The sequence below is a fragment of the Kogia breviceps genome, chromosome 12 (genome assembly GCF_026419965.1).
Source record: "Kogia breviceps isolate mKogBre1 chromosome 12, mKogBre1 haplotype 1, whole genome shotgun sequence".
NCBI classification, from domain to species: Eukaryota; Metazoa; Chordata; class Mammalia; order Artiodactyla; family Physeteridae; genus Kogia; species Kogia breviceps.
The window spans coordinates 50,441,133-50,721,910 of NC_081321.1; positions in this window are offsets into that span (position 1 = coordinate 50,441,133).

Here is a 280,778-nt window from a genome sequence, read left to right on the forward strand (position 1 = left end):
TTTTTTTAGATTCCATATATATGTGTTAGCATACGGTATTTGTTTTTATCCTTCTGACTTACTTCACTCTGTATGACAGACTCCAGGTCTATCCACCTCATTACAAATAACTCAGTTTCATTTCTTTTTATGTCTGAGTAATATTCCATTGTATATATGTGCCACATCTTCCTTATCCATTCATCTGTTGATGGACACTTAGGTTGCTTCCATGTCCTGGCTATCGTAAATAGAGCTGCAATAAACATTTTGGTACATGACTCTTTTTGAATTATGGTTTTCTCAGGGTATATGCCCAGTAGTGGGATTGCTGGGTCATATGGTAGTTCTATTTGTAGTTTTTTAAGGAACCTCCATACTGTTCTCCATAGTGGCTGTATCATTTTACATTCCCACCAACAGTGCAAGAGGGTTCCCTTTTCTCCACACCCTCTCCAGCATTTATTGTTTCTAGAGTTTTGGATGATGGCCAATCTGACCGGTGTGAGATGATATCTCATTGTAGTTTTGATTTGCATTTCTCTAATGATTAATGATGTTGAGCATTCTTTCATGTGTTTGTTGGCTATCTGTATATCTTCTTTGGAGAAATGTCTATTTAGTTCTTCTGCCCATTTTTGGATTGGTTTGTTTGCTTTTTTGTTATTGAGCTGCATGAGTTGCTTATAAATTTTGGATATTAATCCTTTATCAGTTGCTTCATTTGCAAATATTTTCTCCCATTCTGAGGGTTGTCTTTTGGTCTTGTTTATGGTATCCTTTGCTGTGCAAAAGCTTTTAAGTTTCATTAGATCCCATTTGTTTATTTTTGTTTTTATTTCCATTTCTCTAGGAGATGGGTCAAAAAGGATCTTGCTGTGATTGATGTCATAGAGTGTTCTGCCTCTGTTTTCCTCTAAGAGTTTGATAGTGTCTGGCCTTACATTTAGGTCTTTAACCCATTTTGAGTTTATTTTTGTGTATGGTGTTAGGGAGTGTTCTAATTTCATACTTCTACAGGTAGCTGTCCAGTTTTCCCAGCACCACTTATTGAAGAGGGTTTCTTTTCTCCACTGTGTTTCCTTCCCTCCTTTATCAAAGATAAGGTGACCATATGTGTGTGGGTTTATCTCTGGGCTTTCTATCCTGTTCCACTGATCTATATTTCTGTTTTTGTGCCAGTACCATACTGTCTTGATTACTGTGGCCTTGTAGTATAGTCTGAAGTAAGGGAGCCTGATTGCTCCAGCTCCATTTTTCGTTCTCAAGATTGCTTTGACTATTCGGGGTCTTTTGTGTTTCCATACAAATTGTGAAACTCTTTTTTCTAGTTCTGTAAAAAATGCCAGTGGTAATTTGATAGGGATTGCATTGAATCTGTAGATTGCTTTGGGTAATACAGTCATTTTCACTATGTTGATTCTTCCAATCCAAGAACAGGGTATATTTCTCCACCTATTTGTATCATCTTTAATTTCTTTCATTAGTGTCTTATAGTTTTCTGCATACAAGTCTTTTGTCTCCTTAGGTAGGTTTATTCCTAGATATTTTATTCTTTTTGTTGCAATGGTAAATGGTAGTGTTTTCTTAATTTCATTCTCAGATTTTTCATCATTAGTGTATAAGAATGCCAGAGATTTCTGTGCATTAACTTTGTATCCTGCTACTTTACCAAATTCATTGATTAGTTCTAGTAGATTTCTGGTAGCATCCTTAGTATTCTCTATGTATAGTATCATGTCATCTGCAAACAGTGACAGCTTTACTTCTTCTTTTCCTATTTGGATTCCTTTTATTTCTTTATTTTCTCTAATTGCTGTGGCTAGAACTTCCAAAACTAGGTTGAATAAGAGTGGTGAGAGTGGGCAACCTTGTCTTGTTCCTGATCTTAGTGGAAATGGTTTCAGTTTTTCACCATTGAGAACAATGCTGGCTGTGGGTTTGTCATATATTGCCTTTATTATGTTGAGGAAAGTTCCCTCTATGCCTACTTTCTGAAGGGTTTTTATCATAAATGGGTGTTGAATTTTGTCAAAAGCTTTCTCTGCATCTATTGAGATGATCATATGGTTTTTCCCCTTCAGTTTGTTGATATGGTGTATCACGTTGATTGATTTGCGTATATTGAAGAATCCTTGCATTCCTGGAATAAACCCCACTTGATCATGGTGTATGATCCTTTTAATGTGCTGTTGGATTCTCTTTGCTAGTATTTTGTTGAGGATTTTTGCATCTATGTTCATCAGTGATATTGGCCTATAGTTTTCTTTCTTTGTGACGTCTTTGTCTGGTTTTGGTATCAGGGTGATGGTGGCCTCATAGAATGAGTTTGGGAGTGTTTCTCCCTCTGCTATCTTTTGGAAGAGTTTGAGAAGGATAGGTGTTAGCTCTTCTCTAAATGTTTGATAGAATTCGCCTGTGAAGCCATCTGGTCCTGGGCTTTTGTTTGTTGGAAGATTTTTAATCACAGTTTCAATTTCAGTGCTTGTGATTGGTCTGTTCATATTTTCTATTTCTTCCTGGTTCAGTCTTGGCAGGTTGTGCATTTCTAAGAATTTGTCCATTTCTTCCAGGTTGTCCATTTTATTGGCATAGAGTTGCTTGTAGTAATCGCTAATAATCTTTTGTATTTCTGCAGAGTCAGTTGTTACATCTCCTTTTTCATTTCTAATTCTATTGATTTGAGTCTTCTCCCTTTTTTTCTTGATGAGTCTGGCTAATGGTTTATCAATTTTATTTATCTTCTCAAAGAACCAGCTTTTACTTTTATTGATCTTTGCTATTGTTTCCTTCATTTCTTTTTCATTTATTTCTGATCTGATCTTTATGATTTCTTTCCTTCTGCTAAATTTGGGGTTTTTTTGTTCTTCCTCCTCTAATTGCTTTAGGTGCAAAGTTAAGTTGTTTATTCGAGATGCTTCCTGTTTCTTAAGGTATGATTGTATTGCTATAACCTTCCCTCTTAGAACTGATTTTGCTGTATCCCATAGGTTTTGGGTCGTCGTGTCTCCATTGTCATTTGTTTCTAAGTACTTTTTGATTTCCTCTTTGATTTCTTCAGTGATCACTTCGTTATTAAGTAGTGTATTGTTTAGCCTCCATGTGTTTGTATTTTTTACAGGTCGTTTCCTGTAATTGATATCTAGTCTCATAGCGTTGTGGTCAGAAAAGATACTTGATACGATTTCAATTTTCTTAAATTTGCCAAGGCTAGATTTGTGACCCAAGATATGATCTATCCTGGAGAATGTTCCATGGGCACTTGAGAAAAATGTGTATTCTGTTGTTTTTGGATGGAATGTCCTATAAATATCAAGTAAATCCATCTTGTATAATGTATCATTTAAAGCTTGTGTTTCCTTATTTATTTTCATTTTGGATGATCTGTCCATTGGTGACAGTGGGGTGTTAAAGTCCCCTACTGTGATTGTGTTACTGTCAATTTCCCCTTTTATGGCTGTTAGTATTTGCCTTATGTATTGAGGTGCTCCTGTGTTGGGTGCATAAATATTTACAATTGTTATATCTTCTTCATGGATTGATCCCTTGATCATTATGTAGTGTCCTTGTTTGTCTTTTGTAATAGTTTTTATTTTAAAGTCTATTTTGTCTGATATGAGAATTGCTACTCCAGCTTTCTTCTGATTTCCATTTGCATGGAATATCTTTTTCCATCCCCTCACTTTCAGCCTGTAAGTGTCCCTAGGTCTGAAGTGGGTCTCTTGTAGACAGCATATATATGGGTCCTGTTTTTGTATCCATTCAGCCAGTCTGTGTCTTTTGGTGGGAGCATTTAATCCATTTACATTTAAGGTAATTATTGATAGGTGCATTCCTATTACCATTTACTTAATTGTTTCGGGTTGTTCTTGTAGGTCTTTTCCTTCTCTTATGTTTCTTGCTTAGAGAAGTTCCTTTAGCATTTGTTGTAAAGCTGGTTTGGTGGTGCTGTACTCTCTCAGCTTTTGCTTGTCTGTAAAGGTTTTAATTTCTCCATCAAATCTGAATGAGATCCTTGCTGGGTAGAGTCATCTTGGTTGTAGGTTTTTTTCCTTCATCACTTTAAATATGTCCTGCCACTCCCTTCTGGCTTGTAGAGTTTCTGCTGAAAGATCAGATGTTAGCCTTATGGGGATTCCCTTGTGTGTTATTCGTTGTTTTTCCCTTGCTGCTTTTAATATGTTTTCTTTGTATTTAATTTTTGACAGTTTGATTATTATGTGTCTCGGCGTGTTTATCCTTGGGTTTATCCTGTATGGGACTCTCTGTGCTTCCTGGACTTGGTTGACTATTTCCTTTCCTATATTAGGGAAGTTTTCAACTATAATCTCTTCAAATATTTTCTCAGTCCCTTTCTTTTTCTCTTCTTCTTCTGGGACCCCTATGATTCGAATGTTGGTGCGTTTAATGTTGTCCCAGAGATCTCTGAGACTGTCCTCAGTTCTTTTCATCCTTTTTTCTTTCTTCTGCTCTGCAGTAGTTATTTCCACTATTTTATCTTCCAGGTCACTTATCCGTCCTTCTGCCTCAGTTATTCTGCTACTGATCCCGTCTAGAGTATTTTTCATTTCATTTATTGTGTTGCTCATCGTTACTTGCTTCCTCTTTATTTCGTCTAGGTCCTTGTTAACTGTTTCTTGCAATTTGTCTATTCTATTTCCAAGATTTTGCATCATCTTCACCATCATTATTCTAAATTCTCTTTCAGGTAGATTGGCTATTACCTCTTCATTTGTTAGGTCTGGTGTGTTTTTATCTTGCTCCTTCATCTGCTGTGTGTTTTTCTGTCTTCTCATTTTGCTTATCTTACTGTGTTTGGGTTCCCCCTTTTGCAGGCTGCAGGTTCGTATTTCTAGCTATTTTTTGTGGCTGTCCCCAGTGGCTGAGGTTGGTTCAGTGGGTTGAGCAGGTTTCCTGGTTGGGGGGACCAGTGCCCCTGTTCTAGTGGATGAGGCTGGATCCCGTCTCCCTGGTGGGCAGGTCCACGTCTGGGGGCGTGTATGGGGATGTCGGTAGCCTTACTGTGATTCTAGGCAGCCTCTCTGCTAATGGATGGGGCTGTAGACCTGTCTCGCTCTTTGTTGGGTATAGGTTGTCCAGCACTGTTCGTTGCTGGTCCTTGAGTGAATCTGGGTCTTTGTGTTGAGATGGAGATCTCTGGGAGATTTTCGCCATTTGATATTACGTGGAGCTGAGAGGTCTCTTGTGGACCAGTGTCCTGAGGTTAGTTCTCCCACCTCAGAGACACAGACTTGACACCTGGCTGGAGTGCCAAGAGCCTTTAATCCACACGGCTTTGGGAGGTCTGAGGTCTTCTGCCAGCGTTCGGTGGGTGTTCTATAGGAGAAGTTCCACGTGTAGATGTATTTTTGATGTATCTGTGAGGAGGAAGGTGATCCCCACTTCTTACTCTTCCGCCATCTTCTCCGCATACTGATACTGGATAGCTTCTGGCCACCTCATCTCACACCACAGGCTTCTAAAGGATGCCCTTCAGGAAATGATGCCGGCCGTTCCTCAGACCACACCCAGCAGCAGGATCAGAGAACCGACTAAGGTTTTTCTATACCCGTCGATGTGTGTAGCAACTTGCATAAACGAAGGCCTCTGGAGGTTTCCCAAGAGCTCTCTGCATCTTCCATAAGCCTGCCGTGGTACAGCATGAAGGGTGCATCTGTTTCATTTGGAAGGCACGATGACCCATTCCTGGAGGAAATGGTGACTTCACATAAGTGGTGTCTGAAGGAAATATAAGCAGAGCATACCCGCTTTCTTTGTAGCGAACTGCCTAAACGAAGGATGCGGGAGATTGCCCAAGAGGCCTGTGCATCTTCCATAAGCCTGCAGTGTTACATGATGAACTGCGCATCTGTTGAATTTGGAACGAATGCTGACACCCTCCTGGAGGAATTGGTGACTTCACGTTAGTGGTGTTTGAAGGAAATATAAGCTGAGTGTTTTTCAAACTTGAGCACACCTAGGGGAAGGGGGCCGACTTCTTGTCGAGTTCGGGATTCTAGAACTGTGTTCCCGAAGCTGTTTTAGAGCTCAGAAAACCTAGCATTCCAAGGAAAAGTGCAGTGTGTTGCCCCTCACTCTGCAAACACAGGGCTACTCTGAAGGGCTTTCGAGGCTGTATATTGATTAAGACGCCCAGAGCGTCGTGGAGGTCCGGAGTGTTCTGAAAGTAAACGGTGGCTGACGCGAGGTGTCAAAGAGAACAGAAAAGCCTCCTGCATTCAAGTAAAGCAGAACTGTGATTAAGGTCTTATGGAGGAACTGCTCAGCTCCGTTAAGCCAGACACGTCAGGGTCTTACTTCGAGGTCAGTGCTCACGTTGAGGTTCACATTTGGTATCGAGCCTAGCAGGATGAGCTTGCAGCTCGGAAGGGGAAGCACAAGGTCTCTTTGCAGAAAACTCATTGTCTTCTCTGAACCATGCGCCAGAGACTAAAAGCCCTGTAACAACAATGTTTTTCAGTTGCTTCTACTCCGCAAGACCAGAACTTACAAATTGGAGAATAAGCCCTGTGCCGTCACTCTCCCATTGCCAGGTTGACTTGCAGCCTAAGTACATGTTGAGTCTAACAGGTCCCAAGAGACACAAATGACCCACTGGGCCCTTTGCTGACTAAGGTTTTCCTATAAGGGCTAAGCTCTGTAGCGAACCGCCTGTACAAAGGAAGCTAGAGATGGCCCAAGAGCACTGTGCATCTTCCATAAGCCTGCAGTGTTATACTATAAACTGTGCATCTGTTGAATTTAGAACGCACGCTGACACTCTCCTTGAAGAATTGGTGATCTCATATAAGTTGTGTTTGAAGGAAATATAAGCAGAGGGTTTATCTCACTTGAGTTCACCTGGGGCAAGGGGGCTGACTTCCTTGGCGAGTTAGGGATTCGGGAACAGTGTTCCTGAAGCTGTTTTAGAGCTCAGAAAACCTAACATTCCCAAGGAAAAGTGCAGTGTGTTGCCCCTCCCTCGGCAAACACAGGCCTACTCTGAAGGGCTTTCGAGACTCGATATTGCTTAACACGCCCAGAGCATCGTGGATGTCCGCAGTGTTCTGAAAGTCAACGGTGGCTGACGCGAGGTGCCAAGGAGAATGTAAAAGCCTCCTGCCCTTCAAGTAAAGCAGAACCGCGATTAAGGGCTTATGGAGCAGCTGCTAAGCTCCGTTAAGCCAGACACGTCAGGGTCTTACTTCAAGGTCAGTGCTCACGTTGAGGTTCACATTTGGTATCGAGCTGAGCAGGATGAGCTTGCAGCTAGGAAGTGGAAGCACAAAGTGTCTTTCGAGAAAACTCATTGTCTTCTCTGAACCAAGCGCCAGAGACTAAAAGCCATGCAACAACTATGCTTTTCACGTTGCTTCCACGCTGCATTTTTGGAGCTTCTAAAATTGGAAGAAAAGCTATGTGTGATCACTCTCCCATTGCCAGGATGACTCGCAACCCAGGTACAGGTTGAGTCTAGCAGGTCCCAAGAGACACAATTGACCCACTAGACCCTTGGCTGACTAAGGTTTTTCTATACCCGTCGATGTGTGTAGCAACTTGCCTAAACGAAGGCCGCAGGAGGTTGACCAAGAGCCCTCTGCATCTTCCATAAGCCTGCCGTGGTACACCATGAAGGGTGCATCTGTTTCAGTGGGAAGGCACGCTGACGCTTTCCTGGAGGAATTGGTGACCTCACCCAAGTGGTGTCTGAAGGAAATATAGGCATAGCATACCGGCTTTCTGTGTAGCGAACTGCCTAAACGAAGGATGCGGGAGATTGCCCAAGAGGCCTGTGCGTCTTCCATAAGCCTGCAGTGTTACACAATGAACTGCGCATCTGTTTAATTTGGAACGCATGCTGACACTCTCCTTGAGGAATTGGTGATTTCATATAAGTGGTGTTTGAAGGAAATAAAAGCAGTGTATTTCTCAGTTGAGCTCACCTGGGGCAAGGGGGCCGTCTTCCTTAGTGAGTTAGGGATTCTGGAACAATGTTCCCGAAGCTGTTTTAGAGCTCAGAAAACCTAGCATTCCCCGCAAAATGTGCTGGGTGTTGCCCCTCACTTGGTAAACAAAGGGCTACTCTGAAGGTCTTACGAGGCTGGATATTAATTAAGACGCCCAGAGCATCGTGGAGGTCTGGAGTGTTCTGAAAGTAAACGGTGGCTGACACGAGGTGCCAAGGAGAACGGAAAAGCCTCCTGCCCTTCAAGTAAAGCAGAACCGTGATTAAGGGCTTACGGAGGAGCTGCTCAGCTCCGTTAAGCCAGAAACGTCAGGATCTTACTTCGAGTCAGTGCTCACGTTGAGGTTCACAATTGGTATCAAGCTGAGCAGGATGAGCTTGCAGCTAGGAAGTGGAATCACAAGGTCTCTTTCGAGAAAACTCATTGTCTTCTCTTAACCATGCCCCACAGACTAAAAGCCCTGTAACAACAATGCTTTTAAGGTTCTTATACGCTGCAAGACTGGAACTTTCTAATTGGAAAATAAGCCCTGTTCCGTCACTCTCCAATTGCCAGGTCGACTCGCAGCCTAAGTACATGTTGAGTCTAACAGGTCAAAACAGACAAAAGTTACCCGCTAGCTGCTTGGCGGATTAGGGTTTAGCTATAAGGGCTAATCTCTGTAGCGAACCGCCTGTACGAACGAAGCTGGAGATGGACCAAGAGGCCTGTGCATCTTCCATAAGCCTGCAGATTTATACTATGAACTGTGCATCTGTTGAATTTGGAACGCAGGCTGACACTCTCCGTGAGGAATTGGTGACTTCATATAAGTGGTGTTTGAAGGAAATATAAGCAGAGTGTTTTTCTGAGTTGAGCTCACCTGGGGCAAGGGGGCCGACTTCCTTGGCGAGTTAGGGATTCTGGAACAGTGTTCCCAAAACTGTTTTAGAACTCAGAAAACCTAGCATTCCCAGCGAAATGTGCAGTGTGTTGCCCCTCACTCGGCAAACACAGGGTTATTCTGAATGTCTTACGAGGCTGCATATTGATTATGACGCCCAGAGCATCGTGGATGTGCGCAGTGTTCTGAAAGTAAACGGTGGCTGACGCCAGGTGCCAAGCAGAACGGAAAGTCCTCCTGCCGTTCAAGTAAAGCAGAACCGCGATTAAGGCCTTAGAGTGGTGTTGCTCTGCTCCGTTATGCAAGACACATAAGGCTCTTGCTTCGAGGCTAGTGATCACATTGAGGTTCACATTTGGTATCGTGCTGAGCAGTATGAGCTTGCACCTAGGATGTGGAAGCACAAGTTTTCTTTCGTGAAAACTCATTGTCTTCTCTGAACCATGCCCACTGAGACTACAAGCCCTGAAACAACAATGCTTTTCACGTTCCCTCCACCCTGCATGTTTGGACCATTCAAAATTGTAAAAAAAAGCCATGTGCGATCACTCTCCCATTGCCAGGATGACTCGCAGCCTAAGTACAGGTTGAGTCTAGCAGGTCCAAAGAGACACAATTGACCCACTGGGTCCTTGGGTGACTAAAGTTTTTCTATACCTGTAGATGTGTGTAGCAACTTGCCTAAACGAAGGACACTGGGGGTTGACCAAGAGCCCTCTGCATATTCTGTAGGCCTGCCGTGGTACACCATGAAGTGTGCATCTCTGTAAGTTGGAAGGCATGTTGACGCTCTCCTGTAGGAATTGGTGACTTCACATAAGTGGTGCCTGAAGGAAATATAAGCATAGCATACCCACTTTCTGTGTAGCGAACTGCCTAAACGAAGGATGCGGGAGACTGCCCAAGAGGCCTGTGCATCTTCCATAAGCCTGCAGTGTTACACCATGAACTGCGCATCTGTTGAATGTGGAACGCACGCTGACAACCTCCTTGAAGAATTGGTGACTTCACGTAAGTGGTGTTTGAAGGTAATGTAAGCACTGTGTTTTTCTCACTTGAGCACACCTAGGGCAAGGGAGCGGACTTCCTTGTCGAGTTTGGTATTCTAGAACTGTGATCCCAAAGCTGTTTTAGAGCTCAGAAAACCTAGCATTCGCAAAAAAAGGGCCGTGTGTTGCCCCTCACTCGGCAAACACAGGGCAACTCAGAAGGTCTTACGAGGCTGGATATTGATTAAGACACCCAGAGCATCGTGGAGGTCCGCAGTGTTCTGAAAGTCAACGGTGGCTGACGCGAGGTGCCAAGGAGAACGGAATGGCGTCCTGCCGTTCAAGTTAAGCAGAACCGCGATGAAGGCCTTAGGGAGGTGCTGCTCGGCTCCGTTAGGCAAGACACGTCAGGTTCTTGCTTCGAAGCTAGTGCTCACGTTGAGGTTCACGTTTAGTATCGAGCTTAGAAGGATGAGCTTGCAGCTGGGAAGTGGAAGCATAAGGTTTCTTTTGAGAAAACTCATTGTCTTCTCTGAACCATGCCCCCAGCGAGTAAAAGCCCTGTAACAACAATGCTTTTCAGGTGCTTCTACGCCGCAAGACCGGAGCTTCAAATTGGAAAATAAGCCCTGTGCCGTCACTCTCCCATTGCTATGATGATTCGCCGCCTAAATACATGTTGAGTCTAACAGGTCAAAACAGAAAAAAGTTACCCAGTCGGTGCTTCGCGGATTAAGGTTTTCCTATAAGGGCTAATCTCTGTAGCAAACGGCCTGTACGAAGGAAGCTGGAGATGGCCAAAGAGGCCTGTGCATCTTCCATAAGCCTGCAGAGTTATACTATGAACTGTGCATATGTTGAATTTGGAACGCACGCTGACCCTATCCTGGAGGAATTGGTGAGTTCACATAAGTGGTGTCTGAAAGAAATACCAGCATAGCATAGCCACATTCTGTGTAACGAACTGCCTAAACGAAGGATGCGGGAGATTGCCCAAGAGGCCTGTGCATCATCCATAAGCCTGCAGTGTTACCCCATGAACTGTGCATCTGTTGAATTTAGAATGCACGCTGACACTCTCATTGAGGAATTGGTGACTTCATATAAGTGGGCTTTGAAGGAAATATAAGCAGAGTGTTTTTCTCAGTTGAGCTCACCTGGGGCAATGGGGCCGGCATCCTTGGCGAATAAGGGATTCTTGAACAGTCTTCCCGAAGCTGTTTTAGAGCTCAGAAAACCTAGCATTCCCAGCAAAATGTGTATTGTGTTGCCCCTCACTCAGCAAACACAGGTCTACACTGAAGGGCTTACGAGGCTGGATATTGATTAAGACACCCAGAGCATCGTGGAGGTCCGCACTGTAAAGTAAACGGTGGCTGACGCGAGGTGCCAAGGAGAACGGAAAGGCCTCCTGCCGTTCAAGTAAAGCCGAACCACGATTAAGGCCTTAGGGAGGTGCTGCTCTGCTCCGTTAGGCAAGACACGTCAGGCTCTTGCTTTGAGGCTAGTGCTTACCTTCAGGTTCACATTTGATATCGAGCTGGGCAGGCTGAGCCTGCAGCTTGGAATTGGAAGCACAAGGTTTCTTTTGAGAAAACTCATTGTCTTCTCTGAACCATGCCCACTGAGACTACAAGCCCTGCAACAACAATGCTTTTCACGTTGCTTCCACGCTGCATTTTTGGAGCTTTCAAAATTGGAAAAAAAGCCGTGTGCGATCACGCTCCCATTGCCAGGAGGACTCTCAGGCTAAGTACATGTTGAGTCTAGCAGGTCCGAAGAGACACAATTGACCCACTGGGTCCTTGCCTGACTAAGGTTTTTCTATACCGTCAATGTGTGTAGCAACTTGCCCAAATGAAGACCGCTGGAGGTTGACCAAGAGCCCTCTGCATCTTCCATAAGCCTGCCGTATTACACTATGAACTGTGCATTTGTTTAAGTTGTAAGGAACGCTGACCCTCTCCTGGAGGAATTGGTGACTTCACATAAGTGGTGTCTGAAGGAAATATAAGCATAGCATAATCGCTTTCTGTGTAGCAAACTGCCTAAACAAAGGATGCGGGGGATTGCCCCAGAGGCCTGTTCGACCTCCATAAGCCTGCAGTTGTACACCATGAACTGTGCATCTGTTGAATTTGGAAAACACGCTGACACTCTCTTTGAGGAAATGGTGACTTCATATATGTGGTCTTTGAAGGAAATATAAGCAGAGTGTTTTTCTGAGTTGAGCTCACCTGGGGCAAGGGGACCGACTTCCTTGGCGAGTTACGGATTGTGGAACAGTGTTCCCGAAGCTGTTTTAGAGCTCAGAAAACCTAGCATTCCCCGCAAAATTTTCAGTGTGTTGCCCCTCACTCGGTAAACACAAGGCTACTCTGAAGGTCCTATGAGGCTGGATATTGATTAAGACGCCCAGAGTATCGTGGAGGTGCGCAGTGTTCTGAAAGTAAACGGTGGCTGACGCGAGGTGCCAAGGAGAACCGAAAGGCGTCTTGCCGTTCAATAAAGCAGAACCGCGATGAAGGCCTTAGGGAGCTGCTGCTCGGCTCCATTAGTCAAGACACGTCAGGCTCTTGCTTGGAGGGTAGTGCTCAATTTGAGGTTCACATTTGGTATCGAGCTGAGAAGGATGAGCTTGCAGCTGGGAAGTGGAAGCACAAGGTTTCTTTCGAGAAAACTCATTGTCTTCCCTAAACCATACCTCCAGTGACTAAAGGCCTTTAACAACAATGCTTTTCAGGTGCTTCTATGCCGCAAGACCGGAGCTTCAAATTGGAAAATAAGCCCTGTGCCGTCACTCTCCCATTGCTATGATGATTCGCCGCCTAACTACATGTTGAGTCTAACAGGTCAAAACAGACAAGAGATACCCACTAGGTGCATGATGGATTAAGGTTTACCTATAATGGCTAATCTCTGTAGCAAACGGCCTGTACGAAGGAAGCTGGAGATGGCCCAAGAGGCCTGAGCACTTTCCAAAAGCCTGCGGAGTTACACTGTGAACTGTGTATTTGTGGAATTTGGAACGCACGCTGACACTCGCCTGGAGGAATTGGTGAGTTCACATAAGTGGTGTCTGAAGGAAATATAAGCATAGCATACCCGCTTTCTGTGTAGCGAACCGCCTAAACGAAGGATGCAGGAGATTGCCCAAGAGACCTGTGCATCTTCCATAAGCCTGCAGGGTTACACAATAAACTGTGCATCTGTTCAATTTGGAACGCACGCTGACACTCACCTGGAGGAATTGGTAACTTCACATAAGTGGTGTCTGAAGGAAATATAAGCATAGCATACCCGGTTTCTGTGGAGTGAACTGCCTAAAGGAAGGATGCGGGGGATTGCCCAAGAGTTCTGTGTGACCTCCATAAGCCTGCAGTTGTACACCATGAACTGTGCATCTGTCGAATTTGGAAAGCACGCTGACACTCTCTTTGAGGAATTGGTGACTTCATATAAGTGGTCTTTGAAGGAAATATAAGCAGAGTGTTTTTCTCAGTTGAGCTCACCTGGGGCAAGGGGGCCGCCTTTCTTGGCGAGTTACGGATTGTGGAACAGTGTTCCCGAAGCTGTTTTAGAGCTCAGAAAACGTAGCATTCCCAGCAAAATGTGCAGTGTGTTGCCCCTCACTCAGCAAACACAGGTCTACACTGAAGGGCTTACGAGGCTGGATATTGATTAAGACGCCCAGAGAATTGTGGAGGTCCGCAGTGTTCTGAAAGTAAACGGTGCCTGACGGGAGGTGCCAAGGAGAACGGCAAGTCTCCTGCCGTTCAAGTAAAGCGGAACCACGATTAAGGCCTTAGGGAGGTGCTGACCGGCTCCGTTAGGAAAGAATCGTCATGCTCTTGCTTCGAGGCTAGTGCTTACGTTGAGGTTCACATTTGGTATCGAGCTGGGCAGGATGAGCCTGCAGCTTGGAATTGGAAGCACAAGGTTTCTTTCGAGAAAACTCATTGTCTTCTCTGAACCATGCCTACTGAGACTACAAGCCCTGCAACAACAATGCTTTTCACGTTGCTTTCACGCTGCATTTATGGAGCTTTCAAAATTGGAAAAAAGGCCGTGTGTGATCACTCTCCCATTGCCAGGAAGACTCTCAGGCTAAGTACATGTTGAGTCTAGCAGGTCCGAAGAGACAAAATTGACCCACTGGGTCCTTGCCTGACTAATGTTTTTCTATACCGTTGATGTGTGTAGCAACTTGCCCAAACGAGGACCGTTGGTGGTTGACCAAGAGCCCTCTGCATCGTCCTTAAGCCGGCCGTGTTACACTATGAAGTGTGCATCTGTTTCAGTTGGAAGGCACTCTGACCCTCTCAGGGGGAATTGGTGACCTCACATAAGTGGGGTGTGAAGGAAATATAAGCATAGCATACCCGCTTTCTGTGTAGCGAACTGCCTAAACGTAGGATGCGGGAGATTGCCCAAGACGCCTGTGCGACCTCCATAAGCCTGCAGTTGTACACCATGAACTGTGCATCTGTTGAATTTGGAAAGCACGCTGACACTCTCTTTGAGGAATTGGTGACTTCAGATAAGTGGTCGTTGAAGGAAATATAATCAGAGTGTTTTCCTCAGTTGAGCTCACGTGGGGCAAGGGGCCCGACTTCCTTGGCGAGTTACGGATTGTGGAACAGTGTTCCCGAAGCTGTTTTAGAACTCACAAAACCTAGCATTCCCCGCAAAATTTTCTTTGTGTTGCCCCTCACTCGGCAAACACAGGTCTACACTGAAGGGCTTACCAAGCTGGATATTGATTAAGACACCCAGAGCATCGTGGAGGTGCGCAGTGTTCTGAAAGTAAACGGTGGCTGACGCGGGGTGCCAAGGAGAATGGACAGGCCTCCTGCCGTTCAAGTAAAGCCAAACCACGATTAAGGCCTTAGGGATGTGCTGCTGGGATACGTTAGGCAAGAATCGTCAGGCTCTTGCTTCGAGGCTAGTGCTTACGTTGAGGTTCACATTTGGTATCGAGCTGGGCAGGATGAGCCTGCAGCTTGGAATTGGAAGCACAAGGTTTCTTTCGAGAAAACTCATTGTCTTCTCTGAACCAAGCCCACTGAGACTATAAGCCCTGCAACAACAATGCTTTTCACGTTGCTTCCACGCTGCATTTTTGGAGCTTTCAAAATTGGAAAAAAGGCCGTGGACGATCACTCTCCCATTCCCAGGAGGACTCTCAGGCTAAGTACATGTTGAGTCTAGCAGGTCCAAAGAGACACAATTGACCCACTGGGACCTTGCCTGACTAATGTTTTTCTATACCGTAGATGTGTGTAGCAACTTGCCCAAACGAAGACCGTTGGTGGTTGACCAAGTGCCCTCTGCATCTTCCTTAAGCCTGCCGTGTTACACTATGAAGTGTGCATCTGTTTCAGTTGGAAGGCACTCTGACCCTCTCAGGGGTGAATTGGTGACCTCACATAAGTGGGTTCTGAAGGAAATATAAGCATAGTATACCCGCTTTCTGTGTAGTGAACTGCCTAAACGAAGGAGGCGGGAGATTGCCCAAGAGACCTGTGCATCTTCCATAAACCTGCAGGGTCACACAGTAAACTGTGCATCTGTTCAATTTGGAACGCACGCTGGCCCTCTCCGGGAGGAATTGGTAACTTCACATAAGTGGTGTCTGAGGGAAATATAAGCATAGCATAAATGCTTTCTGTGTAGTGAACTGCCTAAAGGATGCAGAAGATTGCCCAAGAGGCCTGTGTGTCTTCCAAATGCCTGCAGTGTTTTACTATGAACTGTGCATCTGTTGAAGTTGGAACGCACGCTGACACTCGCCTGGAGGAATTGGTGAGTTCACATAAGTGGTGTCTGAAGGAAATATAAGCATAGCATACCCGCTTTCTGTGTAGCGAACTGCCTAAACGTAGGATAGGGGGAATTGCCCCAGAGGCCTCTGCGAACTCCATAATCCTGCAGTTGTACACCATGAACTGTGCATCTGTTGAATTTGGAAAGCACGCTGACACTCTCTTTGAGGAATTGGTGACTTCATATAAGTGCTGTTTGAAGGAAATATAAGCAGAGTGTTTTTCTGAGTTGAGCTCACCTGGGGTAAGGGGACCGACTTCCTTGGCGAGTTACAGATTGTGGAACAGTGTTCCCGAAGCTGTTTTAGAGCTCAGAAAACGTAGCATTCCCAGCAAAATGTGCAGTGTGTTGCCCCTCACTCTGTAAAAACAGGGCTACTCTGAATGTCTTACGAGGCTGGATATTGATTAAGATGCCCAGAGCATCGTGGAGGTGCGCAGTGTTCTGAAAGTAAACGGTGGCTGACGCGAGGTGCCAAGGAGAATGGAAAGGCCTTCTGCCATTCAAGTAAAGCAGAACCATGATTAAGGCCTTAGGGAGGTGCTGACCGGCTCCGTTAGGCAAGACTCGTCAGGCTCTTGCTTCGAGGCTACTGCTTACGTTGAGGTTCACATTTGGTATCGAGCTGGGCACGATGAGCCTGCAGCTTGGAATTGGAAGGACAAGGATTCTTTCGAGAAAACTCATTGTCTTCTCTCAACCATGCCCACTGAGATTACAAGCCCTGCAACAGCAATGCTTTTCACGTTGCTTCCCCGCGGAATTTTTGGATCTTTCAAAATTGGAAAAAAAGCTGTGGGCAATCACTCTCCCATTGCCAGGAGGACTCTCAGGCTAAGTACATGTTGAGTCTAGCAGGTCCAAAGAGACACAATTGACCCACTGGGTCCTTGCCTGACTAAGGTTTTTCTATACCGTCGATGTGTGTAGCAACTTGCCCAAACGAAGACCGCTGGAGGATGCCCAAGAGCCCTCTGCATCTTCCTTAAGCCTGCCATGCTACACTATGAAGTGTGCATCTGTTTCATTTGGAAGGCACGCTGACCCTCTCCGGGAGGAATTGGTGACTTCACATAAGTGGTGTCTGAAGGAAATATAAGCATAGCATACCCGGTTTTTGTGTAGCGAACTGCCTAAACGAAGGATGCCGGGGATTGCCCAAGAGGCCTGTGCGACCTCCATACACCTGCAGTTGTACACCATGAACTGTGCATCTGTTGAATTTGGAAAGCACGCTGACACTCTCTTTGAGGAAATGGTGACTTCATATAAGTGGTCTTTGAAGGAAATATAAGCAGAGTGTTTTCCTCAGTTGAGCTCACCTGGGGCAAGGGGGCCGACTTCCTTGGCGAGTTACGGATTGTGGAACAGTGTTCCCGAAGCTGTTTTAGAGCTCAGAAAACCTAGCATTCCCAGCAAAATGTGCATTATGTTGCCCCTCACTCGGCAAACGCACGTCTACACTGAAGGTCTTACGAGGCTGGATATTGATTAAGACGCCCAGAGCATCGTGGAGGTGCGCAGTGTTCTGAAAGTAAACGGTGGCTGACGCGAGGTGCCAAGGAGAATGGACAGGCCTCCTGCCATTCAAGTAAAGCCGAACCACGATTAAGGCCTTAGGGAGGTGCTGCTCGTCTACGTTAGGCAAGAATCGTCAGGCTGTTGCTTCGAGGCTAGTGCTTACGTTGCGTTTCACATTTGGTATCGAGCTGGGCAGGATGAGCCTGCAGCTTGGAATTGGAAGCACAAGGTTTCTTTCGAGAAAACTCATTGTCTTCTCTGAACCATGCCCACTGAGACTACAAGCCCTGCAACAACAATGCTTTTCAAGATGCTTCCACGCTGCATTTTTGGAGCATTCAAAATTGGAAAAAAAGCCGTGGGCCATCACTCTCCCATTGCCAGGAGAACTCTCAGGCTAAGTACATGTTGAGTCTAGCAAGTCCAAAGAGACACAACTGACCCACTGGGACCTTGCCTGACTAATGTTTTTCTATACCGTCGATGTGTGTAGCAACTTGCCCAAACGAAGACCGTTGGTAGTTGACCAAGTGCCCTCTGCATCTTCCTTAAGCCTGCCGTGTTACACTATGAAGTGTGCATCTGTTTCAGTTGGAAGGCACTCTGACCCTCTCAGGGGGGAATTGGTGACTTCACATAAATGGGGTCTGACGGAAATATAAGCATAGCATACCCGCTTTCTGTGTAGCGAACTGCCTAAACGAAGGATGCGGGAGATTGCCCAAGAGGCCTGTGCACCTTCCATAAGCCTGCAGGGTTACACAATAAACTGTGCATCTGTTCAATTTGGAACGCACGCTGACACTCACCTGGAGGAATTGGTGACTTCACATAAGTGGTGTATGAAGGAAATATAAGCATAGCATACCTGCTTTCTGTGTAGTGAACTGCCTAAACGAAGGATGCGGGAGATTGCCCAATGGCCTGTGCGTTTTCCAAATGCCTGCGGTGTTTTACTATGAACTGTGCATCTGTTGAATTTGGAAAGCACGCTGACACTCTCTTTGAGGAATTGGTGACTTCATATAAGTGGTCTTTGAAGGAAATATAAGCAGAGTGTTTTCCTCAGTTGAGCTCACCTGGGGCAAGGGGGCCGACTTCCTTTGCGAGTTACGGATTGTGGAGCAGTGTTCCCGAAGCTGTTTTAGAGCTCAGAAAACCTAGCATTCCCAGCAAAATGTGCAGTGTGTTGCCCCTCACTCGGCAAACACAGTTCTACACTGAAGGGCTTACGAGGCTGGATATTGATTAAGACGCCCAAAGCATCGTGGAGGTGTGCAGTGTTCTGAAAGTAAACGGTGGCTGACGCGAGGTGCCAAGGAGAATGGACAGGCCTCCTGCCGTTCAAGTAAAGCCAAACCACGATTAAGGCCTTAGGGGGGTGCTGTGGTCTCCGTTAGGCAAGAATAGTCAATCTCTTGCTTCGAGGCTAGTGCTTACGTTGAGATTTACATTTGGTATCGAGCTGGGCAGGATGAGCCTGCAGCTTGGAATTGGAAGCACAAGGTTTCTTTCGAGAAAACTCATTGTCTTCTCTGAACCAAGCCCACTGAGACTACAAGCCCTGCAACAACAATGCTTTTCACGTTGCCTCCACGCTGCATTTTTGGAGCTTTCAAAATTGGAAAAAAGGCCGTGGACGATCACTCTCCCATTCCCAGGAGGACTCTCAGGCTAAGTACATGTTGAGTCCAGCAGGTCCAAAGAGACCCAATTGACCCACTGGGTCCTTGCCTGACTAAGGTTTCTCTATACCGTAGATGTGTGTAGCAACTTGCCCAAACGAAGACCGCTGGAGGTTGACCAAGAGCCCTCCACATCTTCCATAAGCCTGCTGTATTAAACTATGAAGTGTGCATTTGTTTAAGTTGGAAGGCACCTAACCCTCTCAGGGGGAATTGATGACTTCACATAAGTGGTGTCTGAAGGAAATATAAGCATAGCATACCCGCTTTCTGTGTAGCGAACTGCCTAAACGAAGGATGCGGGAGATTGCCCAAGAGACCTGTGCACCTTCCAAATGCCTGCAGTGTTTTACTATGAACTGTGCATCTTTTGAATTTGGAATGCATGCTGACACTCCCCTGGAGGAATTGGTGAGTTCACATAAGTGGTGTCTGAAAGAAATATAAGCATAGCATACCCGGTTTCTGTGTAGCGAACTGCCTAAACGAAGGATGTCGGGGATTACCCAAGAGGCCTGTGCGACCTCCATAAGCCTGCAGTTGTACACCATGAACTGTGCATCTGTTGAATTTGGAAAGCACGCTGACACTCTCTTTGAGGAATTGGTGACTTCATATAAGTGGTCTTTGAAGGAAATATAAGCAGAGTGTTTTCCTCAGTTGAGCTCACCTGGGGCAAGGGGGACGACTTCCTTGGCAAGTTACGGATTGTGGAACAGTGTTCCCGAAGCTGTTTTAGAGCTCAGAAAATGTAGCATTCCCAGCAAAATGTGCAGTGTGTTGCCCCTCACTCTGTAAAAACAGGGCTACTCTGAATGTCTTACGAGGCTGGATATTGATCAAGACGCCCAGAGCATCGTGGAGGTGCGCAGTGTTCTGAAAGTAAACGGTGGCTGACGCGAGGTGCCAAGGAGAACGGAAAGGCCTTCTGCCGTTCAAGTAAAGCAGAACCATGATTAAGGCCTTAGGGAGGTGCTGACCGGCTCCGTTAGGCAAGACTCGTCAGGCTCTTGCTTCGAGGCTAGTGTTTACGTTGAGGTTCACATTTGGTATCGAGCTGGGCACGATGAGCCTGCAGCTTGGAATTGGAAGGACAAGGATTCTTTCGAGAAAACTCATTGTCTTCTCTCAACCATGCCCGCTGAGATTACAAGCCCTGCAACAGCAATGCTTTTCACGTTGCTTCCCCGCGGAATTTTTGGATCTTTCAAAATTGGAAAAAAAAGCTGTGGGCAATCACTCTCCCATTGCCAGGAGGACTCTCAGGCTAAGTACATGTTGAGTCTAGCAGGTCCAAAGAGACACAATTGACCCACTGGGTCCTTGCCTGACTAAGGTTTTTCTATACCGTCGATGTGTGTAGCAACTTGCCCAAACGAAGACCGCTGGAGGATGCCCAAGAGCCCTCTGCATCTTCCTTAAGCCTGCCATGCTACACTATGAAGTGTGCATCTGTTTCATTTGGAAGGCACGCTGACCCTCTCCGGGAGGAATTGGTGACTTCACATAAGTGGTGTCTGAAGGAAATATAAGCATAGCATACCCGCTTTCTGTGTAGCGAACTGCCTAAAAGATGGATGTGGGAGATTGCCCAAGAGACCTGTGCGTCTTCCATAAGCCTGCAGGGTTACACAATAAACTGTGCATCTGTTCAATTTTGAATGCACACTGACATTCTCCTGGAGGAATTGGTAACTTCATATAATTGGTGTCTGAAGGAAATATAAGCAGAGCATAAATGCTTTCTCTGTAGTGAACTGCCTAAACGAAGGATGCGGGAGATTGTCCAAGAGGCCTGAGTGTCTTCCAAATGCCTGCAGTGTTTTACTATGAACTGTGCATGTGTTGAATTTGTAACGCAAGCTGACACTCACCTGGAAGAATTGGTGACTTCACATAAGTGGTGTCTGAAGGAAATATAAACATAGCATACCCGCTTTCTGTGTAGCGAACTGCCTAAACGAAGGTTGTGGGAGATTGCCCAAGAGACCTGTGATTCTTCCTTAAGCCTGCAGGGGTACACAATAAACTGTGCATCTGTTCAAGTTTGAATGCACACTGACACTCTCCTGGAGGAATTGGTAACTTCACATAAGTGGTGACTGAAGGAAATATAAGCATAGCATACCTGCTTTCTTTGTAGTGAACTGCTTAAACGAAGGATGGGGGAGATTGCCCAAGAGGCCTGTGCATCTTCCAAATGCCTGCAGTGTTTTACTATGAACTGTGCATCTGTTGAATTTGGAACGCACGCTGACACTCACCTGGAGGAATTGGTGACTTCACATAAGTTGTGTCTGAAGGAAATATAAGCATAGCATACCCCCTTTCTTTGTAGTGAATTGCGTAAACGAAGGATGCGGGGGATTGCACAAGAGGCCTGTGCGACCTCCATAAGCCTGCAGTTGTACACCATGAACTGTGCATCTGTTGAATTTGGAAAGCACGCTGACACTCTCTTTGAGGAATTGGTGACTTAATATAAGTGATGTTTGAAGGAAATATAAGCCGAGTGTTTTTCTCAGTTGAGCTCACCTGGGGCAAGGGGGCCGACTCCCTTGAAGAGTTACGGATTGTGCAACAGTGTTCCCGAAGCTGTTTCAGAGCTCAGAAAACCCAGCATTCCCAGCAAAATGTGCAGTGTGTTGCCCCTCACTCGGTAAACAGACGGTTGCTCTGAATGTCTTACGAGGCTGGATATTGATTAAGAGGCCCAGAGCATCGTGGAGGTGCGCAGTGTTCTGAAAGTAAACGGTGGCTGACGCGAGGTGCCAAGGAGAACGGAAAGGCCTTCTGCCGTTCAAGTAAAGCAGAACCGCGTTTAAGGCCTTAGGGAGCTGCTGCTCGGCTCCGTTAGGCAAGACACGTCAGGCTCTTGCTTCGAGCCTAGTGCTCATGTTGAGGTTCACATTTGGTATCGAGCTGAGCAGGATGAGCTTGCAGCTTGGAATTGGAAGCAAAAGGTTTCTTTCGAGAAAAAACATTGTCTTCTCTGAACCAAGCCCACTGAGACTACAAGCCCTGCAACAACAATGCTTTTCACGTTGCTTCCACGCTGCATTTTTGGAGCTTTCAAAATTGGAAAAAATCCGTGGACGATCACTCTCCCATTGCCAGGAGGTATCTCAGGCTAAGTAAAGGTTGAGTGTAGCAGGTCCAAAGAGACACAATTGACCCACTGGGTCCTTGCCTGACTAAGGTTTTTCTAAACCGTCGATGTGTGTAGCAACTTGCCCAAACGAACACCGCTGGAGGTTGACCAAGAGCCCTCTGCATCTTCCTTAAGCCTGCCGTGCTACACTATGAAGTGTGCATCTGTTTCAGTTGGAAGGCACGCTAACGCTCTCTGGGAGGAATTGGTGACTTCACATAAGTTGTGTCTGAAGGAAATATAAGCATAGCATACCCGCTTTCTGTGGGCCATGACTGTGGTTCGCAGACAGTAAACTACCCTTTCCATCCGAAGAGGGCACGCACGGAATGGGAAGTCTTTGTTCTCTGGAAGCAGTGGGTGGTACTACTGCGCGCGATTATTGGGTGGCACACTGCCCACAAGCAATGTTTCTGCTCTCCACTCTGAAGCAAACGTTGTGCAGCTAAGCACACTTGGGAAGTAAAAGTGCCAGAGTTCCTTTCCGGGACACCCTCAAGAGATCACATTCGTAGCATGCGGGTACTGCTTTCCTCCTAAGCTGTGCATTCACAACCAGCTTCAAGGTGTTCCTTTGTGCCGAAAATCTCGTGGCGATGCCGCTAGAGACGGCCTCTGCTTCTATGCTCTTTGAGAAGGCTGCTTTGAGGAACCTCTTAGCATAGCCTCTGGCAAGTACAGCCTTCTGCCTCTCTCCAATACTGACTTAGCTGTGACAGCTTCTCTTTCCTTTGGAGAAACCTAGAGGATCCCTTTTCCTGAAGGGAAAATGTCCGTTGTCTGTTCTTCTTTTGCACACGAGGAAGGGACTTCACGGCTGCTGCTCGGGCTTTAAGCACTCGAGGAAGGGAAGCTTCCCATTCCCTTTGGAGATGGCACCCATGCAGCGCTGTGGGCCATGACTGTGCTTCGCAGACAATAAACTACACTTTCTATCCGAAGAGGGCACTCACGGAATGGGAAGTCTTTGTTCTCTGGAAGCAGTGGGTGGTACTACTGCGCGCGATTATTGGGTGGCACACTGCCCACAAGCAATGTTTCTGCTCTCCACTCTGAAGCAAACGTTGTGCAGCTAAGCACACTTGGGAAGTACAAGTGCCAGAGTTCCTTTCCGGGACACCCTCAAGAGATCACATTCGTAGCATGCGGGTACTGCTTTCCTCCTAAGCTGTGCATTCACAACCAGCTTCAAGGTGTTCCTTTGTGCCGAAAATCTCGTGGCGATGCCGCTAGAGACGGCCTCTGCTTCTATGCTATTTGAGAAGGCTGCTTTGAGGAACGTCTTAGCGTAGCCTCTGCCAAGTACAGCATTCTGCCTCTCTCAAATACTGACTTAGGTGTGACAGCTTGTCTTTTCTTTGCAGAAACCTACAGCCCATTTCCTGAAGGAAGAATGTCCGTTGTCTATTCTTCTTTTGCACACGGGGAAGGGACTTCACGGCTGCTGCTCGGCCTTTACCCACTCGAGGGAGGGCAGCTTCCCATTCTCCTTGGAGATAGCACTCCTGCACCACTGTGGGCCATGACTGTGCTTCGCAGCCAGCTTGAAAGTGTTCCTTTTGTGGCGAGAATCTCGTGGCGATGCCGCTGGAAACGGCCTCTGCTTCTATGTTCTTTGAGAAGGCTGCTTTGAGGAACCTCTTAGCGTAGCCTCTGCCAAGTACAGCCTTCTGCCTCTCTCCAATACTGACTTAGCTGTGACAGCTTGTCTTTCCTTTGGAGAAACCTAGAGCCGTTTTCCTGAAGGGAAAATGTCCGATGTCTGTTCTTCTTTTGCACACGGGAAAGGGCCTTCATGGCTGCTGCTCGGCCTTTACCCACTTGAGGGAGGGCCACTTCCCATTCCCTTTGGAGATGGCACTCCTGCAGCGCTGTGGGCCATGACTGTGCTTCGCAGACAGCAATCTACCCTTTCCATCCGAAGAGGGCACGCCCGGAATGGGCATTCTTTGTTCTCTGGGAGCAGTGGGTGGTTACTACTGCGCCCGTGTATTGGGTGGCTCATTGCCCACTAGCAATGTTTCTGCTCGCAACTCTGCGGCAATGGTTGTGCAGCTAAGCTCACTTGAGAAGTACAAGTGCCAGAGTTCCTTTCCGGGAAACCCTCAAGAGATCACATTCGTAGCATGTGGGTACTGCTTTCCTCCTAAGCTGTGCATTCGCCGCCAGCGTCAAGGTGTTCCTTTTGTGGAGAGACTCTCGAGGAGATGCCGCTGGAGACGGCCTGTGCTTCTATGCTCTTTGAGAAGGCTGCTTTGATGAAACTCTTAGCGTAGCCTCTGCCAAGTACAGCCTTCTGCCTCTCTCCAATACTGACTTAGCTGTGACAGCTTGTCTTTCCTTTGGAGAAACCTAGAGCCCTTTTCCTGAAGGGAAAATGTCCGATGTCTGTTCTTCTTTTGGACACGGGGAAGGGCCTTCATGGCTGCTGCTCGGCTTTTACCCACTCGAGGGAGGGCAGTTTCCCATTCCCTTTGGAGATGGCACTCCTGCAGCTCTGTGGGCCATGACTGTGCTTCGCAGACAGCAATCTACCCTTTAGATCTGAAGAGGGCACGCCCAGAATGGGCAGTCTTTGTTCTCTGGGAGCAGTGGGAGGTTACTATTGCGCCCATGTATTGGGTGGCTCACTGCCCACTAGCAATGTTTCTGCTCGCCACTGTGCAGCAAAGGTTGTGCAGCGAATCTCACCTGGGAAGTACAAGTGCCATAGTTCCTTTCAGGGGCACCCTCAAGTGATCACATTCGTAGCATGCAGGTACTGCTTTCCTCCTAAGCTGTGCATTCACAGCCAGTTTCAAGGTGTTCCTTTTGTGGAGAGACTCTCGTGGCGATGCCACTGGAGACAGTCTCTGCTTCTATGCTCTTTGAGAAGGCTGCTTTGACGAACCTCTTAGCGTAGCCTCTGCCAAGTACCTCCTTCTGCGTCTCTCCAATACTGACTTAGCTGTGCCAGCTTGCCTTTCCTTTGGAGAAACCTAGAGCCCTTTTCCTGAAGGGAAAATGTCCGTTGTCTGTTTTCTATTGCACACGGGGAAGGGCCTTCACGGCTGTTGCTCGGCCTTTACCCACTCGAGGGCAGGTAGCTTCCCATTCCCCTTGGAGTTGGCACTGCTGCAGCGCTGTCTGCCATGACTGTGTTTCGAAGACAGTAAACTACCCTTTCCATCCGAAGAGGGCACGCATGGAATGGGCAGTCCTTGTTCTCTGGGAGCAGTTGATGGTTACTACTGCGCCCGTGTATTGGGTGGCTCACTGCCCACTAGCAATGTTTCTGCTCGCCACGGTGGGGCAAACGTTGTGCAGCTAAGCTCACTTGGGAAATACAATGCCAGAGTTCCTTTCCGGGGCACCCTCAAGAGATCACATTCGTAGCATGCGGGTACTGATTTCCTCCTAAGCTGTGCATTCGCAGCCAGCTTCAACGTGTTCCTTTTGTGGAGAGGCTCTCGTGGCGATGCCTCTGGAGATGGCCTCTGCTTCTATGCTCTTTGAGAAGGCTGCTTTGTGGAACCTCTTAGCGTAGCCTCTGCCAAGTACAGCCTTCTGCCTCTCTCCAATACTGTCTTAGCTGTGACAGCTTCTCTTTCCTTTGGAGAAACCTAGAGGCTTTTTCCTGAAGAGAAAATGTCCGTTGTCTGTTCCTCTTTTGCACACGGGGAAGGGCCTTCACGGCTGCTCTTCGGCATTTACCAACTCGAGGGAGGGCAGCTTCCCATTCCCTTTGGAGATGGCACTCCTGCAGCGCTGTGGGCCATGATTGTGCTTTGCAGACAGTAAACTACCCTTTCTATCCGAAGAGGGCATGCACGGAACGGGCAGTCTTTCTTCACTGGGAGCAGTTGGTGGTTACTACTGCGCCCGTGTATTTGGTGGCTCACTGCCCACTAGAAATGTTTATGCTGGCCACTGTGGGGCAAACGTTGTACAGTTATGCTCACCTGGGAAATACAAGTGCCAGAGTTCCTTTCCGGGGCCCCCCTCAATAGATCACATTCCTAGCATTCGGGTACTGATTTCCTCCTTAGCTGTGCATTCACAGCCAGCTTCAAGGTGTTCCTTTTGTGGAGAGACACTCGTGGCGACGCCGCTGGAGACGGCCTCTGCTTCTGTGCTCTTTAAGAAGTTTGCTTTGAGGAACCTCTTAGCGTAGCCTCTGCCAAGTAGAATCTTCTGCCTCTCTCCAATACTGACTTAGCTGTGACAGCTTGTGTTTCCTTCAGAGAAACCTAGAGGCCTTTTCCTGAAGGGAAAATGTCCGTTGTCTGTTCTTCTTTTGCACACCGCGAAGGGCCTTCACGGCTGCTGTTCGGCCTTTACCAACTCGAGGGAGGGCAGCTTCCAATTCCCTTTGGAGATTGCACACCTGCAGCGCTGTGGGCCATGAATGTGCTTCGCAGACAGTAAACTACCCTTTCCTTCAGAAGAAGGCACGCACGGAATGAGCAGTCTTTGTTCTCTGAGAGCAGTTTGTGGTACGACTGCGCCCGTGTATTCGGTGCCTAACTGCCCACTAGCAATGTTTCTGCTGGCCACTGTGTGGCAAACGTTGTGCATCTAAGCTCACTTGGGAAGTACAAGTGCCAGAGTTCCTTTCCGGGGCACCCTCAAGAGATCACATTCGTAGCATGCGGGTACTGCTTTCCTCCTAAGCTGTGCATTCGCAGCCAGCTTCAAGGTGTTCCTTTTGTGGAGAGACTCTCGTGGCGATGCCGCGGGTGACGGCCTCTGCTTCTATGTTCTTTGAGAAGGCTCCTTTAAGGAACCTCTTAGCGTAGCGTCTTCCAAGTGCAGCCTCTGCCTCTCTCCAATACTGACTTAGCTGTCACAGCTTGTCTTTCCTTTGGAGAAACCTAGAGCCCTTTTCCTGGAGGGAAAATGTCCGTTTCAGTTCTACTTTTGCACATGGGGAAGGGCCTTCACGGCAGCTGCTCGGCCTTTACCAACTCGAGGGAGGGCAGCTTCCCATTCCCTTTGGAGATGGCACTCCTGCAGCGCTGTTGGCCATGACTGTGCTTCGCAGACAGTAAACTACCCTTGCCATCCGAAGACGGCAAGCACGGAATGGGCAGTCTTTGTTCTCTGAGAGCAGTTTGTGGTACTACTGCGCCCGTGTATTGGGTGCCTAACTGCCAACTAGCAATGTTTCTGCTCGCCACTGTGGGGCAAATGTTGTGCAGCTAAGCTCACTTGGGAAGTACAAGTGCGAGAGTTCCTTTCCGGGGCACTCTCAAGAAATCACATTCGTAGCATGCGGCTACTGCTTTCCTCCTAAGCTGTGCATTCGCAGCCAGCTTCAAGGTGTTCCTTTTGTGGAGAGACTCTCGTGGCGATGCCGCTGTAGACGGCCTCTGCTTCTGTGCTCTTTGAGATGGCTGCTTTGAGGACCCTCTTAGCGTAGCCTCTGAAAATACAGCCTTCTGCATCTCTCCAATAGTGACTTAGCTGTGACAGCTTGTCTTTCCTTTGGAGAAAAGTAGAGCCCTTTTCCTGAAGGGAAAATGTGCGTTGTCTGTTCTTCTTTTGCACACGGGGAAGGGCCTTCACGGCTGCTGCTCGGCCTTTACCCACTCGAGGAAGGGCAGCTTCCATTCCCTTTGGAGATGGCACTCCTGCAGCGCTGTGGGCCATGACTGTGCTTCGCAGAAAGTAAACTACCCTTTCCATCTGAAGAAGGCACGCACGGAATGAGCAGTCTTTGTTCTCTGAGAGCAGATTGTGGTACTACTGTGCCCGTGTATTGGGTGGCTCACTGCCCACTAGCAATGTTTCTCCTCACCACTGTATGCCAAACGTTGTGCAGCAAAGCTCACTTGGGAAGTACAAGTGCCACAGTTCCTTTCCGGGGCACCCTCAAGAGATCACATTCGTAGCATGCGGGTACTGCTTTCCTCCTAAACTGTGCATTCGCAGCCAGCTTCAAGGTGTTCCTTTTGTGGAGAGACGCTCGTGGCGATGCCGCTGGAGACGGCCTCTGCTTCTATGTTCTTTGAGAAGGATGCTTTGAGGAACCTCTTAGCGTAGCGTCTGCCAAGTGCAGCCTCTGCCTCTCTCCAATACTGACTTAGCTGTGACAGCTTGTCTTTCCTTTGGAGAAACCTAGAGCCCTTTTCCTGCAGGGAAAATGTCTGTTGTCAGTTCTCCTTTTGTACATGCGGAAGGGCCTTCTCGGCTGCTGCTCGTCCTTTACCCACTCGAGGCAGGGGAGCTTCCCATTCCCTTCGGAGATTGCACACCTGCAGCGCTGTGGGCCATGACTGTGATTCGCAGACAGTAAACTACCCTTTCCAACTGAAGAAGGCATGCACGGAATGAGCAGTCATTGTTCACTGAGAGCAGTTTGTGGTACTACTGCCCCCCTGTATTGGGGGACTAACGGCTCACTAGCAATGTTTCTTATGACCACTGTTTCGCAAACGTTGTGCAGCTAAGCTTACTTGGGAAGTACAAGTGCCAGAGTTCCTTTCCGGGGCACCCTCAAGAGATCACATTCGTAACATGCGGGTAATGCTTTCCTCCTAAGCTGTGCATTCGCAGCCAGCTTCAAAGTATTCCTTTTGAGGAGAGACTCTTGTGGCAATGCCGCTGGAGGCGGCCTCTGCTTCTATGTTCTTTGAGAAGGCTGCTTTGAGGAACCTCTTAGCGTTGCGTCTGCCAAGGGCAGCCTGTGCCGCTCTCCAATACTGACTTAGCTGTGACAGCTTGTCTTTCCTTTGGAGAAACCTAGAGCCCTTTTCCTGAAGGGAAAATGTCCGTTGTCAGTTGTACTTTGCAAATGGGGAAGGGCCTTCACCCTGCTGCTCGGCCTTTACCCACTCGAGGGAGGGCAGTTTCCCATTCCCTTTAGAGATGGCACTCCTGCAGCGCTGTGGGCCATGACTGCGATTCGCAGACAGTAAACTACCCTTTCCATCTGAAGAAGGCACGCACGGAATGAGCAGTCTTTGTTCTCTGAGAGCAGTTGGTGGTACTACTGCGCCCGTGTATTGGGTGCCTAACTGCCCATTAGCAATGTTTCTCCTCGCCAGTGTGTCAAACATTGTGCAGCTAAGCTCAATTGGGAAGTACAAGTGCCAGAGTTCCTCTCCAGGGCACCCTCAAGAGATAACATTCGTAGCATGCGGGTACTGCTTTCCTGCTAAACTGTGCATTCGCACCCAGCTTCAAGGTGTTCCTTTTGTGAAGAGACACTCGTGGTGATGCCGCTGGAGACGGCCTCTGCTTCTATGCTCTTTGAGAAGGCTGCTTTGAGAAACCTCTTAGCGTAGCATCTGCCAAGTGCAGCCTCTGCCTCTCTCCATTACTGACTTAGCTGTGACAGCTTGTCATACCTTTGGAGAAACCTAGAGCCCTTTTCCTGAACGGTATATGTCCGTTATCAGTTCTGCGTTTACACATGGGCTAAGGACCTTCACGGCTGCTGCTCGGCCTTTACCCACTCGAGGGAGGGCAGCTTCCCATTCCGTTTGGAGATGGCATTCCTGCAGCGCTGTGAGCCATGACTGTGCTTCGCAGAAAGTAAACTACCCTTTCCATCCGAAGAAGGCACCCACGGAATGAGCAGTCTTTGTTCTCTGAGAGCAGGTTGTGGTACTACGGCCCCCGTGTATTGGGTGCCTAACTGCCCACTAGCAATGTTTCTCCTCGCAAGTGTGTGTCAAACGTTGTGCAGCGAAGCTCCCTTGGAAAGTACAAGTGCGAGACTTCCTTTCTGGGGTACACTCAAGAGATCACATTCGTAGCATGCGGGTACTGCTTTCCTCCTAAGCTGTGCATTCGCAGCCAGCTTCAAGGTGTTCCTTTTGTGTAGAGACTCTCGTGGCGTTGCCGCTGGAGACGCCCTCTGCTTCTATATACTTTGAGAAGGCTGCTTTGAGGAACCTCTTAGCGTAGCGTCTGCCAAGTGCAACCTCTGCCTCTCTCCAGTACTGAGTTAGCTGTGACTGCTTGTCTTTCCTTTGGAGAAACCTAGAGCCCTTTTCCTGAAGGGAAATTGTCCGTTGTCAGTTCTGAGTTTGCACATGGGGTAAGTGCCTTCACGGCTGCTGCTCGGCCTTTACCCACTCGAGGGAGTTCAGCTTCCCATTCCCTTTGGAGATTGCAGTCTTGCAGCGCTGTGGGCCATGACTGTGCTTCGCAAACAGTAAACTACCCTTTCCATCCGAAGAAGGCAAGCACGGAATGAGCAGTCTTTGTTCTCTGAGAGCAGTTGGTGGTACTACTGCGCCCGTGTATTGGGTTCCTAACTGCCCACTAGCAATGTTTCTCCTCGCCAGTGTGTGTCAAACGTTGTGGAGCTAAGCTCACTTGGGAAGTACAAGTGTCAAAGTTACTTTCCAGGGCACCCTGAAGAGATCACATTCGTAGCATGAGGGTACTGCTTTCCTCCTAAGCTGTGCATTCGCAGCCAGCTTCAAGGTGTTCCTTTTGTGGAGAGACTCTCGTGGCGATGCCGCTGGAGACGCCGTCTGCTTCTATATACTTTGAGAAGGCTGCTTTGAGGAACCTCTTAGCGTTGCATCGGCCAAGGGCAGCCTCTGCCTCTCTCCAATACTGACTTAGCTGTGACTGCTTGTCTCTCCTTTGGAGAAACCTAGAGCCATTTTCCTGAAGGGAAAATGTCCGTTTCAGTTCTACTTTTGCACATGGTTAAGGGCCTTCACGAATGCTGCTCGGCCTTTACCCACTCGAGGGAAGGCAGCTTCCCATTCCCTTTGGCGATGGCACTCCTGCAGCGCTATGGGCCATGACTGTGCTTCGCAGACAGTAAACTACCCTTTCCATCTGAAGAAGGCAAGCACGGAATGAGCAGTCTTTGTTCTCTGAGAGCAGTTGGTGGTACTACTGCGCCCGTGTATTGGGTGCCTAACTGACCACTAGCAATGTTTCTCCTCGCCAGTGTGTGTCAAACGTTGTGCAGCTAAGCTCACTTGGGAAGTACAAGTGCCAGAGTTCCTTTCCAGGGCACCCTCAAGAGATCACATTCGTAGCATGCGGGTACTGCTTTCCTCCTAAGCTGTGCATTCGCAGCAAGCTTCAAGGTGTTCCTTTTGTGGAGAGACTCTCGTGGCGATGCCGCTGGAGACGCCCTCTGCTGCTATGCTCTTTGAGAAGCTGCTTTGAGAAACCTCTTAGCGTAGCGTATGCCAAGTGCAGCCTCTGCCTCTCTCCAATACTGACTTAGCTGTGACTGCTTGTCTTTCCTTTGGAGAAACCTAGAACTCTTTTCCTGAAGGGAAAATATCCGTTGTCAGTTCTACTTTTGCACATCGCGAAGGGCCCTCACCGCTGCTGCTCGGCCTTTACCCACTCGAGGGAAGGCAGCTTCCCATTCCCTTTGGAGATGGCACTCCTGCAGCGCTGTGGGCCATGACTGTTCTTCGCAGACAGTAAACTACCCTTTCCATCCGAAGAAGGCACGCACGGAATGAGCAGTCTTTGTTCTCTGAGAGCAGGTTGTGGTACTACGGCGCCCGTGTATTGGGTGCCTAACTGCCCACTAGCAAGGTTTCTCCTCGCAAGTGTGTGTCAAACGTTGTGCAGCTAAGCTCCCTTGGAAAGTACAAGTGCGAGACTTCCTTTCTGGGGTACACTCAAGAGATCACATTCGTAGCATGCGGGTACTGCTTTCCTCCTAAGCTGTGCATTCGCAGCCGGCTTCAAGGTGTTCCTTTTGTGGAGAGACTCTCGTGGCGATGCCGCTGGAGACGGCCTCTGCTGCTATGCTCCTTGAGAAGGCTGCTTTGAGATACCTCTTAGGGTAGCGTCTGCCAAGTGCAGCCTCTGCCTCTCTCCAATACTGACTTAGCTGTGACAGCTTGTCTTTCCTTTGGAGAAACCTAGAGCCATTTTCCTGAAGGGAAAATGTCCGTTTCAGTTCTACTTTTGCACATGGTTAAGGGCCTTCACGGCTGCTGCTCGGCCTTTACCCACTCGAGGGAGGGCAGCTTCCTATTCCCTTTGGAGATTGCACTAGTGCAGCGCTGTGGGCCATGACTGTGCTTCGCAGACAGTAAACTACCCTTTCCATGTGAAGAAGGCAAGCACGGAATGAGCAGTCTTTGTTCTCTGGGAGCAGTTTGTGCTACACCTGCGCCCGTGTATTCGGTGCCTAACTGCCCACTAGCAATGTTTCTGCTGACCAGTGTTTCGCAAACGTTGTGCAGCTAAGCTCACTTGGGAAGTACAAGTGCCAGAGTTCCTCTCCTGGGCACCCGCAAGAGATCACATTCGTAGCATGCGGGTACTGCTTTCCTCCTAAGCTGTGCATTTGCAGCCGGCTTCAAGGTGTTCCTTTTGTGGAGAGACTCTCCTGGTGATGCCGCTTGAGACGGCCTCTGCTGCTATGCTCTTTGAGAAGGCTGCTTTGAGAAACCTCTTAGCGTAGCGTCTGCCAAGTGCAGCCTCTGCCTCTCTCCAAAACTGACTTAGCTGTGACTGCTTGTCTTTCCTTTGGAGAAACCTAGAGCCCCTTTCCTGCAGGGAAAATGTCCGTTGTCAGTTCTCCTTTTGCACATGGGGAAGGGCCTTCACGGCTGCTGCTCGGCCTTTACCCACTCGAGGGAAGGCAGCTTCCCATTCCCTTCGGAGATGGCACTCCTGCAGCGCTGTGGGCCATGACTGTGCTTCGCAGACAGTAAACTACGCTTTCCATCTAAAGAAGGCACGCACGGAATGAGCAGTCTTTGTTATCTGAGAGCAGATGGTGGTACTCCTGCACCCGTATATTGGGTGCCTAACTGCCCACTACCAATGTTTCTCCTCGCCTGTGTGTGTCAAACGTTGTGCAGCTAAGCTCATTTGGGAAGTACAAGTGCCAGAGTTCCTTTACGGGGCACCCTTAAGAGATCACATTCGTAGCATGCGGGTACTGCTTTCCTCCTAAGCTGTGCATTCGCAGCCAGCTTCAAGGTGCTCCTTTTGTGGAGAGACTCTCGTGGTGATGCCGCTGGAGACGGCCTCTGCTGTTATGCTCTTTGAGAAGGCTGCATTGAGAAACCTCTTAGTGTAGCGTCTGCCAAGTACATCCTCTACCTCTCTCCAATACTTACTTAGCTGTAACAGCTTGTCTTTCCTTTGGAGAAACCTAGAGCTCTTTTCCTGAAGGGAAAATGTCCGTTCTCTGTTCTAATTTTGCACTTGGGCTAAGGGCCTATACGGCTGCTGCTCCCCCTTTACCCACTCGAGGGAGGGCATCTTCCTATTCTCATTGGAGATTGCACTCCTGCAGCGCTGTAGTCCATGACTGTGCTTCACAGACAGTAAACTACCCTTTCCATCTGAAGAAGGCACGCACGGAATGAGCAGTCTTTGTTCTCTGAGAGCAGTTTGTGGTACTACTGCGCCCGTTTATTGGGTGCCTAACTGCCCAATAGCAATTCTTCTGCTTGCCAGTGGGTGGCAAACGTTGTGCAGCTAAGCTCACTTGGGAAGTACAAGTGCCAGAGTTCCTTTCCGGGGCACGCTCAAGAGATCACATTCGTATCATGCGGGTACTGATTTCCTCCTAAGCTGTGCATTCGCAGTCAGCTTCAAGGTGTTCCTTTTGGGGAGAGACTCTCGTGGTGATGCCGCTGGAGACGGCCTCTGCTCCAATGCTCTTTGAGAAGGCTGCTTTGAGGAAACTCTTAGCGTAGACTCTGCCAAGTACAGCCTTCTGCCTCTCTCCAATACTGACTTAGCTGTGACAGCTTGTCTTTCATTTGGAGAAACCTAGAGCCCTTTTCCTGAAGGGAAAATGTCCGTTGTCTGTTCTACTTTTGCACATGGCGAAGGGCCTTCACGGCTGCTGCTCGGCCTTTACCCACTCGAGGGAGGGCCGCTTCCCATTCCCTTTGGAGATGGCACTCCTGCAGCGCTGTGGGCCATGACTGTGCTTCTCAGACAGTAAACTACCCTTTCCATCCGAAGAAAGCTCGCACGGAATGAGCAGTCTTTGTTCTCTGAGAGCAGTTGGTGGTACTACTGCGCCCGTGTATTGGGTGCCTAACTGCCCACTAGCAATGTTTCTCCTCGCTAGTGTGTGTCAAACGTTGTGCAGCTAAGCTCACTTGGGAAGTACAAGTGCCAGAATTCCTTTCGGGGGCAACCTCAAGAGATCACATTCGTAGCATGCGGGTACTGCTTTCCCCCTAAGCTGTGCATTCACAGCCAGCTTCAAGGTGTTCCTTTTGTGGAGAGACTCTCGTGGCGATGCCGCTGGAGAGGGGCTCTGCTTGTATGTTCTTTGAGAAGGCTGCTTTGAGGAACCGCTTAGCGTTCCGTGTGCCATGAGCAGCCCCTGCCTCTCTCCAATACTGACTTCGCTGAGACAGCTTGTCTTTCCTTTGGGGAAACCTAGAGCCATTTTGCTGAAAGGAAAATGGCCATTGTCAGTTCTACTTTTGCACATGCTGAAGGGCATTCACGGCTGCTGCTTGGCCTTTACCCTCTCGAGGGAGGGCAGCCTCCCATTCCCTTTGGAGATTGCACTCCTGCAGCGCTGTGGTCCATGACTCTGCTTCGCAGACACTAAAGTACCCTTTCCTTCCGAAGAAGGCAAGCACGGAATGAGCAGTCTTTGTCCTCTGAGAGCAGTTTGTGGTACTACTGCGCCCGTGTTTTGGATGCCTAAGTGCCCACTAGCAATGCTTCTGCTGGCCACTGGGTGGCAAACGTTGTGCAGCTAAGCTGACTTCGATGAACAAGTGCCAGAGTTCCTTTCCGGGCCACCCTCAGGAGATCACATTCAGAGCATGCGGGTACTGCTTTCCTCCTAAGCTGTGCATTCGCAGCCAGCTTCAAGGTGTTCTATTGTGGAGAGACTCTCGTGGTGATGCCGCTGGAGACGGCCTCTGCTTTTATGCTCTTTGAGAAGGCTGCTTTGAGAAACCTCTTAGCGTAGCGTCTGCCAAGTGCAGCCTCTGTCTGTCTCCAATACTGACTTAGCTGTGACTGCTTGTCTTTCCTTTGGAAAAACCTAGAGCTCTTTTCCTGAAGGGAAAATATCCGTTGTCAGTTCTACTTTTGCACATGGCGAAGGGCCTTCATGGCTGCTGCTCGGCCTTTACCCTCTCGAGGGAGGGCAGCTTCCCATTCTCTTTGGAGATGGCACTCCTGCAGCGCTGTGGGCCATGACTGTGCTTCGCAGACAGTAAACTACCCTTTCCAACTGAAGAAGGCACGCACGAAATGAGCAGTCTTTGTTCTCTGAGAGCAGTTGGTGGTACTACTGCGCCCGTGTATTCGGTGCCTAACAGCCCACTAGCAATGTTTCTCCTCGCCAGTGTGTGGCAAACGTTGTGCAGCAAAGCTCACTTGGGAAGTACAAGTGCCAGAGTTCCTTTCCAAGGCACCTTCAAGAGATCACATTCGTAGCATGCGGTACTGCTTTCCTCCTAAGCTGTGCATTTGCAGCCACCTTCAAGGTGTTCCTTTTGGGGAGAGACTCTCTTGGCGATGCCACTGGAGACGGCCTCTGCTTCTATGTTCTTTGAGAGGGCTGCTTTCAGGAACCTCTTAGCGTAGAGTTGCCAAGTGCAGCCTCTGCCTCTCTCCAATACTGACTTAGCTGTGACAGCTTGTCTTTCCTTTGGAGAAACCTAGAGCCCTTTTCCTGAAGGGAAAATGTCCGTTGTCAGTTGTACTTTTCCACATGGGGAAGGGCCTTCACTGCTGCTGCTCGGCCTTTACCCACTCGAGGGAGGGCAGCTTCCCATTCCCTTTGGAGATTGCAGTCTTGCAGCGCTGTGGGCCATGACTGTGCTTCGCAGACAGTAAACTACCCTTTCCATCCGAAGAAGGCACGCACGGAATGAGCAGTCTTTGTTCTCTGAGAGCAGTTTGTGGTACTACTTCGCCCGTGTATTGGGTGCCTAACTGACCACTAGCAATGTTTCTCCTCGCCAGTGTGTATCAAACCTTGTGCAGCTAAGCTCACTTAGGAAGTACAAGTGCCAAAGTTCCTTTCCAGGACACCCTCAAGAGGTCACATTCGTAGCATGCGGGTACTGCTTTCCTCCTAAGCTGTGCATTCGCAGCCAACTTCAACGTGTTCCTTTTGTGGAGAGACTCTCGTGGTGATGCCGCTTGTGACGGCCTCTGCTGCTATGCTCTTTGAGAAAGCTGCTTTGAGAAACCTATTAGCGTAGTGTCTGCCAAGTGCAGCCTCTGCCTCTCTCCAATACTGACTTAGCTGTGACTGCTTGTCTTTCCTTTGGAGAAACGTAGAGCTCTTTTCCTGAAGGGAAAATATCTGTTGTCAGTTCTACTTTTGCCCATGGCGATGGGCCTTCATGGCTGCTGCTCGGCCTTTACCCACTCGAGGGAGGGCAGCTTCCCATTCTCTTTGGAGATGGCACTCCTGCAGCGCTGTGGGCCATGACTGTGCTTCGTAGACAGTAAACTACCCTTTCCAACTGAAGAAGGCACCCACGGAATGAGCAGTCTTTGTTCTCTGAGAGCAGTTTGTGGTACTACTGCACCCGTGTATTGGGTGCCTAACTGCCAACTAGCAATGCTTCGGCTTGCCAGTGGGTGGCAAACGTTGTGCAGCTAAGCTCACTTGGGAAGTACAAGTGCCAGAGTTCCTTTCCGGGGCACCCTCAAGAGATCACATTCGTATCATGCGGGTACTGATTTCCTCCTAAGCTGTGCATTCGCAGTCAGCTTCAAGGTGTTCCTTTTGGGGAGAGACTCTCGTGGTGATGCCGCTGGAGACGGCCTCTGCTGCTATGCTCTTTGAGAAGGCTGCTTTGAGGAAACTCTTAGCGTAGACTCTGCCAAGTACAGCCTTCTGCCTCTCTCCAATACTGACTTAGCTGTGACAGCTTGTCTTTCATTTGGAGAAACCTAGAGCCCTTTTCCTGAAGGGAAAATGTCCGTTGTCTGTTCTACTTTTGCACATGGCGAAGGGTCTTCACGGCTGCTGCTCGGCCTTTACCCACTTGAGGGAGGGCCACTTCCCATTCCCTTTGGAGATGGCACTCCTGCAGCGCTGTGGGCCATGACTGTGCTTCTCAGACAGTAAACTACCCTTTCCATCCGAAGAAAGCTCGCACGGAATGAGCAGTCTTTGTTCTCTGAGAGCAGTTTGTGGTACTACTGCGCCCGTGTATTGGGTGTCTAACGGCCCACTAGCAATGTTTCTGCTGGCCACTGTGTGGCAAACGTTTTGCAGCTCAGCTCACTTGGGAAGTACAAGTGCCAGACTTCCTTTCCGGGGCACCCTTAAGAGATCACATTAGTAGCATGCGGGTACTGCTTTCCTCCTAAGCTGTGCATTTGCAGCCAGCTTCAAGGTGTTCCTTTTGTGGAGAGACACTCGTGGCGATGCCGCTGGAGACGGCCTCTGCTTCCATGCTTTTGAGAAGGCTGCTTTGAGGAACCTCTTAGCGTAGCCTCTGCCAAGTACAGCCTTCTGCCTCTCTCCAATACTGACTTAGATGTGACAGCTTGTCTTTCCTTTGGAGAAACCTAGAGCCCTTTTCCAAAGGGAAAATGTCCGTTGTCTGTTCATCTTTCCCACACGGGGAATGGCCTTCTCGGCTGCTGCTCGGCCTTTACCCACTCGAGGGAGTGCAGCTTCACATTCCCTTTGGAGATGGCACTCCTCAGCACTGTGGGCCATGACTGGGCTTCGCAGAGAGTAACTAACTTTTCCATCCCAAGAAGGCACGCACGGAATGGGCAGTTTGTTCTCTAAGAGCAGTTGGTGGTACTACTGCGCCCGTGTATGGGGTGGTTCACTGCCCACTAGCAATGTTTCTGCTCGCCACTGTGGGGAAAACGTTGTGCAGCTAAGCTCACTTGGGAAGTACAAGTGCCAGAGTTCCTTTCCGGGGCACCCTCAAGAGATCACATTCATAGCATGCGTGTACTGCTTTCCTCCTTAGCTGTGCATTCGCAGCCAGCTTCAAGGTGCTCCTTTTGTGGAGACACTATCGTGGCGATGCCGCCTGAGACGGCCTCTGCTTCCATGTTCCTTGAGAAGGCTGCTTTGAGGAACCTCTTAGCGTTGCGTCTGCCAAGGGCAGCCTCTGCCTATCTCTAATACTGACTTTGCTGTGACAGCTTGTCCTTCCTTTGGAGAAACCTAGACCCCTTTTCCTGAAGGGAAAATGTCCGTTTCAGTTCTACTTTTGCACATGGGGAAGGGCCTTCACGGCTGCTGCTCGGCCTTTACCCACTCGAGAGAGGGCAGCTTCCCATTCCCTTTGGAGATGGCACTCCTGCAGCGCTGTGGGCCATGAGTGTGCTTCGCAGACAGTAAACTACCCTTTCCAACTGAAGAAGGCACGCACGAAATGAGCAGTCTTTGTTCTCTGAGAGCAGTTGGTGGTACTACTGCGCCCGTGTATTCGGTGCCTAACAGCCCACTAGCAATGTTTCTCCTCGCCAGTGTGTGGCAAACGTTGTGCAGCAAAGCTCACTTGGGAAGTACAAGTGCCAGAGTTCCTTTCCAAGGCACCTTCAAGAGATCACATTCGTAGCATGCGGTACTGCTTTCCTCCTAAGCTGTGCATTTGCAGCCACCTTCAAGGTGTTCCTTTTGGGGAGAGACTCTCTTGGCGATGCCACTGGAGACGGCCTCTGCTTCTATGTTCTTTGAGAGGGCTGCTTTCAGGAACCTCTTAGCGTAGAGTTGCCAAGTGCAGCCTCTGCCTCTCTCCAATACTGACTTAGCTGTGACAGCTTGTCTTTCCTTTGGAGAAACCTAGAGCCCTTTTCCTGAAGGGAAAATGTCCGTTGTCAGTTGTACTTTTCCACATGGGGAAGGGCCTTCACTGCTGCTGCTCGGCCTTTACCCACTCGAGGGAGGGCAGCTTCCCATTCCCTTTGGAGATTGCAGTCTTGCAGCGCTGTGGGCCATGACTGTGCTTCGCAGACAGTAAACTACCCTTTCCAACTGAAGAAGGCACGCACGAAATGAGCAGTCTTTGTTCTCTGAGAGCAGTTTGTGGTACTACTTCGCCCGTGTATTGGGTGCCTAACTGACCACTAGCAATGTTTCTCCTCGCCAGTGTGTATCAAACCTTGTGCAGCTAAGCTCACTTAGGAAGTACAAGTGCCAAAGTTCCTTTCCAGGACACCCTCAAGAGATCACATTCGTAGCATGCGGGTACTGCTTTCCTCCTAAGCTGTGCATTCGCAGCCAACTTCAACGTGTTCCTTTTGTGGAGAGACTCTCGTGGTGATGCCGCTTGTGACGGCCTCTGCTGCTATGCTCTTTGAGAAGGCTGCTTTGAGAAACCTATTAGCGTAGTGTCTGCCAAGTGCAGCCTCTGCCTCTCTCCAATACTGACTTAGCTGTGACTGCTTGTCTTTCCTTTGGAGAAACGTAGAGCTCTTTTCCTGAAGGGAAAATATTTGTTGTCAGTTCTACTTTTGCCCATGGCGATGGGCCTTCATGGCTGCTGCTCGGCCTTTACCCACTCGAGGGAGGGCAGCTTCCCATTCTCTTTGGAGATGGCACTCCTGCAGCGCTGTGGGCCATGACTGTGCTTCGTAGACAGTAAACTACCCTTTCCAACTGAAGAAGGCACCCACGGAATGAGCAGTCTTTGTTCTCTGAGAGCAGTTTGTGGTACTACTGCACCCGTGTATTGGGTGCCTAACTGCCAACTAGCAATGCTTCGGCTTGCCAGTGGGTGGCAAACGTTGTGCAGCTAAGCTCACTTGGGAAGTACAAGTGCCAGAGTTCCTTTCCGGGGCACCCTCAAGAGATCACATTCGTATCATGCGGGTACTGATTTCCTCCTAAGCTGTGCATTCGCAGTCAGCTTCAAGGTGTTCCTTTTGGGGAGAGACTCTCGTGGTGATGCCGCTGGAGACGGCCTCTGCTGCTATGCTCTTTGAGAAGGCTGCTTTGAGGAAACTCTTAGCGTAGACTCTGCCAAGTACAGCCTTCTGCCTCTCTCCAATACTGACTTAGCTGTGACAGCTTGTCTTTCATTTGGAGAAACCTAGAGCCCTTTTCCTGAAGGGAAAATGTCCGTTGTCTGTTCTACTTTTGCACATGGCGAAGGGTCTTCACGGCTGCTGCTCGGCCTTTACCCACTTGAGGGAGGGCCACTTCCCATTCCCTTTGGAGATGGCACTCCTGCAGCGCTGTGGGCCATGACTGTGCTTCTCAGACAGTAAACTACCCTTTCCATCCGAAGAAAGCTCGCACGGAATGAGCAGTCTTTGTTCTCTGAGAGCAGTTTGTGGTACTACTGCGCCCGTGTATTGGGTGTCTAACGGCCCACTAGCAATGTTTCTGCTGGCCACTGTGTGGCAAACGTTTTGCAGCTCAGCTCACTTGGGAAGTACAAGTGCCAGACTTCCTTTCCGGGGCACCCTTAAGAGATCACATTAGTAGCATGCGGGTACTGCTTTCCTCCTAAGCTGTGCATTTGCAGCCAGCTTCAAGGTGTTCCTTTTGTGGAGAGACACTCGTGGCGATGCCGCTGGAGACGGCCTCTGCTTCCATGCTTTTGAGAAGGCTGCTTTGAGGAACCTCTTAGCGTAGCCTCTGCCAAGTACAGCCTTCTGCCTCTCTCCAATACTGACTTAGATGTGACAGCTTGTCTTTCCTTTGGAGAAACCTAGAGCCCTTTTCCAAAGGGAAAATGTCCGTTGTCTGTTCATCTTTCCCACACGGGGAATGGCCTTCTCGGCTGCTGCTCGGCCTTTACCCACTCGAGGGAGTGCAGCTTCACATTCCCTTTGGAGATGGCACTCCTCAGCACTGTGGGCCATGACTGGGCTTCGCAGAGAGTAACTAACTTTTCCATCCCAAGAAGGCACGCACGGAATGGGCAGTTTGTTCTCTAAGAGCAGTTGGTGGTACTACTGCGCCCGTGTATGGGGTGGTTCACTGCCCACTAGCAATGTTTCTGCTCGCCACTGTGGGGAAAACGTTGTGCAGCTAAGCTCACTTGGGAAGTACAAGTGCCAGAGTTCCTTTCCGGGGCACCCTCAAGAGATCACATTCATAGCATGCGTGTACTGCTTTCCTCCTTAGCTGTGCATTCGCAGCCAGCTTCAAGGTGCTCCTTTTGTGGAGACACTATGGTGGCGATGCCGCCTGAGACGGCCTCTGCTTCCATGTTCCTTGAGAAGGCTGCTTTGAGGAACCTCTTAGCGTTGCGTCTGCCAAGGGCAGCCTCTGCCTATCTCTAATACTGACTTTGCTGTGACAGCTTGTCCTTCCTTTGGAGAAACCTAGACCCCTTTTCCTGAAGGGAAAATGTCCGTTTCAGTTCTACTTTTGCACATGGGGAAGGGCCTTCACGGCTGCTGCTCGGCCTTTACCCACTCGAGAGAGGGCAGCTTCCCATTCCCTTGGGAGATTGCACTCCTGCAGCGCTGTGGGCCATGAGTGTGCTTCGCAGACAGTAAACTACCCTTTCCAACTGAAGAAGGCACGCACGAAATGAGCAGTCTTTGTTCTCTGAGAGCAGTTGGTGGTACTACTGCGCCCGTGTATTCGGTGCCTAACAGCCCACTAGCAATGTTTCTCCTCGCCAGTGTGTGGCAAACGTTGTGCAGCAAAGCTCACTTGGGAAGTACAAGTGCCAGAGTTCCTTTCCAAGGCACCTTCAAGAGATCACATTCGTAGCATGCGGTACTGCTTTCCTCCTAAGCTGTGCATTTGCAGCCACCTTCAAGGTGTTCCTTTTGGGGAGAGACTCTCTTGGCGATGCCACTGGAGACGGCCTCTGCTTCTATGTTCTTTGAGAGGGCTGCTTTCAGGAACCTCTTAGCGTAGAGTTGCCAAGTGCAGCCTCTGCCTCTCTCCAATACTGACTTAGCTGTGACAGCTTGTCTTTCCTTTGGAGAAACCTAGAGCCCTTTTCCTGAAGGGAAAATGTCCGTTGTCAGTTGTACTTTTCCACATGGGGAAGGGCCTTCACTGCTGCTGCTCGGCCTTTACCCACTCGAGGGAGGGCAGCTTCCCATTCCCTTTGGAGATTGCAGTCTTGCAGCGCTGTGGGCCATGACTGTGCTTCGCAGACAGTAAACTACCCTTTCCATCCGAAGAAGGCACGCACGGAATGAGCAGTCTTTGTTCTCTGAGAGCAGTTTGTGGTACTACTTCGCCCGTGTATTGGGTGCCTAACTGACCACTAGCAATGTTTCTCCTCGCCAGTGTGTATCAAACCTTGTGCAGCTAAGCTCACTTAGGAAGTACAAGTGCCAAAGTTCCTTTCCAGGACACCCTCAAGAGATCACATTCGTAGCATGCGGGTACTGCTTTCCTCCTAAGCTGTGCATTCGCAGCCAACTTCAACGTGTTCCTTTTGTGGAGAGACTCTCGTGGTGATGCCGCTTGTGACGGCCTCTGCTGCTATGCTCTTTGAGAAGGCTGCTTTGAGAAACCTATTAGCGTAGTGTCTGCCAAGTGCAGCCTCTGCCTCTCTCCAATACTGACTTAGCTGTGACTGCTTGTCTTTCCTTTGGAGAAACGTAGAGCTCTTTTCCTGAAGGGAAAATATCTGTTGTCAGTTCTACTTTTGCCCATGGCGATGGGCCTTCATGGCTGCTGCTCGGCCTTTACCCACTCGAGGGAGGGCAGCTTCCCATTCTCTTTGGAGATGGCACTCCTGCAGCGCTGTGGGCCATGACTGTGCTTCGCAGACAGTAAACTACCCTTTCCAACTGAAGAAGGCACCCACGGAATGAGCAGTCTTTGTTCTCTGAGAGCAGTTTGTGGTACTACTGCACCCGTGTATTGGGTGCCTAACTGCCAACTAGCAATGCTTCGGCTTGCCAGTGGGTGGCAAACGTTGTGCAGCTAAGCTCACTTGGGAAGTACAAGTGCCAGAGTTCCTTTCCGGGGCACCCTCAAGAGATCACATTCGTATCATGCGGGTACTGATTTCCTCCTAAGCTGTGCATTCGCAGTCAGCTTCAAGGTGTTCCTTTTGGGGAGAGACTCTCGTGGTGATGCCGCTGGAGACGGCCTCTGCTGCTATGCTCTTTGAGAAGGCTGCTTTGAGGAAACAGCGTAGACTCTGCCAAGTACAGCCTTCTGCCTCTCTCCAATACTGACTTAGCTGTGACAGCTTGTCTTTCATTTGGAGAAACCTAGAGCCCTTTTCCTGAAGGGAAAATGTCCGTTGTCTGTTCTACTTTTGCACATGGCGAAGGGTCTTCACGGCTGCTGCTCGGCCTTTACCCACTTGAGGGAGGGCCACTTCCCATTCCCTTTGGAGATGGCACTCCTGCAGCGCTGTGGGCCATGACTGTGCTTCTCAGACAGTAAACTACCCTTTCCATCCGAAGAAAGCTCGCACGGAATGAGCAGTCTTTGTTCTCTGAGAGCAGTTTGTGGTACTACTGCGCCCGTGTATTGGGTGTCTAACGGCCCACTAGCAATGTTTCTGCTGGCCACTGTGTGGCAAACGTTTTGCAGCTCAGCTCACTTGGGAAGTACAAGTGCCAGACTTCCTTTCCGGGGCACCCTTAAGAGATCACATTAGTAGCATGCGGGTACTGCTTTCCTCCTAAGCTGTGCATTTGCAGCCAGCTTCAAGGTGTTCCTTTTGTGGAGAGACACTCGTGGCGATGCCGCTGGAGACGGCCTCTGCTTCCATGCTTTTGAGAAGGCTGCTTTGAGGAACCTCTTAGCGTAGCCTCTGCCAAGTACAGCCTTCTGCCTCTCTCCAATACTGACTTAGATGTGACAGCTTGTCTTTCCTTTGGAGAAACCTAGAGCCCTTTTCCAAAGGGAAAATGTCCGTTGTCTGTTCATCTTTCCCACACGGGGAATGGCCTTCTCGGCTGCTGCTCGGCCTTTACCCACTCGAGGGAGTGCAGCTTCACATTCCCTTTGGAGATGGCACTCCTCAGCACTGTGGGCCATGACTGGGCTTCGCAGAGAGTAACTAACTTTTCCATCCCAAGAAGGCACGCACGGAATGGGCAGTTTGTTCTCTAAGAGCAGTTGGTGGTACTACTGCGCCCGTGTATGGGGTGGTTCACTGCCCACTAGCAATGTTTCTGCTCGCCACTGTGGGGAAAGCGTTGTGCAGCTAAGCTCACTTGGGAAGTACAAGTGCCAGAGTTCCTTTCCGGGGCACCCTCAAGAGATCACATTCATAGCATGCGTGTACTGCTTTCCTCCTTAGCTGTGCATTCGCAGCCAGCTTCAAGGTGCTCCTTTTGTGGAGACACTATCGTGGCGATGCCGCCTGAGACGGCCTCTGCTTCCATGTTCCTTGAGAAGGCTGCTTTGAGGAACCTCTTAGCGTTGCGTCTGCCAAGGGCAGCCTCTGCCTATCTCTAATACTGACTTTGCTGTGACAGCTTGTCCTTCCTTTGGAGAAACCTAGACCCCTTTTCCTGAAGGGAAAATGTCCGTTGTCAGTTCTACTTTTGCTCATGGGCTACGGGCCTTCACGGCTGCTGGTCCGCCTTTACCCACTCGAGGGAGGGCATCTTCCCATTCTGTTTGGAGATGGCACTCCTGCAGCGCTGTGGGCCATAACTGTGCTTCGCAGACCATAAACTACCCTTTCCATCTGAAGAAGGCACGCACGAAATGAGCAGTCTTTGTTCTCTGAGAGCAGTTGGTGGTACTACTGCGCCCGTGTATTCGGTGCCTAACTGCCCACTAGCAATGTTTCTCCTCGCCAGTGTGTGGCAAACGTTGTGCAGCAAAGCTCACTTGGGAAGTACAAGTGCCAGAGTTCCTTTCCAAGGCACCTTCAAGAGATCACATTCGTAGCATGCGGTACTGCTTTCCTCCTAAGCTGTGCATTTGCAGCCACCTTCAAGGTGTTCCTTTTGGGGAGAGACTCTCTTGGCGATGCCACTGGAGACGGCCTCTGCTTCTATGTTCTTTGAGAGGGCTGCTTTCAGGAACCTCTTAGCGTAGAGTTGCCAAGTGCAGCCTCTGCCTCTCTCCAATACTGACTTAGCTGTGACAGCTTGTCTTTCCTTTGGAGAAACCTAGAGCCCTTTTCCTGAAGGGAAAATGTCCGTTGTCAGTTGTACTTTAGCACATGGGGAAGGGCCTTCACTGCTGCTGCTCGGCCTTTACCCACTCGAGGGAGGGCAGCTTCCCATTCTCTTTGGAGATTGCAGTCTTGCAGCGCTGTGGGCCATGACTGTGCTTCGCAGACAGTAAACTACCCTTTCCATCCGAAGAAGGCACGCACGGAATGAGCAGTCTTTGTTCTCTGAGAGCAGTTTGTGGTACTACTTCGCCCGTGTATTGGGTGCCTAACTAACCACTAGCAATGTTTCTCCTCGCCAGTGTGTGTCAAACCTTGTGCAGCTAAGCTCACTTAGGAAGTACAAGTGCCAAAGTTCCTTTCCAGGGCACCCTCAAGAGATCACATTCGTAGCATGCGGGTACTGCTTTCCTCCTAAGCTGTGCATTCGCAGCCAAATTCAACGTGTTCCTTTTGTGGAGAGACTCTCGTGGTGATGCCGCTTGTGACGGCCTCTGCTGCTATGCTCTTTGAGAAGGCTGCTTTGAGAAAACTATTAGCGTAGTGTCTGCCAAGTGCAGCCTCTGCCTCTCTCCAATACTGACTTAGCTGTGACTGCTTGTCTTTCCTTTGGAGAAACGTAGAGCTCTTTTCCTGAAGGGAAAATATCTGTTGTCAGTTCTACTTTTGCCCATGGCGATGGGCCTTCATGGCTGCTGCTCGGGCTTTACCCACACGAGGGAGGGCAGCTTCCCATTCCCTTCGGAGATGGCACTCCTGCAGTTCTGTGGGCCATGACTGTGCTTCACAGACAGTAAACTACCAGTTTCAACTGAAGAAGGCACGCACGGAATGAGCAGTCTTTGTTCTCTGAGACCAGTTTCTGGTACTACTGCGCCCGTGAATTGGTTGCCTATCTGCCCACTAGCAATGTTTCTCCCTGCCAGTTTGTGGCAAACGTTGTGCAGCTAAGCTCACTAGGGAAGTACAAGTGCCAGAGTTCCTTTCCGGGGCACCCTCAAGAGATCACATTCGTAGCATGCGGGTACTGCTTTCTTCCAAACTGTGCATTCGCAGCCAGCTTCAAGGTGTTCCTTTTGTGGAGAGACTCTCGTGGTGATACCGCTGGAGACGGCCTCTGCTGCTCTGCTCTTTGAGAAGGCTGCTTTGAAAAACCTCTTAGCGTAGCGTCTGCCAAGTGCAGCCTCTGCCTCTCTCCAATACTGACTTAGCTGTGACAGCTTGTCTTTCCTTTGGAGAAACCTAGAGCCCTTTTCCTGCAGGGAAAATGTCCGTTGTCAGTTCTCCTTTTGCCATGGGGAAGGGCCTTCACGGCTGCTGCTCGGCCTTTAACCACTCGAGGGAAGGTAGCTTCCCATTCCCTTCGGAGATTGCACTCCTGCAGCGCTGTGGGCCATGACTGTGCTTCGCAGACAGTAAACTACCCTTTCCAACTGAAGAAGGCACGCACGGAATGAGCAGTCTTTGTTCTCTGAGAGCAGTTTGTGGTGCTACTGCGCCCGAGTATTGGTTGCCTAACTGCCCACTAGCAATGTTTCTCCTCACCAGTGTTTGGCAAACGTTGTGCAGCTAAGCTCACTTGGGAAGTACAAGTGCCAGAGTTCCTTTCCGGGGCACCCTCAAGAGATCAAATTCGTAGCATGCGGGTACTGCTTTCCTCCTAAGCTGTGCATTCGCAGCCAGCTTCAAGGTGTTCCTTTTGTGGAGAGACTCTCGTGGTGATGCTGCTGGAGACGGCCTCTGCTTCTATGTTCTTTGAGAAGGCTGCTTTGAGCAACCTATTAGCGTTTCATCTCCCAAGGGCAGCCTCTACCTCTCTCCAATACTGACTTAGCTGTGACTGCTTGTCTTTCCTATGGAGAAACCTAGAGCTCTTTTCCGGAAGGGAAAATGTCCGTTGTCAGTGGTACTTTTGCAAATGCGTAAGGGCCTTCACGGCTGCTGCTCGGCCTTTACCCACTCGAGGGAGTGCAGCTTCCCATTCCCTTTGGAGATGGCAATCCTGCAGCGCTGTGGGCCATGACTGTGCTTCGCAGACAGTAAACTACCCTTTCCATCTGAAGAAGGCACGAACGGAATGAGCAGTCTTTGTTCTCTGAGAGCAGTTGGCGGTATTCCTGCGCCCGTGTATTGGGTGACTAACTGCCCACTAGCAATGTTTCTCCTCGCCAGTGTGTGTCAAACGTTGTGGAGCTAAGCTCACTTGGGAAGTACAAGTGCCAGAGTTCCTTTCCGGGGCACCCTCAAGAGATCACATTCGTAGCATGCGGGTACTGCTTTCTTCCTAAGCTGTGCATTCGCAGCCAGCTTCAAGGTGTTCCTTTTGTGGAGAGAGTCTCGTGGTGATGCCGCTTGAGACGGCCTCTGCTGCTATGCTCTTTGAGAAGGCTGCTTTGAGAAACCTCTTAGCGTACCGTCTGCCAAGTACAGCCTCTGCCTCTCTCCAATACTCACGTAGCTGTGACAGCTTGTCTTTCCTTTCGAGAAAACTAGAGCCTTTTCCTGCAGGGAAAAAATCCGTTGTCAGTTCTCCTTTTGCACATAGGGAAGGGCCTTCACGGCTGCTGCTCGGCCTATACCCACTCGAGGGAAGGCAGCTTCCCATTCCCTTCCGAGATGGCACTCCTGCAGCGCTGTGAGCCATGACTGTGCTTCGCAGACAGTAAACTACGCTTTCCAACTGAAGATGGCACACACGGAATGAGCAGTCTTTGTTCTCTGAGAGCAGTTTGTGGTACTACTGCGCCCGTGTATTAGGTCCCTAACTGCTCACTAGCAATGTTTCTGCTGACCACTGTTTTGCAAACGTTGTGCAGCTATGTTCACTTGGGAAGTACAAGTGCCAGAGTACCTCTCCTGGTCACCCTCAAGAGATCACATTCGTAGCATTATGGTAGGGCGTTCCTCCTAAGCTGTGCATTCGCAGCCAGCTTCAGGTGCTCCTTTTGTGGAGACACACTCGTGGCGAAGCCGCTGGACACGGCCTCTGCTGCTATGCTCTTTGAGAAGGCTGCTTTGAGAAACCTCTTAGCGTAGCGTCTGCCAAGTGCAGCCTGTGCCTCGCAACTATACTGACTTAGCTGTGACTGCTTGTCTTTCTTTTGAAGAAACCTAGAGCTCTTTTCCAGAAAGGAAAAGATCCGTTGTCAGTTCTACTTTTGCAGATGGCGAAGAGCCTTCATGGCTGTTGCTCGGCCTTTACCCACTCGAGGGAGGGCAGCTTCCCATTCTTTTTGGATATGGCACTCCTGCAACGCTGTGGGCCATGACTGTGCTTCGCAGACAGTAAACTACCCTTTCCATCTGAAGAAGGCACGCACGGAATGAGCAGTTCTTTGTTCTCTGAGAGCAGTTGGTGGTACTCCTGTGCCCGTTTATTGGGTGCCTAACTACCCACTAGCAATGTTTCTCCTCGCCAGTGTGTGGCAAACGTTGTGCAGCTAAGCTCACTTGGGAAGTATAAGTGCGAGAGTTCGTTTCTGGGGCACCCTCAAGAGATCACATTTGTAGCATGCGGGTACTGCTTTCCTCCTAAGCTGTGCATTTGCAGCCAGCTTCAAGGTGTTCCTTTTGTGGAGAGTCTCTCGTGGTGATGCCCCTGGAGACGGCCTCTGCTGCTATGCTCTTTGATAAGGCTGCTTTGGGAAACCTCTTAGCGTAGCACTTGCAAGTGCAGCCTCTTTCTCTGTCCATTACTGACTTAGCTGTGACAGCTTGTCTTTCCTTTGGAGAAACCTAGAGCCCTTTTCCTGAAGGGAAAATGTCCGTTGTCAGTTCTGAGTTTGCACATGGGGTAAGTGCCTTCACGGCTGCTGCTTGGGCTTTACCCACTGGAGGGAGGGCAGCTACCCATTCTCTTTGGAGAGGGCACTCCTAGAGCGATGTGGGCCATTACTGTGCTTCTCAGACAGTAAACTACCCTTTGCATCAGAAGAAGGCACGCACGGAATGAGCAGTCATGTTCTCTGAGAACAGTTTGTGCTACTACTGCGCCCGTGTATTGGGTGCCTAACTGCCCACTAGCAATGTTTCTCCTCACCAGTGTTTGGCAAACGTTGTGCAGCTAAACTCTCTTGGGAAGTACAAGTGCCAGAGTTCCTTTACGGGGCACCCTCAAGAGATCACATTCATAGCATGCGGGTACTGCTTTCGTCCTAAGCTGTGCATTCGCAGCCAGCTTCAAGGTGTTCCTTTTGTGGAGAGACTCTCGTGGCGATGCCGCTTGAGACGGCCTCTGCTGCTATGCTCTTTGAGAAGGCTGCTTTGAGAAACCTCTTAGCGTAACGTCTGCCAAGTGCAGCCTCTGCCTCTCTCCAATACTGACTTAGCTGTGACAGCTTGTCTTTCCTTTGGAGAAACCTAGAGCCCTTTTCCTGCAGGGAAAATATCCGTTGTCAGTTCTCCTTTTGCACATGGGGAAGGGCCTTCACGGCTGCTGCTCGGCCTTTACCCACTCGAGGGAGGGCAGCTTCCCATTCCCTTTGGAGATGGCACTCCTGCAGCGCTGTGGGCCATGAGTGTGCTTCGTACACAGTAAACTACCCTTTCCAACTGAAGAAGGCACCCACGGAATGAGCAGTCTTTGTTCTCTGAGAGCAGTTTGTGGTACTACTGCGCCCGTGTATTGGGTGTCTAACGGCCCACTAGCAATGTTTCTCCTCACCAGTGTTTGGCAAACGTTGTGCAGCTAAACTCTCTTGGGAAGTACAAGTGCCAGAGTTCCTTTCTGGGGCACCCTCAAGAGATGACATTCGTAGCATGCGGGTACTGCTTTCCTCCTAAGCTGTGCATTTGCACCCAGCTTCAAGGTGTTCCTTTTGTGGAGAGACTCTCGTGCTGATGCCGCTGGAGACGGCGTCTGCTGCTATGCTCTTTGAGAAGGCTGCTTTGAGAAACCTCTTAGCGTAGCGCCAGCAAGTGCAGCCTCTTTCTCTGTCCATTACTGACTAGGCTGTGACAGCTTGTCTTTCCTTTGGAGAAACCTAGAGCCCTTTTCCTGAAGGGAAAATGTCCGTTGTCAGTTCTGAGTTTGCACATGGGGTAAGTGCCTTCACGGCTGCTGCTCGGCCTTTACCCACTCGAGAGAGGGCAGCTACCCATTCCCTTTAGAGAGGGCACTCCTACAGCGATGTGGGCCATGACTGTGCTTCTCAGACAGTAAACTACCCGTTCCATCAGAAGAAGGCACGCACGGAATGAGCAGTCATGTTCTCTGAGAGCAGTTTGTGCTACTACTGCGCCCGTGTATTGGGTGCCTAACTGCCCACTAGCAATGTTTCTCCTCACCAGTGTTTGGCAAACGTTGTGCAGCTAAACTCTCTTGGGAAGTACAAATGCCAGAGTTCCTTTCTGGGGCACCCTCAAGAGATGACATTCGTAGCATGAGGGTACTGCTTTCCTCCTAAGCTATGCATTCGCAGCCAGCTTCAAGGTGTTCCTTTTGTGGAGAGACTCTCGTGGCGATGCTGCTGGAGACGGCCTCTGCTTCTATGTTCTTTGAGAAGGCTGCTTTGAGGAACCTCTTAGCCTTTCATCTGCCATGGGCAGCCTCTACCTCTCTCCAATACTGATTTAGTTGTGACAGCTTGTCTTTCCTTTGGAGAAACCTAGAGCCCTTTTCCTGAAGGGAAAATGTCCGTTGTCAGTTGTACTTTTACAAATGGGGAAGGGCCTTCACGGCTGCTGCTCGGGCTTTACCCACTCGAGGGAGGGCAGCTTCCCATTCCCTTTGGAGATGGCACTCCTGCAGCGCTGTGGGCCATGACTGTGCTTCGCAGACAGTAAACTACCCTTGCCATCTGAAGAAGACACTCACGGAATGAGCAGTCTTTGTTCTCTGAGAGCAGATTGTGGTACTCCTGCGCCCGTGTATTGGGTGCCTAACTGCCTACTAGCAATGTTTCTCCTCGCCAGTGTGTGTCAAACATTGTGCAGCTAAGCTCACTTGGGAAGTACAAGTGCCAGACTTCCTTTCCGGGGCACCTTCAAGAGATCACATTCGTAGCATGCGGGTACTGCTTTCCTCCTAAGCTGTGCATTCGCAGCCAGCTTCAAGGTGTTCCTTTTGTGGAGAGACTCTCGTGCTGATGCCGCTGGAGACGGCCTCTGCTGCTATGCACTTTGAGAAGGCTGCTTTGAGAAACCACTTAGCGTAACGTCTGCCAAGTGCAGCCTCTGCCTCTCTCCAGTACTGAGTTAGCTGTGACAGCTTGTCTTTCCTTTGGAGAAACCTAGAGCCCTTTTCCTGCAGGCAAAATGTCCGTTGTCAGTTCTCCTTTTGCACATGGGGAAGGGCCTTCACGGCTGCTGCTCGGCCTTTACCCACTCGAGGGAGGACAGCTTCCCATTCCCTTTGGAGATGGCACTCCTGCAGCGTTGTGGGCCATGACTGTGCTTCATAGACAGTAAACTACCCTTTCCAACTGAATAAGGCACGCACGGAATGAGCAGTTCTTTGTTCTCTGAGAGCAGTTGGTGGTACTCCTGTGCCCGTTTATTGGGTGCCTAACTACCCACTAGCAATGTTTCTCCTCGCCAGTGTGTGGCAAACGTTGTGCAGCTAAGCTCACTTGGGAAGTATAAGTGCGAGAGTTCGTTTCTGGGGCACCCTCAAGAGATCACATTTGTAGCATGCGGGTACTGCTTTCCTCCTAAGCTGTGCATTTGCAGCCAGCTTCAAGGTGTTCCTTTTGTGGAGAGTCTCTCGTGGTGATGCCCCTGGAGACGGCCTCTGCTGCTATGCTCTTTGATAAGGCTGCTTTGGGAAACCTCTTAGCGTAGCACTTGCAAGTGCAGCCTCTTTCTCTGTCCATTACTGACTTAGCTGTGACAGCTTGTCTTTCCTTTGGAGAAACCTAGAGCCCTTTTCCTGAAGGGAAAATGTCCGTTGTCAGTTCTGAGTTTGCACATGGGGTAAGTGCCTTCACGGCTGCTGCTTGGGCTTTACCCACTGGAGGGAGGGCAGCTACCCATTCTCTTTGGAGAGGGCACTCCTACAGCGATGTGGGCCATTACTGTGCTTCTCAGACAGTAAACTACCCTTTGCATCAGAAGAAGGCACGCACGGAATGAGCAGTCATGTTCTCTGAGAACAGTTTGTGCTACTACTGCGCCCGTGTATTGGGTGCCTAACTGCCCACTAGCAATGTTTCTCCTCACCAGTGTTTGGCAAACGTTGTGCAGCTAAACTCTCTTGGGAAGTACAAGTGCCAGAGTTCCTTTACGGGGCACCCTCAAGAGATCACATTCGTAGCATGCGGGTACTGCTTTCGTCCTAAGCTGTGCATTCGCAGCCAGCTTCAAGGTGTTCCTTTTGTGGAGAGACTCTCGTGGCGATGCCGCTTGAGACGGCCTCTGCTGCTATGCTCTTTGAGAAGGCTGCTTTGAGAAACCTCTTAGCGTAACGTCTGCCAAGTGCAGCCTCTGCCTCTCTCCAATACTGACTTAGCTGTGACAGCTTGTCTTTCCTTTGGAGAAACCTAGAGCCCTTTTCCTGCAGGGAAAATATCCGTTGTCAGTTCTCCTTTTGCACATGGGGAAGGGCCTTCACGGCTGCTGCTCGGCCTTTACCCACTCGAGGGAGGGCAGCTTCCCATTCCCTTTGGAGATGGCACTCCTGCAGCGCTGTGGGCCATGAGTGTGCTTCGTACACAGTAAACTACCCTTTCCAACTGAAGAAGGCACCCACGGAATGAGCAGTCTTTGTTCTCTGAGAGCAGTTTGTGGTACTACTGCGCCCGTGTATTGGGTGTCTAACGGCCCACTAGCAATGTTTCTCCTCACCAGTGTTTGGCAAACGTTGTGCAGCTAAACTCTCTTGGGAAGTACAAGTGCCAGAGTTCCTTTCTGGGGCACCCTCAAGAGATGACATTCGTAGCATGCGGGTACTGCTTTCCTCCTAAGCTGTGCATTTGCAGCCAGCTTCAAGGTGTTCCTTTTGTGGAGAGACTCTCGTGCTGATGCCGCTGGAGACGGCGTCTGCTGCTATGCTCTTTGAGAAGGCTGCTTTGAGAAACCTCTTAGCGTAGCGCCAGCAAGTGCAGCCTCTTTCTCTGTCCATTACTGACTAGGCTGTGACAGCTTGTCTTTCCTTTGGAGAAACCTAGAGCCCTTTTCCTGAAGGGAAAATGTCCGTTGTCAGTTCTGAGTTTGCACATGGGGTAAGTGCCTTCACGGCTGCTGCTCGGCCTTTACCCACTCGAGAGAGGGCAGCTACCCATTCCCTTTAGAGAGGGCACTCCTACAGCGATGTGGGCCATGACTGTGCTTCTCAGACAGTAAACTACCCGTTCCATCAGAAGAAGGCACGCACGGAATGAGCAGTCATGTTCTCTGAGAGCAGTTTGTGCTACTACTGCGCCCGTGTATTGGGTGCCTAACTGCCCACTAGCAATGTTTCTCCTCACCAGTGTTTGGCAAACGTTGTGCAGCTAAACTCTCTTGGGAAGTACAAATGCCAGAGTTCCTTTCTGGGGCACCCTCAAGAGATGACATTCGTAGCATGAGGGTACTGCTTTCCTCCTAAGCTATGCATTCGCAGCCAGCTTCAAGGTGTTCCTTTTGTGGAGAGACTCTCGTGGCGATGCTGCTGGAGACGGCCTCTGCTTCTATGTTCTTTGAGAAGGCTGCTTTGAGGAACCTCTTAGCCTTTCATCTGCCATGGGCAGCCTCTACCTCTCTCCAATACTGATTTAGTTGTGACAGCTTGTCTTTCCTTTGGAGAAACCTAGAGCCCTTTTCCTGAAGGGAAAATGTCCGTTGTCAGTTGTACTTTTACAAATGGGGAAGGGCCTTCACGGCTGCTGCTCGGGCTTTACCCACTCGAGGGAGGGAAGCTTCCCATTCCCTTTGGAGATGGCACTCCTGCAGCGCTGTGGGCCATGACTGTGCTTCGCAGACAGTAAACTACCCTTTCCATCTGAAGAAGACACTCACGGAATGAGCAGTCTTTGTTCTCTGAGAGCAGATTGTGGTACTCCTGCGCCCGTGTATTGGGTGCCTAACTGCCTACTAGCAATGTTTCTCCTCGCCAGTGTGTGTCAAACATTGTGCAGCTAAGCTCACTTGGGAAGTACAAGTGCCAGACTTCCTTTCCGGGGCACCTTCAAGAGATCACATTCGTAGCATGCGGGTACTGCTTTCCTCCTAAGCTGTGCATTCGCAGCCAGCTTCAAGGTGTTCCTTTTGTGGAGAGACTCTCGTGCTGATGCCGCTGGAGACGGCCTCTGCTGCTATGCACTTTAAGAAGGCTGCTTTGAGAAACCACTTAGCGTAACGTCTGCCAAGTGCAGCCTCTGCCTCTCTCCAGTACTGAGTTAGCTGTGACAGCTTGTCTTTCCTTTGGAGAAACCTAGAGCCCTTTTCCTGCAGGCAAAATGTCCGTTGTCAGTTCTCCTTTTGCACATGGGGAAGGGCCTTCACGGCTGCTGCTCGGCCTTTACCCACTCGAGGGAGGACAGCTTCCCATTCCCTTTGGAGATGGCACTCCTGCAGCGCTGTGGGCCATGACTGTGCTTCATAGACAGTAAACTACCCTTTCCAACTGAATAAGGCACCCACGGAATGAGCAGTCTTTGTTCTCTGAGAGCAGTTTGTGGTACTACTGCGCCCGTGTATTGGGTGTCTAACGGCCCACTAGCAATGTTTCTGCTGGCCACTGTGTGGCAAACGTTGTGCAGCTAAGCTCACTTGGGAAGTACAAGTGCCAGAGTTCCTTTCTGGGGCACCCTCAAGAGATGACATTCGTAGCATGCGGGTACTGCTTTCCTCCTAAGCTGTGCATTTGCAGCCAGCTTCAAGGTGTTCCTTTTGTGGAGAGACTCTCGTGCTGATGCCGCTGGAGACGGCGTCTGCTGCTATGCTCTTTGAGAAGGCTGCTTTGAGAAACCTCTTAGCGTAGCGCCAGCAAGTGCAGCCTCTTTCTCTGTCCATTACTGACTAGGCTGTGACAGCTTGTCTTTCCTTTGGAGAAACCTAGAGCCCTTTTCCTGAAGGGAAAATGTCCGTTGTCAGTTCTGAGTTTGCACATGGGGTAAGTGCCTTCACGGCTGCTGCTCGGCCTTTACCCACTCGAGAGAGGGCAGCTACCCACTCCCTTTAGAGAGGGCACTCCTACAGCGATGTGGGCCATGACTGTGCTTCTCAGACAGTAAACTACCCTTTCCATCAGAAGAAGGCACGCACGGAATGAGCAGTCATGTTCTCTGAGAGCAGTTTGTGCTACTACTGCGCCCGTGTATTGGGTGCCTAACTGCCCACTAGCAATGTTTCTCCTCACCAGTGTTTGGCAAACGTTGTGCAGCTAAACTCTCTTGGGAAGTACAAGTGCCAGAGTTCCTTTCCAGGGCACCCTCAAGAGACAACATTCGTAGCATGCGGGTACTGCTTTCCTCCTAAGCTGTGCATTCGCAGCCAGCTTCAATGTGGTCCGTTTTTGGAGAGACTCTCGTGGCGATGCCGCTGGAGACGGCCTCTGCTTCTATGCTCTTTGAGAAGGCTGCTTTGAGGAACCTCTTAGCGTAGCGTCTTCCAAGTGCAGCTTCTGCGTCTTTTCAATACTGACTTAGCTGTGACAGCTTGTCTTTCCTTTGGAGAAATCTAGAGCCCTTTTCCTGCAGGGAAAATGTCCGTTGTCATTTCTCCTTTTGCACATGGGGAAGGGCCTTCACGGCTGCTGCTCGGCCTTTACCCACTCGAGGGAGGACAGCTTCCCATTCCCTTTGGAGATGGCACTCCTGCAGCGCTGTGGGCCATGAGTGTGCTTCATAGACAGTAAACTACCCTTTCCAACTGAATAAGGCACCCACGGAATGAGCAGTCTTTGTTCTCTGAGAGCAGTTTGTGGTACTACTGCGCCCGTGTATTGGGTGTCTAACGGCCCACTAGCAATGTTTCTGCTGGCCACTGTGTGGCAAACGTTGTGCAGCTAAGCTCACTTGGGAAGTACAAGTGCCAGAGTTCGTTTCTGGGGCACCGTCAAGAGATGACATTCGTAGCATGCGGGTACTGCTTTCCTCCTAAGCTGTGCATTTGCAGCCAGCTTCAAGGTGTTCCTTTTGTGGAGAGACTCTCGTGGTGATGCCGCTGGAGACGGCCTCTGCTGCTATGCTCTTTGAGAAGGCTGCTTTGAGAAACCTCTTAGCGTAGCACCTGCAAGTGCAGCCTCTTTCTCTGTCCATTACTGACTAGGCTGTGACAGCTTGTCTTTCCTTTGGAGAAACCTAGAGCCCTTTTCCTGAAGGGAAAATGTCCGTTGTCAGTTCTGAGTTTGCACATGGGGTAAGTTCCTTCACGGCTGCTGCTCGGGCTTTACCCACTGGAGGGAGGGCAGCTACCCATTCTCTTTGGAGAGGGCACTCCTACAGCGATGTGGGCCATTACTGTGCTTCTCAGACAGTAAACTACCCTTTGCATCAGAAGAAGGCACGCACGGAATGAGCAGTCATGTTCTCTGAGAACAGTTTGTGCTACTACTGCGCCCGTGTATTGGGTGCCTAACTGCCCACTAGCAATGTTTCTCCTCGCCAGTGTGTGTCAAACGTTGTGCAGCTACGCTCACTTGGGAAGTACAAGTGCCAGAGGTCCTTTCCGGGGCACCCTCAAGAGTTCACATTCGTAGCATGCGGGTACTGCTTTCCTCCTAAGCTGTGCATTCGCAGCCAGCTTCACGGTGTTCCTTTTGTGGAGAGACTCTCGTGGTGATGCCGCTTGAGACGGCCTCTGCTGCTATGCTCTTTGAGAAGGCTGCTTTGAGAAACCTCTTAGCGTAGCGTCTGCCAAGTGCAGCCTCTGCCTCTCTCCAATACTGACTTAGCTGTGACAGCTTGTCTTTCCTTTGGAGAAACCTAGAGCCCTTTTCCTGCAGGGAAAATGTCCGTTGTCAGTTCTCCTTTTGCACATAGGGAAGGGCCTTCACGGCTGCTGCTCGGCCTTTACCCACTCGAGGGAAGGCAGCTTCCCATTCCCTTCGGAGATTACACTCCTGCAGCGCTGTGGGCCATGACTGTGCTTCGCAGACACTAAACTACCCTTTCCAACTGAAGAAGGCAGGCACGGAATGAGCAGTCTTTGTTCTCTGAGAGCAGTTGGTGGTACTACTGCGTCCGTGTATTGGGTCCCTAACTGCTCACTAGCACCTTTTGTGCTGACCACTGTTTCGCAAACGTTGTGCAGCTAAACTCACTTGGGAAGTACAAGTGCCAGAGTTCCTCTCCGGGGCACCCTCAAGAGATCACATTCGTAGCATGAGGGTAGTGATTTCCGCCTAAGGAGTGCATTCGCAGCCAGCTTCAAGGGGTTCCTTTTGTCGAGAGACTCTCGTGGCGATGCCGCTGGAGACGGCCTCTGCTTCTATGTTCTTTGAGAAGGCTGCTTTGAGAAACCTCTTAGCGTAGCACCTGCAAGTGCAGCCTCTTTCTCTGTCCATTACTGACTAGGCTGTGACAGCTTGTCTTTCCTTTGGAGAAACCTAGAGCCCTTTTCCTGAAGGGAAAATGTCCGTTGTCAGTTCTGAGTTTGCACATGGGGTAAGTGCCTTCACGGCTGCTGCTCGGCCTTTACCCACTCGAGAGAGGGCAGCTACCCATTCCCTTTAGAGAGGGCACTCCTACAGCGATGTGGGCCATGACTGTGCTTCTCAGACAGTAAACTACCCTTTCCATCAGAAGAAGGCACGCACGGAATGAGCAGTCATGTTCTCTGAGAGCAGTTTGTGCTACTACTGCGCCCGTGTATTGGGTCCCAAACTGCCCACTAGCAATGTTTCTCCTCACCAGTGTTTGGCAAACGTTGTGCAGCTAAACTCTCTTGGGAAGTACAAGTGCCAGAGTTCCTTTCTGGGGCACCCTCAAGAGATGACATTCGTAGCATGCGGGTACTGCTTTCCTCCTAAGCTGTGCATTTGCAGCCAGCTTCAAGGTGTTCCTTTTGTGGAGAGACTCTCGTGGCGATGCTGCTGGAGACGGCCTCTGCTTCTATGTTCTTTGAGAAGGCTGCTTTGAGGAACCTCTTAGCCTTTCATCTGCCATGGGCAGCCTCTACCTCTCTCCAATACTGATTTAGTTGTGACCGCTTGTCTTTCCTTTGGAGAAACCTAGAGCCCTTTTCCTGAAGGGAAAATGTCCGTTTTCAGTTGTACTTTTGCAAATGGGGAAGGGCCTTCACGGCTGCTGCTCGGCCTTTACCCACTCGATTGAGGGCAGCTTCCCATTCCCTTTGGAGATGGCACTCCTGCAGCGCTGTGGTCCATGACTGTGCTTCGCAGACAGTAAACTACCCTTTCCATCTGAAGAAGACACTCACGGAATGAGCAGTCTTTGTTCTCTGAGAGCAGATTGTGGTACTCCTGCGCCCGTGTATTGGGTGCCTAACTGCCCACTAGCAATGTTTCTCCTCGCCTGTGTGTGTCAAACATTGTGCAGCTAAGCTCACTTGGGAAGTACAAGTGCCAGAGTTCCTTTCCGGGGCACCCTCAAGAGATCACATTCGTTCCATGCGGGTACTGCTTTCCTCCTAAGCTGTGCATTCGCAGCCAGCTTCAAGGTGTTCCTTTTGTGGAGAGACCTTCGTGCTGATGCTGCTGGAGACGGCCTCTGCTGCTATGCTCTTTGAGAAGGCTGCTTTGAGAAACCTCTTAGCGTAACGTCTGCTAAGTGCAGCCTCTGCCTCTTTCCAGTACTGAGTTAGCTGTGATAGCTTGTCTTTCCTTTGGAGAAACCTAGAGCCCTTTTCCTGCAGGCAAAATGTCCGTTGTCAGTTCTCCTTTTGCACATGGGGAAGGGCCTTCACGGCTGCTGCTCGGCCTTTACCCACTCGAGGGAAGACAGCTTCCCATTCCCTTTGGAGATGGCACTCCTGCAGCGCTGTGGGCCATGAGTGTGCTTCATAGACAGTAAACTACCCTTTCCAACTGAATAAGGCACCCACGGAATGAGCAGTCTTTGTTCTCTGAGAGCAGTTTGTGGTACTACTGCGCCCGTGTATTGGGTGTCTAACGGCCCACTAGCAATGTTTCTGCTGGCCACTGTGTGGCAAACGTTGTGCAGCTAAGCTCACTTGGGAAGTACAAGTGCCAGAGTTCGTTTCTGGGGCACCCTCAAGAGATGACATTCGTAGCATGCGGGTACTGCTTTCCTCCTAAGCTGTGCATTCGCAGCCAGCTTCAAGGTGTTGCTTTTGTGGAGAGACTCTCGTGGTGATGCCGCTGGAGACGGCCTCTGCTGCTATGCTCTTTGAGAAGGCTGCTTTGAGAAACCTCTTAGCGTAGCACCTGCAAGTGGAGCCTCTTTCTCTGTCCATTACTGACTAGGCTGTGACAGCTTGTCTTTCCTTTGGAGAAACCTAGAGCCCTTTTCCTGAAGGGAAAATGTCCGTTGTCAGTTCTGAGTTTGCACATGGGGTAAGTGCCTTCACGGCTGCTGCTCGGGCTTTAGCCACTGGAGGGAGGGCAGCTACCCATTCTCTTTGGAGAGGGCACTCCTACAGCGATGTGGGCCATTACTGTGCTTCTCAGACAGTAAACTACCCTTTGCATCAGAAGAAGGCACGCACGGAATGAGCAGTCATGTTCTCTGAGAACAGTTTGTGCTACTACTGCGCCCGTGTATTGGGTGCCTAACTGCCCACTAGCAATGTTTCTCCTCACCAGTGTTTGGCAAACGTTGTGCAGCTAAACTCTCTTGGGAAGTACAAGTGCCAGAGTTCCTTTACGGGGCATCCTCAAGAGATCACATTCGTAGCATGCGGGTACTGCTTTCGTCCTAAGCTGTGCATTCGCAGCCAGCTTCAAGGTGTTCCTTTTGTGGAGAGACTCTCGTGGCGATGCCGCTTGAGACGGACTCTGCTGCTATGCTCTTTGAGAAGGCTGCTTTGAGAAACCTCTTAGCGTAAGGTCTGCCAAGTCCAGCCTCTGCCTCTCTCCAATACTGACTTAGCTGTGACAGCTTGTCTTTCCTTTGGAGAAACCTAGAGCCCTTTTCCTGCAGGGAAAATGTCCGTTGTCAGTTCTCCTTTTGCACATGGGGAAGGGCCTTCACGGCTGCTGCTCGGCCTTTACCCACTCGAGGGAGGGCAGCTTCCCATTCCCTTTGGAGATGGCACTCCTGCAGCGCTGTGGGCCATGAGTGTGCTTCGTACACAGTAAACTACCCTTTCCAACTGAAGAAGGCACCCACGGAATGAGCAGTCTTTGTTCTCTGAGAGCAGTTTCGGGAACTCCTGCGTCCGTGTATTGGGTGCCTAACTGCCCACTAGCAATGTTTCTCCTCGACAGTGTGTGTCAAACGTTGTGCAGCTAAGCTCACTTGGGAAGTACAAGTGCCAGAGTTCCTTTCCAGGGCACCCTCAAGTAATCACATTCGTAGCATGAGGGTACTGGTTTCCTCCTAGCTGTGCATTCACAGCCAGCTTCAAGGTGTTCCTTTGGTGGAGACACTCTCATGGCGATGCCGCTGGAAACGGCCTCTGCTGCTATGCTCTTTGAGAAAGCTGCTTTGAGAAACCTCTTAGCGTAGTGTCTGCCAAGTGCAGCCTCTGCCTCTCTCCAATACTCACTTAGCTGTGACTGCTTGTCTTTCCTTTGGAGAAACCTAGAGCTCTTTTCCTGAAGGGAAAATATCCGTTGTCAGTTCTACTTTTGCACAAGGTGAAGGGCCTTCACGGCTGCTGCTTGGCTTTTACCCACTCGAGGGTGGGCAGCTTCCCATTCCCTTTGGAGATGGCACTCCTGCAGCGCTGTGGGCCATGACTGGGCTTCGCAGACAGTAAACTACCCTTTCCATCTGAAGAAGGCACGCACGGAATGAGCAGTTCTTTGTTCTCTGAGAGCAGTTGGTGGTACTCCTGCGCCCATGTATTGGGTGCCAAACTGCCCACTAGCAATGTTTCTCCTCGCCAGTGTGTGTCAAACGTTGTGCAGCTAAGCTCACTTGGGAAGTACAAGTGCCAGAGGTCCTTTCCAGGGCACCCTCAAGAGTTCACATTCGTAGCATGCGGGTACTGCTTTCCTCCTAAGCTGTGCATTCGCAGCCAGCTTCAAGGTGTTCCTTTTGTGGAGAGACTCTCGTGGTGATGCCGCTTGAGACGGCCTCTGCTGCTATGCTCTTTGAGAAGGCTGCTTTGAGAAACCTCTTAGCGTAGCGTCTGCCAAGTGCAGCCTCTGCCTCTCTCCAATACTGACTTAGCTGTGACAGCTTGTCTTTCCTTTGGAGAAACCTAGAGCCCTTTTCCTGCAGGGAAAATGTCCGTTGTCAGTTCTCCTTTTGCACAAAGGGAAGGGCCTTCACGGCTGCTGCTCGGCCTTTACCCACTCGAGGGAGTGCAGCTTCCCATTCTCTTTGGAGATGGCACTCCTGCAGCGCTGTGCCCCATGACTGTGCTTGCAGACAGTAAACTACCCTTTCCATCTGAAGAAGGCACGCACAGAATGAGCAGTCTTTGTCCTCTGAGAGCAGTTTGTGGTACTACTGCGCCCGTGTATTGGGTCCCTAACTGCTCACTAGCAATGTTTCTGCTGACCACTGTTTCCCAAACGTTGTGCAGCTAAGCTCACTTGTGAAGTAAAAGTGCCAGAGTTCCTTCCGGGGCACCCTCAAGAGACCATATTCGTAGCATGAGGGTAGTGCTTTCCTCCTAAGCTGTGCATTCGCAGCCAGCTTCAATGTGTTCCTTTTGTGGAGAGACTCTCGTGGCGATGCCGCTGGAGATGGCCTCTGCTGCTATGCTCTTTGAGAAGGCTGCTTTGAGAAACCTCTTAGCGTAGCGTCTGCAAACTGCAGCCTCTGCCTCTCTCCAACACTGACTTACCTGTGACTGCTTGTGTCTCCTTTGGAGAAACCTAGAGCTCTTTTCCTGAAGGGAAAATATCCGTTGTCAGTTCTACTTTTGCACATGGCGAACGGCCTTCACGGCTGTTTCTCGGGCTTTACCCACTCGAGGGAGGCCAACTTCCCATTCCCTTTGGAGCTGGCACTCCTGCAGCGCTGTGGGCCATCACTGTGCTTCGCAGACAGTAAACTACCCTTTCCATCTGAAGAAGGCACGCACGGAATGAGCAGTCTTTGTTCTCTGAGAGCAGTTGGTGGTACTCCTGCGCCCGTGTATTGGGTGCCTAACTGCCAACTAGCAATGTTTCTCCTCGCCTGTGTGTTTCAAACGTTGTTCAGTTAAGCTCACTTGGGAAGTACAAGTGCCAGAGTTCCTTTCAGGGGCACCCTCAAGAGATCACATTCGTAGCATGCGGGTACTGCTTTCCTCCTAAGCTGTGCATTCGCAGCCAGTTTCAAGGTGTTCCTTTTGTGGAGAGACTCTCGTGGCGATGCCGCTGGAGACGGCCTCTGCTGCTATGCTCTTTGAGAAGGCTGCTTTGAGAAACCTCTTAGCGTAGCGTCTCCCAACTGCAGCCTCTTCCTCTCTCCAAACTGACTTAGCTGTGACTGCTTGTCTCTCCTTTGGAGAAACCTAGAGCTCTTTTCCTGATGGGAACATGTCCGTTGTCAGTTGTACTTTTGCAAATGGGGAAGGGCCTTCATGGCTTTTGCTCGGCCTTTACCCACTCGAGGGAGTGCAGCTTCCCATTCCTTTTGGAGATGGCAATCCTGCAGCGCTGTGGGCCATGACTGTGCTTCGCAGACAGTAAACTACCCTTTCCATCTGAAGAAGGCACGCACGGAATGAGCAATTCTTTGTTCTCTGAGAGCAGTAGCGTAGCGTCTGCCAAGTGCAGACTCTGCCTCTCTCCAATACTGACTTAGGTGTGACTGCTTGTCTTTCCTTTGGAGAAACCTAGAGCTCTTTTCCAGAAGGGAAAATATCCGTTGTCAGTTCTACTTTTGCACATGGCGAAGGGCCTTCATGGCTGTTGCTCGGCCTTTACCCACTTGAGGGAGGGCAGCGTCCCATTCCCTTTGGAGATGGCACTCCTGCAGCGCTGTGGGCCATGAGTGTGCTTCGTAGACAGTAAACTACCCTTTCCAACTGAAGAAGGCACCCACGGAATGAGCAGTCTTTGTTCTCTGAGAGCAGTTTGTGGTACTACTGCGCCCGTGTATTGGGTCCCTAACTGCTCACTAGCAATGTTTCTGCTGACCACTGTTTCCCAATCATTGTGCAGCTAAGCTCACTTGGGAAGTAAAAGTGCCAGAGTTCCTTTCGGGGCACCCTCAAGAGATCACATTCGTAGCATGAGGGTAGTGCTTTCCTCCTAAGCTGTGCATTCGCAGCCAGCTTCAAGGTGTTCCTTTTGTGGAGAGACTCTCGTGGTGATGCCGCTGTTGACGGCCTCTGCTGCTATGCTCTTTGAGAAGGCTGCTTTGAGAAACCTCTTAGCGTAGCGCCTGCAAGTGCAGCCTCTGCCTCTTTCCATTACTGACTTAGCTGTGACAGCTTGTCTTTCCTTTGGAGAAACCTAGAGCCCTTTTCCTGAAGGGAAAATGTCCGTTGTCAGTTGTACTTTTGCAAATGGGGAAGGGCCTTCACGGCTGCTGCTCGGCCTTTACCCCCTCGAGGGAGGGCAGCTACCCATTCCCTTTGGAGAGGGCACTCCTACAGCGATGTGGGCCATGACTGTGCTTCTCAGACAGTAAACTACCCTTTCCTTCAGAAGAAGGTACGCACGGAATGATCAGTCATGTTCCCTGAGAGCAGTTTGTGCTACTACTGCGCCCATGTATTGGGTGTCTAACTGCCCACTAGCAATGTTTCTCTTCACCAGTGTTTGGCAAACGTTGTGCAGCTAAATTCTCTTGGGAAGTACAAGTGCCAGAGTTCCTTTCCGGGGCACCATCAAGAGATCACATTCGTAGCATGCCGGTACTGCTTTCGTCCTAAGCTGTGCATTCGCAGCCAGGTTCAAGGTGTTCCTTTTGTGGAGAGAGTCTCGTGGCGATGCTGCTGGAGACGGCTTCTGCTGCTATGCTCTTTGAGAAGGCTGCTTTGAGGAACCTCTTAGCGTTTCATCTTCCATGGGCAGCCTCTGCCTCTTTCCAATACTGACTTAGGTGTGACAGCTTGTCTTTCCTTTGGAGAAACCTAGAGCCCTTTTCCTGAAGGGAAAATGTCCGTTGTCAGTTGTACTTTTGCAAATGGGGAAGGGCCTTCACGGCTGCTGCTCGGCCTTTACCCACTGGAGGGAGTGCAGCTTCCCATTCCTTTTGGAGATGGCAATCCTGCAGCGCTGTGGGCCATGACTGTGCTTCGCAGACAGTAAACTACCCTTTCCATCTGAAGAAGGCACGCACGGAATGAGCAGTCTTTGTTCTCTGAGAGCAGTTGGTGGTACTCCTGCGCCCGTGTATTGGGTGCCTAACTGCCCACTAGCAATGTTTCTCCTCGCCAGTGTGTGTCAAACGTTGTGCAGCTAAGCTCACTTGGGAAGTACAAGTGCCAGAGTTCCTTTCCGGGGCACCCTCAAGAGATCACATTCGTAGCATGCCGGTACTGCTTTCTTACTAAGCTGTGCATTCGCAGCCAGCTTCAACGTGTTCCTTTTGTGGAGAGACTCTCGTGGCGATGCCGCTGGAGACGGCCTCTGCTTCTATGCTCTTTGAGAAGGCTGCTTTGAGGAACCTCTTAGCGTAGCGTCTGCCAAGTTCAGCCTCTGCCTCTCTCCAATACTGACTTAGCTGTGACTGCTTGTCTTTCCTATGGAGAAACCTAGAGCTCTTTTCCTGAAGGGAAATTGTCCGTTGTCAGTTGTACTTTTGCAAATGGGGAAGGGCCTTCACGGCTGCTGCTCGGCCTTTACCCACTTGAGTGAGTGCAGCTTCCCATTACCTTTGGAGATGGCAATCCTGCAGCGCTGTGGGCCATGACTGTGCTTCGCAGACAGTAAACTACCCTTTCCATCTGAAGAAGGCACGCACGGAATGAGCAGTCTTTGTTCTCAGAGAGCAGTTGGTGGTACTCCTGCGCCCGTGTATTGGGTGCCTAACTGCCCACTAGCAATGTTTCTCCTCGCCAGTGTGTGTCAAACGTTGTGCAGCTAAGCTCACTTGGGAAGTACAAGTGCCAGAGTTCCTTTCCGGGGCACCCTCAAGAGATCACATTCGTAGCATGCGGGTACTGCTTTCTTCCTAAGCTGTGCATTCGCAGACAGCTTCAAGGTGTTCCTTTTGTGGAGAGACTCTCGTGGCGATGCCGCTGGAGACGGCCTCTGCTGCTATGCTCTTTGAGAAGGCTGCTTTGAGGAACCTCTTAGCGTTTCATCTGCCATGGGCAGCCTCTTCCTCTTTCCAATACTGACTTAGGTGTGACAGCTTGTCTTTCCTTTGGAGAAACCTAGAGCCCTTTTCCTGAAGGGAAAATGTCCGTTGTCTGTTCAACTTTTGCACATGGGCTAAGGGCCTTCACAGCTGCTGCTCGGCCTTTACCCACTCGAGGGAGTGCAGCTTCCCATTCCCTTTGGAGATGGCACTCCTGCAGCGCTGTGCCCCATGACTGGGCTTGCAGACAGTAAACTACCCTTTCCATCTGAAGAAGGCACGCACAGAATGAGCAGTCTTTGTTCTCTGAGAGCAGTTTGTGGTACTACTGCGCCCGTGTATTGGGTCCCTAACTGCTCACTAGCAATGTTTCTGCTGACCACTGTTTCCCAAACATTGTGCAGCTAAGCTCACTTGGGAAGTAAAAGTGCCAGAGTTCCTTCCGGGGCACCCTCAAGAGATCACATTCGTAGCATGAGGGTAGTGCTTTCCTCCTAAGCTGTGCATTCGCAGCCAGCTTCAATGTGTTCCTTTGGTGGAGAGACTCTCGTGGCGATGCCGCTGGAGACGGCCTCTGCTGCTATGCTCTTTGAGAAGGCTGCTTTGAGAAACCTCTTAGCATAGCGTCTGCCAAGTGCAGCCTCTGCCTCTCTCCAATACTGACTTAGCTGTGACTGCTTGTCTCTCCTTTGGAGAAACCTAGAGCTCTTTTCCTGAAGGGAAAATATCCGTTGTCATTTCTACTTTTGCACATGGCGAAGGGCATTCACGGCTGCTGCTCGGCATTTACACACTCGAGGGAGGGCAGCTTCCCATTCCCTTTGGAGCTGGCACTCCTGCAGCGCTGTGGGCCATGACTGTGCTTCGCAGACAGTAAACTACCCTTTCCATCTGAAGAAGGCACGCACGGAATGAGCAGTCTTTGTTCTCTGAGAGCAGTTGGTGGTACTCCTGCGCCCTTGTATTGGGTGCCTAACTGCCCACTAGCAATGTTTTTCCTCCCCTGTGTGTGTCAAACGTTGTGCAGCTAAGCTCACTTGGGAAGTACAAGTGCCAGAGTTCCTTTCCAGGGCACCCTCAAGAGATCACATTCGTAGCATGAGGGTACTGGTTTCCTCCTAAGCTGTGCATTCGCAGCCAGCTTCAAGGTGTTCCTTTTGTGGAGAGACTCTCGTGGCGATGCCGCTGGAGACGGCCTCTGCTGCTATGCTCTTTGAGAAGGCAGCTTTGAGAAACCTCTTAGCGTAGCGTCTGCTAACTGCAGCCTCTGCCTCTCTCCAATACTGACTTAGCGGTGACTGCTAGTCTTTCCTTTGGAGAAACCTAGAGCTCTTTTCCTGAAGGGAAAATATCCGTTGTCAGTTCTACTTTTGCACATGGCGAACGGCCTTCATGGCTGTTGCTCGGCCTTTACCCCCTCGAGGGAGGGCAGCTTCCCATTCTCTTTGGAGATGGCACTCCTGCAGCGCTGTCGGCCATGACTGTGCTTCGCCGACAGTAAACAACCCTTTCCATCTGAAGAAGGCACGCACGGAATGAGCAGTCTTTGTTCTCTGAGAGCAGTTGGTGGTACTCCTGCGCCCGTGTATTGGCTGCCTAACTGCCCACTAGCAATGTTTCTCCTCGCGTGTGTGTCAAACGTTGTGCAGCTAAGCTCACTTGGGAAGTACAAGTGCCAGAGTTCCTTTCCGGGGCACCCTCAAGAGATCACATTCGTAGCATGCCGGTACTGGTTTCTTCCTAAGATGTGCATTCGCAGCCAGCTTCTAGGTGTTCCTTTTGTGGAGAGAGTCTCCTGGTGATGCCGCTTGAGACGGCCTCTGCTGCTATGCTCTTTGAGAAGGCTGCTTTGAGAAACCTCTTAGCGTAGCGTCTGCCAAGTGCAGCCTCTTTCTCTGTCCACTACTGACTTAGCTGTGACAGCTTGTCTTTCATTTGTAGAAACCTAGAGCCCTTTTCCTGCAGGGAAAATGTCCGTTGTCAGTTCTCCTTTTGCACATGGGGAAGGGCCTTCACGGCTGCTGCTCGGCCTTTACCCACTCGAGGGAGGGCAGCTTCCCATTCTCTTTGGAGATGGCACTCCTGCAGCGCTGTGCTCCATGACTGGGCTTGCAGACAGTAAACTACCCTTTCCATCTGAAGAAGGCACGCACAGAATGAGCAGTCTTTGTTCTCTGAGAGCAGTTTGTGGTACTACTGCGCCCGTGTATTGGGTCCCTAACTGCTCACTAGCAATGTTTCTGCTGACCTCTGTTTCCCAAACATTGTGCAGCTAAGCTCACTTGGGAAGTAAAAGTGCCAGAGTTCCTTCCGGGGCACCCTCAAGAGATCACATTCGTAGCATGAGGGTAGTGCTTTCCTCCTAAGCTGTGCATTCGCAGCCAGCTTCAATGTGTTCCTTTGGTGGAGAGACTCTCGTGGCCATGCCGCTGGAGACGGCCTCTGCTGCTATGCTCTTTGAGAAGGCTGCTTTGAGAAACCTCTTAGCGTAGCGTCTGCCAAGTGCAGCCTCTGCCTCTCTCCAATACTGACTTAGCTGTGACTGCTTGTCTCTCCTTTGGAGAAACCTAGAGCTCTTTTCCTGAAGGGAAAATATCCGTTGTCATTTCTACTTTTGCACATGGCGAAGGGCATTCACGGCTGCTGCTCGGCATTTACACACTCGAGGGAGGGCAGCTTCCCATTCCCTTTGGAGCTGGCACTCCTGCAGCGCTGTGGGCCATGATTGTGCTTCGCAGACAGTAAACAACCCTTTCCATCAGAAGAAGGCACGCACGGAATGAGCAGTCTTTGTTCTCTGACAGCAGTTTGTGCTACTACTGCGCCCGTGTATTGGGTGCCTAACTGCCCACTAGCAATGTTTCTCCTCACCAGTTTGTGGCAAACGTTGTGCAGCTAAGCTCACTTGGGAAGTACAAGTGCCAGAGTTCCTTTCCGGGGCACCCTCAAGAGATCACATTCGTAGCATGCCGGTACTGCTTTCCTCCTAAGCTGTGCTTTCGCAGCCAGCTTCAAGGTGTTCCTTTTGTGGTGAGACTCTCGTGGTGATGCCGCTTGAGACGGGCTTTGCTGCTATGCTCTTTGAGAAGGCTGCTTTGAGAAACCTCTTAGCGTAGCGTCTGCCAAGTGCAGCTTCTGCCTCTCTCCAATACAGACTTAGCTGTGACAGCTTGTCTTTCCTTTGGAGAAACCTAGAGCCCTTTTCCTGCAGGGAAAATGTCCGTTGTCAGTTCTCCTTTTGCACATGGGGAAGGGCCTTCACGGCTGCTGCTCGGCCTTTACCCACTCGAGGGAAGGCAGCTTCCCATTCTCTTTGGAGCTGGCACACCTGCAGCGCTGTGGGCCATGACTGTGCTTCGCAGACAGTAAACTACCCTTTCCATCTGAAGAAGGCACGCACGGAATGAGCAGTCTTTGTTCTCTGAGAGCAGTTTGTGGTACTTCTGCGCCCGTGTATTGAGTGCCTAACTGCCCACTAGCAATGTTTCTCCTCGCCTGTGTGTGTGAAACGTTGTGCAGCTAAGCTCACTTGGGAAGTACAAGTGCCAGAGCTCCTTTCCGGAGCACCCTCAAGAGATCACATTCGTAGCATGCGGGTACTGCTTTCCTCCTAACCTGTGCATTCGAAGCCAGCTTCAAGGTGTTCCTTTTGTGGAGAGACTCTCGTGGTGATGCCGCTTGAGACGGCCTCTGCTGCTATGCTCTTTGAGAAGGCTGCTTTGAGGAACCTCTTAGCGTTTCATCTGCCATGGGCAGCCTCTGCCTCTTTCCAATACTGACTTAGGTGTGACAGCTTGTCTTTCCTTTGGAGAAACCTAGAGCCCTTTTTCTGAAGGGAAAATGTCCGTTTTCAGTTGTACTTTTGCAAATCGGAAGGGCCTTCACAGCTGCTGCTCGGCCTTTACCCACTCGAGGGAGTGCAGCTTCCCATTCCCTTTGTAGATGGCACTCCTGCAGCGCTGTGGGCCATGACTGTGCTTGCAGACAGTAAACTACCCTTTCCATCTGAAGAAGGCACGCACAGAATGAGCAGTCTTTGTTCTCTGAGAGCAGTTTGTGGTACTACTGCGCCCGTGTATTGGGTCCCTAACTGCTCACTAGCAATGTTTCTGCTGACCACTGTTTCCCAAACATTGTGCAGCTAAGCTCACTTGGGAAGTAAAAGTGCCAGAGTTCCTTCCGGGGCACCCTCAAGAGATCTCATTCGTAGCATGAGGGTTGTGCTTTCCTCCTAAGCTGTGCATTCGCAGCCAGCTTCAAGGTGTTCCTTTTGTGGAGAGACTCTCGTGGTGATGCCGCTGTTGACGGCCTCTGCTGCTATGCTCTTTGAGAAGGCTGCTTTGAGAAACCTCTTAGCGTAGCGCCTGCAAGTGCAGCCTCTGCCTCTTTCCATTACTGACTTAGCTGTGACAGCTTGTCTTTCCTTTGGAGAAACCTAGAGCCCTTTTCCTGAAGGGAAAATGTCCGTTGTCAGTTCTGAGTTTGCACATGGGGTAAGTGCCTTCACGGCTGCTGCTCGGCCTTTACCCACTCGAGAGAGGGCAGCTACCCATTCCCTTTGGAGAGGGCACTCCTACAGCGATGTGGGCCATGACTGTGCTTCTCAGACAGTAAACTACCCTTTCCATCAGAAGAAGGTACGCACGGAATGATCAGTCATGTTCCCTGAGAGCAGTTTGTGCTACTACTGCGCCCATGTATTGGGTGTCTAACTGCCCACTAGCAATGTTTCTCCTCACCAGTGTTTGGCAAACGTTGTGCAGCTAAATTCTCTTGGGAAGTACAAGTGCCAGAGTTCCTTTCCGGGGCACCATCAAGAGATCACATTCGTAGCATGCCGGTACTGCTTTCGTCCTAAGCTGTGCATTCGCAGCCAGGTTCAAGGTGTTCCTTTTGTGGAGAGAGTCTCGTGGCGATGCTGCTGGAGACGGGTTCTGCTGCTATGCTCTTTGAGAAGGCTGCTTTGAGGAACCTCTTAGCGTTTCATCTTCCATGGGCAGCCTCTGCCTCTTTCCAATACTGACTTAGGTGTGACAGCTTGTCTTTCCTTTGGAGAAAACTAGAGCCCTTTTCCTGAAGGGAAAATGTCCGTTGTCAGTTGTACTTTTGCAAAGGGGGAAGGGCCTTCACGGCTGCTGCTCGGCCTTTACCCACTGGAGGGAGTGCAGCTTCCCATTCCTTTTGGAGATGGCAATCCTGCAGCGCTGTGGGCCATGACTGTGCTTCGCAGACAGTAAACTACCCTTTCCATCTGAAGAAGGCACGCACGGAATGAGCAGTCTTTGTTCTCTGAGAGCAGTTGGTGGTACTCCTGCGCCCGTGTATTGGGTGCCTAACTGCCCACTAGCAATGTTTCGCCTCGCCAGTGTGTGTCAAACGTTGTGCAGCTAAGCTCACTTGGGAAGTACAAGTGCCAGAGTTCCTTTCCGGGGCACCCTCAAGAGATCACATTCGTAGCATGCCGGTACTGCTTTCTTACTAAGCTGTGCATTCGCAGCCAGCTTCAAGGTGTTCCTTTTGTGGAGAGAGTCTCGTGCTGATGCCGCTTGAGACGGCCTCTGCTGCTATGCTCTTTGAGAAGGCTGCTTTGAGAAACCTCTTCGCATAGCGTCTGACAAGTGCAGCCTCTGCCTCTTTCCAATACTGACTTAGCTGTGACAGCTTGTCTTTCATTTGGAGAAACCTAGAGCCCTTTTCCTGAAGGGAAAATGTCCGTTGTCTGTTCAACTTTTGCACATGGGCTAAGGGCCTATACGGCTGCTGCTCCGCCTTTACCCACTCGAGGGAGGGCAGCTTCCCTTTCTCTTTGGAGATGGCACTCCTGCAGTGCTGTGCCCCATGACTGTGCTCGCAGACAGTAAACTACCCTTTCCATCTGAAGAAGGCACGCACAGAATGAGCAGTCTTTGTTCTCTGAGAGCAGTTTGTGGTACTACTGCGCCCGTGTATTGGGTCCCTAACTGCTCACTAGCAATGTTTCTGCTGACCACTGTTTCGCAAATGTTGTGGAGCTAAGCTCACTTGGGAAGTACAAGTGCCAGAGTTCCTCTCCGGGGCACCCTCAAGAAATCACATTCGTAGCATGAGGGTAGTGCTTTCCTCCTAAGCTGTGCATTCGCAGCCAGCTTCAATGTGTTCCTTTTGTGGAGAGACTCTCGTGGCGATGCCGCTGGAGACGGCCTCTGCTTCTATGCTCTTTGAGAAGGCTGCTTTGAGGAACCTCTTAGCGTAGCGTCTGCCAAGTTCAGCCTCTGCCTCTCTCCAATACTGACTTAGCTGTGACTGCTTGTCTTTCCTATGGAGAAACCTAGAGCTCTTTTCCTGAAGGGAAAATGTCCGTTGTCAGTTGTACTTTTGCAAATGGGGAAGGGCCTTCACGGCTGCTGCTCGGCCTTTACCCACTTGAGTGAGTGCAGCTTCCCATTACCTTTGGAGATGGCAATCCTGCAGCGCTGTGGGCCATGACTGTGCTTCGCAGACAGTAAACTACCCTTTCCATCTGAAGAAGGCACGCACGGAATGAGCAGTCTTTGTTCTCAGAGAGCAGTTGGTGGTACTCCTGCGCCCGTGTATTGGGTGCCTAACTGCCCACTAGCAATGTTTCTCCTCGCCAGTGTGTGTCAAACGTTGTGCAGCTAAGCTCACTTGGGAAGTACAAGTGCCAGAGTTCCTTTCCGGGGCACCCTCAAGAGATCACATTCGTAGCATGCGGGTACTGCTTTCTTCCTAAGCTGTGCATTCGCAGACAGCTTCAAGGTGTTCCTTTTGTGGAGAGACTCTCGTGGCGATGCCGCTGGAGACGGCCTCTGTTGCTATGCTCTTTGAGAAGGCTGCTTTGAGGAACCTCTTAGCGTTTCATCTGCCATGGGCAGCCTCTGCCTCTTTCCAATACTGACTTAGGTGTGACAGCTTGTCTTTCCTTTGGAGAAACCTAGAGCCCTTTTCCTGAAGGGAAAATGTCCGTTGTCTGTTCAACTTTTGCACATGGGCTAAGGGCCTTCACAGCTGCTGCTCGGCCTTTACCCACTCGAGGGAGTGCAGCTTCCCATTCCCTTTGGAGATGGCACTCCTGCAGCGCTGTGCCCCATGACTGGGCTTGCAGACAGTAAACTACCCTTTCCATCTGAAGAAGGCACGCACAGAATGAGCAGTCTTTGTTCTCTGAGAGCAGTTTGTGGTACTACTGCGCCCGTGTATTGGGTCCCTAACTGCTCACTAGCAATGTTTCTGCTGACCACTGTTTCCCAAACATTGTGCAGCTAAGCTCACTTGGGAAGTAAAAGTGCCAGAGTTCCTTCCGGGGCACCCTCAAGAGATCACATTCGTAGCATGAGGGTAGTGCTTTCCTCCTAAGCTGTGCATTCGCAGCCAGCTTCAATGTGTTCCTTTGGTGGAGAGACTCTCGTGGCGATGCCGCTGGAGACGGCCTCTGCTGCTATGCTCTTTGAGAAGGCTGCTTTGAGAAACCTCTTAGCGTAGCGTCTGCCAAGTGCAGCCTCTGCCTCTCTTCAATACTGACTTAGCTGTGACTGCTTGTCTCTCCTTTGGAGAAACCTAGAGCTCTTTTCCTGAAGGGAAAATATCCGTTTTCAGTTCTACTTTTGCACATGGCGAAGGGCATTCACGGCTGCTGCTCGGCATTTACACACTCGAGGGAGGGCAGCTTCCCATTCCCTTTGGAGCTGGCACTCCTGCAGCGCTGTGGGCCATGACTGTGCTTCGCAGACAGTAAACTACCCTTTCCATCTGAAGAAGGCACGCACGGAATGAGCAGTCTTTGTTCTCTGAGAGCAGTTGGTGGTACTCCTGCGCCCGTGTATTGGGTGCCTAACTGCCCACTAGCAATGTTTTTCCTCCCCTGTGTGTGTCAAACGTTGTGCAGCTAAGCTCACTTGGGAAGTACAAGTGCCAGAGTTCCTTTCCAGGGCACCCTCAAGAGATCACATTCGTAGCATGAGGGTACTGGTTTCCTCCTAAGCTGTGCATTCGCAGCCAGCTTCAAGGTGTTCCTTTTGTGGAGAGACTCTCGTGGCGATGCCGCTGGAGACGGCCTCTGCTGCTATGCTCTTTGAGAAGGCAGCTTTGAGAAACCTCTTAGCGTAGCGTCTGCTAACTGCAGCCTCTGCCTCTCTCCAATACTGACTTAGCGGTGACTGCTAGTCTTTCCTTTGGAGAAACCTAGAGCTCTTTTCCTGAAGGGAAAATATCCGTTGTCAGTTCTACTTTTGCACATGGCGAACGGCCTTCATGGCTGTTGCTCGGCCTTTACCCCCTCGAGGGAGGGCAGCTTCCCATTCTCTTTGGAGATGGCACTCCTGCAGCGCTGTCGGCCATGACTGTGCTTCGCCGACAGTAAACAACCCTTTCCATCTGAAGAAGGCACGCACGGAATGAGCAGTCTTTGTTCTCTGAGAGCAGTTGGTGGTACTCCTGCGCCCGTGTATTGGCTGCCTAACTGCCCACTAGCAATGTTTCTCCTCGCCTGTGTGTGTCAAACGTTGTGCAGCTAAGCTCACTTGGGAAGTACAAGTGCCAGAGTTCCGTTCCGGGGCACCCTCAAGAGATCACATTCGTAGCATGCCGGTACTGGTTTCTTCCTAAGATGTGCATTCGCAGCCAGCTTCTAGGTGTTCCTTTTGTGGAGAGAGTCTCCTGGTGATGCCGCTTGAGACGGCCTCTGCTGCTATGCTCTTTGAGAAGGCTGCTTTGAGAAACCTCTTAGCGTAGTGTCTGCCAAGTGCAGCCTCTTTCTCTGTCCACTACTGACTTAGCTGTGACAGCTTGTCTTTCCTTTGGAGAAACCTAGAGCCCTTTTCCTGAAGGGAAAATGTCCGTTGTCAGTTCTCCTTTTGCACATGGGGAAGGGCCTTCACGGCTGCTGCTCGGCCTTTACCCACTCGAGGGAGGGCAGCTTCCCATTCTCTTTGGAGATGGCACTCCTGCAGCGCTGTGCCCCATGACTGGGCTTGCAGACAGTAAACTACCCTTTCCATCTGAAGAAGGCACGCACAGAATGAGCAGTCTTTGTTCTCTGAGAGCAGTTTGTGGTACTACTGCGCCCGTGTATTGGGTCCCTAACTGCTCACTAGCAATGTTTCTGCTGACCTCTGTTTCCCAAACATTGTGCAGCTAAGCTCACTTGGGAAGTAAAAGTGCCAGAGTTCCTTCCGGGGCACCCTCAAGAGATCACATTCGTAGCATGAGGGTAGTGCTTTCCTCCTAAGCTGTGCATTCGCAGCCAGCTTCAATGTGTTCCTTTGGTGGAGAGACTCTCGTGGCGATGCCGCTGGAGACGGCCTCTGCTGCTATGCTCTTTGAGAAGGCTGCTTTGAGAAACCTCTTAGCGTAGCGTCTGCCAAGTGCAGCCTCTGCCTCTCTCCAATACTGACTTAGCTGTGACTGCTTGTCTCTCCTTTGGAGAAACCTAGAGCTCTTTTCCTGAAGGGAAAATATCCGTTGTCAGTTCTACTTTTGCACATGGCGAAGGGCATTCACGGCTGCTGCTCGGCATTTACACACTCGAGGGAGGGCAGCTTCCCATTCCCTTTGGAGCTGGCACTCCTGCAGCGCTGTGGGCCATGATTGTGCTTCGCAGACAGTAAACTACCCTTTCCATCTGAAGAAGGCACGCACGGAATGAGCAGTCTTTGTTCTCTGAGAGCAGTTTGTGGTACTTCTGCGCCCGTGTATTGAGTGCCTAACTGCCCACTAGCAATGTTTCTCCTCGCCTGTGTGTGTCAATCGTTGTGCAGCTAAGCTCACTTGGGAAGTACAAGTGCCAGAGCTCCTTTCCGGAGCACCCTCAAGAGATCACATTCGTAGCATGCGGGTACTGCTTTCCTCCTAACCTGTGCATTCGAAGCCAGCTTCAAGGTGTTCCTTTTGTGGAGAGACTCTCGTGGTGATGCCGCTTGAGACGGCCTCTGCTGCTATGCTCTTTGAGAAGGCTGCTTTGAGGAACCTCTTAGCGTTTCATCTGCCATGGGCAGCCTCTGCCTCTTTCCAATACTGACTTAGGTGTGACAGCTTGTCTTTCCTTTGGAGAAACCTAGAGCCCTTTTCCTGAAGGGAAAATGTCCGTTGTCAGTTGTACTTTTGCAAATGGGGAAGGGCCTTCACAGCTGCTGCTCGGCCTTTACCCACTCGAGGGAGTGCAGCTTCCCATTCCCTTTGGAGATGGCACTCCTGCAGCGCTGTGCCCCATGACTGTGCTTGCAGACAGTAAACTACCCTTTCCATCTGAAGAAGGCACGCACAGAATGAGCAGTCTTTGTTCTCTGAGAGCAGTTTGTGGTACTACTGCGCCCGTGTATTGGGTCCCTAACTGCTCACTAGCAATGTTTCTGCTGACCACTGTTTCCCAAACATTGTGCAGCTAAGCTCACTTGGGAAGTAAAAGTGCCAGAGTTCCTTCCGGGGCACCCTCAAGAGATCACATTCGTAGCATGAGTGTAGTGCTTTCCTCCTAAGCTGTGCATTCGCAGCCAGCTTCAATGTGTTCCTTTGGTGGAGAGACTCTCGTGGCGATGCCGCTGGAGACGGCCTCTGCTGCTATGCTCTTTGAGAAGGCTGCTTTGAGAAACCTCTTAGCGTAGCGTCTGCCAAGTGCAGCCTCTGCCTCTCTCCAATACTGACTTAGCTGTGACTGCTTGTCTCTCCTTTGGAGAAACCTAGAGCTCTTTTCCTGAAGGGAAAATATCCGTTGTCAGTTCTACTTTTGCACATGGCGAAGGGCATTCACGGCTGCTGCTCGGCATTTACACACTCGAGGGAGGGCAGCTTCCCATTCCCTTTGGAGCTCGCACTCCTGCAGCGCTGTGGGCCATGACTGTGCTTCGCAGACAGTAAACTACGTTTCCATCTGAAGAAGGCACGTACGGAATGAGCAGTCTTTGTTCTCTGAGAGCAGTTGGTGGTACTCCTGCGCCCGTGTATTGGGTGCCTAACTGCCCACTAGCAATGTTTCTCCTCCCCTGTGTGTGTCAAACGTTGTGCAGCTAAGCTCACTTGGGAAGTACAAGTGCCAGAGTTCCTTTCCAGGGCACCCTCAAGAGATCACATTCGTAGCATGAGGGTACTGGTTTCCTCCTAAGCTGTGCATTCGCAGCCAGCTTCAAGGTGTTCCTTTTGTGGAGAGACTCTCGTGGCGATGCCGCTGGAGACGGCCTCTGCTGCTATGCTCTTTGAGAAGGCAGCTTTGAGAAACCTCTTAGCGTAGCGTCTGCTAACTGCAGCCTCTGCCTCTCTCCAATACTGACTTAGCGGTGAATGCTAGTCTTTCCTTTGGAGAAACCTAGAGCTCTTTTCCAGAAGGGAAAATATCCGTTGTCAGTTCTACTTTTGCACATGGCGAACGGCCTTCATGGCTGTTGCTCGGCCTTTACCCCCTCGAGGGAGGGCAGCTTCCCATTCTCTTTGGAGATGGCACTCCTGCAGCGCTGTCGGCCATGACTGTGCTTCGCAGACATTAAACAACCCTTTCCATCAGAAGAAGGCACGCACGGAATGAGCAGTCTTTGTTCTCAGAGAGCAGTTGGTGGTACTCCTGCGTCCGTGTATTGGGTGCCTAACTGCCCACTAGCAATGTTTCTCCTCGCCAGTGTGTGTCAAACGTTGTGCAGCTAAGCTCACTTGGGAAGTACAAGTGCCAGAGTTCCTTTCCGGGGCACCCTCAAGAGATCACATTCGTAGCATGCGGGTACTGCTTTCTTCCTAAGCTGTGCATTCGCAGCCAGCTTCAATGTGTTCCTTTGGTGGAGAGACTCTCTTGGCGATGCCGCTGGAGACGGCCTCTGCTGCTATGCTCTTTGAGAAGGCTGCTTTGAGGAACCTCTTAGCGTTTCATCTGCCATGGGCAGCCTCTGCCTCTTTCCAATACTGACTTAGGTGTGACAGCTTGTCTTTCCTTTGGAGAAACCTAGAGCCCTTTTCCTGAAGGGAAAATGTCCGTTGTCAGTTGTACTTTTGCAAATGGGGAAGGGCCTTCACAGCTGCTGCTCGGCCTTTACCCACTCGAGGGAGTGCAGCTTCCCATTCCCTTTGGAGATGGCACTCCTGCAGCGCTGTGCCCCATGACTGTGCTTGCAGACAGTAAACTACCCTTTCCATCTGAAGAAGGCACGCACAGAATGAGCAGTCTTTGTTCTCTGAGAGCAGTTTGTGGTACTACTGCGCCCGTGTATTGGGTCCCTAACTGCTCACTAGCAATGTTTCTGCTGACCACTGTTTCCCAAACATTGTGCAGCTAAGCTCACTTGGGAAGTAAAAGTGCCAGAGTTCCTTCCGGGGCACCCTCAAGAGATCACATTCGTAGCATGAGGGTAGTGCTTTCCTCCTAAGCTGTGCATTCGCAGCCAGCTTCAATGTGTTCCTTTGGTGGAGAGACTCTCGTGGCGATGCCGCTGGAGACGGCCTCTGCTGCTATGCTCTTTGAGAAGGCTGCTTTGAGAAACCTCTTAGCATAGCGTCTGCCAAGTGCAGCCTCTGCCTCTCTCCAATACTGACTTAGCTGTGACTGCTTGTCTCTCCTTTGGAGAAACCTAGAGCTCTTTTCCAGAAGGGAAAATATCCGTTGTCAGTTCTACTTTTGCACATGGCGAAGGGCATTCACTGCTGCTGCTCGGCATTTACACACTCGAGGGAGGGCAGCTTCCCATTCCCTTTGGAGCTGGCACTCCTGCAGCGCTGTGGGCCATGACTGTGCTTCGCAGACAGTAAACTACCCTTTCCACCTGAAGAAGGCACGCACGGAATGAGCAGTCTTTGTTCTCTGAGAGCAGTTGGTGGTACTCCTGCGCCCGTGTATTGGGTGCCTAACTGCCCACTAGCAATGTTTCTCCTCCCCTGTGTGTGTCAAACGTTGTGCAGCTAAGCTCACTTGGGAAGTACAAGTGCCAGAGTTCCTTTCCAGGGCACCCTCAAGAGATCACATTCGTAGCATGAGGGTACTGGTTTCCTCCTAAGCTGTGCATTCGCAGACAGCTTCAAGGTGTTCCTTTTGTGGAGAGACTCTCGTGGCGATGCCGCTGGAGACGGCCTCTGCTGCTATGCTCTTTGAGAAGGCAGCTTTGAGAAACCTCTTAGCGTAGCGTCTGCTAACTGCAGCCTCTGCCTCTCTCCAATACTGACTTAGCGGTGACTGCTAGTCTTTCCTTTGGAGAAACCTAGAGCTCTTTTCCAGAAGGGAAAATATCCGTTGTCAGTTCTACTTTTGCACATGGCGAACGGCCTTCATGGCTGTTGCTCGGCCTTTACCCCCTCGAGGGAGGGCAGCTTCCCATTCTCTTTGGAGATGGCACTCCTGCAGCGCTGTCGGCCATGACTGTGCTTCGCAGACAGTAAACAACCCTTTCCATCAGAAGAAGGCACGCACGGAATGAGCAGTCTTTGTTCTCTGACAGCAGTTTGTGCTACTAATGCGCCCGTGTATTGGGTGCCTAACTGCCCACTAGCAATGTTTGTCCTCACCAGTTTGTGGCAAACGTTGTGCAGCTAAGCTCACTTGGGAAGTACAAGTGCCAGAATTCCTTTCCGGGGCACCCTCAAGAGATCACATTTGTAGCATGCGGGTACTGCTTTCCTCCTAAGCTGTGCATTCGCAGCCAGCTTCAAGGTGTTCCTTTTGTGGAGAGACTCTCGTGGCGATGCTGCTGGCGACGGCCTCTGCTTCTATGTTCTTTGAGAAGGCTTCTTTGAGCAACCTATTAGCGTTTCATCTGCCAAGGGCAGCCTCTACCTCTCTCCAATACTGACTTAGCTGTGACAGCTTGTCTTTCCTTTGGAGAAACCTAGAGCCATTTTCCTGAAGGGAAAATGTCCGTTGACAGTGGTACTTTTGCAAATGGGGAAGGGCTTCACGGCTGCTGCTCGGCCTTTACCCACTGGAGGGAGTGCAGCTTCCCATTCCTTTTGAAGATGGCAATCCTGCAGCGCTCTGGGCCATGACTGTGCTTCGCAGACAGTAAACTACCCTTTCCATCAGAAGAAGGCACGCACGGAATGAGCAGTCTTTGTTCTCAGAGAGCAGTTGGTGGTACTCCTGCGCCCGTGTATTGGGTGCCTAACTGCCCACTAGCAATGTTTCTCCTCGCCAGTGTGTGTCAAACGTTGTGCAGCTAAGCTCACTTGGGAAGTACAAGTGCCAGAGTTCCTTTCCGGGGCACCCTCAAGAGATCACATTCGTAGCATGCGGGTACTGCTTTCTTCCTAAGCTGTGCATTCGCAGACAGCTTCAAGGTGTTCCTTTTGTGGAGAGACTCTCGTGGCGATGCCGCTGGAGACGGCCTCTGCTGCTATGCTCTTTGAGAAGGCTGCTTTGAGGAACCTCTTAGTGTTTCATCTGCCATGGGCAGCCTCTGCCTCTTTCCAATACTGACTTAGGTGTGACAGCTTGTCTTTCCTTTGGAGAAACCTAGAGCCCTTTTCCTGAAGGGAAAATGTCCGTTGTCAGTTGTACTTTTGCAAATGGGGAAGGGCCTTCACAGCTGCTGCTCGGCCTTTACCCACTCGAGGGAGTGCAGCTTCCCATTCCCTTTGGAGATGGCACTCCTGCAGCGCTGTGCCCCATGACTGTGCTTGCAGACAGTAAACTACCCTTTCCATCTGAAGAAGGCACGCACAGAATGAGCAGTCTTTGTTCTCTGAGAGCAGTTTGTGGTACTACTGCGCCCGTGTATTGGGTCCCTAACTGCTCACTAGCAATGTTTCTGCTGACCACTGTTTCCCAAACATTGTGCAGCTAAGCTCACTTGGGAAGTAAAAGTGCCAGAGTTCCTTTCCGGGGCACCCTCAAGAGATCACATTCGTAGCATGAGGGTAGTGCTTTCCTCCTAAGCTGTGCATTCGCAGCCAGCTTCAATGTGTTCCTTTGGTGGAGAGACTCTCGTGGCGATGCCGCTGGAGACGGCCTCTGCTGCTATGCTCTTTGAGAAGGCTGCTTTGAGAAACCTCTTAGCGTAGCGTCTGCCAAGTGCAGCCTCTGCCTCTCTCCAATACTGACTTAGCTGTGACTGCTTGTCTCTCCTTTGGAGAAACCTAGAGCTCTTTTCCTGAAGGGAAAATATCCGTTGTCAGTTCTACTTTTGCACATAGCGAAGGGCATTCACGGCTGCTGCTCGGCATTTACACACTCGAGGGAGGGCAGCTTCCCATTCCCTTTGGAGCTGGCACTCCTGCAGCGCTGTGGGCCATGACTGTGCTTCGCAGACAGTAAACTACCCTTTCCATCTGAAGAAGGCACGCACGGAATGAGCAGTCTTTCTTCTCTGAGAGCAGTTGGTGGTACTCCTGCGCCCGTGTATTGGGTGCCTAACTGCCCACTAGCAATGTTTCTCCTCCCCTGTGTGTGTCAAACGTTGTGCAGCTAAGCTCACTTGGGAAGTACAAGTGCCAGAGTTCCTTTCCAGGGCACCCTCAAGAGATCACATTCGTAGCATGAGGGTATTGCTTTCCTCCTAAGCTGTGCATTCGCAGACAGCTTCAAGGTGTTCCTTTTGTGGAGAGACTCTCGTGGCGATGCCGCTGGAGACGGCCTCTGCTGCTATGCTCTTTGAGAAGGCAGCTTTGAGAAACCTCTTAGCGTAGCGTCTGCTAACTGCAGCCTCTGCCTCTCTCCAATACTGACTTAGCGGTGACTGCTAGTCTTTCCTTTGGAGAAACCTAGAGCTCTTTTCCATAAGGGAAAATATACGTTGTCAGTTCTACTTTTGCACATGGCGAACGGCCTTCATGGCTGTTGCTCGGCCTTTACCCCCTCGAGGGAGGGCAGCTTCCCATTCTCTTTGGAGATGGCACTCCTGCAGCGCTGTGGGCCATGACTGTGCTTCGCAGACAGTAAACAACCCTTTCCATCAGAAGAAGGCACGCACGGAATGAGCAGTCTTTGTTCTCAGAGAGCAGTTGGTGGTACTCCTGCGCCCGTGTATTGGGTGCCTAACTGCCCACTAGCAATGTTTCTCCTCCCCAGTGTGTGTCAAACGTTGTGCAGCTAAGCTCACTTGGGAAGTACAAGTGCCAGAGTTCCTTTCCGGGGCACCCTCAAGAGATCACATTCGTAGCATGCGGGTACTGCTTTCTTCCTAAGCTGTGCATTCGCAGACAGCTTCAAGGTGTTCCTTTTGTGGAGAGACTCTCGTGGCGATGCCGCTGGAGACGGCCTCTGCTGCTATGCTCTTTGAGAAGGCTGCTTTGAGGAACCTCTTAGCGTTTCATCTGCCATGGGCAGCCTCTGCCTCTTTCCAATACTGACTTAGGTGTGACAGCTTGTCTTTCCTTTGGAGAAACCTAGAGCCCTTTTCCTGAAGGGAAAATGTCCGTTGTCAGTTGTACTTTTGCAAATGGGGAAGGGCCTTCACAGCTGCTGCTCGGCCTTTACCCACTCGAGGGAGTGCAGCTTCCCATTCCCTTTGGAGATGGCACTCCTGCAGCGCTGTGCCCCATGACTGTGCTTGCAGACAGTAAACTACCCTTTCCATCTGAAGAAGGCACGCACAGAATGAGCAGTCTTTGTTCTCTGAGAGCAGTTTGTGGTACTACTGCGCCCGTGTATTGGGTACCTAACTGCACACTAGCAATGTTTCTGCTGACCACTGTTTCCCAAACATTGTGCAGCTAAGCTCACTTGGGAAGTAAAAGTGCCAGAGTTCCTTTCCGGGGCACCCTCAAGAGATCACATTCGTAGCATGAGGGTAGTGCTTTCCTCCTAAGCTGTGCATTCGCAGCCAGCTTCAATGTGTTCCTTTGGTGGAGAGACTCTCGTGGCGATGCCGCTGGAGACGGCCTCTGCTGCTATGCTCTTTGAGAAGGCTGCTTTGAGAAACCTCTTAGCGTAGCGTCTGCCAAGTGCAGCCTCTGCCTCTCTCCAATACTGACTTAGCTGTGACTGCTTGTCTCTCCTTTGGAGAAACCTAGAGCTCTTTTCCTGAAGGGAAAATATCCGTTGTCAGTTCTACTTTTGCACATGGCGAAGGGCATTCACGGCTGCTGCTCGGCATTTACACACTCGAGGGAGGGCAGCTTCCCATTCCCTTTGGAGCTGGCACTCCTGCAGCGCTGTGGGCCATGACTGTGCTTCGCAGACAGTAAACTACCCTTTCCATCTGAAGAAGGCACGCACGGAATGAGCAGTCTTTGTTCTCTGAGAGCAGTTGGTGGTACTCCTGCGCCCGTGTATTGGGTGCCTAACTGCCCACTAGCAATGTTTCTCCTCCCCTGTGTGTGTCAAACGTTGTGCAGCTAAGCTCACTTGGGAAGTACAAGTGCCAGAGTTCCTTTCCAGGGCACCCTCAAGAGATCACATTCGTAGCATGAGGGTACTGGTTTCCTCCTAAGCTGTGCATTCGCAGACAGCTTCAAGGTGTTCCTTTTGTGGAGAGACTCTCGTGGCGATGCCGCTGGAGACGGCCTCTGCTGCTATGCTCTTTGAGAAGGCAGCTTTGAGAAACCTCTTAGCGTAGCGTCTGCTAACTGCAGCCTCTGCCTCTCTCCAATACTGACTTAGCGGTGACTGCTAGTCTTTCCTTTGGAGAAACCTAGAGCTCTTTTCCAGAAGGGAAAATATCCGTTGTCAGTTCTACTTTTGCACATGGCGAACGGCCTTCATGGCTGTTGCTCGGCCTTTACCCCCTCGAGGGAGGGCAGCTTCCCATTCTCTTTGGAGATGGCACTCCTGCAGCGCTGTCGGCCATGACTGTGCTTCGCAGACATTAAACAACCCTTTCCATCAGAAGAAGGCACGCACGGAATGAGCAGTCTTTGTTCTCAGAGAGCAGTTGGTGGTACTCCTGCGTCCGTGTATTGGGTGCCTAACTGCCCACTAGCAATGTTTCTCCTCGCCAGTGTGTGTCAAACGTTGTGCAGCTAAGCTCACTTGGGAAGTACAAGTGCCAGAGTTCCTTTCCGGGGCACCCTCAAGAGATCACATTCGTAGCATGCGGGTACTGCTTTCTTCCTAAGCTGTGCATTCGCAGCCAGCTTCAATGTGTTCCTTTGGTGGAGAGACTCTCGTGGCGATGCCGCTGGAGACGGCCTCTGCTGCTATGCTCTTTGAGAAGGCTGCTTTGAGGAACCTCTTAGCGTTTCATCTGCCATGGGCAGCCTCTGCCTCTTTCCAATACTGACTTAGGTGTGACAGCTTGTCTTTCCTTTGGAGAAACCTAGAGCCCTTTTCCTGAAGGGAAAATGTCCGTTGTCAGTTGTACTTTTGCAAATGGGGAAGGGCCTTCACAGCTGCTGCTCGGCCTTTACCCACTCGAGGGAGTGCAGCTTCCCATTCCCTTTGGAGATGGCACTCCGGCAGCGCTGTGCCCCATGACTGTGCTTGCAGACAGTAAACTACCCTTTCCATCTGAAGAAGGCACGCACAGAATGAGCAGTCTTTGTTCTCTGAGAGCAGTTTGTGGTACTACTGCGCCCGTGTATTGGGTCCCTAACTGCTCACTAGCAATGTTTCTGCTGACCACTGTTTCCCAAACATTGTGCAGCTAAGCTCACTTGGGAAGTAAAAGTGCCAGAGTTCCTTCCGGGGCACCCTCAAGAGATCACATTCGTAGCATGAGGGTAGTGCTTTCCTCCTAAGCTGTGCATTCGCAGCCAGCTTCAATGTGTTCCTTTGGTGGAGAGACTCTCGTGGCGATGCCGCTGGAGACGGCCTCTGCTGCTATGCTCTTTGAGAAGGCTGCTTTGAGAAACCTCTTAGCATAGCGTCTGCCAAGTGCAGCCTCTGCCTCTCTCCAATACTGACTTAGCTGTGACTGCTTGTCTCTCCTTTGGAGAAACCTAGAGCTCTTTTCCAGAAGGGAAAATATCCGTTGTCAGTTCTACTTTTGCACATGGCGAAGGGCATTCACTGCTGCTGCTCGGCATTTACACACTCGAGGGAGGGCAGCTTCCCATTCCCTTTGGAGCTGGCACTCCTGCAGCGCTGTGGGCCATGACTGTGCTTCGCAGACAGTAAACTACCCTTTCCATCTGAAGAAGGCACGCACGGAATGAGCAGTCTTTGTTCTCTGAGAGCAGTTGGTGGTACTCCTGCGCCCGTGTATTGGGTGCCTAACTGCCCACTAGCAATGTTTCTCCTCCCCTGTGTGTGTCAAACGTTGTGCAGCTAAGCTCACTTGGGAAGTACAAGTGCCAGAGTTCCTTTCCAGGGCACCCTCAAGAGATCACATTCGTAGCATGAGGGTACTGGTTTCCTCCTAAGCTGTGCATTCGCAGCCAGCTTCAAGGTGTTCCTTTTGTGGAGAGACTCTCGTGGCGATGCCGCTGGAGACGGCCTCTGCTGCTATGCTCTTTGAGAAGGCAGCTTTGAGAAACCTCTTAGCGTAGCGTCTGCTAACTGCAGCCTCTGCCTCTCTCCAATACTGACTTAGCGGTGACTGCTAGTCTTTCCTTTGGAGAAACCTAGAGCTCTTTTCCAGAAGGGAAAATATCCGTTGTCAGTTCTACTTTTGCACATGGCGAACGGCCTTCATGGCTGTTGCTCGGCCTTTACCCCCTCGAGGGAGGGCAGCTTCCCATTCTCTTTGGAGATGGCACTCCTGCAGCGCTGTCGGCCATGACTGTGCTTCGCAGACAGTAAACAACCCTTTCCATCAGAAGAAGGCACGCACGGAATGAGCAGTCTTTGTTCTCTGACAGCAGTTTGTGCTACAACTGCGCCCGTGTATTGGGTGCCTAACTGCCCACTAGCAATGTTTGTCCTCACCAGTTTGTGGCAAACGTTGTGCAGCTAAGCTCACTTGGGAAGTACAAGTGCCAGAGTTCCTTTCCGGGGCACCCTCAAGAGATCACATTTGTAGCATGCGGGTACTGCTTTCCTCCTAAGCTGTGCATTCGCAGCCAGCTTCAAGGTGTTCCTTTTGTGGAGAGACTCTCGTGGCGATGCTGCTGGTGACGGCCTCTGCTTCTATGTTCTTTGAGAAGGCTTCTTTGAGCAACCTATTAGCGTTTCATCTGCCAAGGGCAGCCTCTACCTCTCTCCAATACTGACTTAGCTGTGACAGCTTGTCTTTCCTTTGGAGAAACCTAGAGCCATTTTCCTGAAGGGAAAATGTCCGTTGACAGTGGTACTTTTGCAAATGGGGAAGGGCTTCACGGCTGCTGCTCGGCCTTTACCCACTGGAGGGAGTGCAGCTTCCCATTCCTTTTGAAGATGGCAATCCTGCAGCGCTGTGGGCCATGACTGTGCTTCGCAGACAGTAAACTACCCTTTCCATCAGAAGAAGGCACGCACGGAATGAGCAGTCTTTGTTCTCAGAGAGCAGTTGGTGGTACTCCTGCGCCCGTGTATTGGGTGCCTAACTGCCCACTAGCAATGTTTCTCCTCGCCAGTGTGTGTCAAACGTTGTGCAGCTAAGCTCACTTGGGAAGTACAAGTGCCAGAGTTCCTTTCCGGGGCACCCTCAAGAGATCACATTCGTAGCATGCGGGTACTGCTTTCTTCCTAAGCTGTGCATTCGCAGACAGCTTCAAGGTGTTCCTTTTGTGGAGAGACTCTCGTGGCGATGCCGCTGGAGACGGCCTCTGCTGCTATGCTCTTTGAGAAGGCTGCTTTGAGGAACCTCTTAGTGTTTCATCTGCCATGGGCAGCCTCTGCCTCTTTCCAATACTGACTTAGGTGTGACAGCTTGTCTTTCCTTTGGAGAAACCTAGAGCCCTTTTCCTGAAGGGAAAATGTCCGTTGTCAGTTGTACTTTTGCAAATGGGGAAGGGCCTTCACAGCTGCTGCTCGGCCTTTACCCACTCGAGGGAGTGCAGCTTCCCATTCCCTTTGGAGATGGCACTCCTGCAGCGCTGTGCCCCATGACTGTGCTTGCAGACAGTAAACTACCCTTTCCATCTGAAGAAGGCACGCACAGAATGAGCAGTCTTTGTTCTCTGAGAGCAGTTTGTGGTACTACTGCGCCCGTGTATTGGGTCCCTAACTGCTCACTAGCAATGTTTCTGCTGACCACTGTTTCCCAAACATTGTGCAGCTAAGCTCACTTGGGAAGTAAAAGTGCCAGAGTTCCTTTCCGGGGCACCCTCAAGAGATCACATTCGTAGCATGAGGGTAGTGCTTTCCTCCTAAGCTGTGCATTCGCAGCCAGCTTCAATGTGTTCCTTTGGTGGAGAGACTCTCGTGGCGATGCCGCTGGAGACGGCCTCTGCTGCTATGCTCTTTGAGAAGGCTGCTTTGAGAAACCTCTTAGCGTAGCGTCTGCCAAGTGCAGCCTCTGCCTCTCTCCAATACTGACTTAGCTGTGACTGCTTGTCTCTCCTTTGGAGAAACCTAGAGCTCTTTTCCTGAAGGGAAAATATCCGTTGTCAGTTCTACTTTTGCACATAGCGAAGGGCATTCACGGCTGCTGCTCGGCATTTACACACTCGAGGGAGGGCAGCTTCCCATTCCCTTTGGAGCTGGCACTCCTGCAGCGCTGTGGGCCATGACTGTGCTTCGCAGACAGTAAACTACCCTTTCCATCTGAAGAAGGCACGCACGGAATGAGCAGTCTTTCTTCTCTGAGAGCAGTTGGTGGTACTCCTGCGCCCGTGTATTGGGTGCCTAACTGCCCACTAGCAATGTTTCTCCTCCCCTGTGTGTGTCAAACGTTGTGCAGCTAAGCTCACTTGGGAAGTACAAGTGCCAGAGTTCCTTTCCAGGGCACCCTCAAGAGATCACATTCGTAGCATGAGGGTATTGCTTTCCTCCTAAGCTGTGCATTCGCAGACAGCTTCAAGGTGTTCCTTTTGTGGAGAGACTCTCGTGGCGATGCCGCTGGAGACGGCCTCTGCTGCTATGCTCTTTGAGAAGGCAGCTTTGAGAAACCTCTTAGCGTAGCGTCTGCTAACTGCAGCCTCTGCCTCTCTCCAATACTGACTTAGCGGTGACTGCTAGTCTTTCCTTTGGAGAAACCTAGAGCTCTTTTCCATAAGGGAAAATATACGTTGTCAGTTCTACTTTTGCACATGGCGAACGGCCTTCATGGCTGTTGCTCGGCCTTTACCCCCTCGAGGGAGGGCAGCTTCCCATTCTCTTTGGAGATGGCACTCCTGCAGCGCTGTCGGCCATGACTGTGCTTCGCAGACAGTAAACAACCCTTTCCATCAGAAGAAGGCACGCACGGAATGAGCAGTCTTTGTTCTCAGAGAGCAGTTGGTGGTACTCCTGCGCCCGTGTATTGGGTGCCTAACTGCCCACTAGCAATGTTTCTCCTCCCCAGTGTGTGTCAAACGTTGTGCAGCTAAGCTCACTTGGGAAGTACAAGTGCCAGAGTTCCTTTCCGGGGCACCCTCAAGAGATCACATTCGTAGCATGCGGGTACTGCTTTCTTCCTAAGCTGTGCATTCGCAGACAGCTTCAAGGTGTTCCTTTTGTGGAGAGACTCTCGTGGCGATGCCGCTGGAGACGGCCTCTGCTGCTATGCTCTTTGAGAAGGCTGCTTTGAGGAACCTCTTAGCGTTTCATCTTCCATGGGCAGCCTCTGCCTCTTTCCAATACTGACTTAGGTGTGACAGCTTGTCTTTCCTTTGGAGAAACCTAGAGCCCTTTTCCTGAAGGGAAAATGTCCGTTGTCAGTTGTACTTTTGCAAATGGGGAAGGGCCTTCACAGCTGCTGCTCGGCCTTTACCCACTCGAGGGAGTGCAGCTTCCCATTCCCTTTGGAGATGGCACTCCTGCAGCGCTGTGCCCCATGACTGTGCTTGCAGACAGTAAACTACCCTTTCCATCTGAAGAAGGCACGCACAGAATGAGCAGTCTTTGTTCTCTGAGAGCAGTTTGTGGTACTACTGCGCCCGTGTATTGGGTCCCTAACTGCACACTAGCAATGTTTCTGCTGACCACTGTTTCCCAAACATTGTGCAGCTAAGCTCACTTGGGAAGTAAAAGTGCCAGAGTTCCTTTCCGGGGCACACTCAAGAGATCACATTCGTAGCATGAGGGTAGTGCTTTCCTCCTAAGCTGTGCATTCGCAGCCAGCTTCAATGTGTTCCTTTGGTGGAGAGACTCTCGTGGCGATGCCGCTGGAGACGGCCTCTGCTGCTATGCTCTTTGAGAAGGCTGCTTTGAGAAACCTCTTAGCGTAGCGTCTGCCAAGTGCAGCCTCTGCCTCTCTCCAATACTGACTTAGCTGTGACTGCTTGTCTCTCCTTTGGAGAAACCTAGAGCTCTTTTCCTGAAGGGAAAATATCCGTTGTCAGTTCTACTTTTGCACATGGCGAAGGGCATTCACGGCTGCTGCTCGGCATTTACACACTCGAGGGAGGGCAGCTTCCCATTCCCTTTGGAGCTCGCACTCCTGCAGCGCTGTGGGCCATGACTGTGCTTCGCAGACAGTAAACTACCCTTTCCATCTGAAGAAGGCACGCACGGAATGAGCAGTCTTTGTTCTCTGAGAGCAGTTGGTGGTACTCCTGCGCCCGTGTATTGGGTGCCTAACTGCCCACTAGCAATGTTTCTCCTCCCCTGTGTGTGTCAAACGTTGTGCAGCTAAGCTCACTTGGGAAGTACAAGTGCCAGAGTTCCTTTCCAGGGCACCCTCAAGAGATCACATTCGTAGCATGAGGGTACTGGTTTCCTCCTAAGCTGTGCATTCGCAGACAGCTTCAAGGTGTTCCTTTTGTGGAGAGACTCTCGTGGCGATGCCGCTGGAGACGGCCTCTGCTGCTATGCTCTTTGAGAAGGCAGCTTTGAGAAACCTCTTAGCGTAGCGTCTGCTAACTGCAGCCTCTGCCTCTCTCCAATACTGACTTAGCGGTGACTGCTAGTCTTTCCTTTGGAGAAACCTAGAGCTCTTTTCCAGAAGGGAAAATATCCGTTGTCAGTTCTACTTTTGCACATGGCGAACGGCCTTCATGGCTGTTGCTCGGCCTTTACCCCCTCGAGGGAGGGCAGCTTCCCATTCTCTTTGGAGATGGCACTCCTGCAGCGCTGTCGGCCATGACTGTGCTTCGCAGACAGTAAACAACCCTTTCCATCAGAAGAAGGCACGCACGGAATGAGCAGTCTTTGTTCTCAGAGAGCAGTTGGTGGTACTCCTGCGCCCGTGTATTGGGTGCCTAACTGCCCACTAGCAATGTTTCTCCTCGCCAGTGTGTGTCAAACGTTGTGCAGCTAAGCTCACTTGGGAAGTACAAGTGCCAGAGTTCCTTTCCGGGGCACCCTCAAGAGATCACATTCGTAGCATGCGGGTACTGCTTTCTTCCTAAGCTGTGCATTCGCAGCCAGCTTCAATGTGTTCCTTTTGTGGAGAGACTCTCGTGGCGATGCCGCTGGAGACGGCCTCTGCTGCTATGCTCTTTGAGAAGGCTGCTTTGAGGAACCTCTTAGCGTTTCATCTGCCATGGGCAGCCTCTGCCTCTTTCCAATACTGACTTAGGTGTGACAGCTTGTCTTTCCTTTGGAGAAACCTAGAGCCCTTTTCCTGAAGGGAAAATGTCCGTTGTCAGTTGTACTTTTGCAAATGGGGAAGGGCCTTCACAGCTGCTGCTCGGCCTTTACCCACTCGAGGGAGTGCAGCTTCCCATTCCCTTTGGAGATGGCACTCCTGCAGCGCTGTGCCCCATGACTGTGCTTGCAGACAGTAAACTACCCTTTCCATCTGAAGAAGGCACGCACAGAATGAGCAGTCTTTGTTCTCTGAGAGCAGTTTGTGGTACTACTGCGCCCGTGTATTGGGTCCCTAACTGCTCACTAGCAATGTTTCTGCTGACCACTGTTTCCCAAACATTGTGCAGCTAAGCTCACTTGGGAAGTAAAAGTGCCAGAGTTCCTTCCGGGGCACCCTCAAGAGATCACATTCGTAGCATGAGGGTAGTGCTTTCCTCCTAAGCTGTGCATTCGCAGCCAGCTTCAATGTGTTCCTTTGGTGGAGAGACTCTCGTGGCGATGCCGCGGGAGACGGCCTCTGCTGCTATGCTCTTTGAGAAGGCTGCTTTGAGAAGCCTCTTAGCATAGCGTCTGCCAAGTGCAGCCTCTGCCTCTCTCCAATACTGACTTAGCTGTGACTGCTTGTCTCTCCTTTGGAGAAACCTAGAGCTCTTTTCCAAAAGGGAAAATATACGTTGTCAGTTCTACTTTTGCACATGGCGAAGGGCATTCACGGCTGCTGCTCGGCATTTACACACTCGAGGGAGGGCAGCTTCCCATTCCCTTTGGAGCTGGCACTCCTGCAGCGCTGTGGGCCATGACTGTGCTTCGCAGACAGTAAACTACCCTTTCCACCTGAAGAAGGCACGCACGGAATGAGCAGTCTTTGTTCTCTGAGAGCAGTTGGTGGTACTCCTGCGCCCGTGTATTGGGTGCCTAACTGCCCACTAGCAATGTTTCTCCTCCCCTGTGTGTGTCAAACGTTGTGCAGCTAAGCTCACTTGGGAAGTACAAGTGCCAGAGTTCCTTTCCAGGGCACCCTCAAGAGATCACATTCGTAGCATGAGGGTACTGGTTTCCTCCTAAGCTGTGCATTCGCAGCCAGCTTCAAGGTGTTCCTTTTGTGGAGAGACTCTCGTGGCGATGCCGCTGGAGACGGCCTCTGCTGCTATGCTCTTTGAGAAGGCAGCTTTGAGAAACCTCTTAGCGTAGCGTCTGCTAACTGCAGCCTCTGCCTCTCTCCAATACTGACTTAGCGGTGACTGCTAGTCTTTCCTTTGGAGAAACCTAGAGCTCTTTTCCAGAAGGGAAAATATCCGTTGTCAGTTCTACTTTTGCACATGGCGAACGGCCTTCATGGCTGTTGCTCGGCCTTTACCCCCTCGAGGGAGGGCAGCTTCCCATTCTCTTTGGAGATGGCACTCCTGCAGCGCTGTCGGCCATGACTGTGCTTCGCAGAGAGTAAACAACCCTTTCCATCAGAAGAAGGCACGCACGGAATGAGCAGTCTTTGTTCTCTGACAGCAGTTTCTGCTACTACTGCGCCCGTGTATTGGGTGCCTAACTGCCCACTAGCAATGTTTCTCCTCACCAGTTTGTGGCAAACGTTGTGCAGCTAAGCTCACTTGGGAAGTACAAGTGCCAGAGTTCCTTTCCGGGGCACCCTCAAGAGATCACATTCGTAGCATGCGGGTACTGCTTTCTTCCTAAGCTGTGCATTCGCAGACAGCTTCAAGGTGTTCCTTTTGTGGAGAGACTCTCGTGGCGATGCCGCTGGAGACGGCCTCTGCTGCTATGCTCTTTGAGAAGGCTGCTTTGAGGAACCTCTTAGCGTTTCATCTGCCATGGGCAGCCTCTGCCTCTTTCCAATACTGACTTAGGTGTGACAGCTTGTCTTTCCTTTGGAGAAACCTAGAGCCCTTTTCCTGAAGGGAAAATGTCCGTTGTCAGTTGTACTTTTGCAAATGGGGAAGGGCCTTCACAGCTGCTGCTCGGCCTTTACCCACACGAGGGAGTGCAGCTTCCCATTCCCTTTGGAGATGGCACTCCTGCAGCGCTGTGCCCCATGACTGTGCTTGCAGACAGTAAACTACCCTTTCCATCTGAAGAAGGCACACACAGAATGAGCAGTCTTTGTTCTCTGAGAGCAGTTTGTGGTACTACTGCGCCCGTGTATTGGGTCCCTAACTGCTCACTAGCAATGTTTCTGCTGACCACTGTTTCCCAAACATTGTGCAGCTAAGCTCACTTGGGAAGTAAAAGTGCCAGAGTTCCTTCCGGGGCACCCTCAAGAGATCACATTCGTAGCATGAGGGTAGTGCTTTCCTCCTAAGCTGTGCATTCGCAGCCAGCTTCAATGTGTTCCTTTGGTGGAGAGACTCTCGTGGCGATGCCGCGGGAGACGGCCTCTGCTGCTATGCTCTTTGAGAAGGCTGCTTTGAGAAACCTCTTAGCATAGCGTCTGCCAAGTGCAGCCTCTGCCTCTCTCCAATACTGACTTAGCTGTGACTGCTTGTCTCTCCTTTGGAGAAACCTAGAGCTCTTTTCCAGAAGGGAAAATATCCGTTGTCAGTTCTACTTTTGCACATGGCGAAGGGCATTCACGGCTGCTGCTCGGCATTTACACACTCGAGGGAGGGCAGCTTCCCATTCCCTTTGGAGCTGGCACTCCTGCAGCGCTGTGGGCCATGACTGTGCTTCGCAGACAGTAAACTACCCTTTCCACCTGAAGAAGGCACGCACGGAATGAGCAGTCTTTGTTCTCTGAGAGCAGTTGGTGGTACTCCTGCGCCCGTGTATTGGGTGCCTAACTGCCCACTAGCAATGTTTCTCCTCCCCTGTGTGTGTCAAACGTTGTGCAGCTAAGCTCACTTGGGAAGTACAAGTGCCAGAGTTCCTTTCCAGGGCACCCTCAAGAGATCACATTCGTAGCATGAGGGTACTGGTTTCCTCCTAAGCTGTGCATTCGCAGCCAGCTTCAAGGTGTTCCTTTTGTGGAGAGACTCTCGTGGCGATGCCGCTGGAGACGGCCTCTGCTGCTATGCTCTTTGAGAAGGCAGCTTTGAGAAACCTCTTAGCGTAGCGTCTGCTAACTGCAGCCTCTGCCTCTCTCCAATACTGACTTAGCGGTGACTGCTAGTCTTTCCTTTGGAGAAACCTAGAGCTCTTTTCCAGAAGGGAAAATATCCGTTGTCAGTTCTACTTTTGCACATGGCGAACGGCCTTCATGGCTGTTGCTCGGCCTTTACCCCCTCGAGGGAGGGCAGCTTCCCATTCTCTTTGGAGATGGCACTCCTGCAGCGCTGTCGGCCATGACTGTGCTTCGCAGACAGTAAACAACCCTTTCCATCAGAAGAAGGCACGCACGGAATGAGCAGTCTTTGTTCTCTGACAGCAGTTTCTGCTACTACTGCGCCCGTGTATTGGGTGCCTAACTGCCCACTAGCAATGTTTCTCCTCACCAGTTTGTGGCAAACGTTGTGCAGCTAAGCTCACTTGGGAAGTACAAGTGCCAGAGTTCCTTTCCGGGGCACCCTCAAGAGATCACATTTGTAGCATGCGGGTACTGCTTTCCTCCTAAGCTGTGCATTCGCAGCCAGCTTCAAGGTGTTCCTTTTGTGGAGAGACTCTCGTGGCGATGCTGCTGGCGACGGCCTCTGCTTCTATGTTCTTTGAGAAGGCTTCTTTGAGCAACCTATTAGCGTTTCATCTGCCAAGGGCAGCCTCTACCTCTCTCCAATACTGACTTAGCTGTGACAGCTTGTCTTTCCTTTGGAGAAACCTAGAGCCATTTTCCTGAAGGGAAAATGTCCGTTGACAGTTGTACTTTTGCAAATGGGGAAGGGCTTCACGGCTGCTGCTCGGCCTTTACCCACTGGAGGGAGTGCAGCTTCCCATTCCTTTTGAAGATGGCAATCCTGCAGCGCTGTGGGCCATGACTGTGCTTCGCAGACACTAAACTACCCTTTCCATCTGAAGAAGGCACGCAAGGAATGAGCAGTGTTTGTTCTCTGAGAGCAGTTGGTGGTACTCCTGCGCCCGTGTATTGGCTACCTAACTGCCCACTAGCAATGTTTCTCCTCGCCAGTGTGTGTCAAACGTTGTGCAGCTAAGCTCACTTGGGAAGTACAAGTTCAAGAGTTCCTTTCCGGGGCACTCTCAAGACATCACATTCGTAGCATGCCGGTACTGCTTTGTTCCTAAGCTGTGCATTCGCAGCCAGCTTCAAGGTGTTCCTTTGGTGGAGAGAGTCTCGTGGTGATGCCGCTTGAGACGGCCTCTGCTGCTATGCTCTTTGAGAAGGCTGCTTTTAGAAAGCTCTTAGCGTAGCGTCTGCCAAGTGCAGCCTCTTTCTCTGTCCACTACTGACTTAGCTGTGACAGCTTGTCTTTCCTTTGGAGAAACCTAGCGCCCTTTTCCTGCAGGGAAAATGTCCGTTGTCAGTTCTCCTTTTGCACATGGGGAAGGGCCTTCACGGCTGCTGCTCGGCCTTTACCCACTCGAGGGAAGGCAGCTTCCCATTCTCTTTGGAGATGGCACTCCTGCAGCGCTGTGCCCCATGACTGTGCTTGCAGACAGTAAACTACCCTTTCCATCTGAAGAAGGCACGCACGGAATGAGCAGTCTTTGTTCTCTGAGAGCAGTTGGTGGTACTCCTGCGCCCGTGTATTGGGTGCCTAACTGCCCACTAGCAATGTTTCTCCTCGCCTGTGTGTGTCAAACGTTGTGCAGCTAAGCTCACTTGGGAAGTACAAGTGCCAGAGTTCCTTTCCGGGGCACCCTCAAGAGATCACATTCGTAGCATGCGGGTACTGCTTTCCTCCTAAGCTGTGCATTGGCAGCCAGCTTCAAGGTGTTCCTTTTGTGGTGAGACTCTCGTGGTGATGCCGCTTGAGACGGGCTCTGCTGCTATGCTCTTTGAGAAGGCTGCTTTGAGAAAGCTCTTAGCGTAGCGTCTGCCAAGTGCAGCTTCTGCCTCTCTCCAATACAGACTTAGCTGTGACAGCTTGTCTTTCCTTTGGAGAAACCTAGAGCCCTTTTCCTGCAGGGAAAATGTCCGTTTTCAGTTCTCCTTTTACACATGGGGAAGGGCCTTCACGGCTTCTGCTCGGCCTTTACCCACTCGAGGGAAGGCAGCTTCCCATTCTCTTTGGAGCTGGCACACCTGCAGCGCTGTGGGCCATGACTGTGCTTCGCAGACAGTAAACTACCCTTTCAATCTGAAGAAGGCATGCATGGAATGAGCAGTGTTTGTTCTCTGAGAGCAGTTTGTGGTACTCTTGCGCCCGTGTATTGGGTGCCTAACTGCCCACTAGCAATGTTTCTCCTCGCCTGTGTGTGTCAAACGTTGTGCAGCTAAGCTCACTTGGGAAGTACAAGTGCCAGAGCTCCTTTCCGGAGCACCCTCAAGAGATCACATTCGTAGCATGCGGGTACTGCTTTCCTCCTAAGCTGTGCATTCGCAGCCAGCTTCAAGGTGTTCCTTTTGTGGAGAGACTCTCGTGGTGATGCCGCTTGAGACGGCCTCTGCTGCTATGCTCTTTGAGAAGGCTGCTTTGAGAAACCTCTTCGCATAGCGTCTGCCAAGTGCAGCCTCTTTCTCTGTCCACTACTGACTTAGCTGTGACAGCTTGTCTTTCCTTTGGAGAAACCTAGAGCCCTTTACCTGCAGGGAAAATTTCCGTTGTCAGTTCTCCTTTTGCACATGGGGAAGGGCCTTCACGGCTGCTGCTCGGCCTTTACCCACTCGAGGGAAGGCAGCTTCCCATTCTCTTTGGAGCAGGCACTCCTGGAGCGCTGTGGGCCATGACTGTGCTTCGCAGACAGTAAACTACCCTTTCCATCTGAAGAAGGCACGCACAGAATGAGCAGTCTTCTTCTCTGAGAGCAGTTTGTGGTACTACTGGGCCCGTGTATTGGGTCCCTAACTGCTCACTAGCAATGTTTCTGCTGACCACTGTTTCGCAAACGTTGTGGAGCTAAGCTCACTTGGGAAGTACAAGTGCCAGAGTTCCTCTCCGGGGCACCCTCAAGAAATCACATTCGTAGCATGAGGGTAGTGCTTTCCTCCTAAGCTGTGCATTCGCAGCCAGCTTCAATGTGTTCCTTTTGTGGAGAGACTCTCGTGGCGATGCCGCTGGAGACGGCCTCTGCTTCTATGCTCTTTGAGAAGGCTGCTTTGAGGAACCTCTTAGCGTAGCGTCTGCCAAGTTCAGCCTCTACCTCTCTCCAATACTGACTTAGCTGTGACTGCTTGTCTTTCCTATGGAGAAACCTAGAGCTCTTTTCCTGAAGGGAAAATGTCCGTTGTCAGTTGTACTTTTGCAAATGGGGAAGGGCCTTCACGGCTGCTGCTCGGCCTTTACCCACTTGAGTGAGTGCAGCTTCCCATTACCTTTGGAGATGGCAATCCTGCAGCGCTGTGGGCCATGACTGTGCTTCGCAGACAGTAAACTACCCTTTCCATCTGAAGAAGGCACGCACAGAATGAGCAGTCTTTGTTCTCTGAGAGCAGTTGGTGGTACTACTGCGCCCGTGTATTGGGTGCCTAACTGCCCACTAGCAATGTTTCTCCTCGCCAGTGTGTGTCAAACGTTGTGCAGCTAAGCTCACTTGGGAAGTACAAGTGCCAGAGTTCCTTTCCGGGGCACCCTCAAGAGATCACATTCGTAGCATGCCGGTACTGCTTTCTTCCTAAGCTGTGCATTCGCAGCCAGCTTCAAGGTGTTCCTTTTGTGGAGAGACTCTCGTGGCGATGCCGCTGGAGACGGCCTCTGCTGCTATGCTCTTTGAGAAGGCTGCTTTGAGGAACCTCTTAGCGTTTCATCTGCCATGGGCAGCCTCTGCCTCTTTCCAATACTGACTTAGGTGTGACAGCTTGTCTTTCCTTTGGAGAAACCTAGAGCCCTTTTCCTGAAGGGAAAATGTCCGTTGTCAGTTGTACTTTTGCAAATGGGGAAGGGCCTTCACAGCTGCTGCTCGGCCTTTACCCACTCGAGGGAGTGCAGCTTCCCATTCCCTTTGGAGATGGCACTCCTGCAGCGCTGTGCCCCATGACTGTGCTTGCAGACAGTAAACTACCCTTTCCATCTGAAGAAGGCACGCACAGAATGAGCAGTCTTTGTTCTCTGAGAGCAGTTTGTGGTACTACTGCGCCCGTGTATTGGGTCCCTAACTGCTCACTAGCAATGTTTCTGCTGACCACTGTTTCCCAAACATTGTGCAGCTAAGCTCACTTGGGAAGTAAAAGTGCCAGAGTTCCTTCCGGGGCACCCTCAAGAGATCACATTCGTAGCATGAGGGTAGTGCTTTCCTCCTAAGCTGTGCATTCGCAGCCAGCTTCAATGTGTTCCTTTGGTGGAGAGACTCTTGTGGCGAGGCCGCTGGAGACGGCCTCTGCTGCTATGCTCTTTGAGAAGGCTGCTTTGAGAAACCTCTTAGCATAGCGTCTGCCAAGTGCAGCCTCTGCCTCTCTCCAATACTGACTTAGCTGTGACTGCTTGTCTCTCCTTTGGAGAAACCTAGAGCTCTTTTCCTGAAGGGAAAATATCCGTTGTCAGTTCTACTTTTGCACATGGCGAAGGGCATTCACGGCTGCTGCTCGGCATTTACACACCCGAGGGAGGGCAGCTTCCCATTCCCTTTGGAGCTGGCACACCTGCAGCGCTGTGGGCCATGACTGTGCTTCGCAGACAGTAAACTACCCTTTCCACCTGAAGAAGGCACGCACGGAATGAGCAGTCTTTGTTCTCTGAGAGCAGTTGGTGGTACTCCTGCGCCCGTGTATTGGGTGCCTAACTGCCCACTAGCAATGTTTCTCCTCCCCTGTGTGTGTCAAACGTTGTGCAGCTAAGCTCACTTGGGAAGTACAAGTGCCAGAGTTCCTTTCCAGGGCACCCTCAAGAGATCACATTCGTAGCATGAGGGTACTGGTTTCCTCCTAAGCTGTGCATTCGCAGACAGCTTCAAGGTGTTCCTTTTGTGGAGAGACTCTCGTGGCGATGCCGCTGGAGACGGCCTCTGCTGCTATGCTCTTTGAGAAGGCAGCTTTGAGAAACCTCTTAGCGTAGCGTCTGCTAACTGCAGCCTCTGCCTCTCTCCAATACTGACTTAGCGGTGACTGCTAGTCTTTCCTTTGGAGAAACCTAGAGCTCTTTTCCAGAAGGGAAAATATCCGTTGTCAGTTCTACTTTTGCACATGGCGAACGGCCTTCATGGCTGTTGCTCGGCCTTTACCCCCTCGAGGGAGGGCAGCTTCCCATTCTCTTTGGAGATGGCACTCCTGCAGCGCTGTCGGCCATGACTTTGCTTCGCAGACAGTAAACAACCCTTTCCATCAGAAGAAGGCACGCACGGAATGAGCAGTCTTTGTTCTCTGACAGCAGTTTGTGCTACAACTGCGCCCGTGTATTGGGTGCCTAACTGCCCACTAGCAATGTTTCTCCTCACCAGTTTGTGGCAAACGTTGTGCAGCTAAGCTCACTTGGGAAGTACAAGTGCCAGAGTTCCTTTCCGGGGCACCCTCAAGAGATCACATTTGTAGCATGCGGGTACTGCTTTCCCCCTAAGCTGTGCATTCGCAGCCAGCTTCAAGGTGTTCCTTTTGTGGAGAGACTCTCGTGGCGATGCTGCTGGAGACGGCCTCTGCTTCTATGTTCTTTGAGAAGGCTTCTTTGAGCAACCTATTAGCGTTTCATCTGCCAAGGGCAGCCTCTACCTCTCTCCAATACTGACTTAGCTGTGACAGCTTGTCTTTCCTTTGGAGAAACCTAGAGCCATTTTCCTGAAGGGAAAATGTCCGTTGACAGTTGTACTTTTGCAAATGGGGAAGGGCTTCACGGCTGCTGCTCGGCCTTTACCCACTGGAGGGAGTGCAGCTTCCCATTCCTTTTGAAGATGGCAATCCTGCAGCGCTGTGGGCCATGACTGTGCTTCGCAGACACTAAACTACCCTTTCCATCTGAAGAAGGCACGCAAGGAATGAGCAGTGTTTGTTCTCTGAGAGCAGTTGGTGGTACTCCTGCGCCCGTGTATTGGCTACCTAACTGCCCACTAGCAATGTTTCTCCTCGCCAGTGTGTGTCAAACGTTGTGCAGCTAAGCTCACTTGGGAAGTACAAGTGCAAGAGTTCCTTTCCGGGGCAGCTTCAAGACATCACATTCGTAGCATGCCGGTACTGCTTTCTTCCTAAGCTGTGCATTCGCAGTCAGCTTCAAGGTGTTCCTTTTGTGGAGATAGTCTCGTGGTGATGACGCTTGAGACGGCCTCTGCTGCTATGCTCTTTGAGAAGGCTGCTTTTAGAAAGCTCTTAGCGTAGCGTCTGCCAAGTGCAGCCTCTTTCTCTGTCCACTACTGACTTAGCTGTGACAGCTTGTCTTTCCTTTGGAGAAACCTAGCGCCCTTTTCCTGCAGGGAAAATGTCCGTTGTCAGTTCTCATTTTGCACATGGGGAAGGGCCTTCACGGCTGCTGCTCGGCCTTTACCCACTCGAGGGAAGGCAGCTTCCCATTCTCTTTGGAGATGGCACTCCTGCAGCGCTGTGCCCCATGACTGTGCTTGCAGACAGTAAACTACCCTTTCCATCTGAAGAAGGCACGCACGGAATGAGCAGTCTTTGTTCTCTGAGAGCAGTGTGTGGTACTCCTGCGCCCGTGTATTGGGTGCCTAACTGCCCACTAGCAATGTTTCTCCTCGCCTGTGTGTGTCAAACGTTGTGCAGCTAAGCTCACTTGGGAAGTACAAGTGCCAGAGTTCCTTCCGGGGCACCCTCAAGAGATCACATTCGTAGCATGCGGGTACTGCTTTCCTCCTAAGCTGTGCATTCGCAGCCAGCTTCAAGGTGTTCCTTTTGTGGTGAGACTCTCGTGGTGATGCCGCTTGAGACGGGCTCTGCTGCTATGCTCTTTGAGAAGGCTGCTTTGAGAAACCTCTTAGCGTAGCGTCTGCCAAGTGCAGCTTCTGCCTCTCTCCAATACAGACTTAGCTGTGACAGCTTGTCTTTCCTTTGGAGAAACCTAGAGCCCTTTTCCTGCAGGGAAAATGTCCGTTGTCAGTTCTCCTTTTGCACATGGGGAAGGGCCTTCACGGCTGCTGCTCGGCCTTTACCCACACGAGGGAAGGCAGCTTCCCATTCTCTTTGGAGCTGGCACACCTGCAGCGCTGTGGGCCATGACTGTGCTTCGCAGACAGTAAACTACCCTTTCCATCTGAAGAAGGCACGCACAGAATGAGCAGTCTTCTTCTCTGAGAGCAGTTTGTGGTACTACTGGGCCCGTGTATTGGGTCACTAACTGCTCACTAGCAATGTTTCTGCTGACCACTGTTTCGCAAACGTTGTGGAGCTAAGCTCACTTGGGAAGTACAAGTGCCAGCGTTCCTCTCCGGGGAACCCTCAAGAAATCACATTCGTAGCATGAGGGTAGTGCTTTCCTCCTAAGCTGTGCATTCGCAGCCAGCTTCAATGTGTTCCTTTTGTGGAGAGACTCTCGTGGCGATGCCGCTGGAGACGGCCTCTGCTTCTATGCTCTTTGAGAAGTCTGCTTTGAGGAACCTCTTAGCGTAGCGTCTGCCAAGTTCAGCCTCTGCCTCTCTCCAATACTGACTTAGCTGTGACTGCTTGTCTTTCCTATGGAGAAACCTAGAGCTCTTTTCCTGAAGGGAAAATGTCCGTTGTCAGTTGTACTTTTGCAAATGGGGAAGGGCCTTCACGGCTGCTGCTCGGCCTTTACCCACTTGAGTGAGTGCAGCTTCCCATTACCTTTGGAGATGGCAATCCTGCAGCGCTGTGGGCCATGACTGTGCTTCGCAGACAGTAAACTACCCTTTCCATCTGAAGAAGGCACGCACGGAATGAGCAGTCTTTGTTCTCAGAGAGCAGTTGGTGGTACTTCTGCGCCCGTGTATTGGGTGCCTAACTGCCCACTAGCAATGTTTCTCCTCGCCTGTGTGTGTCAAACGTTGTGCAGCTAAGCTCACTTGGGAAGTACAAGTGCCAGAGCTCCTTTCCGGAGCACCCTCAAGAGATCACATTCGTAGCATGCGGGTACTGCTTTCCTCCTAAGCTGTGCATTCGCAGCCAGCTTCAAGGTGTTCCTTTTGTGGAGAGACTCTCGTGGTGATGCCGCTTGAGACGGCCTCTGCTGGTATGCTCTTTGAGAAGGCTGCTTTGAGAAACCTCTTCGCATAGCGTCTGCCAAGTGCAGCCTCTGCCTCTTTCCAATACTGACTTAGCTGTGACAGCTTGTCTTTCCTTTGGAGAAACCTAGAGCCCTTTTCCTGAAGGGAAAATGTCCGTTGTCTGTTCAACTTTTGCACATGGGCTAAGGGCCTAACGGCTGCTGCTCCGCCTTTACCCACTCGAGGGAGGGCAGCTTCCCATTCTCTTTGGAGATGGCACTCCTGCAGCGCTGTGCCCCATGACTGTGCTTGCAGACAGTAAACTACCCTTTCCATCTGAAGAAGGCACGCACAGAATGAGCAGTCTTTGTTCTCTGAGAGCAGTTTGTGGTACTCCTGGGCCCGTGTATTGGGTCCCTAACTGCTCACTAGCAATGTTTCTGCTGACCACTGTTTCGCAAACGTTGTGGAGCTAAGCTCACTTGGGAAGTACAAGTGCCAGAGTTCCTCTCCGGGGCACCCTCAAGAAATCACATTCGTAGCATGAGGGTAGTGCTTTCCTCCTAAGCTGTGCATTCGCAGCCAGCTTCAATGTGTTCCTTTTGTGGAGAGACTCTCGTGGCGATGCCGCTGGAGACGGCCTCTGCTTCTATGCTCTTTGAGAAGGCTGCTTTGAGGAACCTCTTAGCGTAGCGTCTGCCAAGTTCAGCCTCTGCCTCTCTCCAATACTGACTTAGCTGTGACTGCTTGTCTTTCCTATGGAGAAACCTAGAGCTCTTTTCCTGAAGGGAAAATGTCCGTTGTCAGTTGTACTTTTGCAAATGGGGAAGGGCCTTCACGGCTGCTGCTCGGCCTTTACCCACTTGAGTGAGTGCAGCTTCCCATTACCTTTGGAGATGGCAATCCTGCAGCGCTGTGGGCCATGACTGTGCTTCGCAGACAGTAAACTACCCTTTCCATCTGAAGAAGGCACGCACGGAATGAGCAGTCTTTGTTCTCAGTGAACAGTTGGTGGTACTCCTGCGCCCGTGTATTGGGTGCCTAACTGCCCACTAGCAATGTTTGTCCTCGCCAGTGTGTGTCAAACGTTGTGCAGCTAAGCTCACTTGGGAAGTAGAAGTGCCAGAGTTCCTTTCCGGGGCACCCTCAAGAGATCACATTCGTAGCATGCGGGTACTGCTTTCTTCCTAAGCTGTGCATTCGCAGACAGCTTCAAGGTGTTCCTTTTGTGGAGAGACTCTCGTGGCGATGCCGCTGGAGACGGCCTCTGCTGCTATGCTCTTTGAGAAGGCTGCTTTGAGGAACCTCTTAGCGTTTCATCTGCCATGGGCAGCCTCTGCCTCTTTCCAATACTGACTTAGGTGTGACAGCTTGTCTTTCCTTTGGAGAAACCTAGAGCCCTTTTCCTGAAGGGAAAATGTCCGTTGTCAGTTGTACTTTTGCAAATGGGGAAGGGCCTTCACAGCTGCTGCTCGGCCTTTACCCACTCGAGGGAGTGCAGCTTCCCATTCCCTTTGGAGATGGCACTCCTGCAGCGCTGTGCCCCATGACTGTGCTTGCAGACAGTAAACTACCCTTTCCATCTGAAGAAGGCACGCACAGAATGAGCAGTCTTTGTTCTCTGAGAGCAGTTTGTGGTACTACTGCGCCCGTGTATTGGGTCCCTAACTGCTCACTAGCAATGTTTCTGCTGACCACTGTTTCCCAAACATTGTGCAGCTAAGCTCACTTGGGAAGTAAAAGTGCCAGAGTTCCTTCCGGGGCACCCTCAAGAGATCACATTCGTAGCATGAGGGTAGTGCTTTCCTCCTAAGCTGTGCATTCGCAGCCAGCTTCAATGTGTTCCTTTGGTGGAGAGACTCTCGTGGCGATGCCGCTGGAGACGGCCTCTGCTGCTATGCTCTTTGAGAAGGCTGCTTTGAGAAACCTCTTAGCGTAGCGTCTGCCAAGTGCAGCCTCTGCCTCTCTCCAATACTGACTTACCTGTGACTGCTTGTCTCTCCTTTGGAGAAACCTAGAGCTCTTTTCCTGAAGGGAAAATATCCGTTGTCAGTTCTACTTTTGCACATGGCGAAGGGCATTCACGGCTGCTGCTCGGCATTTACACACTCGAGGGGGGGCAGCTTCCCATTCCCTTTGGAGCTCGCACTCCTGCAGCGCTGTGGGCCATGACTGTGCTTCGCAGACAGTAAACTACCCTTTCCATCTGAAGAAGGCACGCACAGAATGAGCAGTCTTTGTTCTCTGAGAACAGTTGGTGGTACTCCTGCGCCCGTGTATTGGGTGCCTAACTGCCCACTAGCAATGTTTCTCCTCCCCTGTGTGTGTCAAACGTTGTGCAGCTAAGCTCACTTGGGAAGTACAAGTGCCAGAGTTCCTTTCCAGGGCACCCTCAAGAGATCACATTCGTAGCATGAGGGTACTGGTTTCCTCCTAAGCTGTGCATTCGCAGACAGCTTCAAGGTGTTCCTTTTGTGGAGAGACTCTCGTGGCGATGCCGCTGGAGACGGCCTCTGCTGCTATGCTCTTTGAGAAGGCAGCTTTGAGAAACCTCTTAGCGTAGCGTCTGCTAACTGCAGCCTCTGCCTCTCTCCAATACTGACTTAGCGGTGACTGCTAGTCTTTCCTTTGGAGAAACCTAGAGCTCTTTTCCAGAAGGGAAAATATCCGTTGTCAGTTCTACTTTTGCACATGGCGAACGGCCTTCATGGCTGTTGCTCGGCCTTTACCCCCTCGAGGGAGGGCAGCTTCCCATTCTCTTTGGAGATGGCACTCCTGCAGCGCTGTTGGCCATGACTGTGCTTCGCAGATAGTAAACAACCCTTTCCATGAGAAGAAGGCACGCACGGAATGAGCAGTCTTTGTTGTCTGACAGCAGTTTGTGCTACTACTGCGCCCGTGTATTGGGTGCCTAACTGCCCACTAGCAATGTTTCTCCTCGCCTGTGTGTGTCAAACGTTGTGGAGCTAAGCTCACTTGGGAAGTACAAGTGCCAGAGTTCCTTTCCAGGGCACCCTCAAGAGATCACATTCGTAGCATGCGGGTACTGCTTTCTTCCTAAGCTGTGCATTCGCAGACAGCATCAAGGTGTTCCTTTTGTGGAGAGACTCTCGTGGCGATGCCGCTGGAGACGGCCTCTGCTGCTATGCTCTTTGAGAAGGCTGCTTTGAGGAACCTCTTAGCGTTTCATCTGCCATGGGCAGCCTCTGCCTCTTTCCAATACTGACTTAGGTGTGACAGCTTGTCTTTCCTTTGGAGAAACCTAGAGCCCTTTTCCTGAAGGGAAAATGTCCGTTGTCAGTTGTACTTTTGCAAATGGGGAAGGGCCTTCACAGCTGCTGCTCGGCCTTTACCCACTCGAGGGAGTGCAGCTTCCCATTCCCTTTGGAGATGGCACTCCTGCAGCGCTGTGCCCCATGACTGTGCTTGCAGACAGTAAACTACCCTTTCCATCTGAAGAAGGCACGCACAGAATGAGCAGTCTTTGTTCTCTGAGAGCAGTTGGTGGTACTCCTGGGCCCGTGTATTGGGTCCCTAACTGCTCACTAGCAATGTTTCTGCTGACCACTGTTTCGCAAACGTTGTGGAGCTAAGCTCACTTGGGAAGTACAAGTGCCAGAGTTCCTCTCCGGGGCACCCAAAGAAATCACATTCGTAGCATGAGGGTAGTGCTTTCCTCCTAAGCTGTGCATTCGCAGCCAGCTTCAATGTGTTCCTTTTGTGGAGAGACTCTCGTGGCGATGCCGCTGGAGACGGCCTCTGCTTCTATGCTCTTTGAGAAGGCTGCTTTGAGGAACCTCTTAGCGTAGCGTCTGCCAAGTTCAGCCTCTGCCTCTCTCCAATACTGACTTAGCTGTGACTGCTTGTCTTTCCTATGGAGAAACCTAGAGCTCTTTTCCTGAAGGGAAAATGTCCGTTGTCAGTTGTACTTTTGCAAATGGGGAAGGGCCTTCACGGCTGCTGCTCGGCCTTTACCCACTTGAGTGAGTGCAGCTTCCCATTACCTTTGGAGATGGCAATCCTGCAGCGCTGTGGGCCATGACTGTGCTTCGCAGACAGTAAACTACCCTTTCCATCTGAAGAAGGCACGCACGGAATGAGCAGTCTTTGTTCTCAGAGAGCAGTTGGTGGTAGTCCTGCGCCCCAGTATTGGGTGCCTAACTGCCCACTAGCAATGTTTCTCCTCGCCAGTGTGTGTCAAACGTTGTGCAGCTAAGCTCACTTGGGAAGTACAAGTGCCAGAGTTCCTTTCCGGGGCACCCTCAAGAGATCACATTCGTAGCATGCGGGTACTGCTTTCTTCCTAAGCTGTGCATTCGCAGACAGCTTCAAGGTGTTCCTTTTGTGGAGAGACTCTCGTGGCGATGCCGCTGGAGACGGCCTCTGCTGCTATGCTCTTTGAGAAGGCTGCTTTGAGGAACCTCTTAGCGTTTCATCTGCCATGGGCAGCCTCTGCCTCTTTCCAATACTGACTTAGGTGTGGCAGCTTGTCTTTCCTTTGGAGAAACCTAGAGCCCTTTTCCTGAAGGGAAAATGTCCGTTGTCAGTTGTACTTTTGCAAATGGGGAAGGGCCTTCACAGCTGCTGCTCGGCCTTTACCCACTCGAGGGAGTGCAGCTTCCCATTCCCTTTGGAGATGGCACTCCTGCAGCGCTGTGCCCCATGACTGTGCTTGCAGACAGTAAACTACCCTTTCCATCTGAAGAAGGCACGCACAGAATGAGCAGTCTTTGTTCTCTGAGAGCAGTTTATGGTACTACTGCGCCCGTGTATTGGGTCCCTAACTGCTCACTAGCAATGTTTCTGCTGACCACTGTTTCGCAAACGTTGTGGAGCTAAGCTCACTTGGGAAGTAAAAGTGCCAGAGTTCCTTCCAGGGCACCCTCAAGAGATCACATTCGAAGCATGAGGGTAGTGCTTTCCTCCTAAGCTGTGCATTCGCAGCCAGCTTCAATGTGTTCCTTTGGTGGAGAGACTCTCGTGGCGATGCCGCTGGAGACGGCCTCTGCTGCTATGCTCTTTGAGAAGGCTGCTTTGAGAAACCTCTTAGCGTAGCGTCTGCCAAGTGCAGCCTCTGCCTCTCTCCAATACTGACTTAGCTGTGACTGCTTGTCTCTCCTTTGGAGAAACCTAGAGCTCTTTTCCTGAAGGGAAAATATCCGTTGTCAGTTCTACTTTTGCACATGGCGAAGGGCCTTCACGGCTGCTGCTCTGCATTTACACACTCGAGGGAGGGCAGCTTCCCATTCCCTTTGGAGCTGGCACTCCTGCAGCGCTGTGGGCCATGACTGTGCTTCGCAGACAGTAAACTACCCTTTCCATCTGAAGAAGGCACGCACGGAATGAGCAGTCTTTGTTCTCTGAGAGCAGTTGGTGGTACTCCTGCGCCCGTGTATTGGGTGCCTAACTGCCCACTAGCAATGTTTCTCCTCCCCTGTGTGTGTCAAACGTTGTGCAGCTAAGCTCACTTGGGAAGTACAAGTGCCAGAGTTCCTTTCCAGGGCACCCTCAAGAGATCACATTCGTAGCATGAGGGTACTGGTTTCCTCCTAAGCTGTGCATTCGCAGCCAGCTTCAAGGTGTTTCTTTTGTGGTGAGACTCTCGTGGTGATGCCGCTTGAGACGGGCTCTGCTGCTATGCTCTTTGAGAAGGCTGCTTTGAGAAACCTCTTAGCGTAGCGTCTGCCAAGTGCAGCTTCTGCCTCTCTCCAATACAGACTTAGCTGTGACAGCTTCTCTTTCCTTTGGAGAAACCTAGAGCCCTTTTCCTGCAGGGAAAATGTCCGTTGTCAGTTCTCCTTTTGCACATGTGGAAGGGCCTTCACGGCTGCTGCTCGGCCTTTACCCACTCGAGGGAAGGCAGCTTCCCATTCTCTTTGGAGCTGGCACACCTGCAGCGCTGTGGGCCATGACTGTGCTTCGCAGACAGTAAACTACCCTTTCCATCTGAAGAAGGCATGCACGGAATGAGCAGTCTTTGTTCTCTGAGAGCAGTTTGTGGTACTACTGCGCCCGTGTATTGGGTGCCTAACTGCCCACTAGCAATGTTTCTCCTCGCCTGTGTGTGTCAAACGTTGTGCAGCTAAGCTCACTTGGGAAGTACAAGTGCCAGAGCTCCTTTCCAGAGCACCCTCAAGAGATCACATTCGTAACATGCGGGTACTGCTTTCCTCCTAAGCTGTGCATTCGCAGCCAGCTTCAAGGTGTTCCTTTTGTGGAGAGACTCTCGTGGTGATGCCGCTTGAGACGGCCTCTGCTGCTATGCTCTTTGAGAAGGCTGCTTTGAGAAACCTCTTCGTATAGCGTCTGCCAAGTGCAGCCTCTGCCTCTTTCCAATACTGACTTAGATGTGACAGCTTGTCTTTCATTTGGAGAAACCTAGAGCCCTTTTCCTGAAGGGAAAATGTCCGTTGTCTGTTCAACTTTTGCACATGGGCTAAGGGCCTATTCGGCTGCTGCTCCGCCTTTACCCACTCGAGGGAGGGCAGCTTCCCATTCCCTTTTTAGCTGGCACTCCTGCAGCGCTGTGGGCCATGACTGTGCTTCGCAGACAGTAAACTACCCTTCCCATCTGAAGAAGGCACGCACGGAATGAGCACTCTTTGTTCTCTGAGAGCAGTTGGTGGTACTCCTGCACCCGTGTATTGGGTGCCTAACTGCCCACTAGCAATGTTTCTCCTCGCCTGTGTGTGTCAAACGTTGTGCAGCTAAGCTCACTTGGGAAGTACAAGTGCCAGAGTTCCTTTCCAGGGCACCCTCAAGAGATCACATTCGTAGCATGAGGGTACTGGTTTCCTCCTAAGCTGTGCATTCGCAGCCAGCTTCAAGGTGTTCCTTTTGTGGAGAGACTCTCGTGGCGATGCCGCTGGAGACGGCCTCTGCTGCTATGCTCTTTGAGAAGGCTGCTTTGAGAAACCTCTTAGCGTAGCGTCTGCTAACTGCAGCCTCTGCCTCTCTCCAATACTGACTTAGCGGTGACTGCTAGTCTTTCCTTTGGAGAAACCTAGAGCTCTTTTCCAGAAGGGAAAATATCCGTTGTCAGTTCTACTTTTGCACATGGCGAACGGCCTTCATGGCTATTGCTCGGCCTTTACCCCCTCGAGGGAGGGCAGCTTCCCATTCTCTTTGGAGATGGCACTCCTGCAGCGCTGTCGGCCATGACTGTGCTTCGCAGACAGTAAACAACCCTTTCCATGAGAAGAAGGCACGCACGGAATGAGCAGTCTTTGTTCTCTGACAGCAGTTTGTGCTACTACTGCGCCCGTGTATTGGGTGCCTAACTCCCCACTAGCAATGTTTCTCCTCACCAGTTTGTGGCAAACGTTGTGCAGCTAAGCTCACTTGGGAAGTACAAGTGCCAGAGTTCCTTTCCGGGGCACCCTCCAGAGATCTCATTTGTAGCATGCGGGTACTGCTTTCCTCCTAAGCTGTGCATTCGCAGCCAGCTTCAAGGTGTTCCTTTTGTGGAGAGACTCTCGTGGCGATGCTGCTGGAGACGGCCTCTGCTTCTATGTTCTTTGAGAAGGCTTCTTTGAGCAACCTATTAGCGTTTCATCTGCCAAGGGCAGCCTCTACCTCTCTCCAATACTGACTTAGCTGTGACAGCTTGTCTTTCCTTTGGAGAAACCTAGAGCCATTTTCCTGAAGGGAAAATGTCCGTTGACAGTTGTAATTTTGCAAATGGGGAAGGGCTTCACGGCTGCTGCTCGGCCTTTACCCACTGGAGGGAGTGCAGCTTCCCATTCCTTTTGAAGATGGCAATCCTGCAGCGCTGTGGGCCATGACTGTGCTTCGCAGACAGTAAACTACCCTTTCCATCTGAAGAAGGCACGCAAGTAATGAGCAGTCTTTGTTCTCTGAGAGCAGTTGGTGGTACTCCTGCGCCCGTGTATTGGCTGCCTAACTGCCCACTAGCAATGTTTCTCCTCGCCAGTGTGTGTCAAACGTTGTGCAGCTAAGCTCACTTGGGAAGTACAAGTGCAAGAGTTCCTTTCCGGGGCACCCTCAAGAGATGACATTCGTAGCATGCCTGTACTGCTTTCTTCCTAAGCTGTGCATTCGCAGCCAGCTTCAAGGTGTTCCTTTTGTGGAGAGAGTCTCGTGGTGATGCCGCTTGAGACGGCCTCTGCTGCTATGCTCTTTGAGAAGGCTGCTTTGAGAAACCTCTTAGCGTAGCGTCTGCCAAGTGCAGCCTCTTTCTCTGTCCACTACTGACGTAGCTGTGACAGCTTGTCTTTCCTTTGGAGAAACCTAGCGCCCTTTTCCTGCAGGGAAAATGTCCGTTGTCAGTTCTCATTTTGCACATGGGGAAGGGCCTTCACGGCTGCTGCTCGGCCTTTACCCACTCGAGGGAAGGCAGCTTCCCATTCTCTTTGGAGATGGCACTCCTGCAGCGCTGCGCCCCATGACTGTGCTTGCAGACAGTAAACTACCCTTTCCATATGAAGAAGGCACGCACGGAATGAGCAGTCTTTGTTCTCTGAGAGCAGTTTGTGGTACTCCTGCGCCCGTGTATTGGGTGCCTAACTGCCCACTAGCAATGTTTCTCCTCGCCTGTGTGTGTCAAACGTTGTGCAGCTAAGCTCACTTGGGAAGTACAAGTGCCAGAGCTCCTTTCCGGAGCACCCTCAAGAGATCACATTCGTAGCATGCGGGTACTGCTTTCCTCCTAAGCTGTGCATTCGCAGCCAGCTTCAAGGTGTTCCTTTTGTGGAGAGACTCTCGTGGTGATGCCGCTTGAGACGGCCTCTGCTGCTATGCTCTTTGAGAAGGCTGCTTTGAGAAACCTCTTCGCATAGCGTCTGACAAGTGCAGCCTCTGCCTCTTTCCAATACTGACTTAGCTGTGACAGCTTGTCTTTCATTTGGAGAAACCTAGAGCCCTTTTCCTGAAGGGAAAATGTCCGTTGTCTGTTCAACATTTGCACATGGGCTAAGGGCCTAACGGCTGCTGCTCCGCCTTTACCCACTCGAGGGAGGGCAGCTTCCCATTCTCTTTGGAGATGGCACTCCTGCAGCGCTGTGCCCCATGACTGTGCTTGCAGACAGTAAACTACCCTTTCCATCTGAAGAAGGCACGCACAGAATGAGCAGTCTTTGTTCTCTGAGAGCAGTTTGTGGTACTCCTGGGCCCGTGTATTGGGTCCCTAACTGCTCACTAGCAATGTTTCTGCTGACCACTGTTTCGCAAACGTTGTGGAGCTAAGCTCACTTGGGAAGTACAAGTGCCAGAGTTCCTCTCCGGGGCACCCTCAAGAAATCACATTCGTAGCATGAGGGTAGTGCTTTCCTCCTAAGCTGTGCATTCGCACCCAGCTTCAATGTGTTCCTTTTGTGGAGAGACTCTCGTGGCGATGCCGCTGGAGACGGCCTCTGCTTCTATGCTCTTTGAGAAGGCTGCTTTGAGGAACCTCTTAGCGTAGCGTCTGCCAAGTTCAGCCTCTGCCTCTCTCCAATACTGACTTAGCTGTGACTGCTTGTCTTTCCTATGGAGAAACCTAGAGCTCTTTTCCTGAAGGGAAAATGTCCGTTGTCAGTTGTACTTTTGCAAATGGGGAAGGGCCTTCACGGCTGCTGCTCGGCCTTTACCCACTTGAGTGAGTGCAGCTTCCCATTACCTTTGGAGATGGCAATCCTGCAGCGCTGTGGGCCATGACTGTGCTTCGCAGACAGTAAACTACCCTTTCCATCTGAAGAAGGCACGCACGGAATGAGCAGTCTTTGTTCTCAATGAACAGTTGGTGGTACTCCTGCGCCCGTGTATTGGGTGCCTAACTGCCCACTAGCAATGTTTGTCCTCGCCAGTGTGTGTCAAACGTTGTGCAGCTAAGCTCACTTGGGAAGTACAAGTGCCAGAGTTCCTTTCCGGGGCACCCTCAAGAGATCACATTCGTAGCATGCGGGTACTGCTTTCTTCCTAAGCTGTGCATTCGCAGACAGCTTCAAGGTGTTCCTTTTGTGGAGAGACTCTCGTGGCGATGCCGCTGGAGACGGCCTCTGCTGCTATGCTCTTTGAGAAGGCTGCTTTGAGGAACCTCTTAGCGTTTCAGCTGCCATGGGCAGCCTCTGCCTCTTTCCAATACTGACTTAGGTGTGACAGCTTGTCTTTCCTTTGGAGAAACCTAGAGCCCTTTTCCTGAAGGGAAAATGTCCGTTGTCAGTTGTACTTTTGCAAATGGGGAAGGGCCTTCACAGCTGCTGCTCGGCCTTTACCCACTCGAGGGAGTGCAGCTTCCCATTCCCTTTGGAGATGGCACTCCTGCAGCGCTGTGCCCCATGACTGTGCTTGCAGACAGTAAACTACCCTTTCCATCTGAAGAAGGCACGCACAGAATGAGCAGTCTTTGTTCTCTGAGAGCAGTTTGTGGTACTACTGCGCCCGTGTATTGGGTCCCTAACTGCTCACTAGCAATGTTTCTGCTGACCACTGTTTCCCAAACATTGTGCAGCTAAGCTCACTTGGGAAGTAAAAGTGCCAGAGTTCCTTCCGGGGCACCCTCAAGAGATCACATTCGTAGCATGAGGGTAGTGCTTTCCTCCTAAGCTGTGCATTCGCAGCCAGCTTCAATGTGTTCCTTTGGTGGAGAGACTCTCGTGGCGATGCCGCTGGAGACGGCCTCTGCTGCTATGCTCTTTGAGAAGGCTGCTTTGAGAAACCTCTTAGCGTAGCGTCTGCCAAGTGCAGCCTCTGCCTCTCTCCAATACTGACTTACCTGTGACTGCTTGTCTCTCCTTTGGAGAAACCTAGAGCTCTTTTCCTGAAGGGAAAATATCCGTTGTCAGTTCTACTTTTGCACATGGCGAAGGGCATTCACGGCTGCTGCTCGGCATTTACACACTCGAGGGAGGGCAGCTTCCCATTCCCTTTGGAGCTCGCACTCCTGCAGCGCTGTGGGCCATGACTGTGCTTCGCAGACAGTAAACTACCCTTTCCATCTGAAGAAGGCACGCACAGAATGAGCAGTCTTTGTTCTCTGAGAGCAGTTGGTGGTACTCCTGCGCCCGTGTATTGGGTGCCTAACTGCCCACTAGCAATGTTTCTCCTCCCCTGTGTGTGTCAAACGTTGTGCAGCTAAGCTCACTTGGGAAGTACAAGTGCCAGAGTTCCTTTCCAGGGCACCCTCAAGAGATCACATTCGTAGCATGAGGGTACTGGTTTCCTCCTAAGCTGTGCATTCGCAGCCAGCTTCAAGGTGTTCCTTTTGTGGAGAGACTCTCGTGGCGATGCCGCTGGAGACGGCCTCTGCTGCTATGCTCTTTGAGAAGGCAGCTTTGAGAAACCTCTTAGCGTAGCGTCTGCTAACTGCAGCCTCTGCCTCTCTCCAATACTGACTTAGCGGTGACTGCTAGTCTTTCCTTTGGAGAAACCTAGAGCTCTTTTCCAGAAGGGAAAATATCCGTTGTCAGTTCTACTTTTGCACATGGCGAACGGCCTTCATGGCTGTTGCTCGGCCTTTACCCCCTCGAGGGAGGGCAGCTTCCCATTCTCTTTGGAGATGGCACTCCTGCAGCGCTGTTGGCCATGACTGTGCTTCGCAGATAGTAAACAACCCTTTCCATGAGAAGAAGGCACGCACGGAATGAGCAGTCTTTGTTGTCTGACAGCAGTTTGTGCTACTACTGCGCCCGTGTATTGGGTGCCTAACTGCCCACTAGCAATGTTTCTCCTCGCCTGTGTGTGTCAAACGTTGTGGAGCTAAGCTCACTTGGGAAGTACAAGTGCCAGAGTTCCTTTCCAGGGCACCCTCAAGAGATCACATTCGTAGCATGCGGGTACTGCTTTCTTCCTAAGCTGTGCATTCGCAGACAGCTTCAAGGTGTTCCTTTTGTGGAGAGACTCTCGTGGCGATGCCGCTGGAGACGGCCTCTGCTGCTATGCTCTTTGAGAAGGCTGCTTTGAGGACCCTCTTAGCGTTTCATCTGCCATGGGCAGCCTCTGCCTCTTTCCAATACTGACTTAGGTGTGACAGCTTGTCTTTCCTTTGGAGAAACCTAGAGCCCTTTTCCTGAAGGGAAAATGTCCGTTGTCAGTTGTACTTTTGCAAATGGGGAAGGGCCTTCACAGCTGCTGCTCGGCCTTTACCCACTCGAGGGAGTGCAGCTTCCCATTCCCTTTGGAGATGGCACTCCTGCAGCGCTGTGCCCCATGACTGTGCTTGCAGACAGTAAACTACCCTTTCCATCTGAAGAAGGCACGCACAGAATGAGCAGTCTTTGTTCTCTGAGAGCAGTTGGTGGTACTCCTGGGCCCGTGTATTGGGTCCCTAACTGCTCACTAGCAATGTTTCTGCTGACCACTGTTTCGCAAACGTTGTGGAGCTAAGCTCACTTGGGAAGTACAAGTGCCAGAGTTCCTCTCCGGGGCACCCAAAGAAATCACATTCGTAGCATGAGGGTAGTGCTTTCCTCCTAAGCTGTGCATTCGCAGCCAGCTTCAATGTGTTCCTTTTGTGGAGAGACTCTCGTGGCGATGCCGCTGGAGACGGCCTCTGCTTCTATGCTCTTTGAGAAGGCTGCTTTGAGGAACCTCTTAGCGTAGCGTCTGCCAAGTTCAGCCTCTGCCTCTCTCCAATACTGACTTAGCTGTGACTGCTTGTCTTTCCTATGGAGAAACCTAGAGCTCTTTTCCTGAAGGGAAAATGTCCGTTGTCAGTTGTACTTTTGCAAATGGGGAAGGGCCTTCACGGCTGCTGCTCGGCCTTTACCCACTTGAGTGAGTGCAGCTTCCCATTACCTTTGGAGATGGCAATCCTGCAGCGCTGTGGGCCATTACTGTGCTTCCCAGACAGTAAACTACCCTTTCCATCTGAAGAAGGCACGCACGGAATGAGCAGTCTTTGTTCTCAGAGAGCAGTTGGTGGTAGTCCTGCGCCCCAGTATTGGGTGCCTAACTGCCCACTAGCAATGTTTCTCCTCGCCAGTGTGTGTCAAACGTTGTGCAGCTAAGCTCACTTGGGAAGTACAAGTGCCAGAGTTCCTTTCCGGGGCACCCTCAAGAGATCACATTCGTAGCATGCGGGTACTGCTTTCTTCCTAAGCTGTGCATTCGCAGACAGCTTCAAGGTGTTCCTTTTGTGGAGAGACTCTCGTGGCGATGCCGCTGGAGACGGCCTCTGCTGCTATGCTCTTTGAGAAGGCTGCTTTGAGGAACCTCTTAGCGTTTCATCTACCATGGGCAGCCTCTGCCTCTTTCCAATACTGACTTAGGTGTGGCAGCTTGTCTTTCCTTTGGAGAAACCTAGAGCCCTTTTCCTGAAGGGAAAATGTCCGTTGTCAGTTGTACTTTTGCAAATGGGGAAGGGCCTTCACAGCTGCTGCTCGGCCTTTACCCACTCGAGGGAGTGCAGCTTCCCATTCCCTTTGGAGATGGCACTCCTGCAGCGCTGTGCCCCATGACTGTGCTTGCAGACAGTAAACTACCCTTTCCATCTGAAGAAGGCACGCACAGAATGAGCAGTCTTTGTTCTCTGAGAGCAGTTTGTGGTACTACTGCGCCCGTGTATTGGGTCCCTAACTGCTCACTAGCAATGTTTCTGCTGACCACTGTTTCGCAAACGTTGTGGAGCTAAGCTCACTTGGGAAGTAAAAGTGCCAGAGTTCCTTCCGGGGCACCCTCAAGAGATCACATTCGTAGCATGAGGGTAGTGCTTTCCTCCTAAGCTGTGCATTCGCAGCCAGCTTCAATGTGTTCCTTTGGTGGAGAGACTCTCGTGGCGATGCCGCTGGAGACGGCCTCTGCTGCTATGCTCTTTGAGAAGGCTGCTTTGAGAAACCTCTTAGCGTAGCGTCTGCCAAGTGCAGCCTCTGCCTCTCTCCAATTCTGACTTAGCTGTGACTGCTTGTCTCTCCTTTGGAGAAACCTAGAGCTCTTTTCCTGAAGGGAAAATATCCGTTGTCAGTTCTACTTTTGCACATGGCGAAGGGCCTTCACGGCTGCTGCTCGGCATTTACACACTCGAGGGAGGGCAGCTTCCCATTCCCTTTGGAGCTGGCACTCCTGCAGCGCTGTGGGCCATGACTGTGCTTCGCAGACAGTAAACTACCCTTTCCATCTGAAGAAGGCACGCACGGAATGAGCAGTCTTTGTTCTCTGAGAGCAGTTGGTGGTACTCCTGCGCCCGTGTATTGGGTGCCTAACTGCCCACTAGCAATGTTTCTCCTCCCCTGTGTGTGTCAAACGTTGTGCAGCTAAGCTCACTTGGGAAGTACAAGTGCCAGAGTTCCTTTCCAGGGCACCCTCAAGAGATCACATTCGTAGCATGAGGGTACTGGTTTCCTCCTAAGCTGTGCATTCGCAGCCAGCTTCAAGGTGTTCCTTTTGTGGTGAGACTCTCGTGGTGATGCCGCTTGAGACGGGCTCTGCTGCTATGCTCTTTGAGAAGGCTGCTTTGAGAAACCTCTTAGCGTAGCGTCTGCCAAGTGCAGCTTCTGCCTCTCTCCAATACAGACTTAGCTGTGACAGCTTCTCTTTCCTTTGGAGAAACCTAGAGCCCTTTTCCTGCAGGGAAAATGTCCGTTGTCAGTTCTCCTTTTGCACATGTGGAAGGGCCTTCACGGCTGCTGCTCGGCCTTTACCCACTCGAGGGAAGGCAGCTTCCCATTCTCTTTGGAGCTGGCACACCTGCAGCGCTGTGGGCCATGACTGTGCTTCGCAGACAGTAAACTACCCTTTCCATCTGAAGAAGGCATGCACGGAATGAGCAGTCTTTGTTCTCTGAGAGCAGTTTGTGGTACTACTGTGCCCGTGTATTGGGTGCCTAACTGCCCACTAGCAATGTTTCTCCTCGCCTGTGTGTGTCAAACGTTGTGCAGCTAAGCTCACTTGGGAAGTACAAGTGCCAGAGCTCCTTTCCGGAGCACCCTCAAAAGATCACATTCGTAGCATGAGGGTACTGCTTTCCTCCTAAGCTGTGCATTCGCAGCCAGCTTCAAGGTGTTCCTTTTGTGGAGAGACTCTCGTGGTGATGCCGCTTGAGACGGCCTCTGCTGCTATGCTCTTTGAGAAGGCTGCTTTGAGAAACCTCTTCGTATAGCGTCTGCCAAGTGCAGCCTCTGCCTCTTTCCAATACTGACTTAGATGTGACAGCTTGTCTTTCATTTGGAGAAACCTAGAGCCCTTTTCCTGAAGGGAAAATGTCCGTTGTCTGTTCAACTTTTGCACATGGGCTAAGGGCCTATTCGGCTGCTGCTCCGCCTTTACCCACTCGAGGGAGGGCAGCTTCCCATTCCCTTTTTAGCTGGCACTCCTGCAGCGCTGTGGGCCATGACTGTGCTTCGCAGACAGTAAACTACCCTTCCCATCTGAAGAAGGCACGCACGGAATGAGCAGTCTTTGTTCTCTGAGAGCAGTTGGTGGTACTCCTGCACCTGTGTATTGGGTGCCTAACTGCCCACTAGCAATGTTTCTCCTCGCCTGTGTGTGTCAAACGTTGTGCAGCTAAGCTCACTTGGGAAGTACAAGTGCCAGAGTTCCTTTCCAGGGCACCCTCAAGAGATCACATTCGTAGCATGAGGGTACTGGTTTCCTCCTAAGCTGTGCATTCGCAGCCAGCTTCAAGGTGTTCCTTTTGTGGAGAGACTCTCTTGGCGATGCCGCTGGAGACGGCCTCTGCTGCTATGCTCTTTGAGAAGGCTGCTTTGAGAAACCTCTTAGCGTAGCGTCTGCTAACTGCAGCCTCTGCCTCTCTCCAATACTGACTTAGCGGTGACTGCTAGTCTTTCCTTTGGAGAAACCTAGAGCTCTTTTCCAGAAGGGAAAATATCCGTTGTCAGTTCTACTTTTGCACATGGCGAACGGCCTTCATGGCTGTTGCTCGGCCTTTACCCCCTCGAGGGAGGGCAGCTTCCCATTCTCTTTGGAGATGGCACTCCTGCAGCGCTGTAGGCCATGACTGTGCTTCGCAGACAGTAAACAACCCTTTCCATCAGAAGAAGGCACGCACGGAATGAGCAGTCTTTGTTCTCTGACAGCAGTTTGTGCTACTACTGCGCCCGTGTATTGGGTGCCTAACTGCCCACTAGCAATGTTTCTCCTCACCAGTTTGTGGCAAACGTTGTGCAGCTAAGCTCACTTGGGAAGTACAAGTGCCAGAGTTCCTTTCCGGGGCACCCTCAAGAGATCACATTTGTAGCATGCGGGTACTGCTTTCCTCCTAAGCTGTGCATTCGCAGCCAGCTTCAAGGTGTTCCTTTTGTGGAGAGACTCTCGTGGCGATGCTGCTGGAGACGGCCTCTGCTTCTATGTTCTTTGAGAAGGCTTCTTTGAGCAACCTATTAGCGTTTCATCTGCCATGGGCAGCCTCTACCTCTCTCCAATACTGACTTAGCTGTGACAGCTTGTCTTTCCTTTGGAGAAACCTAGAGCCATTTTGCTGAAGGGAAAATGTCCGTTGACAGTTTTACTTTTGCAAATGGGGAAGGGCTTCACGGCTGCTGCTCGGCCTTTACCCACTGGAGGGAGTGCAGCTTCCCATTCCTTTTGAAGATGGCAATCCTGCAGCGCTGTGGGCCATGACTGTGCTTCGCAGACAGTAAACTACCCTTTCCATCTGAAGAAGGCACGCAAGGAATGAGCAGTGTTTGTTCTCTGAGAGCAGTTGGTGGTACGCCTGCGCCCGTGTATTGGGTGCCTAACTGCCCACTAGCAATGTTTCTCCTCGCCTGTGTGTGTCAAACGTTGTGCAGCTAAGCTCACTTGGGAAGTACAAGTGCCAGAGTTCCTTTCCGGGGCACCCTCAAGAGATCACATTCGTAGCATGCGGGTACTGCTTTCTTCCTAAGCTGTGCATTCGCAGACAGCTTCAAGGTGTTCCTTTTGTGGAGAGACTCTCGTGGCGATGCCGCTGGAGTCGGCCTCTGCTGCTATGCTCTTTGAGAAGGCTGCTTTGAGGAACCTCTTAGCGTTTCATCTGCCATGGGCAGCCTCTGCCTCTTTCCAATACTGACTTAGGTGTGACAGCTTGTCTTTCCTTTGGAGAAACCTAGAGCCCTTTTCCTGAAGGGAAAATGTCCGTTGTCAGTTGTACTTTTGCAAATGGGGAAGGGCCTTCACAGCTGCTGCTCGGCCTTTACCCACTCGAGGGAGTGCAGCTTCCCATTCCCTTTGGAGATGGCACTCCTGCAGCGTTGTGCCCCATGACTGTGCTTGCAGACAGTAAACTACCCTTTCCATCTGAAGAAGGCACGCACAGAATGAGCAGTCTTTGTTCTCTGAGAGCAGTTTGTGGTACTACTGCGCCCGTGTATTGGGTGCCTAACTGCCCACTAGCAATGTTTCTCCTCACCAGTTTGTGGCAAAAGTTGTGCAGCTAAGCTCACTTGGGAAGTACAAGTGCCAGAGTTCCTTTCCGGGGCACCCTCAAGAGATCACATTCGTAGCATGCGGGTACTGCTTTCCTCCTAAGCTGTGCATTCGCAGCCAGCTTCAAGGTGTTCCTTTTGTGGTGAGACTCTCGTGGTGATGCCGCTTGAGACGGGCTCTGCTTCTATGCTCTTTGAGAAGGCTGCTTTGAGAAACCTCTTAGCGTAGCGTCTGCCAAGTGCAGCTTCTGCCTCTCTCCAATACAGACTTAGCCGTGACAGCTTCTCTTTCCTTTGGAGAAACCTAGAGCCCTTTTCCTGCAGGGAAAATGTCCGTTGTCAGTTCTCCTTTTGCACATGTGGAAGGGCCTTCACGGCTGCTGCTCGGCCTTTTCCCACTCGAGGGAAGGCAGCTTCCCATTCTCTTTGGAGCTGGCACACCTGCAGCGCTGTGGGCCATGACTGTGCTTCGCAGACAGTAAACTACCCTTTCCATCTGAAGAAGGCATGCACGGAATGAGCAGTCTTTGTTCTCTGAGAGCAGTTTGTGGTACTCCTGCGCCCGTGTATTGGGTGCCTAACTGCCCACTAGCAATGTTTCTCCTCGCCTGTGTGTGTCAAACGTTGTGCAGCTAAGCTCACTTGGGAAGTACAAGTGCCAGAGCTCCTTTCCGGAGCACCCTGAAGAGATCACATTCGTAGCATGCGGGTACTGCTTTCCTCCTAAGCTGTGCATTCGCAGCCAGCTTCAAGGTGTTCCTTTTGTGGAGAGACTCTCGTGGTGATGCCGCTTGAGACGGCCTCTGCTGCTATGCTCTTTGAGAAGGCTGCTTTGAGAAACCTCTTCGTATAGCGTCTGCCAAGTGCAGCCTCTGCCTCTTTCCAATACTGACTTAGCTGTGACAGCTTGTCTTTCATTTGGAGAAACCTAGAGCCCTTTTCCTGAAGGGAAAATGTCCGTTGTCTGTTCAACTTTTGCACATGGGCTAAGGGCCTATACGGCTGCTGCTCCGCCTTTACCCACTCGAGGGAGGGCAGCTTCCCATTCTCTTTGGAGATGGCACTCCTGCAGCGCTGTGCCCCATGACTGTGCTTGCAGACAGTAAACTACCCTTTCCATCTGAAGAAGGCACGCACAGAATGAGCAGTCTTTGTTCTCTGAGAGCAGTTTTTGGTACTCCTGGGCCCGTGTATTGGGTCCCTAACTGCTCATTAGCAATGTTTCTGCTGACCACTGTTTCGCAAACGTTGTGGAGCTAAGCTCACTTGGGAAGTACAAGTGCCAGAGTTCCTCTCCGGGGCACCCTCAAGAAATCACATTCGTAGCATGAGGGTAGTGCTTTCCTCCTAAGCTGTGCATTCGCAGCCAGCTTCAATGTGTTCCTTTTGTGGAGAGACTCTCGTGGCGATGCCGCTGGAGACGGCCTCTGCTTCTATGCTCTTTGAGAAGGCTGCTTTGAGGAACCTCTTAGCGTAGCGTCTGCCAAGTTCAGCCTCTGCCTCTCTCCAATACTGACTTAGCTGTGACTGCTTGTCTTTCCTATGGAGAAACCTAGAGCTCTTTTCCTGAAGGGAAAATGTCCGTTGTCAGTTGTACTTTTGCAAATAGGGAAGGGCCTTCACGGCTGCTGCTCGGCCTTTACCCACTTGAGTGAGTGCAGCTTCCCATTACCTTTGGAGATGGCAATCCTGCAGCGCTGTGGGCCATGACTGTGCTTCGCAGACAGTAAACTACCCTTTCCATCTGAAGAAGGCACGCACGGAATGAGCAGTCTTTGTTCTCAGAGAGCAGTTGGTGGTACTCCTGCGCCCGTGTATTGGCTGCCTAACTGCCCAATAGCAATGTTTCTGCTGACCACTGTTTCGCAAACGTTGTGGAGCTAAGCTCACTTGGGAAGTAAAAGTGCCAGAGTTCCTCTCCGGGGCACCCTCAAGAAATCACATTCGTAGCATGAGGGTAGTGCTTTCCTCCTAAGCTGTGCATTCGCAGCCAGCTTCAATGTGTTCCTTTTGTGGAGAGACTCTCGTGGCGATGCCGCTGGAGACGGCCTCTGCTTCTATGCTCTTTGAGAAGGCTGCTTTGAGGAACCTCTTAGCGTAGCGTCTGCCAAGTTCAGCCTCTGCCTCTCTCCAATACTGACTTAGCTGTGACTGCTTGTCTCTCCTTTGGAGAAACCTAGAGCTCTTTTCCTGAAGGGAAAATACCCGTTGTCAGTTCTACTTTTGCACATGGCGAAGGGCATTCACGGCTGCTGCTCGGCCTTTACACACTCGAGGGAGGGCAGCTTCCCATTCCCTTTGGAGCTGGCACTCCTGCAGCGCTGTGGGCCATGACTGTGCTTCGCAGACAGTAAACTACCCTTCCCATCTGAAGAAGGCACGCACGGAATGAGCAGTCTTTGTTCTCTGAGAGCAGTTGGTGGTACTCCTGCGCCCGTGTATTGGGTGCCTAACTGCCCAATAGCAATGTTTCTCCTCCCCTGTGTGTGTCAAACGTTGTGGAGCTAAGCTCACTTGGGAAGTACAAGTGCCAGAGTTCCTTTCCAGGGCACCCTCAAGAGATCACATTCGTAGCATGAGGGTACTGGTTTCCTCCTAAGCTGTGCATTCGCAGCCAGCTTCAAGGTGTTCTTTTGTGGAGAGACTCTCGTGGCGATGCCGCTGGAGACGGCCTCTGCTGCTATGCTCTTTGAGAAGGCAGCTTTGAGAAACCTCTTAGCGTAGCGTCTGCTAACTGCAGCCTCTGCCTCTCTCCAATACTGACTTAGCGGTGACTGCTAGTCTTTCCTTTGGAGAAACCTAGAGCTCTTTTCCAGAAGGGAAAATATCCGTTGTCAGTTCTACTTTTGCACATGGCGAACGGCCTTCATGGCTGTTGCTCGGCCTTTACCCCCTCGAGGGAGGGCAGCTTCCCATTCTCTTTGGAGATGGCACTCCTGCAGCGCTGTCGGCCATGACTGTGCTTCGCAGACAGTAAACAACCCTTTCCATCAGAAGAAGGCACGCACGGAATGAGCAGTCTTTGTTCTCTGACAGCAGTTTGTGCTACTACTGCGCCCGTGTATTGGGTGCCTAACTGCCCACTAGCAATGTTTCTCCTCACCAGTTTGTGGCAAACGTTGTGCAGCTAAGCTCACTTGGGAAGTACAAGTGCCAGAGTTCCTTTCCGGGGCACCCTCAAGAGATCACATTTGTAGCATGCGGGTACTGCTTTCCTCCTAAGCTGTGCATTCGCAGCCAGCTTCAAGGTGTTCCTTTTGTGGAGAGACTCTCGTGGCGATGCTGCTGGAGACGGCCTCTGCTTCTATGTTCTTTGAGAAGGCTTCTTTGAGCAACCTATTAGCGTTTCATCTGCCAAGGGCAGCCTCTACCTCTCTCCAATACTGACTTAGCTGTGACAGCTTGTCTTTCCTTTGGAGAAACCTAGAGCCATTTTCCTGAAGGGAAAATGTCCGTTGACAGTTTTACTTTTGCAAATGGGGAAGGGCTTCACGGCTGCTGCTCGGCCTTTACCCACTGGAGGGAGTGCAGCTTCCCATTCCTTTTGAAGATGGCAATCCTGCAGCGCTGTGGGCCATGACTGTGCTTCGCAGACAGTAAACTACCCTTTCCATCTGAAGAAGGCACGCAAGGAATGAGCAGTGTTTGTTCTCTGAGAGCAGTTGGTGGTACGCCTGCGCCCGTGTATTGGGTGCCTAACTGCCCACTAGCAATGTTTCTCCTCGCCAGTGTGTGTCAAACGTTGTGCAGCTAAGCTCACTTGGGAAGTACAAGTGCCAGAGTTCCTTTCCGGGGCACCCTCAAGAGATCACATTCGTAGCATGCGGGTACTGCTTTCTTCCTAAGCTGTGCATTCACAGACAGCTTCAAGGTGTTCCTTTTGTGGAGAGACTCTCGTGGTGATGCCGCTTGAGACGGCCTCTGCTGCTATGCTCTTTGAGAAGGCTGCTTTGAGAAACCTCTTCGTATAGCGTCTGCCAAGTGCAGCCTCTGCCTCTTTCCAATACTGACTTAGCTGTGACAGCTTGTCTTTCATTTGGAGAAACCTAGAGCCCTTTTCCTGAAGGGAAAATGTCCGTTGTCTGTTCAACTTTTGCACATGGGCTAAGGGCCTATACGGCTGCTGCTCCGCCTTTACCCACTCGAGGGAGGCAGCTTCCCATTCTCTTTGGAGATGGCACTCCTGCAGCGCTGTGCCCCATGACTGTGCTTGCAGACAGTAAACTACCCTTTCCATCTGAAGAAGGCACGCACAGAATGAGCAGTCTTTGTTCTCTGAGAGCAGTTTGTGGTACTCCTGGGCCCGTGTATTGGGTCCCTAACTGCTCACTAGCAATGTTTCTGCTGACCACTGTTTCGCAAACGTTGTGTAGCTAAGCTCACTTGGGAAGTACAAGTGCCAGAGTTCCTCTTCGGGGCACCCTCAAGAAATCACATTCGTAGCATGAGGGTAGTGCTTTCCTCCTAAGCTGTGCATTCGCAGCCAGCTTCAATGTGTTCCTTTTGTGGAGAGACTCTCGTGGCGATGCCGCTGGAGACGGCCTCTGCTGCTATGCTCTTTGAGAAGGCTGCTTTGAGGAACCTCTTAGCGTTTCATCTGCCATGGGCAGCCTCTGCCTCTTTCCAATACTGACTTAGGTGTGACAGCTTGTCTTTCCTTTGGAGAAACCTAGAGCCCTTTTCCTGAAGGGAAAATGTCCGTTGTCAGTTGTACTTTTGCAAATGGGGAAGGGCCTTCACAGCTGCTGCTCGGCCTTTACCCACTCGAGGGAGTGCAGCTTCCCATTCCCTTTGGAGATGGCACTCCTGCAGCGCTGTGCCCCATGACTGTGCTTGCAGACAGTAAACTACCCTTTCCATCTGAAGAAGGCACGCACAGAATGAGCAGTCTTTGTTCTCTGAGAGCAGTTTGTGGTACTACTGCGCCCGTGTATTGGGTCCCTAACTGCTCACTAGCAATGTTTCTGCTGACCACTGTTTCCCAAACATTGTGCAGCTAAGCTCACTTGGGAAGTAAAAGTGCCAGAGTTCCTTCCGGGGCACCCTCAAGAGATCACATTCGTAGCATGAGGGTAGTGCTTTCCTCCTAAGCTGTGCATTCGCAGCCAGCTTCAATGTGTTCCTTTGGTGGAGAGACTCTCGTGGCGATGCCGCTGGAGACGGCCTCTGCTGCTATGCTCTTTGAGAAGGCTGCTTTGAGAAACCTCTTAGCGTAGCGTCTGCCAAGTGCAGCCTCTGCCTCTCTCCAATACTGACTTAGCTGTGACTGCTTGTCTCTCCTTTGGAGAAACCTAGAGCTCTTTTCCTGAAGGGAAAATATCCGTTGTCAGTTCTACTTTTGCACATGGCGAAGGGCCTTCACGGCTGCTGCTCGGCATTTACACACTCGAGGGAGGGCAGCTTCCCATTCCCTTTGGAGCTGGCACTCCTGCAGCGCTGTGGGCCATGACTGTGCTTCGCAGACAGTAAACTACCCTTTCCATCTGAAGAAGGCACGCACGGAATGAGCAGTCTTTGTTCTCTGAGAGCAGTTGGTGGTACTCCTGCGCCCGTGTATTGGGTGCCTAACTGCCCACTAGCAATGTTTCTCCTCCCCTGTGTGTGTCAAACGTTGTGCAGCTAAGCTCACTTGGGAAGTACAAGTGCCAGAGTTCCTTTCCAGGGCACCCTCAAGAGATCACATTCGTAGCATGAGGGTACTGGTTTCCTCCTAAGCTGTGCATTCGCAGCCAGCTTCAAGGTGTTCCTTTGGTGGAGAGACTCTCGTGGAGATGCCGCTGGAGACGGCCTCTGCTGCTATGCTCTTTGAGAAGGCAGCTTTGAGAAACCTCTTAGCGTAGCGTCTGCTAACTGCAGCCTCTGCCTCTCTCCAATACTGACTTAGCGGTGACTGCTAGTCTTTCCTTTGGAGAAACCTAGAGCTCTTTTCCAGAAGGGAAAATATCCGTTGTCAGTTCTACTTTTGCACATGGCGAAAGGCCTTCATGGCTGTTGCTCGGCCTTTACCCCCTCGAGGGAGGGCAGCTTCCCATTCTCTTTGGAGATGGCACTCCTGCAGCGCTGTCGGCCATGACTGTGCTTCGCAGACAGTAAACAACCCTTTCCATCAGAAGAAGGCACGCACGGAATGAGCAGTCTTTGTTCTCTGACAGCAGTTTGTGCTACTACTGCGCCCGTGTATTGGGTGCCTAACTGCCCACTAGCAATGTTTCTACTCACCAGTTTGTGGCAAACGTTGGGCAGCTAAGCTCACTTGGGAAGTACAAGTGCCAGAGTTCCTTTCCGGGGCACCCTCAAGAGATCACATTCGTAGCATGCGGGTACTGCTTTCCTCCTAAGCTGTGCATTCGCAGCCAGCTTCAAGGTGTTCCTTTTGTGGTGAGACTCTCGTGGTGATGCCGCTTGAGACGGGCTCTGCTGCTATGCTCTTTGAGAAGGCTGCTTTGAGAAACCTCTTAGCGTAGCGTCTGCCAAGTGCAGCTTCTGCCTCTCTCTAATACAGACTTAGCTGTGACAGCTTCTCTTTCCTTTGGAGAAACCTAGAGCCCTTTTCCTGCAGGGAAAATGTCCGTTGTCAGTTCTCCTTTTGCACATGGGGAAGGGCCTTCACGGCTGCTGCTCGGCCTTTACCCACTCGAGGGAAGGCAGCTTCCCATTCTCTTTGGAGCTGGCACACCTGCAGCGCTGTGGGCCATGACTGTGCTTCGCAGACAGTAAACTACCCTTTCCATCTGAAGAAGGCATGCACGGAATGAGCAGTCTTTGTTCTCTGAGAGCAGTTGGTGGTACTCCTGCGCCCGTGTATTGGGTGCCTAACTGCCCACTAGCAATGTTTCTCCTCGCCTGTGTGTGTGAAACGTTGTGCAGCTAAGCTCACTTGGGAAGTACAAGTGCCAGAGCTCCTTTCCGGGGCACCCTCAAGAGATCACATTCGTAGCATGCGGGTACTGCTTTCCTCCTAAGCTGTGCATTCGCAGCCAGCTTCAAGGTGTTCCTTTTGTGGAGAGACTCTCGTGGTGATGCCGCTTGAGACGGCCTCTGCTGCTATGCTCTTTGAGAAGGCTGCTTTGAGAAACCTCTTCGTATAGCGTCTGCCAAGTGCAGCCTCTGCCTCTTTCCAATACTGACTTAGCTGTGACAGCTTGTCTTTCATTTGGAGAAACCTAGAGCCCTTTTCCTGAAGGGAAAATGTCCGTTGTCTGTTCAACTTTTGCACATGGGCTAAGGGCCTATACGGCTGCTGCTCCGCCTTTACCCACTCGAGGGAGGGCAGCTTCCCATTCTCTTTGGAGATGGCACTCCTGCAGCGCTGTGCCCCATGACTGTGCTTGCAGACAGTAAACTACCCTTTCCATCTGAAGAAGGCACGCACAGAATGAGCAGTCTTTGTTCTCTGAGAGCAGTTTGTGGTACTCCTGGGCCCGTGTATTGGGTCCCTAACTGCTCACTAGCAATGTTTCTGCTGACCACTGTTTCGCAAACGTTGTGGAGCTAAGCTCACTTGGGAAGTACAAGTGCCAGAGTTCCTCTCCGGGGCACCCTCAAGAAATCACATTCGTAGCATGAGGGTAGTGCTTTCCTCCTAAGCTGTGCATTCGCAGCCAGCTTCAATGTGTTCCTTTTGTGGAGAGACTCTCGTGGCGATGCCGCTGGAGACGGCCTCTGCTTCTATGCTCTTTGAGAAGGCTGCTTTGAGGAACCTCTTAGCGTAGCGTCTGCCAAGTTCAGCCTCTGCCTCTCTCCAATACTGACTTAGCTGTGACTGCTTGTCTTTCCTATGGAGAAACCTAGAGCTCTTTTCCTGAAGGGAAAATGTCCGTTGTCAGTTGTACTTTTGCAAATGGGGAAGGGCCTTCACGGCTGCTGCTCGGCCTTTACCCACTTGAGTGAGTGCAGCTTCCCATTACCTTTGGAGATGGCAATCCTGCAGCGCTGTGGGCCATGACTGTGCTTCGCAGACAGTAAACTACCCTTTCCATCTGAAGAAGGCACGCACGGAATGCGGAGTCTTTGTTCTCAGAGAGCAGTTGGTGGTACTCCTGCGCCCGTGTATTGGGTGCCTAACTGCCCACTAGCAATGTTTCTCCTCGCCAGTGTGTGTCAAACGTTGTGCAGCTAAGCTCACTTGGGAAGTACAAGTGCCAGAGTTCCTTTCCGGGGCACCCTCAAGAGATCACATTCGTAGCATGCGGGTACTGCTTTCTTCCTAAGCTGTGCATTCGCAGACAGCTTCAAGGTGTTCCTTTTGTGGAGAGACTCTCGTGGCGATGCCGCTGGAGACGGCCTCTGCTGCTATGCTCTTTGAGAAGGCTGCTTTGAGGAACCTCTTAGCGTTTCATCTGCCATGGGCAGCCTCTGCCTCTTTCCAATACTGACTTAGGTGTGACAGCTTGTCTTTCCTTTGGAGAAACCTAGAGCCCTTTTCCTGAAGGGAAAATGTCCGTTGTCAGTTGTACTTTTGCAAATGGGGAAGGGCCTTCACAGCTGCTGCTCGGCCTTTACCCACTCGAGGGAGTGCAGCTTCCCATTCCCTTTGGAGATGGCACTCCTGCAGCGCTGTGCCCCATGACTGTGCTTGCAGACAGTAAACTACCCTTTCCATCTGAAGAAGGCACGCACAGAATGAGCAGTCTTTGTTCTCTGAGAGCAGTTTGTGGTACTACTGCGCCCGTGTATTGGGTCCCTAACTGCTCACTAGCAATGTTTCTGCTGACCACTGTTTCCCAAACATTGTGCAGCTAAGCTCACTTGGGAAGTAAAAGTGCCAGAGTTCCTTCCGGGGCACCCTCAAGAGATCACATTCGTAGCATGAGGGTAGTGCTTTCCTCCTAAGCTGTGCATTCGCAGCCAGCTTCAATGTGTTCCTTTGGTGGAGAGACTCTCGTGGCGATGCCGCTGGAGACGGCCTCTGCTGCTATGCTCTTTGAGAAGGCTGCTTTGAGAAACCTCTTAGCGTAGCGTCTGCCAAGTGCAGCCTCTGCCTCTCTCCAATACTGACTTAGCTGTGACTGCTTGTCTCTCCTTTGGAGAAACCTAGAGCTCTTTTCCTGAAGGGAAAATATCCGTTGTCAGTTCTACTTTTGCACATGGCGAAGGGCATTCACGGCTGCTGCTCGGCATTTACACACTCGAGGGAGGGCAGCTTCCCATTCCCTTTGGAGCTGGCACTCCTGCAGCGCTGTGGGCCATGACTGTGCTTCGCAGACAGTAAACTACCCTTTCCATCTGAAGAAGGCACGCACGGAATGAGCAGTCTTTGTTCTCTGAGAGCAGTTGGTGGTACTCCTGCGCCCGTGTATTGGGTGCCTAACTGCCCACTAGCAATGTTTCTCCTCCCCTGTGTGTGTCAAACGTTGTGCAGCTAAGCTCACTTGGGAAGTACAAGTGCCAGAGTTCCTTTCCAGGGCACCCTCAAGAGATCACATTCGTAGCATGAGGGTACTGGTTTCCTCCTAAGCTGTGCATTCGCAGCCAGCTTCAAGGTGTTCCTTTTGTGGTGAGACTCTCGTGGTGATGCCGCTTGAGACGGGCTCTGCTGCTATGCTCTTTGAGAAGGCTGCTTTGAGAAACCTCTTAGCGTAGCGTCTGCCAAGTGCAGCTTCTGCCTCTCTCTAATACAGACTTAGCTGTGACAGCTTCTCTTTCCTTTGGAGAAACCTAGAGCCCTTTTCCTGCAGGGAAAATGTCCGTTGTCAGTTCTCCTTTTGCACATGGGGAAGGGCCTTCACGGCTGCTGCTCGGCCTTTACCCACTCGAGGGAAGGCAGCTTCCCATTCTCTTTGGAGCTGGCACACCTGCAGCGCTGTGGGCCATGACTGTGCTTCGCAGACAGTAAACTACCCTTTCCATCTGAAGAAGGCATGCACGGAATGAGCAGTCTTTGTTCTCTGAGAGCAGTTGGTGGTACTCCTGCGCCCGTGTATTGGGTGCCTAACTGCCCACTAGCAATGTTTCTCCTCGCCTGTGTGTGTGAAACGTTGTGCAGCTAAGCTCACTTGGGAAGTACAAGTGCCAGAGCTCCTTTCCGGGGCACCCTCAAGAGATCACATTCGTAGCATGCGGGTACTGCTTTCCTCCTAAGCTGTGCATTCGCAGCCAGCTTCAAGGTGTTCCTTTTGTGGAGAGACTCTCGTGGTGATGCCGCTTGAGACGGCCTCTGCTGCTATGCTCTTTGAGAAGGCTGCTTTGAGAAACCTCTTCGTATAGCGTCTGCCAAGTGCAGCCTCTGCCTCTTTCCAATACTGACTTAGCTGTGACAGCTTGTCTTTCATTTGGAGAAACCTAGAGCCCTTTTCCTGAAGGGAAAATGTCCGTTGTCTGTTCAACTTTTGCACATGGGCTAAGGGCCTATACGGCTGCTGCTCCGCCTTTACCCACTCGAGGGAGGCAGCTTCCCATTCTCTTTGGAGATGGCACTCCTGCAGCGCTGTGCCCCATGACTGTGCTTGCAGACAGTAAACTACCCTTTCCATCTGAAGAAGGCACGCACAGAATGAGCAGTCTTTGTTCTCTGAGAGCAGTTTGTGGTACTCCTGGGCCCGTGTATTGGGTCCCTAACTGCTCACTAGCAATGTTTCTGCTGACCACTGTTTCGCAAACGTTGTGTAGCTAAGCTCACTTGGGAAGTACAAGTGCCAGAGTTCCTCTTCGGGGCACCCTCAAGAAATCACATTCGTAGCATGAGGGTAGTGCTTTCCTCCTAAGCTGTGCATTCGCAGCCAGCTTCAATGTGTTCCTTTTGTGGAGAGACTCTCGTGGCGATGCCGCTGGAGACGGCCTCTGCTGCTATGCTCTTTGAGAAGGCTGCTTTGAGGAACCTCTTAGCGTTTCATCTGCCATGGGCAGCCTCTGCCTCTTTCCAATACTGACTTAGGTGTGACAGCTTGTCTTTCCTTTGGAGAAACCTAGAGCCCTTTTCCTGAAGGGAAAATGTCCGTTGTCAGTTGTACTTTTGCAAATGGGGAAGGGCCTTCACAGCTGCTGCTCGGCCTTTACCCACTCGAGGGAGTGCAGCTTCCCATTCCCTTTGGAGATGGCACTCCTGCAGCGCTGTGCCCCATGACTGTGCTTGCAGACAGTAAACTACCCTTTCCATCTGAAGAAGGCACGCACAGAATGAGCAGTCTTTGTTCTCTGAGAGCAGTTTGTGGTACTACTGCGCCCGTGTATTGGGTCCCTAACTGCTCACTAGCAATGTTTCTGCTGACCACTGTTTCCCAAACATTGTGCAGCTAAGCTCACTTGGGAAGTAAAAGTGCCAGAGTTCCTTCCGGGGCACCCTCAAGAGATCACATTCGTAGCATGAGGGTAGTGCTTTCCTCCTAAGCTGTGCATTCGCAGCCAGCTTCAATGTGTTCCTTGGGTGGAGAGACTCTCGTGGCGATGCCGCTGGAGACGGCCTCTGCTGCTATGCTCTTTGAGAAGGCTGCTTTGAGAAACCTCTTAGCGTAGCGTCTGCCAAGTGCAGCCTCTGCCTCTCTCCAATACTGACTTAGCTGTGACTGCTTGTCTCTCCTTTGGAGAAACCTAGAGCTCTTTTCCTGAAGGGAAAATATCCGTTGTCAGTTCTACTTTTGCACATGGCGAAGGGCCTTCACGGCTGCTGCTCGGCATTTACACACTCGAGGGAGGGCAGCTTCCCATTCCCTTTGGAGCTGGCACTCCTGCAGCGCTGTGGGCCATGACTGTGCTTCGCAGACAGTAAACTACCCTTTCCATCTGAAGAAGGCACGCACGGAATGAGCAGTCTTTGTTCTCTGAGAGCAGTTGGTGGTACTCCTGCGCCCGTGTATTGGGTGCCTAACTGCCCACTAGCAATGTTTCTCCTCCCCTGTGTGTGTCAAACGTTGTGCAGCTAAGCTCACTTGGGAAGTACAAGTGCCAGAGTTCCTTTCCAGGGCACCCTCAAGAGATCACATTCGTAGCATGAGGGTACTGGTTTCCTCCTAAGCTGTGCATTCGCAGCCAGCTTCAAGGTGTTCCTTTGGTGGAGAGACTCTCGTGGCGATGCCGCTGGAGACGGCCTCTGCTGCTATGCTCTTTGAGAAGGCAGCTTTGAGAAACCTCTTAGCGTAGCGTCTGCTAACTGCAGCCTCTGCCTCTCTCCAATACTGACTTAGCGGTGACTGCTAGTCTTTCCTTTGGAGAAACCTAGAGCTCTTTTCCAGAAGGGAAAATATCCGTTGTCAGTTCTACTTTTGCACATGGCGAAAGGCCTTCATGGCTGTTGCTCGGCCTTTACCCCCTCGAGGGAGGGCAGCTTCCCATTCTCTTTGGAGATGGCACTCCTGCAGCGCTGTCGGCCATGACTGTGCTTCGCAGACAGTAAACAACCCTTTCCATCAGAAGAAGGCACGCACGGAATGAGCAGTCTTTGTTCTCTGACAGCAGTTTGTGCTACTACTGCGCCCGTGTATTGGGTGCCTAACTGCCCACTAGCAATGTTTCTCCTCACCAGTTTGTGGCAAACGTTGTGCAGCTAAGCTCACTTGGGAAGTACAAGTGCCAGAGTTCCTTTCCGGGGCACCCTCAAGAGATCACATTCGTAGCATGCGGGTACTGCTTTCCTCCTAAGCTGTGCATTCGCAGCCAGCTTCAAGGTGTTCCTTTTGTGGTGAGACTCTCGTGGTGATGCCGCTTGAGACGGGCTCTGCTGCTATGCTCTTTGAGAAGGCTGCTTTGAGAAACCTCTTAGCGTAGCGTCTGCCAAGTGCAGCTTCTGCCTCTCTCTAATACAGACTTAGCTGTGACAGCTTCTCTTTCCTTTGGAGAAACCTAGAGCCCTTTTCCTGCAGGGAAAATGTCCGTTGTCAGTTCTCCTTTTGCACATGGGGAAGGGCCTTCACGGCTGCTGCTCGGCCTTTACCCACTCGAGGGAAGGCAGCTTCCCATTCTCTTTGGAGCTGGCACACCTGCAGCGCTGTGGGCCATGACTGTGCTTCGCAGACAGTAAACTACCCTTTCCATCTGAAGAAGGCATGCACGGAATGAGCAGTCTTTGTTCTCTGAGAGCAGTTGGTGGTACTCCTGCGCCCGTGTATTGGGTGCCTAACTGCCCACTAGCAATGTTTCTCCTCGCCTGTGTGTGTGAAACGTTGTGCAGCTAAGCTCACTTGGGAAGTACAAGTGCCAGAGCTCCTTTCCGGGGCACCCTCAAGAGATCACATTCGTAGCATGCGGGTACTGCTTTCCTCCTAAGCTGTGCATTCGCAGCCAACTTCAAGGTGTTCCTTTTGTGGAGAGACTCTCGTGGTGATGCCGCTTGAGACGGCCTCTGCTGCTATGCTCTTTGAGAAGGCTGCTTTGAGAAACCTCTTCGTATAGCGTCTGCCAAGTGCAGCCTCTGCCTCTTTCCAATACTGACTTAGCTGTGACAGCTTGTCTTTCATTTGGAGAAACCTAGAGCCCTTTTCCTGAAGGGAAAATGTCCGTTGTCTGTTCAACTTTTGCACATGGGCTAAGGGCCTATACGGCTGCTGCTCCGCCTTTACCCACTCGAGGGAGGGCAGCTTCCCATTCTCTTTGGAGATGGCACTCCTGCAGCGCTGTGCCCCATGACTGTGCTTGCAGACAGTAAACTACCCTTTCCATCTGAAGAAGGCACACACAGAATGAGCAGTCTTTGTTCTCTGAGAGCAGTTTGTGGTACTCCTGGGCCCGTGTATTGGGTCCCTAACTGCTCACTAGCAATGTTTCTGCTGACCACTGTTTCGCAAACGTTGTGGAGCTAAGCTCACTTGGGAAGTACAAGTGCCAGAGTTCCTCTCCGGGGCACCCTCAAGAAATCACATTCGTAGCATGAGGGTAGTGCTTTCCTCCTAAGCTGTGCATTCGCAGCCAGCTTCAATGTGTTCCTTTTGTGGAGAGACTCTCGTGGCGATGCCGCTGGAGACGGCCTCTGCTGCTATGCTCTTTGAGAAGGCTGCTTTGAGGAACCTCTTAGCGTTTCATCTGCCATGGGCAGCCTCTGCCTCTTTCCAATACTGACTTAGGTGTGACAGCTTGTCTTTCCTTTGGAGAAACCTAGAGCCCTTTTCCTGAAGGGAAAATGTCCGTTGTCAGTTGTACTTTTGCAAATGGGGAAGGGCCTTCACAGCTGCTGCTCGGCCTTTACCCACTCGAGGGAGTGCAGCTTCCCATTCCCTTTGGAGATGGCACTCCTGCAGCGCTGTGCCCCATGACTGTGCTTGCAGACAGTAAACTACCCTTTCCATCTGAAGAAGGCACGCACAGAATGAGCAGTCTTTGTTCTCTGAGAGCAGTTTGTGGTACTACTGCGCCCGTGTATTGGGTCCCTAACTGCTCACTAGCAATGTTTCTGCTGACCACTGTTTCCCAAACATTGTGCAGCTAAGCTCACTTGGGAAGTAAAAGTGCCAGAGTTCCTTCCGGGGCACCCTCAAGAGATCACATTCGTAGCATGAGGGTAGTGCTTTCCTCCTAAGCTGTGCATTCGCAGCCAGCTTCAATGTGTTCCTTTGGTGGAGAGACTCTCGTGGCGATGCCGCTGGAGACGGCCTCTGCTGCTATGCTCTTTGAGAAGGCTGCTTTGAGAAACCTCTTAGCGTAGCGTCTGCCAAGTGCAGCCTCTGCCTCTCTCCAATACTGACTTAGCTGTGACTGCTTGTCTCTCCTTTGGAGAAACCTAGAGCTCTTTTCCTGAAGGGAAAATATCCGTTGTCAGTTCTACTTTTGAACATGGCGAAGGGCATTCACGGCTGCTGCTCGGCATTTACACACTCGAGGGAGGGCAGCTTCCCATTCCCTTTGGAGCTGGCACTCCTGCAGCGCTGTGGGCCATGACTGTGCTTCGCAGACAGTAAACTACCCTTTCCATCTGAAGAAGGCACACACGGAATGAGCAGTCTTTGTTCTCTGAGAGCAGTTGGTGGTACTCCTGCGCCCGTGTATTGGGTGCCTAACTGCCCACTAGCAATGTTTCTCCTCCCCTGTGTGTGTCAAACGTTGTGCAGCTAAGCTCACTTGGGAAGTACAAGTGCCAGAGTTCCTTTCCAGGGCACCCTCAAGAGATCACATTCGTAGCATGAGGGTACTGGTTTCCTCCTAAGCTGTGCATTCGCAGCCAGCTTCAAGGTGTTCCTTTTGTGGTGAGACTCTCGTGGTGATGCCGCTTGAGACGGGCTCTGCTGCTATGCTCTTTGAGAAGGCTGCTTTGAGAAACCTCTTAGCGTAGCGTCTGCCAAGTGCAGCTTCTGCCTCTCTCTAATACAGACTTAGCTGTGACAGCTTCTCTTTCCTTTGGAGAAACCTAGAGCCCTTTTCCTGCAGGGAAAATGTCCGTTGTCAGTTCTCCTTTTGCACATGGGGAAGGGCCTTCACGGCTGCTGCTCGGCCTTTACCCACTCGAGGGAAGGCAGCTTCCCATTCTCTTTGGAGCTGGCACACCTGCAGAGCTGTGGGCCATGACTGTGCTTCGCAGACAGTTAACTACCCTTTCCATCTAAAGAAGGCATGCACGGAATGAGCAGTCTTTGTTCTCTGAGAGCAGTTGGTGGTACTCCTGCGCCCGTGTATTGGGTGCCTAACTGCCCACTAGCAATGTTTCTCCTCGCCTGTGTGTGTGAAACGTTGTGCAGCTAAGCTCACTTGGGAAGTACAAGTGCCAGAGCTCCTTTCCGGGGCACCCTCAAGAGATCACATTCGTAGCATGCGGGTACTGCTTTCCTCCTAAGCTGTGCATTCGCAGCCAGCTTCAAGGTGTTCCTTTTGTGGAGAGACTCTCGTGGTGATGCCGCTTGAGACGGCCTCTGCTGCTATGCTCTTTGAGAAGGCTGCTTTGAGAAACCTCTTCGTATAGCGTCTGCCAAGTGCAGCCTCTGCCTCTTTCCAATACTGACTTAGCTGTGACAGCTTGTCTTTCATTTGGAGAAACCTAGAGCCCTTTTCCTGAAGGGAAAATGTCCGTTGTCTGTTCAACTTTTGCACATGGGCTAAGGGCCTATACGGCTGCTGCTCTGCCTTTACCCACTCGAGGGAGGCAGCTTCCCATTCTCTTTGGAGATGGCACTCCTGCAGCGCTGTGCCCCATGACTGTGCTTGCAGACAGTAAACTACCCTTTCCATCTGAAGAAGGCACGCACAGAATGAGCAGTCTTTGTTCTCTGAGAGCAGTTTGTGGTACTCCTGGGCCCGTGTATTGGGTCCCTAACTGCTCACTAGCAATGTTTCTGCTGACCACTGTTTCACAAACGTTGTGTAGCTAAGCTCACTTGGGAAGTACAAGTGCCAGAGTTCCTCTTCGGGGCACCCTCAAGAAATCACATTCGTAGCATGAGGGTAGTGCTTTCCTCCTAAGCTGTGCATTCGCAGCCAGCTTCAATGTGTTCCTTTTGTGGAGAGACTCTCGTGGCGATGCCGCTGGAGACGGCCTCTGCTGCTATGCTCTTTGAGAAGGCTGCTTTGAGGAACCTCTTAGCGTTTCATCTGCCATGGGCAGCCTCTGCCTCTTTCCAATACTGACTTAGGTGTGACAGCTTGTCTTTCCTTTGGAGAAACCTAGAGCCCTTTTCCTGAAGGGAAAATGTCCGTTGTCAGTTGTACTTTTGCAAATGGGGAAGGGCCTTCACAGCTGCTGCTCGGCCTTTACCCACTCGAGGGAGTGCAGCTTCCCATTCCCTTTGGAGATGGCACTCCTGCAGCGCTGTGCCCCATGACTGTGCTTGCAGACAGTAAACTACCCTTTCCATCTGAAGAAGGCACGCACAGAATGAGCAGTCTTTGTTCTCTGAGAGCAGTTTGTGGTACTACTGCGCCCGTGTATTGGGTCCCTAACTGCTCACTAGCAATGTTTCTGCTGACCACTGTTTCCCAAACATTGTGCAGCTAAGCTCACTTGGGAAGTAAAAGTGCCAGAGTTCCTTCCGGGGCACCCTCAAGAGATCACATTCGTAGCATGAGGGTAGTGCTTTCCTCCTAAGCTGTGCATTCGCAGCCAGCTTCAATGTGTTCCTTTGGTGGAGAGACTCTCGTGGCGATGCCGCTGGAGACGGCCTCTGCTGCTATGCTCTTTGAGAAGGCTGCTTTGAGAAACCTCTTAGCGTAGCGTCTGCCAAGTGCAGCCTCTGCCTCTCTCCAATACTGACTTAGCTGTGACTGCTTGTCTCTCCTTTGGAGAAACCTAGAGCTCTTTTCCTGAAGGGAAAATATCCGTTGTCAGTTCTACTTTTGCACATGGCGAAGGGCATTCACGGCTGCTGCTCGGCATTTACACACTCGAGGGAGGGCAGCTTCCCATTCCCTTTGGAGCTGGCACTCCTGCAGCGCTGTGGGCCATGACTGTGCTTCGCAGACAGTAAACTACCCTTTCCATCTGAAGAAGGCACGCACGGAATGAGCAGTCTTTGTTCTCTGAGAGCAGTTGGTGGTACTCCTGCGCCCGTGTATTGGGTGCCTAACTGCCCACTAGCAATGTTTCTCCTCCCCTGTGTGTGTCAAACGTTGTGCAGCTAAGCTCACTTGGGAAGTACAAGTGCCAGAGTTCCTTTCCAGGGCACCCTCAAGAGATCACATTCGTAGCATGAGGGTACTGGTTTCCTCCTAAGCTGTGCATTCGCAGCCAGCTTCAAGGTGTTCCTTTGGTGGAGAGACTCTCGTGGCGATGCCGCTGGAGACGGCCTCTGCTGCTATGCTCTTTGAGAAGGCAGCTTTGAGAAACCTCTTAGCGTAGCGTCTGCTAACTGCAGCCTCTGCCTCTCTCCAATACTGACTTAGCGGTGACTGCTAGTCTTTCCTTTGGAGAAACCTAGAGCTCTTTTCCAGAAGGGAAAATATCCGTTGTCAGTTCTACTTTTGCACATGGCGAAAGGCCTTCATGGCTGTTGCTCGGCCTTTACCCCCTCGAGGGAGGGCAGCTTCCCATTCTCTTTGGAGATGGCACTCCTGCAGCGCTGTCGGCCATGACTGTGCTTCGCAGACAGTAAACAACCCTTTCCATCAGAAGAAGGCACGCACGGAATGAGCAGTCTTTGTTCTCTGACAGCAGTTTGTGCTACTACTGCGCCCGTGTATTGGGTGCCTAACTGCCCACTAGCAATGTTTCTCCTCACCAGTTTGTGGCAAACGTTGTGCAGCTAAGCTCACTTGGGAAATACAAGTGCCAGAGTTCCTTTCCGGGGCACCCTCAAGAGATCACATTCGTAGCATGCGGGTACTGCTTTCCTCCTAAGCTGTGCATTCGCAGCCAGCTTCAAGGTGTTCCTTTTGTGGTGAGACTCTCGTGGTGATGCCGCTTGAGACGGGCTCTGCTGCTATGCTCTTTGAGAAGGCTGCTTTGAGAAACCTCTTAGCGTACCGTCTGCCAAGTGCAGCTTCTGCCTCTCTCTAATACAGACTTAGCTGTGACAGCTTCTCTTTCCTTTGGAGAAACCTAGAGCCCTTTTCCTGCAGGGAAAATGTCCGTTGTCAGTTCTCTTTTTGCACATGGGGAAGGGCCTTCACGGCTGCTGCTCGGCCTTTACCCACTCGAGGGAAGGCAGCTTCCCATTCTCTTTGGAGCTGGCACACCTGCAGCGCTGTGGGCCATGACTGTGCTTCGCAGACAGTAAACTACCCTTTCCATCTGAAGAAGGCATGCACGGAATGAGCAGTCTTTGTTCTCTGAGAGCAGTTGGTGGTACTCCTGCGCCCGTGTATTGGGTGCCTAACTGCCCACTAGCAATGTTTCTCCTCGCCTGTGTGTGTGAAACGTTGTGCAGCTAAGCTCACTTGGGAAGTACAAGTGCCAGAGCTCCTTTCCGGGGCACCCTCAAGAGATCACATTCGTAGCATGCGGGTACTGCTTTCCTCCTAAGCTGTGCATTCGCAGCCAGCTTCAAGGTGTTCCTTTTGTGGAGAGACTCTCGTGGTGATGCCGCTTGAGACGGCCTCTGCTGCTATGCTCTTTGAGAAGGCTGCTTTGAGAAACCTCTTCGTATAGCGTCTGCCAAGTGCAGCCTCTGCCTCTTTCCAATACTGACTTAGCTGTGACAGCTTGTCTTTCATTTGGAGAAACCTAGAGCCCTTTTCCTGAAGGGAAAATGTCCGTTGTCTGTTCAACTTTTGCACATGGGCTAAGGGCCTATACGGCTGCTGCTCTGCCTTTACCCACTCGAGGGAGGCAGCTTCCCATTCTCTTTGGAGATGGCACTCCTGCAGCGCTGTGCCCCATGACTGTGCTTGCAGACAGTAAACTACCCTTTCCATCTGAAGAAGGCACGCACAGAATGAGCAGTCTTTGTTCTCTGAGAGCAGTTTGTGGTACTCCTGGGCCCGTGTATTGGGTCCCTAACTGCTCACTAGCAATGTTTCTGCTGACCACTGTTTCGCAAACGTTGTGTAGCTAAGCTCACTTGGGAAGTACAAGTGCCAGAGTTCCTCTTCGGGGCACCCTCAAGAAATCACATTCGTAGCATGAGGGTAGTGCTTTCCTCCTAAGCTGTGCATTCGCAGCCAGCTTCAATGTGTTCCTTTTGTGGAGAGACTCTCGTGGCGATGCCGCTGGAGACGGCCTCTGCTGCTATGCTCTTTGAGAAGGCTGCTTTGAGGAACCTCTTAGCGTTTCATCTGCCATGGGCAGCCTCTGCCTCTTTCCAATACTGACTTAGGTGTGACAGCTTGTCTTTCCTTTGGAGAAACCTAGAGCCCTTTTCCTGAAGGGAAAATGTCCGTTGTCAGTTGTACTTTTGCAAATGGGGAAGGGCCTTCACAGCTGCTGCTCGGCCTTTACCCACTCGAGGGAGTGCAGCTTCCCATTCCCTTTGGAGATGGCACTCCTGCAGCGCTGTGCCCCATGACTGTGCTTGCAGACAGTAAACTACCCTTTCCATCTGAAGAAGGCACGCACAGAATGAGCAGTCTTTGTTCTCTGAGAGCAGTTTGTGGTACTACTGCGCCCGTGTATTGGGTCCCTAACTGCTCACTAGCAATGTTTCTGCTGACCACTGTTTCCCAAACATTGTGCAGCTAAGCTCACTTGGGAAGTAAAAGTGCCAGAGTTCCTTCCGGGGCACCCTCAAGAGATCACATTCGTAGCATGAGGGTAGTGCTTTCCTCCTAAGCTGTGCATTCGCAGCCAGCTTCAATGTGTTCCTTGGGTGGAGAGACTCTCGTGGCGATGCCGCTGGAGACGGCCTCTGCTGCTATGCTCTTTGAGAAGGCTGCTTTGAGAAACCTCTTAGCGTAGCGTCTGCCAAGTGCAGCCTCTGCCTCTCTCCAATACTGACTTAGCTGTGACTGCTTGTCTCTCCTTTGGAGAAACCTAGAGCTCTTTTCCTGAAGGGAAAATATCCGTTGTCAGTTCTACTTTTGCACATGGCGAAGGGCATTCACGGCTGCTGCTTGGCATTTACACACTCGAGGGAGGGCAGCTTCCCATTCCCTTTGGAGCTGGCACTCCTGCAGCGCTGTGGGCCATGACTGTGCTTCGCAGACAGTAAACTACCCTTTCCATCTGAAGAAGGCACGCACGGAATGAGCAGTCTTTGTTCTCTGAGAGCAGTTGGTGGTACTCCTGCGCCCGTGTATTGGGTGCCTAACTGCCCACTAGCAATGTTTCTCCTCCCCTGTGTGTGTCAAACGTTGTGCAGCTAAGCTCACTAAGGAAGTACAAGTGCCAGAGTTCCTTTCCAGGGCACCCTCAAGAGATCACATTCGTAGCATGAGGGTACTGGTTTCCTCCTAAGCTGTGCATTCGCAGCCAGCTTCAAGGTGTTCCTTTGGTGGAGAGACTCTCGTGGCGATGCCGCTGGAGACGGCCTCTGCTGCTATGCTCTTTGAGAAGGCAGCTTTGAGAAACCTCTTAGCGTAGCGTCTGCTAACTGCAGCCTCTGCCTCTCTCCAATACTGACTTAGCGGTGACTGCTAGTCTTTCCTTTGGAGAAACCTAGAGCTCTTTTCCAGAAGGGAAAATATCCGTTGTCAGTTCTACTTTTGCACATGGCGAAAGGCCTTCATGGCTGTTGCTCGGCCTTTACCCCCTCGAGGGAGGGCAGCTTCCCATTCTCTTTGGAGATGGCACTCCTGCAGCGCTGTCGGCCATGACTGTGCTTCGCAGACAGTAAACAACCCTTTCCATCAGAAGAAGGCACGCACGGAATGAGCAGTCTTTGTTCTCTGACAGCAGTTTGTGCTACTACTGCGCCCGTGTATTGGGTGCCTAACTGCCCACTAGCAATGTTTCTCCTCACCAGTTTGTGGCAAACGTTGTGCAGCTAAGCTCACTTGGGAAGTACAAGTGCCAGAGTTCCTTTCCGGGGCACCCTCAAGAGATCACATTCGTAGCATGCGGGTACTGCTTTCCTCCTAAGCTGTGCATTCGCAGCCAGCTTCAAGGTGTTCCTTTTGTGGTGAGACTCTCGTGGTGATGCCGCTTGAGACGGGCTCTGCTGCTATGCTCTTTGAGAAGGCTGCTTTGAGAAACCTCTTAGCGTAGCGTCTGCCAAGTGCAGCTTCTGCCTCTCTCTAATACAGACTTAGCTGTGACAGCTTCTCTTTCCTTTGGAGAAACCTAGAGCCCTTTTCCTGCAGGGAAAATGTCCGTTGTCAGTTCTCCTTTTGCACATGGGGAAGGGCCTTCACGGCTGCTGCTCGGCCTTTACCCACTCGAGGGAAGGCAGCTTCCCATTCTCTTTGGAGCTGGCACACCTGCAGCGCTGTGGGCCATGACTGTGCTTCGCAGACAGTAAACTACCCTTTCCATCTGAAGAAGGCATGCACGGAATGAGCAGTCTTTGTTCTCTGAGAGCAGTTGGTGGTACTCCTGCGCCCGTGTATTGGGTGCCTAACTGCCCACTAGCAATGTTTCTCCTCGCCTGTGTGTGTGAAACGTTGTGCAGCTAAGCTCACTTGGGAAGTACAAGTGCCAGAGCTCCTTTCCGGGGCACCCTCAAGAGATCACATTCGTAGCATGCGGGTACTGCTTTCCTCCTAAGCTGTGCATTCGCAGCCAGCTTCAAGGTGTTCCTTTTGTGGAGAGACTCTCGTGGTGATGCCGCTTGAGACGGCCTCTGCTGCTATGCTCTTTGAGAAGGCTGCTTTGAGAAACCTCTTCGTATAGCGTCTGCCAAGTGCAGCCTCTGCCTCTTTCCAATACTGACTTAGCTGTGACAGCTTGTCTTTCATTTGGAGAAACCTAGAGCCCTTTTCCTGAAGGGAAAATGTCCGTTGTCTGTTCAACTTTTGCACATGGGCTAAGGGCCTATACGGCTGCTGCTCCGCCTTTACCCACTCGAGGGAGGGCAGCTTCCCATTCTCTTTGGAGATGGCACTCCTGCAGCGCTGTGCCCCATGACTGTGCTTGCAGACAGTAAACTACCCTTTCCATCTGAAGAAGGCACGCACAGAATGAGCAGTCTTTGTTCTCTGAGAGCAGTTTGTGGTACTCCTGGGCCCGTGTATTGGGTCCCTAACTGCTCACTAGCAATGTTTCTGCTGACCACTGTTTCGCAAACGTTGTGGAGCTAAGCTCACTTGGGAAGTACAAGTGCCAGAGTTCCTCTCCAGGGCACCCTCAAGAAATCACATTCGTAGCATGAGGGTAGTGCTTTCCTCCTAAGCTGTGCATTCGCAGCCAGCTTCAATGTGTTCCTTTTGTGGAGAGACTCTCGTGGCGATGCCGCTGGAGACGGCCTCTGCTTCTATGCTCTTTGAGAAGGCTGCTTTGAGGAACCTCTTAGCGTAGCGTCTGCCAAGTTCAGCCTCTGCCTCTCTCCAATACTGACTTAGCTGTGACTGCTTGTCTTTCCTATGGAGAAACCTAGAGCTCTTTTCCTGAAGGGAAAATGTCCGTTGTCAGTTGTACTTTTGCAAAAGGGGAAGGGCCTTCACGGCTGCTGCTCGGCCTTTACCCACTTGAGTGAGTGCAGCTTCCCATTACCTTTGGAGATGGCAATCCTGCAGCGCTGTGGGCCATGACTGTGCTTCGCAGACAGTAAACTACCCTTTCCATCTGAAGAAGGCACGCACGGAATGCGCAGTCTTTGTTCTCAGAGAGCAGTTGGTGGTACTCCTGCGCCCGTGTATTGGGTGCCTAACTGCCCACTAGCAATGTTTCTCCTCGCCAGTGTGTGTCAAACGTTGTGCAGCTAAGCTCACTTGGGAAGTACAAGTGCCAGAGTTCCTTTCCGGGGCACCCTCAAGAGATCACATTCGTAGCATGCGGGTACTGCTTTCTTCCTAAGCTGTGCATTCGCAGACAGCTTCAAGGTGTTCCTTTTGTGGAGAGACTCTCGTGGCGATGCCGCTGGAGACGGCCTCTGCTGCTATGCTCTTTGAGAAGGCTGCTTTGAGGAACCTCTTAGCGTTTCATCTGCCATGGGCAGCCTCTGCCTCTTTCCAATACTGACTTAGGTGTGACAGCTTGTCTTTCCTTTGGAGAAACCTAGAGCCCTTTTCCTGAAGGGAAAATGTCCGTTGTCAGTTGTACTTTTGCAAATGGGGAAGGGCCTTCACAGCTGCTGCTCGGCCTTTACCCACTCGAGGGAGTGCAGCTTCCCATTCCCTTTGGAGATGGCACTCCTGCAGCGCTGTGCCCCATGACTGTGCTTGCAGACAGTAAACTACCCTTTCCATCTGAAGAAGGCACGCACAGAATGAGCAGTCTTTGTTCTCTGAGAGCAGTTTGTGGTACTACTGCGCCCGTGTATTGGGTCCCTAACTGCTCACTAGCAATGTTTCTGCTGACCACTGTTTCCCAAACATTGTGCAGCTAAGCTCACTTGGGAAGTAAAAGTGCCAGAGTTCCTTCCGGGGCACCCTCAAGAGATCACATTCGTAGCATGAGGGTAGTGCTTTCCTCCTAAGCTGTGCATTCGCAGCCAGCTTCAATGTGTTCCTTTGGTGGAGAGACTCTCGTGGCGATGCCGCTGGAGACGGCCTCTGCTGCTATGCTCTTTGAGAAGGCTGCTTTGAGAAACCTCTTAGCGTAGCGTCTGCCAAGTGCAGCCTCTGCCTCTCTCCAATACTGACTTAGCTGTGACTGCTTGTCTCTCCTTTGGAGAAACCTAGAGCTCTTTTCCTGAAGGGAAAATATCCGTTGTCAGTTCTACTTTTGCACATGGCGAAGGGCCTTCACGGCTGCTGCTCTGCATTTACACACTCGAGGGAGGGCAGCTTCCCATTCCCTTTGGAGCTGGCACTCCTGCAGCGCTGTGGGCCATGACTGTGCTTCGCAGACAGTAAACTACCCTTTCCATCTGAAGAAGGCACGCACGGAATGAGCAGTCTTTGTTCTCTGAGAGCAGTTGGTGGTACTCCTGCGCCCGTGTATTGGGTGCCTAACTGCCCACTAGCAATGTTTCTCCTCCCCTGTGTGTGTCAAACGTTGTGCAGCTAAGCTCACTTGGGAAGTACAAGTGCCAGAGTTCCTTTCCAGGGCACCCTCAAGAGATCACATTCGTAGCATGAGGGTACTGGTTTCCTCCTAAGCTGTGCATTCGCAGCCAGCTTCAAGGTGTTCCTTTTGTGGTGAGACTCTCGTGGTGATGCCGCTTGAGACGGGCTCTGCTGCTATGCTCTTTGAGAAGGCTGCTTTGAGAAACCTCTTAGCGTAGCGTCTGCCAAGTGCAGCTTCTGCCTCTCTCTAATACAGACTTAGCTGTGACAGCTTCTCTTTCCTTTGGAGAAACCTAGAGCCCTTTTCCTGCAGGGAAAATGTCCGTTGTCAGTTCTCCTTTTGCACATGGGGAAGGGCCTTCACGGCTGCTGCTCGGCCTTTACCCACTCGAGGGAAGGCAGCTTCCCATTCTCTTTGGAGCTGGCACACCTGCAGCGCTGTGGGCCATGACTGTGCTTCGCAGACAGTAAACTACCCTTTCCATCTGAAGAAGGCATGCACGGAATGAGCAGTCTTTGTTCTCTGAGAGCAGTTGGTGGTACTCCTGCGCCCGTGTATTGGGTGCCTAACTGCCCACTAGCAATGTTTCTCCTCGCCTGTGTGTGTGAAACGTTGTGCAGCTAAGCTCACTTGGGAAGTACAAGTGCCAGAGCTCCTTTCCGGGGCACCCTCAAGAGATCACATTCGTAGCATGCGGGTACTGCTTTCCTCCTAAGCTGTGCATTCGCAGCCAGCTTCAAGGTGTTCCTTTTGTGGTGAGACTCTCGTGGTGATGCCGCTTGAGACGGCCTCTGCTGCTATGCTCTTTGAGAAGGCTGCTTTGAGAAACCTCTTCGTATAGCGTCTGCCAAGTGCAGCCTCTGCCTCTTTCCAATACTGACTTAGCTGTGACAGCTTGTCTTTCATTTGGAGAAACCTAGAGCCCTTTTCCTGAAGGGAAAATGTCCGTTGTCTGTTCAACTTTTGCACATGGGCTAAGGGCCTATACGGCTGCTGCTCCGCCTTTACCCACTCGAGGGAGGCAGCTTCCCATTCTCTTTGGAGATGGCACTCCTGCAGCGCTGTGCCCCATGACTGTGCTTGCAGACAGTAAACTACCCTTTCCATCTGAAGAAGGCACGCACAGAATGAGCAGTCTTTGTTCTCTGAGAGCAGTTTGTGGTACTCCTGGGCCCGTGTATTGGGTCCCTAACTGCTCACTAGCAATGTTTCTGCTGACCACTGTTTCGCAAACGTTGTGTAGCTAAGCTCACTTGGGAAGTACAAGTGCCAGAGTTCCTCTTCGGGGCACCCTCAAGAAATCACATTCGTAGCATGAGGGTAGTGCTTTCCTCCTAAGCTGTGCATTCGCAGCCAGCTTCAATGTGTTCCTTTTGTGGAGAGACTCTCGTGGCGATGCCGCTGGAGACGGCCTCTGCTGCTATGCTCTTTGAGAAGGCTGCTTTGAGGAACCTCTTAGCGTTTCATCTGCCATGGGCAGCCTCTGCCTCTTTCCAATACTGACTTAGGTGTGACAGCTTGTCTTTCCTTTGGAGAAACCTAGAGCCCTTTTCCTGAAGGGAAAATGTCCGTTGTCAGTTGTACTTTTGCAAATGGGGAAGGGCCTTCACAGCTGCTGCTCGGCCTTTACCCACTCGAGGGAGTGCAGCTTCCCATTCCCTTTGGAGATGGCACTCCTGCAGCGCTGTGCCCCATGACTGTGCTTGCAGACAGTAAACTACCCTTTCCATCTGAAGAAGGCACGCACAGAATGAGCAGTCTTTGTTCTCTGAGAGCAGTTTGTGGTACTACTGCGCCCGTGTATTGGGTCCCTAACTGCTCACTAGCAATGTTTCTGCTGACCACTGTTTCCCAAACATTGTGCAGCTAAGCTCACTTGGGAAGTAAAAGTGCCAGAGTTCCTTCCGGGGCACCCTCAAGAGATCACATTCGTAGCATGAGGGTAGTGCTTTCCTCCTAAGCTGTGCATTGGCAGCCAGCTTCAATGTGTTCCTTTGGTGGAGAGACTCTCGTGGCGATGCCGCTGGAGACGGCCTCTGCTGCTATGCTCTTTGAGAAGGCTGCTTTGAGAAACCTCTTAGCGTAGCGTCTGCCAAGTGCAGCCTCTGCCTCTCTCCAATACTGACTTAGCTGTGACTGCTTGTCTCTCCTTTGGAGAAACCTAGAGCTCTTTTCCTGAAGGGAAAATATCCGTTGTCAGTTCTACTTTTGAACATGGCGAAGGGCATTCACGGCTGCTGCTCGGCATTTACACACTCGAGGGAGGGCAGCTTCCCATTCCCTTTGGAGCTGGCACTCCTGCAGCGCTGTGGGCCATGACTGTGCTTCGCAGACAGTAAACTACCCTTTCCATCTGAAGAAGGCACGCACGGAATGAGCAGTCTTTGTTCTCTGAGAGCAGTTGGTGGTACTCCTGCGCCCGTGTATTGGGTGCCTAACTGCCCACTAGCAATGTTTCTCCTCCCCTGTGTGTGTCAAACGTTGTGCAGCTAAGCTCACTTGGGAAGTACAAGTGCCAGAGTTCCTTTCCAGGGCACCCTCAAGAGATCACATTCGTAGCATGAGGGTACTGGTTTCCTCCTAAGCTGTGCATTCGCAGCCAGCTTCAAGGTGTTCCTTTGGTGGAGAGACTCTCGTGGCGATGCCGCTGGAGACGGCCTCTGCTGCTATGCTCTTTGAGAAGGCAGCTTTGAGAAACCTCTTAGCGTAGCGTCTGCTAACTGCAGCCTCTGCCTCTCTCCAATACTGACTTAGCGGTGACTGCTAGTCTTTCCTTTGGAGAAACCTAGAGCTCTTTTCCAGAAGGGAAAATATCCGTTGTCAGTTCTACTTTTGCACATGGCGAAAGGCCTTCATGGCTGTTGCTCGGCCTTTACCCCCTCGAGGGAGGGCAGCTTCCCATTCTCTTTGGAGATGGCACTCCTGCAGCGCTGTCGGCCATGACTGTGCTTCGCAGACAGTAAACAACCCTTTCCATCAGAAGAAGGCACGCACGGAATGAGCAGTCTTTGTTCTCTGACAGCAGTTTGTGCTACTACTGCGCCCGTGTATTGGGTGCCTAACTGCCCACTAGCAATGTTTCTCCTCACCAGTTTGTGGCAAACGTTGTGCAGCTAAGCTCACTTGGGAAGTACAAGTGCCAGAGTTCCTTTCCGGGGCACCCTCAAGAGATCACATTCGTAGCATGCGGGTACTGCTTTCCTCCTAAGCTGTGCATTCGCAGCCAGCTTCAAGGTGTTCCTTTTGTGGTGAGACTCTCGTGGTGATGCCGCTTGAGACGGGCTCTGCTGCTATGCTCTTTGAGAAGGCTGCTTTGAGAAACCTCTTAGCGTAGCGTCTGCCAAGTGCAGCTTCTGCCTCTCTCTAATACAGACTTAGCTGTGACAGCTTCTCTTTCCTTTGGAGAAACCTAGAGCCCTTTTCTTGCAGGGAAAATGTCCGTTGTCAGTTCTCCTTTTGCACATGGGGAAGGGCCTTCACGGCTGCTGCTCGGCCTTTACCCACTCGAGGGAAGGCAGCTTCCCATTCTCTTTGGAGCTGGCACACCTGCAGCGCTGTGGGCCATGACTGTGCTTCGCAGACAGTAAACTACCCTTTCCATCTGAAGAAGGCATGCACGGAATGAGCAGTCTTTGTTCTCTGAGAGCAGTTGGTGGTACTCCTGCGCCCGTGTATTGGGTGCCTAACTGCCCACTAGCAATGTTTCTCCTCGCCTGTGTGTGTGAAACGTTGTGCAGCTAAGCTCACTTGGGAAGTACAAGTGCCAGAGCTCCTTTCCGGGGCACCCTCAAGAGATCACATTCGTAGCATGCGGGTACTGCTTTCCTCCTAAGCTGTGCATTCGCAGCCAACTTCAAGGTGTTCCTTTTGTGGAGAGACTCTCGTGGTGATGCCGCTTGAGACGGCCTCTGCTGCTATGCTCTTTGAGAAGGCTGCTTTGAGAAACCTCTTCGTATAGCGTCTGCCAAGTGCAGCCTCTGCCTCTTTCCAATACTGACTTAGCTGTGACAGCTTGTCTTTCATTTGGAGAAACCTAGAGCCCTTTTCCTGAAGGGAAAATGTCCGTTGTCTGTTCAACTTTTGCACATGGGCTAAGGGCCTATACGGCTGCTGCTCCGCCTTTACCCACTCGAGGGAGGGCAGCTTCCCATTCTCTTTGGAGATGGCACTCCTGCAGCGCTGTGCCCCATGACTGTGCTTGCAGACAGTAAACTACCCTTTCCATCTGAAGAAGGCACGCACAGAATGAGCAGTCTTTGTTCTCTGAGAGCAGTTTGTGGTACTCCTGGGCCCGTGTATTGGGTCCCTAACTGCTCACTAGCAATGTTTCTGCTGACCACTGTTTCGCAAACGTTGTGGAGCTAAGCTCACTTGGGAAGTACAAGTGCCAGAGTTCCTCTCCGGGGCACCCTCAAGAAATCACATTCGTAGCATGAGGGTAGTGCTTTCCTCCTAAGCTGTGCATTCGCAGCCAGCTTCAATGTGTTCCTTTTGTGGAGAGACTCTCGTGGCGATGCCGCTGGAGACGGCCTCTGCTTCTATGCTCTTTGAGAAGGCTGCTTTGAGGAACCTCTTAGCGTAGCGTCTGCCAAGTTCAGCCTCTGCCTCTCTCCAATACTGACTTAGCTGTGACTGCTTGTCTTTCCTATGGAGAAACCTAGAGCTCTTTTCCTGAAGGGAAAATGTCCGTTGTCAGTTGTACTTTTGCAAATGGGGAAGGGCCTTCACGGCTGCTGCTCGGCCTTTACCCACTTGAGTGAGTGCAGCTTCCCATTACCTTTGGAGATGGCAATCCTGCAGCGCTGTGGGCCATGACTGTGCTTCGCAGACAGTAAACTACCCTTTCCATCTGAAGAAGGCACGCACGGAATGCGCAGTCTTTGTTCTCAGAGAGCAGTTGGTGGTACTCCTGCGCCCGTGTATTGGGTGCCTAACTGCCCACTAGCAATGTTTCTCCTCGCCAGTGTGTGTCAAACGTTGTGCAGCTAAGCTCACTTGGGAAGTACAAGTGCCAGAGTTCCTTTCCGGGGCACCCTCAAGAGATCACATTCGTAGCATGCGGGTACTGCTTTCTTCCTAAGCTGTGCATTCGCAGACAGCTTCAAGGTGTTCCTTTTGTGGAGAGACTCTCGTGGCGATGCCGCTGGAGACGGCCTCTGCTGCTATGCTCTTTGAGAAGGCTGCTTTGAGGAACCTCTTAGCGTTTCATCTGCCATGGGCAGCCTCTGCCTCTTTCCAATACTGACTTAGGTGTGACAGCTTGTCTTTCCTTTGGAGAAACCTAGAGCCCTTTTCCTGAAGGGAAAATGTCCGTTGTCAGTTGTACTTTTGCAAATGGGGAAGGGCCTTCACGGCTGCTGCTCGGCATTTACACACTCGAGGGAGGGCAGCTTCCCATTCCCTTTGGAGATGGCACTCCTGCAGCGCTGTGCCCCATGACTGTGCTTGCAGACAGTAAACTACCCTTCCCATCTGAAGAAGGCACGCACAGAATGAGCAATCTTTGTTCTCTGAGAGCAGTTGGTGGTACTACTGCGCCCGTGTATTGGGTCCCTAACTGCTCACTAGCAATGTTTCTGCTGACCACTGTTTCCCAAACATTGTGCAGCTAAGCTCACTTGGGAAGTAAAAGTGCCAGAGTTCCTTCCGGGGCACCCTCAAGAGATCACATTCGTAGCATGAGGGTACTGGTTTCCTCCTAAGCTGTGCATTCGCAGCCAGCTTCAAGGTGTTCCTTTTGTGGAGAGACTCTCGTGGCGATGCCGCTGGAGACGGCCTCTGCTGCTATGCTCTTTGAGAAGGCAGCTTTGAGAAACCTCTTAGCGTAGCGTCTGCTAACTGCAGCCTCTGCCTCTCTCCAATACTGACTTAGTGGTGACTGCTAGTCTTTCCTTTGGAAAAACCTAGAGCTCTTTTCCAGAAGGGAAAATATCCGTTGTCAGTTCTACTTTTGCACATGGCGAACGGCCTTCATGGCTGTTGCTCGGCCTTTACCCCCTCGAGGGAGGGCAGCTTCCCATTCTCTTTGGAGATGGCACTCCTGCAGCGCTGTCGGCCATGACTGTGGTTCGCAGACAGTAAACAACCCTTTCCATCAGAAGAAGGCACGCACGGAATGAGCAGTCTTTGTTCTCTGACAGCAGTTTGTGCTACTACTGCGCCCATGTATTGGGTGCCTAACTGCCCACTAGCAATGTTTCTCCTCACCAGTTTGTGGCAAACGTTGTGCAGCTAAGCTCACTTGGGAAGTACAAGTGCCAGAGTTCCTTTCCGGGGCACCCTCAAGAGATCACATTTGTAGCATGCTGGTACTGCTTTCCTCCTAAGCTGTGCATTCGCAGCCAGCTTCAAGGTGTTCCTTTTGTGGAGAGACTCTCGTGGCGATGCTGCTGGAGACGGCCTCTGCTTCTATGTTCTTTGAGAAGGCTTCTTTGAGCAACCTATTAGCGTTTCATCTGCCAAGGGCAGCCTCTACCTCTCTCCAATACTGACTTAGCTGTGACAGCTTGTCTTTCCTTTGGAGAAACCTAGAGCCATTTTCCTGAAGGGAAAATGTCCGTTGACAGTTGTACTTTTTCAAATGGGGAAGGGCTTCACGGCTGCTGCTCGGCCTTTACCCACTGGAGGGAGTGCAGCTTCCCATTCCTTTTGAAGATGGCAATCCTGCAGCGCTGTGGGCCATGACTGTGCTTCGCAGACAGTAAACTACCCTTTCCATCTGAAGAAGGCACGCAAGGAATGAGCAGTGTTTGTTCTCTGAGAGCAGTTGGTGGTACGCCTGCGCCCGTGTATTGGGTGCCTAACTGCCCACTAGCAATGTTTCTCCTCGCCAGTGTGTGTCAAAGGTTGTGCAGCTAAGCTCACTTGGGAAGTACAAGTGCCAGAGTTCCTTTCCGGGGCACCCTCAAGAGATCACATTCGTAGCATGCGGGTACTGCTTTCTTCCTAAGCTGTGCATTCGCAGACAGCTTCAAGGTGTTCCTTTTGTGGAGAGACTCTCGTGGCGATGCCGCTGGAGACGGCCTCTGCTGCTATGCTCTTTGAGAAGGCTGCTTTGAGGAACCTCTTAGCGTTTCATCTGCCATGGGCAGCCTCTGCCTCTTTCCAATACTGACTTAGGTGTGACAGCTTGTCTTTCCTTTGGAGAAACCTAGAGCCCTTTTCCTGAAGGGAAAATGTCCGTTGTCAGTTTTACTTTTGCAAATGGGGAAGGGCCTTCACAGCTGCTGCTCGGCCTTTACCCACTCGAGGGAGTGCAGCTTCCCATTCCCTTTGGAGATGGCACTCCTGCAGCGCTGTGCCCCATGACTGTGCTTGCAGACAGTAAACTACCCTTTCCATCTGAAGAAGGCACGCACAGAATGAGCAGTCTTTGTTCTCTGAGAGCAGTTTGTGGTACTACTGCGCCCGTGTATTGGGTCCCTAACTGCTCACTAGCAATGTTTCTGCTGACCACTGTTTCCCAAACATTGTGCAGCTAAGCTCACTTGGGAAGTAAAAGTGCCAGAGTTCCTTCCGGGGCACCCTCAAGAGATCACATTCGTAGCATGAGGGTAGTGCTTTCCTCCTAAGCTGTGCATTCGCAGCCAGCTTCAATGTGTTCCTTTGGTGGAGAGACTCTCGTGGCGATGCAGCTGGAGACGGCCTCTGCTGCTATGCTCTTTGAGAAGGCTGCTTTGAGAAACCTCTTAGCGTAGCGTCTGCCAAGTGCAGCCTCTGCCTCTCTCCAATACTGACTTAGCTGTGACTGCTTGTCTCTCCTTTGGAGAAACCTAGAGCTCTTTTCCTGAAGGGAAAATATCCGTTGTCAGTTCTACTTTTGCACATGGCGAAGGGCATTCACGGCTGCTGCTCGGCATTTACACACTCGAGGGAGGGCAGCTTCCCATTCCCTTTGGAGCTGGCACTCCTGCAGCGCTGTGGGCCATGACTGTGCTTCGCAGACAGTAAACTACTCTTTCCATCTGAAGAAGGCACGCACGGAATGAGCAGTCTTTGTTCTCTGAGAGCAGTTGGTGGTACTCCTGCGCCCGTGTATTGGGTGCCTAACTGCCCACTAGCAATGTTTCTCCTCCGCTGTGTGTGTCAAACGTTGTGCAGCTAAGCTCACTTGGGAAGTACAAGTGCCAGAGTTCCTTTCCAGGGCACCCTTAAGAGATCACATTCGTAGCATGAGGGTACTAGTTTCCTCCTAAGCTGTGCATTCGCAGCCAGCTTCAAGGTGTTCCTTTTGTGGAGAGACTCTCGTGGCGATGCCGCTGGAGACGGCCTCTGCTGCTATGCTCTTTGAGAAGGCAGCTTTGAGAAACCTCTTAGCGTAGCGTCTGCTAACTGCAGCCTCTGCCTCTCTCCAATACTGACTTAGCGGTGACTGCTAGTCTTTCCTTTGGAGAAACCTAGAGCTCTTTTCCAGAAGGGAAAATATCCGTTGTCAGTTCTACTTTTGCACATGGCGAACGGCCTTCATGGCTGTTGCTCGGCCTTTATCCCCTCGAGGGAGGGCAGCTTCCCATTCTCTTTTTAGATGGCACTCCTGCAGCACTGTCGGCCATGACTGTGCTTCGCAGACAGTAAACAACCCTTTCCATCAGAAGAAGGCACGCACGGAATGAGCAGTCTTTGTTCTCTGACAGCAGTTTGTGCTACTACTGCGCCCGTGTATTGGGTGCCTAACTGCCCACTAGCAATGTTTCTCCTCACCAGTTTGTGGCAAACGTTGTGCAGCTAAGCTCACTTGGGAAGTACAAGTGCCAGAGTTCCTTTCCGGGTCACCCTCAATAGATCACATTTGTAGCATGCGGGTACTGCTTTCCACCTAAGCTGTGCATTCGCAGCCAGCTTCAAGGTGTTCCTTTTGTGGAGAGACTCTCGTGGCGATGCTGCTGGAGACGGCCTCTGCTTCTATGTTCTTTGAGAAGGCTTCTTTGAGCAACCTATTAGCGTTTCATCTGCCAAGGGCAGCCTCTACCTCTCTCCAATACTGACTTAGCTGTGACAGCTTGTCTTTCCTTTGGAGAAACCTAGAGCCATTTTCCTGAAGGGAAAATGTCCGTTGACAGTTGTACTTTTTCAAATGGGGAAGGGCTTCACGGCTGCTGCTCGGCCTTTACCCACTGGAGGGAGTGCAGCTTCCCATTCCTTTTGAAGATGGCAATCCTGCAGAGCTGTGGGCCATGACTGTGCTTCGCAGACAGTAAACAACCCTTTCCATCCGAAGAAGGCACGCACGGAATGAGCAGTCTTTGTTCTCTGAGAGCAGTTGGTGGTACTCCTGCGCCCGTGTATTGGGTGCCTAACTGCCCACTAGCAATGTTTCTCCTCGCCAGTGTGTGTCAAACGTTGTGCAGCTAAGCTCACTTGGGAAGTACAAGTGCCAGAGTTCCTTTCCAGGGCACCCTCAAGAGATCACATTCGTAGCATGCAGGTACTGCATTCTTCCTAAGCTGTGCATTCGCAGCCAGCTTCAAGGTGTTCCTTTTGTGGAGAGACTCTCGTGGCGATGCCGCTGGAGACGGCCTCTGCTGCTATGCTCTTTGAGAAGGCTGCTTTGAGGAACCTCTTAGCGTTTCATCTGCCATGGGCAGCCTCTGCCTCTTTCCAATACTGACTTAGGTGTGACAGCTTGTCTTTCCTTTGGAGAAACCTAGAGCCCTTTTCCTGAAGGGAAAATGTCCGTTGTCAGTTGTACTTTTGCAAATGGGGAAGGGCCTTCACAGCTGCTGCTCGGCCTTTACCCACTCGAGGGAGTGCAGCTTCCCATTCCCTTTGGAGATGGCACTCCTGCAGCGCTGTGCCCCATGACTGTGCTTGCAGACAGTAAACTACCCTTTCCATCTGAAGAAGGCACGCACAGAATGAGCAGTCTTTGTTCTCTGAGAGCAGTTTGTGGTACTACTGCGCCCGTGTATTGGGTCCCTAACTGCTCACTAGCAATGTTTCTGCTGACCACTGTTTCGCAAACGTTGTGGAGCTAAGCTCACTTGGGAAGTAAAAGTGCCAGAGTTCCTTCCGGGGCACCCTCAAGAGATCACATTCGTAGCATGAGGGTAGTGCTTTCCTCCTAAGCTGTGCATTCGCAGCCAGCTTCAATGTGTTCCTTTGGTGGAGAGACTCTCGTGGCGATGCCGCTGGAGACGGCCTCTGCTGCTATGCTCTTTGAGAAGGCTGCTTTGAGAAACCTCTTAGCGTAGCGTCTGCCAAGTGCAGCCTCTGCCTCTCTCCAATACTGACTTAGCTGTGACTGCTTGTCTCTCCTTTGGAGAAACCTAGAGCTCTTTTCCTGAAGGGAAAATATCCGTTGTCAGTTCTACTTTTGCACATGGCGAAGGGCCTTCACGGCTGCTGCTCGGCATTTACACACTCGAGGGAGGGCAGCTTCCCATTCCCTTTGGAGCTGGCACTCCTGCAGCGCTGTGGGCCATGACTGTGCTTCGCAGACAGTAAACTACCCTTTCCATCTGAAGAAGGCACGCACGGAATGAGCAGTCTTTGTTCTCTGAGAGCAGTTGGTGGTACTCCTGCGCCCGTGTATTGGGTGCCTAACTGCCCAATAGCAATGTTTCTCCTCCCCTGTGTGTGTCAAACGTTGTGCAGCTAAGCTCACTTGGGAAGTACAAGTGCCAGAGTTCCTTTCCAGGGCACCCTCAAGAGATCACATTCGTAGCATGCGGGTACTGGTTTCCTCCTAAGCTGTGCATTCGCAGCCAGCTTCAAGGTGTTCCTTTTGTGGAGAGACTCTCGTGGCGATGCCGCTGGAGACGGCCTCTGCTGCTATGCTCTTTGAGAAGGCAGCTTTGAGAAACCTCTTAGCGTAGCGTCTGCTAACTGCATCCTCTGCCTCTCTCCAATACTGACTTAGCGGTGACTGCTAGTCTTTCCTTTGGAGAAACCTAGAGCTCTTTTCCAGAAGGGAAAATATCCGTTGTCAGTTCTACTTTTGCACATGGCGAACGGCCTTCATGGCTGTTGCTCGGCCTTTACCCCCTCGAGGGAGGGCAGCTTCCCATTCTCTTTGGAGATGGCACTCCTGCAGCGCTGTCGGCCATGACTGTGCTTCGCAGACAGTAAACAACCCTTTCCATCAGAAGAAGGCACGCACGGAATGAGCAGTCTTTGTTCTCTGACAGCAGTTTGTGCTACTACTGCGCCCGTGTATTGGGTGCCTAACTGCCCACTAGCAATGTTTCTCCTCACCAGTTTGTGGCAAACGTTGTGCAGCTAAGCTCACTTGGGAAGTACAAGTGCCAGAGTTCCTTACCGGGGCACCCTCAAGAGATCACATTCGTAGCATGCCGGTACTGCTTTCCTCCTAAGCTGTGCATTCGCAGCCAGCTTCAAGGTGTTCCTTTTGTGGTGAGACTCTCGTGGTGATGCCGCTTGAGACGGGCTCTGCTGCTATGCTCTTTGAGAAGGCTGCTTTTAGAAACCTCTTAGCGTAGCGTCTGCCAAGTGCAGCTTCTGCCTCTCTCCAATACAGACTTAGCTGTGACAGCTTCTCTTTCCTTTGGAGAAACCTAGAGCCCTTTTCCTGCAGGGAAAATGTCCGTTGTCAGTTCTCCTTTTGCACATGTGGAAGGGCCTTCACGGCTGCTGCTCGGCCTTTACCCACTCGAGGGAAGGCAGCTTCCCATTCTCTTTGGAGCTGGCACACCTGCAGCGCTGTGGGCCATGACTGTGCTTCGCAGACAGTAAACTACCCTTTCCATCTGAAGAAGGCATGCACGGAATGAGCAGTCTTTGTTCTCTGAGAGCAGTTTGTGGTACTCCTGCGCCCGTGTATTGGGTGCCTAACTGCCCACTAGCAATGTTTCTCCTCGCCTGTGTGTGTCAAACGTTGTGCAGCTAAGCTCACTTGGGAAGTACAAGTGCCAGAGCTCCTTTCCGGAGCACCCTCAAGAGATCACATTCGTAGCATGCGGGTACTGCTTTCCTCCTAAGCTGTACATTCGCAGCCAGCTTCAAGGTGTTCCTTTTGTGGAGAGACTCTCGTGGTGATGCCGCTTGAGACGGCCTCTGCTGCTATGCTCTTTGAGAAGGCTGCTTTGAGAAACCTCTTCGTATAGCGTCTGCCAAGTGCAGCCTCTGCCTCTTTCCAATACTGACTTAGCTGTGACAGCTTGTCTTTCATTTGGAGAAACCTAGAGCCCTTTTCCTGAAGGGAAAATGTCCGTTGTCTGTTCAACTTTTGCACATGGGCTAAGGGCCTATACGGCTGCTGCTCCGCCTTTACCCACTCGAGGGAGGGCAGCTTCCCATTCTCTTTGGAGATGGCACTCCTGCAGCGCTGTGCCCCATGACTGTGCTTGCAGACAGTAAACTACCCTTTCCATCTGAAGAAGGCACGCACAGAATGAGCAGTCTTTGTTCTCTGAGAGCAGTTTGTGGTACACCTGGGCCCGTGTATTGGGTCCCTAACTGCTCACTAGCAATGTTTCTGCTGACCACTGTTTCGCAAACGTTGTGGAGCTAAGCTCACTTGGGAAGTACAAGTGCCAGAGTTCCTCTCCGGGGCACCCTCAAGAGATCACATTCGTAGCATGAGGGTAGTGCTTTCCTCCTAAGCTGTGCATTCGCAGCCAGCTTCAATGTGTTCCTTTTGTGGAGAGACTCTCGTGGCGATGCCGCTGGAGACGGCCTCTGCTTCTATGCTCTTTGAGAAGGCTGCTTTGAGGAACCTCTTAGCGTAGCGTCTGCCAAGTTCAGCCTCTGCCTCTCTCCAATACTGACTTAGCTGTGACTGCTTGTCTTTCCTATGGAGAAACCTAGAGCTCTTTTCCTGAAGGGAAAATGTCCGTTGTCAGTTGTACTTTTGCAAATGGGGAAGGGCCTTCACGGCTGCTGCTCGGCATTTACACACTCGAGGGAGGGCAGCTTCCCATTCCCTTTGGAGCTGGCACTCCTGCAGCGCTGTGGGCCATGACTGTGCTTCGCAGACAGTAAACTACCCTTTCCATCTGAAGAAGGCACGCACGGAATGAGCAGTCTTTGTTCTCTGAGAGCAGTTGGTAGTACTCCTGCGCCCGTGTATTGGGTGCCTAACTGCCCACTAGCAATGTTTCTCCTCCCCTGTGTGTGTCAAACGTTGTGCAGCTAAGCTCACTTGGGAAGTACAAGTGCCAGAGTTCCTTTCCAGGGCACCCTCAAGAGATCACATTCGTAGCATGAGGGTACTGGTTTCCTCCTAAGCTGTGCATTCGCAGCCAGCTTCAAGGTGTTCCTTTTGTGGAGAGACTCTCTTGGCGATGCCGCTGGAGACGGCCTCTGCTGCTATGCTCTTTGAGAAGGCAGCTTTGAGAAACCTCTTAGCGTAGCGTCTGCTAACTGCAGCCTCTGCCTCTCTCCAATACTGACTTTAGCGGTGACTGCTAGTCTTTCCTTTGGAGAAACGTAGAGCTCTTTTCCAGAAGGGAAAATGTCCGTTGTCAGTTCTACTTTTGCACCTGGCGAACGGCCTTCATGGCTGTTGCTCGGCCTTTACCCCCTCGAGGGAGGGCAGCTTCCCATTCTCTTTGGAGATGGCACTCCTGCAGCGCTGTCGGCCATGACTGTGCTTCGCAGACAGTAAACAACCCTTTCCATCAGAAGAAGGCACGCACGGAATGAGCAGTCTTTGTTCTCAGAGAGCAGTTTGTGGTACTACTGCGCCCGTGTATTGGGTGCCTAACTGCCCACTAGCAGTGTTTCTCCTCGCCAGTGTGTGTCAAACGTTGTGCAGCTAAGCTCACTTGGGAAGTACAAGTGCCAGAGTTCCTTTCCGGGGCACCCTCAAGAGATCACATTTGTAGCATGCGGGTACTGCTTTCCTCCTAAGCTGTGCATTCGCAGCCAGCTTCAAGGTGTTCCTTTTGTGGAGAGACTCTCGTGGCGATGCTGCTGGAGACGGCCTCTGCTTCTATGTTCTTTGAGAAGGCTTCTTTGAGCAACCTATTAGCGTTTCATCTGCCAAGGGCAGCCTCTACCTCTCTCCAATACTGACTTAGCTGTGACAGCTTGTCTTTCCTTTGGAGAAACCTAGAGCCATTTTCCTGAAGGGAAAATGTCCGTTGACAGTTGTACTTTTTCAAATGGGGAAGGGCTTCACGGCTGCTGCTCGGCCTTTACCCACTGGAGGGAGTGCAGCTTCCCATTCCTTTTGAAGATGGCAATCCTGCAGCGCTGTGGGCCATGACTGTGCTTCGCAGACAGTAAACTACCCTTTCCATCTGAAGAAGGCACGCAAGGAATGAGCAGTGTTTGTTCTCTGAGAGCAGTTTGTGGTACGCCTGCGCCCGTGTATTGGGTGCCTAACTGCCCACTAGCAATGTTTCTCCTCGCCAGTGTGTGTCAAACGTTGTGCAGCTAAGCTCACTTGGGAAGTACAAGTGCCAGAGTTCCTTTCCGGGGCACCCTCAAGAGATCACATTCGTAGCATGCGGGTACTGCTTTCTTCCTAAGCTGTGCATTCGCAGACAGCTTCAAGGTGTTCCTTTTGTGGAGAGACTCTCGTGGCGATGCCGCTGGAGACGGCCTCTGCTGCTATGCTCTTTGAGAAGGCTGCTTTGAGGAACCTCTTAGCGTTTCATCTGCCATGGGCAGCCTCTGCCTCTTTCCAATACTGACTTAGGTGTGACAGCTTGTCTTTCCTTTGGAGAAACCTAGAGCCCTTTTCCTGAAGGGAAAATGTCCGTTGTCAGTTGTACTTTTGCAAATGGGGAAGGGCCTTCACAGCTGCTGCTCGGCCTTTACCCACTCGAGGGAGTGCAGCTTCCCATTCCCTTTGGAGATGGCACTCCTGCAGCGCTGTGCCCCATGACTGTGCTTGCAGACAGTAAACTACCCTTTCCATCTGAAGAAGGCACGCACAGAATGAGCAGTCTTTGTTCTCTGAGAGCAGTTTGTGGTACTACTGCGCCCGTGTATTGGGTCCCTAACTGCTCACTAGCAATGTTTCTGCTGACCACTGTTTCCCAAACATTGTGCAGCTAAGCTCACTTGGGAAGTAAAAGTGCCAGAGTTCCTTCCGGGGCACCCTCAAGAGATCACATTCGTAGCATGAGGGTAGTGCTTTCCTCCTAAGCTGTGCATTGGCAGCCAGCTTCAATGTGTTCCTTTGGTGGAGAGACTCTCGTGGCGATGCAGCTGGAGACGGCCTCTGCTGCTATGCTCTTTGAGAAGGCTGCTTTGAGAAACCTCTTAGCGTAGCGTCTGCCAAGTGCAGCCTCTGCCTCTCTCCAATACTGACTTAGCTGTGACTGCTTGTCTCTCCTTTGGAGAAACCTAGAGCTCTTTTCCTGAAGGGAAAATATCCGTTGTCAGTTCTACTTTTGCACATGGCGAAGGGCATTCACGGCTGCTGCTCGGCATTTACACACTCGAGGGAGGGCAGCTTCCCATTCCCTTTGGAGCTGGCACTCCTGCAGCGCTGTGGGCCATGACTGTGCTTCGCAGACAGTAAACTACCCTTTCCATCTGAAGAAGGCACGCACGGAATGAGCAGTCTTTGTTCTCTGAGAGCAGTTGGTGGTACTCCTGCGCCCGTGTATTGGGTGCCTAACTGCCCACTAGCAATGTTTCTCCTCCGCTGTGTGTGTCAAACGTTGTGCAGCTAAGCTCACTTGGGAAGTACAAGTGCCAGAGTTCCTTTCCAGGGCACCCTTAAGAGATCACATTCGTAGCATGAGGGTACTAGTTTCCTCCTAAGCTGTGCATTCGCAGCCAGCTTCAAGGTGTTCCTTTTGTGGAGAGACTCTCGTGGCGATGCCGCTGGAGACGGCCTCTGCTGCTATGCTCTTTGAGAAGGCAGCTTTGAGAAACCTCTTAGCGTAGCGTCTGCTAACTGCAGCCTCTGCCTCTCTCCAATACTGACTTAGCGGTGACTGCTAGTCTTTCCTTTGGAGAAACCTAGAGCTCTTTTCCAGAAGGGAAAATATCCGTTGTCAGTTCTACTTTTGCACATGGCGAACGGCCTTCATGGCTGTTGCTCGGCCTTTATCCCCTCGAGGGAGGGCAGCTTCCCATTCTCTTTTTAGATGGCACTCCTGCAGCACTGTCGGCCATGACTGTGCTTCGCAGACAGTAAACAACCCTTTCCATCAGAAGAAGGCACGCACGGAATGAGCAGTCTTTGTTCTCTGACAGCAGTTTGTGCTACTACTGCGCCCGTGTATTGGGTGCCTAACTGCCCACTAGCAATGTTTCTCCTCACCAGTTTGTGGCAAACGTTGTGCAGCTAAGCTCACTTGGGAAGTACAAGTGCCAGAGTGCCTTTCCGGGTCACCCTCAATAGATCACATTTGTAGCATGCGGGTACTGCTTTCCACCTAAGCTGTGCATTCGCAGCCAGCTTCAAGGTGTTCCTTTTGTGGAGAGACTCTCGTGGCGATGCTGCTGGAGACGGCCTCTGCTTCTATGTTCTTTGAGAAGGCTTCTTTGAGCAACCTATTAGCGTTTCATCTGCCAAGGGCAGCCTCTACCTCTCTCCAATACTGACTTAGCTGTGACAGCTTGTCTTTCCTTTGGAGAAACCTAGAGCCATTTTCCTGAAGGGAAAATGTCCGTTGACAGTTGTACTTTTTCAAATGGGGAAGGGCTTCACGGCTGCTGCTCGGCCTTTACCCACTGGAGGGAGTGCAGCTTCCCATTCCTTTTGAAGATGGCAATCCTGCAGAGCTGTGGGCCATGACTGTGCTTCGCAGACAGTAAACAACCCTTTCCATCCGAAGAAGGCACGCACGGAATGAGCAGTCTTTGTTCTCTGAGAGCAGTTGGTGGTACTCCTGCGCCCGTGTATTGGGTGCCTAACTGCCCACTAGCAATGTTTCTCCTCGCCAGTGTGTGTCAAACGTTGTGCAGCTAAGCTCACTTGGGAAGTACAAGTGCCAGAGTTCCTTTCCAGGGCACCCTCAAGAGATCACATTCGTAGCATGCAGGTACTGCATTCTTCCTAAGCTGTGCATTCGCAGACAGCTTCAAGGTGTTCCTTTTGTGGAGAGACTCTCGTGGCGATGCCGCTGGAGACGGCCTCTGCTGCTATGCTCTTTGAGAAGGCTGCTTTGAGGAACCTCTTAGCGTTTCATCTGCCATGGGCAGCCTCTGCCTCTTTCCAATACTGACTTAGGTGTGACAGCTTGTCTTTCCTTTGGAGAAACCTAGAGCCCTTTTCCTGAAGGGAAAATGTCCGTTGTCAGTTGTACTTTTGCAAATGGGGAAGGGCCTTCACAGCTGCTGCTCGGCCTTTACCCACTCGAGGGAGTGCAGCTTCCCATTCCCTTTGGAGATGGCACTCCTGCAGCGCTGTGCCCCATGACTGTGCTTGCAGACAGTAAACTACCCTTTCCATCTGAAGAAGGCACGCACAGAATGAGCAGTCTTTGTTCTCTGAGAGCAGTTTGTGGTACTACTGCGCCCGTGTATTGGGTCCCTAACTGCTCACTAGCAATGTTTCTGCTGACCACTGTTTCGCAAACGTTGTGGAGCTAAGCTCACTTGGGAAGTAAAAGTGCCAGAGTTCCTTCCGGGGCACCCTCAAGAGATCACATTCGTAGCATGAGGGTAGTGCTTTCCTCCTAAGCTGTGCATTCGCAGCCAGCTTCAATGTGTTCCTTTGGTGGAGAGACTCTCGTGGCGATGCCGCTGGAGACGGCCTCTGCTGCTATGCTCTTTGAGAAGGCTGCTTTGAGAAACCTCTTAGCGTAGCGTCTGCCAAGTGCAGCCTCTGCCTCTCTCCAATACTGACTTAGCTGTGACTGCTTGTCTCTCCTTTGGAGAAACCTAGAGCTCTTTTCCTGAAGGGAAAATATCCGTTGTCAGTTCTACTTTTGCACATGGCGAAGGGCCTTCACGGCTGCTGCTCGGCATTTACACACTCGAGGGAGGGCAGCTTCCCATTCCCTTTGGAGCTGGCACTCCTGCAGCGCTGTGGGCCATGACTGTGCTTCGCAGACAGTAAACTACCCTTTCCATCTGAAGAAGGCACGCACGGAATGAGCAGTCTTTGTTCTCTGAGAGCAGTTGGTGGTACTCCTGCGCCCGTGTATTGGGTGCCTAACTGCCCAATAGCAATGTTTCTCCTCCCCTGTGTGTGTCAAACGTTGTGCAGCTAAGCTCACTTGGGAAGTACAAGTGCCAGAGTTCCTTTCCAGGGCACCCTCAAGAGATCACATTCGTAGCATGCGGGTACTGGTTTCCTCCTAAGCTGTGCATTCGCAGCCAGCTTCAAGGTGTTCCTTTTGTGGAGAGACTCTCGTGGCGATGCCGCTGGAGACGGCCTCTGCTGCTATGCTCTTTGAGAAGGCAGCTTTGAGAAACCTCTTAGCGTAGCGTCTGCTAACTGCATCCTCTGCCTCTCTCCAATACTGACTTAGCGGTGACTGCTAGTCTTTCCTTTGGAGAAACCTAGAGCTCTTTTCCAGAAGGGAAAATATCCGTTGTCAGTTCTACTTTTGCACATGGCGAACGGCCTTCATGGCTGTTGCTCGGCCTTTACCCCCTCGAGGGAGGGCAGCTTCCCATTCTCTTTGGAGATGGCACTCCTGCAGCGCTGTCGGCCATGACTGTGCTTCGCAGACAGTAAACAACCCTTTCCATCAGAAGAAGGCACGCACGGAATGAGCAGTCTTTGTTCTCTGACAGCAGTTTGTGCTACTACTGCGCCCGTGTATTGGGTGCCTAACTGCCCACTAGCAATGTTTCTCCTCACCAGTTTGTGGCAAACGTTGTGCAGCTAAGCTCACTTGGGAAGTACAAGTGCCAGAGTTCCTTACCGGGGCACCCTCAAGAGATCACATTCGTAGCATGCCGGTACTGCTTTCCTCCTAAGCTGTGCATTCGCAGCCAGCTTCAAGGTGTTCCTTTTGTGGTGAGACTCTCGTGGTGATGCCGCTTGAGACGGGCTCTGCTGCTATGCTCTTTGAGAAGGCTGCTTTTAGAAACCTCTTAGCGTAGCGTCTGCCAAGTGCAGCTTCTGCCTCTCTCCAATACAGACTTAGCTGTGACAGCTTCTCTTTCCTTTGGAGAAACCTAGAGCCCTTTTCCTGCAGGGAAAATGTCCGTTGTCAGTTCTCCTTTTGCACATGTGGAAGGGCCTTCACGGCTGCTGCTCGGCCTTTACCCACTCGAGGGAAGGCAGCTTCCCATTCTCTTTGGAGCTGGCACACCTGCAGCGCTGTGGGCCATGACTGTGCTTCGCAGACAGTAAACTACCCTTTCCATCTGAAGAAGGCATGCACGGAATGAGCAGTCTTTGTTCTCTGAGAGCAGTTTGTGGTACTCCTGCGCCCGTGTATTGGGTGCCTAACTGCCCACTAGCAATGTTTCTCCTCGCCTGTGTGTGTCAAACGTTGTGCAGCTAAGCTCACTTGGGAAGTACAAGTGCCAGAGCTCCTTTCCGGAGCACCCTCAAGAGATCACATTCGTAGCATGCGGGTACTGCTTTCCTCCTAAGCTGTGCATTCGCAGCCAGCTTCAAGGTGTTCCTTTTGTGGAGAGACTCTCGTGGTGATGCCGCTTGAGACGGCCTCTGCTGCTATGCTCTTTGAGAAGGCTGCTTTGAGAAACCTCTTCGTATAGCGTCTGCCAAGTGCAGCCTCTGCCTCTTTCCAATACTGACTTAGCTGTGACAGCTTGTCTTTCATTTGGAGAAACCTAGAGCCCTTTTCCTGAAGGGAAAATGTCCGTTGTCTGTTCAACTTTTGCACATGGGCTAAGGGCCTATACGGCTGCTGCTCCGCCTTTACCCACTCGAGGGAGGGCAGCTTCCCATTCTCTTTGGAGATGGCACTCCTGCAGCGCTGTGCCCCATGACTGTGCTTGCAGACAGTAAACTACCCTTTCCATCTGAAGAAGGCACGCACAGAATGAGCAGTCTTTGTTCTCTGAGAGCAGTTTGTGGTACACCTGGGCCCGTGTATTGGGTCCCTAACTGCTCACTAGCAATGTTTCTGCTGACCACTGTTTCGCAAACGTTGTGGAGCTAAGCTCACTTGGGAAGTACAAGTGCCAGAGTTCCTCTCCGGGGCACCCTCAAGAGATCACATTCGTAGCATGAGGGTAGTGCTTTCCTCCTAAGCTGTGCATTCGCAGCCAGCTTCAATGTGTTCCTTTTGTGGAGAGACTCTCGTGGCGATGCCGCTGGAGACGGCCTCTGCTTCTATGCTCTTTGAGAAGGCTGCTTTGAGGAACCTCTTAGCGTAGCGTCTGCCAAGTTCAGCCTCTGCCTCTCTCCAATACTGACTTAGCTGTGACTGCTTGTCTTTCCTATGGAGAAACCTAGAGCTCTTTTCCTGAAGGGAAAATGTCCGTTGTCAGTTGTACTTTTGCAAATGGGGAAGGGCCTTCACGGCTGCTGCTCGGCATTTACACACTCGAGGGAGGGCAGCTTCCCATTCCCTTTGGAGCTGGCACTCCTGCAGCGCTGTGGGCCATGACTGTGCTTCGCAGACAGTAAACTACCCTTTCCATCTGAAGAAGGCACGCACGGAATGAGCAGTCTTTGTTCTCTGAGAGCAGTTGGTGGTACTCCTGCGCCCGTGTATTGGGTGCCTAACTGCCCACTAGCAATGTTTCTCCTCCCCTGTGTGTGTCAAACGTTGTGCAGCTAAGCTCACTTGGGAAGTACAAGTGCCAGATTTCCTTTCCAGGGCACCCTCAAGAGATCACATTCGTAGCATGAGGGTACTGGTTTCCTCCTAAGCTGTGCATTCGCAGCCAGCTTCAAGGTGTTCCTTTTGTGGAGAGACTCTCGTGGCGATGCCGCTGGAGACGGCCTCTGCTGCTATGCTCTTTGAGAAGGCAGCTTTGAGAAACCTCTTAGCGTAGCGTCTGCTAACTGCAGCCTCTGCCTCTCTCCAATACTGACTTTAGCGGTGACTGCTAGTCTTTCCTTTGGAGAAACGTAGAGCTCTTTTCCAGAAGGGAAAATATCCGTTGTCAGTTCTACTTTTGCACCTGGCGAACGGCCTTCATGGCTGTTGCTCGGCCTTTACCCCCTCGAGGGAGGGCAGCTTCCCATTCTCTTTGGAGATGGCACTCCTGCAGCGCTGTCGGCCATGACTGTGCTTCGCAGACAGTAAACAACCCTTTCCATCAGAAGAAGGCACGCACGGAATGAGCAGTCTTTGTTCTCAGAGAGCAGTTTGTGGTACTACTGCGCCCGTGTATTGGGTGCCTAACTGCCCACTAGCAGTGTTTCTCCTCGCCAGTGTGTGTCAAACGTTGTGCAGCTAAGCTCACTTGGGAAGTACAAGTGCCAGAGTTCCTTTCCGGGGCACCCTCAAGAGATCACATTCGTAGCATGCGGGTACTGCTTTCTTCCTAAGCTGTGCATTCGCAGACAGCTTCAAGGTGTTCCTTTTGTGGAGAGACTCTCGTGGCGATGCCGCTGGAGACGGCCTCTGCTGCTATGCTCTTTGAGAAGGCTGCTTTGAGGAACCTCTTAGCATTTCATCTGCCATGGGCAGCCTCTGCCTCTTTCCAATACTGACTTAGGTGTGACAGCTTGTCTTTCCTTTGGAGAAACCTAGAGCCCTTTTCCTGAAGGGAAAATGTCCATTGTCAGTTGTACTTTTGCAAATGGGGAAGGGCCTTCACAGCTGCTGCTCGGCCTTTATCCACTCGAGGGAGTGCAGCTTCCCATTCCCTTTGGAGATGGCACTCCTGCAGCGCTGTGCCCCATGACTGTGCTTGCAGACAGTAAACTACCCTTTCCATCTGAAGAAGGCACGCACAGAATGAGCAGTCTTTGTTCTCTGAGAGCAGTTTGTGGTACTACTGCGCCCGTGTATTGGGTCCCTAACTGCTCACTAGCAATGTTTCTGCTGACCACTGTTTCCCAAACATTGTGCAGCTAAGCTCACTTGGGAAGTAAAAGTGCCAGAGTTCCTTCCGGGGCACCCTCAAGAGATCACATTCGTAGCATGAGGGTAGTGCTTTCCTCCTAAGCTGTGCATTCGCAGCCAGCTTCAAGGTGTTCATTTGGTGGAGAGTCTCTCGTGGCGATGCCGCTGGAGACGGCCTCTGCTGCTATGCTCTTTGAGAAGGCTGCTTTGAGAAACCTCTTAGCGTAGCGTCTGCCAAGTGCAGCCTCTGCCTCTCTCCAATACTGACTTAGCTGTGACTGCTTGTCTCTCCTTTGGAGAAACCTAGAGCTCTTTTCCTGAAGGGAAAATATCCGTTTTCAGTTCTACTTTTGCACATGGCGAAGGGCCTTCACGGCTGCTGCTCGGCATTTACACACTCGAGGGAGGGCAGCTTCCCATTCCCTTTGGAGCTGGCACTCCTGCAGCGCTGTGGGCCATGACTGTGCTTCGCAGACAGTAAACTACCCTTTCCATCTGAAGAAGGCACGCACGGAATGAGCAGTCTTTGTTCTCTGAGAGCAGTTGTTGGTACTCCTGCGCCCGTGTATTGGGTGCCTAACTGCCCACTAGCAATGTTTCTCCTCCCCTGTGTGTGTCAAACGTTGTGCAGCTAAGCTCACTTGGGAAGTACAAGTGCCAGAGTTCCTTTCCAGGGCACCCTCAAGAGATCACATTCGTAGCATGAGGGTACTGGTTTCCTCCTAAGCTGTGCATTCGCAGCCAGCTTCAAGGTGTTCCTTTTGTGGAGAGACTCTCGTGGCGATGCCGCTGGAGACGGCCTCTGCTGCTATGCTCTTTGAGAAGGCAGCTTTGAGAAACCTCTTAGCGTAGCGTCTGCTAACTGCAGCCTCTGCCTCTCTCCAATACTGACTTTAACGGTGACTGCTAGTCTTTCCTTTGGAGAAACCTAGAGCTCTTTTCCAGAAGGGAAAATATCCGTTGTCAGTTCTACTTTTGCACATGGCGAACGGCCTTCATGGCTGTTGCTCGGCCTTTACCCCCTCGAGGGAGGGTAGCTTCCCATTCTCTTTGGAGATGGCACTCCTGCAGCGCTGTCGGCCATGACTGTGCTTCGCAGACAGTAAACAACCCTTTCCATCAGAAGAAGGCACGCACGGAATGAGCAGTCTTTGTTCTCTGACAGCAGTTTGTGCTACTACTGCGCCCGTGTATTGGGTGCCTTACTGCCCACTATCAATGTTTCTCCTCGCCAGTGTGTGTCAAACGTTGTGCAGCTAAGCTCACTTGGGAAGTACAAGTGCCAGAGTTCCTTTCCAGGGCACCCTCAAGAGATCACATTCGTAGCATGCAGGTACTGCATTCTTCCTAAGCTGTGCATTCGCAGACAGCTTCAAGGTGTTCCTTTTGTGGAGAGACTCTCGTGGCGATGCCGCTGGAGACGGCCTCTGCTGCTATGCTCTTTGAGAAGGCTGCTTTGAGGAACCTCTTAGCGTTTCATCTGCCATGGGCAGCCTCTGCCTCTTTCCAATACTGACTTAGGTGTGACAGCTTGTCTTTCCTTTGGAGAAACCTAGAGCCCTTTTCCTGAAGGGAAAATGTCCGTTGTCAGTTGTACTTTTGCAAATGGGGAAGGGCCTTCACAGCTGCTGCTCGGCCTTTACCCACTCGAGGGAGTGCAGCTTCCCATTCCCTTTGGAGATGGCACTCCTGCAGCGCTGTGCCCCATGACTGTGCTTGCAGACAGTAAACTACCCTTTCCATCTGAAGAAGGCACGCACAGAATGAGCAGTCTTTGTTCTCTGAGAGCAGTTTGTGGTACTACTGCGCCCGTGTATTGGGTCCCTAACTGCTCACTAGCAATGTTTCTGCTGACCACTGTTTCCCAAACATTGTGCAGCTAAGCTCACTTGGGAAGTAAAAGTGCCAGAGTTCCTTCCGGGGCACCCTCAAGAGATCACATTCGTAGCATGAGGGTAGTGCTTTCCTCCTAAGCTGTGCATTCGCAGCCAGCTTCAATGTGTTCCTTTGGTGGAGAGACTCTCGTGGCGATGCCGCTGGAGACGGCCTCTGCTGCTATGCTCTTTGAGAAGGCTGCTTTGAGAAACCTCTTAGCGTAACGTCTGCCAAGTGCAGCCTCTGCCTCTCTCCAATACTGACTTAGCTGTGACTGCTTGTCTCTCCTTTGGAGAAACCTAGAGCTCTTTTCCTGAAGGGAAAATATCCGTTGTCAGTTCTACTTTTGCACATGGCGAAGGGCCTTCACGGCTGCTGCTCGGCATTTACACACTCGAGGGAGGGCAGCTTCCCATTCCCTTTGGAGCTGGCACTCCTGCAGTGCTGTGGGCCATGACTGTGCTTCGCAGACAGTAAACTACCCTTTCCATCTGAAGAAGGCACGCACGGAATGAGCAGTCTTTGTTCTCTGAGAGCAGTTGGTGGTACTCCTGCGCCCGTGTATTGGGTGCCTAACTGCCCAATAGCAATGTTTCTCCTCCCCTGTGTGTGTCAAACGTTGTGCAGCTAAGCTCACTTGGGAAGTACAAGTGCCAGAGTTCCTTTCCAGGGCACCCTCAAGAGATCACATTCGTAGCATGCGGGTACTGGTTTCCTCCTAAGCTGTGCATTCGCAGCCAGCTTCAAGGTGTTCCTTTTGTGGAGAGACTCTCGTGGCGATGCCGCTGGAGACGGCCTCTGCTGCTATGCTCTTTGAGAAGGCAGCTTTGAGAAACCTCTTAGCGTAGCTTCTGCTAACTGCAGCCTCTGCCTCTCTCCAATACTGACTTAGCGGTGACTGCTAGTCTTTCCTTTGGAGAAACCTAGAGCTCTTTTCCAGAAGGGAAAATATCCGTTGTCAGTTCTACTTTTGCACATGGCGAACGGCCTTCATGGCTGTTGCTCGGCCTTTACCCCCTCGAGGGAGGGCAGCTTCCCATTCTCTTTGGAGATGGCACTCCTGCAGCGCTGTCGGCCATGACTGTGCTTCGCAGACAGTAAACAACCCTTTCCATCAGAAGAAGGCACGCACGGAATGAGCAGTCTTTGTTCTCTGACAGCAGTTTGTGCTACTACTGCGCCCGTGTATTGGGTGCCTAACTGCCCACTAGCAATGTTTCTCCTCACCAGTTTGTGGCAAACGTTGTGCAGCTAAGCTCACTTGGGAAGTACAAGTGCCAGAGTTCCTTACCGGGGCACCCTCAAGAGATCACATTCGTAGCATGCCGGTACTGCTTTCCTCCTAAGCTGTGCATTCGCAGCCAGCTTCAAGGTGTTCCTTTTGTGGTGAGACTCTCGTGGTGATGCCGCTTGAGACGGGCTCTGCTGCTATGCTCTTTGAGAAGGCTGCTTTTAGAAACCTCTTAGCGTAGCGTCTGCCAAGTGCAGCTTCTGCCTCTCTCCAATACAGACTTAGCTGTGACAGCTTCTCTTTCCTTTGGAGAAACCTAGAGCCCTTTTCCTGCAGGGAAAATGTCCGTTGTCAGTTCTCCTTTTGCACATGTGGAAGGGCCTTCACGGCTGCTGCTCGGCCTTTACCCACTCGAGGGAAGGCAGCTTCCCATTCTCTTTGGAGCTGGCACACCTGCAGCGCTGTGGGCCATGACTGTGCTTCGCAGACAGTAAACTACCCTTTCCATCTGAAGAAGGCATGCACGGAATGAGCAGTCTTTGTTCTCTGAGAGCTGTTTGTGGTACTCCTGCGCCCGTGTATTGGGTGCCTAACTGCCCACTAGCAATGTTTCTCCTCGCCTGTGTGTGTCAAACGTTGTGCAGCTAAGCTCACTTGGGAAGTACAAGTGCCAGAGCTCCTTTCCGGAGCACCCTCAAGAGATCACATTCGTAGCATGCGGGTACTGCTTTCCTCCTAAGCTGTGCATTCGCAGCCAGCTTCAAGGTGTTCCTTTTGTGGAGAGACTCTCGTGGTGATGCCGCTTGAGACGGCCTCTGCTGCTATGCTCTTTGAGAAGGCTGCTTTGAGAAACCTCTTCGTATAGCGTCTGCCAAGTGCAGCCTCTGCCTCTTTCCAATACTGACTTAGCTGTGACAGCTTGTCTTTCATTTGGAGAAACCTAGAGCCCTTTTCCTGAAGGGAAAATGTCCGTTGTCTGTTCAACTTTTGCACATGGGCTAAGGGCCTATACGGCTGCTGCTCCGCCTTTACCCACTCGAGGGAGGGCAGCTTCCCATTCTCTTTGGAGATGGCACTCCTGCAGCGCTGTGCCCCATGACTGTGCTTGCAGACAGTAAACTACCCTTTCCATCTGAAGAAGGCACGCACAGAATGAGCAGTCTTTGTTCTCTGAGAGCAGTTTGTGGTACACCTGGGCCCGTGTATTGGGTCCCTAACTGCTCACTAGCAATGTTTCTGCTGACCACTGTTTCGCAAACGTTGTGGAGCTAAGCTCACTTGGGAAGTACAAGTGCCAGAGTTCCTCTCCGGGGCACCCTCAAGAGATCACATTCGTAGCATGCGGGTACTGCTTTCTTCCTAAGCTGTGCATTCGCAGACAGCTTCAAGGTGTTCCTTTTGTGGAGCGACTCTCGTGGCGATGCCGCTGGAGACGGCCTCTGCTGCTATGCTCTTTGAGAAGGCTGCTTTGAGGAACCTCTTAGCGTTTCATCTGCCATGGGCAGCCTCTGCCTCTTTCCAATACTGACTTAGGTGTGACAGCTTGTCTTTCCTTTGGAGAAACCTAGAGCCCTTTTCCTGAAGGGAAAATGTCCGTTGTCAGTTGTACTTTTGCAAATGGGGAAGGGCCTTCACAGCTGCTGCTCGGCCTTTATCCACTCGAGGGAGTGCAGCTTCCCATTCCCTTTGGAGATGGCACTCCTGCAGCGCTGTGCCCCATGACTGTGCTTGCAGACAGTAAACTACCCTTTCCATCTGAAGAAGGCACGCACAGAATGAGCAGTCTTTGTTCTCTGAGAGCAGTTTGTGGTACTACTGCGCCCGTGTATTGGGTCCCTAACTGCTCACTAGCAATGTTTCTGCTGACCACTGTTTCCCAAACATTGTGCAGCTAAGCTCACTTGGGAAGTAAAAGTGCCAGAGTTCCTTCCGGGGCACCCTCAAGAGATCACATTCGTAGCATGAGGGTAGTGCTTTCCTCCTAAGCTGTGCATTCGCAGCCAGCTTCAAGGTGTTCATTTGGTGGAGAGACTCTCGTGGCGATGCCGCTGGAGACGGCCTCTGCTGCTATGCTCTTTGAGAAGGCTGCTTTGAGAAACCTCTTAGCGTAGCGTCTGCCAAGTGCAGCCTCTGCCTCTCTCCAATACTGACTTAGCTGTGACTGCTTGTCTCTCCTTTGGAGAAACCTAGAGCTCTTTTCCTGAAGGGAAAATATCCGTTGTCAGTTCTACTTTTGCACATGGCGAAGGGCCTTCACGGCTGCTGCTCGGCATTTACACACTCGAGGGAGGGCAGCTTCCCATTCCCTTTGGAGCTGGCACTCCTGCAGCGCTGTGGGCCATGACTGTGCTTCGCAGACAGTAAACTACCCTTTCCATCTGAAGAAGGCACGCACGGAATGAGCAGTCTTTGTTCTCTGAGAGCAGTTGTTGGTACTCCTGCGCCCGTGTATTGGGTGCCTAACTGCCCACTAGCAATGTTTCTCCTCCCCTGTGTGTGTCAAACGTTGTGCAGCTAAGCTCACTTGGGAAGTACAAGTGCCAGAGTTCCTTTCCAGGGCACCCTCAAGAGATCACATTCGTAGCATGAGGGTACTGGTTTCCTCCTAAGCTGTGCATTCGCAGCCAGCTTCAAGGTGTTCCTTTTGTGGAGAGACTCTCGTGGCGATGCCGCTGGAGACGGCCTCTGCTGCTATGCTCTTTGAGAAGGCAGCTTTGAGAAACCTCTTAGCGTAGCGTCTGCTAACTGCAGCCTCTGCCTCTCTCCAATACTGACTTTAACGGTGACTGCTAGTCTTTCCTTTGGAGAAACCTAGAGCTCTTTTCCAGAAGGGAAAATATCCGTTGTCAGTTCTACTTTTGCACATGGCGAACGGCCTTCATGGCTGTTGCTCGGCCTTTACCCCCTCGAGGGAGGGCAGCTTCCCATTCTCTTTGGAGATGGCACTCCTGCAGCGCTGTCGGCCATGACTGTGCTTCGCAGACAGTAAACAACCCTTTCCATCAGAAGAAGGCACGCACGGAATGAGCAGTCTTTGTTCTCTGACAGCAGTTTGTGCTACTACTGCGCCCGTGTATTGGGTGCCTAACTGCCCACTAGCAATGTTTCTCCTCACCAGTTTGTGGCAAACGTTGTGCAGCTAAGCTCACTTGGGAAGTACAAGTGCCAGAGTTCCTTTCCGGGGCACCATCAAGAGATCACATTCGTAGCATGCGGGTACTGCTTTCCTCCTAAGCTGTGCATTCGCAGCCAGCTTCAAGGTGTTCCTTTTGTGGTGAGACTCTCGTGGTGATGCCGCTTGAGACGGGTTCTGCTGCTATGCTCTTTGAGAAGGCTGCTTTGAGAAACCTCTTAGCGTAGCGTCTGCCAAGTGCAGCTTCTGCCTCTCTCCAATACAGACTTAGCTGTGACAGCTTCTCTTTCCTTTGGAGAAACCTAGAGCCCTTTTCCTGAAGGGAAAATGTCCGTTGTCAGTTCTCCTTTTGCACATGGGGAAGGGCCTTCACGGCTGCTGCTCGGCCTTTACCCAGTCGAGGGAAGGCAGCTTCCCATTCTCTTTGGAGCTGGCACACCTGCAGCGCTGTGGGCCATGACTGTGCTTCGCAGACAGTAAACTACCCTTTCCATCTGAAGAAGGCATGCACGGAATGAGCAGTCTTTGTTCTCTGAGAGCAGTTTGTGGTACTCCTGCGCCCGTGTATTGGGTGCCTAACTGCCCACTAGCAATGTTTCTCCTCGCCTGTGTGTGTCAAACGTTGTGCAGCTAAGCTCACTTGGGAAGTACAAGTGCCAGAGCTCCTTTCCGGAGCACCCTCAAGAGATCACATTCGTAGCATGCGGGTACTGCTTTCCTCCTAAGCTGTGCATTCGCAGCCAGCTTCAAGGTGTTCCTTTTGTGGAGAGACTCTCGTGGTGATGCCGCTTGAGACGGCCTCTGCTGCTATGCTCTTTGAGAAGGCTGCTTTGAGAAACCTCTTCGTATAGCGTCTGCCAAGTGCAGCCTCTGCCTCTTTCCAATACTGACTTAGCTGTGACAGCTTGTCTTTCATTTGGAGAAACCTAGAGCCCTTTTCCTGAAGGGAAAATGTCCGTTGTCTGTTCAACTTTTGCACATGGGCTAAGGGCCTATACGGCTGCTGCTCCGCCTTTACCCACTCGAGGGAGGGCAGCTTCCCATTCTCTTTGGAGATGGCACTCCTGCAGCGCTGTGCCCCATGACTGTGCTTGCAGACAGTAAACTACCCTTTCCATCTGAAGAAGGCACGCACAGAATGAGCAGACTTTGTTCTCTGAGAGCAGTTTGTGGTACTCCTGGGCCCGTGCATTGGGTGCCTAACTGCTCACTAGCAATGTTTCTGCTGACCACTGTTTCGCAAACGTTGTGGGGCTAAGCTCACTTGGGAAGTACAAGTGCCAGAGTTCCTCTCCGGGGCACCCTCAAGAAATCACATTCGTAGCATGAGGGTAGTGCTTTCCTCCTAAGCTGTGCATTCGCAGCCAGCTTCAATGTGTTCCTTTTGTGGAGAGACTCTCGTGGCGATGCCGCTGGATACGGCCTCTGCTTCTATGCTCTTTGAGAAGGCTGCTTTGAGGAACCTCTTAGCGTAGCGTCTGCCAAGTTCAGCCTCTGCCTCTCTCCAATACTGACTTAGCTGTGACTGCTTGTCTTTCCTATGGAGAAACCTAGAGCTCTTTTCCTGAAGGGAAAATGTCCGTTGAAAGTTGTACTTTTGCAAATGGGGAAGGGCCTTCACGGCTGCTGCTCGGCCTTTACCTACTTGAGTGAGTACAGCTTCCCATTACCTTTGGAGATGGCAATCCTGCAGCGCTGTGGGCCATGACTGTGCTTCGCAGACAGTAAACTACCCTTTCCATCTGAAGAAGGCACGCACGGAATGAGCAGTCTTTGTTCTCAGAGAGCAGTTGGTGGTACTCCTGCGCCCGTGTATTGGGTGCCTAACTGCCCACTAGCAATGTTTCTCCTCGCCAGTGTGTGTCAAACGTTGTGGAGCTAAGCTCACTTGGGAAGTACAAGTGCCAGAGCTCCTTTCCGGGGCACCCTCAAGAGATCACATTCGTAGCATGCGGGTACTGCTTTCTTCCTAAGCTGTGCATTCGCAGACAGCTTCAAGGTGTTCCTTTTGTGGAGAGACTCTCGTGGCGATGCCGCTGGAGACGGCCTCTGCTGCTATGCTCTTTGAGAAGGCTGCTTTGAGGAACCTCTTAGCGTTTCATCTGCCATGGGCAGCCTCTGCCTCTTTCCAATACTGACTTAGGTGTGACAGCTTGTCTTTCCTTTGGAGAAACCTAGAGCCCTTTTCCTGAAGGGAAAATGTCCGTTGTCAGTTGTACTTTTGCAAATGGGGAAGGGCCTTCACAGCTGCTGCTCGGCCTTTACCCACTCGAGGGAGTGCAGCTTCCCATTCCCTTTGGAGATGGCACTCCTGCAGCGCTGTGCCCCATGACTGTGCTTGCAGACAGTAAACTACCCTTTCCATCTGAAGAAGGCACGCACAGAATGAGCAGTCTTTGTTCTCTGAGAGCAGTTTGTGGTACTACTGCGCCCGTGTATTGGGTCCCTAACTGCTCACTAGCAATGTTTCTGCTGACCACTGTTTCCCAAACATTGTGCAGCTAAGCTCACTTGCGAAGTAAAAGTGCCAGAGTTCCTTCCGGGGCACCCTCAAGAGATCACATTCGTAGCATGAGGGTAGTGCTTTCCTCCTAAGCTGTGCATTCGCAGCCAGCTTCAATGTGTTCCTTTGGTGGAGAGACTCTCGTGGCGATGCCGCTGGAGACGGCCTCTGCTTCTATGCTCTTTGAGAAGGCTGCTTTGAGGAACCTCTTAGCGTAGCGTCTGCCAAGTTCAGCCTCTGCCTCTCTCCAATACTGACTTAGCTGTGACTGCTTGTCTTTCCTATGGAGAAACCTAGAGCTCTTTTCCTGAAGGGAAAATGTCCGTTGTCAGTTGTACTTTTGCAAATGGGGAAGGGCCTTCACGGCTGCTGCTCGGCCTTTACCCACTTGAGTGAGTGCAGCTTCCCATTACCTTTGGAGATGGCAATCCTGCAGCGCTGTGAGCCATGACTGTGCTTCGCAGACAGTAAACTACCCTTTCCATCTGAAGAAGGCACGCACGGAATGAGCAGTCTTTGTTCTCAGAGAGCAGTTGGTGGTACTCCTGCGCCCGTGTATTGGGTGCCTAACTGCCCACTAGCAATGTTTCTCCTCGCCAGTGTGTGTCAAACGTTGTGCAGCTAAGCTCACTTGGGAAGTACAAGTGCCAGAGTTCCTTTCCGGGGCACCCTCAAGAGATCACATTCGTAGCATGCGGGTACTGCTTTCTTCCTAAGCTGTGCATTCGCAGCCAGCTTCAAGGTGTTCCTTTTGTGGAGAGACTCTCGTGGCGATGCCGCTGGAGACGCCCTCTGCTGCTATGCTCTTTGAGAAGGCTGCTTTGAGGAACCTCTTAGCGTTTCATCTGCCATGGGCAGCCTCTGCCTCTTTCCAATACTGACTTAGGTGTGACAGCTTGTCTTTCCTTTGGAGAAACCTAGAGCCCTTTTCCTGAAGGGAAAATGTCCGTTGTCAGTTGTACTTTTGCAAATGGGGAAGGGCCTTCACAGCTGCTGCTCGGCCTTTACCCACTCGAGGGAGTGCAGCTTCCCTTTCCCTTTGGAGATGGCACTCCTGCAGCGCTGTGCCCCATGACTGTGCTTGCAGACAGTAAACTACCCTTTCCATCTGAAGAAGGCACGCACAGAATGAGCAGTCTTTGTTCTCTGAGAGCAGTTTGTGGTACTACTGCGCCCGTGTATTGGGTCCCTAACTGCTCACTAGCAATGTTTCTGCTGACCACTGTTTCCCAAACATTGTGCAGCTAAGCTCACTTGGGAAGTAAAAGTGCCAGAGTTCCTTCCGGGGCACCCTCAAGAGATCACATTCGTAGCATGAGGGTAGTGCTTTCCTCCTAAGCTGTGCATTCGCAGCCAGCTTCAATGTGTTCCTTTGGTGGAGAGACTCTCGTGGCGATGCCGCTGGAGACGGCCTCTGCTGCTATGCTCTTTGAGAAGGCTGCTTTGAGAAACCTCTTAGCGTAGCGTCTGCCAAGTGCAGCCTCTGCCTCTCTCCAATACTGACTTACCTGTGACTGCTTGTCTCTCCTTTGGAGAAACCTAGAGCTCTTTTCCTGAAGGGAAAATATCCGTTGTCAGTTCTACTTTTGCACATGGCGAAGGGCATTCACGGCTGCTGCTCGGCATTTACACACTTGAGGGAGGGCAGCTTCCCATTCCCTTTGGAGCTGGCACTCCTGCAGCGCTGAGGTCCACGACTGTGCTTCGCAGACAGTAAACTACCCTTTCCATCTGAAGAAGGCACGCACGGAATGAGCAGTCTTTGTTCTCTGAGAGCAGTTGGTGGTGCTCCTGCGCCCGTGTATTGGGTGCCTAACTGCCCACTAGCAATGTTTCTCCTCCCCTGTGTGTGTCAAACGTTGTGCAGCTAAGCTCACTTGGGAAGTACAAATGCCAGAGTTCCTTTCCAGGGCACCCTCAAGAGATCACATTCGTAGCATGAGGGTACTGGTTTCCTCCTAAGCTGTGCATTCGCAGCCAGCTTCAAGGTGTTCCTTTTGTGGAGAGACTCTCGTGGCGATGCCGCTGGAGACGGCCTCTGCTGCTATGCTCTTTGAGAAGGCAGCTTTGAGAAACCTCTTAGCGTAGCGTCTGCTAACTGCAGCCTCTGCCTCTCTCCAATACTGACTTAGCGGTGACTGCTAGTCTTTCCTTTGGAGAAACCTAGAGCTCTTTTCCAGAAGGGAAAATATCCGTTGTCAGTTCTACTTTTGCACATGGCGAACGGCCTTCATGGCTGTTGCTCGGCCTTTACACCCTCGAGGGAGGGCAGCTTCCCATTCTCTTTGGAGATGGCACTCCTGCAGCGCTGTCGGCCATGACTGTGCTTCGCAGACAGTAAACAACCCTTTCCATCAGAAGAAGGCACGCACGGAATGAGCAGTCTTTGTTCTCTGACAGCAGTTTTTGCTACTACTGCGCCCGTGTATTGGGTGCCTAACTGCCCACTAGCAATGTTTCTCCTCACCAGTTTGTGGCAAACGTTGTGCAGCTAAGGTCACTTGGGAAGTACAAGTGCCAGAGTTCCTTTCCGGGGCACCCTCAAGAGATCACATTCGTAGCATGCGGGTACTGCTTTCCTCCTAAGCTGTGCATTCGCAGCCAGCTTCAAGGTGTTCCTTTTGTGGTGAGACTCTCGTGGTGATGCCGCTTGAGACGGGCTCTGCTGCTATGCTCTTTGAGAAGGCTGCTTTGAGAAACCTCTTAGCGTAGCGTCTGCCAAGTGCAGCTTCTGCCTCTCTCCAATACAGACTTAGCTGTGACAGCTTCTCTTTCCTTTGGAGAAACCTAGAGCCCTTTTCCTGCAGGGAAAATGTCCGTTGTCAGTTCTCCTTTTGCACATGGGGAAGGGCCTTCACGGCTGCTGCTCGGCCTTTACCCACTCGAGGGAAGGCAGCTTCCCATTCTCTTTGGAGCTGGCACACCTGCAGCGCTGTGGGCCATGACTGTGCTTCGCAGACAGTAAACTACCCTTTCCATCTGAAGAAGGCATGCACGGAATGAGCAGTCTTTGTTCTCTGAGAGCAGTTTGTGGTACTCCTGCGCCCGTGTATTGGGTGCCTAACTGCCCTCTAGCAATGTTTCTCCTCGCCTGTGTGTGTCAAACGTTGTGCAGCTAAGCTCACTTGGGAAGTACAAGTGCCAGAGCTCCTTTACGGAGCACCCTCAAGAGATCACATTCGTAGCATGCGGGTACTGCTTTCCTCCTAAGCTGTGCATTCGCAGCCAGCTTCAAGGTGTTCCTTTTGTGGAGAGACTCTCGTGGTGATGCCGCTTGAGACGGCCTCTGCTGCTATGCTCTTTGAGAAGGCTGCTTTGAGAAACCTCTTCGTATAGCGTCTGCCAAGTGCAGCCTCTGCCTCTTTCCAATACTGACTTAGCTGTGACAGCTTGTCTTTCATTTGGAGAAACCTAGAGCCCTTTTCTTGAAGGGAAAATGTCCGTTGTCTGTTCAACTTTTGCACATGGGCTAAGGGCCTATACGGCTGCTGCTCCGCCTTTACCCACTCGAGGGAGGGCAGCTTCCCATTCTCTTTGGAGATGGCACTCCTGCAGCGCTGTGCCCCATGACTGTGCTTGCAGACAGTAAACTACCCTTTCCATCTGAAGAAGGCACGCACAGAATGAGCAGTCTTTGTTCTCTGAGAGCAGTTTGTGGTACTCCTGGGCCCGTGTATTGGGTCCCTAACTGCTCACTAGCAATGTTTCTGCTGACCACTGTTTCGCAAACGTTGTGGAGCTAAGCTCACTTGGGAAGTACAAGTGCCAGAGTTCCTTTCCAGGGCACCCTCAAGAGATCACATTCGTAGCATGAGGGTACTGGTTTCCTCCTAAGCTGTGCATTCGCAGCCAGCTTCAAGGTGTTCCTTTTGTGGAGAGACTCTCGTGGCGATGCCGCTGGAGACGGCCTCTGCTGCTATGCTCTTTGAGAAGGCAGCTTTGAGAAACCTCTTAGCGTAGCGTCTGCTAACTGCAGCCTCTGCCTCTCTCCAATACTGACTTAGCGGTGACTGCTAGTCTTTCCTTTGGAGAAACCTAGAGCTCTTTTCCAGAAGGGAAAATATCCGTTGTCAGTTCTACTTTTGCACATGGCGAACGGCCTTCATGGCTGTTGCTCGGCCTTTACCCCCTCGAGGGATGGCAGCTTCCCATTCTCTTTGGAGATGGCACTCCTGCAGCGCTGTCGGCCATGACTGTGCTTCGCAGACAGTAAACAACCCTTTCCATCAGAAGAAGGCACGCACGGAATGAGCAGTCTTTGTTCTCTGACAGCAGTTTGTGCTACTACTGCGCCCGTGTATTGGGTGCCTAACTGCCCACTAGCAATGTTTCTCCTCACCAGTTTGTGGCAAACGTTGTGCAGCTAAGCTCACTTGGGAAGTACAAGTGCCAGAGTTCCTTTCCGGGGCACCCTCAAGAGATCACATTTGTAGCATGCGGGTACTGCTTTCCTCCTAAGCTGTGCATTCGCAGCCAGCTTCAAGGTGTTCTTTTTGTGGAGAGACTCTCGTGGCGATGCTGCTGGAGACGGCCTCTGCTTCTATGTTCTTTGAGAAGGCTTCTTTGAGCAACCTATTAGCGTTTCATCTGCCAAGGGCAGCCTCTACCTCTCTCCAATACTGACTTAGCTGTGACAGCTTGTCTTTCCTTTGGAGAAACCTGGAGCCATTTTCCTGAAGGGAAAATGTCCGTTGACAGTTGTACTTTTGCAAATGGGGAAGGGCTTCACGGCTGCTGCTCGGCCTTTACCCACTCGAGGGAGTGCAGCTTCCCATTCCTTTTGAAGATGGCAATCCTGCAGCGCTGTGGGCCATGACTGTGCTTCGCAGACAGTAAACTACCCTTTCCATCTGAAGAAGGCACGCACGGAATGAGCAGTCTTTGTTCTCAGAGAACAGTTGGTGGTACTCCTGCGCCCGTGTATTGGGTGCCTAACTGCCCACTAGCAATGTTTCTCCTCGCCAGTGTGTGTCAAACGTTGTGCAGCTAAGCTCACTTGGGAAGTACAAGTGCAAGAGTTCCTTTCCGGGGCACCCTCAAGAGATCACATTCGTAGCATGCCGGTACTGCTTTCTTCCTAAGCTGTGCATTCGCAGCCAGCTTCAAGGTGTTCCTTTTGTGGAGAGACTCTCGTGGCGATGCCGCTGGAGACAGCCTCTGCTGCTATGCTCTTTGAGAAGGCTGCTTTGAGGAACCTCTTAGCGTTTCATCTGCCATGGGCAGCCTCTGCCTCTTTCCAATACTGACTTAGGTGTGACAGCTTGTCTTTCCTTTGGAGAAACCTAGAGCCCTTTTCCTGAAGGGAAAATGTCCGTTGTCAGTTGTACTTTTGCAAATGGGGAAGGGCCTTCACAGCTGCTGCTCGGCCTTTACCCACTCGAGGGAGTGCAGCTTCCCATTCCCTTTGGAGATGGCACTCCTGCAGCGCTGTGCCCCATGACTGTGCTTGCAGACAGTAAACTACCCTTTCCATCTGAAGAAGGCACGCACAGAATGAGCAGTCTTTGTTCTCTGAGAGCAGTTTGTGGTACTCCTGCGCCCGTGTATTGGGTGCCTAACTGCCCACTAGCAATGTTTCTCCTCCCCTGTGTGTGTCAAACGTTGTGCAGCTAAGCTCACTTGGGAAGTACAAGTGCCAGAGTTCCTTTCCAGGGCACCCTCAAGAGATCACATTCGTAGCATGAGGGTACTGGTTTCCTCCTAAGCTGTGCATTCGCAGCCAGCTTCAAGGTGTTCCTTTTGTGGAGAGACTCTCGTGGCGATGCTGCTGGAGACGGCCTCTGCTGCTATGCTCTTTGAGAAGGCAGCTTTGAGAAACCTCTTAGCGTAGCGTCTGCTAACTGCAGCCTCTGCCTCTCTCCAATACTGACTTAGCGGTGACTGCTAGTCTTTCCTTTGGAGAAACCTAGAGCTCTTTTCCAGAAGGGAAAATATCCGTTGTCAGTTCTACTTTTGCACATGGCGAACGGCCTTCATGGCTGTTGCTCGGCCTTTACCACCTCGAGGGAGGGCAGCTTCCCATTCTCTTTGGAGATGGCACTCCTGCAGCGCTGTCGGCCATGACTGTGCTTCGCAGACAGTAAACAACCCTTTCCATCAGAAGAAGGCACGCACGGAATGAGCAGTCTGTGTTCTCTGACAGCAGTTTGTGCTACTACTGCGCCCGTGTATTGGGTGCCTAACTGCCCACTAGCAATGTTTCTCCTCACCAGTTTGTGGCAAACGTTGTGCAGCTAAGCTCACTTGGGAAGTACAAGTGCCAGAGTTCCTTTCCGGGGCACCTTCAAGAGATCACATTTGTAGCATGCGGGTACTGCTTTCCTCCTAAGCTGTGCATGCGCAGCCAGCTTCAAGGTGTTCCTTTTGTGGTGAGACTCTCGTGGTGATGCCGCTTGAGACGGGCTCTGCTGCTATGCTCTTTGAGAAGGCTGCTTTGAGAAACCTCTTAGCGTAGCGTCTGCCAAGTGCAGCTTCTGCCTCTCTCCAATACAGACTTAGCTGTGACAGCTTGTCTTTCCTTTGGAGAAACCTAGAGCCCTTTTCCTGAAGGGAAAATGTCCGTTGTCAGTTCTCCTTTTGCACATGGGGAAGGGCCTTCACGGCTGCTGCTCGGCCTTTACCCACTCGAGGGAAGGCAGCTTCCCATTCTCTTTGGAGCTGGCACACCTGCAGCGCTGTGGGCCATGACTGTGCTTCGCAGACAGTAAACTACCCTTTCCATCTGAAGAAGGCACGCACAGAATGAGCAGTCTTTGTTCTCTGAGAGCAGTTGGTGGTACTCCTGCGCCCGTGTATTGGGTGCCTAACTGCCCACTAGCAATGTTTCTCCTCCCCTGTGTGTGTCAAACGTTGTGCAGCTAAGCTCACTTGGGAAGTACAAGTGCCAGAGTTCCTTTCCAGGGCACCCTCAAGAGATCACATTCGTAGCATGAGGGTACTGGTTTCCTCCTAAGCTGTGCATTCGCAGCCAGCTTCAAGGTGTTCCTTTTGTGGAGAGACTCTCGTGGCGATGCCGCTGGAGACGGCCTCTGCTGCTATGCTCTTTGAGAAGGCAGCTTTGAGAAACCTCTTAGCGTAGCGTCTGCTAACTGCAGCCTCTGCCTCTCTCCAATACTGACTTTAGCGGTGACTGCTAGTCTTTCCTTTGGAGAAACCTAGAGCTCTTTTCCAGAAGGGAAAATATCCGTTGTCAGTTCTACTTTTGCACATGGCGAACGGCCTTCATGGCTGTTGCTCGGCCTTTACCCCCTCGAGGGAGGGCAGCTTCCCATTCTCTTTGGAGATGGCACTCCTGCAGCGCTGTCGGCCATGACTGTGCTTCGCAGACAGTAAACAACCCTTTCCATCAGAAGAAGGCACGCACGGAATGAGCAGTCTTTGTTCTCTGACAGCAGTTTGTGCTACTACTGCGCCCGTGTATTGGGTGCCTAACTGCCCACTAGCAATGTTTCTCCTCACCAGTTTGTGGCAAACGTTGTGCAGCTAAGCTCACTTGGGAAGTACAAGTGCCAGAGTTCCTTTCCGGGGCACCCTCAAGAGATCACATTCGTAGCATGCGGGTACTGCTTTCCTCCTAAGCTGTGCATTCGCAGCCAGCTTCAAGGTGTTCCTTTTGTGGTGAGACTCTCGTGGTGATGCCGCTTGAGACGGGCTCTGCTGCTATGCTCTTTGAGAAGGCTGCTTTGAGAAACCTCTTAGCGTAGCGTCTGCCAAGTGCAGCTTCTAGCTCTCTCCAATACAGACTTAGCTGTGACAGCTTCTCTTTCCTTTGGAGAAACCTAGAGCCCTTTTCCTGCAGGGAAAATGTCCGTTGTCAGTTCTCCTTTTGCACATGGGGAAGGGCCTTCACGGCTGCTGCTCGGCCTTTACCCACTCGAGGGAAGGCAGCTTCCCATTCTCTTTGGAGCTGACACACCTGCAGCGCTGTGGGCCATGACTGTGCTTCGCAGACAGTAAACTACCCTTTCCATCTGAAGAAGGCACGCACAGAATGAGCAGTCTTTGTTCTCTGAGAGCAGTTTGTGGTACTCCTGCGCCCGTGTATTGGGTGCCTAACTGCCCACTAGCAATGTTTCTCCTCGCCTGTGTGTGTCAAACGTTGTGCAGCTAAGCTCACTTGGGAAGTACAAGTGCCAGAGCTCCTTTCCGGAGCACCCTCAAGAGATCACATTCGTAGCATGCGGGTACTGCTTTCCTCCTAAGCTGTGCATTCGCAGCCAGCTTCAAGGTGTTCCTTTTGTGGAGAGACTCTCGTGGTGATGCCGCTTGAGACGGCCTCTGCTGCTATGCTCTTTGAGAAGGCTGCTTTGAGAAACCTCTTCGTATAGCGTCTGCCAATGCAGCCTCTGCCTCTTTCCAATACTGACTTAGCTGTGACAGCTTGTCTTTCATTTGGAGAAACCTAGAGCCCTTTTCCTGAAGGGAAAATGTCCGTTGTCTGTTCAACTTTTGCACATGGGCTAAGGGCCTATACGGCTGCTGCTCCGCCTTTACCCACTCGAGGGAGGGCAGCTTCCCATTCTCTTTGGAGATGGCATTCCTGCAGCGCTGTGCCCCATGACTGTGCTTGCAGACAGTAAACTACCCTTTCCATCTGAAGAAGGCACGCACAGAATGAGCAGTCTTTGTTCTCTGAGAGCAGTTTGTGGTACTCCTGGGCCCGTTTATTGGGTCCCTAACTGCTCACTAGCAATGTTTCTGCTGACCACTGTTTCGCAAACGTTGTGGAGCTAAGCTCACTTGGGAAGTACAAGTGCCAGAGTTCCTCTCCGGGGCACCCTCAAGAAATCACATTCGTAGCATGAGGGTAGTGCTTTCCTCCTAAGCTGTGCATTCGCAGCCAGCTTCAATGTGTTCCTTTTGTGGAGAGACTCTCGTGGCGATGCCGCTGGAGACGGCCTCTGCTTCTATGCTCTTTGAGACGGCTGCTTTGAGGAACCTCTTAGCGTAGCGTCTGCCAAGTTCAGCCTCTGCCTCTCACCAATACTGACTTAGCTGTGACTGCTTGTCTTTCCTATGGAGAAACCTAGAGCTCTTTTCCTGAAGGGAAAATGTCCGTTGTCAGTTGTACTTTTGCAAATGGGGAAGGGCCTTCACGGCTGCTGCTCGGCCTTTACCCACTTGAGTGAGTGCAGCTTCCCATTACCTTTGGAGATGGCAATCCTGCAGTGCTGTGAGCCATGACTGTGCTTCGCAGACAGTAAACTACCCTTTCCATCTGAAGAAGGCACGCACGGAATGAGCAGTCTTTGTTCTCAGAGAGCAGTTGGTGGTACTCCTGCGCCCGTGTATTGGGTGCCTAACTGCCCACTAGCAATGTTTCTCCTCGCCAGTGTGTGTCAAACGTTGTGCAGCTAAGCTCACTTGGGAAGTACAAGTGCCAGAGTTCCTTTCCGGGGCACCCTCAAGAGATCACATTCGTAGCATGCGGGTACTGCTTTCTTCCTAAGCTGTGCATTCGCAGCCAGCTTCAAGGTGTTCCTTTTGTGGAGAGACTCTCGTGGCGATGCCGCTGGAGACGCCCTCTGCTGCTATGCTCTTTGAGAAGGCTGCTTTGAGGAACCTCTTAGCGTTTCATCTGCCATGGGCAGCCTCTGCCTCTTTCCAATACTGACTTAGGTGTGACAGCTTGTCTTTCCTTTGGAGAAACCTAGAGCCCTTTTCCTGAAGGGAAAATGTCCGTTGTCAGTTGTACTTTTGCAAATGGGGAAGGGCCTTCACAGCTGCTGCTCGGCCTTTACCCACTCGAGGGAGTGCAGCTTCCCTTTCCCTTTGGAGATGGCACTCCTGCAGCGCTGTGCCCCATGACTGTGCTTGCAGACAGTAAACTACCCTTTCCATCTGAAGAAGGCACGCACAGAATGAGCAGTCTTTGTTCTCTGAGAGCAGTTTGTGGTACTACTGCGCCCGTGTATTGGGTCCGTAACTGCTCACTAGCAATGTTTCTGCTGACCACTGTTTCCCAAACATTGTGCAGCTAAGCTCACTTGGGAAGTACAAGTGCCAGAGTTCCTTTCCGGGGCACCCTCAAGAGATCACATTTGTAGCATGCGGGTACTGCTTTCCTCCTAAGCTGTGCATTCGCAGCCAGCTTCAAGGTGTTCTTTTTGTGGAGAGACTCTCGTGGCGATGCTGCTGGAGACGGCCTCTGCTTCTATGTTCTTTGAGAAGGCTTCTTTGAGCAACCTATTAGCGTTTCATCTGCCAAGGGCAGCCTCTACCTCTCTCCAATACTGACTTAGCTGTGACAGCTTGTCTTTCCTTTGGAGAAACCTGGAGCCATTTTCCTGAAGGGAAAATGTCCGTTGACAGTTGTACTTTTGCAAATGGGGAAGGGCTTCACGGCTGCTGCTCGGCCTTTACCCACTGGAGGGAGTGCAGCTTCCCATTCCTTTTGAAGATGGCAATCCTGCAGCGCTGTGGGCCATGACTGTGCTTCGCAGACAGTAAACTACCCTTTCCATCTGAAGAAGGCACGCACGGAATGAGCAGTCTTTGTTCTCAGAGAACAGTTGGTGGTACTCCTGCGCCCGTGTATTTGGTGCCTAACTGCCCACTAGCAATGTTTCTCCTCGCCAGTGTGTGTCAAACGTTGTGCAGCTAAGCTCACTTGGGAAGTACAAGTGCAAGAGTTCCTTTCCGGGGCACCCTCAAGAGATCACATTCGTAGCATGCCGGTACTGCTTTCTTCCTAAGCTGTGCATTCGCAGCCAGCTTCAAGGTGTTCCTTTTGTGGAGAGACTCTCGTGGCGATGCCGCTGGAGACAGCCTCTGCTGCTATGCTCTTTGAGAAGGCTGCTTTGAGGAACCTCTTAGCGTTTCATCTGCCATGGGCTGCCTCTGCCTCTTTCCAATACTGACTTAGGTGTGACAGCTTGTCTTTCCTTTGGAGAAACCTAGAGCCCTTTTCCTGAAGGGAAAATGTCCGTTGTCAGTTGTACTTTTGCAAATGGGGAAGGGCCTTCACAGCTGCTGCTCGGCCTTTACCCACTCGAGGGAGTGCAGCTTCCCATTCCCTTTGGAGATGGCACTCCTGCAGCGCTGTGCCCCATGACTGTGCTTGCAGACAGTAAACTACCCTTTCCATCTGAAGAAGGCACGCACAGAATGAGCAGTCTTTGTTCTCTGAGAGCAGTTTGTGGTACTCCTGCGCCCGTGTATTGGGTGCCTAACTGCCCACTAGCAATGTTTCTCCTCCCCTGTGTGTGTCAAACGTTGTGCAGCTAAGCTCACTTGGGAAGTACAAGTGCCAGAGTTCCTTTCCAGGGCACCCTCAAGAGATCACATTCGTAGCATGATGGTACTGGTTTCCTCTTAAGCTGTGCATTCGCAGCCAGCTTCAAGGTGTTCCTTTTGTGGAGAGACTCTCGTGGCGATGCCGCTGGAGACGGCCTCTGCTGCTATGCTCTTTGAGAAGGCAGCTTTGAGAAACCTCTTAGCGTAGCGTCTGCTAACTGCAGCCTCTGCCTCTCTCCAATACTGACTTAGCGGTGACTGCTAGTCTTTCCTTTGGAGAAACCTAGAGCTCTTTTCCAGAAGGGAAAATATCCGTTGTCAGTTCTACTTTTGCACATGGCGAACGGCCTTCATGGCTGTTGCTCGGCCTTTACCCCCTCGAGGGAGGGCAGCTTCCCATTCTCTTTGGAGATGGCACTCCTGCAGCGCTGTCGGCCATGACTGTGCTTCGCAGACAGTAAACAACCCTTTCCATCAGAAGAAGGCACGCACGGAATGAGCAGTCTGTGTTCTCTGACAGCAGTTTCTGCTACTACTGCGCCCGTGTATTGGGTGCCTAATTGCCCACTAGCAATGTTTCTCCTCACCAGTTTGTGGCAAACGTTGTGCAGCTAAGCTCACTTGGGAAGTACAAGTGCCAGAGTTCCTTTCCGGGGCACCTTCAAGAGATCACATTCGTAGCATGCGGGTACTGCTTTCCTCCTAAGCTGTGCATGCGCAGCCAGCTTCAAGGTGTTCCTTTTGTGGTGAGACTCTCGTGGTGATGCCGCTTGAGACGGGCTCTGCTGCTATGCTCTTTGAGAAGGCTGCTTTGAGAAACCTCTTAGCGTAGCGTCTGCCAAGTGCAGCTTCTGCCTCTCTCCAATACAGACTTAGCTGTGACAGCTTGTCTTTCCTTTGGAGAAACCTAGAGCCCTTTTCCTGAAGGGAAAATGTCCGTTGTCAGTTCTCCTTTTGCACATGGGGAAGGGCCTTCACGGCTGCTGCTCGGCCTTTACCCACTCGAGGGAAGGCAGCTTCCCATTCTCTTTGGAGCTGGCACACCTGCAGCGCGGTGGGCCATGACTGTGCTTCGCAGACAGTAAACTACCCTTTCCATCTGAAGAAGGCACGCACAGAATGAGCAGTCTTTGTTCTCTGAGAGCAGTTGGTGGTACTCCTGCGCCCGTGTATTGGGTCCCTAACTGCCCACTAGCAATGTTTCTGCTGACCACTGTTTCGCAAACGTTGTGGAGCTAAGCTCACTTGGGAAGTACAAGTGCCAGAGTTCCTTTCCAGGGCACCCTCAAGAGATCACATTCGTAGCATGAGGGTACTGGTTTCCTCCTAAGCTGTGCATTCGCAGCCAGCTTCAAGGTGTTCCTTTTGTGGAGAGACTCTCGTGGCGATGCCGCTGGAGACGGCCTCTGCTGCTATGCTCTTTGAGAAGGCAGCTTTGAGAAACCTCTTAGCGTAGCGTCTGCTAACTGCAGCCTCTGCCTCTCTCCAATACTGACTTAGCGGTGACTGCTAGTCTTTCCTTTGGAGAAACCTAGAGCTCTTTTCCAGAAGGGAAAATATCCATTGTCAGTTCTACTTTTGCACATGGCGAACGGCCTTCATGGCTGTTGCTCGGCCTTTACCCCCTCGAGGGAGGGCAGCTTCCCATTCTCTTTGGAGATGGCACTCCTGCAGTGCTGTGCCCCATGACTGTGCTTGCAGACAGTAAACTACCCTTTCCACCTGAAGAAGGCACGCACAGAATGAGCAGGCTTTGTTCTCTGAGAGCCGTTTGTGCTACTACTGCGCCCGTGTATTTGGTGCCTAACTGCCCACTAGCAATGTTTCTCCTCACCAGTGTTTGGCAAACGTTGTGCAGCTAAGCTCACTTGGGAAGTACAAGTGCCAGAGTTCCTTTCCGGGGCACCCTCAAGAGTTCACATTCGTAGCATGCCGGTACTGCTTTCTAACTAAGCTGTGCTTTCGCAGCCAGCTTCAAGGTGTTCCTTTTGTGGAGAGACTCTCGTGGCGATGCTCCTGGAGACGGCCTCTGCTTCTATGTTCTTTGAGAAGGCTTCTTTGAGCAACCTATTAGCGTTTCATCCGCCAAGGGCAGCCTCTTCCTCTCTCCAATACTGACTTACCTGTGACAGCTTGTCTTTCCTTTGGAGAAACCTAGAGCCATTTTCCTGAAGGGAAAATGTCCGTTGTCAGTTGTACTTTTGCAAATGGGGAAGGGCCTTCACGGCTGCTGCTCGGCCTTTACCCACTTGAGTGAGTGCAGCTTCCCATTACCTTTGGAGATGGCAATCCTGCAGCGCTGTGGGCCATGACTGTGCTTCGCAGACAGTAAACTACCCTTTCCATCTGAAGAAGGCACGCACGGAATGAGCAGTCCTTGTTCTCAGAGAGCAGTTGGTGGTACTCCTGCGCCCGTGTATTGCGTGCCTAACTGCCCACTAGCAATGTTTCTCCTCGCCAGTGTGTGTCAAACGTTGTGCAGCTAAGCTCACTTGGGAAGTACACGTGCCAGAGTTCCTTTCCGGGGCACCCTCAAGAGATCACATTCGTAGCATGCGGGTACTGCTTTCTTCCTAAGCTGTGCATTCGCAGACAGCTTCAAGGTGTTCCTTTTGTGGAGAGACTCTCGTGGCGATGCCGCTGGAGACGGCCTCTGCTGCTATGCTCTTTGAGAAGGCTGCTTTGAGGAACCTCTTAGCGTTTCATCTGCCATGGGCAGCCTCTGCCTCTCTCCAATACTGACTTATCTGTGACTGCTTGTCTCTCCTTTGGAGAAACCTAGAGCTCTTTTCCTGAAGGGAAAATATCCGTTGTCAGTTCTACTTTTGCACATGGCGAAGGGCATTCACGGCTGCTGCTTGGCCTTTACCCACTTGAGTGAGTGCAGCTTCCCATTACCTTTGGAGCTGGCACTCCTGCAGCGCTGTGGTCCATGACTGTGCTTCGCAGACAGTAAACTACCCTTTCCATCTGAAGAATACACGCACGGAATGAGCAGTCTTTGTTCTCAGAGAGCAGTTGGTGGTACTCCTGCGCCCGTGTATTGGGTGCCTAACTGCCCACTAGCAATGTTTCTCCTCGCCAGTGTGTGTCAAACGTTGTTAAGCTAAGCTCACTTGGGAAGTACAAGTGCCAGAGTTCCTTTCCGGGGCACCCTCAAGAGATCACATTCGTAGCATGAGGGTAGTGCTTTCCTCCTAAGCTGTGCATTCGCAGCCAGCTTCAAGGTGTTCCTTTGGTGGAGAGACTCTCGTGGCGATGCCGCTGGAGACGGCCTCTGCTGCTATGCTCTTTGAGAAGGCTGCTTTGAGAAACCTCTTAGCGTAGCGTCTGCCAAGTGCAGCTTCTGCCTCTCTCCAATACTGACTTAGCTGTTACAGCTTGTCTTTCCTTTGGAGAAACCTAGAGCCCTTTTCCTGCAGGGAAAATGTCCGTTGTCAGTTCTCCTTTTGCACATGGGGAAGGGCCTTCTCGGCTGCTGCTCGGCCTTTACCCACTCGAGGGAAGGCAGCTTCCCATTCTCTTTGGAGCTGGCACACCTGCAGCGCTGTGGGCCATGACTGTGCTTCGCAGACAGTAAACTACCCTTTCCATCTGAAGAAGGCACGCACGGAATGAGCAGTCTTTGTTCTCTGAGAGCAGTTTGTGGTACTCCTGCGCCCGTGTATTGGGTGCCTAACTGCCCACTAGCAATGTTTCTCCTCGCCTGTGTGTGTCAAACGTTGTGCAGCTAAGCTCACTTGGGAAGTACAAGTGCCAGAGCCGCTTTCCGGAGCACCCTCAAGAGATCACATTCGTAGCATGCGGGTACTGCTTTCCTCCTAAGCTGTGCATTCGCAGCCAGCTTCAAGGTGTTCCTTTTGTGGAGAGACTCTCGTGGTGATGCCGCTTGAGACGGCCTCTGCTGCTATGCTCTTTGAGAAGGCTGCTTTGAGAAACCTCTTCGCATAGCGTCTGCCAAGTGCAGCCTCTGCCTCTTTCCAATACTGACTTAGCTGTGACAGCTTGTCTTTCATTTGGAGAAACCTAGAGCCCTTTTCCTGAAGGGAAAATGTCCGTTGTCTGTTCAACTTTTGCACATGCGCTAAGGGCCTATACGGCTGCTGCTCCGCATTTACCCACTCGAGGGAGGGCAGCTTCCCATTCTCTTTGGAGATGGCACTCCTGCAGCGCTGTGCCCCATGACTGTGCTTGCAGACAGTAAACTACCCTTTCCATCAGAAGAAGGCACGCACAGAATGAGCAGTCTTTGTTCTCTGAGAGCAGTTTGTGGTACTCCTGGGCCCGTGTATTGGGTCCCTAACTGCTCACTAGCAATGTTTCTGCTGACCACTGTTTCGCAAACGTTGTGGACCTAAGCTCACTTGGGAAGTACAAGTGCCAGAGTTCCTTTCCGGGGCACCCTCAAGAGATCACATTCGTAGCATGCGGGTACTGCTTTGCTCCTAAGTTGTGCATTCGCAGCCAGCTTCAAGGTGTTCCTTTTGTGGAGAGACTCTCGTGGCGATGCTGCTGGAGACGGCCCCTGCTTCTGTGTTCTTTGAGAAGGCTTCTTTGAGCAACCTATTAGCGTTTCATCTGCCAAGGGCAGCCTCTACCTCTCTCCAATACTGACTTAGCTGTGACAGCTTGTCTTTCCTTTGGAGAAACCTAGAGCCATTTTCCTGAAGGGAAAATGTCCGTTGTCAGTTGTACTTTTGCAAATGGGGAAGGGCCTTCACGGCTGCTGCTCGGCCTTTACCCACTGGAGGGAGTGCAGCTTCCCATTCCTTTTGGAGATGGCAATCCTGCAGCGCTGTGGGCCATGACTGTGCTTCGCAGACAGTAAACTACCCTTTCCATCTGAAAAAGGCACGCACAGAATGAGCAGTGTTTGTTCTCAGAGAGCAGTTGGTGGTACTCCTGCGCCCGTGTATTGGCTGCCTAACTGCCCACTAGCAATGTTTCTCCTCGCCAGTGTGTGTCAAACGTTGTGCAGCTAAGCTCACTTGGGAAGTACAAGTGCCAGAGTTCCTTTCCGGGGCACCCTCAAGAGATCACATTCGTAGCATGCCGGTACTGCTTTCTACCTAAGCTGTGCATTCGCAGACAGCTTCAAGGTGTTCCTTTTGTGGAGAGAGTCTCGTGGTGATGCCGCTTGAGACGGCCTCTGCTGCTATGCTCTTTGAGAAGGCTGCTTTGAGAAACCTCTTAGCGTAGCGTCTGCCAAGTGCAGCCTCTTTCTCTGTCCACTACTGACTTAGCTGTGACAGCTTTTCTTTCCTTTGGAGAAACCTAGAGCCCTTTTCCTGCAGGGAAAATGTCCGTTGTCAGTTCTCCTTTTGCACATGGGGAAGGGCCTTCACGGCTGCTGCTCGGGCTTACCCACTCGAGGGAGGGCAGCTTCCCATTCTCTTTGGAGATGGCACTCCTGCAGCGCTGTGCCCCATGACTGTGCTTGCAGACAGTAAACTACCCTTTCCATCTGAAGATGGCACGCACGGAATGAGCAGTCTTTGTTCTCTGAGAGCAGTTTGTGGTACTACTGCGCCCGAGTATTGGGTCCCTAACTGCTCACTAGCAATGTTTCTGCTGAACACTGTTTCCCAAACGTTGTGCAGCTAAGCTCACTTGGGAAGTAAAAGTGCCAGAGTTCCTTCCGGGGCACCCTCAAGAGATCACATTCGTAGCATGAGGGTAGTGCTTTCTTCCTAAGCTGTGCATTCGCAGCCAGTTTCATTGTGTTCCTTTTGTGGAGAGACTCCCGTGGCGATGCCGCTGGAGACGGCCTCTGCTGCTATGCTCTTTGAGAAGGCTGCTTTGAGAAACCTCTTAGCGTAGCGTCTGCCAACTGCAGCCTCTGCCTCTCTCCAATACTGACTTAGCTGTGACTGCTTGTCTCTCCTTTGGAGAAACCTAGGGCTCTTTTCCTGAAGGGAAAATATCCGTTGTCAGTTCTACTTTTGCACATGGCGAAGGGCATTCACGGCTGCTGCTTGGCCTTTACACACTCGAGGGAGGGCAGCTTCCCATTCTCTTTGGAGCTGGCACACCTGCAGCGCTGTGGGCCATGACTGTGCTTCGCAGACAGTAAACTACCCTTTCCATCTGAAGAAGGCACGCACGGAATGAGCAGTCTTTGTTCTCTGAGAGCAGTTTGTGGTACTCCTGCGCCCGTGTATTGGGTGCCTAACTACCCACTAGCAATGTTTCTCCTCGCCTGTGTGTGTCAAACGTTGTGCAGCTAAGCTCACTTGGGAAGTACAAGTGCCAGAGTTCCTTTCCAGGGCACCCTCAAGAGATCACATTCGTAGCATGAGGGTACTGGTTTCCTCCTAAGCTGTGCATTCCCAGCCAGCTTCAAGGTGTTCCTTTTGTGGTGAGACTCTCGTGGTGATGCCTCTGGAGACGGCCTCTGCTGCTATGCTCTTTGAGAAGGCAGCTATGAGAAACCTCTTAGCGTAGCCTCTGCTAACTGCAGCCTCTGCCTCTCTCCAATACTGATTTAGCGGTGACTGCTATTGTTTCCTTTGGAGAAACCTAGAGCTCTTTTCCAGAAGGGAAAATACCCGTTGTCAGTTCTACTTTTGCACATGGCGAACGGCCTTCATGGCTGTTGCTCGGCCTTTACCCCCTCGAGGGAGGGCAGCTTCCCATTCTCTTTGGAGATGGCACTCCTGCAGCGCTGTCGGCCATGACTGTGCTTCGCAGACAGTAAACAACCCTTTCCATCAGAAGAAGGCACGCACGGAATGAGCAGTCTTTGTTCTCTGACAGCAGTTTGTGCTACTACTGCGCCCGTGTATTTGGTGCCTAACTGCCCACTAGCAACGTTTCTCCTCACCAGTTTGTGGCAAACGTTGTGCAGCTAAGCTCACTTGGGACGTACAAGTGCCAGAGCTCCTTTCCGGGGCACCCTCAAGAGATCACATTCATAGCATGCGGGTACTGATTTCCTCCTAAGCTGTGCATTCGCAGCCAGCTTCAAGGTGTTCCTTTTGTGGAGAGACTCTCGTGGCGATGCTCCTGGAGACGGCCTCTGCTTCTATGTTCTTTGAGAAGGCTTCTTTGAGCAACCTATTAGCGTTTCATCTGCCAAGGGCAGCCTCTACCTCTCTCCAATACTGACTTAGCTGTGACAGCTTGTCTTTCCTTTGGAGAAACCTAGAGCCATTTTCCTGAAGGGAAAATGTCCGTTGTCAGTTGTACTTTTGCAAATGGGGAAGGGGCTTCACGGCTGCTGCTCGGCCTTTACCCACTGGAGGGAGTGCAGCTTCCCATTCCTTTTGAAGATGGCAATCCTGCAGCGCTGTGGGCCATGACTGTGCTTCGCAGACAGTAAACTACCCTTTCCATCTGAAGAAGGCACGCACGTAATGAGCAGTGTTTGTTCTCTGAGAGCAGTTGGTGGTACTCCTGCGCCCGTGTATTGGCTGCCTAACTGCCCACTAGCAATGTTTCTCCTCGCCAGTGTGTGTCAAACGTTGTGCAGCTAAGCTCACTTGGGAAGTACAAGTGCCAGAGTTCCTTTCCGGGGCACCCTCAAGAGATCACATTCGTAGCATGCCGGTACTTCTTTCTTCCTAAGCTGTGCATTCGCAGCCAGCTTCAAGGTGTTCCTTTTGTGGAGAGACTCTCGTGGTGATGCCGCTTGAGACGGCCTCTGCTGCTATGCTCTTTGAGAAGGCTGCTTTGAGAAACCTCTTCGCATAGCGTCTGCCAAGTGCAGCCTCTGCCTCTTTCCAATACTGACTTAGCTGTGACAGCTTGTCTTTCATTTGGAGAAACCTAGAGCCCTTTTCCTGAAGGGAAAATGTCCTTTGTCTGTTCAACTTTTGCACATGGGCTAAGGGCCTAAACGGCTGCTGCTCCGCCTTTACCCACTCGAGGGAGGGCAGCTTCCCATTCTCTTTGGAGATGGCACTCCTGCAGTGCTGTGCCCCATGACTGTGCTTGCAGACAGTAAACTACCCTTTCCATCTGAAGAAGGCACGCACGGAATGAGCAGTCTTTGTTCTCTGAGAGCAGTTTGTAGTACTCCTGCGCCCGTGTATTGGGTGCCTAACTGCCCACTAGCAATGTTTCTCCGTGCCTGTGTGTTTCAAACGTTGTGCAGCTAAGCTCACTTGGGAAGTACAAGTGCCAGAGCTCCTTTTCAGAGCACCCTCAAGAGATCACATTCGTAGCATGCGGGTACTGCTTTCCTCCTAAGCTGTGCATTCGCAGCCAGGATCAAGGTGTTCCTTTTGTGGAGAGACTCTCGTGGTGATGCCGCTTGAGACGGCCTCTGCTGCTATGCTCTTTGAGAAGGCTGCTTTGAGAAACCTCTTCGCATAGCGTCTGCCAAGTGCAGCCTCTGCCTCTTTCCAATACTGACTTAGCTGTGACAGCTTGTCTTTCATTTGGAGAAACCTAGAGCCCTTTTCCTGAAGGGAAAATGTCCGTTGTCTGTTCAACTTTTGCACATGGGCTAAGGGCCTATACGGCTGCTGCTCCGCCTTTACCCACTCGAGGGAGGGCAGCTTCCCATTCTCTTTGGAGATGGCACTCCTGCAGCGCTGTGCCCCATGACTGTGCTTGCAGACAGTAAACTACCCTTTCCATCTGAAGAAGGCACGCACAGAATGAGCAGTCTTTGTTCTCTGAGAGCAGTTTGTGGTAATCCTGGGCCAGTGTATTGGGTCCCTAACTGCTCACTAGCAATGTTTCTGCTGACCACTGTTTCGCAAACGTTGTGGAGCTAAGCTCACTTGGGAAGTACAAGTGCCAGAGTTCCTCTCCGGGGCACACTCAAGAAATCACATTCGTAGCATGAGGGTAGTGTTTTCCTCCTAAGCTGTGCATTCGCAGCCAGCTTCAATGTGTTCCTTTTGTGGAGAGACTCTCGTGGCGATGCCGCTGGAGACGGCCTCTGCTTCTATGCTCTTTGAGAAGGCTGCTTTGAGGAACCTCTTAGCGTAGCGTCTGCCAAGTTCAGCCTCTGCCTCTCTCCAATACTGACTTAGCTGTGACTGCTTGTCTTTCCTATGGAGAAACCTAGAGCTCTTTTCCTGAAGGGAAAATGTCCGTTGTCAGTTGTACTTTTGCAAATGGGGAAGGGCCTTCACGGCTGCTGCTCGGCCTTTACCCACTTGAGTGAGTGCAGCTTCCCATTACCTTTGGAGATGGCAATCCTGCAGCGCTGTGGGCCATGACTGTGCTTCGCAGACAGTAAACTACCCTTTCCATCTGAAGAAGGCACGCACGGAATGAGCAGTCTTTGTTCTCAGAGAGCAGTTGGTGGTACTCCTGCGCCCGTGTATTGCGTGCCTAACTGCCCACTAGCAATGTTTCTCCTCGCCAGTGTGTGTCAAACGTTGTGCAGCTAAGCTCACTTGGGAAGTACAAGTGCCAGAGTTCCTTTCCGGGGCACCCTCAAGAGATCACATTCGTAGCATGCGGGTACTGCTTTCTTCCTAAGCTGTGCATTCGCAGACAGCTTCAAGGTGTTCCTTTTGTGGAGAGACTCTCGTGGCGATGCCGCTGGAGACGGCCTCTGCTGCTATGCTCTTTGAGAAGGCTGCTTTGAGGAACCTCTTAGCGTTTCATCTGCCATGGGCAGCCTCTGCCTCTCTCCACTACTGACTTATCTGTGACTGCTTGTCTCTCCTTTGGAGAAACCTAGAGCTCTTTTCCTGAAGGGAAAATATCCGTTGTCAGTTCTACTTTTGCACATGGCGAAGGGCATTCACGGCTGCTGCTCGGCCTTTACCCACTTGAGTGAGTGCAGCTTCCCATTACCTTTGGAGCTGGCACTCCTGCAGCGCTGTGGTCCATGACTGTGCTTCGCAGACAGTAAACTACCCTTTCCATCTGAAGAATACACGCACGGAATGAGCAGTCTTTGTTCTCAGAGAGCAGTTGGTGGTACTCCTGCGCCCGTGTATTGGGTGCCTAACTGCCCACTAGCAATGTTTCTCCTCGCCAGTGTGTGTCAAACGTTGTTAAGCTAAGCTCACTTGGGAAGTACAAGTGCCAGAGTTCCTTTCCGGGGCACCCTCAAGAGATCACATTCGTAGCATGAGGGTAGTGCTTTCCTCCTAAGCTGTGCATTCGCAGCCAGCTTCAAGGTGTTCCTTTGGTGGAGAGACTCTCGTGGCGATGCCGCTGGAGACGGCCTCTGCTGCTATGCTCTTTGAGAAGGCTGCTTTGAGAAACCTCTTAGCGTAGCGTCTGCCAAGTGCAGCTTCTGCCTCTCTCCAATACTGACATAGCTGTTACAGCTTGTCTTTCCTTTGGAGAAACCTAGAGCCCTTTTCCTGCAGGGAAAATGTCCGTTGTCAGTTCTCCTTTTGCACATGGGGAAGGGACTTCTCGGCTGCTGCTCGGCCTTTACCCACTCGAGGGAAGGCAGCTTCCCATTCTCTTTGGAGCTGGCACACCTGCAGCGCTGTGGGCCATGACTGTGCTTCGCAGACAGTAAACTACCCTTTCCATCTGAAGAAGGCACGCACGGAATGAGCAGTCTTTGTTCTCTGAGAGCAGTTTGTGGTACTCCTGCGCCCGTGTTTTGGGTGCCTAACTGCCCACTAGCAATGTTTCTCCTCGCCTGTGTGAGTCAAACGTTGTGCAGCTAAGCTCACTTGGGAAGTACAAGTGCCAGAGCCGCTTTCCGGAGCACCCTCAAGAGATCACATTCGTAGCATGCGGGTACTGCTTTCCTCCTAAGCTGTGCATTCGCAGCCAGCTTCAAGGTGTTCCTTTTGTGGAGAGACTCTCGTGGTGATGCCGCTTGAGACGGCCTCTGCTGCTATGCTCTTTGAGAAGGCTGCTTTGAGAAACCTCTTCGCATAGCGTCTGCCAAGTGCAGCCTCTGCCTCTTTCCAATACTGACTTAGCTGTGACAGCTTGTCTTTCATTTGGAGAAACCTAGAGCCCTTTTCCTGAAGGGAAAATGTCCGTTGTCTGTTCAACTTTTGCACATGGGCTAAGGGCCTATACGGCTGCTGCTCCGCCTTTACCCACTCGAGGGAGGGCAGCTTCCCATTCTCTTTGGAGATGGCACTCCTGCAGCGCTGTGCCCCATGACTGTGCTTGCAGACAGTAAACTACCCTTTCCATCAGAAGAAGGCACGCACAGAATGAGCAGTCTTTGTTCTCTGAGAGCAGTTTGTGGTACTCCTGGGCCCGTGTATTGGGTCCCTAACTGCTCACTAGCAATGTTTCTGCTGACCACTGTTTCGCAAACGTTGTGGAGCTAAGCTCACTTGGGAAGTACAAGTGCCAGAGTTCCTCTCCGGGGCACCCTCAAGAAATCACATTCGTAGCATGAGGGTAGTGCTTTCCTCCTAAGCTGTGCATTCGCAGCCAGCTTCAATGTGTTCCTTTTGTGGAGAGACTCTCGTGGCGATGCCGCTGGTGACGGCCTCTGCTTCTATGCTCTTTGAGAAGGCTGCTTTGAGGAACCTCTTAGCGTAGCGTCTGCCAAGTACAGCCTCTGCCTCTCTCCAATACTGACTTAGCTGTGACTGCTTGTCTTTCCTATGGAGAAACCTAGAGCTCTTTTCCTGAAGGGAAAATGTCCGTTGTCAGTTGTACTTTTGCAAATGGGGAAGGGCCTTCACGGCTGCTGCTCGGCCTTTACCCACTTGAGTGAGTGCAGCTTCCCATTACCTTTGGAGATGGCAATCCTGCAGCGCTGTGGGCCATGACTGTGCTTCGCAGACAGTAAACTACCCTTTCCATCTGAAGAAGGCACGCACGGAATGAGCAGTCTTTGTTCTCAGAGAGCAGTTGGTGGTACTCCTGCGCCCGTGTATTGGGTGCCTAACTGCCCACTAGCAATATTTCTCCTCGCCAGTGTGTGTCAAACGTTGTGCAGCTAAGCTCACTTGGGAAGTACAAGTGCCAGAGTTCCTTTCCGGGGCACCCTCAAGAGATCACATTCGTAGCATGCGGGTACTGCTTTCTTCCTAAGCTGTGCATTCGCAGACAGCTTCAAGGTGTTCCTTTTGTGGAGAGACTCTCGTGGCGATGCCGCTGGAGACGGCCTCTGCTGCTATGCTCTTTGAGAAGGCTGCTTTGAGGAACCTCTTAGCGTTTCATCTGCCATGGGCAGCCTCTGCCTCTTTCCAATACTGACTTAGGTGTGACAGCTTGTCTTTCCTTTGGAGAAACCTAGAGCCCTTTTCCTGAAGGGAAAATGTCCGTTGTCAGTTGTACTTTTGCAAATGGGGAAGGGCCTTCACAGCTGCTGCTCGGCCTTTACCCACTCGAGGGAGTGCAGCTTCCCATTCCCTTTGGAGATGGCACTCCTGCAGCGCTGTGCCCCATGACTGTGCTTGCAGACAGTAAACTACCCTTTCCATCTGAAGAAGGCACGCACAGAATGAGCAGTCTTTGTTCTCTGAGAGCAGTTTGTGGTACTACTGCGCCCGTGTATTGGGTCCCTAACTGCTCACTAGCAATGTTTCTGCTGACCACTGTTTCCCAAACATCGTGCAGCTAAGCTCACTTGGGAAGTAAAAGTGCCAGAGTTCCTTCCGGGGCACCCTCAAGAGATCACATTCGTAGCATGAGGGAAGTGCTTTCCTCCTAAGCTGTGCATTCGCAGCCAGCTTCAATGTGTTCCTTCGGTGGAGAGACTCTCGTGGCGATGCCGCTGGAGACGGCCTCTGCTGCTATGCTCTTTGAGAAGGCTGCTTTGAGAAACCTCTTAGCGTAGCGTCTGCCAAGTGCAGCCTCTGCCTCTCTCCAATACTGACTTAGCTGTGACTGCTTGTCTCTCCTTTGGAGAAACCTAGAGCTCTTTTCCTGAAGGGAAAATATCCGTTGTCAGTTCTACTTTTGCACATGGCGAAGGGCATTCACGGCTGCTGCTCGGCCTTTACCCACTTGAGTGAGTGCAGCTTCCCATTCCCTTTGGAGCTGGCACTCCTGCAGCGCTGTGGGCCATGACTGTGCTTCGCAGACAGTAAACTACCCTTTCCATCTGAAGAATGCACGCACGGAATGAGCAGTCTTTGTTCTCAGAGAGCAGTTGGTGGTACTCCTGCGCCCGTGTATTGGTTGCCTAACTGCCCACTAGCAATGTTTCTCCTCGCCAGTGTGTGTCAAACGTTGTGCAGCTAAGCTCACTTGGGAAGTACAAGTGCCAGAGTTCCTTTCCGGGCACCCTAAAGAGATCACATTCGTAGCATGCGGGTACTGCTTTCTTCCTAAGCTGTGCATTCGCAGACAGCTTCAAGGTGTTCCTTTTGTGGAGAGACTCTCGTGGCGATGCCGCTGGAGACGGCCTCTGCTGCTATGCTCTTTGAGAAGGCTGCTTTGAGGAACCTCTTAGCGTTTCATCTGCCATGGGCAGCCTCTGCCTCTCTCCAATACTGACTTATCTGTGACTGCTTGTCTCTCCTTTGGAGAAACCTAGAGCTCTTTTCCTGAAGGGAAAATATCCGTTGTCAGTTCTAATTTTGCACATGGCGAAGGGCATTCACGGCTGCTGCTCGGCCTTTACCCACTTGAGTGAGTGCAGCTTCCCATTACCTTTGGAGCTGGCACTCCTGCAGCGCTGTGGTCCATGACTGTGCTTCGCAGACAGTAAACTACCCTTTCCATCTGAAGAATACACGCACGGAATGAGCAGTCTTTGTTCTCAGAGAGCAGTTGGTGGTACTCCTGCGCCCGTGTATTGGGTGCCTAACTGCCCACTAGCAATGTTTCTCCTCGCCAGTGTGTGTCAAACGTTGTTAAGCTAAGCTCACTTGGGAAGTACAAGTGCCAGAGTTCCTTTCCGGGGCACCCTCAAGAGACCACATTCGTAGCATGAGGGTAGTGCTTTCCTCCTAAGCTGTGCATTCGCAGCCAGCTTCAAGGTGTTGCTTTGGTGGAGAGACTCTCGTGGCGATGCCGCTGGAGACGGCCTCTGCTGCTATGCTCTTTGAGAAGGCTGCTTTGAGAAATCTCTTAGCGTAGCGTCTGCCAAGTGCAGCTTCTGCCTCTCTCCAATACTGACTTAGCTGTTACAGCTTGTCTTTCCTTTGGAGAAACCTAGAGCCCTTTTCCTGCAGGGAAAATGTCCGTTGTCAGTTCTCCTTTTGCACATGGGGAAGGGCCTTCTCGGCTGCTGCTCGGCCTTTACCCACTCGAGGGAAGGCAGCTTCCCATTCTCTTTGGAGCTGGCACACCTGCAGCGCTGTGGGCCATGACTGTGCTTCGCAGACAGTAAACTACCCTTTCCATCTGAAGAAGGCATGCACGGAATGAGCAGTCTTTGTTCTCTGAGAGCAGTTTGTGGTACTCCTGCGCCCGTGTATTGGGTGCCTAACTGCCCACTAGCAATGTTTCTCCTCGCCTGTGTGTGTCAAACGTTGTGCAGCTAAGCTCACTTGGGAAGTACAAGTGCCAGAGCCGCTTTCCGGAGCACCCTCAAGAGATCACATTCGTAGCATGCGGGTACTGCTTTCCTCCTAAGCTGTGCATTCGCAGCCAGCTTCAAGGTGTTCCTTTTGTGGAGAGACTCTCGTGGTGATGCCGCTTGAGACGGCCTCTGCTGCTATGCTCTTTGAGAAGGCTGCTTTGAGAAACCTCTTCGCATAGCGTCTGCCAAGTGCAGCCTCTGCCTCTTTCCAATACTGACTTAGCTGTGACAGCTTGTCTTTCATTTGGAGAAACCTAGAGCCCTTTTCCTGAAGGGAAAATGTCCGTTGTCTGTTCAACTTTTGCACATGGGCTAAGGGCCTATACGGCTGCTGCTCCGCCTTTACCCACTCGAGGGAGGGCAGCTTCCCATTGTCTTTGGAGATGGCACTCCTGCAGCGCTGTGCCCCATGACTGTGCTTGCAGACAGTAAACTACCCTTTCCATCAGAAGAAGGCACGCACAGAATGAGCAGTCTTTGTTCTCTGAGAGCAGTTTGTGGTACTCCTGGGCCCGTGTATTGGGTCCCTAACTGCTCACTAGCAATGTTTCTGCTGACCACTGTTTCGCAAACGTTGTGGAGCTAAGCTCACTTGGGAAGTACAAGTGCCAGAGTTCCTCTCCGGGGCACCCTCAAGAAATCACATTCGTAGCATGAGGGTAGTGCTTTCCTCCTAAGCTGTGCATTCGCAGCCAGCTTCAATGTGTTCCTTTTGTGGAGAGACTCTCGTGGCGATGCCGCTGGAGACGGCCTCTGCTTCTATGCTCTTTGAGAAGGCTGCTTTGAGGAACCTCTTAGCGTAGCGTCTGCCAAGTACAGCCTCTGCCTCTCTCCAATACTGACTTAGCTGTGACTGCTTGTCTTTCCTATGGAGAAACCTAGAGCTCTTTTCCTGAAGGGAAAATGTCCGTTGTCAGTTGTACTTTTGCAAATGGGGAAGGGCCTTCACGGCTGCTGCTCGGCCTTTACCCACTTGAGTGAGTGCAGCTTCCCATTACCTTTGGAGATGGCAATCCTGCAGCGCTGTGGGCCATGACTGTGCTTCACAGACAGTAAACTACCCTTTCCATCTGAAGAAGGCACGCACGGAATGAGCAGTCTTTGTTCTCAGAGAGCAGTTGGTGGTACTCCTGCGCCCGTGTATTGGGTGCCTAACTGCCCACTAGCAATATTTCTCCTCGCCAGTGTGTGTCAAACGTTGTGCAGCTAAGCTCACTTGGGAAGTACAAGTGCCAGAGTTCCTTTCCGGGGCACCCTCAAGAGATCACATTCGTAGCATGCGGGTACTGCTTTCTTCCTAAGCTGTGCATTCGCAGACAGCTTCAAGGTGTTCCTTTTGTGGAGAGACTCTCGTGGCGATGCCGCTGGAGACGGCCTCTGCTGCTATGCTCTTTGAGAAGGCTGCTTTGAGGAACCTCTTAGCGTTTCATCTGCCATGGGCAGCCTCTGCCTCTTTCCAATACTGACTTAGGTGTGACAGCTTGTCTTTCCTTTGGAGAAACCTAGAGCCCTTTTCCTGAAGGGAAAATGTCCGTTGTCAGTTGTACTTTTGCAAATGGGGAAGGGCCTTCACAGCTGCTGCTCGGCCTTTACCCACTCGAGGGAGTGCAGCTTCCCATTCCCTTTGGAGATGGCACTCCTGCAGCGCTGTGCCCCATGACTGTGCTTGCAGACAGTAAACTACCCTTTCCATCTGAAGAAGGCACGCACAGAATGAGCAGTCTTTGTTCTCTGAGAGCAGTTTGTGGTACTACTGCGCCCGTGTATTGGGTCCCTAACTGCTCACTAGCAATGTTTCTGCTGACCACTGTTTCCCAAACATCGTGCAGCTAAGCTCACTTGGGAAGTAAAAGTGCCAGAGTTCCTTCCGGGGCACCCTCAAGAGATCACATTCGTAGCATGAGGGAAGTGCTTTCCTCCTAAGCTGTGCATTCGCAGCCAGCTTCAATGTGTTCCTTTGGTGGAGAGACTCTCGTGGCGATGCCGCTGGAGACGGCCTCTGCTGCTATGCTCTTTGAGAAGGCTGCTTTGAGAAACCTCTTAGCGTAGCGTCTGCCAAGTGCAGCCTCTGCCTCTCTCCAATACTGACTTAGCTGTGACTGCTTGTCTCTCCTTTGGAGAAACCTAGAGCTCTTTTCCTGAAGGGAAAATATCCGTTGTCAGTTCTACTTTTGCACATGGCGAAGGGCATTCACGGCTGCTGCTCGGCCTTTACCCACTTGAGTGAGTGCAGCTTCCCATTCCCTTTGGAGCTGGCACTCCTGCAGCGCTGTGGGCCATGACTGTGCTTCGCAGACAGTAAACTACCCTTTCCATCTGAAGAATGCACGCACGGAATGAGCAGTCTTTGTTCTCAGAGAGCAGTTGGTGGTACTCCTGCGCCCGTGTATTGGTTGCCTAACTGCCCACTAGCAATGTTTCTCCTCGCCAGTGTGTGTCAAACGTTGTGCAGCTAAGCTCACTTGGGAAGTACAAGTGCCAGAGTTCCTTTCCGGGCACCCTAAAGAGATCACATTCGTAGCATGCGGGTACTGCTTTCTTCCTAAGCTGTGCATTCGCAGACAGCTTCAAGGTGTTCCTTTTGTGGAGAGACTCTCGTGGCGATGCCGCTGGAGACGGCCTCTGCTGCTATGCTCTTTGAGAAGGCTGCTTTGAGCAACCTATTAGCGTTTCATCTGCCAAGGGCAGCCTCTACCTCTCTCCAATACTGACTTAGCTGTGACAGCTTGTCTTTCCTTTGGAGAAACCTAGAGCCATTTTCCTGAAGGGAAAATGTCCGTTGTCAGTTGTACTTTTGCAAATGGGGAAGGGCCTTCACGGCTGCTGCTCGGCCTTTACCCACTGGAGGGAGTGCAGCTTCCCATTCCTTTTGGAGATGGCAATCCTGCAGCGCTGTGGGCCATGACTGTGCTTCGCAGACAGTAAACTACCCTTTCCATCTGAAGAAGGCACGCACAGAATGAGCAGTGTTTGTTCTCAGAGAGCAGTTGTTGGTACTCCTGCGCCCGTGTATTGGCTGCCTAACTGCCCACTAGCAATGTTTCTCCTCGCCAGTGTGTGTCAAACGTTGTGCAGCTAAGCTCACTTGGGAAGTAAAAGTGCCAGAGTTCCTTCCGGGGCACCCTCAAGAGATCACATTCGTAGCATGAGGGTAGTGCTTTCTTCCTAAGCTGTGCATTCGCAGCCAGTTTCATTGTGTTCCTTTTGTGGAGAGACTCCCGTGGCGATGCCGCTGGAGACGGCCTCTGCTGCTATGCTCTTTGAGAAGGCTGCTTTGAGAAACCTCTTAGCGTAGCGTCTGCCAACTGCAGCCTCTGCCTCTCTCCAATACTGACTTAGCTGTGACTGCTTGTCTCTCCTTTGGAGAAACCTAGGGCTCTTTTCCTGAAGGGATAATATCCGTTGTCAGTTCTACTTTTGCACATGGCGAAGGGCATTCACGGCTGCTGCTTGGCCTTTACACACTCGAGGGAGGGCAGCTTCCCATTCTCTTTGGAGCTGGCACACCTGCAGCGCTGTGGGCCATGACTGTGCTTCGCAGACAGTAAACTACCCTTTCCATCTGAAGAAGGCACGCACGGAATGAGCAGTCTTTGTTCTCTGAGAGCAGTTTGTGGTACTCCTGCGCCCGTGTATTGGGTGCCTAACTACCCACTAGCAATGTTTCTCCTCGCCTGTGTGTGTCAAACGTTGTGCAGCTAAGCTCACTTGGGAAGTACAAGTGCCAGAGTTCCTTTCCAGGGCACCCTCAAGAGATCACATTCGTAGCATGAGGGTACTGGTTTCCTCCTAAGCTGTGCATTCCCAGCCAGCTTCAAGGTGTTCCTTTTGTGGAAAGACTCTCGTGGCGATGCCTCTGGAGACGGCCTCTGCTGCTATGCTCTTTGAGAAGGCAGCTATGAGAAACCTCTTAGCGTAGCCTCTGCTAACTGCAGCCTCTGCCTCTCTCCAATACTGATTTAGCGGTGACTGCTATTCTTTCCTTTGGAGAAACCTAGAGCTCTTTTCCAGAAGGGAAAATACCCGTTGTCAGTTCTACTTTTGCACATGGCGAACGGCCTTCATGGCTGTTGCTCGGCCTTTACCCCCTCGAGGGAGGGCAGCTTCCCATTCTCTTTGGAGATGGCACTCCTGCAGCGCTGTCGGCCATGACTGTGCTTCGCAGACAGTAAACAACCCTTTCCATCAGAAGAAGGCACGCACGGAATGAGCAGTCTTTGTTCTCTGACAGCAGTTTGTGCTACTACTGCGCCCGTGTATTTGGTGCCTAACTGCCCACTAGCAATGTTTCTCCTCACCAGTTTGTGGCAAACGTTGTGCAGCTAAGCTCACTTGGGACGTACAAGTGCCAGAGCTCCTTTCCGGGGCACCCTCAAGAGATCACATTCATAGCATGCGGGTACTGCTTTCCTCCTAAGCTGTGCATTCGCAGCCAGCTTCAAGGTGTTCCTTTTGTGGAGAGACTCTCGTGGCGATGCTGCTGGAGACGACCTCTGCTTCTATGTTCTTTGAGAAGGCTTCTTTGAGCAACCTATTAGCGTTTCATCTTCCAAGGGCAGCCTCTACCTCTCTCCAATACTGACTTAGCTGTGACAGCTTGTCTTTCCTTTGGAGAAACCTAGAGCCATTTTCCTGAAGGGAAAATGTTCGTTGTCAGTTGTACTTTTGCAAATGGGGAAGGGGCTTCACGGCTGCTGCTCGGCCTTTACCCACTGGAGGGAGTGCAGCTTCCCATTCCTTTTGAAGATGGCAATCCTGCAGCGCTGTGGGCCATGACTGTGCTTCGCAGACAGTAAACTACCCTTTCCATCTGAAGAAGGCACGCACGTAATGAGCAGTGTTTGTTCTCTGAGAGCAGTTGGTGGTACTCCTGCGCCCGTGTATTGGCTGCCTAACTACCCACTAGCAATGTTTCTCCTCGCCAGTGTGTGTCAAACGTTGTGCAGCTAAGCTCACTTGGGAAGTACAAGTGCCAGAGTTCCTTTCCGGGGCACCCTCAAGAGATCACATTCGTAGCATGCCGGTACTTCTTTCTTCCTAAGCTGTGCATTCGCAGCCAGCTTCAAGGTGTTCCTTTTGTGGAGAGACTCTCGTGGTGATGCCGCTTGAGACGGCCTCTGCTGCTATGCTCTTTGAGAAGGCTGCTTTGAGAAACCTCTTCGCATAGCGTCTGCCAAGTGCAGCCTCTGCCTCTTTCCAATACTGACTTAGCTGTGACAGCTTGTCTTTCATTTGGAGAAACCTAGAGCCCTTTTCCTGAAGGGAAAATGTCCGTTGTCTGTTCAACTTTTGCACATGGGCTAAGGGCCTAAACGGCTGCTGCTCCGCCTTTACCCACTCGAGGGAGGGCAGCTTCCCATTCTCTTTGGAGATGGCACTCCTGCAGTGCTGTGCCCCATGACTGTGCTTGCAGACAGTAAACTACCCTTTCCATCTGAAGAAGGCACGCACGGAATGAGCAGTCTTTGTTCTCTGAGAGCAGTTTGTAGTACTCCTGCGCCCGTGTATTGGGTGCCTAACTGCCCACTAGCAATGTTTTCCGTGCCTGTGTGTTTCAAACGTTGTGCAGCTAAGCTCACTTGGGAAGTACAAGTGCCAGAGCTCCTTTTCAGAGCACCCTCAAGAGATCACATTCGTAGCATGCGGGTACTGCTTTCCTCCTAAGCTGTGCATTCCCAGCCAGCTTCAAGGTGTTCCTTTTGTGGAGAGACTCTCGTGGTGATGCCGCTTGAGACGGCCTCTGCTGCTATGCTCTTTGAGAAGGCTGCTTTGAGAAACCTCTTCGCATAGCGTCTGCCAAGTGCAGCCTCTGCCTCTTTCCAATACTGACTTAGCTGTGACAGCTTGTCTTTCATTTGGAGAAACCTAGAGCCCTTTTCCTGAAGGGAAAATGTCCGTTGTCTGTTCAACTTTTGCACATGGGCTAAGGGCCTATACGGCTGCTGCTCCGCCTTTACCCACTCGAGGGAGGGCAGCTTCCCATTCTCTTTGGAGATGGCACTCCTGCAGCGCTGTGCCCCATGACTGTGCTTGCAGACAGTAAACTACCCTTTCCATCTGAAGAAGGCACGCACAGAATGAGCAGTCTTTGTTCTCTGAGAGCAGTTTGTGGTACTCCTGGGCCAGTGTATTGGGTCCCTAACTGCTCACTAGCAATGTTTCTGCTGACCACTGTTTCGCAAACGTTGTGGAGCTAAGCTCACTTGGGAAGTACAAGTGCCAGAGTTCCTCTCCGGGGCACCCTCAAGAAATCACATTCGTAGCATGAGGGTAGTGCTTTCCTCCTAAGCTGTGCATTCGCAGCCAGCTTCAATGTGTTCCTTTTGTGGAGAGACTCTCGTGGCGATGCCGCTGGAGACGGCCTCTGCTTCTATGCTCTTTGAGAAGGCTGCTTTGAGGAACCTCTTAGCGTAGCGTCTGCCAAGTTCAGCCTCTGCCTCTCTCCAATACTGACTTAGCTGTGACTGCTTGTCTTTCCTATGGAGAAACCTAGAGCTCTTTTCCTGAAGGGAAAATGTCCGTTGTCAGTTGTACTTTTGCAAATGGGGAAGGGCCTTCACGGCTGCTGCTCGGCCTTTACCCACTTGAGTGAGTGCAGCTTCCCATTACCTTTGGAGATGGCAATCCTGCAGCGCTGTGGGCCATGACTGTGCTTCGCAGACAGTAAACTACCCTATCCATCTGAAGAAGGCACGCACGGAATGAGCAGTCTTTGTTCTCAGAGAGCAGTTGGTGGTACTCCTGCGCCCGTGTATTGGGTGCCTAACTGCCCACTAGCAATGTTTCTCCTCGCCAGTGTGTGTCAAACGTTGTGGAGCTAAGCTCACTTGGGAAGTACAAGTGCCAGAGTTCCTTTCCGGGGCACCCTCAAGAGATCACATTCGTAGCATGAGGGTAGTGCTTTCCTCCTAAGCTGTGCATTCGCAGCCAGCTTCAAGGTGTTCCTTTGGTGGAGAGACTCTCGTGGCGATGCCGCTGGAGACGGCCTCTGCTGCTATGCTCTTTGAGAAGGCTGCTTTGAGAAACCTCTTAGCGTAGCGTCTGCCATGGGCAGCTTCTGCCTCTCTCCAATACTGACTTAACTGTTACAGCTTGTCTTTCCTTTGGAGAAACCTAGAGCCCTTTTCCTGCAGGGAAAATGTCCGTTGTCAGTTCTCCTTTTGCACATGGGGAAGGGCCTTCTCGGCTGCTGCTCGGCCTTTACCCACTCGAGGGAAGGCAGCTTCCCATTCTCTTTGGAGCTGGCACACCTGCAGCGCTGTGGGCCATGACTGTGCTTCGCAGACAGTAAACTACCCTTTCCATCTGAAGAAGGCACGCACGGAATGAGCAGTCTTTGTTCTCTGAGAGTAGTTTGTGGTACTCCTGCGCCCGTGTATTGGGTGCCTAACTGCCCACTAGCAATGTTTCTCCTCGCCTGTGTGTGTCAAACGTTGTGCAGCTAAGCTCACTTGGGAAGTACAAGTGCCAGAGCCCCTTTCCGGAGCACCCTCAAGAGATCACATTCGTAGCATGCGGGTACTGCTTTCCTCCTAAGCTGTGCATTCGCAGCCAGATTCAAGGTGTTCCTTTTGTGGAGAGACTCTCGTGGTGATGCCGCTTGAGACGGCCTCTGCTGCTATGCTCTTTGAGAAGGCTGCTTTGAGAAACCTCTTCGCATAGCGTCTGCCAAGTGCAGCCTCTGCCTCTTTCCAATACTGACTTAGCTGTGACAGCTTGTCTTTCATTTGGAGAAACCTAGAGCCCTTTTCCTGAAGGGAAAATGTCCGTTGTCTGTTCAACTTTTGCACATGGGCTAAGGGCCTATACGGCTGCTGCTCCGCCTTTACCCACTCGAGGGAGGGCAGCTTCCCATTGTCTTTGGAGATGGCACTCCTGCAGCGCTGTGCCCCATGACTGTGCTTGCAGACAGTAAACTACCCTTTCCATCAGAAGAAGGCACGCACAGAATGAGCAGTCTTTGTTCTCTGAGAGCAGTTTGTGGTACTCCTGGGCCCGTGTATTGGGTCCCTAACTGCTCACTAGCAATGTTTCTGCTGACCACTGTTTCGCAAACGTTGTGGAGCTAAGCTCACTTGGGAAGTACAAGTGCCAGAGTTCCTCTCCGGGGCACCCTCAAGAAATCACATTCGTAGCATGAGGGTAGTGCTTTCCTCCTAAGCTGTGTATTCGCAGCCAGCTTCAATGTGTTCCTTTGGTGGAGAGACTCTCGTGGCGATGCCGCTGGAGACGGCCTCTGCTGCTATGCTCTTTAAGAAGGCTGCTTTGAGAAACCTCTTAGCGTAGCGTCTGCCAAGTGCAGCCTCTGCCTCTCTCCAATACTGACTTAGCTGTGACTGCTTGTCTCTCCTTTGGAGAAACCTAGAGCTCTTTTCCTGAAGGGAAATTATCCGTTGTCAGTTCTACTTTTGCACATGGGGAAGGGCATTCACGGCTGCTGCTCGGCCTTTACCCACTTGAGTGAGTGCAGCTTCCCATTACCTTTGGAGCTGGAACTCCTGCAGCGCTGTGGGCCATGACTGTGCTTCGCAGACAGTAAACTACCCTTTCCATCTGAAGAATACACGCACGGAATGAGCAGTCTTTGTTCTCAGAGAGCAGTTGGTGGTACTCCTGCGCCCGTGTATTGGGTGCCTAACTGCCCACTAGCAATGTTTCTCCTCGCCAGTGTGTGTCAAACGTTGTGCAGCTAAGCTCACTTGGGAAGTACAAGTGCCAGAGTTCCTTTCCGGGGCACCCTCAAGAGATCACATTCGTAGCATGCGGGTACTGCATTCTTCCTAAGCTGTGCATTCGCAGACAGCTTCAAGGTGTTCCTTTTGTGGAGAGACTCTCGTGGCGATGCCGCTGGAGACGGCCTCTGCTGCTATGCTCTTTGAGAAGGCTGCTTTGAGGAACCTCTTAGCGTTTCATCTGCCATGGGCAGCCTCTGCCTCTTTCCAATACTGACTTAGGTGTGACAGCTTGTCTTTCCTTTGGAGAAACCTAGAGCCCTTTTCCTGAAGGGAAAATGTCCGTTGTTAGTTGTACTTTTGCAAATGGGGAAGGGCCTTCACAGCTGCTGCTCGGCCTTTACCCACTCGAGGGAGTGCAGCTTCCCATTCCCTTTGGAGATGGCACTCCTGCAGCGCTGTGCCCCATGACTGTGCTTGCAGACAGTAAACTACCCTTTCCATCTGAAGAAGGCACGCACAGAATGAGCAGGCTTTGTTCTCTGAGAGCAGTTTGTGGTACTACTGCGCCCGTGTATTGGGTCCCTAACTGCTCACTAGCAATGTTTCTGCTGACCACTGTTTCCCAAACATCGTGCAGCTAAGCTCACTTGGGAAGTGAAAGTGCCAGAGTTCCTTCCGGGGCACCCTCAAGAGATCACATTCGTAGCATGAGGGAAGTGCTTTCCTCCTAAGCTGTGCATTCGCAGCCAGCTTCAATGTGTTCCTTTGGTGGAGAGACTCTCGTGGCGATGCCGCTGGAGACGGCCTCTGCTGCTATGCTCTTTGAGAAGGCTGCTTTGAGAAACCTCTTAGCGTAGCGTCTGCCAAGTGCAGCCTCTGCCTCTCTCCAATACTGACTTAGCTGTGACTGCTTGTCTCTCCTTTGGAGAAACCTAGAGCTCTTTTCCTGAAGGGAAAATATCCGTTGTCAGTTCTACTTTTGCACATGGCGAAGGGCATTCACGGCTGCTGCTCGGCCTTTACCCACTTCAGTGAGTGCAGCTTCCCATTCCCTTTGGAGCTGGCACTCCTGCAGCGCTGTGGGCCATGACTGTGCTTCGCAGACAGTAAACTACCCTTTCCATCTGAAGAATGCACGCACGGAATGAGCAGTCTTTGTTCTCAGAGAGCAGTTGGTGGTACTCCTGCGCCCGTGTATTGGTTGCCTAACTGCCCACTAGCAATGTTTCTCCTCGCCAGTGTGTGTCAAACGTTGTGCAGCTAAGCTCACTTGGGAAGTACAAGTGCCAGAGTTCCTTTCCGGGGCACCCTAAAGAGATCACATTCGTAGCATGCGGGTACTGCTTTCTTCCTAAGCTGTGCATTCGCAGACAGCTTCAAGGTGTTCCTTTTGTGGAGAGACTCTCGTGGCGATGCCGCTGGAGACGGCCTCTGCTGCTATGCTCTTTGAGAAGGCTGCTTTGAGGAACCTCTTAGCGTTTCATCTGCCATGGGCAGCCTCTGCCTCTTTCCAATACTGACTTAGGTGGGACAGCTTGTCTTTCCTTTGGAGAAACCTAGAGCCCTTTTCTTGAAGGGAAAATGTCCGTTGTCAGTTTTGCTTTTGCAAATGGGGAAGGGCCTTCACCGCTGCTGCTCGGCCTTTACCCACTCGAGGGAGTGCAGCTTCCCATTCCCTTTGGAGATGGCACTCCTGCAGCGCTGTGCCCCATGACTGTGCTTGCAGACAGTAAACTACCCTTTCCATCTGAAGAAGGCACGCACAGAATGAGCAGTCTTTGTTCTCTGAGAGCAGTTTGTGGTACTACTGCGCCCGTGTATTGGGTCCCTAACTGCTCACTAGCAATGTTTCTGCTGACCACTGTTTCCCAAACATTGTGCAGCTAAGCTCACTTGGGAAGTAAAAGTGCCAGAGTTCCTTCCGGGGCACCCTCAAGAGATCACATTCGTAGCATGAGGGTAGTGCTTTCCTCCTAAGCTGTGCATTCGCAGCCAGCTTCAAGGTGTTCCTTTGGTGGAGAGACTCTCGTGGCGATGCCGCTTGAGACGGGCTCTGCTGCTATGCTCTTTGAGAAGGCTGCTTTGAGAAACCTCTTAGCGTAGCGTCTGCCAAGTGCAGCTTCTGCCTCTCTCCAATACTGACTTAGCTGTTACAGCTTGTCTTTCCTTTGGAGAAACCTAGAGCCCTTTTCCTGCAGGGAAAATGTCCGTTGTCAGTTCTCCTTTTGCACATGGGGAAGGGCCTTCACGGCTGCTGCTCGGCCTTTACCCACTCGAGGGAAGGCAGCTTCCCATTCTCTTTGGAGCTGGCACACCTGCAGCGCTGTGCCCCATGACTGTGCTTCGCAGACAGTAAACTACCCTTTCCATCTGAAGAAAGCACGCACGGAATGAGCAGTCTTTGTTCTCTGAGAGCAGTTGGTGGTACTCCTGCGCCCGTGTATTGGGTGCCTAACTGCCCACTAGCAATGTTTCTCCTCGCCTCTGTGTGTCAAACGTTGTGCAGCTAAGCTCACTTGGGAAGTACAAGTGCCAGAGCTCCTTTGCAGAGCACCCTCAAGAGATCACATTCGTAGCATGCGGGTACTGCTTTCCTCCTAAGCTGTGCATTCGCAGCCAGCTTCAAGGTGTTCCTTTTGTGGAGAGACTCTCGTGGTGATGCCGCTTGAGACGGCCTCTGCTGCGATGCTCTTTGAGAAGGCTGCTTTGAGAAACCTCTTCGCATAGCGTCTGCCAAGTGCAGCCTCTGCCTCTTTCCAATACTGACTTAGCTGTGACAGCTTGTCTTTCATTTGGAGAAACCTAGAGCCCTTTTCCTGAAGGGAAAATGTCCGTTGTCTGTTCAACTTTTGCACATGGGCTAAGGGCCTATACGGCTGCTGCTCCGCCTTTACCCACTCGAGGGAGTGCAGCTTCCCATTCTCTTTGAAGATGGCACTCCTGCAGCGCTGTGCCCCATGACTGTGCTTGCAGACAGTAAACTACCCTTTCCATCAGAAGAAGGCACGCACAGAATGAGCAGTCTTTGTTCTCTGAGAGCAGTTTGTGGTACTCCTGGGCCCGTGTATTGGGTCCCTAACTGCTCAGTAGCAATGTTTCTACTGACCACTGTTTCCCAAACATTGTGCAGCTAAGCTCACTTGGGAAGTAAAAGTGCCAGAGTTCCTTCCGGGGCACGCTCAAGAGATCACATTCGTAGCATGAGGGTAGAGCTTTCCTCCTAAGCTGTGCATTCGCAGCCAGCTTCAATGTGTTCCTTTTGTGGAGAGACTCTCGTGGCGATGCCGCTGGAGACGGCCTCTGCTGCTATGCTCTTTGAGAAGGCTGCTTCGAGAAACCTCTTAGCGTAGTGTCTGCCAAGTGCAGCCTCTGCCTCTCTCCAATACTGACTTAGCTGTGACTGCTTGTCTCTCCTTTGGAGAAACCTAGAGCTCTTTTCCTGAAGGGAAAATATCCGTTGTCAGTTCTACTTTTGCACATGGCGAAGTTCATTCACGGCTGCTGCTCGGCATTTACACACTCGAGGGAGGGCAGCTTCCCATTCCCTTTGGAGCTGGCACTCCTGCAGCGCTGTGGGCCATGACTGTGCTTCGCAGACAGTAAACTACCCTTTCCATCTGAAGAAGGCACGCACGGAATGAGCAGTCTTTGTTCTCTGAGAGCAGTTGGTGGTACTCCTGCGCCCGTGTATTGGGTGCCTAACTGCCCACTAGCAATGTTTCTCCTCTCCTGTGTGTGTCAAACGATGTGCAGCTAAGCTCACTTGGGAAGTACAAGTGCCAGAGTTCCTTTCCAGGGCACCCTCAAGAGATCACATTCGTAGCATGAGGGTACTGGTTTCCTCCTAAGCTGTGCATTCGCAGCCAGCTTCAAGGTGTTCCTTTTGTGGAGAGACTCTCGTGGCGATGCCGCTGGAGACGGCCTCTGCTGCTATGCTCTTTGAGAAGGAAGCTTTGAGAAACCTCTTAGCGTAGCGTCTGCTAACTGCAGCCTCTGCCTCTCTCCAATACTGACTTAGCTGTGACAGCTTGTCTTTCCTTTGGAGAAACATAGAGCCATTTTCCTGAAGGGAAAATGTCCGTTGTCAGTTGTACTTTTGCAAATGGGGAAGGGCCTTCACGGCTGCTGCTCGGCCTTTACCCACTGGAGGGAGTGCAGCTTCCCATTCCTTTTGAAGATGGCAATCCTGAGCGCTGTGGGCCATGACTGTGCTTCGCAGACAGTAAACTACCCTTTCCATCTGAAGAAGGCACGCAAGGAATGAGCAGTGTTTGTTCTCTGAGAGCAGTTGGTGGTACTCCTGCGCCCGTGTATTGGGTGCCTAACTGCCCACTAGCAATGTTTCTCCTCGCCAGTGTGTGTCAAACGTTGTGCAGCTAAGCTCACTTGGGAAGTACAAGTTCCAGAGTTCCTTTCCGGGGCACCCTCAAGAGATCACATTCGTAGCATGCCGGTACTGGTTTCTTCCTAAGCTGTGCATTCGCAGCCAGCTTCAAGGTGTTCCTTTTGTGGAGAGAGTCTCGTGGTGATGCCGCTTGAGACGGCCTCTGCTGCTATGCTCTTTGAGAAGGCTGCTTTGAGAAACCTCTTCGTATAGCGTCTGCCAAGTGCAGCCTCTTTCTCTGTCCACTACTGACTTAGCTGTTACAGCTTGTCTTTCCTTTGGAGAAACCTAGAGCCCTTTTCCTGAAGGGAAAATGTCCGTTGTCAGTTTTACTTTTGCAAATGGGGAAGGGCCTTCACAGCTGCTGCTCGGCCTTTACCCACTCGAGGGAGTGCAGCTTCCCATTCCCTTTGGAGATGGCACTCCTGCAGCGCTGTGCCCCATGACTGTGCTTGCAGACAGTAAACTACCCTTTCCATCTGAAAAAGGCACGCACAGAATGAGCAGTCTTTGTTCTCTGAGAGCAGTTTGTGGTACTACTGCGCCCGTGTATTGGGTCCCTAACTGCTCACTAGCAATGTTTCTGCTGACCACTGTTTCCCAAACATTGTGCAGCTAAGCTCACTTGGGAAGTAAAAGTGCCAGAGTTCCTTCCGGGGCACCCTCAAGAGATCACATTCGTAGCATGAGGGTAGTGCTTTCCTCCTAAGCTGTGCATTCGCAGCCAGCTTCAAGGTGTTCCTTTGGTTGAGAGACTCTCGTGGCGATGCCGCTGGAGACGGCCTCTGCTGCTATGCTCTTTGAGAAGGCTGCTTTGAGAAACCTCTTAGCGTAGCGTCTGCCAAGTGCAGCCTCTACCTCTCTCCAATACTGACTTAGCTCTGACTGCTTGTCTCTCCTTTGGAGAAACCTAGAGCTCTTTTCCTGAAAGGAAAATATCCGTTGTCAGTTCTACTTTTGCACATGGTGAAGGGCATTCACGGCTGCTGCTCGGCCTTTACCCACTTGAGTGAGTGCAGCTTCCCATTACCTTTGGAGCTGGCACTCCTGCAGCGCTGTGGGCCATGACTGTCCTTCGCAGACAGTAAACTACCCTTTCCATCTGAAGAATGCATGCACGGAATGAGCAGTCTTTGTTCTCAGAGAGCAGTTGGTGCTACTCCTGCGCCTGTGTATTGGGTGCCTAACTGCCCACTAGCAATGTTTCTCCTCGCCAGTGTGTGTCAAACGTTGTGCAGCTAAGCTCACTTGGGAAGTACAAGTGCCAGAGTTCCTTTCCGGGGCACCCTCAAGAGATCACATTCGTAGCATGCGGGTACTGCTTTCCTCCTAAGCTGTGCATTCGCAGCCAGCTTCAAGGTGTTCCTTTTGTGGAGAGACTCTCGTGGCGATGCTGGTGGAGACGGCCTCTGCTTCTATGTTCTTTGAGAAGGCTTCTTTGAGCAACCTATTAGCGTTTCATCTGCCAAGGGCAGCCTCTACCTCTCTCCAATACTGACTTAGCTGTGACAGCTTGTCTTTCCTTTGGAGAAACATAGAGCCATTTTCCTGAAGGGAAAATGTCCGTTGTCAGTTGTACTTTTGCAAATGGGGAAGGGCCTTCACGGCTGCTGCTCGGCCTTTACCCACTGGAGGGAGTGCAGCTTCCCATTCCTTTTGAAGATGGCAATCCTGCACCGCTGTGGGCCATGACTGTGCTTCGAAGACTGTAAACTACCCTTTCCATCTGAAGAAGGCACGCAAGGAATGAGCAGTGTTTGTCCTCTGAGAGCAGTTGGTGGTACTCCTGCGCCCGTGTATTGGCTGCCTAACTGCCCACTAGCAATGTTTCTCCTCGCCAGTGTGTGTCAAACGTTGTGCAGCTAAGCTTACTTGGGAAGTACAAGTGCCAGAGTTCCTTTCCGGGGCACCCTCAAGAGATCACATTCGTAGCATGCCGGTACTGGTTTCTTCCTAAGCTGTGCATTCGCAGCCAGCTTCAAGGTGTTCCTTTTGTGGAGAGAGTCTCGTGGTGATGCCGCTTGAGACGGCCTCTGCTGCTATGCTCTTTGAGAAGGCTGCTTTGAGAAACCTCTTAGCGTAGCGTCTGCCAAGTGCAGCCTCTTTCTCTGTCCACTACTGACTTAGCTGTGACAGCTTGTCTTTCCTTTGGAGAAACCTAGAGCCCTTTTCTTGCAGGGAAAATGTCCGTTGTCAGTTCTCCTTTTGCACATGGGGAAGGGCCTTCACGGCTGCTGCTCGGCCTTTACCCACTTGAGGGAGGGCAGCTTCCCATTCTCTTTGGAGATGGCACTCCTGCAGCGCTGTGCCCCATGACTGTGCTTGCAGACAGTAAACTACCCTTTCCATCTGAAGAAGGCACGCATAGAATGAGCAGTCTTCTTCTCTGAGAGCAGTTTGTGGTACTCCTGGGCCCGTGTTTTGGGTCCCTAACTGCTCACTAGCAATGTTTCTGCTGACCACTGTTTCGCAAACGTTGTGGAGCTAAGCTCACTTGGGAAGTACAAGTGCCAGAGTTCCTCTCCGGGGCACCCTCAAGAAATCACATTCGTAGCATGAGGGTAGTGCTTTCCTCCTAAGCTGTGCATTCGCACCCAGCTTCAATGTGTTCCTTTGGTGGAGAGACTCTCGTGGCGATGCCGCTGGAGACGGCCTCTGCTTCTATGCTCTTTGAGAAGGCTGCTTTGAGGAACCTCTTAGCGTAGCGTCTGCCAGGTTCAGCCTCTGCCTCTCTCCAATACTGACTTAGCTGTGACTGCTTGTCTTTCCTATGGAGAAACCTAGAGCTCTTTTCCTGAAGGGAAAATGTCCGTTGTCAGTTGTACTTTTGCAAGTGGGGAAGGGCCTTCACGGCTGCAGCTCGGCCTTTACCCACTTGAGTGAGTGCAGCTTCCCATTCCCTTTGGAGCTGGCACTCCTGCAGCGCTGTGGGCCATGACTGTGCTTCGCAGACAGTAAACTACCCTTTCCATCTGAAGAAGGCACGCACGGAATGAGCAGTCTTTGTTCTCAGAGAGCAGTTGGTGGTACTCCTGCGCCCGTGTATTGGGTGCCTAACTGCCCACTAGCAATGTTTCTCCTCGCCAGTGTGTGTCAAACGTTGTGCAGCTAAGCTCACTTGGGAAGTACAAGTGCCAGAGTTCCTTTCCAGGGCACCCTCAAGAGATCACATTCGTAGCATGTGGGTACTGCTTTCTTCCTAAGCTGTGCATTCGCAGACAGCTTCAAGGTGTTCCTTTTGTAGAGAGACTCTCGTGGCGATGTCGCTCGAGACGGCCTCTGCTGCTATGCTCTTTGAGAAGGCTGCTTTGAGGAACCTCTTAGCGTTTCATCTGCCATGGGCAGCCTCTGCCTCTTTCCAATACTGACTTAGGTGTGACAGCTTGTCTTTCCTTTGGAGAAACCTAGAGCCCTTTTCCTGAAGGGAAAATGTCCGTTGTCAGTTGTACTTTTGCAAATGGGGAAGGGCCTTCACAGCTGCTGCTCGGCCTTTACCCACTCGAGGGAGTGCAGCTTCCCATTCCCTTTGGAGATGGCACTCCTGCAGCGCTGTGCCCCATGACTGTGCTTGCAGACAGTAAACTACCCTTTCCATCTGAAGAAGGCACGCACAGAATGAGCAGTCTTTGTTCTCTGAGAGCAGTTTGTGGTACTACTGCGCCCGTGTATTGGGTCCCTAACTGCTCACTAGCAATGTTTCTGCTGACCACTGTTTCCCAAACATTGTGCAGCTAAGCTCACTTGGGAAGTAAAAGTGCCAGAGTTCCTTCCGGGGCACCCTCAAGAGATCACATTCGTAGCATGAGGGTAGTGCTTTCCTCCTAAGCTGTGCATTCGCAGCCAGCTTCAAGGTGTTCCTTTGGTGGAGAGACTCTCGTGGCGATGCCGCTGGAGACGGCCTCTGCTGCTATGCTCTTTGAGAAGGCTGCTTTGAGAAACCTCTTAGCGTAGCGTCTGCCAAGTGCAGCCTCTGCCTCTCTCCAATACTGACTTAGCTGTGACTGCTTGTCTCTCCTTTGGAGAAACCTAGAGCTCTTTTCCTGAAGGGAAAATATCCGTTGTCAGTTCTACTTTTGCACATGGCGAAGGGCATTCACGGCTGCTGCTCGGCCTTTACCCACTCGAGGGAAGGCAGCTTCCCATTCTCTTTGGAGCTGGCACACCTGCAGCGCTGTGGGCCATGACTGTTCTTCTCAGACAGTAAACTACCCTTTCCATCTGAAGAAGGCACGCACGGAATGAGCAGTCTTTGTTCTCTGAGAGCAGTTTGTGGTACTCCTGCGCCCGTGTATTGGTTGCCTAACTGCCCACTAGCAATGTTTCTCCTCGCCTGTGTGTGTGAAACGTTGTGCAGCTAAGCTCACTTGGGAAGTACAAGTGCCAGAGCTCCTTTCCGGAGCACCCTCAAGAGATCACATTCGTAGCATGCGGGTACTGCTTTGCTCCTAAGCTGTGCATTCGCAGCCAGCTTCAATGTGTTCCTTTTGTGGAGAGACTCTCGTGGTGATGCCGCTTGAGACGGCCTCTGCTGCTATGCTCTTTGAGAAGGCTGCTTTGAGAAACCTCTTCGCATAGCGTCTGCCAAGTGCAGCCTCTGCCTCTTTCCAATACTGACTTAGCTGTGACAGCTTGTCTTTCATTTGGAGAAACCTAGAGCCCTTTTCCTGAAGGGAAAATGTCCGTTGTCTGTTCAACTTTTGCACATGGGCTAAGGGCCTATACGGCTGCTGCTCCGCCTTTACACACTCGAGGGAGGGCAGCTTCCCATTCTCTTTGGAGATGGCACTCCTGCAGCGCTGTGCCCTATGACTGTGCTTGCAGACAGTAAACTACCCTTTCCATCTAAAGAAGGCACGCACAGAATGAACAGTCTTTGTTCTCTGAGAGCAGTTTGTGGTACTCCTGGGCCCGTGTATTGGGTCCCTAACTGCTCACTAGCAATGTTTCTGCTGACCACTGTTTCGCAAACGTTGTGGAGCTAAGCTCACTTGGGAAGTACAAGTGCCAGAGTTCCTCTCCGGGGCACCCTCAAGAAATCACATTCGTAGCATGAGGGTAGTGCTTTCCTCCTAAGCTGTGCATTCGCAGCCAGCTTCAATGTGTTCCTTTTGTGGAGAGACTCTCGTGGCGATGCCGCTGGAGACGGCCTCTGCTTCTATGCTCTTTGAGAAGGCTGCTTTGAGGAACCTCTTAGCGTAGCGTCTGCCAAGTTCAGCCTCTGCCTCTCTCCAATACTGACTTAGCTGTGACTGCTTGTCTTTCCTATGGAGAAACCTAGAGCTCTTTTCCTGAAGGGAAAATGTCCGTTGTCAGTTGTACTTTTGCAAATGGGGAAGGGCCTTCACGGCTGCTGCTCGGCCTTTACCCACTTGAGTGAGTGCAGCTTCCCATTCCTTTTGGAGCTGGCACTCCTGCAGCGCTGTGGACCATGACTGTGCTTCGCAGACAGTAAACTACCCTTTCCATCTGAAGAAGGCACGCACGGAATGAGCAGTCTTTGTTCTCAGAGAGCAGTTGGTGGTACTCCTGCGCCCGTGTGTTGGGTGCCTAACTGCCCACTAGCAATGTTTCTCCTCGCCAGTGTGTGTCAAACGTTGTGAAGCTAAGCTCACTTGGGAAGTACAAGTGCCAGAGTTCCTTTCCGGGGCACCCTCAAGAGATCACATTCGTAGCATGCGGGTACTGCTTTCTTCCTAAGCTGTGCATTCGCAGACAGCTTCAAGGGGTTCCTTTTGTGGAGAGACTCTCGTGGCGATGCCGCTGGAGACGGCCTCTGCTGCTATGCTCTTTGAGAAGGAAGCTTTGAGAAACCTCTTATCGTAGCGTCTGCTAACTGCAGCCTCTGCCTCTCTCCAATACTGACTTAGCAGTGACTGCTAGTCTTTCCTTTGGAGAAACCTAGAGCTCTTTTCCAGAAGGGAAAATATCCGTTGTCAGTTCTACTTTTGCACATGGCGAACGGCCTTCATGGCTGTTGCTCGGCCTTTACCCCCTCGAGGGATGGCAGCTTCCCATTCTCTTTGGAGATGGCACTCCTGCAGCGCTGTCGGCCATGACTGTGCTTCGCAGACAGTAAACAACCCTTTCCATCAGAAGAAGGCACGCACGGAATGAGCAGTCTTTGTTCTCTGACAGCAGTTTGTGCTACTACTGCGCCCGTGTATTTGGTGCCTAACTGCCCACTAGCAATGTTTCTCCTCACCAGTTTGTGGCAAACGTTGTGCAGCTAAGCTCACTTGGGAAGTACAAGTGCCAGAGTTCCTTTCCGGGGCACCCTCAAAAGATCACATTCGTAGCATGCGGGTACTGCTTTCTTCCTAAGCTGTGCATTCGCAGCCAGCTTCAAGGTGTTCCTTTTGTGGAGAGACTCTCGTGGCGATGCTGCTGGAGACGGCCTCTGCTTCTATGTTCTTTGAGAAGGCTTCTTTGAGGAACCTATTAGCGTTTCATCTGCCAAGGGCAGCCTCTACCTCTCTCCAATACTGACTTAGCTGTGACAGCTTGTCTTTCTTTGGAGAAACATAGAGCCATTTTCCTGAAGGGAAAATGTCCGTTGTCAGTTGTACTTTTGCAAATGGGGAAGGGCCTTCAAGGCTGCTGCTCGGCCTTTACCCACTGGAGGGAGTGCAGCTTCCCATTCCCTTTGGAGATGGCACTCCTGCAGCACTGTGCCCCATGACTGTGGTTGCAGACAGTAAACTACCCTTTCCATCTGAAGAAGGCACGCACAGAATGAGCAGTCTTTGTTCTCTGAGAGCAGTTTGTGGTACTACTGCGCCCGTGTATTGGGTCCCTAACTGCTCACTAGCAATGTTTCTGCTGACCACTGTTTCCCAAACATTGTGCAGCTAAGCTCACTTGGGAAGTAAAAGTGCCAGAGTTCCTTCCGGGGCACCCTCAAGAGATCACATTCGTAGCATGAGGGTAGTGCTTTCCTCCTAAGCTGTGCATTCGCAGCCAGCTTCAAGGTGTTCCTTTTGTGGAGAGACTCTCGTGGCGATGCCGCTGGAGACGGCCTCTGCTGCTATGCTCTTTGAGAAGGCTGCTTTGAGGAACCTCTTAGCGTAGCGTCTGCCAAGTTCAGCCTCTGCCTCTCTCCAATACTGACTTAGCTGTGACTGCTTGTCTTTCCTATGGAGAAACCTAGAGCTCTTTTCCTGAAGGGAAAATGTCCGTTGTCAGTTGTACTTTTGCAAGTGGGGAAGGGCCTTCACGGCTGCAGCTCGGCCTTTACCCACTTGAGTGAGTGCAGCTTCCCATTCCCTTTGGAGCTGGCACTCCTGCAGCGCTGTGGGCCATGACTGTGCTTCGCAGACAGTAAACTACCCTTTCCATCTGAAGAAGGCACGCACGGAATGAGCAGTCTTTGTTCTCAGAGAGCAGTTGGTGGTACTCCTGCGCCCGTGTATTGGGTGCCTAACTGCCCACTAGCAATGTTTCTCCTCGCCAGTGTGTGTCAAACGTTGTGCAGCTAAGCTCACTTGGGAAGTACAAGTGCCAGAGTTCCTTTCCAGGGCACCCTCAAGAGATCACATTCGTAGCATGTGGGTACTGCTTTCTTCCTAAGCTGTGCATTCGCAGACAGCTTCAAGGTGTTCCTTTTGTAGAGAGACTCTCGTGGCGATGTCGCTCGAGACGGCCTCTGCTGCTATGCTCTTTGAGAAGGCTGCTTTGAGGAACCTCTTAGCGTTTCATCTGCCATGGGCAGCCTCTGCCTCTTTCCAATACTGACTTAGGTGTGACAGCTTGTCTTTCCTTTGGAGAAACCTAGAGCCCTTTTCCTGAAGGGAAAATGTCCGTTGTCAGTTGTACTTTTGCAAATGGGGAAGGGCCTTCACAGCTGCTGCTCGGCCTTTACCCACTCGAGGGAGTGCAGCTTCCCATTCCCTTTGGAGATGGCACTCCTGCAGCGCTGTGCCCCATGACTGTGCTTGCAGACAGTAAACTACCCTTTCCATCTGAAGAAGGCACGCACAGAATGAGCAGTCTTTGTTCTCTGAGAGCAGTTTGTGGTACTACTGCGCCCGTGTATTGGGTCCCTAACTGCTCACTAGCAATGTTTCTGCTGACCACTGTTTCCCAAACATTGTGCAGCTAAGCTCACTTGGGAAGTAAAAGTGCCAGAGTTCCTTCCGGGGCACCCTCAAGAGATCACATTCGTAGCATGAGGGTAGTGCTTTCCTCCTAAGCTGTGCATTCGCAGCCAGCTTCAAGGTGTTCCTTTGGTGGAGAGACTCTCGTGGCGATGCCGCTGGAGACGGCCTCTGCTGCTATGCTCTTTGAGAAGGCTGCTTTGAGAAACCTCTTAGCGTAGCGTCTGCCAAGTGCAGCCTCTGCCTCTCTCCAATACTGACTTAGCTGTGACTGCTTGTCTCTCCTTTGGAGAAACCTAGAGCTCTTTTCCTGAAGGGAAAATATCCGTTGTCAGTTCTACTTTTGCACATGGCGAAGGGCATTCACGGCTGCTGCTCGGCCTTTACCCACTCGAGGGAAGGCAGCTTCCCATTCTCTTTGGAGCTGGCACACCTGCAGCGCTGTGGGCCATGACTGTTCTTCTCAGACAGTAAACTACCCTTTCCATCTGAAGAAGGCACGCACGGAATGAGCAGTCTTTGTTCTCTGAGAGCAGTTTGTGGTACTCCTGCGCCCGTGTATTGGTTGCCTAACTGCCCACTAGCAATGTTTCTCCTCGCCTGTGTGTGTGAAACGTTGTGCAGCTAAGCTCACTTGGGAAGTACAAGTGCCAGAGCTCCTTTCCGGAGCACCCTCAAGAGATCACATTCGTAGCATGCGGGTACTGCTTTGCTCCTAAGCTGTGCATTCGCAGCCAGCTTCAATGTGTTCCTTTTGTGGAGAGACTCTCGTGGTGATGCCGCTTGAGACGGCCTCTGCTGCTATGCTCTTTGAGAAGGCTGCTTTGAGAAACCTCTTCGCATAGCGTCTGCCAAGTGCAGCCTCTGCCTCTTTCCAATACTGACTTAGCTGTGACAGCTTGTCTTTCATTTGGAGAAACCTAGAGCCCTTTTCCTGAAGGGAAAATGTCCGTTGTCTGTTCAACTTTTGCACATGGGCTAAGGGCCTATACGGCTGCTGCTCCGCCTTTACACACTCGAGGGAGGGCAGCTTCCCATTCTCTTTGGAGATGGCACTCCTGCAGCGCTGTGCCCTATGACTGTGCTTGCAGACAGTAAACTACCCTTTCCATCTAAAGAAGGCACGCACAGAATGAACAGTCTTTGTTCTCTGAGAGCAGTTTGTGGTACTCCTGGGCCCGTGTATTGGGTCCCTAACTGCTCACTAGCAATGTTTCTGCTGACCACTGTTTCGCAAACGTTGTGGAGCTAAGCTCACTTGGGAAGTACAAGTGCCAGAGTTCCTCTCCGGGGCACCCTCAAGAAATCACATTCGTAGCATGAGGGTAGTGCTTTCCTCCTAAGCTGTGCATTCGCAGCCAGCTTCAATGTGTTCCTTTTGTGGAGAGACTCTCGTGGCGATGCCGCTGGAGACGGCCTCTGCTTCTATGCTCTTTGAGAAGGCTGCTTTGAGGAACCTCTTAGCGTAGCGTCTGCCAAGTTCAGCCTCTGCCTCTCTCCAATACTGACTTAGCTGTGACTGCTTGTCTTTCCTATGGAGAAACCTAGAGCTCTTTTCCTGAAGGGAAAATGTCCGTTGTCAGTTGTACTTTTGCAAATGGGGAAGGGCCTTCACGGCTGCTGCTCGGCCTTTACCCACTTGAGTGAGTGCAGCTTCCCATTCCTTTTGGAGCTGGCACTCCTGCAGCGCTGTGGGCCATGACTGTGCTTCGCAGACAGTAAACTACCCTTTCCATCTGAAGAAGGCACGCACGGAATGAGCAGTCTTTGTTCTCAGAGAGCAGTTGGTGGTACTCCTGCGCCCGTGTGTTGGGTGCCTAACTGCCCACTAGCAATGTTTCTCCTCGCCAGTGTGTGTCAAACGTTGTGAAGCTAAGCTCACTTGGGAAGTACAAGTGCCAGAGTTCCTTTCCGGGGCACCCTCAAGAGATCACATTCGTAGCATGCGGGTACTGCTTTCTTCCTAAGCTGTGCATTCGCAGACAGCTTCAAGGGGTTCCTTTTGTGGAGAGACTCTCGTGGCGATGCCGCTGGAGACGGCCTCTGCTGCTATGCTCTTTGAGAAGGAAGCTTTGAGAAACCTCTTATCGTAGCGTCTGCTAACTGCAGCCTCTGCCTCTCTCCAATACTGACTTAGCAGTGACTGCTAGTCTTTCCTTTGGAGAAACCTAGAGCTCTTTTCCAGAAGGGAAAATATCCGTTGTCAGTTCTACTTTTGCACATGGCGAACGGCCTTCATGGCTGTTGCTCGGCCTTTACCCCCTCGAGGGATGGCAGCTTCCCATTCTCTTTGGAGATGGCACTCCTGCAGCGCTGTCGGCCATGACTGTGCTTCGCAGACAGTAAACAACCCTTTCCATCAGAAGAAGGCACGCACGGAATGAGCAGTCTTTGTTCTCTGACAGCAGTTTGTGCTACTACTGCGCCCGTGTATTTGGTGCCTAACTGCCCACTAGCAATGTTTCTCCTCACCAGTTTGTGGCAAACGTTGTGCAGCTAAGCTCACTTGGGAAGTACAAGTGCCAGAGTTCCTTTCCGGGGCACCCTCAAAAGATCACATTCGTAGCATGCGGGTACTGCTTTCTTCCTAAGCTGTGCATTCGCAGCCAGCTTCAAGGTGTTCCTTTTGTGGAGAGACTCTCGTGGCGATGCTGCTGGAGACGGCCTCTGCTTCTATGTTATTTGAGAAGGCTTCTTTGAGGAACCTATTAGCGTTTCATCTGCCAAGGGCAGCCTCTACCTCTCTCCAATACTGACTTAGCTGTGACAGCTTGTCTTTCTTTGGAGAAACATAGAGCCATTTTCCTGAAGGGAAAATGTCCGTTGTCAGTTGTACTTTTGCAAATGGGGAAGGGCCTTCAAGGCTGCTGCTCGGCCTTTACCCACTGGAGGGAGTGCAGCTTCCCATTCCCTTTGGAGATGGCACTCCTGCAGCACTGTGCCCCATGACTGTGGTTGCAGACAGTAAACTACCCTTTCCATCTGAAGAAGGCACGCACAGAATGAGCAGTCTTTGTTCTCTGAGAGCAGTTTGTGGTACTACTGCGCCCGTGTATTGGGTCCCTAACTGCTCACTAGCAATGTTTCTGCTGACCACTGTTTCCCAAACATTGTGCAGCTAAGCTCACTTGGGAAGTAAAAGTGCCAGAGTTCCTTCCGGGGCACCCTCAAGAGATCACATTCGTAGCATGAGGGTAGTGCTTTCCTCCTAAGCTGTGCATTCGCAGCCAGCTTCAAGGTGTTCCTTTTGTGGAGAGACTCTCGTGGCGATGCCGCTGGAGACGGCCTCTGCTGCTATGCTCTTTGAGAAGGCTGCTTTGAGAAACCTCTTAGCGTAGCGTCTGCCAAGTGCAGCCTCTGCCTCTCTCCAATACTGACTTAGCTGTGACTGCTTGTCTTTCCTATGGAGAAACCTAGAGCTCTTTTCCTGAAGGGAAAATATCCGTTGTCAGTTCTACTTTTGCACATGGCAAAGGGCCTTCACGGCTGCTGCTCGGCCTTTACCCACTTGAGTGAGTGCAGCTTCCCATTACCTTTGGAGCTGGCACTCCTGCAGCGCTGTGGGCCATGACTGTGCTTCGCAGACAGTAAACTACCCTTTCCATCTGAAGAATGCATGCACGGAATGAGCAGTCTTTGTTCTCAGAGAGCAGTTGGTGGTACTCCTGCGCCCGTGTATTGGGTGCCTAACTGCCCACTAGCAATGTTTCTCCTCGCCAGTGTGTGTCAAACGTTGTGCAGCTAAGCTCACTTGGGAAGTACAAGTGCCAGAGTTCCTTTCCGGGGCACCCTCAAGAGATCACATTCGTAGCATGCGGGTACTGCTTTCTTCCTAAGCTGTGCATTCGCAGACAGCTTCAAGGTGTTCCTTTTGTGGAGAGACTCTCGTGGCGATGCCGCTGGAGACGGCCTCTGCTGCTATGCTCTTTGAGAAGGCTGCTTTGAGGAACCTCTTAGCGTTTCATCTGCCATGGGCAGCCTCTGCCTCTTTCCAATACTGACTTAGGTGTGACAGCTTGTCTTTCCTTTGGAGAAACCTAGAGCCCTTTTCCTGAAGGGAAAATGTCCGTTGTCAGTTTTACTTTTGCAAATGGGGAAGGGCCTTCACAGCTGCTGCTCGGCCTTTACCCACTCGAGGGAGTGCAGCTTCCCATTCCCTTTGGAGATGGCACTCCTGCAGCGCTGTGCCCCATGACTGTGCTTGCAGACAGTAAACTACCCTTTCCATCTGAAGAAGGCACGCACAGAATGAGCAGTCTTTGTTCTCTGAGATCAGTTTGTGGTACTACTGCGCCCGTGTATTGGATCCCTAACTGCTCACTAGCAATGTTTCTGCTGACCACTGTTTCCCAAACATTGTGCAGCTAAGCTCACTTGGGAAGTAAAAGTGCCAGAGTTCCTTCCGGGGCACCCTCAAGAGATCACATTCGTAGCATGAGGGTAGTGCTTTCCTCCTAAGCTGTGCATTCGCAGCCAGCTTCAAGGTGTTCCTTTGGTGGAGAGACTCTCGTGGCGATGCCGCTGGAGACGGCCTCTGCTGCTATGCTCTTTGAGAAGGCTGCTTTGAGAAACCTCTTAGCGTAGCGTCTGCCAAGTGCAGCCTCTGCCTCTCTCCAATACTGACTTAGCTGTGACTGCTTGTCTTTCCTATGGAGAAACCTAGAGCTCTTTTCCTGAAGGGAAAATATCCGTTGTCAGTTCTACTTTTGCACATGGCGAAGGGCCTTCACGGCTGCTGCTCGGCCTTTACCCACTTGAGTGAGTGCAGCTTCCCATTACCTTTGGAGCTGGCACTCCTGCAGCGCTGTGGGCCATGACTGTGCTTCGCAGACAGTAAACTACCCTTTCCATCTGAAGAATGCATGCACGGAATGAGCAGTCTTTGTTCTCAGAGAGCAGTTGGTGGTACTCCTGCGCCCGTGTATTGGGTGCCTAACTGCCCACTAGCAATGTTTCTCCTCGCCAGTGTGTGTCAAACGTTGTGCAGCTAAGCTCACTTGGGAAGTACAAGTGCCAGAGTTCCTTTCCGGGGCACCCTCAAGAGATCACATTCGTAGCATGCGGGTACTGCTTTCTTCCTAAGCTGTGCATTCGCAGACAGCTTCAAGGTGTTCCTTTTGTGGAGAGACTCTCGTGGCGATGCCGCTGGAGACGGCCTCTGCTGCTATGCTCTTTGAGAAGGCTGCTTTGAGGAACCTCTTAGCGTTTCATCTGCCATGGGCAGCCTCTGCCTCTTTCCAATACTGACTTAGGTGTGACAGCTTGTCTTTCCTTTGGAGAAACCTAGAGCCCTTTTCCTGAAGGGAAAATGTCCGTTGTCAGTTGTACTTTTGCAAATGGGGAAGGGCCTTCACAGCTGCTGCTCGGCCTTTACCCACTCGAGGGAGTGCAGCTTCCCATTCCCTTTGGAGATGGCACTCCTGCAGCGCTGTGCCCCATGACTGTGCTTGCAGACAGTAAACTACCCTTTCCATCTGAAGAAGGCACGCACAGAATGAGCAGTCTTTGTTCTCTGAGAGCAGTTTGTGGTACTACTGCGCCCGTGTATTGGGTCCCTAACTGCTCACTAGCAATGTTTCTGCTGACCACTGTTTCCCAAACATTGTGCAGCTAAGCTCACTTGGGAAGTAAAAGTGCCAGAGTTCCTTCCGGGGCACCCTCAAGAGATCACATTCGTAGCATGAGGGTAGTGCTTTCCTCCTAAGCTGTGCATTCGCAGCCAGCTTCAAGGTGTTCCTTTGGTGGAGAGACTCTCGTGGCGATGCCGCTGGAGACGGCCTCTGCTGCTATGCTCTTTGAGAAGGCTGCTTTGAGAAACCTCTTAGCGTAGCGTCTGCCAAGTTCAGCCTCTGCCTCTCTCCAATACTGACTTAGCTGTGACTGCTTGTCTTTCCTATGGAGAAACCTAGAGCTCTTTTCCTGAAGGGAAAATGTCCGTTGTCAGTTGTACTTTTGCAAATGGGGAAGGGCCTTCACGGCTGCTGCTCGGCCTTTACCCACTTGAGTGAGTGCAGCTTCCCATTCCTTTTGGAGCTGGCACTCCTGCAGCGCTGTGGGCCATGACTGTGCTTCGCAGACAGTAAACTACCCTTTCCATCTGAAGAAGGCACGCACGGAATGAGCAGTCTTTGTTCTCAGAGAGCAGTTGGTGGTACTCCTGCGCCCGTGTATTGCGTGCCTAACTGCCCACTAGCAATGTTTCTCCTCGCCAGTGTGTGTCAAAGGTTGTGCAGCTAAGCTCACTTGGGAAGTACAAGTGCCAGAGTTCCTTTCCGGGGCACCCTCAAGAGATCACATTCGTAGCATGCGGGTACTGCTTTCTTCCTAAGCTGTGCATTCGCAGCCAGCTTCAAGGTGTTCCTTTTGTGGAGAGACTCTCGTGGTGATGCCGCTTGAGACGGCCTCTGCTGCTATGCTCTTTGAGAAGGCTGCTTTGAGAAACCTCTTCGCATAGCGTCTGCCAAGTGCAGCCTCTGCCTCTTTCCAATACTGACTTAGCTGTGACAGCTTGTCTTTCATTTGGAGAAACCTAGAGCCCTTTTCCTGAAGGGAAAATGTCCGTTGTCTGTTCAACTTTTGCACATGGGCTAAGGGCCTATACGGCTGCTGCTCCGCCTTTACCCACTCGAGGGAGGGCAGCTTCCCATTCTCTTTGGAGATGGCACTCCTGCAGCGCTGTGCCCCATGACTGTGCTTGCAGACAGTAAACTACCCTTTCCATCAGAAGAAGGCACGCACAGAATGAGCAGTCTTTGTTCTCTGAGAGCAGTTTGTGGTACTCCTGGGCCCGTGTATTGGGTCCCTAACTGCTCACTAGCAATGTTTCTGCTGACCACTGTTTCGCAAACGTTGTGGAGCTAAGCTCACTTGGGAAGTACAAGTGCCAGAGTTCCTCTCCGGGGCACCCTCAAGAAATCACATTCGTAGCATGAGGGTAGTGCTTTCCTCCTAAGCTGTGCATTCGCAGCCAGCTTCAATGTGTTCCTTTTGTGGAGAGACTCTCGTGGCGATGCCGCTGGAGACGGCCTCTGCTTCTATGCTCTTTGAGAAGGCTGCTTTGAGGAACCTCTTAGCGTAGCGTCTGCCAAGTTCAGCCTCTGCCTCTCTCCAATACTGACTTAGCTGTGACTGCTTGTCTTTCCTATGGAGAAACCTAGAGCTCTTTTCCTGAAGGGAAAATGTCCGTTGTCAGTTGTACTTTTGCAAATGGGGAAGGGCCTTCACGGCTGCTGCTCGGCCTTTACCCACTTGAGTGAGTGCAGCTTCCCATTACCTTTGGAGATGGCAATCCTGCAGCGCTGTGGGCCATGACTGTGCTTCGCAGACAGTAAACTACCCTTTCCATCTGAAGAAGGCACGCACGGAATGAGCAGTCTTTGTTCTCAGAGAGCAGTTGGTGGTACTCCTGCGCCCGTGTATTGCGTGCCTAACTGCCCACTAGCAATGTTTCTCCTCGCCAGTGTGTGTCAAACGTTGTGCAGCTAAGCTCACTTGGGAAGTACAAGTGCCAGAGTTCCTTTCCGGGGCACCCTCAAGAGATCACATTCGTAGCATGCGGGTACTGCTTTCTTCCTAAGCTGTGCATTCGCAGACAGCTTCAAGGTGTTCCTTTTGTGGAGAGACTCTCGTGGCGATGCCGCTGGAGACGGCCTCTGCTGCTATGCTCTTTGAGAAGGCTGCTTTGAGGAACCTCTTAGCGTTTCATCTGCCATGGGCAGCCTCTGCCTCTTTCCAATACTGACTTAGGTGTGACAGCTTGTCTTTCCTTTGGAGAAACCTAGAGCCCTTTTCCTGAAGGGAAAATGTCCGTTGTCAGTTGTACTTTTGCAAATGGGGAAGGGCCTTCACAGCTGCTGCTCGGCCTTTACCCACTCGAGGGAGTGCAGCTTCCCATTCCCTTTGGAGATGGCACTCCTGCAGCGATGTGCCCCATGACTGTGCTTGCAGACAGTAAACTACCCTTTCCATCTGAAGAAGGCACGCACAGAATGAGCAGTCTTTGTTCTCTGAGAGCAGTTTGTGGTACTACTGCGCCCGTGTATTGGGTCCCTAACTGCTCACTAGCAATGTTTCTGCTGACCACTGTTTCCCAAACATTGTGCAGCTAAGCTCACTTGGGAAGTACAAGTGCCAGAGTTCCTTCCGGGGCACCCTCAAGAGATCACATTCGTAGCATGAGGGTAGTGCTTTCCTCCTAAGCTGTGCATTCGCAGCCAGCTTCAAGGTGTTCCTTTTGTGGAGAGACTCTCGTGGCGATGCCGCTGGAGACGGCCTCTGCTGCTATGCTCTTTGAGAAGGCTGCTTTGAGAAACCTCTTAGCGTAGCGTCTGCCAAGTGCAGCCTCTGCCTCTCTCCAATACTGACTTAGCTGTGACTGCTTGTCTTTCCTATGGAGAAACCTAGAGCTCTTTTCCTGAAGGGAAAATATCCGTTGTCAGTTCTACTTTTGCACATGGCGAAGGGCCTTCACGGCTGCTGCTCGGCCTTTACCCACTTGAGTGAGTGCAGCTTCCCATTACCTTTGGAGCTGGCACTCCTGCAGCGCTGTGGGCCATGACTGTGCTTCGCAGACAGTAAACTACCCTTTCCATCTGAAGAATGCATGCACGGAATGAGCAGTCTTTGTTCTCAGAGAGCAGTTGGTGGTACTCCTGCGCCCGTGTATTGGGTGCCTAACTGCCCACTAGCAATGTTTCTCCTCGCCAGTGTGTGTCAAACGTTGTGCAGCTAAGCTCACTTGGGAAGTACAAGTGCCAGAGTTCCTTTCCGGGGCACCCTCAAGAGATCACATTCGTAGCATGCGGGTACTGCTTTCTTCCTAAGCTGTGCATTCGCAGACAGCTTCAAGGTGTTCCTTTTGTGGAGAGACTCTCGTGGCGATGCCGCTGGAGACGGCCTCTGCTGCTATGCTCTTTGAGAAGGCTGCTTTGAGGAACCTCTTAGCGTTTCATCTGCCATGGGCAGCCTCTGCCTCTTTCCAATACTGACTTAGGTGTGACAGCTTGTCTTTCCTTTGGAGAAACCTAGAGCCCTTTTCCTGAAGGGAAAATGTCCGTTGTCAGTTTTACTTTTGCAAATGGGGAAGGGCCTTCACAGCTGCTGCTCGGCCTTTACCCACTCGAGGGAGTGCAGCTTCCCATTCCCTTTGGAGATGGCACTCCTGCAGCGCTGTGCCCCATGACTGTGCTTGCAGACAGTAAACTACCCTTTCCATCAGAAGAAGGCACGCACAGAATGAGCAGTCTTTGTTCTCTGAGAGCAGTTTGTGGTACTCCTGGGCCCGTGTATTGGGTCCCTAACTGCTCACTAGCAATGTTTCTGCTGACCACTGTTTCGCAAACGTTGTGGAGCTAAGCTCACTTGGGAAGTACAAGTGCCAGAGTTCCTCTCCGGGGCACCCTCAAGAAATCACATTCGTAGCATGAGGGTAGTGCTTTCCTCCTAAGCTGTGCATTCGCAGCCAGCTTCAATGTGTTCCTTTTGTGGAGAGACTCTCGTGGCGATGCCGCTGGAGACGGCCTCTGCTTCTATGCTCTTTGAGAAGGCTGCTTTGAGGAACCTCTTAGCGTAGCGTCTGCCAAGTGCAGCCTCTGCCTCTCTCCAATACTGACTTAGCTGTGACTGCTTGTCCTTCCTATGGAGAAACCTAGAGTTCTTTTCCTGAAGGGGAAATGTCCGTTGTCAGTTGTACTTTTGCAAATGGGGAAGGGCCTTCACGGCTGCTGCTCGGCCTTTACCCACTTGAGTGAGTACAGCTTCCCATTCCCTTTGGAGATGGCAATCCTGCAGCGCTGTGGGCCATGACTGTGCTTCGCAGACAGTAAACTACCCTTTCCATCTGAAGAAGGCACGCACGGAATGAGCAGTCTTTGTTCTCAGAGAGCAGTTGGTGGTACTCCTGCGCCCGTGTGTTGGGTGCCTAACTGCCCACTAGCAATGTTTCTGCTGACCACTGTTTCCCAAACATTGTGCAGCTAAGCTCACTTGGGAAGTAAAAGTGCCAGAGTTCCTTCCGGGGCACCCTCAAGAGATCACATTCGTAGCATGCGGGTACTGCTTTCCTCCTAAGCTGTGCATTCGCAGCCAGCTTCAAGGTGTTCCTTTGGTGGAGAGACTCTCGTGGCGATGCCGCTGGAGACGGCCTCTGCTGCTATGCTCTTTGAGAAGGCTGCTTTGAGAAACCTCTTAGCGTAGCGTCTGCCAAGTGCAGCTTCTGCCTCTCTCCAATAAAGACTTAGCTGTGACAGCTTGTCTTTCCTTTGGAGAAACCTAGAGCCCTTTTCCTGCAGGGAAAATGTCCGTTGTCAGTTCTCCTTTTGCACATGGGGAAGGGCCTTCACGGCTGCTGCTCGGCCTTTACCCACTCGAGGGAAGGCAGCTTCCCATTCTCTTTGGAGCTGGCACACCTGCAGCGCTGTGGGCCAGGACTGTGCTTCGCAGACAGTAAACTACCCTTTCCATCTGAAGAAGGCACGCACGGAATGAGCAGTCTTTGTTCTCTGACAGCAGTTTGTGCTACTACTGCGCCCGTGTATTGGGTGCCTAACTGCCCACTAGCAATGTTTCTCCTCGCCTGTGTGTGTCAAACGTTGTGCAGCTAAGCTCACTTGGGAAGTACAAGTGCCAGAGCTCCTTTTCAGAGCACCCTCAAGAGATCACATTCGTAGCATGCGGGTACTGCTTTCCTCCTAAGCTGTGCATTCGCAGCCAGCTTCAAGGTGTTCCTTTTGTGGAGAGACTCTCGTGGTGATGCCGCTTGAGACGGCCTCTGCTGCTATGCTCTTTGAGAAGGCTGCTTTGAGAAACCTCTTCGCATAGCGTCTGCCAAGTGCAGCCTCTGCCTCTTTCCAATACTGACTTAGCTGTGACAGCTTGTCTTTCATTTGGAGAAACCTAGAGCCCTTTTCCTGAAGGGAAAATGTCCGTTGTCTGTTCAACTTTTGCACATGGGCTAAGGGCCTATACGGCTGCTGCTCCGCCTTTACCCACTCGAGGGAGGGCAGCTTCCCATTCTCTTTGGAGATGGCACTCCTGCAGCGCTGTGCCCCATGACTGTGCTTGCAGACAGTAAACTACCCTTTCCATCTGAAGAAGGCACGCACAGAATGAGCAGTCTTTGTTCTCTGAGAGCAGTTTGTGGTACTCCTGGGCCCGTGTATTGGGTCCCTAACTGCTCACTAGCAATGTTTCTGCTGACCACTGTTTCGCAAACGTTGTGGAGCTAAGCTCACTTCGGAAGTACAAGTGCCAGAGTTCCTCTCCGGGGCACACTCAAGAAATCACATTCGTAGCATGAGGGTAGTGCTTTCCTCCTAAGCTGTGCATTCGCAGCCAGCTTCAATGTGTTCCTTTTGTGGAGAGACTCTCGTGGCGATGCCGCTGGAGACGGCCTCTGCTTCTATGCTCTTTGAGAAGGCTGCTTTGAGGAACCTCTTAGCGTAGCGTCTGCCAAGTGCAGCCTCTGCCTCTCTCCAATACTGACTTAGCTGTGACTGCTTGTCTTTCCTATGGAGAAACCTAGAGCTCTTTTCCTGAAGGGAAAATGTCCGTTGTCAGTTGTACTTTTGCAAATGGGGAAGGGCCTTCACGGCTGCTGCTCGGCCTTTACCCACTTGAGTGAGTGCAGCTTCCCATTCCCTTTGGAGCTGGCACTCCTGCAGCGCTGTGGGCCATGACTGTGCTTCGCAGACAGTAAACTACCCTTTCCATCTGAAGAAGGCACGCACGGAATGAGCAGTCTTTGTTCTCAGAGAGCAGTTGGTGGTACTCCTGCGCCCGTGTGTTGGGTGCCTAACTGCCCACTAGCAATGTTTCTCCTCGCCAGTGTGTGTCAAACTTTGTGCAGCTAAGCTCACTTGGGAAGTACAAGTGCCAGAGTTCCTTTCCGGGGCACCCTCAAGAGATCACATTCGTAGCATGCGGGTAGTGCTTTCTTCCTAAGCTGTGCATTCGCAGACAGCTTCAAGGTGTTCCTTTTGTGGAGAGACTCTCGTGGCGATGCCGCTGGAGACGGCCTCTGCTGCTATGCTCTTTGAGAAGGCTGCTTTGAGGAACCTCTTAGCGTTTCATCTGCCATGGGCAGCCTCTGCCTCTTTCCAATACTGACTTAGGTGTGACAGCTTGTCTTTCCTATGGAGAAACCTAGAGCCCTTTTCCTGAAGGGAAAATGTCCGTTGTCAGTTGTACTTTTGCAAATGGGGAAGGGCCTTCACAGCTGCTGCTCGGCCTTTACCCACTCGAGGGAGTGCAGCTTCCCATTCCCTTTGGAGATGGCACTCCTGCAGCGCTGTGCCCCATGACTGTGCTTGCAGACAGTAAACTACCCTTTCCATCTGAAGAAGGCACGCACAGAATGAGCAGTCTTTGTTCTCTGAGAGCAGTTTGTGGTACTCCTGGGCCCGTGTATTGGGTCCCTAACTGCTCACTAGCAATGTTTCTGCTGACCACTGTTTCGCAAACGTTGTGGAGCTAAGCTCACTTGGGAAGTACAAGTGCCAGAGTTCTTCTCCGGGGCACCCTCAAGAAATCACATTCGTAGCATGAGGGTAGTGCTTTCCTCCTAAGCTGTGCATTCGCAGCCAGCTTCAATGTGTTCCTTTTGTGGAGAGACTCTCGTGGCGATGCCGCTGGAGACGGCCTCTGCTTCTATGCTCTTTGAGAAGGCTGCTTTGAGGAACCTCTTAGCGTAGCGTCTGCCAAGTTCAGCCTCTGCCTCTCTCCAATACTGACTTAGCTGTGACTGCTTGTCCTTCCTATGGAGAAACCTAGAGCTCTTTTCCTGAAGGGGAAATGTCCGTTGTCAGTTGTACTTTTGCAAATGGGGAAGGGCCTTCACGGCTGCTGCTCGGCCTTTACCCACTTGAGTGAGTACAGCTTCCCATTCCCTTTGGAGATGGCAATCCTGCAGCGCTGTGGGCCATGACTGTGCTTCGCAGACAGTAAACTACCCTTTCCATCTGAAGAAGGCACGCACGGAATGAGCAGTCTTTGTTCTCAGAGAGCAGTTGGTGGTACTCCTGCGCCCGTGTGTTGGGTGCCTAACTGCCCACTAGCAATGTTTCTCCTCGCCAGTGTGTGTCAAACGTTGTGCAGCTAAGCTCACTTGGGAAGTACAAGTGCCAGAGTTCCTTTCCGGGGCACCCTCAAGAGATCACATTCGTAGCATGCGGGTACTGCTTTCTTCCTAAGCTGTGCATTCGCAGACAGCTTCAAGGTGTTCCTTTTGTGGAGAGACTCTCGTGGCGATGCCGCTGGAGACGGCCTCTGCTGCTATGCTCTTTGAGAAGGCTGCTTTGAGGAACCTCTTAGCGTTTCATCTGCCATGGGCAGCCTCTGCCTCTTTCCAATACTGACTTAGGTGTGACAGCTTGTCTTTCCTATGGAGAAACCTAGAGCCCTTTTCCTGAAGGGAAAATGTCCGTTGTCAGTTGTACTTTTGCAAATGGGGAAGGGCCTTCACAGCTGCTGCTCGGCCTTTACCCACTCGAGGGAGTGCAGCTTCCCATTCCCTTTGGAGATGGCACTCCTGCAGCGCTGTGCCCCATGACTGTGCTTGCAGACAGTAAACTACCCTTTCCATCTGAAGAAGGCACGCACAGAATGAGCAGTCTTTGTTCTCTGAGAGCAGTTTGTGGTACTACTGCGCCCGTGTATTGGGTCCCTAACTGCTCACTAGCAATGTTTCTGCTGACCACTGTTTCCCAAACATTGTGCAGCTAAGCTCACTTGGGAAGTAAAAGTGCCAGAGTTCCTTCCGGGGCACCCTCAAGAGATCACATTCGTAGCATGCGGGTACTGCTTTCCTCCTAAGCTGTGCATTCGCAGCCAGCTTCAAGGTGTTCCTTTGGTGGAGAGACTCTCGTGGCGATGCCGCTGGAGACGGCCTCTGCTGCTATGCTCTTTGAGAAGGCTGCTTTGAGAAACCTCTTAGCGTAGCGTCTGCCAAGTGCAGCTTCTGCCTCTCTCCAATACAGACTTAGCTGTGACAGCTTGTCTTTCCTTTGGAGAAACCTAGAGCCCTTTTCCTGCAGGGAAAATGTCCGTTGTCAGTTCTCCTTTTGCACATGGGGAAGGGCCTTCACGGCTGCTGCTCGGCCTTTACCCACTCGAGGGAAGGCAGCTTCCCATTCTCTTTGGAGCTGGCACACCGGCAGCGCTGTGGGCCAGGACTGTGCTTCGCAGACAGTAAACTACCCTTTCCATCTGAAGAAGGCACGCACGGAATGAGCAGTCTTTGTTCTCTGACAGCAGTTTGTGCTACTACTGCGCCCGTGTATTGGGTGCCTAACTGCCCACTAGCAATGTTTCTCCTCGCCTGTGTGTGTCAAACGTTGTGCAGCTAAGCTCACTTGGGAAGTACAAGTGCCAGAGCTCCTTTTCAGAGCACCCTCAAGAGATCACATTCGTAGCATGCGGGTACTGCTTTCCTCCTAAGCTGTGCATTCGCAGCCAGCTTCAAGGTGTTCCTTTTGTGGAGAGACTCTCGTGGTGATGCCGCTTGAGACGGCCTCTGCTGCTATGCTCTTTGAGAAGGCTGCTTTGAGAAACCTCTTCGCATAGCGTCTGCCAAGTGCAGCCTCTGCCTCTTTCCAATACTGACTTAGCTGTGACAGCTTGTCTTTCATTTGGAGAAACCTAGAGCCCTTTTCCTGAAGGGAAAATTTCCGTTGTCTGTTCAACTTTTGCACATGGGCTAAGGGCCTATACGGCTGCTGCTCCGCCTTTACCCACTCGAGGGAGGGCAGCTTCCCATTCTCTTTGGAGATGGCACTCCTGCAGCGCTGTGCCCCATGACTGTGCTTGCAGACAGTAAACTACCCTTTCCATCTGAAGAAGGCACGCACAGAATGAGCAGTCTTTGTTCTCTGAGAGCAGTTTGTGGTACTCCTGGGCCCGTGTATTGGGTCCCTAACTGCTCACTAGCAATGTTTCTGCTGACCACTGTTTCGCAAACGTTGTGGAGCTAAGCTCACTTCGGAAGTACAAGTGCCAGAGTTCCTCTCCGGGGCACACTCAAGAAATCACATTCGTAGCATGAGGGTAGTGCTTTCCTCCTAAGCTGTGCATTCGCAGCTAGCTTCAATGTGTTCCTTTTGTGGAGAGACTCTCGTGGCGATGCCGCTGGAGACGGCCTCTGCTTCTATGCTCTTTGAGAAGGCTGCTTTGAGGAACCTCTTAGCGTAGCGTCTGCCAAGTGCAGCCTCTGCCTCTCTCCAATACTGACTTAGCTGTGACTGCTTGTCTTTCCTATGGAGAAACCTAGAGCTCTTTTCCTGAAGGGAAAATGTCCGTTGTCAGTTGTACTTTTGCAAATGGGGAAGGGCCTTCACGGCTGCTGCTCGGCCTTTACCCACTTGAGTGAGTGCAGCTTCCCATTCCCTTTGGAGCTGGCACTCCTGCAGCGCTGTGGGCCATGACTGTGCTTCGCAGACAGTAAACTACCCTTTCCATCTGAAGAAGGCACGCACGGAATGAGCAGTCTTTGTTCTCAGAGAGCAGTTGGTGGTACTCCTGCGCCCGTGTGTTGGGTGCCTAACTGCCCACTAGCAATGTTTCTCCTCGCCAGTGTGTGTCAATCTTTGTGCAGCTAAGCTCACTTGGGAAGTACAAGTGCCAGAGTTCCTTTCCGGGGCACCCTCAAGAGATCACATTCGTAGCATGCGGGTACTGCTTTCTTCCTAAGCTGTGCATTCGCAGACAGCTTCAAGGTGTTCCTTTTGTGGAGAGACTCTCGTGGCGATGCCGCTGGAGACGGCCTCTGCTGCTATGCTCTTTGAGAAGGCTGCTTTGAGGAACCTCTTAGCGTTTCATCTGCCATGGGCAGCCTCTACCTCTCTCCAATATTGACTTAGCTGTGATAGCTTGTCTTTCCTATGGAGAAACCTAGAGCCCTTTTCCTGAAGGGAAAATTTCCGTTGTCAGTTGTACTTTTGCAAATGGGGAAGGGCCTTCACAGCTGCTGCTCGGCCTTTACCCACTCGAGGGAGTGCAGCTTCCCATTCCCTTTGGAGATGGCACTCCTGCAGCGCTGTGCCCCATGACTGTGCTTGCAGACAGTAAACTACCCTTTCCATCTGAAGAAGGCACGCACAGAATGAGCAGTCTTTGTTCTCTGAGAGCAGTTTGTGGTACTACTGCGCCCGTGTATTGGGTCCCTAACTGCTCACTAGCAATGTTTCTGCTGACCACTGTTTCCCAAACATTGTGCAGCTAAGCTCACTTGGGAAGTAAAAGTGCCAGAGTTCCTTCCGGGGCACCCTCAAGAGATCACATTCGTAGCATGCGGGTACTGCTTTCCTCCTAAGCTGTGCATTCGCAGCCAGCTTCAAGGTGTTCCTTTGGTGGAGAGACTCTCGTGGCGATGCCGCTGGAGACGGCCTCTGCTGCTATGCTCTTTGAGAAGGCTGCTTTGAGAAACCTCTTAGCGTAGCGTCTGCCAAGTGCAGCTTCTGCCTCTCTCCAATACAGACTTAGCTGTGACAGCTTGTCTTTCCTTTGGAGAAACCTAGAGCCCTTTTCCTGCAGGGAAAATGTCCGTTGTCAGTTCTCCTTTTGCACATGGGGAAGGGACTTCACGGCTGCTGCTCGTCCTTTACCCACTCGAGGGAAGGCAGCTTCCCATTCTCTTTGGAGCTGGCACACCTGCAGCGCTGTGGGCCAGGACTGTGCTTCGCAGACAGTAAACTACCCTTTCCATCTGAAGAAGGCACGCACGGAATGAGCAGTCTTTATTCTCTGAGAGCAGTTTGTGGTACTCCTGCGCCCGTGTATTGGGTGCCTAACTGCCCACTAGCAATGTTTCTCCTCGCCTGTGTGTGTCAAACGTTGTGCAGCTAAGCTCACTTGGGAAGTACAAGTGCCAGAGTTCCTTTCCGGGGCACCCTCAAGAGATCACATTCGTAGCATGCGGGTACTGCTTTCTTCCTAAGCTGTGCATTCGCAGACAGCTTCAAGGTGTTCCTTTTGTGGAGAGACTCTCGTGGCGATGCCGCTGGAGACGGCCTCTGCTGCTATGCTCCTTGAGAAGGCTGCTTTGAGGAACCTCTTAGCGTTTCATCTGCCATGGGCAGCCTCTGCCTCTTTCCAATACTGACTTAGGTGTGACAGCTTGTCTTTCCTTTGGAGAAACCTAGAGCCCTTTTCCTGAAGGGAAAATGTCCGTTGTAAGTTCTCCTTTTGCACATGGGGAAGGGCCTTCACGGCTGCTGCTCGGCCTTTACCCACTCGAGGGAAGGCAGCTTCCCATTCTCTTTGGAGCTGGCACACCTGCAGCGCTGTGGGCCATGACTGTGCTTCGCAGACAGTAAACTACCCTTTCCATCTGAAGAAGGCACGCACAGAATGAGCAGTCTTTGTTCTCTGAGAGCAGTTTGTGGTACTCCTGGGCCCGTGTATTGGGTCCCTAACTGCTCACTAGCAATGTTTCTGCTGACCACTGTTTCGCAAACGTTGTGGAGCTAAGCTCACTTGGGAAGTACAAGTGCCAGAGTTGCTCTCCGTGGCACCCTCAAGAAATCACATTCGTAGCATGAGGGTAGTGCTTTCCTCCTAAGCTGTGCATTCGCAGCCAGCTTCAATGTGTTCCTTTTGTGGAGAGACTCTCGTGGCGATGCCGCTGGAGACGGCCTCTGCTTCTATGCTCTTTGAGAAGGCTGCTTTGAGGAACCTCTTAGCGTAGCGTCTGCCAAGTTCAGCCTCTGCCTCTCTCCAATACTGACTTAGCTGTGACTGCTTGTCTTTCCTATGGAGAAACCTAGAGCTCTTTTCCTGAAGGGAAAATGTCCGTTGTCAGTTGTACTTTCGCAAATGGGGAAGGGCCTTCACGGCTGCTGCTCGGCCTTTACCCACTTGAGTGAGTGCACCTTCCCATTACCTTTGGAGATGGCACTCCTGCAGCGCTGTGGGCCATGACTGTGCTTCGCAGACAGTAAACTACCCTTTCCATCTGAAGAAGGCACGCACGGAATGAGCAGTCTTTGTTCTCAGAGAGCAGTTGGTGGTACTCCTGCGCCCGTGTATTGGGTGCCTAACTGCCCACTAGCAATGTTTCTCCTCGCCAGTGTGTGTCAAACGTTGTGCAGCTAAGCTCACTTGGGAAGTACAAGTGCCAGAGTTCCTTTCCGGGGCACCCTCAAGAGATCACATTCGTAGCATGCGGGTACTGCTTTCTTCCTAAGCTGTGCATTCGTAGCCAGCTTCAAGGTGTTCCTTTTGTGGAGAGACTCTCGTGGCGATGCCGCTGGAGACGGCCTCTGCTGCTATGCTCTTTGAGAAGGCTGCTTTGAGGAACGTCTTAGCGTTTCATCTGCCATGGGCAGCCTCAGCCTCTTTCCAATACTGACTTAGGTGTGACAGCTTGTCTTTCCTTTGGAGAAACCTAGAGCCCTTTTCCTGAAGGGAAAATGTCCGTTGTCAGTTGTACTTTTGCAAATGGGGAAGGGCCTTCACAGCTGCTGCTCGGCCTTTACCCACTCGAGGGAGTGCAGCTTCCCATTCCCTTTGGAGATGGCACTCCTGCAGCGCTGTGCCCCATGACTGTGCTTGCAGACAGTAAACTACCCTTTCCATCTGAAGAAGGCACGCACAGAATGAGCAGTCTTTGTTCTCTGAGAGCAGTTTGTGGTACTACTGCGCCCGTGTATTGGGTCCCTAACTGCTCACTAGCAATGTTTCTGCTGACCACTGTTTCCCAAACATTGTGCAGCTAAGCTCACTTGGGAAGTAAAAGTGCCAGAGTTCCTTCCGTTGCACCCTCAAGAGATCACATTCGTAGCATGAGGTTAGTGCTTTCCTCCTAAGCTGTGCATTCGCAGCCAGCTTCAATGTGTTCCTTTGGTGGAGAGACTCTCGTGGCGATGCCGCTGGAGACAGCCTCTGCTGCTATGCTCTTTGAGAAGGCTGCTTTGAGAAACCTCTTAGCGTAGCGTCTGCCAAGTGCAGCCTCTGCCTCTCTCCAATACTGACTTAGCTGTGACTGCTTGTCTCTCCTTTGGAGAAACCTAGAGCTCTTTTCCTGAAGGGAAAATATCCGTTGTCAGTTCTACTTTTGCACATGGCGAAGGGCATTCACGGCTGCTGCTCGGCATTTACACACTCGAGGGAGGGCAGCTTCCCATTCCCTTTGGAGCTGGCACTCCTGCAGCGCTGTGCCCCATGACTGTGCTTGCAGACAGTAAACTACCCTTTCCATCTGAAGAAGGCACGCACGGAATGAGCAGTCTTTGTTCTCTGAGAGCAGTTGGTGGTACTCCTGTGCCCGTGTATTGGGTGCCTAACTGCCCACTAGCAATGTTTCTCCTCCCCTGTGTGTGTCAAACGTTGTGCAGCTAAGCTCACTTGGGAAGTACAAGTGCCAGAGTTCCTTTCCAGGGCACCCTCAAGAGATCACATTCGTAGCATGAGGGTACTGGTTTCCTCCTAAGCTGTGCATTCGCAGCCAGCTTCAAGGTGTTCCTTTTGTGGAGAGACTCTCGTGGCGATGCCGCTGGAGACGGCCTCTGCTGCTATGCTCTTTGAGAAGGCAGCTTTGAGAAACCTCTTAGCGTAGCGTCTGCTAACTGCAGCCTCTGCCTCTCTCCAATACTGACTTAGCGGTGACTGCTAGTCTTTCCTTTGGAGAAACCTAGAGCTCTTTTCCAGAAGGGAAAATATCCGTTGTCAGTTCTACTTTTGCACATGGCGAACGGCCTTCATGGCTGTTGCTCGGCCTTTACCCCCTCGAGGGAGGGCAGCTTCCCATTCTCTTTGGAGATGGCACTCCTGCAGCGCTGTCGGCCATGACTGTGCTTCGCAGACAGTAAACAACCCTTTCCATCAGAAGAAGGCACGCACGGAATGAGCAGTCTTTGTTCTCTGAGAGCCGTTTGTGCTACTACTGCGCCCGTGTATTGGGTGCCTAACTGCCCACTAGCAATGTTTCTCCTCACCAGTTTGTGGCAAACGTTGTGCAGCTAAGCTCACTTGGGAAGTACAAGTGCCAGAATTCCTTTCTGGGGCACCCTCAAGAGATCACATTCGTAGCATGCGGGTACTGCTTTCTTCCTAAGCTGTGCATTCGTAGCCAGCTTCAAGGTGTTCCTTTTGTGGAGAGACTCTCGTGGCGATGCCGCTGGAGACGGCCTCTGCTGCTATGCTCTTTGAGAAGGCAGCTTTGAGAAACCTCTTAGCGTAGCGTGTGCCAAGTGCAGCCTCTGCCTCTCTCCAATACTGACTTAGCTGTGACTGCTTGTCTCTCCTTTGGAGAAACCTAGAGCTCTTTTCCTGAAGGGACAATGTCCGTTGTCAGTTTTACTTTTGCAAATGGGGAAGGGCCTACACAGCTGCTGCTCGGCCTTTTCCCACTCGAGGGAGTGCAGCTTCCCATTCCCTTTGGAGATGGGACTCCTGCAGCGCTGTGCCCCATGACTGTGCTTGCAGACAGTAAACTACCCTTTCCATCTGAACTAGGCACGCACAGAATGAGCAGTCTTTGTTCTCTGAGAGCAGTTGGTGGTACTACTGCACCCGTGTATTGGGTCCCTAACTGCTCACTAGCAATGTTTCTGCTGACCACTGTTTCCCACACATTGTACAGCTAAGCTCACTTGGGAAGTACAAGTGCCAGAGTTCCTTTCCGGGGCACCCTCAAGAGATCACATTGGTAGCATGCCGGTACTGCTTTCTTCCTAAGCTGTGCATTCGCAGCCAGCTTCAAGGTGTTCCTTTTGTGGAGAGAGTCTCGTGGTGATGCCGCTTGAGACGGCCTCTGCTGCTATGCTCTTTGAGAAGGCTGCTTTGAGAAACATCTTAGCGTAGCGTCTGCCAAGTGCAGCCTCTTTCTCTGTCCACTACTGACTTAGCTGTAACAGCTTGTCTTTCCTTTGGAGAAACCTAGAGCCGTTTTCCTTCAGGGAAAATGTCCGTTGTCAGTTCTCCTTTTGCACATGGGGAAGGGCCTTCACGGCTGCTGCTCGGCCTTTACCCACTCGAGGGAGGGCAGATTCCCAGTCTCTTTGGAGATGGCACTCCTGCAGCGCTGTGCCCCATGACTGTGCTTGCAGACAGTAAACTACCCTTTCCATCTGAAGAAGGCACGCACGGAATGAGCAGTCTTTGTTCTCTGAGAGCAGTTTGTGGTACTCCTGCGCCCGTGTATTGGGTGCCTAACTGCCCACTAGCAATGTTTCTCCTCGCCTGTGTGTGTCAAACGTTGTGCAGCTAAGCTCACTTGGGAAGTACAAGTGCCAGAGTTCCTTTCCGGGGCACCCTCAAGAGATCAAATTCGTAGCATGCGGGTACTGCTTTGCTCCTAAGCTGTGCATTCGCAGCCAGCTTCAAGGTGTTCCTTTTGTGGAGAGACTCTCGTGGCGATGCTGCTGGAGACGGCCTCTGCTTCTATGTTCTTTGAGAAGGCTTCTTTGAGCAACCTATTAGCGTTTCATTTGCCAAGGGCAGCCTCTACCTCTCTCCAATACTGACTTAGCTGTGACAGCTTGTCTTTCCTTTGGAGAAACCTAGAGCCATTTTCCTGAAGGGAAAATGTCCGTTGTCATTTGTACTTTTGCAAATGGGGAAGGGCCTTCACGGCTGCTGCTCGGCCTTTACCCACTGGAGGGAGTGCAGCTTCCCATTCCTTTTGGAGATGGCAATCCTGCAGCGCTGTGGGCCATGACTGTGCTTCGCAGACAGTAAACTACCCTTTCCATCTGAAGAAGGCACGCACGGAATGAGCAGTGTTTGTTCTCTGAGAACAGTTGGTGGTACTCCTGCGCCCGTGTATTGGGTGCCTAACTGCCCACTAGCAATGTTTCTCCTCGCCAGTGTGTGTCAAACGTTGTGCAGCTAAGCTCACTTGGGAAGTACAAGTGCCAGAGTTCCTTTCCGGGGCACCCTCAAGAGATCACATTCGTAGCATGCGGGTACTGCTTTCTTCCTAAGCTGTGCATTCGTAGCCAGCTTCAAGGTGTTCCTTTTGTGGAGAGACTCTCGTGGCGATGCCGCTGGAGACGGCCTCTGCTGCTATGCTCTTTGAGAAGGCTGCTTTGAGGAACGTCTTAGCGTTTCATCTGCCATGGGCAGCCTCAGCCTCTTTCCAATACTGACTTAGGTGTGACAGCTTGTCTTTCCTTTGGAGAAACCTAGAGCCCTTTTCCTGAAGGGAAAATGTCCGTTGTCAGTTGTACTTTTGCAAATGGGGAAGGGCCTTCACAGCTGCTGCTCGGCCTTTACCCACTCGAGGGAGTGCAGCTTCCCATTCCCTTTGGAGATGGCACTCCTGCAGCGCTGTGCCCCATGACTGTGCTTGCAGACAGTAAACTACCCTTTCCATCTGAAGAAGGCACGCACAGAATGAGCAGTCTTTGTTCTCTGAGAGCAGTTTGTGGTACTACTGCGCCCGTGTATTGGGTCCCTAACTGCTCACTAGCAATGTTTCTGCTGACCACTGTTTCCCAAACATTGTGCAGCTAAGCTCACTTGGGAAGTAAAAGTGCCAGAGTTCCTTCCGTTGCACCCTCAAGAGATCACATTCGTAGCATGAGGTTAGTGCTTTCCTCCTAAGCTGTGCATTCGCAGCCAGCTTCAATGTGTTCCTTTGGTGGAGAGACTCTCGTGGCGATGCCGCTGGAGACAGCCTCTGCTGCTATGCTCTTTGAGAAGGCTGCTTTGAGAAACCTCTTAGCGTAGCGTCTGCCAAGTGCAGCCTCTGCCTCTCTCCAATACTGACTTAGCTGTGACTGCTTGTCTCTCCTTTGGAGAAACCTAGAGCTCTTTTCCTGAAGGGAAAATATCCGTTGTCAGTTCTACTTTTGCACATGGCGAAGGGCATTCACGGCTGCTGCTCGGCATTTACACACTCGAGGGAGGGCAGCTTCCCATTCCCTTTGGAGCTGGCACTCCTGCAGCGCTGTGCCCCATGACTGTGCTTGCAGACAGTAAACTACCCTTTCCATCTGAAGAAGGCACGCACGGAATGAGCAGTCTTTGTTCTCTGAGAGCAGTTGGTGGTACTCCTGTGCCCGTGTATTGGGTGCCTAACTGCCCACTAGCAATGTTTCTCCTCCCCTGTGTGTGTCAAACGTTGTGCAGCTAAGCTCACTTGGGAAGTACAAGTGCCAGAGTTCCTTTCCAGGGCACCCTCAAGAGATCACATTCGTAGCATGAGGGTACTGGTTTCCTCCTAAGCTGTGCATTCGCAGCCAGCTTCAAGGTGTTCCTTTTGTGGAGAGACTCTCGTGGCGATGCCGCTGGAGACGGCCTCTGCTGCTATGCTCTTTGAGAAGGCAGCTTTGAGAAACCTCTTAGCGTAGCGTCTGCTAACTGCAGCCTCTGCCTCTCTCCAATACTGACTTAGCGGTGACTGCTAGTCTTTCCTTTGGAGAAACCTAGAGCTCTTTTCCAGAAGGGAAAATATCCGTTGTCAGTTCTACTTTTGCACATGGCGAACGGCCTTCATGGCTGTTGCTCGGCCTTTACCCCCTCGAGGGAGGGCAGCTTCCCATTCTCTTTGGAGATGGCACTCCTGCAGCGCTGTCGGCCATGACTGTGCTTCGCAGACAGTAAACAACCCTTTCCATCAGAAGAAGGCACGCACGGAATGAGCAGTCTTTGTTCTCTGAGAGCCGTTTGTGCTACTACTGCGCCCGTGTATTGGGTGCCTAACTGCCCACTAGCAATGTTTCTCCTCACCAGTTTGTGGCAAACGTTGTGCAGCTAAGCTCACTTGGGAAGTACAAGTGCCAGAATTCCTTTCTGGGGCACCCTCAAGAGATCACATTCGTAGCATGCGGGTACTGCTTTCTTCCTAAGCTGTGCATTCGTAGCCAGCTTCAAGGTGTTCCTTTTGTGGAGAGACTCTCGTGGCGATGCCGCTGGAGACGGCCTCTGCTGCTATGCTCTTTGAGAAGGCAGCTTTGAGAAACCTCTTAGCGTAGCGTCTGCCAAGTGCAGCCTCTGCCTCTCTCCAATACTGACTTAGCTGTGACTGCTTGTCTCTCCTTTGGAGAAACCTAGAGCTCTTTTCCTGAAGGGACAATGTCCGTTGTCAGTTTTACTTTTGCAAATGGGGCAGGGCCTACACAGCTGCTGCTCGGCCTTTTCCCACTCGAGGGAGTGCAGCTTCCCATTCCCTTTGGAGATGGGACTCCTGCAGCGCTGTGCCCCATGACTGTGCTTGCAGACAGTAAACTACCCTTTCCATCTGAACTAGGCACGCACAGAATGAGCAGTCTTTGTTCTCTGAGAGCAGTTTGTGGTACTACTGCACCCGTGTATTGGGTCCCTAACTGCTCACTAGCAATGTTTCTGCTGACCACTGTTTCCCACACATTGTACAGCTAAGCTCACTTGGGAAGTACAAGTGCCAGAGTTCCTTTCCGGGGCACCCTCAAGAGATCACATTGGTAGCATGCCGGTACTGCTTTCTTCCTAAGCTGTGCATTCGCAGCCAGCTTCAAGGTGTTCCTTTTGTGGAGAGAGTCTCGTGGTGATGCCGCTTGAGACGGCCTCTGCTGCTATGCTCTTTGAGAAGGCTGCTTTGAGAAACATCTTAGCGTAGCGTCTGCCAAGTGCAGCCTCTTTCTCTGTCCACTACTGACTTAGCTGTAACAGCTTGTCTTTCCTTTGGAGAAACCTAGAGCCGTTTTCCTTCAGGGAAAATGTCCGTTGTCAGTTCTCCTTTTGCACATGGGGAAGGGCCTTCACGGCTGCTGCTCGGCCTTTACCCACTCGAGGGAGGGCAGATTCCCAGTCTCTTTGGAGATGGCACTCCTGCAGCGCTGTGCCCCATGACTGTGCTTGCAGACAGTAAACTACCCTTTCCATCTGAAGAAGGCACGCACGGAATGAGCAGTCTTTGTTCTCTGAGAGCAGTTTGTGGTACTCCTGCGCCCGTGTATTGGGTGCCTAACTGCCCACTAGCAATGTTTCTCCTCGCCTGTGTGTGTCAAACGTTGTGCAGCTAAGCTCACTTGGGAAGTACAAGTGCCAGAGTTCCTTTCCGGGGCACCCTCAAGAGATCAAATTCGTAGCATGCGGGTACTGCTTTGCTCCTAAGCTGTGCATTCGCAGCCAGCTTCAAGGTGTTCCTTTTGTGGAGAGACTCTCGTGGCGATGCTGCTGGAGACGGCCTCTGCTTCTATGTTCTTTGAGAAGGCTTCTTTGAGCAACCTATTAGCGTTTCATTTGCCAAGGGCAGCCTCTACCTCTCTCCAATACTGACTTAGCTGTGACAGCTTGTCTTTCCTTTGGAGAAACCTAGAGCCATTTTCCTGAAGGGAAAATGTCCGTTGTCATTTGTACTTTTGCAAATGGGGAAGGGCCTTCACGGCTGCTGCTCGGCCTTTACCCACTGGAGGGAGTGCAGCTTCCCATTCCTTTTGGAGATGGCAATCCTGCAGCGCTGTGGGCCATGACTGTGCTTCGCAGACAGTAAACTACCCTTTCCATCTGAAGAAGGCACGCACGGAATGAGCAGTGTTTGTTCTCTGAGAACAGTTGGTGGTACTCCTGCGCCCGTGTATTGGGTGCCTAACTGCCCACTAGCAATGTTTCTCCTCGCCAGTGTGTGTCAAACGTTGTGCAGCTAAGCTCACTTGGGAAGTACAAGTGCAAGAGTTCCTTTCCGGGGCACACTCAAGAGATCACATTCGTAGCATGCCGGTACTGCTTTCTACCTAAGCTGTGCATTCGCAACCAGCTTCAAGGTGTTCGTTTTGTGGAGAGAGTCTCGTGGTGATGCCGCTTGAGACGGCCTCTGCTGCTATGCTCTTTGAGAAGGCTGCTTTGAGAAACCTCTTAGCGTAGCGTCTGCCAAGTGCAGCCTCTTTCTCTGTCCACTACTGACTTAGCTGTGACAGCTTTTCTTTCCTTTGGAGAAACCTAGAGCCCTTTTCCTGCAGGGAAAATGTCCGTTGTCAGTTCTCCTTTTGCACATGGGGAAGGGCCTTCACGGCTGCTGCTCGGCCTTACCCACTCGAGGGAGGGCAGCTTCCCATTCTCTTTGGAGATGGCACTCCTGCAGCGCTGTGCCCCATGACTGTGCTTGCAGACAGTAAACTACCCTTTCCATCTGAAGATGGCACGCACGGAATGAGCAGTCTTTGTTCTCTGAGAGCAGTTGGTGGTACTCCTGCGCCCGTGTATTGGGTGCCTAACTGCCCACTAGCAATGTTTCTCCTCCCCTGTGTGTGTCAAACGTTGTGCAGCTAAGCTCACTTGGGAAGTACAAGTGCCAGAGTTCCTTTCCAGGGCACCCTCAAGAGATCACATTCGTAGCATGAGGGTACTGGTTTCCTCCTAAGCTGTGCATTCGCAGCCAGCTTCAAGGTGTTCCTTTTGTGGAGAGACTCTCGTGGCGATGCCGCTGGAGACGGCCTCTGCTGCTATGCTCTTTGAGTAGGCAGCTTTGAGAAACCTCTTAGCATAGCGTCTGCTAACTGCAGCCTCTGCCTCTCTCCAATACTGACTTAGCGGTGACTGCTAGTCTTTCCTTTGGAGAAACCTAGAGCTCTTTTCCAGAAGGGAAAATATCCGTTGTCAGTTCTACTTTTGCACATGGCGAACGGCCTTCATGGCTGTTGCTCGGCCTTTACCCCCTCGAGGGAGGGCAGCTTCCCATTCTCTTTGGAGATGGCACTCCTGCAGCGCTGTCGGCCATGACTGTGCTTCGCAGACAGTAAACAACCCTTTCCATCAGAAGAAGGCACGCACGGAATGAGCAGTCTTTGTTCTCTGAGAGCCGTTTGTGCTACTACTGCGCCCGTGTATTTGGTGCCTAACTGCCCACTAGCAATGTTTCTCCTCACCAGTTTGTGGCAAACGTTGTGCAGCTAAGCTCACTTGGGAAGTACAAGTGCCAGAGTTCCTTTCCGGGGCACCCTCAAGAGATCACATTCGTAGCATGCGGGTACTGCTTTCCTCCTAAGCTGTGCATTCGCAGCCAGCTTCAAGGTGTTCCTTTTGTGGAGAGACTCTCGTGGCGATGCTGCTGGAGACGGCCTCTGCTTCTATGTTCTTTGAGAAGGCTTCTTTGAACAACCTATTAGCGTTTCATCTGCCAAGGGCAGCCTCTACCTCTCTCCAATACTGACTTAGCTGTGACAGCTTGTCTTTCCTTTGGAGAAACCTAGAGCCATTTTCCTGAAGGGAAAATGTCCGTTGTCAGTTGTACTTTTGCAAATGGGGAATGGGCTTCACGGCTGCTGCTCGGCCTTTACCCACTGGAGGGAGTGCAGCTTCCCATTCCTTTTGGAGATGGCAATCCTGCAGCGCTGTGGGCCATGACTGTGCTTCGCAGACAGTAAACTACCCTTTCCATCTGAAGAAGGCACGCACGGAATGAGCAGTCTTTGTTCTCTGAGAGAAGTTGGTGGTACTACTGCGCCCGTGTATTGGGTCCCTAACTGCTCACTAGCAATGTTTCTGCTGACCACTGTTTCCCAAACGTTGTGCAGCTAAGCTCACTTGGGAAGTAAAAGTGCCAGAGTTCCTTCTGGGGCACCCTCAAGAGATCACATTCGTAGCATGAGAGTAGTGCTTTCCTCCTAAGCTGTTCATTCGAGGCCAGTTTCAATGTGTTCCTTTTGTGGAGAGACTCCCGTGGCGATGCCGCTGGAGACGGCCTCTGCTGCTATGCTCTTTGAGAAGGCTGCTTTGAGAAACCTCTTAGCGTAGCGTCTGCCAACTGCAGCCTCTGCCTCTCTCCAATACTGACTTAGCTGTGACTGCTTGTCTTTCCTTTGGAGAAACCTAGAGCCCTTTTCCTGCAGGGAAAATGTCCGTTGTCAGTTCTCCTTTTGCACATGGGGAAGGGCCTTCACGGCTGCTGCTCGGCCTTTACCCACTGGAGGGAGTGCAGCTTCCCATTCCTTTTGAAGATGGCAATCCTGCAGCGCTGTGGGCCATGACTGAGCTTCGCAGACAGTAAACTACCCTTTCCATCTGAAGAAGGCACGCAAGGAATGAGCAGTGTTTGTTCTCTGAGAGCAGTTGGTGGTACTCCTGCGCCCGTGTATTGGCTGCCTAACTGCCCAATAGCAATGTTTCTCCTCGCCAGTGTGTGTCAAACGTTGTGCAGCTAAGCTCACTTGGGAAGTACAAGTGCAAGAGTTCCTTTCCGGGGCACCCTCAAGAGATCACATTCGTAGCATGCCGGTACTGCTTTCTTCCTAAGCTGTGCATTCGCAGCCAGCTTCAAGGTGTTCCTTTTGTGGAGAGAGTCTCGTGGTGATGCCGCTTGAGACGGCCTCTGCTGCTATGCTCTTTGAGAAGGCTGCTTTGAGAAACCTCTTAGCGTAGCGTCTGCCAAGTGCAGCCTCTGCCTCTCTCCAGTACTGAGTTAGCTGTGACAGCTTGTCTTTCCTTTGGAGAAACCTAGAGCCCTTTTCCTGCAGGGAAAATGTCCGTTGTCAGTTCTCCTTTTGCACATGGGGAAGGGCCTTCACGGCTGCTGCTCGGCCTTTACCCACTCGAGGGAAGGCAGCTTCCCATTCTCTTTGGAGCTGGCACACCTGCAGCGCTGTGGGCCATGACTGTGCTTCGCAGACAGTAAACTACCCTTTCCATCTGAAGAAGGCACGCACGGAATGAGCAGTCTTTGTTCTCTGAGAGCAGTTTGTGGTACTCCTGCGCCCGTGTATTGAGTGCCTAACTGCCCACTAGCAATGTTTCTCCTCGCCTGTGTGTGTCAAACGTTGTGCAGCTAAGCTCACTTGGGAAGTACAAGTGCCAGATCTCCTTTCCGGAGCACCCTCAAGAGATCACATTCGTAGCATGCGGGTACTGCTTTCCTCCTAAGCTGTGCATTCGCAGCCAGCTTCAAGGTGTTCCTTTTGTGGTGAGACTCTCGTGGTGATGCCGCTTGAGACGGGCTCTGCTGCTATGCTCTTTGAGAAGGCTGCTTTGAGAAACCTCTTCGCATAGCGTCTGCCAAGTGCAGCCTCTGCCTCTTTCCAATACTGACTTAGCTGTGACAGCTTGTCTTTCATTTGGAGAAACCTAGAGCCCTTTTCCTGAAGGGAAAATGTCCGTTGTCTGTTCAACTTTTGCACATGGGCTAAGGGCCTATACGGCTGCTGCTCCGACTTTACCCACTCGAGGGAGGGCAGCTTCCCATTCTCTTTGGAGATGGCACTCCTGCAGTGCTGTGCCCCATGACTGTGCTTGCAGACAGTAAACTACCCTTTCCATCTGAAGACCGCACGCACAGAATGAGCAGTCTTTGTTCTCTGAGAGCCGTTTGTGTTACTACTGCGCCCGTGTATTTGGTGCCTAACTGCCCACTAGCAACGTTTCTCCTCACCAGTTTGTGGCAAACGTTGTGCAGCTAAGCTCACTTGGGAAGTACAAGTGCCAGAGTTCCTTTCCGGGGCACCCTCAAGAGATCACATTCGTAGCATGCGGGTACTGCTTTGCTCCTCAGCTGTGCATTCGCAGCCAGCTTCAAGGTGTTCCTTTTGTGGAGAGACTCTCGTGGCGATGCCGCTGGAGACGGCCTCTGCTGCTATGCTCTTTGAGTAGGCAGCTTTGAGAAACCTCTTAGCGTAGCGTCTGCTAACTGCAGCCTCTGCCTCTCTACAATACTGATTTAGCGGTGACTGCTATTCTTTCCTTTGGAGAAACCTAGAGCTCTTTTCCAGAAGGGAAAATATCCGTTGTCAGTTCTACTTTTGCACATGGCGAACGGCCTTCATGGCTGTTGCTCGGCCTTTACCCCCTCGAGGGAGGGCAGCTTCCCATTCTCTTTGGAGATGGCACTCCTGCACCGCTGTCGGCCATGACTGTGCTTCGCAGACAGTAAACAACCCTTTCCATCAGAAGAAGGCACGCACGGAATGAGCAGTCTTTGTTCTCTGACAGCAGTATGTGCTACTACTGCGCCCGTGTATTTGGTGCCTAACTGCCCACTAGCAACGTTTCTCCTCACCAGTTTGTGGCAAACGTTGTGCAGCTAAGCTCACTTGGGAAGTACAAGTGCCAGAGTTCCTTTCCGGGGCACCCTCAAGAGATCACATTCGTAGCATGCGGGTACTGCTTTCCTCCTAAGCTGTGCATTCGCAGCCAGCTTCAAGGTGTTCCTTTTGTGGAGAGACTCTCGTGGCGATGCTGCTGGAGACGGCCTCTGCTTCTATGTTCTTTGAGAAGGCTTCTTTGAGCAACCTATTAGCGTTTCATCTGCCAAGGGCAGCCTCTACCTCTCTCCAATACTGACTTAGCTGTGACAGCTTGTCTTTCCTTTGGAGAAACCTAGAGCCATTTTCCTGAAGGGAAAATGTCCGTTGTCAGTTGTACTTTTGCAAATGGGGAATGGGCTTCACGGCTGCTGCTCGTCCTTTACCCACTGGAGGGAGTGCAGCTTCCCATTCCTTTTGAAGATGGCAATCCTGCAGTGCTGTGGGCCATGACTGAGCTTCGCAGACAGTAAACTACCCTTTCCATCTGAAGAAGGCACGCAAGGAATGAGCAGTGTTTGTTCTCTGAGAGCAGTTGGTGGTACTCCTGCGCCCGTGTATTGGCTGCCTAACTGCCCAATAGCAATGTTTCTCCTCGCCAGTGTGTGTCAAACGTTGTGCAGCTAAGCTCACTTGGGAAGTACAAGTGCAAGAGTTCCTTTCCGGGGCACCCTCAAGAGATCACATTCGTAGCATGCCGGTACTGCTTTCTTCCTAAGCTGTGCATTCGCAGCCAGCTTCAAGGTGTTCCTTTTGTGGAGAGAGTCTCGTGGTGATGCCGCTTGAGACGGCCTCTGCTGCTATGCTCTTTGAGAAGGCTGCTTTGAGAAACCTCTTAGCGTAGCGTCTGCCAAGTGCAGCCTCTTTCTCTGTCCACTACTGACTTAGCTGTGACAGCTTGTCTTTCCTTTGGAGAAACCTAGAGCCCTATTCCTGCAGGGAAAATGTCCGTTGTCAGTTCTCCTTTTGCACATGGGGAAGGGCCTTCACGGCTGCTGCTCGGCCTTTACCCACTCGAGGGAAGGCAGCTTCCCATTCCCTTTGGAGCTGGCACTCCTGCAGCGCTGTGGGCCATGACTGTGCTTCGCAGACAGTAAACTACCCTTTCCATCTGAAGAAGGCACGCACGGAATGAGCAGTCTTTGTTCTCTGAGAGCAGTTTGTGGTACTCCTGCGCCCGTGTATTGAGTGCCTAACTGCCCACTAGCAATGTTTCTCCTCGCCTGTGTGTGTCAAACGTTGTGCAGCTAAGCTCACTTGGGAAGTACAAGTGCCAGAGCTCCTTTCTGGAGCACCCTCAAGAGATCACATTCGTAGCATGCGGGTACTGCTTTCCTCCTAAGCTGTGCATTCGAAGCCAGCTTCAAGGTGTTCCTTTTGTGGTGAGACTCTCGTGGTGATGCCGCTTGAGACGGGCTCTGCTGCTATGCTCTTTGAGAAGGCTGCTTTGAGAAACCTCTTCGCATAGCGTCTGCCAAGTGCAGCCTCTGCCTCTTTCCAATACTGACTTAGCTGTGACAGCTTGTCTTTCATTTGGAGAAACCTAGAGCCCTTTTCCTGAAGGGAAAATGTCCGTTGTCTGTTCAACTTTTGCACATGGGCTAAGGGCCTATACGGCTGCTGCTCCGACTTTACCCACTCGAGGGAGGGCAGCTTCCCATTCTCTTTGGAGATGGCACTCCTGCAGTGCTGTGCCCCATGACTGTGCTTGCAGACAGTAAACTACCCTTTCCATCTGAAGAAGGCACGCACAGAATGAGCAGTCTTTGTTCTCTGAGAGCCGTTTGTGCTACTACTGCGCCCGTGTATTTGGTGCCTGACTGCCCACTAGCAATGTTTCTCCTCACCAGTTTGTGGCAAACGTTGTGCAGCTAAGCTCACTTGGGAAGTACAAGTGCCAGAGTTCCTTTCCGGGGCACCCTCAAGAGATCACATTCGTAGCATGCGGGTACTGCTTTGCTCCTAAGCTGTGCATTCGCAGCCAGCTTCAAGGTGTTCCTTTTGTGGAGAGACTCTCGTGGCGATGCTGCTGGAGACGGCCTCTGCTTCTATGTTCTTTGAGAAGGCATCTTTGAGCAACCTATTAGCGTTTCATCTGCCAAGGGCAGCCTCTACCTCTCTCCAATACTGACTTAGCTGTGACAGCTTGTCTTTCCTTTGGAGAAACCTAGAGCCATTTTCCTGAAGGGAAAATGTCCGTTGTCAGTTGTACTTTTCCAAATGGGGAAGGGCCTTCACGGCTGCTGCTCGGCCTTTACCCACTGGAGGGAGTGCAGCTTCCCATTCCTTTTGGAGATGGCAATCCTGCAGCGCTGTGGGCCATGACTGTGCTTCGCAGACAGTAAACTACCCTTTCCATCTGAAGAAGGCACGCACGGAATGAGCAGTGTTTGTTCTCTGAGAGCAGTTGGTGGTACTCCTGCGCCCGTGTATTGGGTGCCTAACTGCCCACTAGCAATGTTTCTCCTCGCCAGTGTGTGTCAAACGTTGTGCAGCTAAGCTCACTTGGGAAGTACAAGTGCAAGAGTTCCTTTCCGGGGCACCCTCAAGAGATCACATTCGTAGCATGCCGGTACTGCTTTCTTCCTAAGCTGTGCATTCGCAGCCAGCTTCAAGGTGTTCCTTTGTGGAGCGAGTCTCGTGGTGATGCCGCTTGAGACGGCCTCTGCTGCTATGCTCTTTGAGAAGGCTGCTTTGAGAAACCTCTTAGCGTAGCGTCTGCCAAGTGCCGCCCCTTTCTCTGTCCACTACTGACTTGGCTGTGACAGCTTTTCTTTCCTTTGGAGAAACCTAGAGCCCTTTTCCTGCAGGGAAAATGTCCGTTGTCAGTTCTCCTTTTGAACATGGGGAAGGGCCTTCACGGCTGCTGCTCGGCCTTACCCACTCGAGGGAGGGCAGCTTCCCATTCTCTTTGGAGATGGCACTCCTGCAGCGCTGTGCCCCATGACTGTGCTTGCAGACAGTAAACTACCCTTTCCATCTGAAGATGGCACGCACGGAATGAGCAGTCTTTGTTCTCTGAGAGCAGTTTGTGGTACTCCTGCGCCCGTGTATTGGGTGCCTAACTGCCCACTAGCAATGTTTCTCCTCCCCTGTGTGTGTCAAACGTTGTGCAGCTAAGCTCACTTGGGAAGTACAAGTGCCAGAGTTCCTTTCCAGGGCACCCTCAAGAGATCACATTCGTAGCATGAGGGTACTGGTTTCCTCCTAAGCTGTGCATTCGCAGCCAGGTTCAAGGTGTTCCTTTTGTGGAGAGACTCTCGTGGCGATGCCGCTGGAGACGGCCTCTGCTGCTATGCTCTTTGAAGAGGCAGCTTTGAGAAACCTCTTAGCGTAGCCTCTGCTAACTGCAGCCTCTGCCTCTCTCCAATACTGACTTAGCGGTGACTGCTAGTCTTTCCTTTGGAGAAACCTAGAGCTCTTTTCCAGAAGGGAAAATATCCGTTGTCAGTTCTACTTTTGCACATGGCGAACGGCCTTCATGGCCTTTGCTCGGCCTTTACCCCCTCGAGCGAGGGCAGCTTCCCATTCTCTTTGGAGATGGCACTCCTGCAGCGCTGTCGGCCATGACTGTGCTTCGCAGACAGTAAACAACCCTTTCCATCAGAAGAAGGCACGCACAGAATGAGCAGTCTTTGTTCTCTGACAGCAGTTTGTGCTACTACTGCGCCCGTGTATTTGGTGCCTGACTGCCCACTAGCAATGTTTCTCCTCACCAGTTTGTGGCAAACGTTGTGCAGCTAAGCTCACTTGGGAAGTACAAGTGCCAGAGTTCCTTTCCGGGGCACCCTCAAGAGATCACATTCGTAGCATGCGGGTACTGCTTTGCTCCTAAGCTGTGCATTCGCAGCCAGCTTCAAGATGTTCCTTTTGTGGAGAGACTCTCGTGGCGATGCTGCTGGAGACGGCCTCTGCTTCTATGTTCTTTGAGAAGGCTTCCTTGAGCAACCTATTAGCGTTTCATCTGCCAAGGGCAGCCTCTACCTCTCTCCAATACTGACTTAGCTGTGACAGCTTGTCTTTCCTTTGGAGAAACCTAGAGCCATTCTCCTGAAGGGAAAATGTCCGTTGTCAGTTGTACTTTTGCAAATGGGGAATGGGCTTCACGGCTGCTGCTCGGCCTTTACCCACTGGAGGGAGTGCAGCTTCCCATTCCTTTTGGAGATGGCAATCCTGCAGCGCTGTGGGCCATGACTGTGCTTCGCAGACAGTAAACTACCCTTTCCATCTGAAGAAGGCACGCACGGAATGAGCAGTCTTTGTTCTCTGAGAGCAGTTGGGGGTACTCCTGCGCCCGTGTATTGGTTGCCTAACTGCCCACTAGCAATGTTTCTCCTCGCCAGTGTGTGTCAAACGTTGTGCAGCTAAGCTCACTTCGGAAGTACAAGTGCCAGAGTTCCTTTCCGGGGCACCCTCAAGAGATCACATTCGTAGCATGCCGGTACTGCTTTCTTCCTAAGCTGTGCATTCGCAGCCAGCTTCAAGGTGTTCCTTTTGTGGAGAGAGTCTCGTGGTGATGCCGCTTGAGGCGGCATCTGCTGCTATGCTCTTTGAGAAGGCAGCTTTGAGAAACCTCTTAGCGTAGCGTCTGCCAAGTGCAGCCTCTTTCTCTGTCCACTACTGACTTAGCTGTGACAGCTTGTCTCTCCTTTGGAGAAACCTAGAGCCCTTTTCCTGCAGGGATAATGTCCGTTTTCAGTTCTCCTTTTGCACATGGGGAAGGGCCTTCACGGCTGTTGCTCGGCCTTTACCCACTCGAGGGAGGGCAGCTTCCCATTCTCTTTGGAGATGGCACTCCTGCAGCGCTGTGCCCCATGACTGTGCTTGCAGACAGTAAACTACCCTTTCCATCTGAAGATGGAACGCACGGAATGAGCAGTCTTTGTTCTCTGAGAGCAGTTTGTGGTACTACTGCGCCCGTGTATTGGGTCCCTAACTGCTCACTAGCAATGTTTCTGCTGACCACTGTTTCCCAAACGTTGTGCAGCTAAGCTCACTTGGGAAGTAAAAGTGCCAGAGTTCCTTCCGGGGCACCCTCAAGAGATCACATTCGTAGCATGAGAGTAGTGCTTTCCTCCTAAGCTGTGCATTCGCAGCCAGTTTCAATGTGTTCCTTTTGTGGAGAGACTCCCGTGGCGATGCCGCTGGAGACGGCCTCTGCTGCTATGCTCTTTGAGAAGGCTGCTTTGAGAAACCTCTTAGCGTAGCGTCTGCCAACTGCAGCCTCTGCCTCTCTCCAATACTGACTTAGCTGTGACTGCTTGTCTTTCCTTTGGAGAAACCTAGAGCCCTTTTCCTGCAGGGAAAATGTCCGTTGTCAGTTCTCCTTTTGCACATGGGGAAGGGCCTTCACGGCTGCTGCTCGGCCTTTACCCACTGGAGGGAGTGCAGCTTCCCATTCCTTTTGAAGATGGCAATACTGCAGCGCTGTGGGCCATGACTGTGCTTCGCAGACAGTAAACTACCCTTTCCATCTGAAGAAGGCACGCACGGAATGAGCAGTGTTTGTTCTCTGAGAGCAGTTGGTGGTATTCCTGCGCCCGTGTATTGGCTGCCTAACTGCCCAATAGCAATGTTTCTCCTCGCCAGTGTGTGTCAAACGTTGTGCAGCTAAGCTCACTTGGGCAGTACAATTTCAAGAGTTCCTTTCCGGGGCATCCTCAAGAGATCACATTCGTAGCATGCCGGTATTGCTTTCTTCCTAAGCTGTGCATTCGCAGCCAGCTTCAAGGTGTTCCTTTTGTGGAGAGAGTCTCGTGGTGATGCCGCTTGAGACGGCCTCTGCTGCTATGCTCTTTGAGAAGGCTGCTTTGAGAAACCTCTTAGCGTAGCGTCTGCCAAGTGCAGCCTCTTTCTCTGTCCACTACTGACTTAGCTGTGACAGCTTGTCTTTCCTTTGGAGAAACCTAGAGCCCTTTTCCTGCAGGGAAAATGTCCGTTGTCAGTTCTCCTTTTGCACATGGGGAAGGGCCTTCACGGCTGCTGCTCGGCCTTTACCCACTCGAGGGAAGGCAGCTTCCCATTCTCTTTGGAGCTGGCACACCTGCAGCGCTGTGGGCCATGACTGTGCTTCGCAGACAGTAAACTACCCTTTCCATCTGAAGAAGGCACGCACGGAATGAGCAGTCTTTGTTCTCTGAGAGCAGTTTGTGGTACTCCTGCGCCCGTGTATTGAGTGCCTAACTGCCCACTAGCAATGTTTCTCCTCGCCTGTGTGTGTCAAACGTTGTGCAGCTAAGCTCACTTGGGAAGTACAAGTGCCAGAGCTCCATTCCGGAGCACCCTCAAGAGATCACATTCGTAGCATGCGGGTACTGCTTTCCTCCTAAGCTGTGCATTCGCAGCCAGCTTCAAGGTGTTCCTTTTGTGGTGAGACTCTCGTGGTGATGCCGCTTGAGACGGGCTCTGCTGCTATGCTCTTTGAGAAGGCTGCTTTGAGAAACCTCTTCGCATAGCGTCTGCCAAGTGCAGCCTCTGCCTCTTTCCAATACTGACTTAGCTGTGACAGCTTGTCTTTCATTTGGAGAAACCTAGAGCCCTTTTCCTGAAGGGAAAATGTCCGTTGTCTGTTCAACTTTTGCACATGGGCTAAGGGCCTATACGGCTGCTGCTCCGACTTTACCCACGCGAGGGAGGGCAGCTTCCCATTCTCTTTGGAGATGGCACTCCTGCAGTGCTGTGCCCCATGACTGTGCTTGCAGACAGTAAACTACCCTTTCCATCTGAAGAAGGCACGCACAGAATGAGCAGTCTTTGTTCTCTGAGAGCCGTTTGTGCTACTACTGCGCCCGTGTATTTGGTGCCTAACTGCCCACTAGCAACGTTTCTCCTCACCAGTTTGTGGCAAACGTTGTGCCGCTAAGCTCACTTGGGAAGTACAAGTGCCAGAGTTCCTTTCCGGGGCACCCTCAAGAGATCACATTCGTAGCATGCGGGTACTGCTTTGCTCCTAAGCTGTGCATTCGCAGCCAGCTTCAAGGTGTTCCTTTTGTGGAGAGACTCTCGTGGCGATGCTGCTGGAGACGGCCTCTGCTTCTATGTTCTTTGAGAAGGCTTCTTTGAACAACCTATTAGCGTTTCATCTGCCAAGGGCAGCCTCTACCTCTCTCCAATACTGACTTAGCTGTGACAGCTTGTCTTTCCTTTGGAGAAACCTAGAGCCATTTTCCTGAAGGGAAAATGTCCGTTGTCAGTTGTACTTTTGCAAATGGGGAAGGGCCTTCACGGCTGCTGCTCGGCCTTTACCCACTGGAGGGAGTGCAGCTTCCCATTCCTTTTGAAGATGGCAATACTGCAGCGCTGTGGGCCATGACTGTGCTTCGCAGACAGTAAACTACCCTTTCCATCTGAAGAAGGCACGCACGGAATGAGCAGTGTTTGTTCTCTGAGAGCAGTTGGTGGTATTCCTGCGCCCGTGTATTGGCTGCCTAACTGCCCAATAGCAATGTTTCTCCTCGCCAGTGTGTGTCAAACGTTGTGCAGCTAAGCTCACTTGGGCAGTACAATTTCAAGAGTTCCTTTCCGGGGCATCCTCAAGAGATCACATTCGTAGCATGCCGGTATTGCTTTCTTCCTAAGCTGTGCATTCGCAGCCAGCTTCAAGGTGTTCCTTTTGTGGAGAGAGTCTCGTGGTGATGCCGCTTGAGACGGCCTCTGCTGCTATGCTCTTTGAGAAGGCTGCTTTGAGAAACCTCTTAGCGTAGCGTCTGCCAAGTGCAGCCTCTTTCTCTGTCCACTACTGACTTAGCTGTGACAGCTTGTCTTTCCTTTGGAGAAACCTAGAGCCCTTTTCCTGCAGGGAAAATGTCCGTTGTCAGTTCTCCTTTTGCACATGGGGAAGGGCCTTCACGGCTGCTGCTCGGCCTTTACCCACTCGAGGGAAGGCAGCTTCCCATTCTCTTTGGAGCTGGCACACCTGCAGCGCTGTGGGCCATGACTGTGCTTCGCAGACAGTAAACTACCCTTTCCATCTGAAGAAGGCACGCACGGAATGAGCAGTCTTTGTTCTCTGAGAGCAGTTTGTGGTACTCCTGCGCCCGTGTATTGAGTGCCTAACTGCCCACTAGCAATGTTTCTCCTCGCCTGTGTGTGTCAAACGTTGTGCAGCTAAGCTCACTTGGGAAGTACAAGTGCCAGAGCTCCATTCCGGAGCACCCTCAAGAGATCACATTCGTAGCATGCGGGTACTGCTTTCCTCCTAAGCTGTGCATTCGCAGCCAGCTTCAAGGTGTTCCTTTTGTGGTGAGACTCTCGTGGTGATGCCGCTTGAGACGGGCTCTGCTGCTATGCTCTTTGAGAAGGCTGCTTTGAGAAACCTCTTCGCATAGCGTCTGCCAAGTGCAGCCTCTGCCTCTTTCCAATACTGACTTAGCTGTGACAGCTTGTCTTTCATTTGGAGAAACCTAGAGCCCTTTTCCTGAAGGGAAAATGTCCGTTGTCTGTTCAACTTTTGCACATGGGCTAAGGGCCTATACGGCTGCTGCTCCGACTTTACCCACGCGAGGGAGGGCAGCTTCCCATTCTCTTTGGAGATGGCACTCCTGCAGTGCTGTGCCCCATGACTGTGCTTGCAGACAGTAAACTACCCTTTCCATCTGAAGAAGGCACGCACAGAATGAGCAGTCTTTGTTCTCTGAGAGCCGTTTGTGCTACTACTGCGCCCGTGTATTTGGTGCCTAACTGCCCACTAGCAACGTTTCTCCTCACCAGTTTGTGGCAAACGTTGTGCCGCTAAGCTCACTTGGGAAGTACAAGTGCCAGAGTTCCTTTCCGGGGCACCCTCAAGAGATCACATTCGTAGCATGCGGGTACTGCTTTGCTCCTAAGCTGTGCATTCGCAGCCAGCTTCAAGGTGTTCCTTTTGTGGAGAGACTCTCGTGGCGATGCTGCTGGAGACGGCCTCTGCTTCTATGTTCTTTGAGAAGGCTTCTTTGAACAACCTATTAGCGTTTCATCTGCCAAGGGCAGCCTCTACCTCTCTCCAATACTGACTTAGCTGTGACAGCTTGTCTTTCCTTTGGAGAAACCTAGAGCCATTTTCCTGAAGGGAAAATGTCCGTTGTCAGTTGTACTTTTGCAAATGGGGAAGGGCCTTCACGGCTGCTGCTCGGCCTTTACCCACTGGAGGGAGTGCAGCTTCCCATTCCTTTTGGAGATGGCAATCCTGCAGCGCTGTGGGCCATGACTGTGCTTCGCAGACAGTAAACTACCCTTTCCATCTGAAGAAGGCACGCACGGAATGAGCAGTGTTTGTTCTCTGAGAGCAGTTGTTGGTACTCCTGCGCCCGTGTATTGGCTGACTAACTGCCCACTAGCAATGTTTCTCCTCGCCAGTGTGTGTCAAACGTTGTGCAGCTAAGCTCACTTGGGAAGTACAAGTGCAAGAGTTCCTTTCCGGGGCACCCTCAAGAGATCACATTCGTAGCATGCCGGTACTGCTTTCTACCTAAGCTGTGCATTCGCAGCCAGCTTCAAGGTGTTCCTTTTTTGGAGAGAGTCTCGTGGTGATGCCGCTTGAGACGGCCTCTGCTGCTATGCTCTTTGAGAAGGCTGCTTTGAGAAACCTCTTAGCGTAGCGTCTGCCAAGTGCAGCCTCTTTCTCTGTCCACTACTGACTTAGCTGTGACAGCTTGTCTTTCCTTTGGAGAAACCTAGAGCCCTTTTCCTGCAGGGAAAATGTCCGTTGTCAGTTCTCCTTTTGCACATGGGGAAGGGCCTTCACGGCTGCTGCTCGGCCTTTACCCACTCGAGGGAAGGCAGCTTCCCATTCTCTTTGGAGCTGGCACACCTGCAGCGCTGTGGGCCATGACTGTGCTTCGCTGACAGTAAACTACCCTTTCCATCTGAAGAAGGCACGCACGGAATGAGCAGTCTTTGTTCTCTGAGAGCAGTTTGTGGTACTCCTGCGCCCGTGTATTGAGTGCCTAACTGCCCACTAGCAATGTTTCTCCTCGCCTGTGTGTGTCAAACGTTGTGCAGCTAAGCTCACTTGGGAAGTACAAGTGCCAGAGCTCCTTTCCGGAGCACCCTCAAGAGATCACATTCGTAGCATGCGGGTACTGCTTTCCTCCTAAGCTGTGCATTCGCAGCCAGCTTCAAGGTGTTCCTTTTGTGGTGAGACTCTCGTGGTGATGCCGCTTGAGACGGGCTCTGCTGCTATGCTCTTTGAGAAGGCTGCTTTGAGAAACCTCTTCGCATAGCGTCTGCCAAGTGCAGCCTCTGCCTCTTTCCAATACTGACTTAGCTGTGACAGCTTGTCTTTCATTTGGAGAAACCTAGAGCCCTTTTCCTGAAGGGAAAATGTCCGTTGTCTGTTCAACTTTTGCACATGGGCTAAGGGCCTGTACGGCTGCTGCTCCGACTTTACCCACTCGAGGGAGGGCAGCTTCCCATTCTCTTTGGAGATGGCACTCCTGCAGTGCTGTGCCCCATGACTGTGCTTGCAGACAGTAAACTACCCTTTCCATCTGAAGAAGGCACGCACAGAATGAGCAGTCTTTGTTCTCTGAGAGCCGTTTGTGCTACTCCTGCGCCCGTGTATTGGGTGCCTAACTGCCCACTAGCAATGTTTCTCCTCCCCTGTGTGTGTCAAACGTTGTGCAGCTAAGCTCACTTGGGAAGTACAAGTGCCAGAGTTCCTTTCTGGGGCACCCTCAAGAGATCACATTCGTAGCATGCGGGTACTGCTTTGCTCCTAAGCTGTGCATTCGCAGCCAGCTTCAAGGTGTTCCTTTTGTGGAGGGACTCTCGTGGCGATGCTGCTGGAGACGGCCTCTGCTTCTATGTTCTTTGAGAAGGCTTCTTTGAGCAACCTATTAGCGTTTCATCTGCCAAGGGCAGCCTCTACCTCTCCCAATACTGACTTAGCTGTGACAGCTTGTCTTTCCTTTGGAGAAACCTAGAGCCATTTTCCTGAAGGGAAAATGTCCGTTGTCAGTTGTACTTTTGCAAATGGGGAAGGGCCTTCACGGCTGCTGCTCGGCCTTTACCCACTGGAGGGAGTGCAGCTTCCCATTCCTTTTGGAGATGGCAATCCTGCAGCGCTGTGGGCCATGACTGTGCTTCGCAGACAGTAAACTACCCTTTCCATCTGAAGAAGGCACGCACGGAATGAGCAGTGTTTGTTCTCTGAGAGCAGTTGTTGGTACTCCTGCGCCCGTGTATTGGCTGACTAACTGCCCACTAGCAATGTTTCTCCTCGCCAGTGTGTGTCAAACGTTGTGCAGCTAAGCTCACTTGGGAAGTACAAGTGCAAGAGTTCCTTTCCGGGGCACCCTCAAGAGATCACATTCGTAGCATGCCGGTACTGCTTTCTACCTAAGCTGTGCATTCGCAGCCAGCTTCAAGGTGTTCCTTTTGTGGAGAGAGTCTCGTGGTGATGCCGCTTGAGACGGCCTCTGCTGCTATGCTCTTTGAGAAGGCTGCTTTGAGAAACCTCTTAGCGTAGCGTCTGCCAAGTGCAGCCTCTTTCTCTGTCCACTACTGACTTAGCTGTGACAGCTTGTCTTTCCTTTGGAGAAACCTAGAGCCCTTTTCCTGCAGGGAAAATGTCCGTTGTCAGTTCTCCTTTTGCACATGGGGAAGGGCCTTCACGGCTGCTGCTCGGCCTTTACCCACTCGAGGGAAGGCAGCTTCCCATTCTCTTTGGAGCTGGCACACCTGCAGCGCTGTGGGCCATGACTGTGCTTCGCAGACAGTAAACTACCCTTTCCATCTGAAGAAGGCACGCACGGAATGAGCAGTCTTTGTTCTCTGAGAGCAGTTTGTGGTACTCCTGCGCCCGTGTATTGAGTGCCTAACTGCCCACTAGCAATGTTTCTCCTCGCCTGTGTGTGTCAAACGTTGTGCAGCTAAGCTCACTTGGGAAGTACAAGTGCCAGAGCTCCTTTCCGGAGCACCCTAAGAGATCACATTCGTAGCATGCGGGTACTGCTTTCCTCCTAAGCTGTGCATTCGCAGCCAGCTTCAAGGTGTTCCTTTTGTGGTGAGACTCTCCTGGTGATGCCGCTTGAGACGGGCTCTGCTGCTATGCTCTTTGAGAAGGCTGCTTTGAGAAACCTCTTCGCATAGCGTCTGCCAAGTGCAGCCTCTGCCTCTTTCCAATACTGACTTAGCTGTGACAGCTTGTCTTTCATTTGGAGAAACCTAGAGCCCTTTTCCTGAAGGGAAAATGTCCGTTGTCTGTTCAACTTTTGCACATGGGCTAAGGGCCTATACGGCTGCTGCTCCGACTTTACCCACTCGAGGGAGGGCAGCTTCCCATTCTCTTTGGAGATGGCACTCCTGCAGTGCTGTGCCCCATGACTGTGCTTGCAGACAGTAAACTACCCTTTCCATCTGAAGAAGGCACGCACAGAATGAGCAGTCTTTGTTCTCTGAGAGCCGTTTGTGCTACTACTGCGCCCGTGTATTTGGTGCCTAACTGCCCACTAGCAACGTTTCTCCTCACCAGTTTGTGGCAAACGTTGTGCAGCTAAGCTCACTTGGGAAGTACAAGTGCCAGAGTTCCTTTCCGGGGCACCCTCAAGAGATCACATTCGTAGCATGCGTGTACTGCTTTGCTCCTAAGCTGTGCATTCGCAGCCAGCTTCAAGGTGTTCCTTTTGTGGAGAGACTCTCGTGGCGATGCTGCTGGAGACGGCCTCTGCTTCTATGTTCTTTGAGAAGGCTTCTTTGAGCAACCTATTAGCGTTTCATCTGCCAAGGGCAGCCTCTACCTCTCTCCAATACTGACTTAGCTGTGACAGCTTGTCTTTCCTTTGGAGAAACCTAGAGCCATTTTCCTGAAGGGAAAATGTCCGTTGTCAGTTGTACTTTTGCAAATGGGGAAGGGCCTTCACGGCTGCTGCTCGGCCTTTACCCACTGGAGGGAGTGCAGCTTCCCATTCCTTTTGGAGATGGCAATCCTGCAGCGCTGTGGGCCATGACTGTGCTTCGCAGACAGTAAACTACCCTTTCCATCTGAAGAAGGCACGCACGGAATGAGCAGTGTTTGTTCTCTGAGAGCAGTTGGTGGTACTCCTGCGCCCGTGTATTGGCTGACTAACTGCCCACTAGCAATGTTTCTCCTCGCCAGTGTGTGTCAAACGTTGTGCAGCTAAGCTCACTTGGGAAGTACAAGTGCAAGAGTTCCTTTCCGGGGCACCCTCAAGAGATCACATTCGTAGCATGCCGGTACTGCTTTCTACCTAAGATGTGCATTCGCAGCCAGCTTCAAGGTGTTCCTTTTGTGGAGAGAGTCTCGTGGTGATGCCGCTTGAGACGGCCTCTGCTGCTATGCTCTTTGAGAAGGCTGCTTTGAGAAACCTCTTAGCGTAGCGTCTGCCAAGTGCAGCCTCTTTCTCTGTCCACTACTGACTTAGCTGTGACAGCTTGTCTTTCCTTTGGAGAAACCTAGAGCCCTTTTCCTGCAGGGAAAATGTCCGTTGTCAGTTCTCCTTTTGCACATGGGGAAGGGCCTTCACGGCTGCTGCTCGGCCTTTACCCACTCGAGCGAAGGCAGCTTCCCATTCTCTTTGGAGCTGGCACACCTGCAGCGCTGTGGGCCATGACTGTGCTTCGCAGACAGTAAACTACCCTTTCCATCTGAAGAAGGCTCGCACGGAATGAGCAGTCTTTGTTCTCTGAGAGCAGTTTGTGGTACTCCTGCGCCCGTGTATTGAGTGCCTAACTGCCCACTAGCAATGTTTCTCCTCGCCTGTGTGTGTCAAACGTTGTGCAGCTAAGCTCACTTGGGAAGTACAAGTGCCAGAGCTCCTTTCCGGAGCACCCTCAAGAGATCACATTCGTAGCATGCGGGTACTGCTTTCCTCCTAAGCTGTGCATTCGCAGCCAGCTTCAAGGTGTTCCTTTTGTGGTGAGACTCTCGTGGTGATGCCGCTTGAGACGGGCTCTGCTGCTATGCTCTTTGAGAAGGCTGCTTTGAGAAACCTCTTCGCATAGCGTCTGCCAAGTGCAGCCTCTGCCTCTTTCCAATACTGACTTAGCTGTGACAGCTTGTCTTTCATTTGGAGAAACCTAGAGCCCTTTTCCTGAAGGGAAAATGTCCGTTGTCTGTTCAACTTTTGCACATGGGCTAAGGGCCTATACGGCTGCTGCTCCGACTTTACCCACTCGAGGGAGGGCAGCTTCCCATTCTCTTTGGAGATGGCACTCCTGCAGTGCTGTGCCCCATGACTGTGCTTGCAGACAGTAAACTACCCTTTCCATCTGAAGAAGGCACGCACAGAATGAGCAGTCTTTGTTCTCTGAGAGCCGTTTGTGCTACTACTGCGCCCGTGTATTTGGTGCCTGACTGCCCACTAGCAATGTTTCTCCTCACCAGTTTGTGGCAAACGCTGTGCAGCTAAGCTCACTTGGGAAGTACAAGTGCCAGAGTTCCTTTCCGGGGCACCCTCAAGAGATCATATTCGTAGCATGCGGGTACTGCTTTCCTCCTAAGCTGTGCATTCGCAGCCAGCTTCAAGGTGTTCCTTTTGTGGAGAGACTCTCGTGGCGATGCAGCTGGAGACGGCCTCTGCTTCTATGTTCTTTGAGAAGGCTTCTTTGAGCAACCTATTAGCGTTTCATCTGCCAAGGGCAGCCTCTACCTCTCTCCAATACTGACTTAGCTGTGACAGCTTGTCTTTCCTTTGGAGAAACCTAGAGCCATTCTCCTGAAGGGAAAATGTCCGTTGTCAGTTGTACTTTTGCAAATGGGGAATGGGCTTCACGGCTGCTGCTCGGCCTTTACCCACTGGAGGGAGTGCAGCTTCCCATTCCTTTTGGAGATGGCAATCCTGCAGCGCTGTGGGCCATGACTGTGCTTCGCAGACAGTAAACTACCCTTTCCATCTGAAGAAGGCACGCACGGAATGAGCAGTCTTTTTTCTCTGAGAGCAGTTGGTGGTACTCCTGCGCCCGTGTATTGGGTGCCTAACTGCCCACTAGCAATGTTTCTCCTCCCCTGTGTGTGTCAAACGTTGTGCAGCTAAGCTCACTTGGGAAGTACAAGTGCCAGAGTTCCTTTCCAGGGCACCCTCAAGAGATTACATTCGTAGCATGCGGGTACTGGTTTCCTCCTAAGCTGTGCATTCGCAGCCAGCTTCAAGGTGTTCCTTTTGTGGAGAGACTCTCGTGGCGATGCCGCTGGAGACGGCCTCTGCTGCTATGCTCTTTGAGTAGGCAGCTTTGAGAAACCTCTTAGCGTAGCGTCTGCTAACTGCAGCCTCTGCCTCTCTCCAATACTGATTTAGCGGTGACTGCTATTCTTTCCTTTGGAGAAACCTAGAGCTCTTTTCCAGAAGGGAAAATATCCGTTGTCAGTTCTACTTTTGCACATGGCGAACGGCCTTCATGGCTGTTGCTCGGCCTTTACCCCCTCGAGGGAGGGCAGCTTCCCATTCTCTTTGGAGATGGCACTCCTGCAGCGCTGTCGGCCATGACTGTGCTTCGCAGACAGTAAACTACCCTTTCCATCAGAAGAAGGCACGCACGGAATGAGCAGTCTTTGTTCTCTGAGAGCAGTTGGTGGTACTCCTGCGCCCGTGTATTGGCTGCCTAACTGCCCACTAGAAATGTTTCTCCTCGCCAGTGTGTGTCAAACGTTGTGCAGCTAAGCTCACTTGGGAAGTACAAGTGCCAGAGTTCCTTTCCGGGGCACCCTCAAGAGATCACATTCGTAGCATGCCGGTACTGCTTTCTACCTAAGCTGTGCATTCGCAGACAGCTTCAAGGTGTTCCTTTTGTGGAGAGAGTCTCGTGGTGATGCCGCTTGAGACGGCCTCTGCTGCTATGCTCTTTGAGAAGGCTGCTTTGAGAAACCTCTTAGCGTAGCGTCTGCCAAGTGCAGCCTCTTTCTCTGTCCACTACTGACTTAGCTGTGACAGCTTTTCTTTCCTTTGGAGAAACCTAGAGCCCTTTTCCTGCAGGGAAAATGTCCGTTGTCAGTTCTCCTTTTGCACATGGGGAAGGGCCTTCACGGCTGCTGCTCGGCCTTACCCACTCGAGGGAGGGCAGCTTCCCATTCTCTTTGGAGATGGCACTCCAGCAGCGCTGTGCCCCATGACTGTGCTTGCAGACAGTAAACTACCCTTTCCATCTGAAGATGGCACGCACGGAATGAGCAGTCTTTGTTCTCTGAGAGCAGTTTGTGGTACTACTGCGCCCGTGTATTGGGTCCCTAACTGCTCACTAGCAATGTTTCTGCTGAACACTGTTTCCCAAACGTTGTGCAGCTAAGCTCACTTGGGAAGTAAAAGTGCCAGAGTTCCTTCCGGGGCACCCTCAAGAGATCACATTCGTAGCATGAGGGTAGTGCTTTCTTCCTAAGCTGTGCATTCGCAGCCAGTTTCATTGTGTTCCTTTTGTGGAAAGACTCTCGTGGCGATGCCTCTGGAGACGGCCTCTGCTGCTATGCTCTTTGAGAAGGCAGCTATGAGAAACCTCTTAGCGTAGCCTCTGCTAACTGCAGCCTCTGCCTCTCTCCAATACTGATTTAGCGGTGACTGCTATTCTTTCCTTTGGAGAAACCTAGAGCTCTTTTCCAGAAGGGAAAATACCCGTTGTCAGTTCTACTTTTGCACATGGCGAACGGCCTTCATGGCCGTTGCTCGGCCTTTACCCCCTCGAGGGAGGGCAGCTTCCCATTCTCTTTGGAGATGGCACTCCTGCAGCGCTGTCGGCCATGACTGTGCTTCGCAGACAGTAAACTACCCTTTCCATCTGAAGAGGGCATGCACGGAATGAGCAGTCTTTGTTCTCTGAGAGCAGTTTGTGGTACTCCTGCGCCCGTGTATTGGGTGCCTAACTGCCCACTAGCAACGTTTCTCCTCACCAGTTTGTGGCAAACGTTGTGCAGCTAAGCTCACTTGGGACGTACAAGTGCCAGAGCTCCTTTCCGGGGCACCCTCAAGAGATCACTTTCATAGCATGCGGGTACTGCTTTCCTCCTAAGCTGTGCATTCGCAGCCAGCTTCAAGGTGTTCCTTTTGTGGAGAGACTCTCGTGGCGATGCTGCTGGAGACGACCTCTGCTTCTATGTTCTTTGAGAAGGCTTCTTTGAGCAACCTATTAGCGTTTCATCTGCCAAGGGCAGCCTCTACCTCTCTCCAATACTGACTTAGCTGTGACAGCTTGTCTTTCCTTTGGAGAAACCTAGAGCCATTTTCCTGAAGGGAAAATGTCCGTTGTCAGTTGTACTTTTGCAAATGGGGAAGGGGCTTCACGGCTGCTGCTCGGCCTTTACCCACTGGAGGGAGTGCAGCTTCCCATTCCTTTTGAAGATGGCAATCCTGCAGCGCTGTGGGCCATGACTGTGCTTCGCAGACAGTAAACTACCCTTTCCATCTGAAGAAGGCACGCACGTAATGAGCAGTGTTTGTTCTCTGAGAGCAGTTGGTGGTACTCCTGCGCCCGTGTATTGGCTGCCTAACTGCCCACTAGCAATGTTTCTCCTCGCCAGTGTGTGTCAAACGTTGTGCAGCTAAGCTCACTTGGGAAGTACAAGTGCCAGAGTTCCTTTCCGGGGCACCCTCAAGAGATCACATTCGTAGCATGCCGGTACTTCTTTCTTCCTAAGCTGTGCATTCGCAGCCAGCTTCAAGGTGTTCCTTTTGTGGAGAGACTCTCGTGGTGATGCCGCTTGAGACGGCCTCTGCTGCTATGCTCTTTGAGAAGGCTGCTTTGAGAAACCTCTTCGCATAGCGTCTGCCAAGTGCAGCCTCTGCCTCTTTCCAATACTGACTTAGCTTTGACAGCTTGTCTTTCATTTGGAGAAACCTAGAGCCCTTTTCCTGAAGGGAAAATGTCCGTTGTCTGTTCAACTTTTGCACATGGGCTAAGGGCCTAAACGGCTGCTGCTCCGCCTTTACCCACTCGAGGGAGGGCAGCTTCCCATTCTCTTTGGAGATGGCACTCCTGCAGTGCTGTGCCCCATGACTGTGCTTGCAGACAGTAAACTACCCTTTCCATCTGAAGAAGGCACGCACGGAATGAGCAGTCTTTGTTCTCTGAGAGCAGTTTGTAGTACTCCTGCGCCCGTGTATTGGGTGCCTAACTGCCCACTAGCAATGTTTCTCCGTGCCTGTGTGTTTCAAACGTTGTGCAGCTAAGCTCACTTGGGAAGTACAAGTGCCAGAGCTCCTTTTCAGAGCACCCTCAAGAGATCACATTCGTAGCATGCGGGTACTGCTTTCCTCCTAAGCTGTGCATTCGCAGCCAGCTTCAAGGTGTTCCTTTTGTGGAGAGACTCTCGTGGTGATGCCGCTTGAGACGGCCTCTGCTGTTATGCTCTTTGAGAAGGCTGCTTTGAGAAACCTCTTCGCATAGCGTCTGCCAAGTGCAGCCTCTGCCTCTTTCCAATACTGACTTAGCTGTGACAGCTTGTCTTTCATTTGGAGAAACCTAGAGCCCTTTTCCTGAAGGGAAAATGTCCGTTGTCTGTTCAACTTTTGCACATGGGCTAAGGGCCTATACGGCTGCTGCTCCGCCTTTACCCACTCGAGGGAGGGCAGCTTCCCATTCTCTTTGGAGATGGCACTCCTGCAGCGCTGTGCCCCATGACTGTGCTTGCAGACAGTAAACTACCCTTTCCATCTGAAGAAGGCACGCACAGAATGAGCAGTCTTTGTTCTCTGAGAGCAGTTTGTGGTACTCCTGGGCCAGTGTATTGGGTCCCTAACTGCTCACTAGCAATGTTTCTGCTGACCACTGTTTCGCAAACGTTGTGGAGCTAAGCTCACTTGGGAAGTACAAGTGCCAGAGTTCCTCTCCGGGGCACCCTCAAGAAATCACATTCGTAGCATGAGGGTAGTGCTTTCCTCCTAAGCTGTGCATTCGCAGCCAGCTTCAATGTGTTCCTTTTGTGGAGAGACTCTCGTGGCAATGCCGCTGGAGACGGCCTCTGCTTCTATGCTCTTTGAGAAGGCTGCTTTGAGGAACCTCTTAGCGTAGCGTCTGCCAAGTTCAGCCTCTGCCTCTCTCCAATACTGACTTAGCTGTGACTGCTTGTCTTTCCTATGGAGAAACCTAGAGCTCTTTTCCTGAAGGGAAAATGTCCGTTGTCAGTTGTACTTTTGCAAATGGGGAAGGGCCTTCACGGCTGCTGCTCGGCCTTTACCCACTTGAGTGAGTGCAGCTTCCCATTACCTTAGGAGATGGCAATCCTGCAGCGCTGTGGGCCATGACTGTGCTTCGCAGACAGTATACTACCCTTTCCATCTGAAGAAGGCACGCACGGAATGAGCAGTCTTTGTTCTCAGAGAGCAGTTGGTGGTACTCCTGCGCCCGTGTATTGCGTGCCTAACTGCCCACTAGCAATGTTTCTCCTCGCCAGTGTGTGTCAAACGTTGTGCAGCTAAGCTCACTTGGGAAGTACACGTGCCAGAGTTCCTTTCCGGGGCACCCTCAAGAGATCACATTCGTAGCATGCGGGTACTGCTTTCTTCCTAAGCTGTGCATTCGCAGACAGCTTCAAGGTGTTCCTTTTGTGGAGAGACTCTCGTGGCGATGCCGCTGGAGACGGCCTCTGCTGCTATGCTGTTTGAGAAGGCTGCTTTGAGGAACCTCTTAGCGTTTCATCTGCCATGGGCAGCCTCTGCCTCTCTCCAATACTGACTTATCTGTGACTGCTTGTCTCTCCTTTGGAGAAACCTAGAGCTCTTTTCCTGAAGGGAAAATATCCGTTGTCAGTTCTACTTTTGCACATGGCGAAGGGCATTCACGGCTGCTGCTTGGCCTTTACCCACTTGAGTGAGTGCAGCTTCCCATTACCTTTGGAGCTGGCACTCCTGCAGCGCTGTGGTCCATGACTGTGCTTCGCAGACAGTAAACTACCCTTTCCATCTGAAGAATACACGCACGGAATGAGCAGTCTTTGTTCTCAGAGAGCAGTTGGTGGTACTCCTGCGCCCGTGTATTGGGTGCCTAACTGCCCACTAGCAATGTTTCTCCTCGCCAGTGTGTGTCAAACGTTGTGCAGCTAAGCTCACTTGGGATGTACAAGTGCCAGAGCCCCTTTCCGGAGCACCCTCAAGAGATCACATTCGTAGCATGCGGGTACTGCTTTCCTCCTAAGCTGTGCATTCGCAGCCAGCTTCAAGGTGTTCCTTTTGTGGAGAGACTCTCGTGGTGATGCCGCTTGAGACGGCCTCTGCTGCTATGCTCTTTGAGAAGGCTGCTTTGAGAAACCTCTTCGCATAGCGTCTGCCAAGTGCAGCCTCTGCCTCTTTCCAATACTGACTTAGCTGTGACAGCTTGTCTTTCATTTGGAGAAACCTAGAGCCCTTTTCCTGAAGGGAAAATGTCCGTTGTCTGTTCAACTTTTGCACATGGGCTAAGGGCCTATACGGCTGCTGCTCCGCCTTTACCCACTCGAGGGAGGGCAGCTTCCCATTCTCTTTGGAGATGGCACTCCTGCAGCGCTGTGCCCCATGACTGTGCTTGCAGACAGTAAACTACCCTTTCCATCAGAAGAAGGCACGCACAGAATGAGCAGTCTTTGTTCTCTGAGAGCAGTTTGTGGTACTCCTGGGCCCGTGTATTGGGTCCCTAACTGCTCACTAGCAATGTTTCTGCTGACCACTGTTTCGCAAACGTTGTGGACCTAAGCTCACTTGGGAAGTACAAGTGCCAGAGTTCCTTTCCGGGGCACCCTCAAGAGATCACATTCGTAGCATGCGGGTACTGCTTTGCTCCTAAGTTGTGCATTCGCAGCCAGCTTCAATGTGTTCCTTTTGTGGAGAGACTCTCGTGGCGATGCTGCTGGAGACGGCCCCTGCTTCTGTGTTCTTTGAGAAGGCTTCTTTGAGCAACCTATTAGCGTTTCATCTGCCAAGGGCAGCCTCTACCTCTCTCCAATACTGACTTAGCTGTGACAGCTTGTCTTTCCTTTGGAGAAACCTAGAGCCATTTTCCTGAAGGGAAAATGTCCGTTGTCAGTTGTACTTTTGCAAATGGGGAAGGGCCTTCACGGCTGCTGCTCGGCCTTTACCCACTGGAGGGAGTGCAGCTTCCCATTCCTTTTGGAGATGGCAATCCTGCAGCGCTGTGGGCCATGACTGTGCTTCGCAGACAGTAAACTACCCTTTCCATCTGAAGAAGGCACGCACAGAATGAGCAGTGTTTGTTCTCAGAGAGCAGTTGGTGGTACTCCTGCGCCCGTGTATTGGCTGCCTAACTGCCCACTAGCAATGTTTCTCCTCGCCAGTGTGTGTCAAACGTTGTGCAGCTAAGCTCACTTGGGAAGTACAAGTGCCAGAGTTCCTTTCCGGGGCACCCTCAAGAGATCACATTCGTAGCATGCCGGTACTGCTTTCTACCTAAGCTGTGCATTCGCAGACAGCTTCAAGGTGTTCCTTTTGTGGAGAGAGTCTCGTGGTGATGCCGCTTGAGACGGCCTCTGCTGCTATGCTCTTTGAGAAGGCTGCTTTGAGAAACCTCTTAGCGTAGCGTCTGCCAAGTGCAGCCTCTTTCTCTGTCCACTACTGACTTAGCTGTGACAGCTTTTCTTTCCTTTGGAGAAACCTAGAGCCCTTTTCCTGCAGGGAAAATGTCCGTTGTCAGTTCTCCTTTTGCACATGGGGAAGGGCCTTCACGGCTGCTGCTCGGCCTTACCCACTCGAGGGAGGGCAGCTTCCCATTCTCTTTGGAGATGGCACTCCTGCAGCGCTGTGCCCCATGACTGTGCTTGCAGACAGTAAACTACCCTTTCCATCTGAAGATGGCACGCACGGAATGAGCAGTCTTTGTTCTCTGAGAGCAGTTTGTGGTACTACTGCGCCCGTGTATTGGGTCCCTAACTGCTCACTAGCAATGTTTCTGCTGAACACTGTTTCCCAAACGTTGTGCAGCTAAGCTCACTTGGGAAGTAAAAGTGCCAGAGTTCCTTCCGGGGCACCCTCAAGAGATCACATTCGTAGCATGAGGGTAGTGCTTTCTTCCTAAGCTGTGCATTCGCAGCCAGTTTCATTGTGTTCCTTTTGTGGAGAGACTCCCGTGGCGATGCCGCTGGAGACGGCCTCTGCTGCTATGCTCTTTGAGAAGGCTGCTTTGAGAAACCTCTTAGCGTAGCGTCTGCCAACTGCAGCCTCTGCCTCTCTCCAATACTGACTTAGCTGTGACTGCTTGTCTCTCCTTTGGAGAAACCTAGGGCTCTTTTCCTGAAGGGAAAATATCCGTTGTCAGTTCTACTTTTGCACATGGCGAAGGGCATTCACGGCTGCTGCTTGGCCTTTACACACTCGAGGGAGGGCAGCTTCCCATTCTCTTTGGAGCTGGCACACCTGCAGCGCTGTGGGCCATGACTGTGCTTCGCAGACAGTAAACTACCCTTTCCATCTGAAGAAGGCACGCACGGAATGAGCAGTCTTTGTTCTCTGAGAGCAGTTTGTGGTACTCCTGCGCCCGTGTATTGGGTGCCTAACTACCCACTAGCAATGTTTCTCCTCGCCTGTGTGTGTCAAACGTTGTGCAGCTAAGCTCACTTGGGAAGTACAAGTGCCAGAGTTCCTTTCCAGGGCACCCTCAAGAGATCACATTCGTAGCATGAGGGTACTGGTTTCCTCCTAAGCTGTGCATTCCCAGCCAGCTTCAAGGTGTTCCTTTTGTGGTGAGACTCTCGTGGTGATGCCTCTGGAGACGGCCTCTGCTGCTATGCTCTTTGAGAAGGCAGCTATGAGAAACCTCTTAGCGTAGCCTCTGCTAACTGCAGCCTCTGCCTCTCTCCAATACTGATTTAGCGGTGACTGCTATTGTTTCCTTTGGAGAAACCTAGAGCTCTTTTCCAGAAGGGAAAATACCCGTTGTCAGTTCTACTTTTGCACATGGCGAACGGCCTTCATGGCTGTTGCTCGGCCTTTACCCCCTCGAGGGAGGGCAGCTTCCCATTCTCTTTGGAGATGGCACTCCTGCAGCGCTGTCGGCCATGACTGTGCTTCGCAGACAGTAAACAACCCTTTCCATCAGAAGAAGGCACGCACGGAATGAGCAGTCTTTGTTCTCTGACAGCAGTTTGTGCTACTACTGCGCCCGTGTATTTGGTGCCTAACTGCCCACTAGCAACGTTTCTCCTCACCAGTTTGTGGCAAACGTTGTGCAGCTAAGCTCACTTGGGACGTACAAGTGCCAGAGCTCCTTTCCGGGGCACCCTCAAGAGATCACATTCATAGCATGCGGGTACTGCTTTCCTCCTAAGCTGTGCATTCGCAGCCAGCTTCAAGGTGTTCCTTTTGTGGAGAGACTCTCGTGGCGATGCTGCTGGAGACGACCTCTGCTTCTATGTTCTTTGAGAAGGCTTCTTTGAGCAACCTATTAGCGTTTCATCTGCCAAGGGCAGCCTCTACCTCTCTCCAATACTGACTTAGCTGTGACAGCTTGTCTTTCCTTTGGAGAAACCTAGAGCCATTTTCCTGAAGGGAAAATGTCCGTTGTCAGTTGTACTTTTGCAAATGGGGAAGGGGCTTCACGGCTGCTGCTCGGCTTTTACCCACTGGAGGGAGTGCAGCTTCCCATTCCTTTTGAAGATGGCAATCCTGCAGCGCTGTGGGCCATGACTGTGCTTCGCAGACAGTAAACTACCCTTTCCATCTGAAGAAGGCACGCACGTAATGAGCAGTGTTTGTTCTCTGAGAGCAGTTGGTGGTACTCCTGCGCCCGTGTATTGGCTGCCTAACTGCCCACTAGCAATGTTTCTCCTCGCCAGTGTGTGTCAAACGTTGTGCAGCTAAGCTCACTTGGGAAGTACAAGTGCCAGAGTTCCTTTCCGGGGCACCCTCAAGAGATCACATTCGTAGCATGCCGGTACTTCTTTCTTCCTAAGCTGTGCATTCGCAGCCAGCTTCAAGGTGTTCCTTTTGTGGAGAGACTCTCGTGGTGATGCCGCTTGAGACGGCCTCTGCTGCTATGCTCTTTGAGAAGGCTGCTTTGAGAAACCTCTTCGCATAGCGTCTGCCAAGTGCAGCCTCTGCCTCTTTCCAATACTGACTTAGCTGTGACAGCTTGTCTTTCATTTGGAGAAACCTAGAGCCCTTTTCCTGAAGGGAAAATGTCCGTTGTCTGTTCAACTTTTGCACATGGGCTAAGGGCCTAAACGGCTGCTGCTTCGCCTTTACCCACTCGAGGGAGGGCAGCTTCCCATTCTCTTTGGAGATGGCACTCCTGCAGTGCTGTGCCCCATGACTGTGCTTGCAGACAGTAAACTACCCTTTCCATCTGAAGAAGGCACGCACGGAATGGGGAGTCTTTGTTCTCTGAGAGCAGTTTGTAGTACTCCTGCGCCCGTGTATTGGGTGCCTAACTGCCCACTAGCAATGTTTCTCCGTGCCTGTGTGTTTCAAACGTTGTGCAGCTAAGCTCACTTGGGAAGTACAAGTGCCAGAGCTCCTTTTCAGAGCACCCTCAAGAGATCACATTCGTAGCATGCGGGTACTGCTTTCCTCCTAAGCTGTGCATTCGCAGCCAGTTTCAAGGTGTTCCTTTTGTGGAGAGACTCTCGTGGTGATGCCGCTTGAGACGGCCTCTGCTGCTATGCTCTTTGAGAAGGCTGCTTTGAGAAACCTCTTCGCATAGCGTCTGCCAAGTGCAGCCTCTGCCTCTTTCCAATACTGACTTAGCTGTGACAGCTTGTCTTTCATTTGGAGAAACCTAGAGCCCTTTTCCTGAAGGGAAAATGTCCGTTGTCTGTTCAACTTTTGCACATGGGCTAAGGGCCTATACGGCTGCTGCTCCGCCTTTACCCACTCGAGGGAGGGCAGCTTCCCATTCTCTTTGGAGATGGCACTCCTGCAGCGCTGTGCCCCATGACTGTGCTTGCAGACAGTAAACTACCCTTTCCATCTGAAGAAGGCACGCACAGAATGAGCAGTCTTTGTTCTCTGAGAGCAGTTTGTGGTACTCCTGGGCCAGTGTATTGGGTCCCTAACTGCTCACTAGCAATGTTTCTGCTGACCACTGTTTCGCAAACGTTGTGGAGCTAAGCTCACTTGGGAAGTACAAGTGCCAGAGTTCCTCTCCGGGGCACCCTCAAGAAATCACATTCGTAGCATGAGGGTAGTGTTTTCCTCCTAAGCTGTGCATTCGCAGCCAGCTTCAATGTGTTCCTTTTGTGGAGAGACTCTCGTGGCGATGCCGCTGGAGACGGCCTCTGCTTCTATGCTCTTTGAGAAGGCTGCTTTGAGGAACCTCTTAGCGTAGCGTCTGCCAAGTTCAGCCTCTGCCTCTCTCCAATACTGACTTAGCTGTGACTGCTTGTCTTTCCTATGGAGAAACCTAGAGCTCTTTTCCTGAAGGGAAAATGTCCGTTGTCAGTTGTACTTTTGCAAATGGGGAAGGGCCTTCACGGCTGCTGCTCGGCCTTTACCCACTTGAGTGAGTGCAGCTTCCCATTACCTTTGGAGATGGCAATCCTGCAGCGCTGTGGGCCATGACTGTGCTTCGCAGACAGTAAACTACCCTTTCCATCTGAAGAAGGCACACACGGAATGAGCAGTCTTTGTTCTCAGAGAGCAGTTGGTGGTACTCCTGCGCCCGTGTATTGCGTGCCTAACTGCCCACTAGCAATGTTTCTCCTCGCCAGTGTGTGTCAAACGTTGTGCAGCTAAGCTCACTTGGGAAGTACAAGTGCCAGAGTTCCTTTCCGGGGCACCCTCAAGAGATCACATTCGTAGCATGCGGGTACTGCTTTCTTCCTAAGCTGTGCATTCGCAGACAGCTTCAAGGTGTTCCTTTTGTGGAGAGACTCTCGTGGCGATGCCGCTGGAGACGGCCTCTGCTGCTATGCTCTTTGAGAAGGCTGCTTTGAGGAACCTCTTAGCGTTTCATCTGCCATGGGCAGCCTCTGCCTCTCTCCAATACTGACTTATCTGTGACTGCTTGTCTCTCCTTTGGAGAAACCTAGAGCTCTTTTCCTGAAGGGAAAATATCCGTTGTCAGTTCTACTTTTGCACATGGCGAAGGGCATTCACGGCTGCTGCTCGGCCTTTACCCACTTGAGTGAGTGCAGCTTCCCATTCCCTTTGGAGCTGGCACTCCTGCAGCGCTGTGGGCCATGACTGTGCTTCGCAGACAGTAAACTACCCTTTCCATCTGAAGAATGCACGCACGGAATGAGCAGTCTTTGTTCTCAGAGAGCAGTTGGTGGTACTCCTGCGCCCGTGTATTGGTTGCCTAACTGCCCACTAGCAATGTTTCTCCTCGCCAGTGTGTGTCAAACGTTGTGCAGCTAAGCTCACTTGGGAAGTACAAGTGCCAGAGTTCCTTTCCGGGCACCCTAAAGAGATCACATTCGTAGCATGCGGGTACTGCTTTCTTCCTAAGCTGTGCATTCGCAGACAGCTTCAAGGTGTTCCTTTTGTGGAGAGACTCTCGTGGCGATGCCGCTGGAGACGGCCTCTGCTGCTATGCTCTTTGAGAAGGCTGCTTTGAGCAACCTATTAGCGTTTCATCTGCCAAGGGCAGCCTCTACCTCTCTCCAATACTGACTTAGCTGTGACAGCTTGTCTTTCCTTTGGAGAAACCTAGAGCCATTTTCCTGAAGGGAAAATGTCCGTTGTCAGTTGTACTTTTGCAAATGGGGAAGGGCCTTCACGGCTGCTGCTCGGCCTTTACCCACTGGAGGGAGTGCAGCTTCCCATTCCTTTTGGAGATGGCAATCCTGCAGCGCTGTGGGCCATGACTGTGCTTCGCAGACAGTAAACTACCCTTTCCATCTGAAGAAGGCACGCACAGAATGAGCAGTGTTTGTTCTCAGAGAGCAGTTGTTGGCACTCCTGCGCCCGTGTATTGGCTGCCTAACTGCCCACTAGCAATGTTTCTCCTCGCCAGTGTGTGTCAAACGTTGTGCAGCTAAGCTCACTTGGGAAGTACACGTGCCAGAGTTCCTTTCCGGGGCACCCTCAAGAGATCACATTCGTAGCATGCGGGTACTGCTTTCTTCCTAAGCTGTGCATTCGCAGACAGCTTCAAGGTGTTCCTTTTGTGGAGAGACTCTCGTGGCGATGCCGCTGGAGACGGCCTCTGCTGCTATGCTCTTTGAGAAGGCTGCTTTGAGGAACCTCTTAGCGTTTCATCTGCCATGGGCAGCCTCTGCCTCTCTCCAATACTGACTTATCTGTGACTGCTTGTCTCTCCTTTGGAGAAACCTAGAGCTCTTTTCCTGAAGGGAAAATATCCGTTGTCAGTTCTACTTTTGCACATGGCGAAGGGCATTCACGGCTGCTGCTTGGCCTTTACCCACTTGAGTGAGTGCAGCTTCCCATTACCTTTGGAGCTGGCACTCCTGCAGCGCTGTGGTCCATGACTGTGCTTCGCAGACAGTAAACTACCCTTTCCATCTGAAGAATACACGCACGGAATGAGCAGTCTTTGTTCTCAGAGAGCAGTTGGTGGTACTCCTGCGCCCGTGTATTGGGTGCCTAACTGCCCACTAGCAATGTTTCTCCTCGCCAGTGTGTGTCAAACGTTGTTAAGCTAAGCTCACTTGGGAAGTACAAGTGCCAGAGTTCCTTTCCGGGGCACCCTCAAGAGATCACATTCGTAGCATGAGGGTAGTGCTTTCCTCCTAAGCTGTGCATTCGCAGCCAGCTTCAAGGTGTTCCTTTGGTGGAGAGACTCTCGTGGCGATGCCGCTGGAGACGGCCTCTGCTGCTATGCTCTTTGAGAAGGCTGCTTTGAGAAACCTCTTAGCGTAGCGTCTGCCAAGTGCAGCTTCTGCCTCTCTCCAATACTGACTTAGCTGTTACAGCTTGTCTTTCCTTTGGAGAAACCTAGAGCCCTTTTCCTGCAGGGAAAATGTCCGTTGTCAGTTCTCCTTTTGCACATGGGGAAGGGCCTTCTCGGCTGCTGCTCGGCCTTTACCCACTCGAGGGAAGGCAGCTTCCCATTCTCTTTGGAGCTGGCACACCTGCAGCGCTGTGGGCCATGACTGTGCTTCGCAGACAGTAAACTACCCTTTCCATCTGAAGAAGGCACGCACGGAATGAGCAGTCTTTGTTCTCAGAGAGCAGTTGGTGGTACTCCTGCGCCCGTGTATTGGGTGCCTAACTGCCCACTAGCAATGTTTCTCCTCGCCAGTGTGTGTCAAACGTTGTGGAGCTAAGCTCACTTGGGAAGTACAAGTGCCAGAGTTCCTTTCCGGGGCACCCTCAAGAGATCACATTCGTAGCATGAGGGTAGTGCTTTCCTCCTAAGCTGTGCATTCGCAGCCAGCTTCAAGGTGTTCCTTTGGTGGAGAGACTCTCGTGGCGATGCCGCTGGAGACGGCCTCTGCTGCTATGCTCTTTGAGAAGGCTGCTTTGAGAAACCTCTTAGCGTAGCGTCTGCCAAGTGCAGCTTCTGCCTCTCTCCAATACTGACTTAGCTGTTACAGCTTGTCTTTCCTTTGGAGAAACCTAGAGCCCTTTTCCTGCAGGGAAAATGTCCGTTGTCAGTTCTCCTTTTGCACATGGGGAAGGGCCTTCTCGGCTGCTGCTCGGCCTTTACCCACTCGAGGGAAGGCAGCTTCCCATTCTCTTTGGAGCTGGCACACCTGCAGCGCTGTGGGCCATGACTGTGCTTCGCAGACAGTAAACTACCCTTTCCATCTGAAGAAGGCACGCACGGAATGAGCAGTCTTTGTTCTCTGAGAGCAGTTTGTGGTACTCCTGCGCCCGTGTATTGGGTGCCTAACTGCCCACTAGCAATGTTTCTCCTCGCCTGTGTGTGTCAAACGTTGTGCAGCTAAGCTCACTTGGGAAGTACAAGTGCCAGAGCCCCTTTCCGGAGCACCCTCAAGAGATCACATTCGTAGCATGCGGGTACTGCTTTCCTCCTAAGCTGTGCATTCGCAGCCAGCTTCAAGGTGTTCCTTTTGTGGAGAGACTCTCGTGGTGATGCCGCTTGAGACGGCCTCTGCTGCTATGCTCTTTGAGAAGGCTGCTTTGAGAAACCTCTTCGCATAGCGTCTGCCAAGTGCAGCCTCTGCCTCTTTCCAATACTGACTTAGCTGTGACAGCTTGTCTTTCATTTGGAGAAACCTAGAGCCCTTTTCCTGAAGGGAAAATGTCCGTTGTCTGTTCAACTTTTGCACATGGGCTAAGGGCCTATACGGCTGCTGCTCCGCCTTTACCCACTCGAGGGAGGGCAGCTTCCCATTCTCTTTGGAGATGGCACTCCTGCAGCGCTGTGCCCCATGACTGTGCTTGCAGACAGTAAACTACCCTTTCCATCAGAAGAAGGCACGCACAGAATGAGCAGTCTTTGTTCTCTGAGAGCAGTTTGTGGTACTCCTGGGCCCGTGTATTGGGTCCCTAACTGCTCACTAGCAATGTTTCTGCTGACCACTGTTTCGCAAACGTTGTGGACCTAAGCTCACTTGGGAAGTACAAGTGCCAGAGTTCCTTTCCGGGGCACCCTCAAGAGATCACATTCGTAGCATGCGGGTACTGCTTTGCTCCTAAGTTGTGCATTCGCAGCCAGCTTCAAGGTGTTCCTTTTGTGGAGAGACTCTCGTGGCGATGCTGCTGGAGACGGCCCCTGCTTCTGTGTTCTTTGAGAAGGCTTCTTTGAGCAACCTATTAGCGTTTCATCTGCCAAGGGCAGCCTCTACCTCTCTCCAATACTGACTTAGCTGTGACAGCTTGTCTTTCCTTTGGAGAAACCTAGAGCCATTTTCCTGAAGGGAAAATGTCCGTTGTCAGTTGTACTTTTGCAAATGGGGAAGGGCCTTCACGGCTGCTGCTCGGCCTTTACCCACTGGAGGGAGTGCAGCTTCCCATTCCTTTTGGAGATGGCAATCCTGCAGCGCTGTGGGCCATGACTGTGCTTCGCAGACAGTAAACTACCCTTTCCATCTGAAGAAGGCACGCACAGAATGAGCAGTGTTTGTTCTCAGAGAGCAGTTGGTGGTACTCCTGCGCCCGTGTATTGGCTGCCTAACTGCCCACTAGCAATGTTTCTCCTCGCCAGTGTGTGTCAAACGTTGTGCAGCTAAGCTCACTTGGGAAGTACAAGTGCCAGAGTTCCTTTCCGGGGCACCCTCAAGAGATCACATTCGTAGCATGCCGGTACTGCTTTCTACCTAAGCTGTGCATTCGCAGACAGCTTCAAGGTGTTCCTTTTGTGGAGAGAGTCTCGTGGTGATGCCGCTTGAGACGGCCTCTGCTGCTATGCTCTTTGAGAAGGCTGCTTTGAGAAACCTCTTAGTGTAGCGTCTGCCAAGTGCAGCCTCTTTCTCTGTCCACTACTGACTTAGCTGTGACAGCTTTTCTTTCCTTTGGAGAAACCTAGAGCCCTTTTCCTGCAGGGAAAATGTCCGTTGTCAGTTCTCCTTTTGCACATGGGGAAGGGCCTTCACGGCTGCTGCTCGGCCTTACCCACTCGAGGGAGGGCAGCTTCCCATTCTCTTTGGAGATGGCACTCCTGCAGCGCTGTGCCCCATGACTGTGCTTGCAGACAGTAAACTACCCTTTCCATCTGAAGATGGCACGCACGGAATGAGCAGTCTTTGTTCTCTGAGAGCAGTTTGTGGTACTACTGCGCCCGTGTATTGGGTCCCTAACTGCTCACTAGCAATGTTTCTGCTGAACACTGTTTCCCAAACGTTGTGCAGCTAAGCTCACTTGGGAAGTAAAAGTGCCAGAGTTCCTTCCGGGGCACCCTCAAGAGATCACATTCGTAGCATGAGGGTAGTGCTTTCTTCCTAAGCTGTGCATTCGCAGCCAGTTTCATTGTGTTCCTTTTGTGGAGAGACTCCCGTGGCGATGCCGCTGGAGACGGCCTCTGCTGCTATGCTCTTTGAGAAGGCTGCTTTGAGAAACCTCTTAGCGTAGCGTCTGCCAACTGCAGCCTCTGCCTCTCTCCAATACTGACTTAGCTGTGACTGCTTGTCTCTCCTTTGGAGAAACCTAGGGCTCTTTTCCTGAAGGGAAAATATCCGTTGTCAGTTCTACTTTTGCACATGGCGAAGGGCATTCACGGCTGCTGCTTGGCCTTTACACACTCGAGGGAGGGCAGCTTCCCATTCTCTTTGGAGCTGGCACACCTGCAGCGCTGTGGGCCATGACTGTGCTTCGCAGACAGTAAACTACCCTTTCCATCTGAAGAAGGCACGCACGGAATGAGCAGTCTTTGTTCTCTGAGAGCAGTTTGTGGTACTCCTGCGCCCGTGTATTGGGTGCCTAACTACCCACTAGCAATGTTTCTCCTCGCCTGTGTGTGTCAAACGTTGTGCAGCTAAGCTCACTTGGGAAGTACAAGTGCCAGAGTTCCTTTCCAGGGCACCCTCAAGAGATCACATTCGTAGCATGAGGGTACTGGTTTCCTCCTAAGCTGTGCATTCCCAGCCAGCTTCAAGGTGTTCCTTTTGTGGTGAGACTCTCGTGGTGA